The 245,173-nt window shown below is 42.6% G+C and overlaps 4 protein-coding genes across 10 annotated transcripts; 2 read left to right on the plus strand and 2 right to left on the minus strand.

Annotated features, from left to right (window-relative positions):
* Window positions 1-60,907: 60,907 nt before the first annotated feature.
* On the minus strand, window positions 60,908-83,721 carry MTURN (maturin, neural progenitor differentiation regulator homolog). Its single transcript, XM_033088380.1, has 4 exons — window positions 83,620-83,721; window positions 83,327-83,532; window positions 74,014-74,136; window positions 60,908-62,400 (listed from the first exon to the last, which is right to left on the minus strand). The coding sequence occupies exons 2-4, from the start codon at window positions 83,486-83,488 to the stop codon at window positions 62,290-62,292; spliced, it is 396 nt and encodes a 131-aa protein (XP_032944271.1). The 5' UTR covers window positions 83,489-83,532; window positions 83,620-83,721; the 3' UTR covers window positions 60,908-62,289.
* Window positions 83,722-116,851: 33,130 nt separating this feature from the next.
* On the minus strand, window positions 116,852-165,098 carry PLEKHA8 (pleckstrin homology domain containing A8). 2 transcript variants are annotated; one of them, XM_033088175.1, is made up of 14 exons: window positions 164,668-165,098; window positions 144,089-144,205; window positions 142,893-143,048; window positions 141,405-141,529; window positions 139,066-139,224; window positions 138,004-138,044; window positions 136,383-136,540; window positions 134,342-134,489; window positions 133,850-133,935; window positions 131,200-131,258; window positions 130,684-130,814; window positions 129,967-130,037; window positions 122,346-122,407; window positions 116,852-117,104 (listed from the first exon to the last, which is right to left on the minus strand). In XM_033088175.1, exons 1-14 carry the CDS (start codon window positions 164,705-164,707, stop codon window positions 116,907-116,909), a joined length of 1,551 nt encoding a protein of 516 aa, XP_032944066.1. In that variant the 5' UTR covers window positions 164,708-165,098; the 3' UTR covers window positions 116,852-116,906. The 2 variants fall into 2 exon arrangements, 1 of the variants encoding a protein (XP_032944066.1); XR_004421142.1 differs by having other exon boundaries at window positions 117,026-117,104; window positions 130,725-130,814.
* A 102-nt stretch (window positions 165,099-165,200) lies between these two features.
* FKBP14 (FKBP prolyl isomerase 14) lies at window positions 165,201-177,053 on the plus strand. 5 transcript variants are annotated; one of them, XM_033088180.1, is made up of 5 exons: window positions 165,201-165,420; window positions 166,996-167,196; window positions 169,521-169,672; window positions 172,070-172,197; window positions 174,208-177,053. In XM_033088180.1, the coding sequence occupies exons 2-5, from the start codon at window positions 167,000-167,002 to the stop codon at window positions 174,364-174,366; spliced, it is 636 nt and encodes a 211-aa protein (XP_032944071.1). In that variant the 5' UTR covers window positions 165,201-165,420; window positions 166,996-166,999; the 3' UTR covers window positions 174,367-177,053. The 5 variants fall into 5 exon arrangements, 4 of the variants coding, with proteins under 4 accessions (XP_032944071.1, XP_032944069.1, XP_032944070.1 ...); XM_033088178.1 differs by having other exon boundaries at window positions 166,973-167,196; window positions 174,208-177,052; XM_033088179.1 differs by having other exon boundaries at window positions 166,976-167,196; window positions 174,208-177,052.
* An 8,573-nt stretch (window positions 177,054-185,626) lies between these two features.
* On the plus strand, window positions 185,627-243,059 carry SCRN1 (secernin 1). Of its 2 annotated transcripts, none has more exons than XM_033088291.1 (8): window positions 185,627-185,712; window positions 205,866-206,025; window positions 217,050-217,231; window positions 223,553-223,755; window positions 226,379-226,573; window positions 228,792-228,957; window positions 236,732-236,912; window positions 239,017-243,059. In XM_033088291.1, exons 2-8 carry the CDS (start codon window positions 205,867-205,869, stop codon window positions 239,173-239,175), a joined length of 1,245 nt encoding a protein of 414 aa, XP_032944182.1. In that variant the 5' UTR covers window positions 185,627-185,712; window position 205,866; the 3' UTR covers window positions 239,176-243,059. The 2 variants fall into 2 exon arrangements, with proteins under 2 accessions (XP_032944182.1, XP_032944181.1); XM_033088290.1 differs by having other exon boundaries at window positions 185,660-185,788.
* The last annotated feature ends 2,114 nt before the right edge of the window (window positions 243,060-245,173 follow it).

Below are 245,173 nucleotides of genomic sequence, written 5' to 3' on the forward strand. Positions count from 1 at the left end.
TTACGGCTCATTTCCTTCAATGTTTGCACTTCAATGTCATCTTCTCAATGAGACATCCCCAGACCACTTACCCCCACTCCAGCGCTCTTGATCCCTTTTACTGTGCCCTGAGGTTTCTTTTTTCCATAGAGCTTATCACTTTCTAATAGGCCACATTATTTCCTTAAACATATCTTGTGTATTGTCTGTCTGCCCCAGTCGAATACAAGCTCCAGCGGGGCAGAGAGCTTTGTTCACTGATGTTCTCCAAGCCCCAAAACACTGCCTGGCACATAGGGAGCACTCAGGAAATATTTGTTGAGTGGATAAATGCATCCCTAGTGTCTAGAGCCATTCTTGACACACATTAGGCTCTTAATGCTTGTTGAATGCCTCTCCTTGTGGGAGGAACAGAGCTAAGTGTCAAAACAGGGGACTTGGGCAGCATAGCACAGAGACTCCGCCTCAGAGGGCTTAGAGCCTCAGCTCTGTCATGTCCTAGGGGTATGACCTGGGAAATTCACTTAACCTCTCTGAGCCTCTGTTTTCTCATCGGCAAATTGGGGATGATAATACTATCTCCTTCGTAAAGTGGTTATGAGAATTAAATATGAGAATTCCGAAAAGCTGTCTTGGAAATGATCAACATACTTGAGCTGTTATTTTTATGAGGTCTTATTCTTTACCCCCCTCTCAGGAAAATTTGTTCCACATCCTTTCTTACCCCTCAGGATTATTAGGTGGCAAAAGCATACAACCGCTTAAGTGAAAACACTTCGTAAACCATATACCATACTACAGATGCCAGGGGTTATGACGGTGGTTCTTCTGAATCTTCCCAGAAGACAGAGCCTGGTGCTGGTGGCCAGTGAAATCTATCGACTCTGTGAAGTCTGTCAGCAACTGGGGGAGGGTCTTTTAAGTCTGAAAACAAAATTCCCTGGCTCCAGTCAATAGCTAGGATCCCTTCTGTGGGCAGAGCCCCTTCACGTGGCAGCACAGAGGCGGGAGAAGGGCTATGGCTGTATTTCAAAGTCTTCCTCCTTCTCCTTCCTCTCAGGCTGCCAGAGCTTCTGCTGGAAGTGAGATCTGCAGTCTGCCCTGTAGGGTGGTTTCTGCTATCACTATTGTTCAAAGCATTAAAATGTCTGCAGGGGGATTATTTACAGGGCTTCTCTCTTCCCACGTTGCAACTCTGTACTTATTTGCCCAACTGCATAATTTCTCTCACTCTTCCCACCAAGGCCCTTTGTTTGCTGACAGCATCTGGCTATGCTGGGTACTTACCTCACTGGCCACAATCCTCTCCAATCCCTAGAAGAAACTGTCCTTCTCCCCCACACACTGGGGATGAAATAAGATTTCTGCTTCAAGCTGGCAACCTTTCTCTGAAGGGATGTCACACCGAGACAGAAAAATAAATATTTTGTTTCTTCTTTTACATGGCATTGGATGATAAGCCAGTCTTTCGGATAGACTTTTGACACATGGAGTCAAGGTATGATTGCCTTTGAGTATTCCTTGCAGGAAAAATAGCTCCTAATTGGACAAACGAGAGAAAGGAGCCAGCTGCTGCTGGCAGGATTATTTAAACACCCATCTACAGTTAAAAAATGCTTCATTGTTTCATTACCATTGAAATGTGATTGACACATTTTCTACTGGCCTCCTCTCTATGCAAATTGGGGAGAAAAAAAGAAATGCACAGGCGCCCATTTGGTTTTTAAATGCATTGTTTGCATATAGACATCAGCAACCTGAAAATATCTGAGCCAGAAATGTCAAACTGACAACATTCTCTTTTTTCTATTGTTCGCTCCGAAAACATAATTTTTAACTCATCCATAAAGGCAAGCCGGATTGTGTTTTATCAGTGTTTTAGCAAGAGCCAGGAGGCTTGGTGGTTCCATTGTGGGCATTGGACACTAATGGAAACCATTTCTGGGAGAGTTCAGTTTATAATAGATTTAAAAAATTCATCAACTTGAAAAAATTTTGTTCTCACCCTCTCTGCTGACAGTTGCTGTGTGTGCTGAGGGCTTAGTATTAGATGATGATTTGTACGGCACTTTATAGTTTTCAAAACATTTCGGCCTCCGGGATGTCACATGACACTGCCAAGGACCTGTGAGGGAGGCAAGGGCAGTGTTCTTATCCTTATTCTACAGATGAGAAAACTGGATCTCAGAAAGATGGGGCACTTAAAATGGTCACAAAACACGCCCGACCCCCAGCACGTAATTCACAGTGCCTATTTCTACCTCGTTGGCAGATTTCTCCCTGTCCTTCGAAGCCCCTCTCTGTAGCTTTTTCTGTCCCCTTCTGCCTGCCTCCCCGAAACTGTTAATTGTTTGAATGGCTATCCGTGAGCAATCATCACGTGTGTCCCAGGAAGAGATGTAACACTCTTGACATAATCATGGGTCCCTGGATCCCGTGGCAAGGAGCTTGCTGTCTAATGATATGTAATGGATAACTCGTGGGGACCCTGAGAAGGCCAAGAAATAGTACCCCTCTGTATTGAAGAAGTTCCAAACTTATTGAAAAATAAATCAGAGAGTGTTCGCCTGATGGTGCCCAAGACGTTATCATGTTTTTATTACTGATAAAGGTGAAGTAGGAGAACATGGCTCAGTGGGAGGGCCAAATGAGTCTGTGCACTGAACCCTCAAACTGGCCAATGCCCCACGTTTTGCAGGCAGCACTGGCCTGCACAGGTTGCCTCATAGGCCCCGGGATGCACTGGCAGGAACTGCCCCTGGAATTCGGCACAGAGGGCCCCTTTCTGCCCGTGGAGTTTCCCAAGAGGCAAGACCAGGGAGCAGCTAAGCAGAGCACCCACCACCTAGTTGTTCTCCCAAATTTGCTCCTCAGATCACACCAGGAGCGAGTAAAGAGTGTCCTTAGGGTGAAATCTCTCCTCAAGGGAGACAAAGTGGGGAAGGCGCGCTGATTCTGTGGGCTCCAGTTCAGGCCCACTGGGTGGGAGGCTCCGGTAACTCCCACCGGAGCTGGCTGGGGCTCCTCTGTGTGGGGCGCTCAGCGCAAGGCCTGGCCCCACGCAATGCCCCGTTCTTGCTTGTTGAAAGCAGGTGCAGCCTGGTGACTCTGTTCAGGTCACCAGAGAACAGGGCCAGAGCCCACAGCACGACTCCTGACCCAGTGCTCTTTCTGCCCTGAGCTGCCTCTTCGGTAGCTACACAGTGACAGAACTTACATTCCCCCAACCAAAAAGCGGGGGGCTAATAACACTAATACGGTAATAGCTAATGCTTATGAGGGTCTGCTGCGTGCAGACCCCGGTGTTCACACACACATGCCTCCGACCACCCCTTTGCACTGCATGCTAACGTTCCCTCATTGTCTGGATGAGGAAACTCGTGCTTAGAGAGCTGTAGGCAGTGGCCCAAGGCCACACAGCTGGTAGTGGCTCTGACTCCAATCTGTGCTCTTAACCCTCACAGAATATGCTCAGGAATTTCACAAGAACAAGGTGACTAAGCACTTGCTGGTAGAGATATCCGGCAGTGTTTCCCTGGTCATCAGTCTTTGTTATAGACTCTCCATGACGTGGGGTACAGGGCTACTCAAAGCAGGTGGGAAAACTGGAACCAGCTGTGACAAGGAAAGAACAGAACTGAGAGTAAGCATTTAGAAACGTCTGTGGCAACGTGACAGAGCGTTCCTACCTCCAAGTGGCCAGCCCTTGTCTCATCGATGAGGCTTATTTCCTTGAGCCGAGTGAGACCTTCTGGATGATACGAACTCTGGCAATAAGTCACACGTGGCCTGAGCTGTGTGTTGGCATCAGATTGTAAATTTTTAAACATCGGTTATTTATCATCGTTTTTGAAGCACCAACACTGTAGTACCATTTCAGTTAGCTTGAGAGTGGGTGCTGGAAAAGGAGTCAGGATGACCTTGGACAACTCCCTTGGAAGAGCTGTCAAGCGAGGGGTTGGCTAGAGTGTCTGTCTCTAAGGCCCTTTCTTTGCAGTGTCATATTCAGTGTGTTTGATATGGAGCAAATCTTTTTTTTTTTTTTTAGATTTTAAAAAAAATTGTATTTATTCAAAGAGCATTCTTATACTTAGACATTTATCTTCTTTTACTCTTTGCATTCATACATCAAAATAAATAAATATGTAAATCGGTTCAAGCATTCCTAAAATCTCCCATTCAAAGTTTGACTCTTCTAAGTCACTCCTCATTCTCAAAATCCTTCCCTTCTACCCTCCTCAGGGTATTGTAAGACTCATAATACCAGCATGGGCCAGGGAGCTGTGTCCTACACAACTAGACTGAGACACAACGGCTTGAACCAGAGACGGGGGGGCGGGGCAAAGGAGGTGGAGAATAACAACTATGGTACAGCCTCTGGATGGTACTTCGTACAGAGGCAGGAAGACACCAATGGCTGCTGCTACTCAGGGAAAAATAGGACGGCCATGCCTTTCCCCCCACTGACCTTCTGGAGTTCTGTGGAGCCACAAGAGCTGCTATGATTCCTGACTGATCACTGATGACCACTGGCCGTGCTCTGGCTGGTACAGCTATGTCACCTAGCTTCACCTAGCTTACCTACCCAGATACGAGTATGCTTACGATAGCCCGTCAGATCACAGTGGTCCTGGCAATGGTCGGAAAGAGCTTGACCAACATATTGGCAGCTCAGAGTCATCATTCCCGTCATCAGTCCTCTGAGGTGTTGCACATACACACCTGTGGAGCCCAGAGATTATAATACCGGTCTTATTTGGCCTACATGGTATCCTAAGAAAATGTGCATTCAGATGCCTTTCAATGGGGTGTGCGCTCTTCAATTTGTCGTGGTCCCTACACATCTCTGTGCCTGAGACCTGCCCTACTTTGCACATATGCGTGACCTGCTTGGTCCCTGTGGGTACTTGAGTGGCAGCCTCTGGCAGAAAATTGCAGAGGTGGTCAGGTCACATATGCCGCCTGTGTGTGTGTTTCACTCGACTGACTTCCCCTGGCAGCAGCAGACCCATGCATTAAGGAAGGGCAGGGAGCTGCTGCTTCCCCAGAGTCTTCTTTGTTTCCAAGGGCTATTGCATTAGAGGAGAGAGCGAGAGTGAAAGCAAGAGCAAGAGCAAGAGAGAGAGGAGAAAGAGAGAGAGCATGCTGTTGCCACCCCCACGGACCACAGAGCTGGTTCCCTCTGTCGTTTCATCAACTTGCTCCTCTACTGCAGTGCCGGTTGACCTTAACTCCCATCGCCACTTCTAATCACATCCAGCACCACTCACCACCACAGCTTTCTTCTCTCCCGCCTTCTGTTGATTTTTATCATGCCTGTCTTACCGCGTGTTCGCGTGGTTGACCTTTGTGGTCATAACCAATTAGTGGGTGCTTTTCCTTCCGCCCAGCAAACCATGAACCTCGGCACAATGTGGTTTCTGGGACAGTGGCTCTGGCAGCAGGGTTTGTGAGCTGGGTCCTCTGGGGCTGTGCTTGACCATCAGTTGCTTCTGTTTTTGTTTTCTGAAGATTTTTGAGTCCAGAGGGATTCTAGAAGCCTGAGGGATCCAGAAAATGGGGCTAGTGTAGAGGTGTGGCTTGTCTCTGAAAAATAACAGCCTGTGGAGAGAGTGAAGGGAGAGATTACTGTGGGCTGGTGTCTGAGGTAGTAAGCAAGTTTTTCTCACAGGAAGGGTTAAAACAGACAAAGAAAGGATTACAAAGAATATCCAAAACCACAGAGGAGGCAGCCACAAGTAAAAGGTGCATGATGGTGCCAAGCATGGTATATACACACAGCAGTGTGTGTGGAGATGTCCAGATGTGTGCGTCCACATCTGCGTGTGTGTGTGTGTGTGTGTGTGTGTGTGTGTGTGTAGATGAATTAGCACTGCAGAGCTGTGAGAAATAAAGTTAGGTAGGAACAAAGTATACAGGATCTTGAAAGGTGGATGAACAAATTCACAACCATTGCGGTTGATAGTTTAGAGCTACGGAAAGGGAGAGAGATTTGGGCCCCGGAGATCCATCTAGGTGAGGATCCAAAGGCAAACTAGAAATGGAGAGGAAATCATCCTAGGGTATTTTGAAGGCCCAATTGACACGCCTGAATGATTGGTTCAATTTGAAAGGCTGAAGGGAGGAATCAGTGTGTTGATTCCAAAGCTTGGAGCGTGGGGGCACAGTGGCGCGAGCCATAGAACAGAAAGGTTGAGAGTGTTGAAAGGTCATGAGTTCTGTTTTAGAAGTGGCATTTCATTCTTCAGAAAGAGACTTCTCTTTCTCAAATATTTACGTGGCTGCCTCTGTGGTTGCCCGCACAGAACTGCATCTGGAGAGCAATGGGGGAGCCTGAGGAACAGGACAGGCCTCTCTCTCACTCACATCCCTGGTGTCTTAGCCAACGAGACAGCAGGACCAGAAGCTTCCACTGGATATCAGATGGCGCCTGGTCTCTCAGGCAGGGCTCTGGCCAGAATGAGACAGATGCAAACCAGTTAGTCCAAGAAAAGAGCTCAGAAGCTTGTTGCTTGATGTGACTTCTGAGGAATGCTCACATTCTTTGGTGACAAGAAGGTACTGACCAAATTTGGCCCCATCGGCACCCTGGGAGGCAACCAGCCACGTTGTTAAATGCAAACTGACCCATCACAGGAAAAAAGTGAAGGGCAAATGATCATTCCACTCCACCTCCTTGCTGGAAACCACAATCCCTGATCTCTGTATTCAGAAAACTTGAAATATCAGCAGCCCCCAAACTACATCAAGTTGTGAGGCCCCTCAAAAGGCAATTGCTCTGAAGCTGTTCAACCTTCAGCTAGGAGTTTGGGACCCTTTCTGCATCCCAAGGACCTAAATGGGAGCTCCCTTGGGAGGCAGTGCCTGGCATAAACTAATGTTCACAACGTATCATGCACTTGGGTGTCACACTGGCTGTGGATTTTAGAGCATAAATCAACAGCTGCCTGTTGTGCCTGTATAATCCTTAATGCTAGCTAGCATCTAAACCTCACTGTAACGAGACCAGTCAGATCATCTGGGCACATTTGGCTTTTCTTTGCTTCCAGGCATTCTGGAAATCCCAGGTGGGTCCACATGGCGTGCAGCATAGCGGGCAGATGTTCAGTGTACAGGTTTTGCATATGGAACGAAGCTGGTGTTCCCGCTTTACTTCTACCAGCTGCTCTGACCCTGGGAACATTAGCTAACCTTTCTAAGCCTTGGTCTCCTTATCAGTAAAACGGGGATAATAATACCTCGTTCAGAGTACTGTTGTGATGAATAAGTTATATGTAAAGGCTGTATTAGTCATCTATCGCTACATAACAATTTCCCCCCAAAACATCGTGGCTTAAAGCAGCAATAACTCATTGTCTCATAGTTTCTGAGCATCAGGAGTTCAGGAGTGGCTTAGCTGGGGGTTCTAGTCTGGGACTTCTCATACAGTTCTGTCAGACGTCCGCTGGAGCTGCAGTCATTTGAAGGCTAGACTGGGCCCAGGATCGATCCACTTCTAAGGTTGGTCCCCATATGGCTGGTAAGTTGGGGCTGGTTTCTAGCAGGTGGCCTCCGTTCCTCTCCCCGTGGACCTCTCACAGGACTGCTGGCGTGTCCTCAGAGCATGGCAACTGGCTTCCTCTAGAGCAATCAATGCAAGAGACCAAGGCAGAAGTTGACATGCCTTTTAGGACTTAGCTTCAGAAGCGACACATCACCACTTCCATTGTAGTTTACAGGCCATGTAGGTCAGCCCTGATCCAATATGGGAGGGGATGATACAAGGGCGTGAATACCAGGCAGCAGGGATCACAGAGGGCTCCCTTTGACGCTGACAAACACAAGGGCTGGCGCGGTACCTAACTGGTGGCTGCTAATAGGATTATCGTGTGCATCTTGTCACTTTCACACGAAAGAACCACACCTTTTCCTTTGCTCTAAAGTGGCCAGTCATTGCTTTTCTACTCTCAGATCTAGGGGGCCCCGCCAGTGCCATGGTGATGTCCGAAAAAGCAGCACCCCATGACTTCACAGGGGTGACTCAAATACCTTAAAGATGTACTCTTGACCCTTTGGCCTCTTCTATTTCTTTCCTCAATTATATAATTAGAATCCTCACAGCCACTTCTTGATTTTTCTGATGAGTTGAATGCCACCGTCAGCCAGGATCTGCAGGACATAAGAAATCATTGCAGCAGGAAAGATGCTGACTTGTCGTTTGTGGTCCAGCTCTGCTAGGCAGAGTAGTGACCCAAGTCACCCCTGGGACAATAGCAGAGACTGTGCTGGAAATGAGAATGTGACATTGAGGGGCAACTAAAGAAGTGTGTCCTCCCCCAGGAGGCGTTTATCAGCAGCAGGCCAGGCACCTGGTTAATTGTCAGCCACGGTCGTGGGGACTTAAGCATACATCATCACAGCAGATGGCTGCACATTCCACGAGGTTCGAGTTCCCTCGTGATAGGGTGGCTGAGGACACCTCATGGCGGAAGCTGCCAGCTGTTTCCCAGTGTCCGTTCTGCTCTTCTTCCACAAGAAGGAAACAAGGTGGGAACAAGTCACCCCAAAATAAAAACCACATCTATCAGGTTCCCTTGACAAAGTTCTGGTGAATGGGACATAAATGGAGGTCATATGGGCAATTTCTGGAGAGAGAGCATGACTTTCTTCTACTCTTACTCCTTCCTGCTTGTGGGAACGCCAATCAAATGACAGGAACCCCAGGAGCTGTTTTGGATTATGAAGTGAACTTGGGGATGGAAGCCACCTGTGGCAGAGCAAAAGGATGGAAGACACCCGGGTCTCTGGCACCGCAGGGCTTCCTTTCAACTCTGGACTGCCTGGCTATAGATTTCTTGAACATTAAAAAGAAATAAACTCTTAATTTTTTTCTTTCGAAAGCCATTCTTACTTTGTTTTCTCTCTTTTACTTTATGACAAACCTAACCCCGACTGGCACAGTTTCTGTTGCAGTGGCCATTATTACAGTGTTTGAACGTGATCTGTCATTGGAGTATGCATTTACCCGCTGCGGGGAAGTCTGCAGAAATGATTCCAGTGGAAGAAGAGAAACCAGGATGTATAGCTCCCCTACTAGGACAAGGCACTGTGAGGGGTTCAACGAGTCTCATTCCGTGGAGCTCGACTACCAAAGTTGCATAGAGGAGGTCAAGCAGTCGTGTATCAGGTTTGTTGAGAGTTTCTCCTCTATCTTGGGCCCCCTGTTACCACCACTGTGTTCATCCATTTGTCCTTTCATTTATTCATTCATTCGTTCAACACATATTCGTGAAGGACATGCATTTGTCAGGCATTTTACGAAGTGTTGCGATCACATTGATACACTGAGAAACATGTGGCACGTGACCTTGTGAGCCTGCCAGCCTAGGAGGAAACAGTGTAGTATGGGCCTATTTTGGGTTCCTATGCCTTTAAAAAAGTAAAATTATAATAACATTATTTATTTCTTATTTCAAAAATGATGTACACTCAATAAACAAAGAGCAGAAAATAAACAAAGAGCAGAAAATAATCACATGCAATTCAGAAACAAATATTATTAACATTTTGCTATTTCTCAGAAGTCTGAGTGTAAGTATACTTTTGCTTTTTTTTTTTTAACACTGGGATTATTTTATTTGGAGACCTGCTTTTTTCACTTAATATCACATTGTGAACATTTCCCCAGGACAGTAAATATAGGCCCACAATAACATTTTCAGAGGGGACCATGTGCTCCATTAAATGGAGCTGATGTAATTCATGCAATCCCCTATTGTTGGACATGTAGGCAGGTCGTAATTTTCACTATTATGAAGAGCTACTATAAAGCATATTCACATAGCTAAACATTTTGTATGCTTACGATTATGTCTTTGGAATACATTCTTAAAAGTAAAGTTGCTAGGTCAAAATGTATGTACAATTATAAGAGTTTTGGTACAAGTCTCAATTTACTTTAAGTGATTAGACAAATTTAGTCTCCCTCTAACAGGCCAAGAGTTTCACCGAATGTTTTATTTTAATATAAAGACTTTGCAAGGACTCCCGTAACATGATGAATCACTTACACTTTTTTGTGAATCATTTTTCCAGACTGCTTCCCTTCCTAGAGGAAAGAGCAGAGCTCCGGGAGAAGGCAGGAATCTGGCAAAAGGCACTGGTAACAGCAGCTCTGGCAAAAGTCCTACTCCAAGATTAGAACTGCCTGACTCCTGCAGAATGTTCTTGCAGCTGATCAAGGTGAGCGTTACGCTCCCCTGAAAGGCAGAACAGTCCATTTCAAGCTCTAGGTCCTACCGGTAGAAGTTAGCTCTGGAAAAGACGATGGCACACTGCCTTCTCCAACTTTATCTTCTCTCCCTTTTCCTTCTTGTCCTTATGCTTTGTCATCTGATTATTATTTTCCAAAATGAAAAGCACTCTACTGGATTTTCTATATATAAAATAATATAAACCCTTTGAAGTAATTTTGAAGAAATACATAAAAGGAGAAAGGAAAAAATAAAAATCACCCTCAAATTTTGCTATCCAGCAGTATGATCCCTGTGAAGACATCCTTCTGGATGTCTGCATGTGCAGTAGCTCCCGTTTATTATTTAGCCTTACAAAAAATTCATGAGATAGGCAACATTGTCTCTCTTTAATAATTATGGAAACTGAAGTGTTAGCGATGTCAAGTTACTGGCCCAAGGTTATAGAACTGGTAAGTGGGGAGATGGGATTTGAACTTGACTCTCTTACTCCAAAGCTTGCAAATCTTAATCGTTGCATGATGATTTCTCCAACTCTTCTGCTTTCATATATATATATATGTGCCAAAAAATGTAAACACATTTCAAGAAAGAAAAACTATTAAAATTGTAATATTCAATATATACTAACAAAAGATGAATACAAAGTCACATTTGACTTCTGCAATGACTAGAGGTGCTCAAAGTGGTTACCATCAGCGTCCAGACACTTCTGATTACAGCGAACTACTGCTTGAGCAACGTTGACCAAAGTGTCCACTTATATACATTTTTTTGGCACCCTCAGTATAGGTATATATAGAACATATGTGACCAAACTTTAAAGCAGAAAAATATAAGCCGTTCTTCTCAAGTCCCAGGGTGACAATTTCCTGAAGAAATATTAAGTATACCTTTGTTTTTTCATGTTTACCAATACTACGGAGTGCTCAAGCTTTATATTCCTGATTTTCATAGGCATTGCTGATCTGTACCTGCCAGTTTTGAAACAAGCCTGTACCATAAAACAAGAATAGCTGAGGGCTGCAGTCAGAGAGGCTCGGGGCCAGTGGAGCGTTTGGCATTGATTAGAAGGTGAATACTGGCAGCCAGTTTCCATGTTTGATCTCCCACCACCTTCCACTCCCCTGGGAAAAGATCCTCTGAATACAGAAACTCAGCTACTCCCGTCTTTGACTTCATACCCGTAAAAGAGATACACAGAGGTTTCGATCACTTTTTAAAATCCTGCTTTACATTTCTGAAGGCAAGAAGCTCTGTAGGAGTGAGTTGGGATGATGAAGTCGTTATCAGATCATCTGGTCTGCCCCGGCTCTTCCCAACAGTACGTTCCCTGGAGTTTTCTGGTTTGGAGTCAAGCCCCTGGGACACTGCCTCACAGTTAAGTAGACCATGCAATTAGGCAGAGGAGAGTTCTCTCTGTTTTTCTTTTTTTTCCCCCTTTTTTTCAATGTACTTGCATCTGCGGTTTGTGTCAGTTCTAATAAGGCTGGTTAGATGTGAAGCCGTCCCGCCCTGCAGCCAAATGTTAACAAGGAGACAAGGTGGGAAGTCTGTATTATTTCCATTTTTAAACACATTGAAAATGTTCAGAAATGCAATTTAAACTGTAGTGGAATCTCCACCCCCGCCTAATGCTTCCCCAGATTCAGAGTTTTCAGACATCAGTTGAAAAGAGCTGAGTATCAGGAAACCTGTGCAAGTCCTCGGCCTGATGCTAACGAACCGGCTGTTAGGGCCAGTTCATTTCAGTCTCCTCTTCCTGTGATGATAATAATACACGCATTCCCCATCTAATTCGTGGACTTGCCACACTAAGTACCAGTTGAAGTAACATGAAATTATTTTGGAAATGTACAAATGCAAGGTATTTACTACTGCTGGCCTGGTTTATTGGAGTTGCTTGAGAAGATACAAAAGGCGAGGGAAAGACTGATTTTAGTCAACTACCTGTTCTCATTGCCCTCCTGAGCAGACACAGGCTACTTCTTCTCTCTTCACCAAAGCTTACGGGGGCCGTAATCCTACTTGTCTCTTGCTCCAGCTTTTAAATCCCTCAAGGGGAGGAGGAGATTCTATCCCACTCAGGTAATTTATTCCCCAGTTCAGAAATCCTCATTATCTGGAAGTTCTTTCAATCTCTACCCACAGCCCCTTGCACAGCCAAGGAAATTAATTGCCCCTTATTTTGATCTCGGAGGAGATAAAAATTACCTCTTCCACCCTGGCCTGACCTTGCAGGCGATTCAGATTCTTCCTCTGTTGCTGTGTTTTCTTCTTTCTCTTTCCACTGGAGCAAAGGCAAGAATTTATTTTATATGCAGTTAAGAGAAATGTCAACAATTTATCTGATGTTCAGTTCAAACGATAATCCCGCAAGAACGGAAGTCTCAGAATGAGGCTGAGGACAGGCTTCTAGATAAAGGGGAATATTTGAATGTGGCTAACATAGCAGCATACCACTATGGTAGTTCCTGGAATTGATCAGACTCCCATCTGATGCCCAGGAAAGAATACTGAGGGAGGGTAGACAAAAGAAAAACAGTGTTTCACAGTGACAGCTATAGAGTCATAAGACCCGAGCTCTGAAAGTCACAGGACTTGTCTCTGGCCCACCAGCACAGGGGCTCTGCAATGCTCTGTTTTCCAGAATCTTCTTTGCTGAGAGTTGAGAATACTCTGAAGGCACCTGAGCAAACAAGACTCGGGCATGTATTACCACCATCCGTATTTTACAGGAAAAGAAATTCAAATGCAGTCATGGAGATGTGTACTGAGACATGAGTTGTTAGATGGTACAGACTCCTACACACCTAGGCTGTGTAGTGCAGCCTGTGGCTCCTGGGCTACCAACCTGTACAGCATGTTACTGCGTTGAATACTGCCTGCAATTGTACACAACGGTATTTGCATATCTAAACTTAGAAAAGGTACACTCAAAACACAGTATAAAAGATAAAAAACGGAACACATGTATAGAACATTTAGCACGAATGGAGCTTGCAGGACCGGAAGTGGCTCGGGTGAGTCAGTGAATGAGGGTGAGCCCAGGACACGGCTGTAACTACTGTAGATTTTATAAACGCTCACCACTGAGGCTACACTAAATTGATTTTAAAATAGTGTAGTGTTGTGCTATGACGTTATGCTGGCTACATTGTCAGTAGGCACTAAGACTTTTTCAGCTCCATTGTAATCTTCCAGAACCACCGTGGTATACGCTGTCCATCCTTGCCCAGAACGTGATTACGTGGCACATGACTGTATACCCTTGTTCTTCCGTTTTGCACCTACATAATGAACAGCGCAGCAGTTTTTCGGTGCCATTGAAGTATTGACATAAGTCCCAACACTGTGATTTCTACAGTGAGGCTTTCAGTTTTTGCTTTCCGACACAAAGGGGCTGTTTTCTAGAAGGCAGATCATTTTGAATTTGAGTGTAAAGTAGTCAGTTGGGAGGCAGGAATGGGAAATTGCCACCCTCAAAAGTCCAAGCTGCCTTACACCAAGGCAGAGAGAGCAAGGATTTCTGAAAACCAGAATCCCATTCCCCTTTACTGCAGTAGCAAGGCTTTCCCGTGGCCGTTGTATGTGAGAGTGAGTGTCCAAGCCCAGAGTGACCTGCAAAGTCTTGGAACACAGCCCACCTTCAGCTCTGTGATGCTTGCAGCCTGTGGGCCTTGGCATCAGGTCCTGGCACGAAGCCTGCCCCACATATTAGAGGGGCCCCGAGCAAGAGTACAGCTGGAAGCCCCGAGCACTCAGCCCTGGATCCATTTTGCACTGAAAGGGATTTTTGCACCCACGTTCCATCCATACCCCACAAATGGCTGCCTTCAGCCACTACTCAGACCAACAGGGAAACTCTCTGGGGGTACAACCCATCCTTGGATGGATGGGTTCAGGGAAGGCCTTGAAAATCAGCTTCTGACCACATGAGCAGGGAATTCTGAGATTCTGGGTAACTGGAGCGTGTTCTAGAATAGGGGTGGGGACACGGGCTCCAGGAGGCCATCCTCTTGACCTCATGGTCTCTTTGCCCCTTGAGAGGGCACCAAGGCAGAGAGGGTTCGGAGCAGGCCCTTCTAAAGTTCACTACACTTGCTAGCTGTACCTACCTTTGCCTCAAATCCCCCATGTGTTAAATGGGAATAATAGTAACACCTCATGGGCTGTTGTGAGCACTGAATGAGATAGTCCACATAAAGCTTTCGGAACAGCGATAGCTCTTAAGCACTTAGTGAATGGCAGCCAGATCGTTCTTACTTAATACTATGGACGCTGAGTTCCAAGCAAGAAAACAACCCCTCACATCTCCATTTACATCCAGTTCCATTTAAATACTCTCATCACTGTGCAACTGCCACAGAGCAGTGAAGAATATTCTAGATCAGTGCTGTGCAACAGAAATAGGATGTAAGTCAATAAGTAATTTTAAATTTCCTAGTATCTACATTAAAAACACTAACAAGAAACAGAAAATAAATGTGTGCTGTACTTTATTTAACCCAGTATATCTAAGATATTATTTCAGCATGTAATTAATGTAAAAGTTATGGTGTTGAGATATTTTACATTTCTTTTGTACTAAAGCTTTGAATCCAGTGTTTATTTTATACTTACAGCACCTATCTACTCGGAAGAGCCACATTTCATGCACTCAGTTGCCATCCATGGCTCGTGGCCACTGTGTTGGACCTTGCAGCTCTAGACCCTTGCTGCTGCACGTGTGGCCTGCTAACCTGCTGTCTTTGTACCACCTTGTGGTGGCCTCATTAGAAATGCAGAATCTCAAACCCCAGCCAGACCTACTGCATCAGAATCTGCATTTCAACAAGATCCCCAGGTGATCTGTGCCCACATTAAAGTTTGAGCAGCACTAGTGGCTGGAGGCAAACTTGGAGCTTGTAGAAAGCAGAAAGGAGCTCTCTCTTCTCACTGTTCCTTCTTTGTGCCTCTCTCCCTGTGGCTTTCTAGAGGGTGCAGCCCTGGCCCCACTTGAGACCCCTCCAGAGAGCTTTCAAAATAAGATGCCTGGACTCCACTCCAGAGATGCTGATTGAATGGGTCTGGGGGGGACCTGGGCAACAGATATTTTTTAGAAGCTGCACAGGGGGTAGTAACATACAGCCTGGGCAGAGTCACAGGCTAGCCCAACACTCAACACGTGGCCTCATTTAGTGCTGTCGTGTGACAGTGTGAACACACCTGAACTTGTACCCTTGAGGGTTTTGGAGCAAGTCAGGTTGAGCAAGGCAGACGGTACAAGTAGTCAAATCTCTGTAAAATTGTACAAATAGTCCTAATTGTTTCACAATCCCCCAGAAATTGTGAAAATCGTATCCCTTTGAGAAACTAAGACATTCTTGGCTGTTGCTGTCCCTTCTAGCCTGCAGTTTGCTAGCTTAACTAATTCTCCTGAGGTGACTGAAATCCAGGAGGAATCGAGGATTCACATGTCTGTTAAGTAATTAATTGTCCTAGTAAAAGTGCCCATGTTCAACATACTGATATTGTTGGTCCTTTCCAGGAAACAGTGATTTATTAATAAACAAACAGATATGTATTGAGTCCTTACTGTGTGTTGGGCTCAGTGAGGCTGCAATGATGTTTCAACATCACAGACTCTATCCTCAAGGACCTCACCACCTCGTGGGGACGGGCAAGGGCCTAGCACGTGGGAGATTGAGACCTATGTGTCCTTCAGCTTCTGAATCTGTTGGATTACCAGTCCTTACGGTGTCAGGGATTTCAAGCACCATCACTTTTGACATTATAGACTAGCATTTTTTAACTTTATAAAAGTAGTCTTGACATATAAATCTAGCTCCTTCTGGTCACCCAGTTTCTTCTTGCAACGAAAGCTTTCTGGATGAGGCATAAATGTAAGTTTACATCCCTGAGGGCTCAATTTCATAACTGTTCCCCAATTGTTTTGAAATACTGTATACAGTCTGCCCTCCCTATTAATGGGTTCTGCATCTGCAAATTCAACCAATTGCAGGTCGAGAATATTTGGGGAAAAAACTTACGTGGTTGCTGACATGTACTATGTAGTTAGATCTAGGATGGTTGTGTCTGTACTAAACACGCACATACCTTCTTTCTTCTCATTTTCCCTAAACAATACAGCATAACAACTATTTACATAACATTTACATTGTATTAGGTATTATATGTAATCTAGAGATGATTTAAACTCTGGGGGAAGGGGAATGGCACATAGGTTATATGCAAATATTATGCCATTTTATATAAGGGACTTAGGCATCCTCTCTGGTTCTGGAACCATCCCCTCTCCATAAGGAAGACCGACTGTATTTAGCATAATAATGAAACGAACATTTTTTTTATTATGCAAACCATGAATACTAAAAAGGAAGACTTTTGGTGCTCTACTTCCTTCCAGAATGTGTCGTGGGCAAGTGGATGTGCACCCATGCCCTTGCTGGCATTTTCTTGCCTGACAGGGATCCGGGAAAGAGGAGAGAGAAAGGACAAAGGATCCCTCACTGCTACCTAGCAGATCATCATATGTTCCTTGGCATCTCTCACTCAAGCTGTCCCCCCACATTGGAAGTGTTAAATGGCAAGTGTCACTTGCAAAATGTATTTCTGCAAAAAGTGGTGTGCAAACTTAAAGCAGAAAGTCAAAAAGACAGTGAGAGAGGCAGAAGGTAAGCAGGGAAATATAAGAGAAAGCAGGGAAATATAAGAGAAGGCCTTCTGCTGAAAAACAAATTCCATTTTAAGAACATTATCAACTTGACAGCACATTGGCCATTCCGTTGTACTGGGTGGACTCTTAGCCTGGCACCGTGGGCAGCAGCTTAACAGACATCAGGCTGCCTGCTTATAGCCAAAGAGCCTCCCTGACAGAACACATGGCTGGGGTGGGATGCAGATGTGGTACCTCTGCTCCCTTGGCACACTCCACCCTACGCCCCTGTCATCCCACATACAGGCAGGTGACGGGAGTTGGCAGGCATCACTCTGGCTCTGGCTTGAGGTCCTTCATCATGAACCTGTTTCTCACACTTCATTCTGGGGCTGCAGACAGTAGTTTGGCCCACGACACAGTAAATGTCAGCCTGCCATTGCTTGTCTTTCCCTGCTCCTCATCCTGAGGGTCTGAGCTGACATAAAGCAGCCAGCGAGCACCATCATGCCAGGTAAAATGGGTGCTTGGAGCTCATAAGGTGTGATTAAGGCCTGACTTCTTTCTCTCCCCATTTCTGGGCACTGTCCTGCTGAGCCCATCTCCCTGGAAAGGTGTCTCTGTGAGTGTGTGACACCTATGAAAGCATAATTGCATGTTTCCCCAAGTGGCTTCTCTGTGCAAAGATAATACGTCACGGGGGAGGACGAGAGATAGTGGGGCAGGACAGAAACTCTGCCGCTGACACTGGCAGTAGCTGTCTTCCCATCTTTGGCTGCCACGGTAAATGAGGCCTCGTACGCTTCTGTTAAATGGTGTGTGAGCAGCTGGAGCCGACAGTAGGGAGGTGGAAGCTGGCGGTGATTCAGACACACAGAGCTTGCTAAATCAGTGTGCTTTATAAGAAGGTAGCAGACAAGGGAAGTGGGAAAAGAATGACTAACAAGGAAGTAATTGTGAAATAGAAACTGTCTAGCTTTGGAAGCCTGAGTGACAGCTCCAGGTTGGAGAGAGAGCAAGTCTTTGATTAGGACTGATGAAGACGGAAGTGCCCGCCTCACTCTGCAGCAGTACTGAGTGTCCCCATTTAACGTGCAAGTGGCCCTGTGTCAGGAGTGACACACGCTGGAACAAGTGCTTTAGACACAGGCGGGACTTGCACTGCCAGGGAATGAGCTGGAGAGGCTTGACATGTAGATAACTGAATAAATGCAAAATGAAAGGGCCAGGAGGTCAATTATAAAGAAAACACGGCAACATAGCAGAAAATTTAGACACTTAAAGGGGAAACATCCGTGGTATTCTCCCTCCTTAATGAAGGTATTTTCATGCATATGCTCTTCTAGCTTTGCACCTCACATAGACATTTTTACAAAATTTTCAGTGCACCCAGAATTTCATACTGCTGTTTTCATTTATCCTTTTTTTTCAACTCACTCATTTCATCACTTATTGATTCAATCATTCATCACCCATTTATTGATGGTACAGACAATGAATACACTTTGGGAATACAAAATTGAACCAGAAACAGCCCTTATGAAATATATGGTAATCCAGATACATCAACAAATAATTGCAATATAATGTTATAAGTGCTTTACTAAAGATATATACCAAGTGGTAAGGGAGCTCAGAAGAAGGAGCTATAATTTTTTAGAGGAGTCGGGAAAGGTTTCACAAAGTAGTGAAATGAGGTGGATATTCACAACTAGCCGAATGTAAGATAAGTAGAACGTAGGGAGAAACTCGTTAACCATAAATTCAACAATTAAATGAGTAAATATATAGAAGAGATTCAGATCACTGATTGGTGCACAGTAAGTGCCACAGAAATGTTCGCTGACATTAGCTAACCCATCACGTCCTTATCGTCAGAGCGCTTATCAGCTCCAGTCCCTCTCAGGTGGTGATTGGCTGTGCTGCCAGCCCTGTTAGCTGCCACAGATTCATTTCTAGTTTCAATAAAAACCCAGCAACACCAAGGTAAAGCATGAATAATAATCACCAGCCTACTCTAGTCTAGCACACTTTCTTTCTCCAACTAAAATATTGGGCTATAAGCAAAAGCTTTGTAATAAGAGAAGGGGCTGGGTAGATGAGGTTAAGACGATCGATAGACGAGATGAAGGTGAAAACCCTGAATTTAATTTATAAGTGAAGGAATTGAAGAAGGAGGGGGAAAGTCAGGGCAGTAACTTTTCCTAGAACAAAATCGGGGTGCATAGGAATTTTGACCCAGGATACCTGAAGGCAATATCAATGGAATGTCAGACATTGGCTGCTTATCAGTCACATAGGATATGTTACGCTGCAAAACCACAATGGTGATTTCGCAGTGGATGAGCACATCGCAAATCTGCCATGAGGCTAGAGGCTCTTTAGGCAGCTCCCCTCAAAATGGCAATTTGGAGACACAGTCTCCTTCCCTTTTACAACTATGCCATCTAGAACACATGGCTTCTAGGTCACCACAATAGAAAAGAGAGAACTGGAGAGTCACACACCTGTTAATAAATGCTTTGACCTAGAAGTGATCCACAACAATTCTGCTTCTACTCATATCTCATTCACCACAATTAGTCATATGACCTTATTTAACTAAATGGGTATTTGGAAATTTGTGAAAGTACAGGGGTATTTGGAAAGCAATGTCTCTGCACAGTTAGTCACAAGGATTCAGATATATAATATATATTTCTGAGTTACATTTTTTCAACTTATTTTATTTTTTAAAGATTTTTAATAAAATACAGCTAACATACAATATTATATTAGTTTCAGGGATACACCATAGTTATTCAACATTTACATACCTAAAGAAGTGATTAACATGATAAGTCCAATAACCATCTGACACTGTACCACACTGTCACAATATTATTGACGATATTCCCTATGCTGTGTATTAATTACATCCCCATGATTTATTTGCTTTATACCGGAAAATTTGAACCTCTTATTCCCCTTTACCTTTTTTCCCCCTGTTTTAATTTTTCAATTACAGTCGACATTCAGTATTACTTTATATTAGTTTCAGGTGTACAGCATAATGCTTAGACATTTGTATAATCTAAGAAATGATTCCCCTGACTAGTCTAGTACCCACCTGGCATGATACATAGTTATTACCATGTTATTGACTATATTCCCTGTGCTTTACTTTACATCCCCATGACTATTTTGTAACTATCAATTTGTACTTCTTAATCCCTTCACGTTTTTCACCCTGCCCTCAACCCCCTTCCATCTATCACCGCAACAAATCTAGTACTCATATGACACCATACATAGTTATTACAACATTATTGACTATATTCCTTATGCTGTGCCCTACCTCCCTGTGATTACTGTGTAACAACCAATTTGTACTTCTTAATCCTTCCCCTTTTTTCACCCACACCCACAACGCCCCTTCCATCTGGCAACCATCAATATATTCTTTGTATCTATGAGTTTATTTCTGCTCTGTTTGTTTATTTTGTTCTTTAGATTCCACATCTAAGCGAAATCACATTGCATATGTCTTTCTCCATCTGACACTCCACTCAGCACAATACTCCCAGGTCTATCCAGGCCGCCACAGATGGCAAGAACCCATTGCCTTCCATGGCTGAGCAACATTCCATTTTATGTATGTACTACCTCTTCTTTATCCATTCTTCCATCAACAGATATCCAGGCTGCCTCCACATCTTGGCCACTGTAAACAATGCTGCAATGAACATGTGGATGCACATGTCCCCTGGAACTAACGTTTGGATTTCTTCGGATAAATACCCTAAAGTGGGATTACAACGAGGTCCTTCTTTGTCTCTTCTTATATATAGCCTTTGTTTTAAAGTCTATTTTGTCTGATATAAGTATTGTTACCCCAGCTTTTTGTTTGTTTGTTTTCTTTCCATTTTCATGAAATATCTTTTTCCATCTCATTACTTTCTGTCTGTGTGTATCTTTCAATCTGAAGTGAATCTCTTGTAGTCAGCATATGTAAGGGGCTGGTTTTCTTATTCATTTAGCCCTCGTATGTCTTTTGAGTGGAGCATTTAATCCATTTACATTGAAAATAATTGTTGATAGATGTATAGCTATTGCCATTTTATTATTCATAATTTTGATCTTTTTTTTTTTTCATCATAAAGAAGTCCTTCTAACATTCCTTGTAATACTGGTTTGGTGATGATGCATTTATTTAGCATTTTCTTGTCTGGGGGAAGCTCTTCATCTGTCCTTTGAATCTAAATTATAGCTTTGCTGGGTAGACTAATATTTTGGTTGTAGGTTCTTGCTTTTCATCTCTTTGAATATTTTGTGCCAATTCCTTCTGGCTTGCAAAGTTTCTGTTGCGAAATCAGCTGACAATCTTATGGAAGCTCCCTGATAAGTTACTAGTTGCTTTTCTCTTGCTGATTTTAGGATTCTCTTTTTGTCTTTAACCTTTGCCATTCTAACTATAACGTGTCTTGGTGTGGGATTGCATGGGTTCTTCTTGTTCGGGACTCTCTCCACTTCCTGGACTTTACGTCTATTTCCTTCTCCAGGTTAGGAAAATTTTCAGTCATTATTTCTTCAAATAGGTTCTCAATCCCTTGCTTTCTCTCTTCTCCTTCTGATACTCCAATGATGCAAATGTTGTTATGCTTGATGTTGTCCCAGAGCTCTATTAAACGATCCTCGTTGTTTTGGATTCTTTTTCCTTTTTGCTGTGCTGGTTTGGTGTTTGCTGTTCTAAATCGCTGATTCTATCCTCTGTGTTATCTAGTCTGCTGGTGATTTCTTCTAGTGCATTCTTCATTTCAGTTATTGTATTCTTCACTTCTGCCTAGTTCTTTTTTATGCTTTCTGTGTTCTTTTTTATGCTTGCTATCTCTTTGTTGAAGTTCAGACTGAGTTCCCTGAGCATCCTTATAACTATTGTTTTCAACTCTATATCTGGTAAGTTGCTTGCCTCCATTTTGTTTAATTCTTTTAATGGAGTTTTCTCCTGTTCTTTCATTTGGGATGTATTTCTTTGTTTTCTCATTTTGGCTGCCTGTCTGTTTGTTTTTATGTATTAGGTAGATCTGCTGCATCCCCCAGTCTTGACCAGGTGGTCTATGTAGTAGGTGCCCTGTGGGGCCCAGTGGCACAGTCTCCCTGGTCACCTGCTCCGGGTGCTCCAGGAGTGTCCCTTGTGGGGGTTGTGTGTGCCCTCCTGTTATAGTTGAGCCTTGATTGCTATTGGCATGTCAGTGGGATTGACCCTCAGGCTAATTGGCTGTGTGGTTTGGCGACAGCCACAGCTTACAGGCTGCTGTGCGGGGGAGCTTACCCCACTGAGTGGGATTCACTCCAGTGGGCTCTGGTGCTTGTTGAGACTGCCCTTTGGGTGTGCTGCTTGTGGGGCTAATTGGGCGGTGCTCTGCTGTGGTCTGAAGCTAACCTCCAAGTATGTTGGTTCGGGGGTCTCTTGCAATGGGCTCCAGTGCAGGCCCAAGTCACCCACTGCTTGTGAACAGCCAGAGACTACCTGGTAAGAGCTACAAAGCGATCTGCGGTTGTTTGCTGCCTGTGTTAAACCTGCAGTTGTGTTGGAGAGGCCATGCTGTGAACCGAGGTCATCTGCCACAAGTACCAGACCTAGGGTAGCACTGCAGAATGCCAGGACACCCCAAGGCCTACCGGCTCCCTTAAGTTTCAGGCACTGATAAAGCCTTGTGCAGTATACAAGTTGGGTGAGGCAGGGTCTCAGGGAATCGCTAGAGTGGGAACAGTTGTGGTCACCAGGTTCATGCAAATTCTGGGTTGGTGCCAGTGCTGAGCCTGGAGCTGCTCAATGAAAGTCTCAGAGCCCAGGGAGGCCAGTTACCGTCCACCTGGGGTCTGTAGGACTCACTCTGGTAGTTTTCCAAGAAAGAGTGCAGTGCAGACAGAGCTGGCTGCTGCTCTTAGAGAAATTGCCTCTGGTATTTGAAGAGTTAGGTGGGGCGGCGCCCAGTAAGTCAGCAGGGCAGAGCTGCAGACCAATCAGATTCAGATTTGGCCTGTGGGGGCGGGCTTAACACATTAAAGATGGCGGCTGTCTGCCCAGCTGCACGGGAGGAGGACCTCCTCACAGGGAAATGGAGACTGTCTTCCAGCCCTCAACCTGGAGCAACACAACTCAGTCTGCCTGCCATACATCTCCGACAACCGCTGAGTTACTGTTCCTCGCTGGAGCCCAAGGTGAGTGTCTGGGAGTGAGAGCGTCTGTGCATGGATCCTTTAACAGGATGCCTGGGTTTCCTACTGCCTTCTGTCCCACCTGGATGGTCAGAATCCCCACTGTTTTTCACAACCAAATGTTGTGGGGGCCCTACTTCCCAGCATCAGTACTCTGGGCTGGAAAGGCTGGTGTGGGGCTGGGTTCCCTCACTCCTCTAGGGGGAACATTTGTGGCAAGATACCCCTCCCGGTTCTCAACCTCGATACGGAGGTTTGGGGTTAACCAGTTCTGCGTCTCTGCCCCTCGTTCCAGTCTTGATGTGGCTTCTTTGTATCCTTAGTTATAAAATTTCTGTTCAGCCAGACTCTAGATGGTTCTCCAGGTTGATTGTTCTATAATTTAGTTGTAATTTTAATTTGTTCATGGAAGGAAACAGGCACAGTGTTTATCTACTCTGCCATCTTGGATCTCCTCATTTGTCCTTATGTCATAAAAATTTCTCAGTGTTACTTCATGCTCTCATCACTGATAATGGCTATAAAAGATTCTACCTAATAGATATGCCATTATTTACTAAAATATGTGTTTATCCTGTAAGTAGATTGCTTTCTTTTCAAAAATAGCTTTATTGAGATATAATTGGTATACAATAAGTTGCACAAATTTAAAGTTTACAATTTGATAAGTTTGACATATGTATTACCTGTGAAACCATCACCACAATCAAGATAAAAATATATCCATCAACTCCCCCAAATTTCCTATTTGTATTCTCCACATCCCTCTTTCCCCCGAGTCATTTCCCTTCGGTACAGTTATTTTGGTAGTCCCCAATCCCTCCTTGTGTTTTTGGCCTTATGTAGTCCTCTCCTTTTGAATTTGGGCTGCCCTGTGATCTATCTTAAACAATAGAATGTGGTGAAAGTGACACCATGCTAGTTTCAGGCGAAAGTCTGAACAACTTATGATTTTGCACTGTTGAAATGTTTTTTCTTGGAATGTCGCTGCCTTCCTTCACTTAAGGAAACTTAAGTAACTATGTAGAGAGGATCTCTGATCTACCAATAATTATCCATTTGGGCCTTCTCGGCCTCTCAGTCCTGGAGCTCCCACGACTTGAATCATTAGCCCTGTCATCCCACAAACTCCAGTCATCCCACAGAAATAATACATTGTTGTAGTTTAAGCCACTAAGTTTTGAAGCAATTTGTTACACAATCATCAGTAGGTAAAACCTAAGCAATTATTGTTAAAATAGGTTCCCGTTCTTTGAGGATCCCATGAAATAATATGACAGAGTGAGGCAGGAATTTTATCCAATTCCATGTCATTCTCCAGGTAGGATCTAGCTCTTGCCTCTTTGATAGCATCACTAGGCCATCCTTCCACCTGCCTCTTGGCCAAAGGATGCAAGAGCAAACTGAAGGGAGGATCTGTGGCATGTTTGGGGGTCCAAGAGGAGAGCAAGTGCCTTTCTCATAGTTTGTCCTGATACTTCACTTTCAATGGTCTAACCCACACTCCCTGGGGGTGGGGAAGGCCCAAAGCAGGGTTCAGGGCACCCCCATTCACCCTTTCCAAGCAACAGCATTGATAGAATGATCATGCCAGGTTCCTTCCTCTTAGAGTGGCGGAGAGGCCTCGGGAAATCACGATCCCCTTTCGTATACCTCATGCATGCTTATTGTGGAGAAATGCCCTGTTTGTGTCTCCATTCACCCATTCATGGGTTGTTTCCAATTTTTAGTTCATGGGAATAAAGCTGCTCTGAACATTTGTGTACTAGTCTTTGCATGGGCATATGTTTTGATTTCTCTGTGTAAATACCTACCCATGGAACGACAAGGTCATAGAGTAGATGAATGTCAAATTGTTTAAAATATTTATTTTTAAATAGACTATTTTTAGAGCAGTTTATGTTCACAGCAAAAGTCGTCAGAAAGTACAGAGAGTTGCCATATATCCCCTAAAGCCACACCCCCACAGGCCTCCCCGCCACTGTTTACATCCCTCACCAGAGAGGTAGACTTATAACAATGGATGCACCTACATGGACCAAAGTCCATAGTTTACAGAGAGAGTGTAGGGGAGGGGGAAGTTTTCCTTGACCCTCTAAGGTCCCTGGCTGAATGGAAATTGACAAAGACAGCTTAATAAGAGAAAAGCACACGAATTTATTTAATCTGAGTTGTATGTGACCAGGGAGCTTTCCTAAGGAATAGAAGAAGCAAAGGAACAGTCAGATCTGAGTATTTTTAGGCTAGGTGTGAGGCAGAGTGCGCAGTTATGGAGGAATATGGTAATTTAATAGGATGAGGTAAGTGTACTCAACTGGGGGAAGCTGAGCAAGGCCTGTTTGTTTGGACTCTTCTGATAAGGACGCTCTTTTCCTCCAGGAATAGGGAGGGCACTTCTCACATGAGGGTTTTATGACCTGTTTCAGGTGAGTCAGAGTGACCTTCCTGCTTTTGCTGTGTTCTCAAACTTTTTCAGCTTAAAATATTCAATATGCCAAGGTGCCATATTTTGCTTAGCATGTCCTGTTCCCCATCAAGGGCAAGAAAGAGAAAGTGGAAGGAAAAAGGAAGTTAAAAAAGAAAGAAGGCAGGCAAACATCTGGGGAATGTTTCTGCTTTCTATCACAGCAGCAAAACGTGGTGTCATAAAAATCTATTAAAAAATAAACCAGCCCATCTTCAGCCTTAGAACTGAGAATTCTCCACTGAATAAGGAAGTGTTTCATTTCATCTCATTTGCATATTAATGCCATGCAAATACTAGAATGGTAGGAAGAGAATGAGGTGGCGGGGAAGGGGCACTAGTTGTAAACACTTGGTTGAAAAGTGGAACACAGCGTATCAGTGTGAAGGGCATAAAGATAACAGATGAGGAAACATAAGGTCTGATAAAACACAGTCAGTTTATTCCAAAGGTCTAAGGACAAGACAGAAAATGTTACAACATGCAGACAGCAGGCAGCAGGCTAAGTGGGCCTTGGAGACAAGGAACGTCTTTGTTTAAAGTTCATTCAGATCAATGTCAGTGGAACTCAGGGATGTGAAAGGCAGGAACACATGAGCAGAGCAGCGCAGATACAGCTGCCTACATGCCTCACAGAGAGGAGAGCTGGAGGAAACAAGTTTTCACACCAGGCCGTGGGAGAGCCTGCTGAAAATGGAAACACATCCTTAAAAACTCACACTGCATGAATGGCTTGTTTCTGCAGACAGCTCTGTTGAAGACTGGAGTGTCATTTCGGTTTCTGTTCCCCTGAAAAACAGTTTTGTTTTGAATTGGCTAAGTAAGAACAAGGATTTCACTGTTATACACTTGTGGCATTGTCGTTAGATGCTGTCTGTCATGGTCTGCCTGGCTCGAATTTTGGATGGAATGTGGAAGTTACATGCCAAACACTTCCCGACCACGTTGGCTTTCCTTTCTCCTAGCAGGCATCTCCCACTCCTGGGCTGGCCCTCACTTCTCCGCCGTCTCCCCTAGCCAAGCAGTGGTTCTGGTGGTTCGATCTACCTGGTGTTCACTAAAATTTAAAGAGTAGACTGTGGCGTAAGGAGGCACACAGGAGTTGAAAGTAGTCAGAAGAGGGCAGGGGTCTCTGCCTTCGCGGTGGTCTGGAGCGCTGTGTTGACAGGTACTCAGAGGCCTTGCCCTGCCCTGTGGGAAAGCAGGCTGTGATCCGTTCGCCATGTCCACCAGGGATTGTGATAGGGGCTGGTGACACTGGAACCGCCTGTCTGCTTTTTTAGACTGCGACTATTCTTTTTGTTTCTTACCTTTCAATGATAATCACATCCAGTTCATTCTTCTCTGGGGTGCAATTCAATACAAGGTGACTGTATTAGTTCCCTAAGGTTGTCCTAACAATTACTACAAACCAGATGGCTTAAAAACAACAGAAGTGTATTCTCTCACAGCTCTGGAGGCCAGAAGTCCGAAATCAAGGTGTCGGGGCGGGGTGGGGGGGTTGGTTCTTTCTGAGGGCTCTCAGGGACAATTGGTTCTTTGCCTCTCTCATCGCTTCTGGTCTTGCCAGCAATTCTTGGCGTTCCTCAGCTCACAGCTGCACGACTCCAATCTCTGCCTCCATCATCACAGGGCCTCCTTCCCTTGTCATGTCACATCATCTTTTTATAAGGACACCAGTCATACTGAATGAAGGGCTCACCCTACTCCAGTATGACCTCATCTTAATTAATTACATCTGCAGGAACCTTAATTTCGAATAAGGTACTGGGGGTTGGGACTACAAAGAAAACCAGGACAATGGAGGGGTGCGGGTAGAACGTGTGATTTTTACTCTGAGGAACAATATACTGGGTTTAAATATCTTCTCTCCTTACAGGGCTTCTCATTCCCTAAAGTCATTGTTTCTTATATTTATGAGAATTTAGGGCACAATTTTCTCCAGACTCTGGGCTTCAGCTGTGCATGGTCAGGAGGCAGTTTGAAGGTCCCTCTGTTTCCTGCGTTCATGGCTGGCTCCATGTCAGACATCCACCCTAGAGAATTCCCGTACTGGCCCCAGCACGTTAACATGGGAAAGAAAATACAAATAAAACTAAAATTTCTCACCCATTCAAACAGATGTGGTCCAGAGTTTAATTCATGTGGACAGGCCCAGAAGTTCCTTTAAGTCCCTAACAAATCCAAAATATTACTTTTCTGAGTCTCAGTTTATTCTTCTGCAAAATGGGACATGTTAGCCTCTAAAGGAATCTTAAGGCTGCTTTCTCCTCTACCCTCAAGCTGAAGGTGTGTGAGGTCAGTGTAAGGCATTCTTTGGCCACTGCTGGTAGGGGAAGCTTTTATTGGTCTGGTTAAGTGGGCAAGCGAGATATGTCCCTACTAATATCTATGGAGTCTGCGTTCACAGCAACCAGATCACTGGCTTGGATGGTAGGGGAGGTGGGTGTATTCGCCACGGTTCAAATGATTATACGTGGATAATTCTTGCTATGGACTGAACTGTGTTCTCCCCAAGTTCACATGGCGAAGCCCTAAGCCTCCAGCCCAGTGTGGCTATATTTGGAGATGGAGCCTCTAAGGAAGCAATGAAGGTTAAATGAGGTCATGAGGGGGGAGCCTGATCCAATAAGATTAGTGTCCTTATAAGAGACACCAGAGAGCTCATTCTTTCTCTCTGCCATGTGAGGACACATCAGGAAGCGGGCTCTCAAACCAGCCTGGCAAACCAGGAAGAGGGGCTCTCACCAAAACGAAATCACCTGACACCCTGATCTTGGACTTCCCGGCTTTTAGAGAGGTGAGAAACTAAATTTCTGTTGTGTAAGCCACCCAGCCTATGGCATTTTATGTCAGTCCAAGCAGACCAAGACAGTCCCCTACTTGATTCGAAGCAGGACGGCCACTGGAGAGAAGACTCCTTCAGCCTTGCGTGGACCAAAAGTGGCCATGGATGGTGGAGCAGAACTTTTGTGCAGCAGGACTGGCCATAATTATGGTCACTGTGGCATATGCTGTTTGTCTTGACCTTGACGCATGGATTTACTTCCGTAAGTAAGGCAGGGGCTCCACACACCTTCTTGCCCTGAGCAGTCTGTCCCCATCATGCTGGGTCAGCACGAGCCTGTTGACAAGGAATACGCTCAGTGTGGCTTTGGGGTGCTCAGCGATTCTCAGCAACAGAGGCCTCCTCTGTTCCCTGCACGCCTTCCCTCCAGGCCTGCTCCCACAACCGGTGTGAGGCCCAGACAGCTCCTCTTTCCCATCTGCTCCCCCTTAACTCCCCGTTCTCATCATTATCCGCTTACAAGAAGCTAATAAAGAAAAGTTGAGGTGGTACATGCTCCGAGGTGGTTTGCTATGAATTAAGAGCCTCCAACAATAAAAGGGTCAGGTTATGTGTGTCATGGAACCTTAATCTACAAAGGGAACATGGATTTCTGTCTTCTGTAGTTTTGTGGGGGGTTTTTTCCATTTACTTCTCAGCAGTGTCCAGGCAATGGGCTCATCTTTTGATAGTGATCAATTTAATCCTGATGATTGGACGTTTGGGATTTAGAAATGTGTCCTGACCCTAGGTAACATTCACAGACACCCTTTCGTTTCCCCGTGTAATCTCCAGACCAGTATTCTTACCTTTCTCTCGATGATTGACTTCTCTCAGACCATTCACATCAAATAAGCACAATACCCCCCCTTACTCCCCATCTCCTTTGGTAATGAGCTGTGGGAAAAATCAGCAAATGCCTTGTGATTGGTTTCCAGAGTCCTTGACTACAATTTGCATATGAGTCTCAACCCCGCCCCACCGCCTGCCCCACCCCAGCAGTGTCGGGTAACCACCGGCACACAGTAGGTCCTAGAAACCAAAAGTATGGGGTGTGTTTTCAGAGGGAGAGGGGTAGAGGCACCTCTCTGTGACTCTGGTCCCTGTAAGAAGTCTTAGGGGAGGAGATCTCAGAGGGACAATTCAGAGTGTACATCCCGAAGAAGGAGCTATGCAGACAACGGTGAACCACAAGATGAATGTCAACCGGCATACACCATTGACTCAAAGTCAAGCAGGAAGCCAGTAGGAACCTTCGGGCAACTCTCCCATTGTTCGGCTTTATAATTAAAATCCTGACCCCTGTCCTTTTAGTAGTCTTTTCTCTGTGCCAGGTATTATGTTACTATGTGCTTGACTCCCTAATCTCAGTTGTGCTCAAACTAGGGTTCAAGGATTCCAGAGGGACAGAAATCCTAGGAGAATTTAAACATTTTGTGTTTTCCCTTCGATAATACTCTTCAAACACATTTCCATCAGCATATTTGGCTGGGTCATCTGATGGACACTGATTGCTGTTCATAAAACCAGGAACTTTTTTGGCACTTGGGTTCTTTATCTTTTGTTGGTATTTTGAAGTGCTGTTTAATTGTCACTGGCTAGTGAAGAAAGAACAGATGTTTTTCAATAAGTCACATAGAAAGGGGTCACAGATACAAATACGACAGGGGCCCAGCAGCTTAGGGAAATGAATACAGCAGGGGGAGTGGGGTTGGGGACAAACTAGAAGTCTGGGCTCAGGCTAAAGGGGCCACCATTCAGCTCCAGACTCTGTGGTCTTGTGGGAAGGTGGGCCTTGTGGGCTAGAGCTTCCGCTTGTTAAGAGAAGCTGGAAAGGCAGATTTGACGTGAAATTTCTTAATTCTTCTATAAGAGCAACTAATAAAAAAAGTTAATACTCGGTGGGGGGGGGGCAAATGAAATACGCCATGGGCTACATACAGCCTCTAGTCCTTCTGTCTGCAATGTCTACACTAGAGAAAGCGGGTAGGCAAGTCAATCATGGTACAACATATGGCGGGTTAGGGATGCCAGGAACCACATCCTGGCACGCACGAGAAAGTAACATTTCAAGAAGCTGAATTAATTTCAGCAAAATAACATCATCCATCACGTGACTCAATTTTAGCTTTGTTGGCTTATTGTTTGGTTTTTATTTACTTGTAAACTTGACTTTAGTTTTCGTGTACGGGTATTTGTCGATATTTAAAAACTGTCCGAATGTAAATAATTGAAATTAACAGTGAGAATTTGTAGGATATCACCATTCTCAAGTCTGAGAAATGATGCCTCGTTTCATCTAGTGTCCACATAAATCCTTAGGAATGTGTATAATTACTCACATTTTATTGATGACAAAATTGAAACTTAAAGAGGTTAAGTGATCTGTCCAAACTCACTCAGCTAATGAATGACAGAGCTGGGATTTGAACTGGGTCAGGACCGACTCCAAAGCCCATGATTTCAACCCTGACTCTCAAATTCACAACACAGGACATGTGGATGACGCCATGCCTCTCCCACCTGAGTCCTCTCACTTTGCTTTTCACCACTGCCATTTGCCTCGCCAAATCTACACACCCTCAGAATTTAGAGAGGTCCAAGGAAAGGGGGAGGGGTCAAGACCTGGACACCTGGGATTTGGGTCTCAGAGGGACCCAAATTCAGATGGGCTTAGGGGACCCGAATTCAGACAGTTCTGTGATCAGAGCTGTCATCAGCGTTCTCTCAGTTACATTGCTCGTCACCTTGTTTTCTGTGGCCTGGGAATCTAACCATCATTTACAATCTTGTTTTTATAGCTAAATATCACATAAGTTCTAGTAAAAGTTGGGAACCAGCTGAATGTCATCTAAACTGCCTGTGTCAGGATCAGGTCTGTGGTGAATGAGAAATTTGCTGAGAAGGTGATAGATTTGCATCCCTGATAGGAGTATTAGCTATCTTTCTGTTCTGTGGCATGTACCCCACTCCTGGCTCAGTCTGCTCCCGGATGAATTAGTTCCTGGGGAAAGTGAAAGGTTTAGCCCAGGCTCAGCAGCACACCAGGGGCAGTGGGACCTGAAAGAGGTACCCAGCTAAGGACAGATTAAGCAACACAAAGGAAAACATGGGAAGAAAGTGCAGTAATATGTTCACAGTGGTGTCTCAGTGTTGTAGCATGATGGGAGATTTAAATTTTCTTCTTTTACTTTTTTCTACAATATCAAAACAATACATTGTTCCTGATACAAACAAAAATTATTTTTGGATGAAAGAAAAAGGAACATATGAAGAAAACCACTCTTGACAGTGGGGAAGGAGCACTGTTTCCACACTCAGCCATCTGCTACATCTTCGTTAAGTGTCCCATAGTGTAAGAAGACAATAGGAGTCACAGATTGGACCTAGAGTAAAATACGGACCATGGTGACAGCTGGGAGTATTCCAAGGCACTTGTTAAAGGTGTAAGCAGTGACACATTTCTTTGTTTCTTCCCAGTTGACTCATATCCAGTTCTGAGCACTTATTCTTCTTTCCCCTTCCCCCAAACGCTTCCCTCCATTGACTGGCACATGAAAAAGAAGCTTATGTGCCCCTGCCCCCCAATTAAAGGCAAATTTTTCCATTCAGAAGACTAAGAGGAAATTGAAACTTACAGCAAGCCAGTTGAGTCATCAGCCCCAGCACCTGAGGATACGCATGTACTCTTATCTGCACTTCTGGAAACTTCAATGGGAAACACCTGAGAAGGCACGAGATAGCCCTGGCCTCTCTCTCAACATCATGACTTTTCAGCTTCAGCTCTGTAATAGTATGGTAACCACTGTAACAAGCAGGCTCCAACTCTCAGTGATTTAAAAGAACAAAGTTTAATATTCACTCACATCACTGTCCAGTGATACGGGGGTGTGGTGTGGGGTGAGACACTCTGCTCCATGAAGCCATGCAGGGTCCCAGGCTCCTTCCACCTTGTGGTTCTGATGTCACCTAGGGCTTCTGAGTTCTCCACCGGCTCCTTTACAGCCAACCAGTAGATGAAGAGAGAGCATGTGTAGGTTTTAGGAGCCAGGCCTGGAAGTGGCATCCATCAACCCCACCCACATTTCATTGACCAGGACTAGTTGCATGGTCTCTAGATGCAAGGGGATTGAGGAAATGTCATCTAGCTGTGCCCACAGGAGCAGAGCACATGGATATTCGTGGGTACCCGCAGCCTCTGTGTCACACTCCTAACTGGCTTGTTCTTTTTCATGTTTTCGTTTATTCTCCCTGGACAGAACATATAATGGCCTGCTTGTAAATCCACACCAGGTTCATGGTCAGCCTGTGCTTGTTCATCACAGGCTCCTATTCTCAAAGCTGCCAGGCCTCATGGAACCAGACAGAAGCTGAATTTTCTTCCGAAGTAGGGAAAGTGACCCTCCCCCAGTTCTGTGAAACATTGTTACCTGGCGGGATGGGGATGGGACTAAGCAGCATTGTTTGTGCACCTTGCCTTCACCCGCTGCACTGCATCATACCCCAGAATCCCAGGTCCCTTTATAGGAACTTCTTCAGCTTTAGTTGTTAACCCTTTTCTCTCAGAAGGGTTCCAAAACTGTCCATAGAACCAGCAAAAGGCATGGCTACCTATATCCTGTCTCCTGGCCTGGAACTCTCCAACTCTAGGCTCCACCTCTTCCTCTCAGTCAAATGCAAAGATTTCAGGCCATTCAAAGAAACCAAATATTTGGGTCTATCTGCCTCAGCAGGCCACTAAGCAAACCAGCACATGCATGAAGCGCTTTGTTTAGGCTCATCTTTGTTTAGGCTCATATATGTCATTTCCTCAGTTACAGATTGGGGGAAAACAATGCGTGAGGACATGAATAGGGGAAAATCAAAGGAGGTGGATTAGCGAACAGAGACATAGAGAACAGAGAGCAGCCTGGCAGAGCTTCGTGGCCACACAATGATGGTGACAGTACTAGGAGTTGAGAACAAGACAGGCTTTGGCATGGGGGACCAAGGGGAAAGGGCTGATTTTAAAGACATTCCTTAGGAAACAGCAGTCAGCCTGTTGGTGGATGGAATGTGTCTGAGTGCTTGGCAAAGGCACTTCAATTGACTCTGAAGCTGTTTGGGCCTCTTTGAAAATACTGGTATTAATCCAAGTCTATTATTACCACTGCATTTTCATTTCCTCTTCTCTCTTAAGTTTATATTTCTTGTTGCCCACACTAGTCCTGAACAGTTTATCTACGATTTTACATACAAACAACATGAATATTTTTAACCACAGTGAGGTCACATCCTAACATGATTCATAGGCTTTTTGTTCATTTTGAGTGAGAGGAAAAATTCTTCAATTCTTTACGTAGATCGTAATGGGGCTTGAACAGAAAAATAATTTTATTTTTTCCTTTAATATTTATTATGCATCATACCATGCCAATATTTCTCTGGGAGAAACCACCCCCAATATTCCCTCTTTTCCTCCTTTGCCTTTCATTGTCTTCCTTCCACATCACTTCCCCCAACGAAAGTCGCCTCGTGGGTCAGTCAACATTCACAATGGAACCTTTCTGAAACGGCCACATGGAGTCCGCCTTCTTGCTCTAAGGCAAATCTGTCATCCATAGTTGGTTCCCTTTTCCTCACCTACATAATGAAGCTTATGATTTATTACCAACTTGGACCAAGGCCTAATTTCTGTTCACAAAACCCTGTCATCTTTGGATGAACTGTGCTGTTTAAGGGCCAAGATTATAATGAAACGCTGGCTTGCAGTTCACGACAGTGGGAGTTAGGAAATATAGAAGGTGCTCTCTTCACCAGTGAACAAAGACATTTAGAACATCCAACGGTGTGGCTTCTGAGCTGGCTGTGGAGGTGACCGCCTTTCATTCACTAGGCTACCGTTTCCAAGACTGGATCTTCATCCATTTACTGAGAAACTCGTCTTGAGAGTAGTCCAATGTCCTTATTTCAAAACTTTTGAAATACCACTTCTTCCAAGAAGTTCACTGAGATTAAATGGAAGTGAAATAATATCTTCTTTCCTTATTCTGCAACCTTGGAACAGGGTCTCACCTGAGAGCTCCCAAACTAGAACCAGATATTTACTTCAATCATCTCCAGACGGGTTCTTTTATCTATACATGTGTTACTATGACATTTTCTAGAACCTAAATGGCTGGAGACATCAGAGCTGGCACAGAAGATACTAAAGAATACGGACTTTGCCTTATTCAACTTAGTATGTATTGTAGAGCCCGGTACATAGTCGGTGCTCAACTTAGGTGGATGAATTGATTTCATAACGAATAGGTTACTAGTTTATCACCCAAACAGACTCTGAGACACCTCATGTGATTCCCATCATGTTTTAGGGCAGTGGAAAATGGTGTTTGTGTTTCAAAAAAGACAGTGTAAATAAGAGAAATATCTTGGACTTCGGACAAACAGTAACAAAGCCAGACACGCCCAGATCTGAAATGAGTGGTGGCAATGATCCAGCCATTGATTTTTTTAGTATCTGGACAGTTACAGGAACGATGAGATGCTGTTTCTTAGTCACACGGCTTCTACAAGATAATATTTTTTCTAACCCCAAACCACAATGGTCCTAACCACAGAACATCACACTGTCACGAGAATGGACTGCACTGTCACAGCATTTCTCAAAGTGTGTTCCATCCAACAGCAGTCCTGGAAGCGATCTGTGTTAGAAAATGTGCGAGGGTCATGTGAATCCGTCAGCATCGCATATCATACCCCCATCTTGGGCATTGCCATGTACAGTTGGATATGAAAGACTCCGAGAAGTTGACCTGCTAAGTATATCAGAGCACAAAATTCCTATTAAAATTCCTATTTTCATGTAATGTCTATTACTTTTGCTCAGAACCCACTTTCAGAAAATTGTCTCCGCCTGAAGTTCGTTGAGAGCTTTCTCATGCACACGGAGCAGAGATTTACAACCTGCACTATGTTTGTGCCAGAAGTGACATGCTGGCCCTTCTTTCCTGAAAGGTGACCCTGACCATCTGCCATAGGAGTTACATTAGCCACACGTTCTGCAAGTGAGAGCTGGCAGGTAGACCAGAAGGACCAGAAAGCGGGAAGCTTGGTACATAGTCTTGCAAAGGCTGGTAACCAAGTAGAGCTGCCAACTCCCAGCTTGGGTTGAGAGTACACTCATTCCTAGAGACACAGCAGTACTCTGTTGGCCAGGGATAGAGTGTTGGCTGGTCACAGGGGTGGGTGACAGCCCTGGAAGCACATCTGACACTTATGTCAGTGGCAGATCAGAGACTGGCACTCTTTGCGGCTATTTGCTAGTACTTTGAAATAAGTCCACAACCTAGCAGACTAGATAGGGAAATGTGCACAGTTTTCTCTACAAAATTCAAATAGTCTCAGGAGTTATGCAGGCTTCCAGGGCAAAAATATGTACCAGACGTTGGTGTGTGAAACAGGTTCCCCAATCCTGATGGCAGGAAGCCACGGTGCCCTGTTAAGTCGCAGCACTGTGGCTTCCCTGTTGTGGTCAGGTGCTAGACTATGGATTTTCTGAATGCACTTCAGAAAGCTGAGAAATACATTAAAAAGTCAGTTCTTGGGTTTTGATTTTCAAAAGCCTAAGCCTCAGGAACAATAAGAAATACTCACAGCATGAAAAATAGATTTGGAAGAAAACCTGACACAGAAACATAGTTTCCTCCTACGCCCACTTCCTTACCCAAACTGGAATTTTCCCAGTTGGGGAGAGGAGAGCAGAGAGGAAGGGGTGTGTGGACACTGATGGGTCATGGAGGGGCGCTGTGCCTTGCTCTCCCCTGCAGACTGACATTCAGAGAGGGCAAAGGATGATGGAAGGATCCAGAAAGTGGAAGGGATTTGGAGTGTGTAAATTTGTGGAAATGGCAAGATGGCAGAGAAGATGTCTGCAGACTTCATCAAATGCTCTGTGAGAGCCTCTGGGTTACTTGGTGCCCAAGAGTGGCACTAAACTTGCACAAAGAGAGAGCAAGGACAGGAAGAAACAAGGGGTTACTCAGCAGTAAATCAACCAACAAAACAACTAGCCTGTCACAGTCAAACAATCCAGAGGGGTAGAGAGGCTCTGAGTGTGAGTGGGGCCCCTGCGAGATGCTTCCGGCAGATATGCACGCTTCCGGCTGCACAGCTGGACCCGGACCTCCTTGCAGACCTCTGTCCCTGAAAGTTGGTTCTGGCTTCCCTGTCCTCTGCTGTCCCCAACAGATGCCCATGAAGGCCAGACGTGACTCTCCCATGTTGGTACTACACGAGTCCTTGGGAACGTAGACAAGCTCAAAGAAAGGGGTGATGAGAGAAGAGGGTATACTGATATTGAGACTCCATTTCTGCCTCTCCCACCCAAGAAAAAAAGACTGATGATAGATATTAACTTCTATTGAAGAAAAACAGAGTTTTATTCCATGTACACTTGTGTTTGTGCACTCAGATTTATACTTATGCTGGAATAGACAGCAATTTAATCCTAAATTATATGACTACTTTTATTCTGACAAGTCTCCATTTATCATGCTGAATAGAGACAGAAAGTTTACAGCCTCACAGAGCTCAGAGATAGACACATACACACAACACACACATAGACATACACACATAACCCCTATACATATGTACAAATACACACACTACAGACACACAGAACATATACAGCATCTCATACTCACAGACACATACACCAAAAGCACATAACATACACATGTGCACACACAATCACATTTGCACAATGTAACTCTCTCAGGACTCAAAACCTTTTGCCATTCAGAGGAGGAGTCTGGAAAGGGAGAAAAACTTTCACACTCATTCTTCTGCAGTACATACAAAACAGAAAATGTTATCGCCATGGAGTATCTTGTGATTGTCAATTTCAGATCCTTTAGAAAGGATATATATACTCTCCTATAATTAGTAGTTTGGACAGAGAAGTGAGTTGTGATGTGGAGGTTCTCATTCCCTCTGCTTGATGTACATCCAGTGAAGAAAACCCCAATTTCAATCAAGTTAAACAAAAAAGGGAGTGTGCGGGTTTGTGACTGCAAAATTGGACATCTATCCATCTGGACCCAGGGGCTCAAGCGATGCGGTCACACTCTTGCTCTCATGCTCTCGCACCCATTTCTTAGATCTCCTCTCCTCTGTGTTAGTTCTAATTTCAGGCAAGCTTTCCCCAGGAGATGGCAAAGGCAGCTCCCAGCATCTCGTCTTACATCGTCTTTACCTTGCTATCGCAGATGCTGAGGGCACCTTCTCTTTAGTTCCATTAGGAGTCATGGGGAAGGATTTAAATGGCTGACCTCAGGTCACATGTCCATTTCTGAACCAATCACTGTGACACTTTGATTGGCCAGGTCATGTGCCCATCCCTGGAGCCAGGGAAGTGAAATTTGCAACCCTGGAAGCACACTGACTGTGAGGGGGGCTGTCCCCACAAAGAGGTGTTGGGCAGACAGAAGTGTGCCTCCACTACACTTGTCTTCATGACTAGACCATAATCTCTTTCAGTGTAAGGACAAGTCTGGTTTCACTTCGTATTCCCAGCTCTCCACTCAGTATATGGCACAAAGGAGGTGCTTACTTCACATTTGTTGAATGAATGAATGAATGAGACTCACTAGGATTCTGAAGAGGAAATACCCACAGGGCATCCAAGAGGCTTTGTGATATAGTTAGAGGGCATCCTGAGATTCGGGTTCTCCCACCCAGTGTTGGCCTTACCGGGCACAGGTGTCCTTCAATGTCAGGCCGGCTTGAACTCTCTCCTATGACTGCTCTCCTCCTATTTATCCTGTAGGTCTCACTTTGAATGTCCCTTCCTCAGAAACATGTTTTTTAGCTCCTCAGTTAGGATAAGTTCTTCAGGATAGGCTCCCAGGACACCTCATTCTTCTCATCACCTTCTTGTAATTAATTGTTACATTATGGACCTACCATCCCTGTTACACTATAAGCTCATGGGGTGAGGGAACTCTGGGATGTTTTCTGACAAACACCAATTTTCTGTGGACACCAGCTGAATGTCCTACAAGTCAATTCAGTTCTGACACTAAATACCCAGAGTTAGCACAGATCACAGGTTAAGGGCTCAGTCCCACAAAAATACCCCACGCCATATGCCAGTCACAAGTCCGAGGCCACCTGTACTCCTGGGGTTCCTACCATCCTCCCTCCTCAGTTTTGGTAATTTGCTAGCATAGCTCACAGAATGCAGGAAAACACTTTATTTATGTTTACCGGTTTATTATAAAAGATATAAATGAACACCCAGATGAAGAGGTGCTTAGGTGAAGTCTGGAAGAATCCCGAGCACAGGAGGTGGGGTACGCTACACTCACAGCAGGTGCATGTGTTCACCAACCCAGAAAGAAGCTCTCTGAATCTCCATGTTCAACAATTTTTGTGGAGCTCAATCTCCAGCAAACACCCCCTCACCCCTATGCCAAGGATGGTGGGTGGGGATGAAGCCTCCAAACCTCTAATCACTTGCCTTTCCGGTGACCAGCCCCATCCTGAGTCTATCTAGGGGTGCCATCCTAAGTCACCTCATTAGCATACATTCAAGTGTGATGGAAAGTGGCTCATGAGGAAAAACAGAAGACCTATCACAAAATCCCAAGGGTTTTGGCAGCTCAGGGCCAAAGTCCAAATATATTTCTTCTTACACCATAGAAAGACGATCACCATGTGCCCAGCACATGCCTGGCACGCAGTAAGCATGCAGTCAGTATTTGTTCAATGAGCCAACAAATGAATACATTATTTCCTCTGACATGTGGGAGTAGCTCCCCCAAGGGCTGGGGTGGCAGAGCCGAGCTTTGGCCCTGGGGCCCACTTGGGTAATTAAGAAAGGCTCCTGCCAGTTGTCCAGGGGCCCCGAGTGCGTGTGGAAGTGTGTCTCTCCCCATTAGGAGAGAAGCAGGCTTCTGGCTGGCTCCCTGAATGGCTGATGCTAATGGCACCCCAGGGAAAGCAGATGTCTGCGGGACAAAGGGGACAAAGGCCACCTTGTTTCCAGTTTCCAGGCCAGCCTGGCAGCCCCGCCCTCCTTTTCCTGGGAAAGGCAGCCTCAGACAGGGCTTCAAGGAACTCCATGCTGGCAGCAGTTGGAGCCTCTGAGAGGCAGTGTCCTAGCAAATTAGTCACTGGAAAAAGAGACCCAAACCCACCAGAACAGCAGTTGAATAGAATTGTGTAGTCCCCAAACTGAAGATAACTTGTTTTCTGAGAAACAGATTCCCAGAGGTACTGAGATAGAATGTAACAACAGAATCCCAAGTAGAGAATTCCTGTCAGGAGGTTGGGGGACGGGAAACAAGTAACCAGATTAATAATTCTGTTGTCTCATTCCCATCTGTTGTCTAAAGGGAAAAAAAATCAAAGATAGGCATATTATTTCTTCTATTGCCCAAACCAAAAAAGCATGACCGCTGTCATAAAAGAGAAACATGGCTCTCATTTCATTGACATTAATGTCCAAATGATTATAAAAATAAGACAAAACGGTATTCAAAATACGTCGTTTGAATATATTACTTTCATCAAATAATGTAAATTAAAACAAATGTAAAAAAATCAAAGAATTAAAAATGTTCATGTTTTCAAGTATGTGTTTATCTTCTAAAAACTCAAAACGTACCTTTAAAATTAAAAGGCAAAATACAAATTACAGTACCCAAGTGCCAAAAGTTAAATCAAAATCATTTAAATAAAATCCTTTTAGAAAAATAATTCTGGTGTTCAATGTCCATCCAGTGGCCAACGTGAAAAACGGATCACACTTCACTCATGTTCTATCAAGACCTATATAAAAAATTGTTGAGAAGTGATATAAGTTGTTTAATATTACAAAGTGTTTCCCAGTTGGCACGCGCGTCTGCGGTAAATGCCGTGCCAATCTGTGAGCACCCCAAGAACCACACCAGGAATTGAAACTCAAAGAGAAGCCAGAATGCATGGCTCCACTGGGAACTGATACTTTGTTATGCAAGAATCCACTGCATTGAAGCTATCTGAGAGGAAGGATTGGAGACATTCACTGATTTGTTATTTCTGTTATCTAGTAAGGATTTACCCAGCTCGAATGCTCCATGCACCCCAAAGCTGTACCTGCCTAAGTGAGTGAGGAGCAGCAGAAGCCCTGAACCTCCCTGGAATCCAGATGTAGTCTCTTTGTAGACACAGTGCACAGGTGGGCGTCGGGGCCGGAGGGGTGCTGTTCACACAGCGGCTACTTCGGCGCAGGGGTCACATTCTGCCAGGGCTGACGGTTAGACCCGGAGGGACAGAACGGCCATGAGATAATACGTTTACTTTTGTGCATTTTGTGACACACAGTACACTCCCCTTGAAAGTAGGAGTGGGCAGACGTTTTCTGTAAAGGTCCAAGAGTAAATATTTTTGGCTTTGGCATCTATTGCAGTTACTCAACTCTGCCCTTGAAGGACAAAAACAGCGAAGCACAGTTCGTAAATGAATGAACACGGCAGTGTTCTAATAAACGTTATTTACCCAAACAGGCTGGATTTGGTCCAGTTTGCAGGCCCTCGTTCTAACAAACACACAGGGCCCTGGCCAGGGGCCTCTCCTGCCTGGATCAGGCAGTCCTGACTGTTCCAGTTCGACAGTCCCGTGATTTTAAGCATTTCTAAGGCAACAGATTCAAGAGAAATAGGAAACCTTTGTGCTCTTCAGCGAAGCTCCACCCACTTTTTCATAACCATGATGAGGACGCTTGTCGTCATGGTTGTGTGACCTTGGGCAAGTCTTTTAACCCCTCTCAGCTTCAGGTGCTTCATCTGTAATATGGTCTGTTTGCTCTATCTCCCTCCCTCAGAGTATTATTGAGAAAATCAAAATAATGACGATAACGATAACAGTAACACTTTTCATGTGCAAAGTGCTTTATAGTTTTCCGTATTGTTTTCCTGTCAAGCCTTATAAGAATCTTATGAGATCATTAGTCATAACCCCATTTTCATATGTATGGAAACCGTGAGGCACTCACAGACTATGTAACTTGCTGGAGGACTCCCAGCTGGTAACCAGCAGAAACCAGGTCTCAAAACCATGTATCTCCATCTCAATTGTAGAGCGACTTTTACTTCAAATATGTGAGATCTCCATGCAATATCTTAAGTGCTTGTAAAACCAAGGCTTTTTGAAACATTATTTCTTTTCATCTGGACCCCTGACCCTCTGAATTATAATTCTCCTAGTGTTTACTTATTTTTTTATTTTTAATTTTTTTTAGTTTCAGGTGTACAAAACAATGTAATAGACATTTATCATTTATACCCCTCACACAGTGATAACCCCCCACCCCCCATCTACTACCCCTCTGACATCGCACACAGCCATTACATTTCCACTGCCTCTATTCCTAATGCTGAACTCCGCTTCTTGTAAATATATATATAAAGTTGTAGTTGACATTCATTATTGTTCAGCTTCAGCTTCAGGTGTCCCGTGCAGTGATTCTCCTAGTATTTAAACCTATCATAGTCACTAAACATCCTCTCACATTGTCTGTGATGCATTTGAATTATTACTGAACACACAGCATTTATGCCTTTATCTTGGGTTGTGCCAATAGGCACAGAAACATCAATTTCATTAATTTCTCCGCATCTGGCTTTTTCATTAGTGTGCCAATGAGCGAGTTCATTGCCAACTCAGCAGTGAATTATATAAGCACTGCTTCCTCTTTTTTCTCTCCCCCCCAAATGACCCTTACCTGTAGAGGTTCAACATGTAATTGGAGGAAGACATTCAAGAAACTTGCCTCTGCCGGTTAGGCTTCCATGTTTAGATCTGATGCGGCCTCATTCGTTCACGGTTATTTGCCAAATGGCACACAGTTTACTATTGTAAATTCCAAATCGAAGTTCAATCTCTTTCACTTCAGTGGAATTATAATTTGTCAACTAGCTCTTGAAGCCAGACTGTTTGACTTCTAAGGTTTAGAAACGTTTCATATTTTGCTTGTTTTTGTGCTAAATGGATGTGATAAGAATTACGCCCATCACTCATTAAAAATTTGGTTCTTTCTGACGTTTTCAATCCTATGAGCTCTAACCTTCCTTATGTTCACGTTTAACTCCTCTTTCATATTTGCCCTTTCTCACATAGATTTGGCAGTTTTCATCTTAAAAAGCTGTGCTGTCCAACATGGTAACTACAGACCACATATGGCTACTTCAATTTAAATTAATTAAATTTGAAAACTCACTTCCTCTAGCCAAGTTTCAAGTGCTCAATGGCTCGTGCGGCAGAGGTGACACTCTCAGGCAGCACAGAAGACATTTTTCTTGTTGCAGGATGTTGGATGGGACAGCGCTGTATGTGGATTGGGTCACTAATTTTGACAAACTTTATAATCTGCTACAAATGCATTGGAGAACTGCTCTTGACGCACATAATGTCCTCTTTTAAACCACCCAGGCTAATAGTAAGACTAAGACCAAGACTGCCAGGAATCACAGGTACCGTTTGCTGATTACATGGCGTGTGCCATGCACTGAGCTAAGCCCTTAGTGCATGCCACCTCACTGAATCTTTATAATAAGCCCATGTTATTATCAAGACTTATTTGGAAACTGAGGCCCAGGGTCACATAGCAGATTTGGTATTTGAACCCAGGTCTTTCTGTCTTCAGAGCCTGAGCCCTTAAACACTCAGCTATACCAACTCACCATGTTCATCCTCCTCAGCCCCCTGCTCTGATGTGGGCCTGACCAGGCAACCTGGGGATTGGGCCAAGGCTACACGTCCTGCTGTAGGGGTACCCTGCCCAACGCAAGGGCAGATCTGGGCATGAGGAGGCAGCATGAATTATCGACGTGGGGGTATTACAGTTAACGCTAATTTTGTGCCAAAATGAAAGCAGTGTCCTCCATGACACATTTACTGAGGCTTTTCACAGACTGGATACTTTTCCACTGGAAATGCCCCACTAAGAGTCATCACAAGTGGGTCTGTTAGGATTGGTGAGTAAAATTTGACATTAACCAAAAGAACTGGAGGTGTGGGTGGCTTCTTCTTTTCTCCTTCTCCTTCTTTGTTCACTTTTTTCTTTCTGAAAGCATTTACCTCACTCCACAGATCCCATGTGCCAGCTCTCACTACAGTCTTTGTTTCAAATATTTTCCATGGACCGACTCTAGAAGACTGTCAGCTGCCACTCACTCAAAGCAAATAGTCCATACGGCTGCCCTGAATGTTAAGTTTTTACTTTGAAGTTTAAATTTAGTTTTGTTTTTAATGCAAACATCTGCAGAGTAGAGAACAGGAAATTGTGTCTCTAGGACTAGAGGATTTCTTTAGCCTAGAGGATTTCTTTAGCTCATCATGAAAACTGTGTTTCACATCAATCATGGGTTTCTTACTAGTCTTTCTTCATTCACATTCCTTTCTCCCTTTCCTTCTTCTTTCTTTCACGTGATTTCTCAAAACTTGGCTTTTCAGTTGTCAAGAATTACCCTATTATTACTTTTTTATAGGTCATAAGTTTGCCAAAGTGAGGGAATCTAAATTGGAACAAGTAAGACAGAGTTTCCCCAAAATGAGTTTTCAGAGAAAGCTTGCTAAGCCCAGGATGTGGGGACATTTTCCTTGGAATCAAACAGTGCCATGTGACCTTCAGGATCTAATTTCTCCTCTTCAAACCTATTCTAAACGGCAAGAGGTAGGGCTGGCAGAATGAGAACCGCAAGAACGTCCCTCCCAGGACCACAGCTCTCTTGAACCTGAATGTAGTGTTTCAGATCCAGTCATTAGACCATTCATTAAGCATTTATCTTGCGTATCAGACACATTGGGTAATTAGCAAGAACGAGTAAGAACACAAGAGCAGACCAGTGAAAAACCTCCACATATTAGTCATATTTCCAAGTAACCAATGACCAAACACCAGCCAAAACCTGTCTATAATCAAGAATAAAAAAACATCTATTGAAAAGGCACACTTTTGAGATCGTGACGTCAGAATGGGGTTGAACTGCATGCGTCAGAATGGAAATTCACTAGGTCCACAGAGTGAATAATATAATAAGACTTGGAAAAGTCAGAACCAGGGGGCTGGGACATGAGAGAAATGTGGTCAAAGCTGCTTTTCAAGATTTGGGCAAAATCGTTACTAGACTTGGTAACGTTGAGTGCACGGTAGGCTCCGAGGATCATGGACCGTGTCTATTTTTACTCCCCTTTGTATCTCCAGCACCAAACAGCACCCAGCATATAATAGCCATTCACTAAATATTTTGTAAGTTAATGAAGTAATAAATAAATAAATAAAATGAAATTTGTTTTCTATCCTTTGTCACATGTACTGCCTCTCTTGGTCAGTATCTCTGAGATACCCTGAGAAGTCATATGGCTGCCTGGTACCCCAAATGGGCAGACGATGATAAGCAGTGGTCTGTTCTTAGGCATCCCTGTTTTGTCTTGTTTTTCTGCTCTCCATCAAACCTCGACTCTGCTGGAACTCTTTCCCTGAGAGCCAGTTCGTTTCACTAACGTATTTGTACTGGGTTCATGAATGCCAAGAAGTGTATGGGAAGTGTATCCCTTGTAACCCATTTTTATTTTCACATCATGGTTAAGAGCGTCACGCGGTCAGACCTGGCTGGGTCTCTGCCACTTAATAGCTGTAAGACCCTGAGCAAGTCACTCAGACTCTCTAAGTCTTGGTTTCTTCAGCTGTAAGACATATAAATAGTACAATACCTACCTCAAGTTGCAGCTGTGAGCATCAAGTGAAACTACCCAGGTAAAGGGCCAGGCACGGTGCCTATCCTACAGAGAGCACACAGGAAACCTACCGTTCTCAAAGTGGGTTCCCCGGCTCCAGCATCAGCATCATTAGGAACCATTAGAAGTGAAAATTCTCGGTCCTACCCCAAACCTATCGAATCAGAAACTCTGGGTGTGGGTCCCCACAATGTTTGTTTTAATAAGGTTTCTAGGTGATCCTGATGCACACTAACGTCTCAACCACTCTAGTGAATGTTGGCGCTACTACTACTACTACGGATAATAGCAACTGGCATTTATATTATGATAACGTATTGGTATGATTATTACTTTGACAAGGACGATGGCGAAGGCTTTAGTGGCAGTTGTTTTCACACCCAGTTCTGGGAAGCTGTGGGGCTCACGGCAACACACGGGAGATCGTCACAAAATGTCGAGTGGGCGGGTCTCAGACAAAGATCTAGCTCTGCTCTGTCAAGTGAGCTCCACTTTATTAGTTTCGTGTATTTTGGTTCCGTTCCATGTTAAGTTTGCTTACAAAAGAGTTCTTTCAGATATAAATCTTGAAAATCACTGCCTCACCCAACATACTAACGGGAATTAGGCCAGACTATGGGGGAAAAAGGGGAACTAGAAGATTTTCCCAGGCCCGTCACCACATAAGATGATTAACGCTGGCCCTGTGTTAGATCCAATTTCCATAAGCATTCTTTGGGAACTGTGCTGTATACCCTGTGTCATACATCATATCATTAAATCTTTACAAGGTGTTATATCCACTCCTTTTCAGAAGAGAAAATGAAAGTGGAGAGAGTCAGGAAACATGTCCAAGGTCACACAGCTAGTGCAGCTGGGCCAAGGAGCCAGATCACCTGATATTGAGATTTGTTCTCATTCTCCAAGAATGGCTGCTGGTCACGCTTGAGCAGATAACCTCACCATGCAGGAAAATCACCCATGGGGTTGCTGGACGAACTCTGCAGGGACGTTCAGCTCAGACTCTTGACTAATAAGCAGAAGGTAGCTAGCTGGCTATTGCTCTAACATTTGCTCAGCACCAAGGCCTGGGATGACCGGTTGGTTTCTTCCAAAATGAGTCATAGCTACAAGGAAGTAGGCAGTCCCCATGCAAAGGGGCTGTTCCCGATTTGCTAAATCAGTCAGGTTGGGCAGATGATCTCAACATTCTCAATACGCAGTAGTGAGCTGCAAGTCCGAGAATCTCCATCTCCACCTTAGCACCATTCCGGACTTACTGTATGGTCCTAGGCAAATTTACCTTTAGGCCTTGGTCAAACATCTAACTAACTGGCCAAACCTCTTACTTATCATCCAAGGTGGACTTTAAAACTGAGTTAGATACTATTGAGAGATCTTTGAGCTCCTTGGAAAGTTGCTCTAGATAACTATTTTGTCACTAACTGCAGTAGCCTTTATTCATCAAGCCATTCTACAAACGGTTACTGAGCACTCGCCACGTGCCAGGCGTTGTGCAGCCTTCTGGGAAGCTAGAGTTTGGTGAGGATGGTGCTGATAACGGAGAAGTACTGCCAAGTATTTATGGTGTGCTCGGCGTGTACTACATGCGGCCCAAATTACTTCACTTCATTCTCACAACAGTCCTACGAGGTAGGAATAATGACCTCCGTATTACAGAAGAGGACCCTGGGGCTCAGAAAGTCACCTGTCAAAAGTAAAGTTCATCGTTAATCAGCAGCAGGAACTACTTGACGTCAAAGCCATGCTCTTAGCCTCTGTGTACATAATATCCATGTACGAGGAATACCTCCTTTTCAGTGTCTGGAAGAATATCTGGCCTACAGCGAGTTCTTAATAAATAGTTATTAAGTAAATATACCCATCTGAGTTACACTAAAGACAGAAGGTCCCAGGTGACAAGGTAATTGGGGTTCATGGGACCTGAAGTGGCTGTTTTGAGGAGTGGGGGCAATGGGGAGAGAGCCCCACGTAGTCGCAGCCTGAGAAACTGGGACAGGAGCAGAGGGATGCCTGAGACTCCTCGGGCTACCGAGAAGCCACAGTGCTGGCAAGTGTCCTTGTCAGGTTTTCAGGGAGTGGGGGCAGAGATAGGAAGGGCTGACACTCATCGTCTCCCCCACCAGTCACCCCAGAAGGACGTTCTGTCAGTCAGCGACTGTCCCATCGTACGGACTGAAAGCTGTGTCCACCTGAGTGTCTTGGAAGAAGGTGGCTCAGAATGCTGGTGTGACACCGCGGGGACTAGTTTTCTCTGTTGATCTGACCCATCTCCTTTTCCAGAAGGGCTAATTTTCTGGGTTGGGCATAGAAAGATTATTTACCAGTGGTCTATGTGTGCAGGACTGGTTTAAAAGGTGACAGCAGTTATTTTCAGCTGCCTTTATCACAAGGCACCATTTGCTCCTTCCTTCATCACTTCAGTTACTTAGCTTTAAATAACACTCTGTTTTGGAAAAGCATGTTCATTTGAAAGTCCCTTTGTTTGTTAAAATCTGGTTACTCAATATCCACGGCTAAAAGATTTTTGATGGAGCCATGCAAGGAAAGTGATATTATTGTTACCCTTTTGTTCAGGCCATAGCTGGGCACAACCATTGAGGATCCAGGCATGCACAGAAGGAAGAAGCCAAACGGTTGTGGTCAGGTGACAGACCTGAATTAAAACCCAAGTGGTACTTCCTGTGGCACGCTGACTCTGAGATTCCCCAGTAGTCCCCACATCGTGCCCTTGCGGGGTCCCTCCCCTTAAGTGTGGGTTGGCCTAACAACTTCCTTCTTACTCACAGAATCCAGCGAAGGAGATGGGATGTCACTTCTGAGGTTAGGTTCTAAGAGACTGTAGGTTCTGTCTTCTCAGCTCACACACATTGATGATGTGAATAGCCACATCGCACAGGCCCACATGGCAAGGAAGTGCGAGTGGTCACCAGCCAGCAGTCAGGAAGGAATTGAAGCCCTCAGTCCAAAAGGCTTCTGTCAACAACGACTGACTACCTTGGAAGTGGGTCCTTGCCCAACTGAAGTTTCAGATGAAACCCCAGTCGTGGCTGACACCCTGAATGTAGTCCACGAGAGACTTGATGCAGAGCTCCCAGCCAAGATGTACCCAGGTTCTTGATGCACAGAAACTGTGAGATAACAGATGTGTGTTGTTTTTAGTTGCTGAGTTTGTGCCAATGTGTCACACAGCAATAGAACAGTGAGACACTTGCTATCTGGGTGATTTTGGACAGGTATTTCACGTTTTTGAACCTCAATGTTTTCATCTGTTGAGATGGCAGGGATAATAATACAAATATGTCTTCCTTCTGGGAATTAAATTAGTAACTGTGCAAAGAAATGGGCAAATGTTGAAATCTCCGGAGTGTGTAAGGGTCTGGGCTCTGCCAGGGCTGGAGTTTGAAGAATGGGGTGAGACGGGGTGGGTGGAATTACTCGGGTAGGATGGGCTTCCCTGTAGCCATGAAGTTTGGAGCAACAGGAAATCTAAAGACAGGATATCAAGAGAAGGGAAAGTTGGGAACCCCAGAGACCATCAAAAAAGAGTTCAGCCAGACAGAGCTATGGACTCAGAGGCAAAGCAGGAAGCAGTGCCAAGGATAAGATGGAAGGAGCCTTTAAGAAGGTGCCGGTGATGCCAGTGGGTGAGAAGCATCGATTGAGACACTACACTCGTCTAGACTCATCGCAGAAATCGATTCATGTCAAGGGCACTGGAATCCGGGCCTTGGACGCCCACCACTCTCGGCTCTAGGCCCCCACCGTATCTTATTAATGGCACTCCTTTCCACACTGCCCGTATATCCGAGGGGACACCTCTTCAAATGTGATGCCCAAACCTATCCGACTCCTCTATCCAGCTGTCTGCTGGGCATCTCCACCTACATACCTAGTGGGCATCTGAAATGTAACCTGTCCAACTCTGCTCTCCTCATAGTTCCTCCCAGCTCTGCTCTGGACGCCGCCTTCCCATTTCAGTCGTGTTCTGACAGCTCTCCGGGGGAACTGGGACAATACAAGAGAAGAATAACCTTGCAATGCAGATTGAAAGTGCTGCAAAAATCCAAAGTATATGGAGTAAAAACTGGATGTCTTCCTCCCTCCCTGCCTCCCGCTGTCCTCACTCGTCTTCCTAGAGGTAATTACAGTGAACAGTTGGAGGTACGCCCTCCTGGACCTGGACCATGAGCCTACTCACAAAAGTGAAAACATACATTTCTTTTGACATACATGCTACTGCCCCCCATGGACTGTTCCCTGACTCGCTCTTTTCAGGTAACCACACGTGACAGAATTGTTTCTGTGTCGGAACCTACAGAGCTACCTGCCATTACTTGCCCAGGACCTTTGTGCTATTGGTGAGCAGTTAGATTGTTTCCTTTACGTTTGTAAAATATTACAGGCAATAGTACAATGCACACCCATATCCATATATACAATTATTTCTTCAGGATGAATTCCTAGAAGTGGGACTGGAAGCCCCAGGGTTGACACGTGACAAGTTTACTACAATGGTCTTTTAACGTGGCTGATCCAATTTATCGTCTCACCAACAGTGTGACAGTGCTTTGGTGCCAATGCGAACACTTTCAATCTTTTAAACATTTGCTAAGAATGAGGTCTTGTCTTAATTTGCAGTTTCCTGGTGACTAAAAAGCTTTGCATGTATTTATCGGCCATGTATAGTTGTTCTTCAGTGAATTTCCTCTCTGTATCGTTGGTCCATTTTTCTATTGGTTATTTATCCCAGATTACTAATGGAAAATCTGAGGACTGGAGAGATTAAGTTAGCTGGCTTGAAGACTCACAGGTAGTAAGTGGCTGAGCTGGCTTGGTAGGCTGTGTTTCTTGAAAATGCATCTTCTCAACCATGAGGTCGGTTATTCTGCCATCTCAGGTATGGTCAGGGTTAACTAATGAATGAAAAACCTAAAGGCTGCATAAGGAAACAAGTATCACTCCCCCGCAGAGATATGGCCCTTCCTGCTTTGACCTGAAATAACCCAGGTATATGCTACAGCTCCCTCCAGGGGCTGGGCCTGATGGAAAGGTCCTTAACGAAGACTATCAGGTTGCCTAGCCAACCACCATGGCCGTCAGCCTACATTGACCCTGGCTGCCCATTCTACAGCACTTAGCAATTAAGATGCCCCTAAAGACACAGGCAGCCAGAACTAAAGAGTAATCTATAGCTTGTGGCCATTTCCTTACTAAAGCCAATTGGAGCTAGACAGGCCTTAGCTTTTGGTGCAATTCATTCTCCAAAATTCAAATCCAAGACTCCTCCCTGAACCTGGCAGAGGTCAGATATAAATGGAGACGGACACACAGACAGCTGCTGTCAACTCACTAGACATCACGCCAGGGGCACCCTCCCATTGTGTGTGGCAGAACAACCCTTTCTTTGGCAGCGGAGGTTTGCAGCCCCACCCTTCAGTGTCTGTGGGGACTCAGCCCACTTCTCAGCAGGATTGAGAGGGCCTCAGTGCCCGGGGAATGCCTTCCTTATAAACAGAAGTCCTTTGCAGGACTTGCATTGGCTGGAAGCCTGAACAGCATCTGTGCTATGTGATGCATTCTGCACAGGACGAGCTGCAGGCACGTTGGGAAAGATAATCTCAGGAGAGGAGTTGATATTGTTGGTAGGCAGCTGTTCAAATCCAAGAGTCTGGGGCCGCTGCAGACCAGCACCAGGCACAGACCCTTCTGTAGGCAGACTCGGTTAGGTTCACAGGGATTCCGGCAGCTTAGAGACTTGTTTTCACTGGCAAGTAAATGAACCTGATTTCTTAGACAGTGATTCTAGTTGTGTCTTTGTGAACAGGTTCCCACGATTTGAGGCTCCCTGAGCTCTCCACACAGACCTTGCTGGAAGAAGTGCTACAGGTGGAAACTGGTCCCAATAAGAACCCAGTTCTGCCACCCAGTGGCCCGGCTTTGAGAAGGTGTCAGAGCTCTAATACAGCTCTCTCAAATCAAAATCCTTGTTCTCATCTTTGGAAATAGTAGGGACACGCCACTCAATCTTCTCTGAGGTCTGAAGCAGGAGGGTTGGGGTGACCATACTGGTAACCAAACCCCCCTGTAATAGTCACGAGAAGGGCAGGCTTGTAATGGCAAAAGACGTCAGGGCAGTGACGAGAAGGGGATGCAAACCCAGGAGTAGGAAGTGAGTACCATTTGGAATGAAGAAACCAGAAAAGGAAGGAAGATGAAAGTGGGAGACAGGGTTCTGAGGACACTGAATCTCAAAGTCTGGCTGTGCCAACAGCTTGCATGGAGTCAGTGGCCCAGCCCCGGTGGACTGGCCTTGGGAAGCCCTCAGGAACCCACCCCACTCCTGTGGTGATCATGAAACTGCAGAGCCTGATGGGGAGGTGGGGGGTTGAGAATTCATGGAGGAGTCTTTTAAAGGGAGAGCCTTGGAAAATAGGGGCCCAGGGTTCCTGTGACTCTGAGAACAGGTGACAGGGGTCTAGACGTATACAGTTCTAGATGCAGAAACTTAGGTAACTTTATACTATAGACGGAATATTTGTGTTCCCCCTAAATTCCTATGTGAAAACCTGATCCCTAGTGTGATGGTATTTGGAAGTGTGGCCTCAGGAAGGGGATTAGGTCATGAGGGTAGAACAACCATGGATGGGATTAGAGCCCTTAGGAAAGAGACCCCATAGAGCTACCTCACTCCTTCCACTATGTGAAGACACAGGACCCAAGAAACAGACCCTCATCAGACACCGAATCTGCTGGGACCTTGGTCTTGGACTTCCAGTCCCAGAACTGTGAAGAACAAATTTCTGTTGCTTTATAAGCCAGCCGTGGGACTCCCAGAGGTCCACCCAGGAATATTTGCGAGGAATCTGAGGAGAGCTGGGAGTCCCCAAAGGAAGTGTCAGAGCCAGAGAAATGTGAGTTTGTACCTGTCGTTGGTTCTCTCCTCACCCCCAGGCTGGGGTGGTTGGGGAAAGATGGCTGCCATCAGTTATGTTCAGAGGCTGGGAAATAGAATTAGTCATCCTGTCCAAGAGGATGAATTCCCTAGTTTCTGCCTGCTTGTGACATCAGTGCTCCAAAGTGTAGCGCACTATGGTGCCAGATAAAAAGTTCCATTTCTAGAGGCGTCATAATAGTGCCATTGTCTTGACAACAGATGAACAGACCAAGGTCACTGTACTTGCCAGCGGCTGCTCTGCCCAACTCTACATCTGTAACACTCTCCCTTGGCAGCAGGCAGGACTGTCCCCCGGGACATGAACTCTAAGCTGCAAGCAGCAGACCTGACTCAGCGTTTGTTTTCTTTTGTCAAAATCCTATCCAGAGTCACCGACACTAGCCTCCAAATGGCATTTTCAAGAGCACATGGCCAATTTTGTGTTCTTCCAGAGCTGAAGCGTGCCGGGGTCAGAGCAAGGTTGGATGGGCACCCCAGGGATTACGCTTTCATGCATCTGGCAAAGGGTTGGCTGGAGTCCTGAAGAGACGGGACTATGTGAAAGGGTTTGACGAGCTCATGAGAACTGAGCGAGGTGACATTTTTGGCTTCCTCCTGGGTAACAGATCATTTTCCAAAGCGTGCAAGGTGTTTATGGAGAAGATGCCCCCATCCACCGTGAGAAGGACACTGGTTTGTTTCCAGTATGGTCATGGCTTTCCCTTCGCTGTTCTTGTAACCAGTGTCAGGAATCATTTGGGAGCGGGCCAGGGTCAGAAGTCATCTTTGAAGGAAGGCGACTCTATCAGTTGGGCTCTATCTCCAAGTACCTCCCACTCTTCTGCCAAATCACATCTTAACCACACTGTACAGGCCAGCTTGTGAACGGCATGGCTTAGGTAACAGTTATTGTTCATAGCGGGATTTTTCTCTGAGTGAAGTATGAAAGCTAAGGCCACGTGCAAGTATGAAGGTCATGCTCCTGAAGTCATAGTGTTGTCCAGTAAAGGATGGAATTATATCCCCATATGAAATGTAGATGAACTTGAATTACAAAGTACGCCACGTCAGGCAAAGTGGGAGGGGAGAGAATGGCGGGAGGGTGCGCCGTGGAGGGAAAGGCAGGCCTGCGGACCGCCCTCACTAGGATGCTCCCAAAGGAGACCCTACTGCAGGGGAGACTGTTCGGTCGTTCACGTCCTTCAGTTATTGAATCTACACTTCTGATAACAGGGCGTACGGGAGCCAGAAATTGTGAAACTGACATTTTCCAGACACGATTTAAAGTTGATTCTCCACAACAGTTTGTATTTTTACAGCCCCTTGCAGCCCGAGGCTCAGAGTGGCCCGTAACCCTTCTGAGCAGGAGAAACTAAAGATTTAAAGACTCAGGCCATATGGGAAGCAAGAGCCAGATTCAGAAAACCAACTTTTCTTTGTCTCCAGGTGACACTGTCCCCTCCTCTTCCTGAATCTGTGCAGCTTTATGGTCATCAGAGAAATTACATGTTCAAAGGGTTGTTTTTTGATTCACCTCTTCTGCTTTCCTTTCTTTCCTCTGTGCAGCATTTGGAAAATGGAAAAGCACGGCTCTGCTCCCTGTAACCACTCGCCAGTGAGCTGACACTCACATACAAGGACCAGGGGGTCCCAATCTCGAGGGATCTAGTGATAACATTTGAATCTCAGAATCAAGGAAAGCAGGTTTGGAGAACCAGCACTTCTAGGGGATACTGATATGGCGGCTTTTCTTCCCCTGCATTCATGGAGGTTAATGGCAGCAGAGATCGTCCAATCAAACAGATGAACTTCAAAGTGAATTGAATTTGCCTTTGAAATGTTTCTCTAATTTCCATGCACTCTCTCCACATGACACTGTACCTAGACAAGCATGAGAACTGCAGCGTCCTGAGGGGCTGTGCTGCCTCCGCATGAAGGTGAGAAAGGAAAGTGCTGGAAGGCAGGCTGGACATGTCTGGATGGTTCAGGGAGCCACATGGAGACGGAAGTTGTGGGTGCGTGATGCTGACGCTACTGCATGTTATCAGGTGTGAGTGGACGAGGAGAGCTCTTCTTGCTCTCAGGCTCTGGCCTGACTAGAGTGAATTTTTGCTCCTGGTTATTTCAGGGCAAGCTTGGGGAAAAACCCCTTCTTTGCAAGGAGTCTGTAATAGCCTCTTCTGTTACTAGAGTCAGTAATGGCCTTGAAAAGGGCTGCTCAGGGGGCAGGACCTAGGAAGAAGAGCACAGAAAGGAGGGCACACGGGCTGTTTCCCTGGCCTTATCCCTGCCTAAGGATCCTATTTTACCCGTCACTAAAATTATTTCAATGAACCTGTTGCCTCAGTTCTTCCTGTTTCTTCTTGGGCTAGAAGGAAATCCTGGGGACCTCTGAGAAAAGCTGGGAGCTCCCAAGGCTGCTCCTGGATTTGGATTTGGCCTCCGGGGGTCCACAAAGCCTGTGGCCGTCCCTGCATGTTGCTACTGCACCTTGTGCTCCAGAGCCCCAGGAGTGCCGACCAAGTTTTAGGGGTTCCCCACGACGTCAATTCTGGCCAGATCTATGAATGCTCGAATCCTTTCCCACCCACTCCTGACGTGTGCAGGCCACAGGGAGCCTGATTTGGGTTCCAAGTAGTATGGAAACCTGCGGACCCAGCACTACCCCCAGCACCCTGCAGCACCCTGGGCGGGACGTTGCAGGGTTTAGCAAAGCCTGCTGGCTCCTCACCAGAAAGGCCCAGGCTGCCTTGGAACACAGAGCAGCAGCCTTTCCTCCTGCTCACAGCAAGAAACGCATCGTCCATCTCCTCTGTGGCATTTCCCCAGCCCTTCTAGAGTGAGCTAAATGCCACGCTTCATCGATCGGTCAATAAGTCGTGTTTATTGAGCTGACAAGTGTGTACGTGGGGAGTGGGGCAGCTGTAGAGAAAGACGGATGAGAAGGGCAAAAAAACCCCACCCGAGTCAAATGTTAGGGTTTATGTCTAAGAATGAGGACTCTACACCTTCCGCTCCTGGATACACCGGGCCGTTCACTCCGCCCTCTGCATTCTGGAGGTCTGGCAGCACTCCTGCTCTCCCAGGAAATGGGCACCAGACTCCCCAGAACTGGAAAGCCCTTTCTTTATGCAGTGCTGACCTCTAGAGGATTCCAATTAAAAAGCATCCCAAAGGACCAACTTCATTTTAACGGCTGGCTTCTACACCGGGGCTACTGCCACATTTTCCTAGAAAAGAAGGTAACGATCTCTCTGCTACTTGACGTGTTACCTAACAGGATATGCCTACCTTATTTTTTGACTGTCTAATTACAGTTTGCCCAGATTTTTATAAATGTCATTGTCTTCTCCAGCAAGGAAAAGGTGGGGCAGAGACTGAGAAAATATTTTTAAATTATCTGCCCACTACAGAACTGAGAGGAAAGCTATCATGCCAGCTATTTCAGGACGCATTTCTTGAGTTTTCAAAGAACATTCACTCACCCCAACTCAGCAGGGCAGCGGGCAGGACTGTGTGCCAGACCTCCTGGCACACTTGGGGCACACGCCCGCTTGCTCCAGGCCTGGGGCAGGGTCCAAACACCGGGTAATGAGTTGTGCTTTGCTTATTTTGTTTTACTTTAACCCATTCATGTCCACAGCACGCACTGGGGACAATGAGCTGTCCCACCTGGCCGGACTCCACTATGGAAATGAGACTCATTTCTAAAGGAAACGTGACTGTTCGTTATATCACTAAGCAACCACTGCAAATGTTCTGTTGTTGTAGCTTTTTATTCCATGTTATTGATCACAAAGAGAAGGGAAGTATAGGAAGGCATGAGAAATAATTCAGGGATGTCTGCATTTGGGCTAATATATATATACCCATTATTTGGGCTGGGGTCTTTATTTCTAAAAGGGGTCCTAGGAAAGATGGGTTCAATATCAGAGAAATGCATTCTTGCCAATGTCAGGTCATCTAGTCCTGGTTTCATGAGACAGTATTTTCCTTATAAACTTTACTTCCCACCCTCCCTACCCCACTAGCCAAGGGCACATACATTCCCACAATGCCAGTGCCCGCAGGGAACTTGGAAATGAGTCCATACTTACTTTGACAGATGAGGAAACAAAGGTGGCAGGGGAGGGCGAGGCGACATGCCTATCGTCACCCAGCCAGTCAGGGACGAGACTGGCCTAGAACTTTTCCCCCAGTCTACCACTTTCCGAATGATTCACAGTAAAGGAGGAGTGCAGGTCTTTCTAACACCCAGTCCCTACACTTAGGTAAAGAAGCCCCTCTGTATTTTTAAAAAGTATATCTGTGAAGAGTGCTCACGTCACAGTAACAAAGGAACTGGCCCGTACGAAAGGCTGTGTCTGGGCAAGGTCACGCCACCACCCTGTGGTCAGAATCAGACCGCAGTCTGAACGCAGCTCCCACACAGCCCGCTGCTCGTGCACCGTCTCTGACAGCAGCCATGTCAAGCACAACCACCAATGAAGTTGTCTAAGACACACACACACACACACACACACACACACACACACAAGCCTCTATGCTGTGCCTCTGAAGGCAATCTCAAATCTAATTTAACAATCTATGCAGAGCTATTCATTTGAAGAAAGAAACTCGCTGTTACTCAAAGAATGGGCCTGACCACCAACCTCCAGATATATTCTTTAAATGTCATTGTTTACTGAATAACAACAACTGGGAGGGAAGCAGTGAAGAAATGGTGTCAATGTCATCACTGAATGACCACAGATGTCTAACCAGTGTCACAAAGGATTCCTATCTAGGATAGGAAAAAAAAGGCTCCTCACATAGAAACCTAAAGTCCAAGTTTGAAGAGTGGAAAACTACTAAATACCAACTGCAGTGTCAGAATAGACACATTCAAGTCTTAAAACATCAATTATTAACATTTGAATCATATCAGGGGTTCACGTAACCACGTCCTCCCTGCCTACCCCCTACGTACCCCTTTCCCCAGCAGCCCCAACAACAGCAACCACAAAGCTCCCCGATGGTCGAGAGTCCTTATTCCTCGGTGAGATGACATTAGGGGTATATCCTCTAGGACCAGCCATGGGGGAGGGAGTAAGAAAGAGGCAAACATCACGAGTGTTTGGAAGGCTGTTTAATAGCAAGCGTATGGTAATCACATCATCAGATGAAACCCTCTCTCAGGGGAGGGAGGAAGGAGCAGACGTGGACAGGGTTCCATTTAGGATTTACACTGCCGGAAGGAAGCATCTAACAAAGGGCAACAATTTTTGGCAACCCATTTCACAGTTTTGTCATTTACAAGAGATTTCTTTGAAAGGAAATATCAAGGCAAAGCATCCACACCCTGCATGAAATATTTTTTTGCCTACAAAAAACCCCAAAACTGTTCCTTGCTTTTGCTTCTCATGGAGATGGTTAAACTGCTTTGATACACAAATTAAGACTGGTTCACAGATAGTTTCAGATTTTTTTTTTAGAGTTGGCGATTTCCTTTCTCCCCTAAAAAGCTGACATTGGTCTAGAGTACTGCTCTGTAGCTTCATCTGCCTAGCTATCAGAAGGTACTTAAAGTAAAAAAGATCTTAAGACACAGGCACGAAACAAAAGATAAAAACAGGGAAACGCAGTTTTACAAAGAACAGGCTGTCAGCTTTCTCTGTGGTACCCAACAACTCGGAATACACAGTTCTTGGTAAGTTAAGTGTTTACTGTTATGCGGCCTGCGGCCTGCAGCATGCTTTTAAATTGCTGTGCCTCTTCAGCCGTACAGTGCTTTAAATGGGCTTTCTAGCATGAATGAAACGTTCATAGGTCCTGTATTTCTGTAATCCAAATTTAAATAAAAATATCAAAGACAACCTATTATTTAACAATTTGCCCAATGAACTTGAGCTATAGATATTTTACCATGGACACCACGTTGCCATGGACACCAGGGGCTAGCGGCATCCTGGCAAGTGTTAGAATCATTCTGTATACAATCTAAAAGACTGTCAGCCTTTCATGTCAAACCTGGTTATCACAAAACCAAAATAACTGATTGAGTCTTTATAGAAGAGGATTAGTATTGAATTAAAAAACAACAACAACAACTGTAGGCTTCTCTGGTAATCTGAAGACCAAGCGATGGCAATGGCAACTGTGGCATCTCTGGAATTAATCCTCACGAGAGGGAAGAGGGATCTGCAACCCAATGGAGTTTTAACTGTGCTCTTTCTACAAGCCTAAAGCTCCGTGGAGTAGGTGGGCCCTGCCCACGGGCCTGCAGGTGGGGGCATTTCTGACCCGTGGCTTCCTCTGCAGCTGAAGCAAGCTCAAGGTTGGTTCATGGTCAGTAACTGGAGCCCCTCTCAGATCTTCTCTGGCTGACAGCTGGTTTCTACAGGATAAGAACTCCACCAGATTTGCGGGACACCCACTGTCTCCTTGACTGGGGGGCATTTCCAAAGCCGCAGAGCCATTCCCAACACAAACCTTGCCTCTCAATGTGCAGGCAGCCCCTTTGAGGGAAGCAGGCTCTCACTGGGACAGCCATGAAATATGGTTTTCCTGGGACTTACATGATAATTGCCTCCGGGCCCTTTTCTTAAGAACCACATCCTAACTGTCCCATTCTCCCTTACTCATCTCCTCCCACCCCAGATTCCGTCCTGCCTACTCCCAGAGCCTCTCAAACCGTGAGATCAGATATGTTCATAGCAGTTTCCTAACTTGTCAGATATGCTGGTATCGCAGCTCCCCTAGGTCCACACACTTTGTGCTCTTATGAAACAGAAACAGTATTTAGACATGTAATTGTGCTAGAGAATGGGTGCTGCTTATCCATGAAACATGACAGCAACTATGAGAGAGAGGTTTTTACTGAAGTACACGGGAAAGCGAATTCTGGCCCCAGGACAGCAGGAGCATTCCCAAAGAAGAGCCTTTTGTGTCCTAGTCACGGAAGAACAAAAAGGATTATGTGCTTCTCTGAGCCTGGGAGAGGGGCGCACCTCGCAGTGTAACTGGACCCGGAGTGGCAGCAGGCACTGTGTGCGGTCTCCCCTCCTTCCCCGGCTCCATAATTCACTCTCCGACTCCCCAAAGTCTGCCCGGCATGATTATCAGGCAGAGAAAAGTAACCAGGCAGCCACAGAAAATGTCTCTGTGATCTACTCGAACCCAGGATCAAGGTTTTACATTATCATAGGCATGATTTCACAGCTAGCCCACAGCGATCAACAAGCATCATTCCCTTATTCACACACACACACACACACACACACACACACACTCATGCTCTCACACATTCTCTCTACTGGATGAGATGGCAAAAAAAGTACTCATCTTTCCCTCTCTTCCAGTTTTTCCTCAGGCAAAATTTCTCCTCAGTTAAACTTAGTCCACTTTCAAAGCCACAGTCTGTCAGGGCACATATAAGACCACGCATTCCGTGGGCAGAGCATGTACAATTGGGACAAGTGTGTTTTCTGTATCTTCTGGAGCCTGACTTGACGACCCTCTCACCTAAGGAACAGAGTTTCCTCAGCCCTTCAGGCTCGGGCCCTGGAGGGTTTGGACACTCACAGACCAACAGAAACACGTTCTATGGTAGTCCTGTCGCCACGACCCTAAGGACAGAGAGATTCAAAATACATTTCCTGCTCATTTCCCTTCAAGTTTCCTTGATTGTTGCTCTTCATACCCACGCACATCGTAAGGCAGTCATGGAATAGTGGTTAAAGAGCAGGAAGGGCAATCACCCTTTGTTTCGGGGCAGTTAAGTGACTTGCCCAAGGTCACGTGTCACTGGCGGAGTGAACACTAGAAGCCAGTCTCTCTCCTAACTCCCTCTGTGCCACACTGCCTCCTGCTAAGTGGGTTTATATGTTTGTGAAAGTCCAGAACCTGTCTAGCCATGGAACCCTTCCCAGAACAGAAACCACAGGCTGTTGACTCACTGACTGACTGGGGGAATTTGCACTGTGCAAATCCCAGTGCCACACACGACCTGAGCGTGTGGGCATGTGTCAGAGAGCACTGGCGGGGATGTGCACAGAGAAAAGGAAAGTCTTAAGGCTACAATCCATTTGCTAATACGTTTTGGGGTTTTACCACGAAAATGAGGAACATACAGCAACGTTATGCCCTACTCCTGGGCCGAATCAAGACCTGATCGCTCCTCAGCCCATCTGCTGAACGACTGAGTCTATCTCAGCTCAATTTTTACAAACAGAGAACATTAACATAATAATACCAAAATGAATTTGGTCAAAGCCTAAAATACATTTCATATTAATGTTCAATCCATTTGCAAACTTATGCAAATTTAGATTGTAAGCCTCTAGGTACAAAATTCCAGTTTACCTTTGAATGGAGCAAGCTAGTCAAGCTTCTTCATCTCAGGTGCAGAAGTTATTCTTTCGGCCTATTGTGTTAAAACAAAGGTGACCAAATCTGAGTGATAGCTACAGAAGGTACAGCTTCCCAAACACCTGTGCTCAGGTACAGAGCCCATCGGGACTCAGACGAGGGAGCAAAGGACAGAATACACTCACCCCACTGGATGACATGTCAAGGTTTGTTTTCTTAACAGGCTCCTTGGAAGGAAATTTTTCATTTGGAATTAACCTTGAATAAGTTTTTTTTCCCCAAGAAATGAAAACAATGTGGGTACCGAAGTACGGATGGAAACCACTCTATTATTTCACCCGATGACTTACAAATGCAGTACGCTCTTTGATCACGAGCAGCCGCACTCCTCACAGCACCAGTTAACAGAAAATGTTGAGAGAATCAGGTTTATGCCGACACGCCTGGAAGATATATGACTCCCATAAACTCTATAGCCTCTACGGCTGTTACTGCCTTTTTTTTTTTTTAAATCCCAAACTTTGACAACCTAACAGGCCCACATGTTAAAAACATTCCTACCAGAGAGGCTACGTTTAGTCAAGGGGTGTAGAAGAGGCATTCGGTCCTTAGAACCAGAAACGCAGAATCGTCCAAGAAAATGAATGTTTTAAATAAGTCCATGTTAGTGTTACAAAGGATTTTCCCCGTAAGTATTTGTTGGCTAAATGATGATAACAGCTGTTCCTGCGAGTTGTCTGAGTCTTTTGATCATTAAAATGTGTCCTTTGAACCAAGCTAACCCACGATGAAAAGATTCCCACTTTCATATCACTTTAAAAATTCACTGCAATTAGGTTCCTCGAAGCACTTGATTATAATTTTTTCATAAATTGTACAGTAGGATCCTTTTCTTGACTTTTTTTTTTTAAGAATAAAAGACAGACTAAGAAAGTGAAGAAGGATTCCATCATATTTAAAAAAAAAATTTTTTTTATCCTGGTTTATTTTCCCATTAAATTTATCTATGGCTTCAAAGTTGAAGTGGCACTTGGATTCTGGATGTTTTCATGATTGAACAAGTCGCCATCTCATTATAAAGAGAGAAGGTAAATGTTTCCTTTCACAAATGGGACGGTTTATAAACATTTTAAAGAAATCGACAGCTTATGTCACCCCACTTATATTTTCCACTCTTCGACTTTAAAAGTGTCTTTGAAATTAGCATGTTTTAAAATAACTGAACATGCAAGTATGTTTATACCTACCCATGAACCAGTTGCCATATCTGGGTCACTCAGTGATGGCAGCATACTTAACCAAGGCTTCTTTGCCTCTCTTACCCTCTTCACCCAAAGCTAAGTGATTATCCTTTTCCGCCCTCGTATTTGCACTTGTGCAGTTTAATGACTAGATATTACAACTCATGCTTTATAAGCAAAACCTTTCACTTACGACACTTACAAGGTACATAAAAAGTGCAGACTGCATTTCTTTTCTGCCATGCTTCCCCTCAATAATGTCACCTGTGAGGACTCAACACACATCCTTAATACATTCAGAGTTCCCTACATCCGAGTCAGTGAATGTTACTTCTCCAACACAAACTCAAGAGAGAATGGTCAGCCACAAAATGGACTCTAAATTCAAAATGGCCAAGGCTACCGAGACAACTCCATAGAAACCCACTGAAATGGGAGTAAAATTCAGGTCACTTCTGAGCAAAGCTCATCCCAGATATTTTGTGGTTGTTAAAAAGGTATTTCATTTTAATTTGGATGCTGGGTGTCAAACGTCCTGTTTCGAAGTACTAATGCAAAATGCTAACCCAGGAGCACGCAACCCCACCTTGGGTACCATGGGGCTCACTTTCCTTCTCAGATGGGAGCCCTGGCAAGTTTACTGCTGACTGACACCCATTTGGGGGTGGTCTGCCTCTGGTTCCTCCTCTTCCACGTCTGCACTGTACTCTTCTAATGCGTCGTCATCTGCATCCGGAAGCCCCAGTAACTACAAGGGAGAAAAGAGAAGCAGCTGTGAGCACTGAGGGTCCCAGGCACGAGGACCATCGAAAGCATCTGGTCCAAATTCAACAGCACGTAGCAGGACTTAGAACAGCAGCTAGGGATTTCCCTCAGAGTTAACTACTCCCACAATTACATTTATGAACTTATTAGACGGGAATATCAATCCTTCAATGGAGTGGTGCTCAAAGGGTTAGGTTTTCTTGGGGAGCCTGGAGAGTCACTACTTTTAACTACACAACCCGGCATCACATATGACCTATGCACAAAGATACTACGTCTACGTACCCGCACACAAACCTGGGATGTTAGCAGTAGTACAATGAACAGGGCTAACTATCCCATCAAGATGTCAAAAATCTATTCCCCGCATTTCCTCCCCTAAAAACACACGACGCTATTACTTATAACACATGGACATGTGGAAACTACTAAAATGTTCTACAAAATGGTTGAAAAATTTATGGTGCATCTATAAGATGGAATCCTATTATCCACTGAAGATAGTATTTTAAATAATCTGATATACAAAATGTACTCATAAGTGTAAAAAGAACATGATAAAAATTGTGTTTCCATTATGATATAGATTTTCTTAAAATTTATACACAGATACATAGAAAAATAGACCTCAGTGAAGTCCAGTTACATGTTAAGAGTATTTTTGAGACAGTGTGATTATGGGTACATTTCTTCTTTTTCTCTTTTTGTATTTTCCAAATGCTCCCTAATCATCACCAGGGAAATTCATAACTACACAGTGCTTTTCTTAAAGCACCGACTGGCCTTTGGTTAGAGACTATGAGTGCCATTTGCTGGGTCAGATCAATATGACCAGAAAGCTCTGGTACTGGACGGAGGAAGCTGTGACCTTGGGCCTTGTCTGTGATCGTGGGGCACCCATCCCAAGGCTCCTTAATGAGACTTACTGCCTGCGCGTGGCCAAAGGACCTTGTCCCATGGTGGCCGCTTTGTCCCATGGTGGCCGCTTGGTTGATCACTTTGAGGCAACTTCACTGAACGGCCCTACGATCTAAACACTAACTGCAGTAAGACATGAAATAAAAAGGCCCATTCTGTTTACTCTGCACTGCCTCCCTAGTGTCCTGCCACCCCCACCCCTTTCTTCCCGCTCCCTCCCAATTGCTTAAGTGAGGGACAGATAAGCAGAGTTGTGATGAAAACAATGCCTTCCTCTGAAGTTCTCTCGCAGGTCTCAAAGAGCCCTATGAATGCAGAGCAGAATCATCCACTAGGCACCTCTGGTCATATTACACAGGTGGCCTGCCAGGGTGGACACGGCCAGCTGCAGACACACGCTTTCCCCTCAGCGCTCTGAGTGTGGCAGCAGTCTCAGAGGCTGGTCACGGGGAAGCGCGGGGCAGGAGGAGGACATCTCAGCCTGTCCGGACAGTTTGGACCAATCTTGTGTGTGCTTGGGAGCAGGGAGAAGCCCCTTTGTCCTACTACTGTCTCCCTTCCATATCTTAGTGGATGGAGTAAAAGACAAAGTTTGCCTCGAAAGAGAGAACAAAAGATGGTTGGTTACAATGAAACAGATGACTAATATTCTGGTGTTCCATTTTTATTTGCAAAGCTGCCAGATGACACAACAAGGTCAAAGTATCCAAACAGTAGTAATATTTAAACGACTAATAAAAAATAAATATGGTTGCCACTGTCAACAATTCCAGAATCACCTGAATGCCAGAACAAGATGTATTAATTTAAATAAATGTAACTCCCCATTATATTAAAAGGAGACCCCTGAAAAGAGGAAGGGCCAGTGGGTTCCCTCTCACTTAGCAGATCTGACTGCTGGTGGCTGCCCAGAGCCCTGGGTTCAGGAGGGTGCTGAGCGCAGTGGGAAATCGTGTTCAGTTAGCAATGACTGTCGTGGGTAAAGAGGGCACAGTTGAGGTACACATCTGCATACTTGCCACAGTGTCCTAAAGAGACACGCCAGTGATTCGTTTTCGTAACACAGTAAGTCACATGGACCCAAACCAAGGTACCTCCCAGCACCCTTCTGCTCCTCAGCTTAGGGTGGCCTGTAGAAGAGGTTCCAGGCAAGCCAAGCACAAAACCACTGCCTTCTCCCTCCCCTCTCTGCTCTTCGTAGCTCCCTACCTCACCTTCAATGTGGCTCAAGCCCATGGTTCTAGGTCTAGAGCATCAGTGATACGGGAGGTCCTTCCCTTTGATGGGAAATATTCAGATGTTGCTCTGAGAGCTGCTCACCCCCTACCCTTACAGGAGGCAGAAGAAAAGGAAGTTCTCAATGGCCTTCTGGACTTCTAAGGCACCTTAGTGTAGGGTCTGCAGATTCCTTGAGAGGCTGTGTGGAAAAGGCACTGGACCTGGCTTCCGGAAGCCGGGGCTCTAGTTGGGGACCTCTGCCAAGCCACTGTCTTTCTGAGCCTCGGTACCCTTCTCTATAGAGTGGGAATCATGACACTTGCTCTGCCTCTAGAGAAACTATGCAGAGTAACTGAGAAAGTGAATGTGGCCATGGTTTGCACACCACAGTCTTGTGAATTATCTAGTTCTGTCCTATCATCTTGCTTCTCATTTTAAAGCACAGCCTGTTCAGTTATTCAAGGAGAGTCACTGCAGCATCAGTAGGCTGCCTCCAGCCCCTGCTCCTGCCTCTCTTCTGCTGGGCTTGCTTTTGGACCACGTGACTGTTTATTAGTCCTGTGGAAAGTAAGAAGCGAAGTAAAAGCTGAGCGCTATTAGCCTCATTTGATTGTCAGGCTTACATTCAGCATTCCACTGAAGCAACCAATTTTGTCTCACTGCAGACTTAATAATAATCATAGTTAATATTGCTCAAGTTACTACCTGCTAGGCACTGTCCGAAGCAGCTGTACATATAATAAGTCCTTTGGTCCTCATAAGAACCCTACAGGGTAGATACTAATATTATCCTCCTTTTACAGGTAAGACCGAGAGAGGATGAGGGACTTGTCAGAGTTACCGAGGTTAAGGTCAGAGCTGGATTCACACCCAGGCCATTGGACTACATACTTCACACGCCTAACCACCAGGCTACCCAGGAGATGCCCTTCTAGCTGTCAGTGCTATTCCTGTAGCTGGAGGCTTCAATGTTCTCTACTGGGTAATACACCTTGTAGAAAATTCCGTATGCAACGTTAACGTCTACATTTACAAGTATGTACAATTTGGAAGGATGTGGAGAATAGAAAAAGCACCAGGACTAGAATTTGCCTGGGATTCCAAAGGATATCATACAGACATGTAATAATCTAGCACTCCCGCCAGCCTCTGTCTCCACTCCCATCTATGGTGGGTACGTCTAAATTTAACTTCTGGATCCAAATTTTGAACAGCGGAGAAGACATATCAGAGACAGGAGCACAAACAGACTGGTGAGAATCCTGGAGTCCTTGCTTTCACTACACCCACACATTCTTATAAGGAAAAGGAGACAGGCCCAGAAACCCTGTCTGGTATATTTAAATTACTGCTGAGAGTCATAATCATTAATTCATATTTCAGTAAAATGTTTTCAGTTGACCGGAAAAAAAATCCCTATGCTCACTCTGGACAAGAGTGTTGGTGTTTCCAGGGTCTTGCTGTCCATCAGGCTTCCTTTGAACAACCTATGATTATGTAAGAAATTCTGGGGCTCACCCATCCAAACAGGATTGTACTGGAAAGGTAGAGATGCCAGCCCTTGAGAATTAAAGTCCTGTAGATCCAAGAGAGTATCAATTATCTGTAGGACTAACTGAATGTTTTGGAAAGTGATGTAACTGGTTGAAGCCATATCCAGGTGGCATTTAGCATCTGCTGTCTCTAAAGGTGGCACACACTCAGCAGTGGGCCAGAGTGTCTTTATAAGGGGAGGAGGTGTCTGTGCCTTGGAGAGTGCACTCAACCAGCTAGGGCTTTGGTGCTTTCCATAAATGTTTTGTGGTTTCAGAGGTCCCAGGAAGCTCCTTTCTGAGGATTCTTTGAAGCAGCATTCCTCATGCTTTAGTACATACAGAGGGTGCCCCCAAAAATGTATACACATTTTAAGAAAGGAAAACTGTATTAAAATTGTAATACTCAATATATACCAACGACAAAAGATGAATACAAGTCCTGTTTGACTTTTGCAGTTACAAGAGGTGCTCAAAGTGGTTACCATCAGCGTCCAGACATTTCTGATTATGGCGAACTACTGCTTGAGCAACGTTGACCAAAGTGTCCACTTGTATACATTTTTTTGGCACCCAGTATGATTCACCCAGGGACCTACCAGAAATGTAGATTCTGATTCAGTAGGCATCAAGTGGGACCTGAGATTCTGCACTTATAACAAACTCCCAGGACATGGAGACACTGCTGGTCCTGGAACCACACTCCAAGTATTGAGACTCTTAAAGCATTTAGGGAATTTGCCACCATTTATCTTAATGATCCATAATGCTGGTGGTACCAAGAAACCTATGATGGGATGCTGGTCAGTCTATCTTCTTGATACTAGGGGAAAAAAAGAGGTAGGTGGCAAGATTGCAAATGGGCAAGAGTAGTAGGTACTCTCTTACTTTTAGGGGCCATTGTACTTTCTAAAAAAGACAGGGCTTGAATATTCATAAAGTGAGCAAAAAATAAAAGCCATAATTAACTGCAGTTGTCAACATTCTATGTCTTTTATTAAAACCCACAAGTGTGTATAATCTTTTCCTATCAGACTTTCTGACCATGAGCAGCTTCCCACAGGTGGGTTCTTTCTCTTCTGCCAGGCTCGTGACCAGACTAAGAGTAGAAGCAAGAATTGGACTTTTTCTGGGTCACAAAGGGTTTTCCTATGGCGTTTAATCTCTGGCTCACCAGCCGTCAGTGGCAAACTGACTGTATCAGTCTGGTTCATATGAGTCTCTGCTTGTTGAGAGTTACAAACGTGGAGTTACACAGCAACCCCAGGGAGGGGCCCGGGGTCAGTCGGGGGAACCACGGGTTCTAACTCCACGTAGGGTGGTCAGAGCAACATGAACCAGCACAGTACACAAAACTGTCATAGCAACAAGTGCCTCATGGCTCCAACGCCCACAGTGCTGGGAAGAGGAGGAAGAGCTGGGACTCCAGGGAAATAAAGAAAAGCTTTGAGAGAATCTGAAAGGGCAAAGATAAGGTTTCGTTTAGCCGCTAATGGAAATGGTAATCTCTCTCTTCTCTTATGAACTGTTTTTTTAACAAGGGGGAAGGTCCGTCAGTCATCACTAAATAAAAGATGTGAAAACGTAGAGGGAAAAAAATGACTGGCACAACGACCATTATTTAGATCCATAGCCACTATTTTATTATCTAGCTCAATCATGTGACGACCGCAACTGTCAACCAAGGGCCACTTAAACAAGAAGAACGTAGGATCCCGAACTTTGCCAACTCACATTTATCAAGGCTACTGACCAGCATCTCTGAAGCAATTAGTGGCTGCATAACACGGATAAACCCGTCAGCTCACAGATGGCAATGACAACCTCCTTGCTGCTGTCATTTGCATACAGGTACCATTTGGATATGATGTTCCAGCAAGAAGGAAAAATCCTAGGTTCAAGCAAGAGGCCCTGGAGTGGAGCAGAATGTGGTCCCTCTAGGAGGGAAGCTGCCCGATGAACTCCCCAGGGTCATGGATCCGCCCAATAAGCGTCTCCTAACAGCAGTGACGAGCCGGAAGTTGAGATGACACTGCAGGATGGCTGGGCTCTGGCAGTCCTTTATGTTCTTAGTCTGATTTTGAAGCTCCCTACAAATCCACAAGACAGAGAGACAGGTATGGGGTACTGAGGTTGAGCGATCTGCTAGAGACCACCCAGCATGGGGGCCAGACAGGCCAGCGCAGGACGGAGCCACCTCCCCCACTGGGGACATGTCTAAGGACTCGGAGCTAAAGGGCCAGGATGGGCCTTTCTGGACTTCCTTCTTGGCCAGCCCTCTTCCTCCTCTGAGCTCCTCTAGATCCTGCCATTTCTTCAAGTCCCACCTCCTCATAAAGCCACTGCCCTGCACTTCACTTCGTTCCTCAGTGAGTCTGATACTCCTAGCCCTTCTGACACCTTGTAGACAATACAGCTTTTAACAAAACACAACATAGTTTCTGATTATAAATGTTTTCTGTGACATCATAGAGCATTTAGGAAAAAAACAGAAAAGCAGAAATGTCACCCGTAAACCTGCACCCAGCGGCTCTTTGGTCACATGCCCCACTCGGGGGATGAGTGTCCATTCACTCTTCTGGGAGCACCGGCACCTACACAGCGAGTTGTATGGATTAGCTACTGAATGGACATTTATTACGCTGTCCAAACCAACGCTGATCAACTTTTGATTGTGAACCCCAATAAAGCCTCTTTAACTTCCCTTCTGTTACCTAGATGCTGCTATTAGTTAGGCATGTGCTGAAGGCACTGAGCAAATTGATTTTTCTCTCTGCCAAGAATCGGAGTCCTATAAAGGGACTCACTAAGTCCTACTCGCTTCTCAACAGTATTTTACCTGGTGTCCCCATCCTGTCCAGCGTTTATTCAGTGCTTCGCATGTGTAACGTGCTGTACTAAGTACCCTACAAGAATTGCGTCATTTCATTGTCACAGCAACTCTAAGGTAACTATTGTCATTTGTTTCCTAACTTTACAAATGAAGAAACTGAGAAACAGAGGTTAAGTAACTTGGCTAAGGCCACACAGCCGGCAAGAGGCAGAGCTGGGACTTGAATCGCTGCCCACAGAGCTTGGGTTCCTCATCCCTGCAGTGTCCTGATTCCACAAAACTGGGTAAAGAGACCACAGGCAACACATTCTACAGTTCGCACCACTAATTTCCACTCAGGAAATAGTTCCCCAAAGAACCAGCACATCGGAGTAAGCTGAGCAAGAGCGGAACTGCTTCGCAGGCTCTGCACGGTCTCCAGCAGTGTCTGGGCCAACACAAACGCTCTGTGTGTAACATGGAGTTTCTCGGTATGTTTCTGTGGCTGTCTCTCCTACCACAAACGCAGCTTCTTGAGGGCAGCGCTGGGCACGGCGGCCTGCCCCTCACTCTCCAAAACAGTGCTCTGGCAAAGAGCAGGCGATCGGCAACGTTTTGTTGAAAATGTGATGAACAGGTAGAGGAAAACTAGGAGTCGGATGGTGAAAAAGAGTTAACAATTTTTTCCCCTTTCAAATCCAACAACAGATTTCCTGGGGTGGGGGGGATGGCCTTTGACTGTGATATTGAGTGTTTCCGTGGGGGGAAGGCAAACAAGAAAAAGGAAAACAAACACAGTCTACAAAGTTGGTATGTTGAAAGACAGAGTGCTCAAGTGGCCTGCTTAGCGTTTCGGACAGGATCCCTCAGGAAGGCCAGAAGACTCCACGCTTGGCCCGTGCATCAAGTGTGCAGGCTTCGGTGGAGTTAGTTAACTCTGTGTGACTGATGCCCCCTAAAGGCAGAGAAGGCTGTCAACAGACAGGTCCTTATCTTTTGGAGGGACCCACAGGGCAGGGGCTGGCAATGGGCGGGCCAAGGAGAAGCAAGGATTCAAAGCCACGGTGAGGCTGTTCCAAGATGGAGGCGACAATAGTTCCCCTGTGCTTCCCAACTATAAGCAAAAAGCAGCTGCCCAATCGGTCAGATGACCACAACTTTTCAGGGGAAAGATGTGAAGTTCGCCTGCTTGACATCCCTGTGGCATTTCGGGATGCATTACTTCAAAAATACTTTCAACTACAGCAGCAACAAGACCCTTTCGTACGTCTTATTTCTAAACCCAACGCCCCCTTACATAAAACAGAGAAATAGCGGCAGCGGGAAGAATCGCGCTCTTCGGTGGAGATGGAGAGGGTACACGCTTCCGCACGGGTCTCCAGCGGGCCTTCATTCTGGGCTGCAACACTTCCTCTCATCCGAGCGGGCCACGGCCCGACTGACAGAAACCCAAAACCCCACGCGCACCTCCCGTTGGCTCTCCCCGAGGGGCAAGGATGCCCAGCCCACGAACGTCGTCTCAGGAAGTGGTTCCCCCAAGAACCAGCACATAGGAGCACGCCGAGCAAGAATGGGCGCCCAGCACCCAAAACCTTCCCCACTAGAGGGCGCTGTACTGGGTCAAGGCCTCCTCGCCCGTGGGGCATCCACGCTGCCCGCGAAGGAAGGCTCTGCTTTAGAAATGAACCCAAACCCTGGAAGTCCAACAACATGAAATCAAATCTGTGTGTGTCCATGACACGCAGCAGCTTGAACGGAAAGAAACTATTCCACCAATCCAATTGTTTTCAGCAATACATCTGGACTTTCTTGGACTGCACTTCCCTCCCCTCCTCTCCCCCCCGTTTATATGTTACCAAAATATAGTCATAAACTTGGTAAAGAAAAACAGTAAAACGGGTTCCGGCAGGAGCTCCCCTTCTCCAGTTAAGCCAATTCTACAGGTATTTTGCCGGCTACCAGAGACGACTGCCACATAAAGAGGACCAGGTGGCAGACAAGTGAATGGCACAAACCCCTGCAAGGAAACCAGCTGCAAAACGGCTGTATCATCTGCTACCAGATCTTTTCTTCTGCTGAAGACGTGGGAGAATCGATATTTTAAAAAATGTACCTACTGGATATCTCTACCTGGATGTCTAAGCGGTGTTTCAAAGGCTGACGTGTCCAAAATGGAGCTCCTGATGGAATCCCCAAACGGTTCCTCCTGCGGCCTCCTCCGCGGCACTCAACGACAATGCCACGCCCCTCACGGCCTAGCCAGGGGACTTCGGCGGCATCCTTGTCGCCTCTTTTTTTCTCACGCCCCGCTTCTGATCCACAGCCAGTCCGGTTGGGTCTCCTTTCAAGGCATCTCCAGAATCTGACGCCTTCATCCCACCTTCACTGCCACCACCCGGGTCCAAGCCCCATCGCCTCCCACCCACATGACAGCAATGGCCTCCTCGCCGGTCTTCCCCTTGGAGCCTATTTTCAACTTGTCAGAGGGAGCCTTTCAAAATGTGAAGTCAGATCCCTCTCGGCTCAAACTCCACCAGTGGCTCCCATCACACCCGAGTAAAAGGCTAAGTCCTTCTGTGACCCGCAACCCTTCAAATTCTTCACACTCCTCTCTCGCTCCATCCCCACCGCCACCACCACGGCTGCCACCATCACCTGGTTACACCAGCCCCAACTCACTCCTCAGACTCTGGTACCTCCCACCCCGTTGCCTTCATATTTGTTCTTCTCTCTACCTGGAAAGCTCTTCCCCTAGATCTCCTCGTGGCTCACACCTAATTTCAAGTTTTACTCAAACGTTACCTTCTTAATGAAGCCTTCCCTGCTCCCCTAATCAAAATTTTCAGTACCTCTAACATTTCCTGCTCCTTTTTGCTAACTTACTTTTTTCCCTTGACTTATCACTGACACGGGTTGTACTTAGTTATCCTGTCTCTCTTGCCACTAGAGTATCGGCTCCGTGAGGTCAAAGAGTTTCACCTGTTTGATTCAAGTGCTAGGAACAGAGCAGTACGTAGTGCCAAGTGCCTAGTGGGCACTCATTAAGTATATATTCAGTATATATTGAATGAACGAAAGTGAAATTGACCATACTTTTAAGTCAAAAATCTATTTTGAATGTGCCAAGCAGGCTTAGAAAAGTAAAAAACTTAAAAGAATGAATTGGTTGGAGGAGTGATACAAATCATACAGAGGGACAACAGCCACTGAAATTCCAATTCTTATAACAGTGGATTCAATGATTGGGACCAACTCTTTCACAGAGAACTGAAAAAAAGCTGGATTCAGTATGAAAAAACGCCTTCTTAAATATATTCAACAATTAGAACGTAGAGAGGTAAACCTAACATAAATAGCTGCTTTTGTCCTGAGGGTATCTGCTGACCTAGAAGAAACAGCTAGAAACATTACTGCATTTGTGGCCTACTCTAAGAGCTAGGGGGACCAAAGTCAAATCCAGGGTCTTCCAAAGGAGCCGAATGCTACAAACTACCCCCACGTTAAGTTGGGACCCCAGAGGCCTATATCCTTGCCATGGTCTGAATCTGTGCCCCCCAAATTCATGCAGTGAAATCCTACCCCTGAAGGTGATGCTATCAGGAGGTGGGCCTTTGGGAGCTCACTAGGTTATGAAGGTGGAGCCCTCACGAATGGGACTAGGACCGTAGAAAACAGGCCCTCGAGATATCTTTCTTACCTTCCACCAAGTGAGGTTCCAGTAACAAGATGGTCGTCGGTTTAGAAAGCAGGCCCTCACCACACACCAAGTCTGTTGGCACCCTGACCTTGGACTTTGAGCCGCCAGAACTTGAGAAATAAATGTCTGTTGTTTCTAAGCCACCCAGTCTGTGGTATTTTGTTCAGCAGCCTGAATGGACTAATACAGCTCTTAGGACCAGGATGAGCTGGAAGAAAGCAGACCTACAGCCTGGCTTTTCATCACCTTCACTGTTCTAAGAACCACAAGTCCTTAATTGTTTGGAGGTGGTCTCAGACTGACAGGGCCCCCAAGCCCTGGCAGAAGCAAATGAAAACCCTCTCTGGAGGAAGGCACCCTCCTCTAAGCCTTAATTTATTCCTATATATACATTTTCAAATACAATAAGCAGCACACAGAGATAATCCAACCCACAAAGAAACACGATACCAGGAGTGAGAACCATTTGAAACAAAAGACAACAAAATAATAGACTTACAAACCTTGAAATACTGGAATACCAGACACAGTCTATTATGCAACCATGCAATCATGCCTACTATGTTCAGAGAAACAAAAGACAAGCTTGAAAATTTCAGCAGAGAAGTAGGTACTAAAAAGACTTTAAAAAAAGAAATAAATAGAAATTCTAGAGCAAATATCCTTGAACGTGTTGAGTATTTACGGTGGGCACAGAATTTAACTTGGGGAAGTGTCAGGACACTGGTCATCTGAACTTATCTTCCAATAAAAATAAATGGAAATAGGTAATTTTTAAAATAGGGATCTTCTTCTTTTAAAATAGAGTCTTCATTTTACATATTTTGCAGCTAGAATTCATTTTATATGTGTTTCTGCTAGAAGGAATACAAACTGTTAGCTAGCCACAAACATACAAATCCCGAAATCCCAAGGGGTAGGGGAAGCAAGCACTCCGTAAGAGATTAGCAAAAGAGAAAAGAATAGACCCAGTATCCAGTTTCATCCTTCGCCATACCCACAGACATGGTGGTACATCCTTCATATAACCTTTGGGAAGTTCCCCAAATCTAGGCCTCACTGTTCTAAGAGAACCTTCACAGCACTTCCAAACAGTTTGGTTTTAAGTCTACCGCATAAGGACGAGAATACGCAGTGGTCTCATGAAGGCTCTGTTTGCCCACCCTATCAGAGATCCTTAACTCAAGTGATGCTAGAAATAACTATCATCCTTGCAACAAACAGCTGTGTCACATCCCATTTTCCCCTCCCTCCCGCCCTCAGCCTCCCTCCGCGAGCTGCTATCTTTAAGCCACAAAGCAGACAAGAGAAAAACAATTAGTCATCCCAGGTTTTGCCCACTTTCCCCACAATCCATGTTATTCAAAACACAATCATGGTAGAAAACAAGACGGCTTTAGAAGGCAAGCAGGCACCTACAGGTCTGAAAGACTTGAAGACTTTTTCCAAGACTTCCTGGAGCGTCTTCTTGCCGCAGGAAGAGATGTAATCCTGTGCTAGCTGCAAGAAAGGCAGGCAATCCTCGCTCTCACTCCACACGTGCTACATGCCCGCAGGCAAGGGAGAGGAGAAAACAAAGACACACAGTCATTACACTTGGTGTGAAATACAGAAAACCAAAAAGATTTTTTTCTTAATTGCATGCATCTGAAGCAGGCCTCCATTCCAGAGTAAAATTTATATATTCCTTCCTGATTTGTTTGCGCTGAAGGGGATAAGAAAATGTATACCCTATAGAACACCCTAGCTTTTGGTCCATAATCTCACCGGCTGGATTTGCCATCAAATCTGCTCATAGGTCGTAAAAAGAACAGTGGGGTCAATATGCATGATTTCCACTGTTTCCCCTCTAGGGCAGGACGAGGGTGGCTTTAAAACAGGAGGGAAGAGAAACCAAGAGCCTGCATACTCCTTAACTTTGTGTTCAGCAATGGCTGAGGGATTCATTAGGCATAGTTTATAACCACTAACTTGGAATGAGACATTCTTTACCCAGATTAGCCTGTGAGTGGGGGTGATGGTGAATTTACTTCAAAACGAAGTGAATTTAGGAGAACACACAGAAGAGTTATCACTTAGACACTGGGGGAGAAAGGCTTCTGAAAGCTCCCATTCCCTTAAAATGCTTTTAGAGGGCTCCATCCCAAGCACCACTTCTCAATGTCAGCATGCGCCAAGGAGACTGGCTTTAGGTTTTCATTTTTTCTTTCCACATGAGGATATCCATTGTTGCACATCTTTAAGACTAGACAAGTCTCTCCCATACATGTTTAAGGATTTGGAATAAGGCCAAGACACAGGCTTGAGAGCTATGGAGGCAGAGGGACAGGCATTGGGCTATCAGGAGAACATCAGGGTATCTACCAGGTACCAAAAATCACTGTTTAGAGAGGACTGGTTTGACAGCTCAACACTGGTTAAAAAAAAAAAAAAAGTGTAGCAGCATGGGAGAGGATGACTAGCAGACGAGAGCAAGAAGCAGGGACCAGACAGCAGGAGACGAAATTTATTTGGAGAAATGGCCCATGTGAAGCACACACGCGTCCCTCCCATTAATACCAATGGTCAGGGTATCACCCCAGAAAGGAGTAAGCTCTTCACTCAATAAACACACTTCACTTTTTTCCTTCTGAACTAGATCTATAGACTTAAAATACTGCTCACATCTAAGAGACAATAATTAGGTGCTAATGTGCTATCTGTACAGCCAATTATCCACGTTTCATAGATGCAAAGGGCCATTTCTGACACGTGCTGCTCTAATTCCAGCGGACTGCTAGAGTAGCTTCTGCCTCGTCCTAATAAAAGGTAACTTAGATTCTCTCACTTGAGAGAATTGCTCAAACACAACTGCCTATTAATTAGACCCTAAAAGTTGTCAAGCCACTGAAATGCCATTGATGTAACAAGTCCCTTACATTGTACGAAAGTAGAATAGTACAAAGTGTTTTTATGTCCATTATTGAACTTGATTCTTAATCCGTGGGGGTTCAGCTAGAATAATAAAATCTCACTTTCATGTAAGTTCTGCTCAGCACCCATTTCCATACTCAAATTTTAAAAAGTTCCAGTGCATTTCAATTCTTCTCTAAGTTAAAGATGGGATTGACATCTAGCACACACAATAGAAAACTTTAAGCCTGCCTTCCCTAGATTGGTGAAGATTTAAGAAAAAGCAAAAAGTTTATTAAATTCCTGGCACAGTGCCTGGCTGGCATGCAGTGGATGTTCAATAAATGGTGGCCAGAAGTACGCTCTTCTCCCGTTTTGTTTCTGCAGGAGAATGGGGCGGGTGAGGTTGGGCTTTCCACCTGCTTCATGGCCGAAGTCACAGGCTGAGCAAATCAGACGCCCAATGTGGCTTCACCGAGAACACTACCCAAGGCAACGTGGGTTATAATCCACAAGTTGGTGTATCTATGAAAACTTTGTATACCTGTTTGATTTGTTTGTTTGTTTTTAAGTGCATTTGCGCTTGAAATTACAAAGTAAACTAAGGAAAGTGTATCATTCAAACAGTAACAGAATTGCAGTGTAGCCAACACTGTTTGGCAATCAGTTTCTTTGGTTAAATGTTTCTAAGCATTTCTAACATCAGGAGGAAATCGTTCATGCCACGATTCTCATTCCTTCACTTTTGGAGTTGTTGATTTATAAGTACATTTTGAAGAAGGAAGACTTAACACCCGATAAAGGAGCTTCTGTTCAGTCAGCTTAAACTTCCTTCATTTGGCTGTCTAATTCACCCTGATTCCCAGTCATGTTGGTTTTGTGGGTTTAAAAACTCATTTTCACTGAATCTCTGCCCAAATGACAACGTGAGTGACGGGGCGCAGGGTTTGGAATCAGACAGACCCAGGCATACATGGCCATTCAAAGGACATCAGTTATTAAATGCTAATTGTTTCATATCCATTGTATCTCGTAACAAAAGTACTCAGTTTTATTTTTTGAATAAAACTTCCCAAAATAATCAAGGTAGTCAGCAAAGATCCATAGAATACAAGAGCCAATGAACTAAAAAATAAGTCTGCAGTTGGGAAAATAAGGACAAAGGGAAGAAAACAACGAAAGGAAAATAAGATCAAAGCAAAGGTAAGCGGGCTGGGCCACCTGCTAGGATGGGACACAGATTTGCTTTCTGGAGGCCTATGCAAAGACAGAGAAGCACAGTGCCCGGAGGCAGTGCCTGCAGATAAAACAGCCCAGCTCTTCAGAATTAATAGACAAAGGGCTAGGGGCAGGATGGCTACCTCTTAGGAAAAATGGGGGGGTGGAAGGGCAGGAAGCACATCAGGTGCATGGGCTGATGCCTCTGAAAACAGGATCTGGGGTTTTGTCTCGTACAAAGGCAGATGGGTAACTGCAGACCCAGAGTCCTGCACCACTGGGCATGGCCACCATGACTCCAACTTGGAAAATATTTTAAGCATGTGTAACCGAACACCCACTTGGGCCATGAAAAAGACTGGAATGGGGTCAGAGGACTCATGGCTTTGAACAATGTACAGTAATTCCCTGGCAAATATAAATGTAGGTACAGAATGTATTGGCTTTCCAATAGGACAGTTAGAGCTAAGGCAGATCACAGACCTCGCTTGTTACAATAGGAGAAAGGCCAAGGAAAGGTTTGGCGAAGGAGAAGAAAGCAGTGGGTCTCAAGCTTTAGTATACAACATGGTCAGTTAGAGGTTTATTAAAACACAACTGCTGGGCCCCACCCCGGACTGTCCCATGGGGGCGGGGCTGAGAATCTGCATTTCCAACAAGTTCCTAGGAGAGGCTCAGGCTGCAGGTTCTGGGACCACACTTTGAGAACCGGAACCTGAGCCGGGCTTGTGCTAACCGCAAATTTGGGGGTATGAGGCTGGGGATGAGCATTACATTTAAAACTCTCAATGTCATTACTGACTAAAACCAACTCCAAATTCAGGACAGCATGGTTGCAGCGAAGTGGCCCTTGCTGTACTTCCGAGCAGCCTACGCTTTCCTGTAAATTCCTGCCCATTAGGAGTTGAAAATCCCTGGTGAGAACTTTGATTTTAGAACAGGCCATCTGTGGCCCTGCTTTCTGTTATTAAGTCGGACTGGAGTTTGTTATCAACGCTTGCCCATATTAAGACAATATACTATGTCATCTGCAAATAGGAAAACGACCACCTTTCTGTTTTCTACATGGCAATATCCATCTTATCCAAAAATGGTATTAGATCATTAAGGTAATTCAACCCTACAAGCGGCTTTTTGAGGACAAAAGGCCATTGCCGTAGTCCTGACTCTCACTGCACCAATGACTTCAGAGCTTCTGCCGTCAGCAGTACCAGGGAGTCCATTTCGAGTTGGTGTAGCTTAATCCAAAACAGACTATTGTCCATACAGGAGGTGGCAGAAGATAAAAGCTACAAGCCCTCTCATGCTACCCAACATATGCTACCTGCACAGGGTGGGAAGGGCATGGCTGGCCATACCTATGACCTGCTCTTTATGCCAGCCACTGATCCATTTTACCAAGGAGGAAACTGAGGCTCAGAGGGGTTAAGCAACTTGCCCGTGGTCACACAGGGAACAAGAGGCAAAGCCAGGACCTTACCAGAGATGTGCAGCCTTCAACCTGAGCCTCAGCTCCTTCATTTGTAAGTCACAGAAAATAGTAACACTCATGGAACGGTTATAAAGATTACAGGAGATAACCTGCAGACCTGCAGCCCGCCTCTCATTAGCGTGCTCATTCCCATCTATGTGAACGCATCTGAGCATAACATGACTCTCCTCAGATTACCACTCACTCCACAGATATACGAAGGCCACATCTTTGCCCCTGAAACAGTCTCTCTACGTGAATAATGCACGGCCACTATTCATACAGTGGAAAGCTTTACAGTCCACCGTATCCTCCACTTAATCCTCACAATACTAACACAATATAGATATGATTAGCCCCATTTGACAGATGAGGAAACTGAGGGTAGAGTTTAAATTAGACAAGAAAGTGTTCTCTCTCCATGATACTACCATATAAACACAATGCAATCTTTTTTAAACCAGTTGTATTTTCTTCTCCAAAATGCAAGGTTATTTGGCCACCTAGAATGAAAATAGGTGATATATATATATATATATATATATATACACACACACACAGATATTTAAATCACATAGTTTTTCTATAAAACCTTTTCCTTTAATACTATGACAACTGCTATCTTTGTTTTTGTATTGAGAAGGGATTAAACTATACAAATTTTAGATCCAAACATGTTTTGATGGGTTGCCAAAAACAGTAGACAACAGGGGAGTCTTTCCTTTGTCTGGTCATTAGCGCCCGGGCACCAGCGAGGGGCAGGGCAGTGCTCTTTGATTAGAGCCCCTTTCTCCTGGGCAAGAACAGTAGGGAAGCAGCTGGTGCTGCCATGCCCAGGGCGTGTGACACCTACACACGCACCCCTGTCCGGCTGGTACATGAGTGGCTGCCAACACCCCACTCCTCAAGCCTGGCAGAGCCCTCAGGACCTGAGTTGGCTACAGAGGGGAGTGTGCCACCTGTCCGTAAGCCCTCGGCCCACTCCCGGTCACACCTGTAGCCAGGCAGGATGAGCCCCGTCCCTGAACTCCCAGCACAGACAAGACGCTGGCAGCTTCTTTTGATTGTAGGACCAGACTTCACGGAGCGTCCACAAAGAGAGGCCCAAATCAGGGCAGCAGTTTGGAAAGGAACAGCTTGGACCGGATGGCCTGTGAAGCGAGAAGGGGACAGAGGGCACGAGGGACCCAAGAGCTGCCAAAGCAGAGGGAAAATAAAAGGAGGTCCTTGTTCCTAGGCATCTGGAGTTACTGGCCTGATACTGCCTGTGGGACGGTCTGCAGGCTGGGAAGGGCAAGCCTCTGGCCTTGGGCTCAAGTCCTGGTTCTGCCACTTCTCAGTGGTATAGGCCTGGATGAATCTCTTACACCGAGCCTCAGGTTCCTCACCTATAAAATGGGGTTAATAATGCCTACCTCATAGACTTTTTGTGCGGACCAATAAGATGTCCTTAAACCCACAGTCTAAATTGGTCCCTAGTTGTCACTCCTGTGATGCTATGTTTTCAGTACAGGGCTATGGGTCAGGGTGCTGCTCCACTTACTAGCTGTGAGAAAGTTAGTAAACCTCACTGTGCTTCAGTTTCCTCATCTGTAAAATGGAGATAATTATAGAGTACCTGGTGAGATTACTAAGAGCAAATGAGTTCATATATGCAAAGTGCTTAGAGCACATAGTAAATTGCACATAAGTGGTAGTTGTTATTATTGTTCTTTGAAGCTGTCATTCTTGAAACTTAGTATCTGTCTTCTACAGTAGATTGTCATTCATTCATTCATTCATTCATTCTTACAAACACGGACTGAGCACCTATCATGCGTCGGACACTGTTCTAAGTGCTGTGATAAAGTGATAAAGAAAACAGACAAGGTTATTGTTCTCATGAAGCTTATAGTCTAGTGGGGGAGGCAGAAAATAAACACGAGACTACCAAGTACTAATGAGTGCTATGATAATAAACGGTTTCTCCCAGGTCTGAATGGCATAAAAGAGCCAGACCTGTAAAGAGGAGGGGGAGGAATGTTCTAGGCAGAGGGAACAGTGAATGCAAAGGCCCTGAGCTTGGCATGTCGGAAGACCAGAAAGGCCAGTGTGGCAGGAACATAGTAAGGAAGGGGGAAGAATGGTCCAAGATGAGATCAGAAAGGTGGCAGGAGACAGATCCTGTGTGGGCTTGAAGCCAGCGTGAGGGCTTAGGTTTTACTGCAGAAGTTTAGGTAGGGAGGGACTGGCGGAGACATGACCTGGGTTATATTTTAAATAGATCCAGAGACCGCCAGAGAGTCACTAATATCATCACCCCCATTTCAGGCACTGTTCTAAACAAGTCTGCTAGGATGATAATGCTAATATCATCATCCCCATTTTACAGATGTGGAAATCGTGGCATAGAGAGACTAAATAACTCCCCCCAAGGCACACGGTAGACATGGGGGGCCGGGGAGCAAACCCAAGCAGTTTGCCCACAGGGTACTTACCTTAGTGTATTTCAACCATTAAGCAACACTGCCTCTTAGATGGATAGAATGGCCCCAGGAAAGTGAAGGCAGAGACCCTATTTGTATTCCAGGTATCCCTGGTACAAAATAAGCCCTCAATAAAATGTTCGTTGAATGAATGATGTGAAGACACTTTGTAAATTGAGAAATGCTACAAAAATATTCCTAGTAAGAAATCCTTGAGATTATAGGGATTCATTCCACTCATCTAAAATTTCTTCTAATGCTAAACAGATTTTCCTAGGAAAATGAAAAGGAGAGAGGTAGGACACTTTGTACCTGAGTTCCTTTAACTAAAGGCAAACAGCAGCCTGACAAACCTGGCATGGGACAGACAGGAGCAGAGGTTTGGGTTAAGAAAACTCCAGGGGTTAGCATCCTGTCCGTCCATTCCGGCCTCCAGAAACTGAGAAAGTGCCAGTCTACCCGAAGAATGACTTTTCCCATTTTCATTTTTCTTTATATCATTTAATTGTCAGTGAAAGAACACTTTCAAGCAGTTCACTCCTACAGGTGGGGAAACATTTAAACTATAATACAGGTGATCTTGAAAAAGGCCGTATATACATAATGTTTCTGAATGGGTTGATATACATATTCAAGGGAAGAGAATGGCCTTGCATTTTCTCCACCCACTTAACCTCCTGGGAGTAATTTCTTAGGCTATGTCTCCGGTAGTCCCAGCAGGAAGGCTGTGTGAAACTCTCCCCACAATATCCAGAACCCCACTGATTCTTGCCCTATGTCAGGCAATAAGGAGGAGGGAAGAACACTGGCCGACCAAGGAAGCACAGGTCTGGAAGGGACTACTAACCAAGCCCTAACATGGCAGTTAGTTGGGCTCTGATGCCCTTTTCACTTTATCCCTGGGGCTTTCTCACACTTTTACAATGTTGTAAGTCCCTTTTTTCATGACCTCCCACTCCTCCCAATAACAAACAACACTTACTTACTTATTTTAACTGCAGTTAACAGTTTTCTTACATATATATATATATATATATATATATATATATATATATATATATATAGCTTGCTCTTCATAAGTACATGTGAAAGAGGCATTCTGATTCACATTTTACAGGTGAGAACATTGACGCTCTTTAAAAAAGAGACAAGCTCTAAACTCAGGGAACCCCAGATCTAACCGCTGATCCCAATTTGTGGGGCCCTTGCTATGTGTGGAGACTGTTATGTGCTTTATCCAATAGAGTGGGTACTGGCATTATACCCATTTTTTTTGATGTATAAACTGAGCTGGGGGACAGCAACTAACCAGAGTCACAGGGCCAGAACTCCGATCTGGCTGTCACCCAAGGCCATCCCTCTTCCACAGTCACAGGGCTGGGGCCCCGGTGGGTTCTTCCTCTCCGAGGGGTTGAGTGGGGTGGAGGGGGTGGGAGGGGTGTGCTTTACGGCCGAGACCAAGAAAGGTGATCTTCCCGTCTCTCTAACTCCTTGGAGAACTTTCTATGGATGGTACCGGCAAGCGGCGGCGAGGAACTCGGCCCAGCTTTGTCTCACTCCACCTGAAGAGCCAGGGCCAGGCAACCCCACCTCCGTCCGCAGGGGCGGCAGCAGCGCCAGCTCCAGGCTCAAGCCGGTGACCACACGGTAACCCGAGCCCACAGCCGCCTCCATCTTACATTTGGGGACCATTATTTTTCCCCCGTCCTTACAAACACTTCATGGAGCGCCATCCTCGCCCCGTCTCCGCACCTCCTATCCCAACTGCTCTGCCCTCCGCAGCCCCTTCCTAAACTGCCAGCGCCAAAGATCCCAAGTGGGCACAGGATGCAAAGTCAAAGATTTGGACGCAGCAGTTCCAGGTCCCGTTGCCTCCGAGCCCGAGGCAGGAGCGGGGACTATGATGGGGAGCGTGGAGGGGGAATTCCCTCTCTTCTGATAAAACCAAAGGGCTTTAAGGGGCCACAGCCAGCACCTCAGCTGGACAGAACCCGCTCAGAAGCTCATAGAAGAGCAATGAAAGCACAGGGGACAAGACGAGCCCGTGTGTGTATGTGCGCGCGCGCACGCACACGCGCGCGCGTGCGTTTTTAAAGATCGGGGTGTAATTCCGCAAAGAAGGTCCAGGAGATGGGGCATCGCTAGTGTGGACAGAGGCTTTGTGTCCAAACAAGCAGCGCGGGGAATAACCCGCGGGGCTGGAGGGTTCCCCGGGCGGGGACAACTCGAGGAGTTGCCTGAGCATTGGGAGAGGAACGGGATTCCACACCCAGACGGGACGCCTGGGTGTAGGAAGCTCCGGACTCTGGATCCCGTCTGTGGGAGGGTCCGTGCGCCCCGGGACAGGCTGGTGCGAGGCGGTACACCCCGGCGATGCTCCAAGCGAAGCACAGTGCACGGGCCTCCGGGTCATGTCCCCGAAATAGTCCGCCCCTGCCCCGCTCCCTGCATCCTAAGGGCGTCCCTGCCCGCCGCCCAGCCGACCCCACCCGGAACGCTGACCCCGCCGCGCCGGACCCCGGGGCTTCCCCGGCCGAGCAGCGGGGTGCGCGGTGGCGAGCGGGTTGCGCACCCTCCCCCGCCCCCCGACACACAGCCTTCCTAGTGTGCCGGGGCTCGGGCGCAGGGAAGCGGCCGCGCGGCCACACTCCCGCGCGCTGCAGCGGTCCCTCCCCCAGGCACTCACAAAATTGTCTCCGCAGTCGTTGTCCGGACACAGAACGTAGAAGGAGACGCCGGGGTCGGCGTAGAAATCCATCCTGCGCTCGGTCTCCTCCGTGGCGATGAGCTCGAAGGGCGTATTGGAACACCATTTCTCCGCAACGTCAGCCAGCTGCTGGAAATCCATCCTGGCCCGCCGCGCCCGCCGCTGCCTCAGCCTCCTCGCGCCGCCCGCCGCCCGCTCCCTCCGCCTCCCGCCCGCCCGCCCTCCTCTCTCCTCGGGCGCCCTCCTCCCGGGCGGGCAGCGCGCGGCTCCGCAGGCTGTCGGCCAGGCAGCCGGGACGGGCGGTGCAGCTTCCCTCCGGTCCCGGGGCTCTTCCCGGCGGGCTCTGTTTACATGCTGTGTGTAACGGGGTGGGCGGCGGCCACGGACGGCGCAGCGCCGCGCCCGGCTCCTCCCGGGCCCGCCTCCCCGCCCGCCCCCTTTCGGGCAGCCTGGGAGGCTGGCGCGGCTGGGGCGGGGCGCGGCGGGAGGGGCCGGGCGCTCCGCGGGCTCCTCCGGCCCCCCGCCCCCGGCCACTTTTTTTTTTTTTTTTTTTTTTTTTTTTTAAATAAACGAACCCAAAGCATCCCCGGGTCCTCGCGAGGCCAGGGCCACCCCAGCCCGTGACGTCATGGGTCCCAGCCAATCACCGGAGCCGGAGACCTGGGCCTGGGCCTGCGAGCCGGGTGACGTCACAGCGCGGGCTCGACATCCGCGGCTTCCCGGGTTACAGTGAAGCGAGAAAGCTGGTTGTCCGTCTTAACGTTTATCTGGAGTTAGAAGGCCGGGGAAACAATGCCGTTTAAATGCAGGGGACGCCCACAGAATTGCAGATAATTTGTACCTTGTCTGAGGCTAGCAATGGGGGAACTGAGAAAGTCTAAGGCAAACGGAGCTTTTCTTTTCCAGAATCAAAGCTCTGTCCTGTAAAGGATGTAAAGAAATGTTTCCCCTAAATACATTTATTAGACACTGATATGAATGCCCACTTGGAAAGGAACATGAAACTTTTCGGTTTTTTTTTTTTTTTTGCTTTAACATAAATCTGAGTATTTCTTAGAAATAAGCCCATATGACTGACGAGCTTGCATATTATTCAGCTTCACTTCATATTGCATAACCTAAAATGATCAACGCTAGTTTGCAAGAGGAGAAAGTACATTTTAAAATAAGAATGCATGGCCCCACGATTGCACCTGTTGAATGCTCACTGGCTGCCAGGGCTCGACAGGCATTGCTGGATTGCAGAAAATGCATTGACAGAACTCGCCCGCAGGAATTGGGTGACTACCAGCAGTGACACGTTAAATAGTTTTCATTCTCCAAACATTCAATCAGCTTTTATCTTTAAAGTTTGTCTTCTAAACCAGGCACCGTGCTAGCCCTAGGAATATAAATATGAATAATACGTGTTTCCATCCTCAACTGGCAGACTAACTAAGGGAAGCTCATGACACCATGAATCCATTTGAACACACCCTTTACTCAATAGTATAGATGTGATTCAGGAAAGTTGTTTCTCTTGCACATGTCTGGAAAAATTCTTTTTCCTTGACTTATCTTAATAAATCAAAGCTGCCTCCCTACAGTGAAAATAGAAACAGCGCTTAATCTTTTGGTGAGTAAGAGGTCAGAATGGTGATCAGCCAAAAGGAGTCCTAGGCATTGCATCTTATCGGATCTTTTTCCTGATGGGAACCATCCTTACCTGGAAGTTGATTTCCTGACTTCATAATTTCTCAGTTCTTTTAAAACAACTCAGCTCAGCAAACGTTTATGGAGCATCAATTGGGTACCAGACAAAGATGCACAAGGCCCAGGTTTTTTTTTTGCCATCAAGGAATTTACAGACTGTAAACTAGGCAGGATTCTAAAACCCTCAAGATCTCTGCCTCCCTGGTGTACACACACCTTCTCCTAATTATTCAAACACTAATCTAGATACTGCTCTGAGGGATATTTCAGAGGTATCTGAAATATCAAGGTCTGAAGGTATCTGAAATATCAAAGTATCTGAAATAATCAAGGTCTTAAATTAATTGACCGTAAGATTAGAGATTGTCCTGAGTGGGCCTGACCTAATCAGGTGAGCCCTTAAAAGGAATTGGGCTCTTCCTGGAGAGAGGTTCAAAGCATGAGATAGATTTATCATCAGGGAGATTCTCCACTAATGGCTTTGGAGATGCAAGGGACCACCTGGCAAGGACCAGAGAACAGAGTCTAGGAGCTGAGAGCAACAGTCACCAAGGAAATGAGACTTCAGTCTTACAACTGCAAGGAACTGAATTCTGCCAACGACCTGAATGAGCTTGAAAGTGGATTTTCCACAGAGCCTCCAGACAAGAACTCAGCCTGACTGATACCAGATTTCAGCCTTAGGAGACCGCGAGCAGAGAACTCAGTTATGCCATGGCAGTACCAGAACTTCTGGCTGAAGAACTGTGAGCTAATAAATGGGTATTGATTTAAGTTGCTGAATTTGTTTTAATCTGTTATGCAGCAGTAGGAAACGAATACACAGGACGATGGAAGCGATAGGCACATGAATAAAAAATTCAATATGCTGTTTTGTAAATGTTACAGATTGTTCCTTCCTTCCTTCCTTCCTTCCTTCCTTCCTTCCTTCCTTCCTTCCTTCCTTCCTTCCTTCCTTCCTTCCTTCCTTCCGTTCTTTCTCTCTCAAGACAGAGCAAGCTTCCTTGCAATTTTATCTGGCTCTGCGATGAAAACCATTATATGCGTTAGTCTGCAAGTCCCCAAAATGAAGAGACTCCTTAAATTTGAGACTAAAATATAGAAAATACAAAGCTTTTCTTCGTTTGGGGAAGGAGGGAGTTTTAAAAATATGAGTGTTTTTAAATCTATCTATCAAGTTTGCTCCAAGTGATGAATGACCCCAATTACAAAGTTATGTTTATTCAACAAATACTTTTTGTCAGAAGATGAAACATTCTCATGATGAAAGTAGAAAAATGACGCAATTGCTCAATGAGCTCAATGGATCCTGTTGGTTTCCTTAGAAAGGCGTTGAGTTAAAGAGGAGACACTTGGGCATTCTGGGTTGTTTCTCACCTCTGCGATGTTAAGTTTTGTGTATCGGCAACTTACTTAATTGCCCCAAGCCTCAGTTTTCTCTTCTGAAAATGGAGACAATAGTGAGATAAAGTACGTAAAATCCTTATCCTAGAAACTGGCACATAGTAAGAACTCAGGAAATGCCCGTTTTACTCTTCATCTGCTTCTGGGGGATGATTTGTAGGAAGATTAGCTGATAAATTTTAAAAGTAAAATTCAGGAGTGACGTGAGGGTGGTAGTATGGTGAACACTAGTCACAGATGAAGAGAAATCTCATTTTCCCCAAGCATCTAGAGCAGCATTTCTCAACAGCAGCACTCTTGGTACTTGGAGCTGGATGATTCTTTCCTGTGGGGGGTTGTCTTGTGCGTTGTAGGATGCTTAGCAGCATCCAGGCGTCTCTCCCTACTCCCCCCACCACTGTGACAAAATGTCTCCAGACCTTGGCAGATGCTCCCTGGAGGGCAAAACTGACCCCGTTTGAGAATCACAGATTTAGAGAGAAAAGTCTTGTACCAGTTCTGCTCCAGTCATTTTTTATTAACTAATGGAAAGAGTCCTGAAATGCGTACCTACAGAAGCTGCTTGAATCTTAGTTTGTTTAATGCAACTGGAAAAGTCAGCTGCTTAGACAGGAAGACGGTAAATCGCTCTGCCTCCCTCCCACCTGGACAGAGTCCTGTGAAGCACCTTGTGTAGTGATATACTCAGGACAGTGATCATTCCAGAACTCCAGCCAGGTCTTCTGTGTAGCCTGAGAGTGAAGAACCATCAGGGCCTCCTGAACCCCCTTTCAGGGGATTTTGCCTTTGGCCGTTGTTTTGAAGCAGAAGGAACATTAAAACGTATCTCCACTGGTGGGTGGAGAGTTGTGCAATCTTTATTTCATGTAGAGAAATATTTCTCTTCCTTTATGTAAATCTAGACTTTGCTCTTTCTGAACTACTGTTTGTCTTTGGGAGATGAGTGTTGATAAGAGAAGGACTGTTTGAACCCCATGCTGGCTGGGACGTAGGTCTCAGGAGCCCGGTTTGGAATTGCAAAGCCCACCCTTGATTCTCTTGCTCAAGCCGACTCTTCTACCCACCCCTGTTCCCAAGTCCTCTGTAGCTTTTATTCTACTGTAAGGTTGACCTCAACGCATGATTTTACCTTTTATTTACTCCCACATTGTAAGTCCATTCAATTAGCCCTACCCTTTGGTAAATCTGCTGCCTTCAAACAGTCTTGTGGTTATGTGGTATGAGGAATTAGGCAGAAAGGGAAGAGAGGCAGCCCATCTCACATTCACCCTTTGGAAGCCCAGGTAGTCCCATTGTATCAAGAGGGACTGCAGACCTCAGGTTCCAGGGAGTGACGGTAAGTAGAGAAGTCTGTGATTTTTCATGGAGGTGATGGGAGAGGTGAAAGAACCCCAGGATCTGGAGAAGCAACACCTAAGAGGGCAACATAGGAGGGATGAGAGCTATCCCCAATCCCTCTCTCCTTCCCAACACACTCAAGAAAAATGACACCTGGAGGGAGGGAGGATTAAAAAGGACAGGCATGTGAGTTAAGCTTATGCCAAAATTTATTGCACTGCAACTCGAGTTTGGAAAAAAAAAATTAAAAGGAAAGATCAGCAAAATTTAAAAATCTACATGAATAAGTCATTGTGACCCAAATAACCCATAGAAATCAGGAAAAGGATTTAGTTCAGCATTTCTGCCTTCTGACCAGAAAAATTCATCCTGAATTTTGTCTCTGCATCTGTCCATCTTAGTTTTTACAAAATCATTTCATTTTTGTTACCTCTCTAAAAGATTTGAATCTAGAATTTGAGGAAGCTCTGGGTTACAGGATTTGGCTACATTTCCCTTCAAAAGATGTCTATCTGATCAAAAAAGAAAACATTTTTCTTTTATATATGTCAAAGAACAGATCATTTGATTTGTTTAATTTCTTTTTTATTCATTTAAACACTTCAATATCCTGTTGTTCAGTTGTTCCCTCCTTGCCCTTACTTTCAACTAAGACAGCTTCTCACGCTCCCTACTCCTCGCATTTCCATTGCCTTCCTTCACTACAGCACAAAACTTGCTTTTCAGCAATATCTCCTCAGTGGTGCTGAGAGAGAAACCCAGACGTTAAGATGGCAAACCAGTTGTTTTCACATCTTTCTCTTTCCCCTTTCTGATAATGGTTACAGTTCTGCCTGTCTTTTATTTGTCTGCTGAGGCTCATTTGGACCCAGTTATATTCACTCATTCTCTAGAGAGGTGTCCCAGAGGCATTGCTCCAGAACTCCTTCCAGAGTGTGGATTTCCTCTGGGAAAATGTGTGTATTCAGGTAGTTTGCCAAAGAAGAAGCTGCTGTCATTATATTTGCAGACTGATTGCTTAGGATACGTCCACTTAATAAGATACCATGACGTGGATGACAGCACACGGGCTTTCCTCCAGTCTTGCCCCTAAAAGCATGCATGTCCTCAGCTACAATGCTGGGAAAGTAGCTGATAGAAAGAGTGAAGCTAAGACAACTCCATCAGTCCAACAAAAAACAGGAAGGGAATACAAAGAAGCCAAGAAAATTTATTATAAAGAAAGCACACAAAATAAGATGGAGTAAGTAATTCTAATTTAAGTGTAATCCTAATCAGTGTGAATGGACTTAACCCACAAATGAGAACATACATAGATTGCCAGAGAGGAAAAATCAAACAAAACTCATCTGTATGCTGTTTATAAGAGACACTTAAGTTACACCAGAGTAGATGTGAAAGCAAAGGAGTGGGAAAATATGTTAACAGGAAAATATAGTAACAGGTAAAATGATAAGTTTTTAAAAAAGGTAAAATCCATGATGCTTATATAAATAGACAATGAAACATTAATGATTTTATTTAACTCTTTAGTTAAAGAGGGAAACAGTAAGACGCTATGAAGGAGAAGTCAGTGCACAACATACACTTTCATAGTTGATCGGGAATGAATGCACAAATAGATGCAAAATTGGTTAATCTCCACGGGTGATAATCAAATGCATGTCACTGGAATATTCCTATATTCTCTGTGTATTATGTTTGGTAGAGTAGGACACAGACTTTATTTCTATGAACAAGAATTATTTGCATTACTATCAGTTTTCTGTAAAGCAGCTTAAAGAAAATGAAAGGCACAAATGATAGAGTCAGAAAACTTGGAAGGGTGCGCTCCCAAACGGTGCATAGTTTTCCACTCAAGACACCAAGTAACGTTTTGGTCTATTTTAAAGTCGTTCATAATTTTTCCCTAGTCTCCCCTCTCCTTTTGTGATCATAACAATCTCTAAGAAAGATTATTCTTAAATTTGATTTGCAAAATCCAGCTCCATTATAGTAATTGACCAGTTAGAAAATGAGTTTCTGTCTAGAACTTTTCGTAAGGAATGCCAGAATGATCTCTTAAAAGATTTTGCTCTCCTATGGCTAGGAAACTCTTGCCATCAATTTTCATCTGCAGGATCTATAAATTTGGGTGAATTTCTTTGTTCTTCAAGTCCCCCCAATATTTTTAAGGTTCCCTGTCTGTTAGGAGATAAACTTCCTGTAAGGCTGGGATCTGTAAGCCACACATGAGCTAGTTTTCCTAGGGGGACTTTGTAAGCATCAGCTTCATAAGTGAAGTCAATCTTCGGTCCTTAAAAGTGCCTGGTCACATCTGATAAAATATGCATCATTCTCCAACATGACACTCTGTGTAAGGCCCCGTGTAAGGTCCTGATCGTACAATTGATTCATCCAACTGTATTCTGCTAAGGAGGAGAACAGGTTCTTATTAAACCTTTGCACATAACTACATTGCCACGAAAAGTAAGAGTTTCTGAATTCTGTAGGGTTAGTGAGAATCGAATATAATTTTCAAATGTTTCATTTCAGTGCACAAAAGCAGGGCATACTAAATTTTATAGGTTAAAGATAGCTTAGGAAGAAAGAAAAGTTTATTTATACAACCAGAATAGAGAACACGGAAACAAAATCAACAACATTCACCCCCCCAAAAAAATCAGTGAACTTTCTCTCATCAGTTCATTCAGTCTGACGTAACTAATTCCTGTTCTATGGTTCTGGGGTTAGCAGTGCTCTTGACTCCAAACAGTCCTGGAGGTCTTGACTCAGTCCACCAGTCTGTCTGAAAGTCATCTAAGGGATGCCAGCTATGTTTTAAAGCGCTGATATTTTGATGTAACTGGTACAGTGCTTTTCTGTACCTGGAGAAAGCTCTGAGACCATCCTTCTTGGTTGAAGACAAAATCTGGCCTATTGTTTACAGCCAAGCCTTCATGCAAGCAACAGATTAAAACAAAAACTATCTGTAGATGGCAGAGACTTAAAAAGGTTGTGGTTAATTTATAACTAGTAATCCTCTAATATGCAAGGTCTGATAAAGGGTACCTAGTAATACAACCAGCAAGGAAATTGGGTTGTTTCTATGGCATGGCAAGAAAAACAGAATAAAGCCATTCCAAAAAAGAAAAAAATAATAGAAAAACTGCTCCTAAGGATAATGATTAAGCTAATATTCAAAGAAATCTGATTCATAGAAATGGAGAAACACAATTTTCTAGAGGAAAAAAACCTTGAGATATAATTATCATGAAACATAATATACCAAGAATACACTAAGAATATCAAGTAAGAAGATTCAAGAGCAGCACCTAGCCATCTGTATCTTTATAAAACTCAATAGATAAGTCTGATGTGTATCCCCATTTGAAAACCACTGGCCTAGAAGATACCAGGTACAAATTAAAGAAATAGAAGGAAGGCCAGGCCAAGGTAACATGTTAAATAACAACAGAAATTAGGACTGGGAACAGTGTAGTGTTGTTGTCTGACAGCATCAGGCAAAGTGTTGCCAGGACTCTGATAAATATAGGAGAACACAACACACCTTTTCCTAAGCATTTTGATCAGTATTTTAACTGAGGGTAAAACAGATCATGGACAGACAGAGTATTGACAAATCTCCAGGGACTTCCTAGAAAACTTACCATTTCTGAAAAATTTATATTACCAATATTTGATCTATGCACACTTAACTAGGGGAAGCCGAGTTTCTCTTCTGATTTGACAACTGTTCTCATGCAACTCCCACAATAGTAACACATTAAACAAACCTAGCACTTCTCTATTTCTAAGGTGAAAGAACGGTCTTTGTGACTTCCAGGGCCCCTCTAGGAAATCACAAGATTGTTTTAGGTGTAAAAGATAATCTTGATTTTCTGTCTACTTAAAAATGGTTAAAATGGTGAATTTCATGTTTTGTATATTTTACCATCACAAAAAGGTTAAAAAATAAAATAAATTATGATTAATGCCCTCTTCCTCCCTCCCAATCCTGATTTTATTTTACTTTTTCTAAATTTAAGATCTAATTTTTGGGAAGATGAAAATAAAAACTTGTCAGAAGATATTTAGATACTCGATTAAGATAGGATCATGGTTGCCTTAGAAACAATTGGTTACCTAATTAGAGTCATAATAAAGCATTTAAAAAAACCATAGATGATAACAGGATTTACAAGAAACTTTGCTCTTTCACAAGTGAAGAACCTTTTTTCTTTTTCTTCCGTAAATAATCACGGATACAGTAAAGTCCACATAAAGCACCCGGAATTATTTTGGTAAGGCCCAGAATCTTTGCTATCCAGGCAGATTACACAGTGAGTAACAACAGCCTTTTTTTACACTGTAGAGCAAGGCATTATGTACTTAGTAAACCGAGGCAACAAGCACACCCACATTGGGCAAACTTTGCTAAGATTTTATCACGTGATAGAGCTACTTTTCAGTCTCAAGTATTATAAACTAGGCAAATGAAATTCTCTTTTCAAGTTTTGTCCTCCATTATGCTTTTTCATATTCTGAAACAAACCGACATTTTATTTTAGAACAGATCTTGGGGTGGGGGTGGGGGGTTGCAAGGTCAAAATTAATATTGTAACAACACTGAGATGTTATTTATGTTAACATGCAATGCATTCTTCATTGCTATTGTCAAATGAATAGATATATATTCAAAATATTTTTCAGTTTCTATTTTTAATATAGTAAATATTGATAGTTATAACCCACATAAACAAAAGTTCTTTGGGGCCCTCAATAAACTGCAGAAGTGGAAAAGGGGCCCAGAAACTAACAAACAAACAAACAAAAGTCTAAGAAGCACTGCCTTAGGACAAAATTACTTTTTCCTTGGAAAACAAAGTCACATATACAGTTGTATCTCTTTGTCACTATTGCTCCTAGTGTAGCTGTAATAACTCATATTCATTAAGCTTTTAACCACAATAATTAACTTCTGTTTATAATGGCCCAAAGATATATCCTCTCTGTAGCATATAAAAATAAGAAGCAAAAGTGTACAACTAAATTATGGTTAGTAATCAACATTTTTTACTCTACCTTACTTGGTTACATATACTAGAAAGCTCATTCAAACTAGCTTAAACAAAGAACAAAAAGCATTGGACCAGATAACTGAGAAGTCCAAGAGCTGAATAACCTCAGCATGGTTGATTGTAGGTGCTCAAATAAAATCACTGGATGTTTGTCTCTCTCCATTCCTTGGCGTTTTCCTCTGGGCTGGCCCTGTTCGTTAGCAGTCTGTATTCTCCTGATGCAGGTACAACCCCTAGCAGCTCTAAAAAGTATCAGAGCTTTGTTACTCTCCCTACACGGTCCTTAAGTAGCTCTACTTGAAGCAAATGTGGATATCCAACATTTTGTTTATGCATTCATCATTTGATGGAGATTTGAACTGTTTCCACCTTTTGGCTATTGTGAACAGTGCTGCTGTAAATATTTATGTAAGAGCTCTTGTCTGAATACCTGTTTTCAATTCCTTTCGCTTTATACCCAGGAGTAAAATTGTTGGGTCACATGGTAATTCTATGTTTAACTTGTTTTCCACAGTGGCTGCGCCATTTTACATTCTCATCAGCAATGTGTGAGGGTTCCAGTTTCTCCACATCCTTGCCAACACTTATTTCCCTTTATTATTATTATCTATTTATTTATTTGTTTGTTTGTTTACTTATTTATTTATTTATTTTCAGGATGGCCATCCTAATGTGTATGAAGAGGTATCTCATTGTGGTTTCGCATTTCCCTTATAATTAAGTTCTTAGCTTTCCAATTGTACAGAAAAGATTGCTCTCAGAGGCATGGATTATATCTCATAGGCTTAATCTTTTCAGGGCTGAGAATACCGTGGGTAATTAATCATTACCTGTTGACAAATTTTTCATTCAGCAAACATGTACAAGAGAGTCTGAGCTTTCTTTGTGTATCAGCTCAGCATCTATCAGAAGAGTTATATTTAACCTCAGGAGGTCAGAAGATGAGAGCCGGCTGTGACAACAGGCCCCTAAACCTACATGTTCACACCTCAACAAGAGGCAGCAATGGAAGGGAGCTTCAGAAGCTCTCTAATCCACTGCACCAAATGGTGACTGAAGGGCAGTTACAGTCAGAACAGGTATCGCTGATGTTTTCATCTTTAAGAAAATGTGTCTTGGCAGAAACCTCTTGAGGCAGATGGGAGCCCACTTCCTAGAGGTTTGGTGGACTCATGTGAGCCCAACACGCCACGACGATAAGACTTCTGCCGTAATCGAAGGGTCATGTGCTCTTATGAATGAGACTTTTAATTTGGAGCGTTCATTATGTGTAAGATACTGTCCCAGGCAATTTATTAATAGCTGAGAATGCCAAGCACAGCTTTCAGACATTATCTCAATCTTAATAATAGCTCTTTCTCCTACTGCAGCACTAGTTCTGTCTGGGTTCAGATCTGAGCTCTGCCACTTACCAGTGATGAGATTAAACCTCTGTGAGCATCAATTTTCTTATCTACAAAGATGGACATTAAAATGCCCGTCTCTTAGGGTTCTTTTCAGGATGAGCGAAGATAACCTGTGTACCTTGCTACAATGTCTGGTACAGGAGAGAAGTCAATACATGTTAGTTTCCTTTGCCTTCACTTCCAAGTAGAGATATTACAGATATTTTTCCTCTTACTTTGTAGATGGGAAAAGTGAGGACCAAGTCTCAATGAGTGAGAAATCATCATCTTTTGGGGTGTCCTCCCAGCTCACAACCATTTCCAACTCACTGGGAACTGCGCCCTGAACCACGTGATGACCCACAGCAGTCACGTTTTTCCCACAGACCACTGCTCCCTTGGGTGACTGTGGATTGAATCGAGGGAGACAGACATGGGACTAACGTGGGCCAATCAGATCCTTGGGCAAGAATTTGACTTGAGACTAAGAGACAGAAAGTTAAAATCTTTCTGTGGCCAAAACTGTGTCACAGAACTTAGGACTTAGAGGCCATTACCTTCTGGCATTGGGATGGGGGAAGTAGAGAAAGCCCGTCCTCAGAGAGAGATGAGGCATATAGACAAGCAGAAAGAAACAGCTCCTCCAATGCCTTTCCAGTACTCAGTTCTAGTCCCTTCTGAGCCCAGCTCATACTTTTCCCCTTGGATTCCATGACACCCAGAGGCACAGTTATGATAAATTCCCTCATGCTGCTTCTCAAAGTTTGGGAGGCAAGCTTTTCACAAGCTACGGACTCAAATGGGAAAGCCACTGAACTTTATTTCCTGCAACACCGTTCAATTCTGAGCCCTCACTCTACCTGGTGACAGAAAAGCAATAGGTAAACACAGTCATTTCAATGTTTTTCAGGCATTTTAGGTTTCACTCAATTCAGGATATTGTCACATGTGTCCTTTTCTCCATATTGTCATCTCTGGACTTCTTGGGCCTCCTGGCATTGGAGGAGGCATTTAGTCCATGTCAATCCCCCGGGAGAGAGGTGTAACTGAGACATGAGGCACTCCATCTGCTCCTGGGTCACTGTGTCCTTGAAGGCCCCACCTCATTTTTCTCCACAGCTCTCTGGCCATGGTCAGACATTTTTGGGCTCCTTTTAAGAACTCACCAGCATCTACATCTTTGTATGTTTATTTTGAAATAAAAAAGGTTTTGACTAAAGTCTGGGCAATCTTTAATCTGCAGGAAGTAGGGTCATTTAGTTATTCTACTAATTTCTTTCGAACAGCTTGTTTACAACATAAACTTTGTGCCTTGATCTTTTCAGGGGACAGCCTTTGGAACCTTAAAATCCCTTTTTCTCTTATAAATCCAGGCTGTTGTAAATCAAAGGTGTTGGACTATAAACGATTGTTTTTACTATAAATTTTAGTAAGTTGGAACTAATTTGAATTTCAAGAACCTAATTTGGAACTCAAATCGCTTCGGTTGAGACGTTACATAGTGGTGACTCACGGGGGAGGGCCAAGGGGTAACTTATAGAAAATGCACATTTCACAATGCTGCATGAGTTTGAGTTGCTTTCTCGATTACTCTGAGCTAAAAACCCTGGTCTCCCAAGAACACGTTCCACCCTTTGAGGCTGACTGTCTTTCACAGTTTCCAGGATTATCTCCTCCGTACTGTTCAATCTGCCTTCACAATCATCATGTCCACTGGGACATGGATGCTGCAGGGCAGATAGAAAGACTGTGCCAAAGTTAGACCTACATTTTCAAGACCAAATGAAACACAACGCCCATTTTCCTGAAGTCAAACTGTTTTTAGAAGGAGAGAAGGGGAATGGCATTCCATCAAGCATACTTGTCATTCCCCAACCTTGGTTTCAGATTGTCCTTATATCCCGGCCCATGGAGAGGCTTGCTGTTAAATTCTGTTCTCTCACAGCCCTGACATAGCAACTGTGTTTGGGGGCCACTTTTAGACAGTCTAAGCTTCACTTACAGAGCAATGGCAACAAGAAAGCATCTGAGCTTCAGCTGCAGCAAATCAGAGACCAGACAATACATTCAGAATATAACTAGTTATTCAGAATAGTCAATGCAAACCAGTTCTATGGGAGAGATACAACATTATCTTGCTTTAAATGTAAGGCATTTATCAGTGGCACAAAGTTAGAATGGTAGGGCTCTTAGAGTAGGTATTCCCTTTTTAATTTTTAGGTGGCAGGGTAAAGAAAAGTAAATTTAATGAACTTTAATGATATAATAAAACTACAATATAATATCAGGTGAAAAAAATTAGTAAACGGATGTACACATATGAATCCAGTTAGGAAATACAGTTGACCTTAGAACAATGCAGGTCTGTGGGGGAATGGCGGTGGCTGTTAGGGGCACCGACCCCTGTGCAGTCAAAAATCCAAATATAACTTTTGACTTCCCAAACATGTAACTACTAATAGCTCACCGTTGACCAGAAGCCTTACCAATAACATAAACAGTAGATTAACACATATTTTGTATGTGATATGTAGTATATATTGTATACTACATATCACAAGCTAGAGCAGGGAAAATGTTAAGAAAATCATGAGGAAGAGAAAATACATTTACACTATTTACTGAAAAAACTCCGTGTATAAGTGGACCTGCACAGTTCAAACCTGTGTTGATCAAGGGTCAATTGTCTATTGACACAAATTGTCTATTGACACAAACACACACACACACACGTATGTGTAGGTATATTTAGACACATATAAAAATAAAAGAAGGAAACCCATCAACAGTGCTCACTTCTGGGTAGTGGGATCATGAATAGTTTACATTTTCCTCCTAACACTTGTATACATGTCCCCCATTTTTTATTATTCTATCAAGAGAAAATAATATCCTACTTTTTTAAAGGGTGGAACGAGACTTCCAATTCTCATAAGATGAGGAGAAAAGATAATCTGAATTTTTCCTGCCACGTTTCTTAGAAATGCTTGATAAAATACAGCAATAATTATTTTAAATGCATGAATGAACTAGCAAGAGAGAAAGGAAGTGCCCAAGTGTGTCAGGAACAAAGAGGAAAGTGAGTGGTCAGTATGTGGGATTCTGCTGCCGCTGGGGTGAGGCCCAGGATTCTTAAATAAAGCAGTTTTTGAAGGGCTGCATCCTCACGGAAAGAGTAGATTAGGAAAAACATTGATCCACTGGCACATAGATACAAAAAAGAATTTGTATGCTTCTGCCTGGGTGGGAAAAATGTCTATCTGAGAAACAAAATCTCCAGGTCTTTTTCTACCCCAAATTTGGAGGTTCGTATTTGGAGGCAGATGATCCAGGAACCATGAAGATAAATGACCTCCAAGAAGATCAATGACCGAAAGGATGGTCCAGGAACGGTGATATCTCTGTGCTCTGTGGCAAATGCAAAACAGCCCTGGAGGGGATTTTTTTTCAGGGATGCTCCCAGAAAACAGGCTTCTCTACAGATGAGCTCACAAACAAAAATGATGACAGGTAGGAGGACAGAATCCTCCATGAGAACCAGCAGACGCAATAGCACCAAAAGATTCCCTAAAACTTCACATAACAGGATGACAATCTGAAAGAGAACATAAAATAACCATGTTTAAAATTGTTAAAGGCCTCAAAGATGTAATTAAGACACTAAGAAAAGAACAGGTCCTATGACAGACACTGCTGCATGACAGTTATGAGCACAGCATCTGGAGCTCAACTGGGTAAATTCCAATACTGTCACCAGTGAGTGGGATGGTGCCACCTATTTGCTTGATTTCTTGATTATTGTGAGCTGAAAACTCTGGTGTCCCATCAATGCTTTCCATCTTTGACCCTGCTGCCTCTTACAATTTCCAGGATTGTCTCCTCTGTAATATCCAACCTTATCACAATCCTCATGTCACTGGGGTGAATCACAATATTTCTATGTCTCAGGTCCCTCCCTCCCTGTAAAGGGGATATTATTGGTCCCTACACTAATGGGGTATTGTGAGAATTAAATGGTTAATATATGGAAAGTACTTAGAAGACTGCCTATCAAATGATATATTCTAAATCCATGAATTTAAAAACAGACTCTTGGATATCAGATGCAAAAACCCAACCATATGCTGCTCATAATAGGTACACTTAAAATCTAAGGACTCAGAAAGACTCAAAATAATGGAATGGCAAAAAATTATACCAGTAAAGAGAAATTTTTAAAATTGATACCATGTTTCCCCGAAAATAAGACCTAACCGGACCATCAGCTCTAATGCATCTTTTGGAGCAAAAATTAGTGTAAGACCTGGTATTATATTATTATTATATTACATTATGTTATATTATATTAAAGACCAGGTCTTATATTACAGTAAAATAAGACAGGATCTTATATTAATTTTTGCTCCAAAAGATGCATTAGAGCTGATGGTCTGGCTAGGTCTTATTTTTGGGGAACACGGTAGCAAAATACTCAGTAGCCACAACAGAGGCCAGAAGACACTGTAATTATGAAAGAGAACATAAAATAACCAAGTTTAAAATTGACTTTAAAATTTTTAATTTTATAGGGATAAAGAAGGTCACCACAACACGGAAACACAAACAATTCACTCGGAATATTCAACAGTTCTGATGTTCTATGCACCAGGCAACATAGTGTAATTGACAGAATGAAATGGAAAATTGGACAAATTGACATTCAAAAGGTGGCAGACAAAAATAAAATACGGAAAATTTGAAAAACACAATTTACATGACTCAGCATATACAGAAAAAGTCAAGGTTTTCCGACTACCATTTTAAATTAGTGAGCAAAAAGAAACCCCTTCAAAAAATATAAAAACAACACTTCTAAATACTTTGTGTCAAAAAAGAAGCCTTAAGTGAAATGAGTACATACTTAGCACTAGAAGTGACAACAACACATAATAAAATATGTGGGATACAGCTAAAGGGGATCTTAAATCATTTATGGCTTTAATTGCACATGTTAGAAAAGAGAAAAGCCTGTAAAGTAATAACAGAAATGTCCATTTTCCAGTTATAAAATAAATATGGCACATCCAGGAAAGTAGAAGCAAGGAAATAATAAAAATAGAAATGAGTGAAATAAGAAACAATAGAGAAAAATCACAAAACCAAAAGTTGTTAAATTAAAAAATGTTAAATACGATGACAGAGAATAGTTAAAACAATCTTGAAAAAGAACAAAGTTGGAGGAGTTAAATTTGCCAATTTCAAAGTTTACTACAGAGCTGCAGAAATCAAGATAGTGTGGCATTAATAAACTGTTATATTAGAAATCAACTGATTTTTGACAAATGTGCCAAGAAAATTCAATGGGGAAGAATAGTCTTTTCTATAAATGGGGTTGAAACAACTATAATAGATATCCACATGCAAAAGGATGAAACTGGACCCCCTACTTTATAATCACATATAAAAATTAACTCAAAAAGGATCATAGATCTAAAACTATGAAACTCTTAGAAGAAAACCTAGGCGTAAAGCTTCATGATCTTGGGTTAGAAAATGACTTCTTAGATACAATATCAAACACACAAGCAATAAAATAAAATTAAAAAATGATAAACTGGATCATCAAAATTAAAGACTTCTGTGCTCCAAATTATACCATCAATAAAAGTGAAGACAACCCATAGACTGAGAGAAAATATTTGAAAGTCATATATCGAAAAAGAGACTGGTATCCAGAATATATAAAGAAGTGTAACAACTCAATAGTGAAAAAGTAAGTAACTAAATTTACTTTTAAATTTAAAAAGTAAATTAACTAAATTTAAAAATTGAGCAAAGGATTTGAACAGACATTTTTCCAGTGAAGGTATACAAATGGCCAATAAACACATGAAAAGATGCTTAACGTCATTAGTCATCAGGGAAATGCAAATGAAAACCATGAGATTCCACTTCACACCCACTAAGATGGCTATAGTTTGAAGAAGCATTGGTGAGGATGTGAAAAAATTGGAACCTTCATATATTGCTGGTGGATTGTAAAATGGTGCAACCACTTTAGAAAACAATTTGGCAGTTTCTGGAAATATTAAACATGGAGTTACCATATGACCAAACAGTTCTGTTCCTAGGTATATATCCAAGAGAAACGAAAACATATATGTACACACAAAGATGGGTACACAAATATACATAGCAGCATTATTCATATTAGCTAAAAAATGTGAACAATCCAAATGCCCATCAATGGTGAATGGATAAACAAAATGTAGTGTATCCACACAATGGAACACTTTGCAGCAATGAAACAGAATGAAGTACTGATATATACTATGATATGGGTCAACCTCAAAAACATGCTAAGTGAAAGAAGTCAGTCATAAAAGACCACATATTGTATTATTCCATTTACATGAAAGGTCCAGAATAGAAAAATCCAGAGGTTAGTGGTTGGCATGGCCTGGAGAAGGGAGGAATGGGGAGTGACTGCTTAATGGGCACAGGGTTTCTTTTTGGGGTGATGAAAATATTCTAAAATTTGATTATGGTGAGGATTGTTCAACTTTGTAACATAATAAAAACCACTGAACTGTACACTTTAAATGGGTAAGTTTTACAAGACTAATTTTACTCAATACAATTGAGTTTTGACAAATCAAACAAAACAGCATTAAATACAATGCTGTATTCTGGATTGCATCCTGGAACAGAAAAGGACACTAGTGGAAAAACAGGTAAAACCTGAATAATGTCTGTAGTGTAGTAATAACGTTTGTACTAAGTAATTGTACCAATATTAACTGATAAACAAATGTACATGGTTATGTGAGAGGTTAACGTTAGGGAAGATGGGTGAAGGTTTTGTAGGAACTCCGTATTATCTTTGCAACTTTTCTGTAAGTCGGAAATTATTCCAAATTAAAAGTAAGAAACAATCACAAAAAACCTTTAGTGCATTCGATAGAGAGAGACAGAGAGATAGAGACAGACAGACACAGAGAGAGATGGCACAAATAAATAATTAGGAATGACAATGGGATTTAAACTACAAAACAGTGTAAATAACTGTTAATAACCATAATGCTAAGAATAATTATGTACCAGCACTGTTGGGTCTCTGAGCTCAGGATGAATTCCACAAGGTGACACAGTTTGAGATAAGGAATAGGCTCTTTGGGGGAAACCTACAACACAAGGGTCAGCAAGAAGAGACATGATTTGTGGTTCACTGTCCTCCCATTGCTGCATGGAGAGTCGTGTCAGGACCTGGCTGACGAGCTGTCAGAGTGATCTGGATTTAAGGACTTCATGTTTGTAGTAGTCACTGAGAAAGCCAGTTGCCTAGCACCTGGACACGGGGGGTGGGGGTTGAGGGCGACTGTGAAAGCAGCAGGCCCTCATACCAAAGGAAGGGAGCTATGGTCCTGTGGGAAGCTGAGTTTGAGTGTGGCCCCTGCTTCTAGGAGAAGGTGGGGTCAAGTCCTAGTTGGCTTCTTGTCCAGTCTACCCAGAGTAAGCTCTCAGGGTCATTTGGGCACAATTCCACTTGGTGCTCATAACCGGAAAATTGCAAACATACACAAAATGTACAATTTCTTAGAAAAAATAACTTCATGAAACTACTCAAGAAAAAATATAATTTTGGGTTAGATTTATTACTTGAAACAGGAGTTTTAGTTTTAGAATCCACCCACCTCCCTCAAAAAAATAAAATAAAATAAAATAAAATAACCCATTGAAGCCAGAGATTTTACAGTCAGACCCAAACTTCAAAGAACAGATAATCGTTACCTTAAACAAAGTGTTCCAGTGAATACAAAATGAGGGAACACTGCCCACCTCATTCTATGATGCAAAATAATTCTGATGGCAAAATCAGATAAGGGCAGTATGAGAAAGTAATAATTAAAGGCTAATCTCATTTCTAAATATAGATGCAAAAATCCTAAATTAAACATTGGTCAACTGAATCCAGAAATGCCTATTAAAAATACATCATTACCCAGTTGGACTCATCCTAGGAATGCAAAGATGGTTAAAATTAGAAAGTCTATTAATGAGATTTACCATATTAACTGGTTAAAGGAGAAAACCATATAATCGTCTCAATAAATGTAGAAAAAGTTTTGATAATATTCAACATTGTTTCATAATTAATACCAATAGCAAATTAGAAGTAGAAAGCAACTTCCATAGCTTGTTAAATGGCAGCTACCTAAATTATAGCAATTTTCAAAATTATATAGCAGAAATTATATGTAATTGTGAAATGTTGAAAGCATTCCATTTCAGATTACAAACACAATGAATATTTGTTCTATCACCATTTCTATTCAACATTGTACTGGAGCTTTTCACTAGTGTGATAAGACAAGAAAAGGAAATAAAAGTTATAAGGATTGAAAAGGAAAAAAATATGAAATAAAAAAAGAATCTTCAAACTACTAAAAATAAGGGTTTATCATGGTTTTTGAATGCAAAACAGATATATAAAATCAATAACATTGCTATTCACCAGCAACAAAAATTATAAAATGTTGTTTTTTAAAAGGATATATTTTTCAATGACAACAATAAAATATAAGGTACCTAGGAATAAATATAAAAAAAGATGCATAAGACTTTTACTAATAAAATTATAAAACTTTATTGAAGAATGCAGTAGAATACCTAAACAGATGGAAATATAAACCATATTTATTGATGGGAAGATGCAATTTTGTAGCAACTGCAGTTTCCCCCAAAATCAGTCTAACAAATTCAGTATAATTATAATAAAAGTTTCATTGAACAAGACATTTTTCAAAACTTGACAAGATTATCCTTAAATTTACACAGAGGATTAAAGGGTGAAGAATAGCCAAAACTCAAAAATTTTTGAGAGGAAACACAAGCTCTGTGAGTGTGTGTGTGTGTGTGTGTGTGTGTGTGTGTGTGTGTAGTGGAGGGAACTGACTCCAAAAGACATCAACAGTTCCTTTAAAAAATAGTGTGGTATTGGCCCAGAGAGTGACAATTAGGCAAATGGAACAGAACAGAGACTAGAATTAAACTAATTTTTATATGAGAGTGGAAACATTTAAATTATAGGAAAAGGATAGCCCCAACAGTGCTGAGACCAGTGGGGATTCATAAGGAAAAGACCAAATGAATCCAAACCACACTCCACACACAAATAATTTCCAGATGGTTTCAAGACTTAAAGGTGAAAAATTATTAAATTATTGGAAAAAATATCACATGATGTCTTAGTGATATTTGAATATGCAATTATTTTCTAAACCAAACCCAACAAGGATTAATCATAAAGGAAAAATGGCTCCATTTGATTATATTAAAATTAAAAACTTATTTTATAACAAAAGGCACAACATGCAAAGTGAAAAGACAAGCCACCATCTAAGAGATGATATTTGTTATTCGTATAACCAATATACAATAACTAGAATTAAAAATAAAAGATAAATAACCCAAGAGAAAAATGATAAAAAGTATGAACAAGTAATGGCCAGAGGAAGAAACCTGAATGTCACATAAGAAACTATGTTCCCCAACCCCTTCTTTTTCTTAGTGATTTCTAGTTCCTATTTGTGAGCGATCTAGTCACATCCTTTGTATCTTTTTCTAAGTAATGTGTGGGAATTCTTCATGTTTTGAATGTACTCTTTTGAACTGGCTCTTCTGCCCTTGCAATGTTGGCCATGCTGGTTTCACCCTGTTGTTCCTGAGAACATGTTTTTTGCTTAATTTTTAAAATTTAACTATGATTTACATACATTTAGCATTAGTGCTTTCAGTGTCTTAAGAAATCTTGTCTACCCCAAATTCACAAACATGGCCCCATTATTTCCTTGTAGAACCTTTCCCCCCACTTTTACATTGTTACATGCTCTACCTTGAATTATTTTTGTGTGGTATCTGTGGAGGTTCATCTCCCCCCACCCCCACAGGCAGTCGTTCCAGTACCTTTTGTCTTCTGTTCACCATTGAATTACTTTGGTACTTTGACCAAAAGTGAATTGACTATATAAGAGTGGGTTTATTTCTGGATGCTCTCTTGTTCCGTGGATCTTTACACTGAACCATCTTGATTATTGCAGTTTTATAGAAAGCCTTGTGATTGGCTATTGTAAGTCCTCCAACTTTGTGAACCATCAAGATTGTTCTGGTTCTTCTAGTCCTTTACATCTCTATATAAATTTTAGAATTAGTTCATTAGTTTCTATCGAAATCCTACTGGAATCTAATAAAAAAAGTTTTATTGATAGAATTCACATATCACACAATTCACTCATTTAAGTGTACAGGTAAAGCATAAAATTCAAATATACAATTCAAAGTGTACAATTCATGCAATAATTTTTGGTATAGAACTTTATCATTTTTTTAAAATTGTGGTAAAATATTTGTAACATAAATTTGCCATTTTAATCATTTTTAAGTAAACAATTCAGTGGCGTTAAGTACATTTTCAAGGTAATACAACCAATATGTAGTTATGGAGATTTTCCATTGTCCCCAACAGAACTTCTGTAGCTAGTATGCAATCACTCCCTATTCCCTCTGCTTCTAGCCCCTGGTAACCTCTAGTTTCTGTCTCTGAATTTGCTTAATCTAAATATCTCCTGTAAGTGTAATCATACAATATTTGTCCCTTTGTGTCTGGCTCATTTCATTTAGTATAATGTTTTCCAGTTTTATCCATGTTATAGCACGTATCTAAACAGCATTCTTTCTTTATGGCAGAATAATCCGTTGTTTATATAGACCACATTTTGCTTATCCATTCATCTGTTGATAGATACTTGGGTTATTTCCACCTTTTAGCTATTGTGAATAGTGCTGCAGTGACTATTGGCATACAAGCGTCTGTTCAAGTCCCTGCTTTAGATTTCTTTGGGTCTATGCCTGGGAGTAGAATTGTTGGGTCACATGGTAATTCTATGTTTAGCTTTTTGAGAAACTGCCAAACTGTTTCCATAACAGCTGCATCATTTGACATTACCACCAGCAATGTACAAGAGTTCCAGTTTCTCCACATTCTCACCAACACTAGTTATTTGTGTTTTATTTTATTTTTCATTATAGCCATCCTAGTAGGTGTCAAGTGGTATCTTACTGTTGCCTTAATTTGCATTACTCCAATAACTAAGGATGTTGGATATCTTTTCATGTGCTTGCTGGCCATTTATGTATCTTCTTTGGAGAAATGTCTATTTCTCTTTTGCCCATTTTTTGAATCAGGTTGTCTTTTTGTTGTTGAGTTATAAGTCTTTGTATATTCTGGATACAAGTACCTTATTAGATAGATGGTTTGCAAATATTTTCTCCCATTCTGTAGTTTATATTTTCACTTTCTTGACAATATCTTTGATGTATGAAAATTTTTAGTTTTGACAAGTCCAATCTACCTATTTTTTTGTTTTGTTGCTCATGCTTTTGGTGTCATATCTACATGCTGGTATTTTTACTGGGATTGCACTGAATCTTTAGATCAATTTCAGAAGAACTGACATTGTGATATTGTGATTGATAATATCATATATTTATTTGGTCTTCCATTTCTGGCACAGAGATCCTAAAGGCCTTGGAATTTCCTAAGTTATAAGAGTGATAAAGGCATCTTGATATTCATAACGAACCCCTTTCAATCACACCTCAGCTTATGTTAATGAGGTGACTTTTGGAAAGCACCTAATGATGGGGGTCGGTTGCCAGGGGACACAACCCTGTGGTTAGAGGGTTGACACTTTCAGCCCCACTGAGGGCAGAGCGAGTGGAGATTGACTTCAATCACCAATGGCCAATAAATTAATCAATCATGCCTAGGCATGATTACCTATCCAAAAGGGTGGGGTTCTGAGAACTTCTGTTAGGTGAACACTCGAAAAGTGCTGGGAGAGTGGCATGATCCCAGAGGGCAGGGAAGTTCCACGCCCCTTCCCGCATACTTTGCCTTGTGCATCTCTTCCATTTGGCCGTTCCTGACTTATAGCTTCTTGTAATAAACTGGTAAATGCAAGTAAATGTTTCTCTGAGTTCTGTGAACCACTCTACCAAATTAATCAATCCCAAGAAGGGAGCTGTGGGAATGTCTAATCTACATTCAATGAGAGGCACAGGTGATAGCCTGGATGTTTGATTGGCACCTGAAGTGGACTGGAGGCAGTCTTGTAGGATTGAGCCCTTAACCTGTGGAATCTGATGCTTTCTCTAGGTTGACAGTGTCAGAATTGAACTGAGTGTAATTTAGGATACCCAGCTGGTGTTGGAGAATTGCCTGGTGGTATGATAAACAAAACACACATCAGAGACATCCTATCAATATCGGATCTCCTAACCCATGAACATAGTATACCTTTTACAGTTTATTTTAGGTCTTCTCTATCTTGTCTCAGACATGACCAAATCTAACTGTAATTATTTCCAAAAGACCCTGCATACTAATATCATCCCAGTGGGGTTAGGCTTTCCACATATGAATTTTTGGAGGACACAAACATGCTGTTCATAACACGGATACTCTTTCCCTGTGTCTAAATATACAGTCCTAGGGAAATCCCAGGATGGGCCTATTTTGGATCACGTGCCCACTGCTGTGGCCGGAGGTCCGGGCTCTGTGACTGGCAGCCCAACCAGAACTTAAGAGCAGCGAAGGGGCAGTCACTCAAAGAAATTAGTGTGCTCCAAAACAAGGGGAGAGGAGATCAGGGCAGAAAAATATATTAGACATCTTCTGAAGTGATGGGAGGAGTCCTATGGAAAGTGTCAGGTCCGCCCTCATGCGCAGCTAGCCATTCTTCTGGAATCCTCCAACTGCAATACAGGTGAAGTATCACAGCTGGCTCCAGGGCTCAAGCAAGAAAGAAGAAGTGTCCCAGTCTACTACAGACATGATTAGGTGAAGGTCTCCTCCTTGAAGGGGGCAAGACATCCAGTGCAGAGGGAGGCACCTGCCCTAGGGGCAGCTGTGACTCCTCTGAGACCGGGACAAGTGGCCCAAGTAAGAAAGGTTCACTCAGCCAGGAAACGTCCAGGCACGATGGCGCTATACTTCCCTTGAAAACAATCACTACGAATATCACCACCACCACCACCACCACCACCATTTTGGGAGCTCTTACTGTGTGCTTGATGCTGTGCCACACACATTATGCCCAATTCCTGATTTCATCTTTGTAACAACCTTTTGCAATAGCTATTCTGACACCCAGGGCAGAATAAGGAGTCTTTTAGCTCTGCATCTGGTGATCATCTTTTTATACTAAATAAAATAGTCAAGGATTTGGGGTTTTATAAAACTCTTTGTGTGACACACACACACACAGAGAGGGTCCCGAGTTCCTCTCACGCAAGTCACAATAGAACACAGGGCTTCCGCAGGTTTCCTCAAACATAATGCTGACTGATCCTTAAAACAAATGCTTACAGAATGAAGTTCACTGCTGCATTCTCTCATCTGCCATTGCTGGCAGCATAAGCTAATACTGAGCTACAGCTCTACTGCCCAGCAATTTCACTTGGGCAGGGAAAGGGCTGACCTTTCATTTCCAAACTCACAGAAGCACAAAGAAAGAAACCTTTCAGCTTCTCAGATGGACTGCAGCCAATTCATGTGCAGAATTCCCTTGTTGCTGAGTCTTTCTGGCTTGCTCTTGTAAGACGACTGTCAGCTCATCCAAAGGGCTTCTTTTTCCACTTTTTCATTTGTTTCAGATGTACAGGGCTAGTCACTAGGTATTATACTGGTGTTCAGTTTTTCCGGTTAGCCATAAAAGAATGCAACACTTACGAGTTGTATAAAAATGGGATATGAGTCACGTCTTTGTACGGGTAAAGGAATAGAGAAGCTTATGAGTGCAAAATAGCCAGTAGGAAAAAAAAGTGTGGTGAGATTAAGTTAAAAACTTTAGGTACCTTGCTAGAGATTATAAGGCAAATGTCATTAAAAGTAGGAGCACATGCCAGGGGTCGACCTACACTATACAGTGCTTTTTAACCTTGTTTTTGAACACCCTCCACCCCATTTTAAAATAAAAACATAGCACAATTATCAAACAAGAGTCAAACAATAAAGTTCTCGTACTCAGAAAAGAGTAAAATAAAATCAACACCCACTTAAAAATAACCATCACCACACTTGTCTCATTAGGGAGACCACCTCAGGGATGATGTAGATGCCTGATCACTGCACTGTACACCTGAAGCTGAAGCTGAACAATAACGAATGTCAGCTACAAGTTTATATAAATAAATAAATATATATGTATATATATATTTACAAGAAGCGGAGTACAGCATTAGGAATAGAGACAGTAGAAATGTAATGGCTGTGTGCGATGTCAGAGGGGTAGTGGATGGGGGCTGGGGGTTATCACTGTGTGAGGGATATAAATGATAAATGTCTAACTATTACATAGTTTTGTACACCTGAAACTAATAATAATAAAAAAATAACCATCACCAACTGCAGTTGAGGATCACTTCTGACTTTTTTTTTTTTACAGACAAAGGTAAAAGGATATAGAGAATATTTTTAGAAATATAAACTCATACTTATTTTTATTTATCATATTTATTTCTAATCACATTAAATTAAAAAATAGCATTCAGCTAATGTGCTTGTATTTAAGATAAGAAACTAAACTGAAGCAATTACTAACCTTTAAATATTTCATCCCAACAGGTATTTCTTTAATAATCCATTGAAGTTTATTTTTCAAAAAAAAGTTACCAAAAATAAGAGATCGGCACTTATACCTCCCTTCCCCCACTCCCAATGTATTAATCATATTATTAAAGTTTACAATATCTGCAATATGTATCTATAACAAGACTATAATTCCCAGTGTGGTCTTGGTTCTTCACATAAATTCAGTGCTCGCCAACCGTCCTTCCACTGTGAGCTCCCCTATTACTGAGTTATTTGATTCATCTCTCCTATCAAATGGTTTTCTGAAGAAGGGCTCCTGGGTGTTGTATTCCCCGACTCAAGAGTACCTGACATTGTCGTTGACAACTTGGCTGCCAATAATATACATATTGTCACTTTTTGCCTACTCAGACCTTTAGATGCATTCCTCCATTGTTTCCTGTAGCTGCATCTTGTGGTGAAGAAGTTTGAGACCTGTTGGTGACATGCTTCCTCTGCCTGAATGAATAATTCTTTTTTCATGCTTGAAGTTCATTTACATCATCAGGATATGTTGTGTTGTCAAGTGCTGTCAGATTTCTAGAACACAGGGCACTTTTTCAATCTGAAGGTTAATTCCTTCATTACAAGAAAACTTTTCTTTATCATATCTTTCAATATTTCTTTAGTTCTTTTTTAAAATCACCAATTACACATGTCAGAATATCTTCATCTTCCTACAATTATTTTCTCAAGAATTTAATCTTTGTTTTCTAAATTCTTCCTTTATTGCAGCCATCTCAAGCCTCTTCTTCTGTTATCAATTCTGTTTTTGACTATTTCTTGCTATTTCTAATTCATTTAGTTTTTCTAAAATAGTGTTATTTTTGTTCAGGTTGTTTCCTTAACTGCCTTTTTATCTCATTCTCATATGTTGTTTGATTCCCACATATACGAGCTTTCCTTTTATTGAATTCATGTTCTTTTGAAGTTCTTTGAGAGAAAAATACACCTGTAGGAATTTTATTTCTTAGATGAGTTTTTTTTTTTTTCCCCTGTTCCCCACTCCACTTCCTTTGCTGGCTGTAGCATATTTCCGTAGCTGCCAGGTCATTTTATTTAAATTTGTTCATTAAGGTGGGCAGCCCTGTTTAGACCATTTTTTTGCTTTAATATAGTATTGGTCTCTTCTCCCTGGCATACTTCCCATTTTATTGGACAACTATCCCTCTTCGCCTGTGAGCTTGTGTTCTATACTTTCTGGCGGGGATATTAAACATATTTAATAACCAGCATGACGCAGACACTGAATAAGCAGAACAGAGGTGGGCCATAGTTCTGGGGCAGGGGCTTGAAAGTTTCTTGTTGGGCCCCATTACTCTTTTAGTTACTGCACTGTGGGGTGGCCTGGAGCTGGGGGTGGTTATGAGAAGTGCTGGGGTGGCCAGACATTAGATGCTTCTGACAGCGGTTACTCACCTTCTGGTATGGAAATATTTTGCTCTTTTAATAACTAGTACAGCTATACCAGTGGATACCAGCCAACCCCAGGCCTGCTCATCCGTATGCGTGGGGAAGGGAGGAGGAGCTGAGTATACAGGCTTTTGTCAGAGCGACTGGACTCAGCTCTGTGTTCTGATACTTGCATTAAGTCCTATACCAAGGTGAGTTCCAAATGGAGAGGAGACATATCTATTAGGTTGGTGCAAAAGTAATTGCAGTTTTTGCAATTGCTTTTAACCTTTTAAGCTGCAATTACTTTTGCACCTACCTAATACTGTACCACAGGAGAGGATCTTGGGATGTGAGTGTTTCTCGTAATTCAGGGATGAGCAGGTTGTCCTGTCCTTTGTGTCACCCATCTCTCCCAGCAACACCTCTTCTTCCAATGTGCACATGCAAACACACACACACACACACACACACACACACACACACACACACCCCGCCGGACTCAGAGGAAGACAGAGATCAGGCTACCCATCCTGCCCAATGCTCCAATCAACTTCTTTCCAAAACCTGGGATGTTAAAGAGAATTCAGGATTTTGCAAATCCACACCTGCTCAGTGTGGGGCAGGAGTAGGAGCTCTTTCATTGCTGCCAGAAAATTTGGTCTTTTTCTTGGGCGACCATCTTTTGAAGTTTAAAGCACAATTGACAAGGTTGGGCTTCTTCCCTTGCTTCATTGCTGGTGAACTTAAGTGGGTTTTACTTCTTAAATTTTAATTTATTTTGGTAGTTCATTTGTTAGACTTTAGAGGATTGAGCTTCTGTGATCTGGCCTCATTTATCCTAAGAAACCACACAAACGTCTTTAAGAGAAGCACATGATAAAATATTTAAAAATAAGTTTATTATAACTAGCGAATATAAAATCTGACAGATGTTTTCAAACATTTTTGCAAAAAAAGTAAAACCCTCCCTTTTCCACCTCCCCACAAGATACAGAGTAAGAACTGGGACAGAGTTTTACATGAAACCTAAACATGAAATCCTCATTCATCGATTGGTCCTAAAAGGCTCCAACACATTATAGCCTAAGCAAAGTTCCATTAAAATTAAGAAATCAACAAACCACTTGACACTTGCTTTCTACTGTCATTATGAAGCTCAGTCAAAATGTGGAAGGACAAGAGCAGGTAACATAAGACTGCATGTGACAGATATTCAAAGTGCATGGATTTATGAAACCACAAAACATTTGAGAGAAGAATACTGAGAGTAGAATTAAACAGTGACTTAAAAAATTAATTCAAGGAAATCTATGTACATCGTAGCCTTTGGCATCTGGTCTAATGTGTTTCTTCTTTATAGAGACATCATTTTGTCCAATCTATTAACCAGATCAAATAGACCTTAACACATGTCTCATCTAACACAGATTGTCCACAGCCAATTTCACATGAGGTAGTTGGGCTGTTTACTGACATTCTAGTGAAACTGTCATGGCATAGGGGACTCATACATCAAACATGCCATGAGACTGGCTCATTAGCCTTCCAGGAAGCAACAGAAATTACTTCTAGATCATCCTTCCTGTCATCACTGACTCCTTATGTACTTACAAAGAGACACACATACATCGGAGTCTGTGGATGAGATCAGCTTCGCAAGGGGTACCGACCATCCCAGGGTGGTTTCTGTTTATAAAGTACAGGGAGGAAATAGTGACTGTGCTTTAAAATATATATAACAGAAAGGATAGTCCTTAAAGCAAGTGGGATCTCCACCTTGGGTTCTCACATAGCTTAGCTGAAAACATCTGTTCACTCTGAAAGAGGAGTGATTAAAAAGGGTCACCAAAGAATTTTGAAAACTTTTGCGTTACAGAGTAGTGGTATGTGTTTTCCTTTGAATGAAAGGCTATATATATAAACAGTGGAGGGGAAAGATCAATGCATGCGTCCACTGTACCGTCCATAATCGCTTAATCAGGCCCCGGAGTGCCTTATGCAGCAGTGCAACGAGGAATCATGCAAAGGGCCTCTGTACACGGGAGTATGGACTGCAACAGGATGGGAACGGGCAACGCTTACAGAGATGGTCTAGTGAACAGTATGTTCATAGAGTTGTTGAAAGAACCCCTAACAACCTTGTAATAGATAAGCAGTCTTAAAGTACCATTAGACAGCTAGTGAATATTTTATGTCATAATTATGAAACCCCTGAGTAAGCAACTCCAGATTACAAAGGGACATCCAGAGACAGAACATATTTCTAAGTACTCTATCTACACTTCACAGGAACACAGGTTTACTCTACATGCTGAAGTCTTTGGACAGACTGTATCAGATCACAAAGAGCACCCTGGATCAGGCCCGCTAAGACCAAACACACTCAGTAGCTCAGCTAATAGAACAATGGCTTAAAATATATTTTACGTATAAATTCTAAATCTAAAAATGTAAAAAAAGGTTGATAGTTCATCTTAAAAAAAGAATGAAACAAAGGTGGGGAAGCTGAAGAGTTGTAAAACCTATGTCTAAAATCAGAAGCAACTGATTTTAATCAGTGATTCAGAAATGCACCATTGGGTAACCAACTTCTCGTAGGACATGGTCGTTTAGTGGAAAAAAAACCAAAACAACAAAGCATAAAAACAGCTTTCCTTCAGAAAGTTTCCAAAATGTTTCACATCATCTTATATGGATCATGACCCTCTGACGCTCTCTACTGCCTTAAATGATATTTCTTCACATATGACTTTCACAATCAGACTACGTTTCCTTAATAAGATACCTCTTCCTTCAGCTCTTTCACTTATTTCGAACCGAATCAAGAAAAGTGTACTTTATTTATTGGTCCCTACCACATAGTTTTTAAAATTAAAAATACTTTTCTGAAAATATAAAGGTGAAGGCATTAACCTTTTGGATACATACATATACGCAGTTAATAATCAAAACAGAGAAGACTGCACGCTTTGCCAGCGACACTCACCTAATAACAGATCTGCTTTCCTAAATGCCACGCATCGTGGTGGCCACCTGCTTTACAGCTACAAATGGGAAGAGGGGCTCTTTAAGCTCTTGCAGTTGGGGAGGGGAACCAAATCCCCACCGCCTGGACACCTCACTCTGGGTTAGGTCGGAGCCAGGTGCTCCACATACGTGCTGGAAGGTGCTGCTGGGGAATAGGGCAGAACAGCTAACAGGGGGGATTGGGTTTGGTGCTCTGAGGGGGGCACCGCAAGGCTGAACTATGTAGTTCCCATATCCCTCATCATGGAATACGACATTTGGGGACGCTTTATGTTCAGAATGGCAGGCACATAATGATGACGAGGTGCCTCAAGTCACTACCTACACAACCTCACGAACACTGCCTTTCAAAGTCAATCCCCGGGGGCCGCTATGCTCACCCTTCTGAGAGCCCCACTTCTAGAACTCCCTGCAGAGCGGATGAGAAAATCATCACCTCACAGTCACAAGTTGGTTTTGCCCCCCCAAAAGACATCCCTCCAACTTAACATTTTTCACCAGGATTAGCTATTTCAGTAAAATTTGCTTTCAAAGGAAAAAAATGCCATATTTGAAAGGATTTTGTTCAGTTAGACAAATGCACATTGATCCCTCTTGGGTGTAAAGCCCAAGATGTGCAGATATGCAGAGATGTGCAGATATGATGAAACCACGTGTATGGGAGCCAAATGTTACTTATTAGCCTCTACTGACACCTAGAAGACACATTACCTTTTTCTTCAGAATCTCTCTAACGTCCCTCTTGAAAAGAGACCCCGAAAATGTTTGAGCAAGGAGAGCAAGATGGCTGTTCTGTCAACAATCATACTAGCCATTTTCTGATTTCCTCTCACTGTCGGGGTCAAAGAAAGCTTAGGTGTCTTTAAATCTTGCAGGATTATGGAGAGAAAGCCTTAATTATCTTTTCTCTTTGCCCCATTCTTGGATAGTACAAGCAAATTAGCACAAATTAGGACTTTAAAATGGAGAAGCTAATACTGTAGATTCAGGAGGAAGCTCTGCCTGTGCCAAGTTTCAGGTCCAGTTGAATTTATCACCTAGTATTAGGTGCAATTTCTAGTTATTTTTATTGAAGGACTCTCAGGGCTTTACACATCTTAGGCAAATTTAATATGTGCCAGTGAGGAAAATACCGACCCAAAAACATTACCTCTTTCCTATAGGGTGGGAAAAAGGATGAGTAGAAAATATAACTCGTTCAAGTTATTCAAGCTATTCTGATCTGGGTTCCCAATATCCCAGATAATAATAAATCCTTCTTCCTCAGAAACTGAGTCACATACACCAAGGCAGTAACTACGTAAGTGGGAAATGGCCACCTGAGCAGCTTTCTTTTTGTGTATATTCAGAGCTTCGGGGGCAAATCGGAGGTATTTTCAGGGGGCCCACCTGCTCCAAGAGACCACATGGGTTGACCTGAGGTGACGGGAGCAGCTGTAAGCGTGGTCATGTTTCATTCACCACACTTACGATCTCCTGGTAGCAGCCCATCCCAATGACGCAATGCCTCACGTGTCTCATTTAAGGTACAAGCAAAGATTGGCTGTTTTTTTCTTTTTCCCTTTTAGGAGACTACGTTGAGGGCAGGAAGTCTCAATTAGCCCCTAGTGCCGCCATCATAGTCACACTAACCAGAGAGGAAGACACACTGATTACTCGTGGTGGTGGTGGCAGTGGGGACAACACACATACCTCAGCAGCTGCCAACAGGAAATGCTAAAGTACAAAAGAATCAGCATCATTTTAGCACCCTTTTCCTCCTCAGCCTTAAGACACTTGATGTTGCTTTACTAAGTTTAAGCCTTTTCCAGAAGCCCTTATGTGAGCAGGATACCTGTATCATTAATGTGAGCTAAATAAATGTCCATTTGTTTAAAAACAGACAAAAGACAAAATCAACACCCTCCTTGCACTAATCTCTCTGCCTAAGGAGAGGGTTCTGTTTGCCCTAGGGACTGCTCAGGTGGCGTTCACCTGCGCCCTTCAAAGGAACTCGCCTTCTACCCTGGGAACGACCGCATGCTGGAAAGTCCCTTCCCGCTCCTACAAGGAAGCAGCGTCTAACGCGGAAGGCACCTGTGGCTTCTGTCCCACACACTTGGCAGCGTGGCCCTCCGAGAGAGTAGGGCCACGGTCCTAGTGTCACTCTTTTCAGGAGTGAAAGACTCCTCTATACAAGATTGTTTTATGAAAGAATTAAATCCCACCACTAACTTTGACATGGTCCCCAAAGCTTTTGGGCTTGATAAGCAGATGCATTTAGCTTGCTCTGCACCATTGCTGATTAAAGCAAGACTGATCAGAGAGCCCCTGGGAACCACGGTCCGTGGATGTGACAGCAAGGCCTGCCGCTGGGCGCCAACGCTGGTTCAGTGAAGAAAGCGGCTGCGTGAACTCGGTCCCCTTCTCACTCTCGCTTTCACTACTTTATTGCAACCACAGTCTCCTCCTCTTTGGAAAAAAGGACACATCCTTTAGTTCATGCGACTGGGAATCCTGCAAATGAGAAATTAACTTCGTGGTTCTTCAACCCGTGCGCACCAAGAATAACTTGAAAAGTGGACTCAAAGATCTCCCCCGCCCGCCAATTCTGGTTGCGCAGGGTTGGGGTAAGGCCTGGGGTTTGCTGTTTGAAGAACCACTCTATGTATGCAGAGGTCATACTAGATCATACTAGAAATCACCTGGCCCCTCTACTTAGCGTCTGTATGACTGTGAGCAAATCCCTCGATCTCTCATCGTTCTTTCTGAAACTGGGTAATAATCCCTGAATGTCACAGCTTCACGGTGATGTCCAACTGAGATAAGGCCTGGGAAAGCGTGCTGCCAGAGATGGGCACCAGGTGGGCCACCTCGGAGGGCCTGTCCCAATGCTTCCACACTGCCCTCCAGGTTGGAGGTAGGGCGCACCACTCATCTCTCCGGAACCACAGTGTTCCTGCCCGTAAACACGATGGCGCTCATCCTGTATGTCTTCTACCTCCCACACTTCCGTGGTCATACCGATGCCCGAGCACCTGGATGACACAGGCTCTTCTCGCCCACAGAGCCATGCAGAAGAACATTCTCTGAAGGGCGTCTAGGCATAGACACGGCTACATTTCAACCGCGTTGACAACGGGGCGTAGCTCCCTCCAGTGTTTCAGTCTGACTCTAAGTTGACTGAAACACTGGCTATAAGTTCTAGTCCTTGGTACAGAATTTGCTCATTTTCACCTTGGGTTTGGGTGGCCCATTGAAACTCAAAGCTAAAAACAAAACAAAACAAAACAAAACATAATACCAAGAAATTCATTTGTCAAATCTGCTCTTATAACTTGCTGTTCAAGTCTATATAACAGTTATGATTTGGTTTCCAGGAGGCCCTTTGAACTGAAATTTATAGCACCTTGATTTTTAAACACACAAAAACACATAAGCAATTTAAAAAAATTATACATAAAAGCACTAGGCTTTGCCTCCCCTCCTCCATCCGCCGAGGAAGGGGTGGAGAGGGTTGAAGTTGCTGCTGGAAATTAAGCAGGGCAACAAAACACTTCAGCAAACGTTATTCCCTGAAGTTAGCAGGCGGCGCGGTCCTGCGGACGTCACACCACCTCGTCAGACTCCAGTCCGTGGACCTCGTATAAAGTGTCCAGGATTGCCAGCTGCTTTTCCATGGCAGGGAGGTAAAGGCTGAGGTCCCTCTGCATCCCAACGCCGAAAGCTGCTTTCAGGTGGTCGCCTTCCTTGATGGTTAACGCGGCCACAAAATCTTCATAGGATGGAGCCGCCCTCAAAGCTAACTGCAAAAGAATTGCCCGTGAGAATCTGCGTCACGTGTCTCTGTCTCTCATGCTTTACTCTTATGCACGAGTGCATGCATTGTCTCTCCCTCTCTCTCTCTCTGTCTCTCTCTCTCTCTCTCTCTCTCTCTCTCTCTCTCACACACACACACACACAACTGAGAGCAAGAGTAAAAAAAAAGTAGGAATATACCCTTCCAATTCATGGACTCTAAAATATTTTTTCAAGCACCAAATCATATAATTTTAAGGCTAGAAGTAGCAAGTATGGACTTGGGCCATCTTGAAGGTGAGTAATGCTATCAAGTCAGGCAATGCTGAGAGAACGAGCTTGAGAACAGCCCCCTTCTCGTTCAGTGTGGTCCAGACTGCTCCCCTTGTCTACCTGTATGCACGCTGCTACCACAGTCTTGGTTCCCACATGGCCAGCTTTCCAGGGCCTCTCACTCTCCTACGTGTGTCTCGTGTTCACACATACGTGTCTTTGCGTATCTCCCATTTCCCCCCACGTGGATACCATTTCCTTTTCACTCTTGATGGGACATTTTCTGAAAAGGAAGGGACCTAACATTTGTTGTTTGCTTGTGCACTGATGCTTCAATGTATTGTATCCCTGTTCATCTTTACGAGAACCCTGTCCAGTTTACATCCCTATTTTACAGATGAACTTCCCATAGCTAATGAGGGCCTGGGCCACGACCTAACATCAGGACGGTCTCTCTGCTTTTCCAGCCACACTGCCACAACACGGCACTCCCCTGATCGATTTTCTAGGCTCCTTATAGCTCCCCTCCCTTTGCAGGCCAACTGTTCCCTAAGCTCGCTAAAATCGGCTGTCTGGCATCCATTGGGTTGGCTCTGCCGAGATCTCTGGAGACTTTTTAGGATCTTGAACTATCATTCGTCAGTTGCTTTCTTGAGTGTCCTTGTACTTTGAATGTGAAATTCTTTGAGAATCAACCCTCCTCTCACTGACTGGAGAGTGACTGGCACGTATCACGCAAAGGTTAAAGCACAGGCTTGGGTGAAGGAGACCTGGCTTTGAATCCTACATCTTTCACATATTAGCTTGAGCAATGTAAGCAGGTGCTTAACCTCCCAGAACCTTAGTGTCCTCATCTGTAGAAGACAACTCATACCACTTCCCTTATTTGAAGGATTAGTGGGATCTATATGAAGTACTGAGCCCATTGCCTGGCACATAATAAATACTCGAATAATGGCAGTGCAAGGGAGACTGCAGAGAATAAAGGAAGGCAATTATCCAAAATTATAGTGTGAGAAGATCTCCCAAAATTGAAGTATATGAGTCTCCAGATTTAAAGAGCCACCCAAGTGCTCAGCATAAGGAATGATAAAGACCAAAAGGGGAACGTCATAACATTTTGGAATGTGGGGATAAGCAAAAGCTCCTAAAAGCATCCAGAATAAGAGGAGGATCAGTTTACATAAAATGGAACAGGAATTAGAATGACATTAAATTTATAGTAGTAACAGCAGAAGCTGGAGGACAATAGAGGTATGCCTTTGAAATTCTGAGAGAAAATTAATGTTAACCTAGAACCCTATACCAGCCAAAGCATCACTCTAGAAAAAAGGGCAGAATAAAGACATTTTCAGGCATGTAGGCATTCAACAATGTAGCTCCCTTGTACCTTTTCTTAGGCAGCTACCGGAGGATGGACACCACCAAAACAACAGATTAGCTCAAGAGACAGGAAGCCATAGGACATGGGAAATGAAATTAGGGTGAGGTGTTTTTTAACAGAAAAACTTGTGAAGAAAAGTCCTAGGGTAATAGCAGTACAACAGGCCTGAACAACTAATTCAGGATGGAATAATAGTTTAGAAAGTTCTGAAGAGGAAGTCTCCAAGAAAAAAAATCCATATATCATCTGATACATTTGAGTTGAGAGTGATGGCAATTTGAGAGCCTTGATGGTGCAGAAAAAAATAACAACATATAAGAAGGAACACCAACAAAAAAACCGTAGAATGTTGGCTCGTCATCATAATGTTAACTTGTGTATCATTATATTGGGGAGGTGGAGGCAGGGGAGGTGAGGTAGTGATACATTCTAGTCTATAACAGAAAGTCAACATTAATGACTAAAACTGGCAAGGCCACCAAGAATCATAAACATTCTTAGAATTACGGAGGCGTAAGAAGAAATAGCCACAGCAGAGGGGGGCGGCAGCTTCTTTGGAGTGAGTCTGGGAAGTAGGGAGGAAAAAGAGAGGCACTGTGATTTTCTGTTATAACTTTTTTGGACTTTATGATAAAAAAACAAAACCAAACCCTACGTACAAATGTTTAAGTAAAATAAAAAACATAAAAAGTTTTCCCAGAGTGAGGCCCAGGGAATTTCTCAAGGCTCCTAGAGGACTGTGATACAGCCAAGTCTATTTGGGAACTAATGATAGAAATCAACCAGAGAGGAAACCCAAAGGGTCAAGTGATGGATAGCTGGAGGCAGAACCTGGCCCAGGTGTCAGTTCCATAGATTACAACTGTTTGAAGCTACAAGTTCACCATTTGGCTGGTGAATGAGTCAAATGCCTTGAGTCGAAAAGCTGTTGCCCTGAGCAACAGGGATCAGTTAAATGAATTTGCCCCCACTAATTAATTAGCACATTAGGAAACAACAAACTTTCTAAAGTAGGAATAATGTGGAGAATAACAGCAGAGAGGCTGAGAGGGGTCAGGCTAGCTCTTCTATTGATAAGGCCGTTGCCAAATGCTCGGCATAATCTGTTTTCTTAAAAACCAGCAACTTCAAAAATTATTGGCAACAATATGAAGAGCCTTGAAAATACTCTTACCCTATAACTTTGGATATATGACCTCACCTCTTTGTGTCTCGGGTTTTTTGGTCTATAAGTGGGGCAAATAAGAGAACCTACCTCAGTTATGAAATTAGTAACTTTCTAGATGTATAGTGCGTGGTAAATGCTCACAATGACAGGGTGTGGTTGGAGTTACGGGTATCACATTAGACAGAGCAATTCTAATTCTAGGAACCTATTTTGAGGAAATAAGAGTTGTAATCAAAAGTGCATGTGAACGGATGCTGTTTTATCTGTAATAACAAACTTAGAAGCAGCTTAAATTTCCAACACAGAGGATTGGACAAATAAATTATGGTACCTCCACCCTAGGGAAATATTATGCAGTCACTACAAATAATGATTTTCAAAGACTCTTGTGGCATTTAAAAATGGTCATGATAGAATCTATTAAAATAGGGGGAAAGAATACAAAATTGTACCACAAGCTAAATGTCAAAAAATTATATGCATATACAAAGCATACAAAATAAAGATAATTATACACATATAATATAAACATGAAGATATATAGACATTTGCAAGTAGATATACATTTAGGTAAATATATAAAATTAAATAAAACAATATTTAAAAGAATATGTAAAAATACATAAAAATAAAAGCTAAGAAGGTAAAACACAAAAATGTTAAAAAATAGTTATTATGGAGTCATGAGAATATGGGCAATTTTAATTTTTTCCCTTTCTATTCCACCACAATTTCTACAATATATTATAATGTGTCTAAATTACTATATAGTGGTGGGGAGGGGATGCCGTAAGCTAAAAAGTCCTTTTAAAGGCTCATGCTTATGATAAATTTTCTTCTATAGTTGCATTCTTGTTGGCTATGTCTCTTGGCTCATTAATATTTCAGGGCACAACTTTAGCTTCTATACTGAAAAACACTGTGTTTATGTATCTTGGACACAGGGCAGCTCAGTGTTTTCATGCTTCGTCATCTCACCAAGGGAATGCGGGTGTCTGCCATCTGCCAGCAATCACAGTATTTACTCAGGGAGACTGACGATGTAGCAGCACCCACTGCCTCATCATTCAGCAGCGGCTTCTCAATTGTTCTGTCTCCACTGTGGAAAGCTGTGATGTGGGCAGTGAGCACGGGCCTCTGGAGACAGCAGATCTGGGTTCAGGCCTGGGCTCGGCCAGGGCCTCACTTTGGGACTGGAATGAATAGTTCTGCATTTGTAAAAGAGTGGGCCTGAGTCCTGAGATTACCAAGGACAATAAACATGAAAGTACCAGCACAATGTCTCGTGTACGATAGCGTCACGTGATAGCTGTTGTTACGATTATTAAACAGGCACTGAAGGTAAGTGTGGGCAGTTGGCAGCTGCAACGGCCGCGTTCCTGTTCCAGTGACCAGTAAGCGATGGAGCCACTCATCTCCATGCTTTCAAAAAAGACTTCATTTTCACTAAAATTGGATTTCTTTCACTGTAAATTCTTCCCACTTTCTTTATGTGCCTCCTAATAAATCATGACCTAAACAGTCCTCACCTGAAGCAAATGATGTCTCCTGTCCTTTAAATTACTAGGAAACATCATCCACAAGGCTATTTTTATCCCCCGACCTTCCAAACAACACTCACATTCGATGGCGTTTCTTAGGGTACCACTCACTACAGGAGGCTCAGCCTTGTCTCGGCTGCACCAGACTATGGCTGACCTCTCCCTGGATGGAAGCATCACAGAGGGCACATTAGTGCTGATATACAGGGCCACCTACTCCTGCTGCTTCACAGAGCGGGCCTGGTCAACATGCTGGCAAAGAAGGAGAGGTGGGAAGAGGAGCCAACACACAGGAACGCAAACACCCCCACAGTGAACTCCCCGGGTAAGAAGGGCGTTCCAGCCCTGGCTGCTGGCACACCCAATTCGCTTAAGATTCAAAGATGACATTCAAGTAGGGAAAAGAAACCCTGAAATCTGAGTGAACAACATTGAATACAACGGGCAGCAGAGGGAGCTATGAGTTTGAGGGCATCATGGTTTCCCCTAAATGGTACTTGGCAGCTTCCTGCCTAATAAATACCAACAATACTCCTTACTACCTTATCAGAAGGGCAACTGCTCCTGAGGCAAATCTCCACAAGATCATCGGGACTGGAGAGGGTAGAGCACACTCTTCATCAGTCTTTTCTGTTCTAGACACTTCTATTTTTTAATTGTTAAAAAACATTTTCAATTATCGCTGGCATTCAGTGTTATATTAGCTTCAAGGTGTTTTTGTTGCCAACATTTCCACACAACAAAGACCCATAGACTTAAATTCACTAAGCAACATTTTGTTCTTATTCTCGAAAAAAAAGCAAACAGAAACACCACACACACACACCAGGCAACAGCACTCGCTATGACCATCAGAATATGACGAGGCAGAAGATTCACTTACCGCAAAAACTCCTCGAACGACCCAGCCGTGGTGTTGCCGTAATGTTTTACCATATGCATTATCTTGGGGAAAAAAAAAAAAGAGAGAGAGAAGCTCCATAAGGAACAAGTTCATCAGAATTTGATGCGCTGTTAGTATCATGTCTTTTGTAATGGATGCAGTAGCACGGTCCTATTGGTATTAGGAGCTGATGAAAAAAGTCTAATTACAAGGTTATGTATCCCAAAAGTCTGGAGTAGGAAAAAAGCCTACACAGATTTTTTTTTTTTAAAGAAAAATAGATATTCCCACTCTTACCCTGTGTCAATATATCTGAACTCCAGCTTATTAATAAAATCAATATCATGCTGGGAAAAGTTCAATACATATAAGGAAATAAAAAGGGAGGAAAGGATACTGGAAAATAAAGACTACAATTAGAAACACGCTATAAAACATATAAAATGCAGTTGTTTGAAGTGTTGTGTGACTGAGCCAGTCTCTCTTAGCTGCCCTCTTACCATCTGTTTTCCCCTTTGTAAAATGATCTCTAAGGTTCTTTTCAATTCTAACATTCAATTCTGGGATGTAAAATGTTTGTCCTAGATGTCCCTATGACGCTGGATATACAGCATTAAACCTAGAAACCTTTAAAACTATCATGGAAAGACTGTCTTAAAGTTACTAAGCTAGTGATAAAGCAATTGGTCAGGCCTATTAATCAAAGTCATTCATGTTCTAGACTTTAAAGATAAAAACCTATTATTTCTGTCCCAATGTGTTTTAAAATGAGATTTGCGATTTAAAAACTGGTCTATAATAATTTTAATTACAAAAAATTAATCTGAAGAACAAAGTGGCTGCATTTCACACAAGGGATGTGTTCCTGAAGGCTTTAAATAATTCAATATACACAAAATTCAAAATTGATTTTTTCCATAGGAATAAATGCAGCCTCGGGAGGCACAGGTCTACATCACCACAGTGCATTTTTATTTTAATGCTCCATTTTATTTTCTAAGCGTCATCTCCAGTAGTTTACAGAGTGTTTATTTCTAAATTAACACACAGAGTATCATGGGGGTTGTTTGACCTTCTTCATTATGTTTTGTTCTCATCTAAATTCTATTCCAAACTTATGTATTTTCATGTGCTAGTTTCAGCACTATTACAAGTACTACCACTATTTAATCAAGGTGACATTATAATAGGACATAAAAATATTTTAAACCATAACAAGAGTGGGAAGCAGTGCACTGGGGCTGAAGGTCCCGGGGACTGGGGCCACATTTTGAGGACCTTTATATGCGACACAAAGGATTCTGAACTTACCACCTGAGGCACAGTGGCAGTTTAAAAAAATATAACACTTACTGACTTTTTTTTCCCCACGAGTAATGCATGCTCATTGTTAAAAATAAGGAAAACACAAACAGGAACTAAAGAAACCTACAAGCATGCCTCTCAGAGATAACCACAGTGGATATTCTGGGGGGTACAATCTTAGTCTTTTTCCCTGTGCAGATAGTTTATTTTCTTCTAACGATCATGACCAATCTGATCTGGAATTGTGGTAGGGAAGTAACACGCGGAGATTTTCTTTACAGTGTAGAGTGTATACAGCCATCCTGGTCCATGAGCCTTCCGCTCCAAAGCCTACCTGGACAAACTGCCTATTAACGAGGGCTCTGCATCCAGTGCTACGCCGACTTCAGAGACTTTATACCTTCCCTCCACTTTGCCATTTAATTCAACCATTCCAAAAAGCCCTGAAACTTTTCACCCTGCCCCCTTCTGCAGGACTGCAAGGAAACAAGGGTGCTGTGAGCCCAAATGACGTGGGCAGGCTGGTCCAAGGAAGAGGGAGTATTTGCACAGCAGCACGGTCTATGGCCTTGTCCTTCTCGAGGAAGCAGCTATTCCTTATCGTGGTGGCACCTTGCCAGAGAACAGTCCCACTGGGGGGAAAATGTGGGCCAGGTGGTCTAATGGGAAAAGAGGGTGTCAGAGAATTGGGACTGGGTCCTCACTCAGGCCCAGGAAGACCACTGCTGCAATTTAAAACCAACAAATGAAATAAAATTCAGTGAAAAATAAAAAGACTTGCCAGAAGTCCTTAGCTGACTTCTAGGGCTGCAAATATCCCTGGCACGTGAGGCTGCATTAAAATAAGATGAAGTCTAAGCCTGACCTATTTTGGTTACCTAGAGATTAGATAATGAAATACATTAATCTTCACTGTAATACCCATTCATTATCATAATGCATGCTCTATAATCTGGAAGTATTTTTGGCTTCTGAAAGACATAAATGATACCCTTCTCCCAGTTCTTTGAGACCTGTCAGTTCCTCAGAGACTGAGTCAAAATTCTGAGCAGGAAGCTTTGACAATCACCTTGCCTAATTCTCTTCCTTTACAAAGAAACAAAAGACCCAGAGAAACAATGACTTGCCCAAGGTCACAGAGCTAAAAGCAACTAGAACTTGGGGCAGTCTTGTCCCATTAAACCATTCTGCCAAAAAAACCAATGTTTATTATTTGTGAAACAAAATAACGAAAATGAAAAATGTGGCTTTCCCAGCCATTTCCTGAAAGAATCTGAACCTTATTCTGTTTATGGAAACAATATAGATGTGACTTCCTTACTGGCAACTTACAAACATGCGATGAGGTATTTAGAGATTATCCCTGAATCTATTATAGTATCTGAGCGGGAACCACCTTTCCATTACTGTTGGCAGACAACTATTCTGTCCAGGAACTGGATGCATGAGAAAGTGTTTCTCTATTATAAATCTATAATTGGTAAGAATTTGCAGAGTTACTTTGGGTTGTAGAGAGGACACAGGAGAAATGCAAACCTAAGTTTTAAGAGAGAGCTTAGGAAGCTGATAAGCAAAGCCAGTAAAGGTAAATCAGTCCTTCCCTGAGCTCAGGAAATGACAATCATCTTAGCTCTGCCTATGAGCTAAACGAGGCAGTCGTTAGGCAAGAATCAGGAACCAGGAGAGGTTTGAAGGTGAATAAGCAGCAGTGAACAAATATGAAAAATAATCCAGAGACAGGAAGGAGGTGTATAATGGGACACCATGTATGTAAGTTTAAAACATGCAATACAGTATTAGCTACTGTTTATGGTCACATATACATATAGTAAAAGTATAAAAACATGTATTATATAATGATAAACAGCAAATTCAGGATGAAGATTTCTGGGAAAATGAGAGGAGTAATAATCCCAAGGTGTGGTATATGGGTACAGTATTGAACTATTTCATATATTTGCTCAAGCAGTGATATTTGTTAAATGTCTGAAATATTTATAATAAAAAAACTGAGTTACTAGGACTGTACCCTCTGGATTCTTGGTAGTGACTAAGCTTTAGGCAAATGAATTGTCTAGAGAAAAGCCATCCTAAACACTAGTGGACAGAAGTGAAACAAGAACCCGGAGATACCCTCGTTACCTTCAGGCATTACCGAGAAGAGAATCCGCAGGATTGTAAACCAATTCTGCCACCAGAGCGCATGCTGGGGGCCGTTCTGGAGCAGAAGTGGCTTCATTCCTGTTCCGTAATATTGCCAGAATGATTAGTCAAGTTATGATTTGACACTAAATATCTGACTATGAGTCCGGACTTTCTCTCTCTCACATAGCTCTCTCCTTGTGCACGAAAGCCTTTCATATTAAATGTATAACTGAGCATCCTTTTAACATTTGTCCTGCTCTGAGCTAGAGATCTTCGTGGTGTTAATATTTACCTGACATTGGTGGCGTCATTCCGAGGTGAGGGATGTGGCGACATGCTACCCGCCGCGGAGGGAACGGCGCAGAGCACGTAACATTTATTATAGTACAATGGGGCCTGAAATGCCAGAGCAACTGTTCTTCCTTCCACTTACAAGAACGCTCTCCGAAAGCTCTTTCTGATATGGCATCTGCAATTGGAAGGGCACGCCTATTGGGAGGGCCATTAAACAGACCCTCCTTGTAGACCCAACTGTGTTCTTAGAATGATTTCTGGAGAATGTCATAGAACACTACGGGTTCAGAGCAGCTCTTGGCATGAGACCATCCAAAATATTCCGCTCCAATCATCATTATGGGGAATCCAAGTGATGGCTCAAATGCAGAAGCAGGAAGTATAAAGTTCAAGGTCCCTTCCAGATGCCGGGACCTCATTCTAGGTCACAGAGCAGCAGCAGCCAAATGGCTACCCACGCACTTTCCAGAGTCTGAACTGACGCCAAGGCTTCCATTATGTCATTTAGGACTTTTCCATGTCAAGGCCACTAGGATTATGCAAGTTTTAAGAACATTGACCTTTAAACCTTTCTTAAGCAGTGTTTTCAAATTTGGGAGTGCCAGCCAAGGTTTATCCTTAATTTATCCGTTACTGTCTTGCTGTTGTTCCTAGGTTAGGAAAATTTTTCTCTTATTGGAGAACTAGCTAATTATCATGAATGGAAGGCAAAATTAACTGATGCTGAGGGTAACTGACCTTCAAGTTCTCGCTCTAGATGAGTGGGTCTCAAACTTCAGCATGGCTTAGAACCATTTGAATGACTTGTTTACACACGGATTGCTGGGCTCTGCTGGACTTTCTGTGTCAGCAGGTGTCAGGTGGGGCCTGGTAGTCTGCATTTCTAATAAGTTTCCAGGTAATAAAGATGCTGCCACCCGGGGACCACTTTGAGAACCATGGATCTAGATTTGAGACCCCAGGGAAGGGACTTATCTTCTCTAAACCTCAGTTTACTGGATGTAAAAGGGGAGTATTTGGAAGAGTAAAGAGAATGCTTATCAAGAACCTAGCGTCATATGATTTCAATAACATTATTTCACCACAATGTTTGAAGTACCTGAAAGTTTGTATTTGGCCCCACTCAGTTTTGCCAAATAAAGAAGCAGCTGTTAGAAATTCATGAATAAAAGAGTTTAAAAAATATATAGGTTTTAAAAGTTATTAGAGCAATATATGAGTATGTGAGAAATATATTAAAAAGAGAAAAGAAAAAGTAATTTGTAATTCCAATAAAAAAAATAAAACAAAAGAACCTAGCGTCATAACTACACTGCGTGCTCTGTAAGTGCCTTCATTTCAGACAATATAGTGGTTCCACTTATAAAGGCTGTGGTTTCAAAATGAGAAAAGAAGCCATTAACCCAACAGAAACATGCATCGAGGAGCCTATGGGTTCTAAACAGTTAACGTGCAAACATTTCTCATAAACTACATTTGTTTGCACAGAGCTGCCTGTGGCTGTGCCTGGAGCGGAGGGTGGGATGGTTAGGGGACCGTTCTCTCTCCATATTGAACAGCAGCAAGAAACTAGGGGTCCCTACGCACCAACCTCTAAAATAATCCTGGACATCAGGACGCAAATCTCAGATTCACAGCCCCTTTTCCCTTTATACTGAAAATAGTGCTGAAGGGGACGAAAGGAAGGAAAAGCTGAGAGATTATTTCAGTTTTGAAGCAGCCTTTGTCCTTGAAGTCTCCTCTCACTCCAGAGTCAACATTTCCGGGTCCAGTCTCAAATCCAGCAAAAGGCAGGGGAGAAAAAGGGGTTGATTGAGGGGTGGGGGCGGGGCAGAAAGGGCATACATTTCCTCAGCTTCCTCCCGTCCTCCAGGGCCAAAGCTTTTCTTGTCACTTGCTGGTGTCCTGTAAGCAGCTGGGTCCTATTCGACCCCAGCTCCAGCAGGGGGGTAAATGAGATCAGCATTCGCCTCTCCCCGCACACAGGCAGCCATGACAAAGCAACAGCATCGTATGACATGTGGAGTCCACCAGGCACACAGCGCTGAATCCTTTCTTCTGCATTTCCTGCAGGTGGGGGAATCTCACCACCTACGCCCCCGACCCCATGTGAAATTTCCATACTAAGAAGATAGTCTGGAGAGAAATTTCTGGCTTGGCACCCAGGCTTTGTAAGCTTTCCATTTCTGATTTGGGACCACTAAACCCCATTTTCTGGCAGATGATCAATTTCATATGTCACGATGATAAAAATAGAAACGACAATAGACGCTAACCTGTATTAAGTGCTTATTATACACCATTTTTCTAATCTTTCATAGGCTTGAAACTGTTTAATCTTTACGACAACATTGTAAGGGACATTATATCATCATTCCCATTTTATAGATGAGGAAACTGAGATACAGAAAGGGTTAAGTAAATTGACTACGAGCACAATATTATTAAGTAGTGGAATCCAGAAAGCCTATGATCTTGTCCAGTCCACAAGTCATAAAGACACTGGTTAGGGTGTATGAAGCATTACGGTGAATATACGTTTAGTAGTGAAATCAGGATACAGGGGAGAACATCATGGAGACTGTCTGGGAAATTCAGGGATGTATGAGAAATGCAAAAATGCAGGTAGCATCCCAGGGATGGTGGAGAAGACCTTTTGGGGAAGAAACGGGGACCTTGGAGTCAGGGGCCCCAAAATGACCCTGATTAAAACCGTTTGTGGTCTCGGCATGTATTTTAATCTTTCAAAATTTTGGTTACCTAACCAGCAAAAACGGATTTGAGGATTAAGTTGTCTAAATTCTTCATAAAGTGTTAAGAAGTATCAGCTGTTATTGTTTCATGGCACACCAGCCAAGTTTCCAGACAGAAAGGCCTAGGAAAATTGTGTGGGGGCAGAATCCCTCAGGACTCATGGCCCACAGGGAGGACAAACAGAAGGAGGTGAACTCATCAGAGACTGACAAAATGCTGCAGTGAACACGGGCTCCCATCCCCACCAGAAGCATCTGATTCACTCATGTCACTACTTATAATCATGGCTACTTAGAACTTGGCCATGTGCTTCTCCACATCGTAACAATATAGGGCTCAAGGTGATACGGAGTTTCATTGCCCATCCTCCCACCCTACCCCACCCCCTGCCTCCAGGCCCATGCTCAGGAATTTCCTAGAGGCCAAGAGTGACAGTTCAGCCACGGTGAGGGGCACTCTCAGGATCCTTCCAAGTCTTTAATGCTTTCAACACTGGTGTGATTGACGCTGATCTATCCATCTATTCACTCACCCACCCAATGTTTATTAAGCACCTACATTGTTCCAGTCACTGCATTAAGATGCTGGAGACACAGGATGATCTCCTTTGACCCGGGCCTCAATCCCAGTCTCAGCTCTACCACTAGGACAGTGGGACACAGGGCGTCTGAGGGGTCCGAGATGGTGACCCACCCTTCACCTCACTCCAGAGAACATTCCCAGGGTTCCCCAGTCCCTCCCTTTTACGGTCTCCCAAACTAGCTTCTCTTTGGATGTTGATTTTAGAGGACTGCACTGTATTTGAAGGTTAATTTAGGAAGAACTAACTTCTTGGAAATTTTAGGTTTTCCTATTAAGATTAAGAGATGGCTCTCCATTTATTAAGCTCTTCTTTAAGACACACTGATTTTTATTAAGTTAGGTCTAGATTACCAGGCCACTATCTCATGGATTATTTTTTAACAAAGCATATAAGAAACATACAATTAATAATAATAAATAGAAAAGAGACAAAATCAAACCCTGAAAAGCAGCAATTTTCCCTACATCCTTGTGTCTTCTTCTAGGGGTCTCCATTCTACATCCTATTCAACGGATCAATCAAAACATAAAGAACACTTACTCAGGGCTGTCTGGATATCCTTTTCTCCATTTTTCACTTCTGTCAAAAATCCTTTCAAAAATTTGAGACCTCTAAAACAAAAAAAGATGAAGAAATGTTATTTTCCAAGTTCACATACATATTTTGAGTGGGTGTAGAGAAATTGCAGACATCAGCTTCTTTTTCAATAATATCTTGGGCACAGCAGTAAACAGGTCAAGTCATATGACAGTCCTTTCAGGGTTTCTTCCCTGTCATTTCCCTTTAGGTTGCTCTGGCCCTTCTCATCTGATAAAGTGGTCCCAGGACAGGCCGCTTCAGCCTCACCTGGGAACTTGTTAGAAAAGCAAATTCTGGGGCCCCACTCCAGACCCTGCTGCATCAGAAACTCTGGGTTTGGGGTGGAGCATCTGTGTTTTTAACAAGCCCTCCACGTGATTCTGACGCCCCTACAGTTCATGATCCACTGACTTAAAGAGAAACCAGTCAACGTTGGCGTGTTTTCAGATTAAAAAAAAAAGTAAGTACGCTATTAACAATGTTTATCAGCATCAAGAGGAAAGCAGAAAAAAAGAAAAAACAGGAATAGTGGTGTTTCTCTTCATTAGCCTTTCTAAAAAAAGGCTATGCAGTGGGGTTAGATCCTTTACTCAGAAGCAGTCCTCTTTACATAATTTTTTGCTGGTAACATTTCGATCGCGCTGGAATTTAGCGGCTGCCCCAGGCCAGCCGCCTCACCTTTTCAGCCACAGCAAGGCTTCCGTGGCTGAGTTCCTAACCTGGGCGACATCTGCCTCCACCTCGTGCAGTACGATCTTCTGGAGGGTGGTGAACTCTTCCTTGTTGGTTATATACTTCTGATTCACCTTCTGTAGGAAAAGCAGGCCAACCGTGCAAGTTAAAAATGGGAAAGCTGTCAAGCAAATCAGTACAGTATTGAGACGTCTACGTTTGCCAAGCAGGCCTCTAAGAAATCAAAATAAATGAGGCCTCTCTTACTTTCTTCCTCACATGTTCAAGCTAATGTGTGTGTCTGAGAATTCTTACGAGGCTTAAGCTAGAACGAAAGAGTCTTAGGGTTTTCAAGTACTGTTGTTGAAGTATTTTGTTTTTTGCCTCAGAACCTTTCTCACAGCTGGCCTATACGTTTTCATCCTGAATATAAAACGCAACAACCATTTGTTTCTGAATGAGATTACATGCAACTCTTTCCTCCGTTATACAGTCGCCCCAGAGACAAGCTGGTACATTCACCTTAATATTTCCAACAAGATCCATTTTAACAGGAGCAAACACTGTCGGGCCAAGTTTGTCTATAAGAAAAGATGAAAAACATCTTTGAAAAAGCAATATTTTCAAGTGGAAAATATTTTTTATAGTAACAGTAAATTTCGCAGGTGCCCCCTCCCCCCCAAAAAAAAACCTTTTATTTTTTACTTTTAAGTCCTTTTCTAAACATAAGCTTCAAAAGCTTCTAGGATACTCTCATCACCTTTTTCTGTTAGGTTGGTGCAAAAGCAATTGCGGTTTTTGCAATTATTTTTAACCTTTTAAACCACAATTGTTTGTGCACCACCCCAATATTACCCTCCTCAGAGGTGAGTAACTGTAGTAAGGTCCTAAGTGGCAGATGAGAATAATCTCACAAGCTTAGAAAGCACATTGTAATCCTTAGGGCTGCACTGTCCAATACGGTAGCTGCTAGATTGGCGGCCACTTCGTGCTTGCAGTGTAGCTATTCCAAACTGAAATATACTGTAAGTGTACAATACATACCAAATTTCAAAGACTCAGTACTACAAAAAAATGCAAAATATCTCATTAATGATTCTTTTATATTGATTACATGTTGAGATGATATTTTGGATATACTTAGTTAGATAAAATACATTATAAAAATTAGTTGTATGTTATGTTTTACTATTTTAATGTGCCTGCTAGAAAATTTAAAAATTATATATGTGGTTTGAATATTTTTGTTGGACAAGAACAACTAAAAAAATAATACAAAGGGGTATAGCTAAAAATCCAAGAGAGAAAATTTAATGGAATCCTAAAAAATACTTGACTGATCCGAAAGAAAGGCAGGAACGAAGGCAGTATTGGCAAAAGGAAAATGAACAGATCATTGGAACAGAAGAAGAGAGTCCAGAAATAGACCCACACTTTTAGGTCAATTGATTTTCAACAAAGCAGCCACAGTAATGAAAAAGGGAAAAAAAATGTTTTTCAACAACTGGTTCTTGAACAACCAGAAATAATAATAATCATAATTTTAAAAAAAGACTCTCAATCCTTACTTCATACCACATACAAAAACTAATTCCAAGATGAGTCACAGATGTAAACATAAAATCAAAACTAAGGAGTATAGAAGACAACACAGGAGAATATCTTCATAACCTTGGGGGTAAGGAAAGATTTCTTAGGACACTGAAAGCACTAACTATAAAAAGAAAGAAAACAAATAAATGGGCTTTCATGAAAATTAAAAACTCTGCTCTTCAAAAGACGGCATTAAGGAAAGAAATGGGCAGCCAGTCTGGGGGAAAATACAATGCATATGCCTACAATGGAACGTTACTCACAATATATAAAGAACTCTTACAACTCAATAGTAAAATGGCAACTAACCAACTTTTAAAAATGGATGAAAGATTTGAACAGACTTCACAATGGAAGAGATAGCAAAGGCCAATAATTATATGAAAAAGTGCTTAACATCATCAGTCATTAGTGAAATGCAAATTAAAGCCACAGGATACCACGAAACACAGGAATGGCCAAAACCCACAACATTGACACCGTCGAGTGTTAGTGAAGATGTGAAGCAACTCGTACGGTGCTGTTGGAAGTCTACAGTTGTGCAACCACTCTTTATAAAGTTAAACCTATGAACCCTATGAATTAGCAATTCCACTCCTAGGTGTTTGCTTAAGAAAAAGGAAAACATATGTCCACAGACACAAAAATGTTCATAGCAATTTCATTCATAATAGCCTCAAATAAGAAACTACCCAAATGTCCATTAATACGGAGAATGATGAAAACAAATTGTGTCATAGTCATTTAACAGAATACTATTCCGCAATAACAAGGAATGAACTGCTGACACATGTAACAACAAGGATGGAAACATTATGAGTACATTGAGAGAAAAAGTCAGCTGCAAGAGTGCATAATATGATTCCATATAAATGAGATTTCTGAGCACGTAAAACTAATCTATGGTGACAGAAAGCAGTAAAATGGTTGCCTCAGGCTGGGTGACAGGTTGGGGGCTGACTGGCACAGGGAACATTCTGGGGTGGTCTTGATAGGAATTCTATGTCTTGATAGGAATGTGGATTACAGAGGTAGGTGCATTTGTTAAAACTCACTGAATCATAACAAGTTCTGTGCAAGTCATACCTCGATTTAAAAAAAAGATGCATAGTCATTAAATGGGTCATATAGCCGATTTCAACACATTAGCGATTCTTGGTACTACTGACTCCATAAAAAGTAAATGGAATTTGAACTTAAATAAACATATATATAATTTTTTTTTTACTCTTTGAAAAAACCTTTTAACTGGTAAATATTTTTCCTAGTACCAGTAGATTTGATGGTCTGTTTCTTAACTTTCACTTTTGCTTTTAATTATGATTTCTAGAAAACAGAATTCCCTTTTTTTGTTCTGTTACGCTGAGGTCAACACTTACTCATAATGAGAAATGAAATGGAAAAATGCAATAATGCTTAAGGTCACCCAGTTTTAATTCTACGTGGCTGGCGATATGAAGAGGTAGTTAAGAAGGGTCATGTCACTGTGCACATAGTGCAGGGCATCTCTACTACAAAATAACTGCAGGGAGACGCATTCTAGAGACTACTGAATTTAAAGTGAATGCAGCACTCTTACCCAGCACTGGAACCACAGCGTAACACGACGCCAAGAATTCTTCTGTGGGAATGCCGCTGTCTTCCAGAAGTTCAATGTCACTAAAGCTAAGCAGTGTGGTGACAAAGTGGAGGAAAGAGTGAAGACACAACATTACACTCTGTGCAGTTCAGAGGTGGTCATGAAAACAGCTGCCCCTCTACAGGGCAAATTATTTGGTCTGATTTCAGAGATGCCCCCGTGATTATTTTTCTAAGACAAAACATTCTAATAAAATCATTTCCAAAGGTCATCTACCAACGCAAGCTCAAATTCGTTCACAGAGTCCACTCCCACAATCCACTTCCTTCTCATCTACTGCTTCACACAAGGGAAATAGGACAGCAGAGACGTGGGTGGACCGTATTCTCTATTCTGTTAGAATACACCATCACCTGAAAGGAACACCAGGATTGATTTTCCAGAAGGGAGACTGATGTCCAACGGCCAGTGATTTTAGAGAGTATAGAATACCTGGTGTGCATGGTACTAAAGAAAGTCGGGATGATTTCTTGGCCTTCTTCCCAGCGGGATTCTGAGGAGTTTGCTCCAGGCTGTGCCAAGTCGCTGCCATGATTTCCCAGATTCTCCTCTCCCTTTTCCTTCATTATTTCACCTTGGACTTCAAAGTAGAAGATACTTATATTACCAATCTCTTACTACGAACCTATTATTTATGTATTATAAAAATGAATACATACTCATTGTTGAACACTTCTAGAACACAGACAAGTACACAGAAATAAAAACCTGTGAAAAACTGTACACATACACCTATATATAATACATTCAAACAAATTGGGTTGAAATGTATGGAGATTTGTATCCTGCTTGTTTTCACTGAACAGTGTATCAAAAAACATTTTCATTATCATTCAATGCTCTTCAAAACATGATTCTAATGACCATGTAATATTGCATCATGCTCATATGGATGGCATTGAGGTGGTTTCTAAAATTTTAGTATTGCAAATAGTCGATCCTCGTTATTAGTGTATTCTGTATTTGTGAGTGTGTCTACTTGCTAAAGTTTATTTGTAATCCTAAAATCAACGCTGGCAGCCCTTTTGCAGTCATTTCTAGACATGTGCAGAGTGGTGAAAAATTTGAGTCACCTGACATACACCTTCCCAGCTAAGATTGAATAAGGTGATACTCGGCCTTCTTATTTCAGCTCTCGAAATGTACCCAAGTATATTTCTTTAGTGCCAAGGTTTTTGCCTTTTTGTCATGGAAAGGGCCCCCAAGTGCAATGCTGGCTAGTGTTCCTGAGCACAAGAAGGCTGTGATGTGTCTTACGGAGAAAATACACGTCTTCGACAAGCTCGGCTCAGGCATGACTCATAGAGCTACTGGCCATGGGTTCAGTGTTAATGAATCAACAGTATATATTAAATAAGGTGCCTTTACGCAGAAACACATAAAACAAGATTATATATTGATCAGTTGACAAAAAAGTTGTGAACAGAGGCTTGCACGAACCTAACCCTCCCTGTATTTCTCCTAGGATTAATGGTTCAGTATTTGCTAATTCAGTGTCTGCAGTGACTTTATAAAGTGTGACCACGTGAAGAATGAGAATCGACTGTAATGTCATAAAGAATATCCTTGTCCACAGAGATTTGCCCTTAAACCCGACTATTCCCTATGGACAAACTCCTAACAGTAAAATCATTGGGTCAAATAACAGCCCTGTTTTGATAAAAATTCTCCTGTCTTTATTATTCATTCAAGGGACAAGACTTCAGTGATGTGTGGATTGCTTGCCTTATATTAAGAGTTATGAAAAAAACACCTTTTTCCAATTTGTCTGGGAAAATAGGTTCTCTCATTTCCAAGGCGATGAAGAGGAAAGTTTTTAAAAATTTTATCTTTAAAATATTTATTAAATGCTTATAACACAATTAAAAGAGCCAATACAATTGTCTTGGACTGATCGGAAGTTGGTTTTAGTGGTCAGAGCCATTGGAATTAGCCAATTTGAAAGGCCAGCATTTCAACCAGAGGCTATTACTTGAAATGGGGGGCTCTGGCTTGACAAACACAGAGAAGGCCAGATAAATATCTCATGGTGGTGGGTGAGTTCTAACACCCACAGGCCCCACAAGAAGCCAGAAGGGTGGAAAACTGAACTGCCATAACTTTATACACTCTTAAGCCTGACGTCATAGTCTAAGTTCAAAGGATTTTGAGATTCACAGTGGAAGGCCAGTGAGACACTCATACTCTGAAAGGTCAGCACAGACAGGGACTGCTCACTGCAGCCTATGGACATCGCAGCTAAGAACACAGAGCGGGAAAATGCTTCCCTATTCTGTCTTTGCAACACCGGGTCAGATGGGATGGCAGAATGTGGCCAAGTAACCTGTTATGGAGCTCACACACCTGCTTCGGGAGCTACCTAGTAAGCTGTCTTGAGGTTAGTCCCTAAGAAGTGTCACATCACAGATAATGAATCAAACTCCCAAGACTGTATTGTTCAATGGTTTGCTTCAGACGTTACTTTTGTTTTTACCTGTTATATTATCATCTGTATTTTCTTCACTTGATATGCTGCAATCTATCACTGCAGATTTCAAATATAAGGAGCTCTTGTTTTTCATTACGATTTCTTCATCATCATTTACTTCCATATTTAAAGACCCATTTTCACAATTGTTTAACTCCATTTGCCTAGAAATGTTTTAAAAGGAAAAGAAGCCAGAAGGTCCAATTATTTGGTCATAAATAGATTGCCCAGGTAGGTCTTATTCTGAGGAATGGGGAAGGGTTTACAACCACCAACTCCTTTGAACAGCCATTACAAAACAGGATTGCTGAATCCAGTGAAATCCCTTCCCCTCCTGCCCCCAAGGCAGGTAGCTGCCTGTGATGGGACCCGGCCTGTCTCTAGGCTGGAGTTAGGAAATCAAAGAGCCTTTAGTGCCTCTTCATATACCCTCAGCTGACGCAAACTTTCTGTTCCCTACACGCAACAGGAAATAGACACTGAGAACTCTTTGGTTTTCAATCAGCTATCTACAGGCACCACATTTAACACTTTTCTCACTTTCCTCAGCTTCTCCCTGGGAGTTTTTCTCTCTTCTCTGCTCTCAAAGTCACTGACCACATTCATGGGTTTGCCTAGCAGTTAACTGTCGAAGCCATATGTGGTAGGGAGAATACAAGCTGCAAAGTGTGTCTGACAGAAAAACCCGGGAGGACAGGCTACATCCTGGGGAACTACTACTCTTCAGGGTAACGAAAAGGCGATTTACCACGTAAGTGGAACGAACAGCTGATTCTGTTCAAGGGCCATTCATAACAACTTATTATAAGTGAGCAGAACTAGCCAAATTAGCACAAATATATTGTCTTCTGATAAAAATAAAGGGAAGGAGTCCCAGCTACATGGTGACGCCAAGAAAAGTATTTATTTTCTAAAGAAAAACCATATTTCAACTTTGCAATGAAAAATGTAGGAGTATATTGAGGAAATACCTCAAAAGAAAAAAAAAATCTATAAAGGTGGTCTTAGTAGAAATATTTAGGACAGGATAAAATTGTTAACAACCAAACTGGGACCAATCCTTGCACTGAGGAAGCAAACAATAGAATATAAAGAGATGAAACATTAAATAATAATTTTAAAGGACAAATATATGGACTTTGTCAAAATACAGGACTGCTTATATCAAATAATAACTGAATAAAGACATCAAATAATAGAAACACAACTAGGTGTCCTTTTCTTAAAAATCAAAGGCACCTTTAGAGGAAGAAAGAATTTAGATTTTGATAGTAAGATCTTTTTCCAACCTGTAAAGCTACCTAAGATTTTTATTTTTTATACAAAACAAAATAGCACTGTCTTTGCTGGATAATAGCTTACTTAGCTCAATGCTCAGCTCCGCCACAAGCTACTAGATGTTTTGCGTGAGCTCCGTGGCCTAGGGAAGATGCAAACGCCTTCCTTAGTGGTCACTGAGGAATGGGAGGTCTGCACTGAATCAGGCTCCCCCAAAAGTGGAGTATCAGATACTGTTTCCTTCTGGTGTCATCCCAAATCATGAGGAAAACCACTGGCTGGTCAAGACAGTCTTTCTAAAAAGACTTTTTTTTTTTAAAAGAAAAAAGAAAAAACAAAGTTACTGTACCTTTCCAATGAATTATGAATCGGTACAATGGGATGTTTCATCTTTAAAAGAAGCAAAGAAATAAAAGTTTACATGTTAAACTTCCAACAGAGCATATTTAGAGTTTTATCACATATGAAAGTGGTAAATAGGACCATAACATACACACTGCCCCAGTGTTCAATTTTACAATTGCAGATCCTCCCAAAAGAAGGGAGCCCCTGATCCCAATTAGCCCTTCATATTTATTCAAATAAGTGTACCCAAATTTCTAAGGAAAAGAAAGATGGTCTTTTGAAGGACCTAATTATCATAGCCAAACCCTTTTTCTTGGCTTTCTTCTCATTTCAGTTATGCTCATTAAACAATAATAAACACCAAACTATGATGCAGCACTGCATCAAACACCGGAAGTGTAAAGGTAAACAGCATGGGGTTCCTGCCCTTAAGGGAATTTCAACACAGAGTAAGGTTAAAATAAGGGTATACAGAGAGGAGGAGCTTTTAGACCTACTTAGGGATTCAGGGAAGAAGAGATTAAATCTTGAAGGACGAATAAGAGCTAATCAGGGAAAGAGAGGCGAGAGGGCATTTTTGGCACCGGGAAATGGCACAAAGATGTGTGGGGAACTACAAGCGATGAACACGCTCCAGCCAGGTTATGACAGGGAAAGAGGCTGGGGATGTGGAAAAGGGCTAAGAAGTTCTGACTCAGGGGCAATGAGGGAGCGCTGGAAAGGTTTACGTAAAATTCCCACTGCAGGACTAGAAATACCATCCAGCTGCCTGAAAGGGGCATCAGGCTGAATGGTCGTGGTAGAAGGTTAGCACAAATCTCGGCGAGACTCACTGGACAAGGAGGCTGGACAGAAGAAGCTAGCTATATCAGAGACATGTGTAGGTGGTAAAATTGCCAGAAATAACCTATTGGATATGGGGGACTGAGGGCAGATGTAAACGTGGACATAAAGTCCACCAAAAAAATCTTTATCAATCACCTATGGAGAACACAGCTCAGTATATGAGTTTAAATTTGCAACTTTTCTTTAACCCTACTGCAGCCAAGCTGAGCGGGGCCCTCACCTTGTTGGACTTGAGCAAGGCCAGCTGTGGGGATCCCGGGGGAGTGCGACAGAGCAGCTCGGAGGTGAAGGCGGCATTTGCAATCTGCATGCATTCTTCCAAAGTCTTCAGAAAAGTATTGCAGGTCGATTTCAGCAGAGTTCCCACATCGATTCCCTCCTACGAAACAACCAGAGTGGAAGACTTCTTCATCTTGCCAAAAAAGAAGAAGTCCAATCGTGGAATGTCCTTGGAGGTTTCTATCCACAACAACACAATAATAATGTACCCACCTATTTTGATGAACAAATATGTACATCAATTACAAAAGAAAAAGACTGAGTGAGTCCAATGTATCTATTAACCATTCACAAGTTTTAGCCTCAATCTGACCCTTCACACTCACCCACTACTCCAGCTGAAGGCAACAACTTCTTTCAACCCAACAGTGTTTTATGCCAGCACCGTGCCAGGACTATAAGGGTTTCCAGTCTATAAGGATGGCAGACATGAAATGGAATCTCAGAGACTGAGGACCAGTGGGAATGGAAAAATGTCTTCCATTCCTGAGTAAAAATGAGGTTCTAGAACAGAAGCATTAGAAACCGCATACCACACATTGTTTGCTTTCAGAATGGGTTTTTTGGCTTTCAGTACAGATAAGTCTAAGAGGTTTCAGCAACTGGAATTCTTTCTTCCATCTGATCATTGTGTTTTTCCCTCCAAGTTATTTTACTTGTTTGGGGTGTTTTTCCTCCGGCTATTGATATTAATATGTTATTCAGGAAATTGAAGCCACATCCTGACTAGAGAGTGCAATAACCAAATCTTGGTAGTGTTAAAGTAACCAGATTGGGCCCAAGATGGAGTCCCTCATGCTAAGCCTCACGTCAGCAAACCAAAAACTTAACTAAGTTTTTGTAATGGGCTTTCCCAAAAAAGAAAGGCCTTGGTCCATCAATCAGCACTCGCCTGCTCAGCACAAGTTACCTGACCAGGCTCCAGGATTTCCCTTTGTTCCATATAAGGAAAGTAGCTCTGCTTTATCCAATCATCAAATGCCCAGTATAACTTCCTTGTTCCTGCTCACTTTGGTCTATAAAAATCTCTAGCCTTGTGCAGCTTTTCAGAGCTCCTTTCTCTCTGCGAGATGGGATGCTGCCTGACTCACGAATCGCTGAATATAGCCAATACAATCTTTAAAATTTATTCAGCTGAATTTTGTTCTTTAACAGGGGCCTCCATATTTTCATCAGTTTTGTCTTTTTAACAAGCTAGCAGGTGATGTTACTGGGTGTGGACCGCTAAGATTCTGACACCAATTATGACGTATGTTTCTTTTCCCTACACCATCAAACAATTCTGACACCAGCTGGGTGTCCTACAATTCAAACAAGTTCTGACACTATCTACCTGGAGAATACTGTCCGCTCTCCCAGATCAAGGGCTGTCCTACAAGGCTGCTCCCCACACCCCACTTCAGACACCAAGGACAAGTCCAAGTTGTCACCTGTTTTTCTGACTGACCGGCTATCGATCGGAGATTCCAATGACCCCCACTTGCATTTGATTAATTTGCTAGAGCAGCTCACAGAACTCAGAGAAACATTTTACTTACTAGTTCACCAGTTTATTACACAGGCATGCCCTGCATACTAATAACGGACAGCATATACGATGGTGGTATACCACATAGCCGAGGTGTACACGAGGCTATGCCCTCTAGGTTTGTGTAAGTGCACTCTACGATGTTCACACAATGACAAAATCATCTAACGACACATTTCTCAGAACATATCCCCATCGTTAAATGGTGCATGACTATAAAAAGATAAAATGTCCTTTATATAGCAGTGCATATACTATTAAAAGGATCAGGAACAGCCAGATGGAAGAGACGCGTAGGGCAAGGCATGCAGGAATGGGACTGGAGCTTCCACGCTGAGTGTAACCACAGAACCAGCTCTAAACGGTCCTATCCTGTTTCTAACAAGATGCTAAATTGCCTTTCAGAGACAACAGCTTGAAGTCCCACAGCCAAAGCATGCGCAGAGGAGAGAACTTTGCCTCCAGCTGCAACTGGAAACAAATTTTTGCCCCCACCCTTACCCCCCATGGAACCAAAAGACCAGGACAGGACCGGAACTGGAACACTGGAACCCTTTCAGAAGTGAAACGTCTCTCGTGCAGGAAGATCCGTTGCTGACACCCCTTACCGTAAATGGCCAAGTTCCAAAACTCCCATCAAAACCTGCACCCCCAGAACTTCTGCATACCAGCTTGTTCCCAATAACCTCTAACCCTCAATCTTCACCTTTAAAAACCCTCGTTTAAAAGCCATCAGGGAATTTGGGTTTTACCTCAGAACTGGACACACCAGTTGTAGTCACTTCTTTTGTTTTATCCACTTGCTGGACGAGGAGGTCACAGTAGAGTCTTAGTTCCGACATTTTGGTTTTCAAGTTTTCAGTGTTTTCAGCAAATTCTAAATAACAAAACGATGATAATGTACATCATTATCAAAATGAATGATTTATTAGTTAGTATATTACACAGATGGTGGCATACGTAACCTATGTTTACAGTCAGATATTTATAGTATGGATAACAGGTAGGACATAGATGAAGATATAGGAGCAAGAAAACCAGAAAAAGATCTCCAGCGATCTATATTATTTCTTCAGCCGGCATATTGCATGATTAGCAGCAGCGGCAGAAGGAGGCAGCAGACTTCTGATCCACTCGTGGGAGAACTGGGAGCAGAGTCAAATGGGGTCAGAGCTATGGACCTGCTAACACAGTGCGCAAAGTTGGGCAACTGTTCTGTAACATGCAATTACCACTACTAAGATGGATTGTTGACTCAGAGGACCGGTCCAGCACCTGTCAAGGCCAGTAATAGCACCCTCCGTGCACCGGCTGCTCCCTAATTAGCACAGCACTCCAGCCACCGTGGGGCTGTGGGCTCAGCTACAATCAGGTCCGCTGGTGTTTCTTCTCCATAAAAAAGCTGCACATACCCCCGGATCTGAGTCAAAGCTCACAGGGTCTAGACTTGACTCCCGATTTAGCATTAAAAAACTCCAACGAGGAGCCCATTTCCAGTTTACTTGGAGAGTTACGTATCTACCACACCTGACATGAGAAAGACGCTCTTAAACACTTTCTTCTAGAGGCCCTCCTCTCCCACCAATTTCTTCAGGTGTACATATGGGACTCAGCAGCTGGGAAAGTGGCAACCTGGGCTCAGGCAGTAAGCCCTGGCACGCTTGACCCAGTCCAGATAGAGTTGTACCACGGTTCTCAGGAGACCTAATGATGTCAAGTTAATGAGCATTGAGCAGTAGCAACCTGACAATTAGGTATCCATCCACCCCAGGGAAAGGGCGGGGAAAGCGGGGTGTCTCTGCAGAAAGCACCCTGATCCAAGGCTTCTCTGGCTCAGCTCTCTTTCCCGAAGGTGAACTTTGTGCCAGACTAGGTATGGACAATTTCACATCATCACTAATTCTTGTGGTAATCCTTCTAACGTAGGTTATTACCTTTTTTAAAAATATGAGGAAACGGAAGATCGGAGAGGTTTTGTGACCTATGCCAAGGTCACAAAGCCAGTAACCTGCAAAGCTATGATTTGAACCCAGTTGTATCTGGCTCCAAAGCCTGTACTCTTTCTACCACGATATGTTATGAAAAATGTTAGAGACCATGATTTAAATTCTGTATTTTCTATCATTCGCGTGATACAAAAAGCTGGTTAGGTGGTGAGAAGCAGGATAACCAATAGGGGCCCCAGAGAGGCCAGTGGGTGATTCCCAAGGTTCTCACACCAGAGGACAATCAGTACTTGCCTTTTTCCTTCTGGGTCCTACTGTCGGTGAGGCAAGCCTTGGCTGACCCCAGGGCTACCAGCCACCGCTGTCTCTCGGCCACACTTCTGGCCTTCAGGTAGAAATACTGTTCCCCAGGGATGATCAGGTCCATGCGTGTGTTATCTACCGAATGAACTGGGATCAAAGCAGAGGGAAGTCAGAATGCCAGCAGAGCCCTGTCTGGGGAGCCTCCATCCCCCCCAAATTCTGCAGCTCAACTGGTGCCAGTCACTGAAGGATTCACCCGAGACGGGATGCCAGCCCTTACTACCTCTCCTAGCTTAGTTATCTCTTCCTAGACGCTGCCGCTGATAAAGAGGGAAGATGCTGCAAATGGCTCCACGGTATCACCAAGATTTGGGCCTTAAAAAAAAAAAAAATCACCCAATTCTTCTTAGGATCTTTTATCAAAATAAAGAGAAAATCTTTTTTTTGGCTTATATGTGTAAAGTATGCTGCTCTGAGGTCAAAGAGGCTTGCATGCCCGCGAGTAAGAGTGCACTCCGTATCTCCTTGGGTTTCCTACACAATCAAGAACACAGTATTTTTCCTTTTCTACTTCCCTTCACAAGTCAGATCAAAAGTGTGAGAACTCCCTTAGAGTCCTCAGGAGGAGAAGCAAGCAAACCACACTCTCCATTATCCACTCACCAGTCCCCAACCCTAAAATTCTCTTCTAATCTGTTTCTCTTTCTAATCTGCTTCTGAACTACATCTGCTCAGTGTGTCTCACGATTCCCAAAACCAAGAAGCCAAGGCTATTTGAAGGTCTGCTAGGTGTTTGCTTGTTTTGTTTTGAGTATGTGGTGTTGGTGAGAAGGAGAGTGTGTGTCCTGATTTAAACACAGAAGTGTTTGATGCTGTAGTGAGAAGACTAAATAAGCTTTGCAGATAGCCCCTGGCCCCAGGTGGGCAGGCGACTATGGAATGAATACTCGATGTGTGTTTACATTGCTCTCATTATTTTGACTACCTCTTAACCAACCTCCTTGTAAAAACTGGCTGCAGTGTTAGGTCTTATTTGCAAGGCTTTCTTCTGGGACATAACACTATGTATTTTTGTCTGTACTATAGGAGCTTCAGAGAAAGGCTTGCAGAAACTAGTGGGTTTTTTAAAATATTATTTTGGTGGGGGAGGCAGAAAAAGAAAGCCTGCAACTCTCTCGGTTTCTCACCTTGAATTTCACAGACCGCCATTTGGATGCTCCCTTTGCAGCCTTTCCAGGCGTCTTCAGGAGAATCATAATAGGACAATATCCCCCCACAGAGAAGGAACCATCGAGGCTGCCAACCTGAAAACAGAAGCAAGAGCAGGGTCTCAATCACTGCCTGGGTCTGAGGTGCTTCCCGGGACATAACAATAGGACTTAGCAATGAATGATGCTGGGTCCCAGCTCCAAGGAGCTTACATTTCAGGGAATTGCAAGTAGGTTTGCAAAGACATGTATGTTTGATCCCATTTTTGTAAAACAAAAACACCCACAGATGCATATATTTGTAGTCACATAGAAAAAGTCCGGAAGGATCAGCAACAAATGTTGTGACGATTCTGTAGGTAATGGGATTACCGATGATTTTTACCCCTTTTTCCCCCTCAATATTGTACTAGTAATCTGTGATTTCCAATTGTTTTAAGATAAAAGATTATTGTTTCCTGAACATTGTTGTTATCACATACTTGTTCTCCTCCCCTCTGGTGAAGAAAAATTATCCCAAACTTAGAAATGAGGAAAAAGTTTATATAATACCCTTTCAGCGCCAGAGTGCTCATAAGTCTGCCTAAGGTCATACGACCCCTCGGAAAAGGTAACTTTGACTTACTATTTAGTATCGAAACACTGAAATTGTGTAATCTTAAAATATTCAAGGGCTTAACTACTTTGACTTCTGAGAATTTCGGGGGGCAAACCGTATTCAGTTGAAATGTACGTCTTATTTAGTCCTCATTCTAGTCAAACCAAACTTAGTTGCTGTATTCCTGCTCTAGGCTTTTGCCGAAGCTGGATCTTCTGTCTAAATGTCATCCCTGACTATCTCTGCATGAGCCTTGTCAGTTTCCCCTGTCAGGCCCATTACTTTTCTTTCTCTGAAATGCCACTGCCCTTTGGGATACGTTTCTCGCATAGGACTCTTCTGTGGCTGGGCAGCCAGAGAGAAGGGAGTAGGGGCTTTGAGTAGAGCTCCAGGCCTGCTCAGGAACAGACATCTGATGTTGGGTCCTTGGGGAGTGAGTCACACAAACCAGGTGCATAAGACACCAATCGGTGTCAAAATGGTGTTGATTTACTACGCTCTAACAGGAGCTTAGTGCGCTTCCTGGAGCACCCCCAGCCCAAGATCATGGTACAGAGAAACCACATATGCAATCAGGGAGCTGAATGGTAAGCACTAAATCTAAACTCAGGCACAGGAGGTAGGTGGCAGGAGAGAGGTGTCCCTCATTGTTTACTTCCTTGGGGTCTGCTTTTCTAGGAACCAGAATACTCAGGCCTGCCAGGCACCATATCTCTCACATCCTTAAACAAAGCTGGGTACGTACTGATTCTCAATATCCACCCTCTAGAAATTCATGGCAGTCACTGCAATATACTGCCATACAAGCCTTTCTCCCCCAGATAAGTAACCTTGTCTAAAACTATAACTTAGATTCCTCTTGTTATATTTTACGTTGAGGACTCCTTCCCAGGGAGACACCTAGACCTTTTACTGGATGGAAGGAGCCTCATGGCCTTATCTCAACACAAGTGCATTATTGGCTGGCCAACCTCTTGGGATGAACTTGTAAATTTTTATTTCAGAAAGTGATGCTTCCTGACCTAGACTTCAAATTTTATGGCAACTCAAACTTGAAGGCCACTGTTCGTGACACAAACATTATAACCCAGGAAACCACACTGATCATCAGACTATGTCTTGCTGAGCAGAGAATCACACTCCTGGAATTAGACATTATTGGTGATATGTTAGCCCTGTGAAAGAGAGTCTAAGTATTTACCCCTCAGGTCACCTCCCTGCACTGAAACAGATGAATCAATACCTGAGAACCTGAGAAATGCAAGAGAAATCAACTAGTCCAACCAGCTCATTTTACAGATAAGGAAACCAGTCCCAGGTAGATTAAGGTCACACAGGAAGTACACAGAAGATTTGGGAAGAAAACCATGTCTTTCTACCCTGCCCCTCCCAGCATAATAACCCTCAAGCCCCATTTCTAGAACTGTAGAACGGTAGCTACCCTGGTATAGAGCAGTAGAAGAAATGAAGGATACCCTCAATTACTACATTTTATCAATTTTAGAGCCCCATCTGTATTAGTCAGGGTTCTCCAGAGAAACAGAACCAATAGTATGTCTCCCTTTCTCTCTCTCTCCATATATATATATTATGCAACTTGACTGGGCTAGCTGCTGGTAAAACATAATTTCTAGGTGTGTCTCTGAGAGAGGTTAGCATCTGAATCAGTAGACTGAGGCAGGCGAGCCTCAGCCAATCCACTGTGGGCCTCAGTAGAACAAAAATATACATATATATATATATATATATCACATATACATATATATTATATATACAAAGTATAATATATATGTATATTATATATACAAAGGAATTGACTCATACAGTGATAGAGGCTGAGAAATCCCAAAATCTGCAGTCAGCAAGTGAGAGACCCAGGAGAGCCGATCGTAATTCCAGTCCGAAAGTCGGCAGGCTTGAGACCAAATAAGAACCGATGGTTCAGTCCAAGTCAGAAAGCAAGAAAAGATGAATGTCTCAGCTCAAGCACTCAGGCTGGAAGAGTTCCCTCTTCATCTTTTGGTTCCATTTAGGTCTTTGATTGATTGGATGAGGCCCACTCATTAGGGAAAACAATCTACTTTACTGGATCTATCAATTCAAATGCTACTCTCATCCAGAAACACCCTCACAGATACACCAAGAATGATGTTTGGCCAAGTCTGGGCACCCCCTGGCCCAGGTAAGTTGACACACAAAATTAATCATCACACATCATCAATTTTAAGATACATCATTATTTTATGTGTCACGAGAAAGAAAAAAAACCACCTGCTTATTCAGGCACGACATGGCATTGATTCTGAGACGTTTCCTGATTTCAGAGTTACTGAAATGTGGAAAAAAAAAGTCTAAATCTTTAAAAAATTTGGTACTACATTAGGTTTATTTTACAGGATCTGAAAAATGTAAAATATGCCTCCCCTTCTCCCCCCCGCCCCCCACACACAAAGCACAGCTGCAGTAAGTTCTGAAAGTAGCTGGTAAACAATAATAGTCACTGAAACAGTAACTTCCCTGTAACAGGTTCAGTATCTATTCAGAAGTTATAATTATGCTAGGGGAAGTTCAATATATCGTTATTGTTTGTTTTCTGGAGATTTAACCACAAAAACCATGACCAAGAAAAACTTTTCTTTAAAGCATAAAGTTCCTGGGATTTCAGAAGGCACATAAAGAGACCAGAGAAGTCTCATTCCCATTATGTATTCGCATCTCATTTAAAGGCAGAGCCATGGAGAGTCCGGAGTAGTGCTGGGACACTCTGCTCTTTCATGATGAAGCTCAGAGTCCGCTCAGGAATGATGAATTCTATGAGAAAAGAGGCATGGATGATGAAGAGCCCAGTAACCCACATCCTGTTTTAAATGAATCTGCCGTTACTTTGGTTGGTATACGATGGCTAACTTCATGTATCAACTTGACTGGGCTAGCTGCTGATAAAACATAATTTCTAGGTGTGTCTCTGAGAGAGGTTAGCATCTGAATCAGTAGGCTGAGGCAGGCGAGCCTCAGCCAATCCACTGTGGGCCTCAGTAGAACAGACAGGCAGAGTGAGGCCAAATTTGCTCTCTCCGTTAGAGCTGAGACATCCTCCATCCTCTCCCTTCTCCTGCCTGGTACACTGGCACACCTGGTTCCCGGGCTTTTGGACTCAGCCCTGGACTGACACCCTGCCCCCGTTCCCATTCTCAGGCCTTCGGACTCAGACTGAACTGCATCACCAGTTTTCCGATTTCTCCAGCGTACAGACAACAGATTGTGGAGTTTCCCAGTCTCCATAGCCGCATGAGCCAATTCCTGTCATAAATCTCCTCACATGTCTTATCAGTTCTGTTTCTCTGAAGAATCCTGGCTAATATATGTGGAAATGATAAAGTACTCAAGGTAACAACCGAGTAGATGAAAACTGTCTGTACCACTCCCTGCTTCCTTAGCGTGAGACTAAACCCCACTCCCTTTTTCTTGCCATCCTCCCCTGGAGATGGAATGTGCTGTCAGCCAAACTCCCTGCTTGGAAGGATTAGGAAAGAAACCTCAACAAGCAAGGAAAAGTTTTAACTCATATAAACTCCTGCTGCCAGGGAGCGGGAAGGGGAATAAAAGTATTTAAATGTCAATTTCACATCCTTTGTATTATCCTGGATTATTTCCCTATAGAAAGTATAGTGCACATTTATTTTTGGCACCCTAGCATCTACTCCCCCACATTTCTATTACTGAAACCCCCTTCTCCACACTCTATCCATGTAGTTGGCGTGGGGCTGACCAGCTCCAGGTTCGGCATGTGATTCAGGCTTAAATGGAGCTTCACATCCCCTGTCCTCAACGATATATTACGTGATGGCAAAGAGACCCAACCAGAGATAATTCTGGGACTTTCGCTGGGACTGGGGAAAGGCAGCAAAGAAATGGATACTCTCTTTTTGCTTTGGTCTTAAAGATGTTGATGTGGAGCTGTGGGCAGTAATTTTGCCATCAAATGAGACTCAAACACGATTCACACATAAAAGGAAATTGGGTGGGAGGGCTTGAGGGAGGCAGGGAAAAGAGGCAAATCTGATGGCAGTTTCTGAACACATCAATCAAACCATGTCATACCCATAGATAAGATGCTCCGGATTTTCAGTGAGCCAATAAATATCCCTTTTTTACACAGAGTTGGGTTTGTCTGTAAATAAAAGATTTCTAAAGTGCCATGTGATCATCTCATGAAATGTAGAAAAAGCAGTTGACAAAGTCTAACACCCTTTCATAATAAAAACTCTCAACAAACTAGGAACAGAAGGGAACTTCTTCAATCTGATAAAGGCACAGCTAACATCAGACTTAATGACAAAAGACTGGTTGCTTTTCCCTGGTATCAAGAACAAGAAAGGGATGCTTGCTCTCACCACTTCAACATTTGTTGGAGGTTGCAGCCAGGGCAATTAGTGTATAAAATATGAGCCATCCAAACTGGAAAGCAAAGGCAGATCTACCTCTATCTACAGGACATGATCTTATATATTTAAAAAAAAAAAAAAAAAAAAAAAAAAAAAACCAAAGCCCTAAATAAGCCACTAAGAAAATTATTAAAATAAATGAGTTCAGCAAGGTTGCAAGATAAAAGACCAGTACACAAATATCAATTGTATTTCTACAGAGTTGTAATGAACAATCTGAAAATGAAATTAAGAAAACAACTCCATTTACAATAACATCAAAGAGAATAAAATACTTAGGAATAAATTTAACAAAAGAAGTGCAAAACTTACACTCTGAAAACTACAAACATTATTCAAAGAAATTAAAGATTTGAAGATCATTATTCCATGTTACCAGCTTGTCCTTTTCTCACACAGTGCAAATGTCTTGCTACATAATTAACAGCAGTTGTTTGCAAAATTCACTGTTTTCACTCAAGTAATGTTGAACAATATATATTTTTAATGAGCATAATTTTCTTTAAAAATGCACTTATGTTTGGATCTAAAATGACACAGCTCATGTTAATTTAGCACTGTATTTTCTTCCTTTCTTATTTCACATCAGCCACCATTTTAAAATCAAAGTTTCTGAATAGATGTTCTTATTCCTTTATAGATCTAAACCAAAAAAAGTGATTACTTGTGAGTCATATCCATATCTGACTAAAAAATACTGTCATTTCCTTTTTTACTCATCAGCCTTGTGGCAAGTAGCTCATCCAAACACATCACGAATAAAAAACAAAAAAACAAAAAGACTGTACTCTTATTAAAAAGGCACTCGAAGTTAAAAAAAATATTTAGTTTTAAATTTACACACAGTAAAATTTCTTTTTTGGTTAACAGTTCTGAGTTTTGATAAGTGCAGAGTCCTCTAACAATGACCATAATAACCAAGAAGCAGAAAAATTCCATTATCTTCTCCTTAAAGTTCCCTTGTGCTATTCCTTCGTAGCCAGGCCCTATCTCCACGCCCTCCACACACACACTTTACCCCTGGCCAACCACTCCTGTGTTTTCATATTAAATTGAAAATACTTTCCAATTTTCTTGGAGACTTCCTCTTTGACCCATGGGTTACTTAGAAGTGTACTTTTTAATTTCCTAATATTTGGGAATTTCCCACAACTTTTTGGCATTGTTTTCTAGTTTACTTCTACTAAAGACACAGAACATTCTTTTAAATCTGGCAGGCTTTCTACGACAGCCTACAATATGGTCCATCTTCCATGAATGTTCCACGTGCATTTGAAAAAATGCAGTATTCTGCTGTTGTTTGGGGGATTATTCTATAAATGTCAATTGGTTGACAGTGTTCAGATCTATATATTTGAATAATTTACTGTCTATTTGTTCTACAGATTACTGAGAGTTACTGAATGTTGAAGTTTCCATGTACAATTGTGGATCTATTTCCCCTTTCAGTTCTATCAGTTTCTGCTTCATACAGTTTGACATTCTGTTTTTAGATGTGTACACATTTAAATTCCTGTCTTTTTGAGGAATTGACTCTTTTATAATTATGCAATGTCTTCTTTATCCCTTGCAATTTTTCCCAGTCTACTTTGTCTAATATCAATATAGCCAATCCAGCTTTCTTTTTATTAGTATTTCCATTGTATACTTTTTCCTATCCTTTTATTATTTTTTCAATGTTTAAAAAGGACTTTAAGGGTGGCCGGATAGCTCAGTTGGTTAGAGCGCAAGCTCTTAACAACAGGGTTGCCGGTTCAATTCCTTTGCTGCGCCCCACATGCTGCGCCCCCTGCAACTAAGATTGAAAACGGAGACTGGACTTGGAGCTGAGCTGTGCCCTCCACAATCAGATTGAAAGAGCACCGACTCGACTTTGAGCTGATGGGCCCTGGAAAAACACACTGTTCCCCAATAAAAAATTAAAAAAGACTTTAATTTTTAAGAGCACTTTTAGGTTTAAAACAAAATTGAGAGGGAGATACAAAGCTTCTCCCGGGCCTCCTGCCCCCACACTGGCATAGCCTTCCCCACTATCGGCATCACTCACTAGAATGGTACATTGTTTTCCTTTTACATTGATACATCATAATCACCCAAAGTTCATAGTTTACCCTAGTGTTCACTCTTGCTATTGTACATTCTATGGGTATGTGTATAATGATATGTATCCTTCATTATTCAAATCCCACCACAAACCCCCAACCTCCCAGCAGTCACTTATTGTTTTGTTTCCATAGTTTTGCCTTTTCCAGAACGTGTCATATAGCTGGAATCACTCAGTGTGTAACCTTTTCAGATTGGCTCTTTCACTGAGTAATATACATGTAAGACTATTCCATGTCTTTTCATGGCTTGATAGCTTATTTATTTTAAGGGTTGAATAATATTTTAAGGGTTGAATAATATTCCATTGTCTGGAAAGACCACAATTTATTTACCCATTTACCTACTGAAAGACATCTTGGTTTCTTCCAAGTTTTTGCAATTATGAACAAATAAATCTGCTATCAAGATCCTTGTGCAGGTTTTGTGTGGACGTGAGTTTTCAATTCCTTTGGGTAAATACCGAGGAGTATGACTGTTGAATGGCTGGAGTATGTTTGGTTTTGTGAGAAACCTACAAACTGTATTCTAAAGTGGCTGTGCATTTTGCATTCCCGTCAGCAACGTATGAACGTTCTTGCTCTCCATCCTTGTTAGCATTTGGTGTTGTCAGTGTTTAGGATTTTGGCCATTCTAATAGGTGTGTCATGGTATTTCTTAGTCGCTTTAGTTTGCATTTCCTTGATAACCTATGAGGTAGAGCTACTTTTCATATGCTTCGCTACCATCTGTATATCTTTGGTGAAGTGTCTGTTGAGGTCTTTGGCCCATTTTTAAAAAATCAGGTTCTTATTTTTGTATTGTTGAGTTTTAAGAGTTTTTGTATATTTTTATCCTTTGGTCAGATGTATCTTTTACAAATATTTTCTCTGAGTCTGTGATTTGTCTTCTAATTCTCTTGATATTGTCTCTCACAGAACAAAAGTTTTTATTTTAACAAAGTCTAGCTAATTCTTTCATGGCCTGTATCTAAAAAACATCAAAATAACCAAGGGCATCTAGGTTTTCTCCCAAGTTATCTTCTAAGAGTTTTATAGTTTTACATTTCACATTTAAGTCTATTATCCATTTTGAGCTAATTTTGGTGAAGGGTGTATGATCTGTGTCTACATTCATTTTTTTGCACATGGATGTCCAGTTGTTCCAGCACCATTTGTTGAAAAGACTGTCTTTGCTCCATTGTATTGTCTTTGCTCATTTCTCAAAGATTAGTTGATTGTATTTATATGGGACTACTTCTAGGCTCTCTAGAAGTAGTCTCTCGATTTGTCTATTTTTTCACCAATACCACACAATGATGATTACTATACCTTTACAGTAAGTCTTGAAGTCAGGAAGCATCAGTCTTTTAACTTTGTTCTCCTTCAGTATTGTGTTGGCTATTCTGGATCTTTTGCCTCTCCATATAAACTTAAGATTCAGTTTTTTAACATCCATAAAATAACTTGCTAGAATTTCTGACTGGGATTGCACTGAATTTACAGATCAAGTTGGGAAGAACTGACATATGGACAATATCGAGCCTTCCTATCCATGAACATGGAATATCTCTCCATTTACTTAGTTCTCTGATTTCATTCACCAGTTTTATAGTTTTCCTCATATAGATCTCACACATATTTTCTTAGATTTATTCCTAAATATTTCATTTTAGGGGGTCCTAATGTAAATGGTGTTGTGTTTTAAATTTCAAATTCCACTTGTTCATTGTTGGTACATAGGAAAGCAATGGACTTTTCTACATATTAACCTTGTATCTGCAACCTTGCCATAATGGCTTATTGTTCCAATACTTTTGTCAATTCTTTCAGATTTTCTACATAGGCAGTCATGTCATCTACAGACAAAGACAGTTTTATGTCTTCCTTTCCAATCTGTATACTTTTTATGGCCTTTGCTTTCCTTATGACATTAGCAAGAACTTCCAGTATGATGCTAAAAAGAAGTGATGAGAAGGGACAGCCTTGCTTTGCATCTGATCTTAGTGGGAAAGCTTCCAATTTCCCATCATTAAGTATGATGTTACATGGTCTTTATCAAGTTGAGAAAGTTCTCCTCTAGTCTCAGTTTACTGAGTTTTTATCATGAATGGGTGATGTGTCAAATGCCTTTTGGGTATCTATTGATATGATCATGTGATTTTTCTTTTTTAGTCTGTTGATGTATGAATTACATTAATTGATTTTCAAATATTGAAGCAGCCTTGCGTATCTGGGATAAATTCCACTTGGTCATGGTGTACAATTCTTTTTATACATCTTTGGATTCGATTTGCTGATATGTTGTTGCAGATTTTCACATCTATGTTCATATATCTTTTTATTTTTAATCTATCTATATTTCTATATTTAAAGTAGGCTTCTCATAGACAGCATATAGTTTGGTCTTGTTATCTGACAATCGGTGTCTTTTAATTCATTTGTTTAGACCATTTTCATTTAACATATGATAGATATATTTGGAATTAGGACCAGTGTTTTATTATTTCTCTGATTGTTTCCTGTTTTTTTTTTTTCTTTTTCAGATTACTTTGTCCCTCCCTTTCCTGCTTTCTTTTGGTTTATATAATTCCATTTTAATTTACCTATTGGGTTTTTTGCTGTATCTCTTGGTATTTGTTCACTGGTTGCTCTAGGGTTTATGAAATACATATCTAGCTTTTCAGCCTATTTAGAATTAATATTTTACCATTTCAAGTCCTTTTAGCCTTCCTTCTTTATGTTATAGTTATCATTTGTACTACGTCTACATAAAGTGAACACCCCCTGATAATGTTTTAATTTTTGCTTCCAGCAGTCATACACATTTTAAAGAACTTAAGAGAGAAAAACAGTCTATTATATTTACTCAGATATTTATCATTTCTGTTGCTTTTCCTTTAATCCTGATGCTCAAAGTTTCCCCTGGTATCATTTCTCTTCAGCTTAATGAACTACCTTTAGCCATTTTTCCCCCAAGTCTTCTAGCATCCATGGTTTCTGATAAGAAATCCCAGATACTGCAGATGTGCAAATCCCAGATACTGCAAATCCCAGATACTTTCTATTCTTGCTGTTTTTGAGATTTTTTTAGTTTTCAGAAGTTTCATTACGTGTGTGGGTATGTGTTTCTTTGAGTTTACACTGCTTGGAATTTGGTGAGCTTCTTGAATCTGTAAATTTGTAGTTTTCACCTAATTTGGGAAGTTTTCAGTTCTTATTTTTTCAAGCCCCTTTTCTTCACCAACATCATTCTACTTTCCCCTTCTCCTTTCTCCAAACCCAGAATGTTAGACCATTTGTTACTGCCCCACTGGTCCCTGTAGTTTTATTCATTTTTCCTCCAATGTTTTTTTCTCTCCGTTCTTCAGACTGGATAATTTCTATTAATTTATCTTCAAGTTCGCTGATCCTTTCCTGTGTCATGTGTACTCTACTGAGCCCATCTACTGAGTTTATTTTTTAAATTTCAAATGTCATGCTTTTTAGTTCTAAAATGCCCATTTAGGTTTTTTTTAATAGTTTATATTTTTCTTCCAAGAATCTCTACCTTTTCATTTGTTTCAAGAATGTTCATCTTTACCATGTTTGTCGTTTAAGTGTTGTCTTCCCTCTCCTGTCTGCCCATTATTATTTACTTTTCAGTGTGCTCAGATAGTTGCTTTTAGTATTTTTCTCAGAGATTTTAGTTATAATGAGTGGGAGAGAGGCTGCAGTGGGCTAACTCCATTTTGGCCCAATGAGAACATTCTTAACTAGAACAACTAGCAAGATGCCCAGTAAGTGTAATAACAGTTAGGACACATCACTCTGCCTATAAACCCATCATAGTTTCTTCAGAACTTTTGCCAATTAGGTGTTAGGGGACAACAGTCTTACTGTTTTCCAATCTTATAGTTTAACAGAAGAAAAAGAAAAGAAAACATTAATAAATAAAACATTAATAATAAAAAAGAAAACACTGTGAATTTTTAAAATCCATAATGAAATACTGCTGTGTAAAAATGCAGAAAAACATAAGAAGAGGTTATTTAAATCCATTTGTAGAAAATTAAGCCAAATGGAAAGAAAAAAATGAAGGAAAGGTGCTTTTCCATTAACCATAAGGAAAAAAAATAGTGACCATAATTAAGCAGGTATAGAATGGGAGAAACAAAAGGGGTGAATAAGTCCCTAACTTCTTTCAGCTTTAGTTCCTTTTCTACAGAATTACAGCATGAGCTTAATAGTCTCTAGAAGTCTCTTATAGCTTTCAAAATCTGTAAATCTCCATCTTCGTACAAAACCACAGGAAACTCAATTCTTTCACAGAACCTATTTCAAGAGAACGCAACCCATCTCAAGAAAATAAAGTGAGATTAAGTTTCTTGATAGGATGGACAATCTCTCTGAAGTGATGAGGCAAGACTTAACTTATTCAGCCTAAGTTGTGGCTGCTGTTTTCATAACCTAGATACATTAGGTTATGGTTATAATACATAATATTATGGATGTTGTATAGATATGTTAGGAAAAGAAAACAACTGTCCCATTTTTAATTGAGGCAAAATCATTATCGAGCCCCGACTGCCATAGCAGTGGTATTTTCCACTGCCCAGCCCTGGGTGCTAAATCATACGCCACCTCATCAGAGCCCTTCCCGTAACTCCGCTCCCCTGCAGGAGCTCCAGACAGGACAGTGGATAACAAAGCCTTGGGCTCCTCTGCCAGGTCAGTCAGTAAGGATTTTACTGCAGCTGGGGAACAAGGAAGAAGAAGAGACACCCCTAATAATAACAGATAATAACCAAGCATTAGCTAAATTATAGGCTTCTTAATTTATCATCAATTAATTCAAAAAGCATTTTTTGAGCACTTATAATTTACCAGGCTTGGTGATTTATAGAAAAGAAGATCCCAGCCCTCAAAGAGTGACAGTCCACTGGGGAGTCAGGCATGCAGATGGCGAGGAGACTCTAATTACAATATATTACATCAAATTCTCTTTAGAGCCTGCTGTGAGAACCTGCTGTAAGTCAGCTCCCCTGTGTGCTTTGGGCTTCTGAATCGGGTACCTGTTACATTTACTTGTTCTGGGCAATGCCTCTCATTATGTCCCATCATCGCCTTACGCAAGAGAATGGAGTCAGGAAACTTTGGTTCAAGTTCAGACTCATAATATCCAGATATGTCATCCTAAGCACATCACGATTCCCCTGGGCATTATTTTCTAATTTATAAACGGAGAGAGATGGACTGAGTATCTAAGGTGTGGCATGTCATCTTCATTCTGACTGTAATGTCTCTCCCAACAAATCCAGCATCCTAACTCCAGACTCAAGCAAATAAAGGGAGGTTACATTCCTTGATAGGATTGACAATCTCTCCGAAGTGACGACTCGAGATTTCATGTAATCAGCATAAATTAGCTCCAAAGCTGAAGGTCAGTTGTGCCTACCCCTCCAGGTCAGTCCCTAAACGCTTCCCAACCACCCGCATTTCCAGCATTCCACTGTGCCCATACCGGGGCATAAAGGCATGGCATGGAGTCGGGCAGACCTGGGCTCAAGATTTATTTGCTGCACGATTTTACGTTAATGATCTTGTAACCTTGGTTTATTCATCTGTAAAATGGGGATAATGCCTCCCTTCTCCCCCTCCCTTGTCATCTTGCTGTGTATTTCAGTTTTCCCTCCTCCTTTATCCTGTTTCAGCCAGCTGAATCTTCCTTACATATTGTGGTTACCTGCTCTTTTCTCCTATTCAAAAACCCCAGGTGCCCACTACCAAATCAATTCTAATCTCTCAGGTTTGGCTTGGCATAATAATTGAACCGCATCCCAGCAATACTCCAGCATTTCCTCCTGCTCCCAGACAGGAAGTCTCCTTTTTATCCCTGCTGGTTCCTTCACTGAGTCACTTCTGTTCCCTCACCTTCCTCCTTTTGTCAGGCCAATTCCACCCACCCTTTGGTTCCGCCTCCTCCATGAAGTTTTCTGTGACCACTCCTGAAAAAGGATTCTCCTCATTTTTCTTGACAAAGATACGCCTGTCTCTTTTGACCCGTTGTATACCTTCCTCACATAATGACTTTCTTCTCTCCTGATTTCTGGCTACTTAGACTGGCCTTAGAAGTTGAAGGGTGGGTCTCCATCCAAACGGTATATATTGGCCAGCAGAAGCAGAAAAGCAACGGGACATCTGTGATGTCAACTGCGATGACCAAAGACGAACATTCCAGCCTGCCAGGTGTGCCCTGAATTTGCCTTTAACATTCCAGTCAAAAGCCCCAAGTGATAGGTAACACCTAACTGCACCTAGGGACCGGCCATATGCAATGTGGTCTGTCTCAGCCTAACCAGCCACGGCCTCAGAGCAATCACATAAAAGCTTCAAGGTCAAAATCACAAATTTAGCTGGAAGAGCATTTTCATAGCTGAGTAGAATTTCCACTACACTATGATCTCCTTGAGAACAAGGATCATGTCTTGCTCCAAACAGTATCCCTAACACCCACACAGGGTCTGGTAAGAAGCTGATGCTCAGTGCTTCTTGATTGAATGAATGAATGATTGACTGACAGATTGGGGGCTATTAGACAGTGTAAAAAGTAGATTGCTAAAACCATTCCTCTGGTATTTTGAAATTCAAGACAGAGCCCTCCTTGTTTTGAACTATACAGAAATAATTCTATCTGAAGGACATAGGGTAGATTCTTAAACAAACGATATTTTGCTTCCTTTGATGTGAAAGGAATACCGAGAAAGGTCAACCCTGTCTCTGGCTAAGTCAATAGGGATTATCCATTTCTCCATCTCCCTTAGACCTCTCACACCCTCTACCAGCCAACGCAAAACAGATCCAGAGAGAGAAATGCCCAAGCATCCTGGTATTGTTTGGCCTTACTCTCCCTGTTGTCTCATTCATCTGTCTTGTGTCCAATGATAGCTCCACTGCCCATTTTTCTGTCTGTCTCAAATCTACTCCTAATGAATTTTAACTGGCTTTTGCTCAATTCTAAACAGATGAAAGTAGTGGTAAAAGGAAGTGGTAAGGATTAAACATTGAGAGTAAAGTCCAACAAGCATGGTTCTCAGGCTTCTTCAGTCCACAGACCATTTCAATGACATAAGACTCTATGGGTCACTGCTAACATTTCTAAACCACATCACACATCAAAATCAATGGAAAGATTGGTGCTGCTTTTGATGGAGTGCCAATGAGGCTATGGTCTGACATCTCTTATGTTCCCTAACAAATATTAATTTTTGCTGGAAACAGAAGTATAGACCAGTGATACACAGAATTATACTGTGATCTGTTATTATCGTTCACCCAAAAACATGACTGTCAGAGGACTGCAGAGTCAATTCCAAAATTGATAGTTTATTGGAATCTTTTCCTTTATACTTTATACCCGCCCAACTTCCAAAAGGAGGATTTAAGGAATTCAAAATACATACACTCTCAGAAGCCACGAGGAGCCACAATTCACACACAGATAGTATAAACTGAACTTTTCGGGCATCACTAACCAAAACGGCTATCCAATTAATCTCCCCTTAAGTGAACTATGTACCAGGCAGCTGCATATATGTTACCCATTTCATCTTTATAACAAACTTAGTGTGGCCACTATCCTTGACGTCATCTTAACACTAAAGCTCAGGGAGATGAAGTAACTTGCTCAAGGTGTCAGTACTAGTAAGCAACAGAGCAGAGGTTTGAAGTCAGGGCTTTCTGACTCCAGCCTTTTACACTTCAAGGTAGGCATTCAAATAAATATACTGGCTCATGGTCCTATGACTGAAACCACGAGTACAGAGTTGACTACTGCTATCTATGTGCAAAGCAGGAAGTTGTACACTTATCTCACATCATACACAAAAGTTAATTCAAAATGTATCAAAGACCTACATTTTAAGAGCTAAAACTATACAAACTTTTAGAAAAAAACAGGAGTAAATCCTCATGACCTGAAGTTAGGCAATGGTTTCCTAAGACATGACACTAAAAGCATGAGCAATAAAATAAAAAACTGATAAACTAGACATCAAAATTAAAAACTTTTGTGCTGCAAAAGATGCCATCAAGAAAGTGAAAGACAATCTACAGAACAGGAAAAAATATTTATAAATCGTATGTATGATAAGGAACTCGTATCCAGAATAAAGAATTCTTACAATTCCACAATGAAAAAATAAACTCAATGAACAAATGGGCAAAGGATGGGAACAGGTATTTCTCCAAAGAAGATATACAAATGGCTAATCACATGAGAAGATGATCAACGTCATTACTCATCAGAGAACTAGAAATCAAAACCACAATGAGATACCACTTTAACACACCAGGGTGGGTATAATTAAAGACAGACAATAACAAGTGTTGGTGAGGATGTGGAGAAATAGGAATCTTCTTTCATTACGGGTAAGACTGTCAAATGGGGCAGCTGTTTGGAAAACAGTCAGGCAGTTCTCCAAACTGTTAAAGAAAGAGTTGACATTATGACCCAGCAATTCCACTCCTAGGTTTATATTCAAGAGAAAGGAAAACACATCCACACAAAAACCTGACACAAATGTTCACAGCACCATTATTCATAATCAAAAAATGGAGCAACTCCAATTCCATCGGTTGATGAATGGATAAACAAAATGTGTTATATCCATACCATGGATGAATAAAAAGGAATGAAGTACTGATACATGCTAGAACAACGATGAACTCGAAAAACACTATCCTGGGTAAAAGAAGTCAGCCACAAAAAGACCACATAATGTATGATTCCATTTATATGAAATGTCTAGAACAGGCAAATTTATACAGACAGAAGATTAGTAGTTGCCAAGGCCAAGAGCAGGTGGGGTGGCAGTGATGGCTAACATGTACTGGGTTCTTTCTGGGATGAAGCAAATGTTGTAAAATTGATTATGATGACAACTGCACTCTGTAAATATACTAAAAGCCACTGACTCATATACTTTAAATGGTGAAATTTACGATTGGTGAATCATTATCTCAAGGAAGATGTCAAACAAACAAACAAAGGTTGACCAGTGACTGTGAGACCATGATAATCTTGCTCTGGATCACTCACATTCTAGAGTGATCTCCTCTTGGCACTCTTTCCACAGCACAAGCACGCAAAGGCAAGAGTCGCCTTCCTCCACCTGGGGGCTCTGGAGTAAGCACCTCCTCAGACCATCTGGTCAGCATGATGCAAGCTTTTGTCATTTTTGGAATGCAGTGCTGCAATGTGCTTATGCCCCAACCTGCTGGAGGGGCCCGAGAAGCCTGCAGCTGGCTGGAGCTCATGGCAGCGGCCCTCCTGTCTGCTGAGTGGGCAGGAAAGGGACCTAAAACTGCAAAGCAGAACACTCACAGTACGGCTTAGAAATGTTCCTTGCGACAAAACATGTGCACAACACTGGACAAAGTCTTCCCCACTCCTGGAGCCTTCCCCACCTCCGAACCCGAAATAGAGTCCGCTGTTCTACATCAACATACTTTAAATACAGGTGCATTCGGCATCAGCTAGAATTATATAATGATCAAGCAGGAAGGACCTTTCCAAGTGTTATGTGATGGAGCACTGACTCCAGAGCCACTTCCTAACTGCGTGATCTGGGGCCAGTTCCCTCACCTTTTAGTGTCTCAGTGTCTCCATCTGGAATATGGGAATGATAAAGGCAACTGCTTCCTACAATTGCTGTGAAGATCAAATGAGTTGATCCATGTACAATGTTTAGAATAGTGTCTGGAACATTATAAGTGTTAAGTTTTTTTTACTCTTCTGATAAATATTCACTGAAAAATCTCATTTCTTTCTTTCTTTCTTTCTCTCTCTCTCTCTCTCTCTCTCTCTCTCTCTCTCTCTTTCTTTCTTTCTTTCTTTCTTTCTTTCTTTTTACTGGAGGATGACACTAAAGCTCAGAATAGTAAAATGACTGCAGCTGGTAGTGACAGCGCTAGTCTAGCATCAAACTTCAGGTGTCTTTCAGTCCTCAACTCGTGTTCTACTATAGAGCATCAATGTATAACCATGCATATCTAATATTCTTTGACTCACTTTTAGGGCTTGAAAGATACCAATAACAGACAGACGGTGCTTAGCACCATGTCTCACATTATAAAGGTGTTGGTGAAATATTTAATGCATTCCCTTTTCATTGCAGGTTTAATCTTCTAATATCTGAAGAGAGGGTCTGACAGTAAATCCCACAATGTCCAGTGTTCTGCCGCTCCAAAGGCAGGCTGGCTCAGGACTGCTGAAGAAAACACATACAAGCGCCCCGCCCCGCCCCCACCCCCACCATTTCCCCCTGAAGGAGCACCTGAGTATGCCTAGCATAGTAGGGGAAAGATACTTCCTTTCTTTCTGTATTTTAGGGGTACACTCATGCAAGCAATTTAGCTGCTATTCTCAGGGCTTGATGTTTTTAACTTTTAGTAACTGATACATACTAGTTTAATTCGAGGCAAGAGAAGTTCACAAAATAACTATATTATTTGACAAAATACAATAAATGCAGCCAAGGTGTGCTTTTAAACAATTGTATCACCTCTCTCTCTCTCACACACACACACACACACACACAATCCCTCCACAGTACTGAAACCCGCCTACGAGGCCCTGCCATCTCAGGCCTCCACCTACCTCTGCAGCCTTGTTGGAGCCTCACTCTTCTCAGCTCCCCCCATGCGCATGCGGGTCTTCTTTCCTTTCCTCAAACTCACCGATCTCTATTCTGCTTTAGGGCCTTCACACTAGCATTGCCTTCCCCCCAAATTCTTCTTTACAGCTCCAACTGCATCTCTGCCTTGGCCTCGCCGCCCAGCTAGCTTCAATTTATCCTTAAGGCTCTGCGGAAATCTTTCCCTCACAAACCTTCCCCCGTGATCCAGACTAGCCTCCTGTCTTCCCCTCGCTGCAAATCACACACGCGTGGGAACCCGCTGCTAAAGCATCTGGCTTGGGTAACGCATGCCACTTACCCAGTGAAAGTCTTTCTCCCCCGCAGACTGCGAGCTCAAGGAAGGCAGGGGCTGTGTGTCCTGTGCAGCACCGCTTGCTGTGCGCCTAGTGTGCCTAGCAGTGCCCAGCGCAGAGCAGGTGAATACAATTAAGAACATTCTTCAAGGATTCAAAGGATTAGCTGACAAACTGATTGCCTAACTTCTCCACTCAAATTTGACACAAGGCATTCCATATCAAGCTGTGCGCATGACAGAAATAAACAAACTACACAAATGGGTTATGTACTCCCTTTGGAGAAAAAACTCAGAATAAACAAAATCTTGGACTGGGAGTCTATGTATTTTAAAATTACTATGTGCAAAATCATAAGGAAAAGAAAATGTTACTCTGGAAAACAAGTTTTACGAGAAGAAAAAGTAGTGATGTCTGCATCAAAGCTTGTCATTAACACGCACAGTGTGCTCTTTTGGGGAGATCAACTCGCAAAGGAGGGTGGAAGAAACAAGAACGCATTTGTCGGTCCTCGGCTATTACTATTGCTTTCCAAGGTAACTTTATCTCCTAATGAAAGGGAATGTGCTGAACCAAAATTCTAAGTATATCCAAGAAAAGTACCCAGTGGTCTGATGGGCTTCTATGAACAGTGTGCCCGCATGGAGACAGCCCCTGGGCCAAGGGAACCAGCAGCCTGGTGTAAGGACAACTGCCTGTGGCAATGGCTCTCCTTTAGGGCTTCCACCCTGGCATCGCTCACAGAATTAACTTCTCTGACTTGGAGAAGAAAAAAGTAGACTGTTTTCCAACAGAACAGATGCTATAGGCATCGCATGATAAAGATTCCAAAAGATCCTTCTAGAGAAATTTGGCTTTATTGAAGGCTAACACAAAAACAGTCAGGAAAAATATAAATAAATAAAAAATAAAAGCAAGCATTCCATGACCAGAAAATAGGTACTGTACTAAAAGACTAAACAAAAGAGATGGAAAAAAAGAAGAGCCTTGAGGATGAAAGAAAAAAAGTTAAAAAGCACATGTGGTGGAAAGGGGTGAAAGACCAGCTACTAAAGTTTATGTAAGGGCCTAAAATCCATACATCTCAGAGCTTGGAGATACCGCAAAAGGAAAAATTAAATAAGCATCCTCCCTGTAGGTTAGTAGAATGTTAGTCAGCCTCCATTCCTGAAGTTCATCCATGAGTTATCTGTATCTAATGCAATCACTCGACATCAATGAAGGTCCCTGAAGCAAAGTCCAGATCTTCTTACACCTTTCCTCATTCAGTCTCTATTAATGATTACAGGAGAAATAAATAAAAAAATAACCACATTATTCACAGGGAAGAGATTCTGGGTACATCCAACAGGTGCACTCTGGACTGTGCTGTGTAAGCTCATCAGTCACTACGCCACCTGAACCGCCTGAATCGTCGTCCCACACACATCAGTCCCTAAAACACTCCAGAGCACCAGCACACCACAACCTTTAAAAAACTGTCCTTTCAGGAAGGATGGGAAAATACTGTTTTTCCTTCACTCTAGAAGATACTGGGAATATTTCTGGTTTCAAATACATTGCTATTAGAATGAAAAAGTGCTTAGCTTTTTCCCATTATAAAAGGTTCCCCAAAAGTGCCTAGCACAATTTCCAGCATACAGAAGGCTTTTATTAAATACCGGTTGCACAAATGCAAACAAACAAAAAAAATTCTTGTTCTGAATCATAATTCATAGCTTAAGAATAGTTAAGACCTTCTCAAGATATGAAGGAAGTACTTCCACAAATTGGAAAGGAGACTGGGTACTATTTTTAAGCCATTTTGCTCAGCAGGGCAAGAAAACTTGCTAATATTTGCATTGATTTTATGGTAATTTCTGAGTCTGTAAAACAAAAAGAAATGCTCAGCGAGAAAACCAAAAACCTTGTGCAAACCTTGGAGCTCTGAAACTGTTGAGACAGAACTCTGATACCTTGGTGTGCACGCACTTGACTCTGAAGGTGACAAAAGGAAAAAAGTGTCCTATGTTTGGAAAAGGACCTTTCACCTCTGGAATTCCACGTAACTGCGGGCATTTATTTGAAATCTTCCATCCCATCTGCTGACCAAGTGAGACCAGCTCCTTCCCCAGAATTCGAGAGACTGACTCCCAGAGGACCCCACTGCAGGAGTCAGCGCCTCCTCCCGCTGACACGGAGGGCAGCGTGCCTTTCCAGTCACCCCAAATCTCAGGATTTCGTAGCTTTCCTTGAAGTGAACGGGCTGCTCCTGCCCTCACCCAGTCCAACGGGGGAATGTGCTCGTACAGCCTGGGGGCATACAGTCCTTTGAAAGAACTGCTTTGGGGAAATATTCCCGGTCCGCACAGGTCCCTCTGGTACCAGGAGGGGCCATGACCACGACCCCCAGGAGGCGAGTCCCAACGCCGCCCGCGGGCCGCTCAGACAAAGGACCCGGCCCCTGGCGCGCCCCCACTCACCGCTCAGATAGTTGGTCCACTTGTACAGCACCCCCTCCATCGTGCCCGCGACCCCTTCGCCCCTGCCGCCCCGGGGCCGCGTTCCCTCGCTCGCCAGCACCCTCACTGTCCCAGGCCCCAGGAGGCGAGGAGCACCGGCAGCAAGGCCATCTCCCTGCGCTGCCGAGACGCCCACTCTCGGCGTCCCGGCCCGGTGCGGGGACACCCGGCAGGTCTCACATCGTCGGCCCGGGGATCGGGGTCACTGCAGCGGCCTCGGCACGTGAGGACGAGACGCGGTTGGCGCGCCTCTGCAAGGAGGCCAAGGCACGGGTGGGCCGGAGGGGAGGCTGAATCCTTTAAAGTGCCGCAAGTGAGGCAGCGGGTGGCTGGCTGCGCCAACGCGCGCTACCTGAGTCCTCCACCGGCCGGGCCCGGGGCCCGCTCGCGCATGCCCAGTGCACCACTCGCGCGCGCGTTCCGAAAATCCACTCCGGGGTTTGGCGGCGACGGCGGGGCGGGGCTGATGAAGCCCGAGAGGCCCTCGAGGAGATTGAGTCCTGGAAGGCGGGCTTGGGAGTAAGCGACGGGGGAGAAGGGAGGAGGGAAGCCTCTGGGACAAGTGTGGGACACACGCCTAACTGTTGATGGTGCCGTTGATGGGTCGGATCCCACCTCCCGATGTTTGGGGGCCAACTTGGCCCCTTAGGGAGCCCTCTAGGTTCTAGTCGGCAGTCGATTTCCAGGCTGTCTAATTGATCCCAAACACTCGAGGTAAGCAACGGAGATGGGAATTTCACGATAGAATATTGTGTGGCTAGTGTAAATGAATGTTGTCTAAACTGTAAGACCTCGCTGCTGGACATGCGGTCCATGGACACACTGGCATCACCTAGGTGCTTGTCAGAATTGCAGGACCTAGCCCAGACCTCCTAAATCGAAATCTGCATTTAACAAGATCCTCAGGGGATTTCTGTGCAAGTGAATGTGTGAGAAAGTACTGTGCTAAGGATGTTTGAGTAGGGAGCATGTTAACTATAGATCAGGTAGAAAGAGCAGGTCAGGAAGCTAAGTGCACAATGTGATCCAAATTATTTCAGGTCACCGAAGCATGCACCAAAATGTTAAGAGGATCATTTGTGGATGGTGGCGTTATAGGCGACCTTTTTTTCTTTTTCTTTAGTGTAAGATTGCCCTATTTAGCAAATGAAAATGCAAGAACAATTAGTTGTTTTATCTGAAATTCAGATTTAATTCGGCTCCTGTATTCTAACTGGAAGTCCTACTTTAGTGCTTTCTAGTTTCTTCCAAATCGACTATAATGAACATGTAGTGATTTTGAAATTAGGCAAAAATGTAAAACTAAAAAAAATTAAAGATGAGCCTGTGTAATTCATAACCGTGATTACTATTTCTTCTTTAAAGAGGAAGTGTGCACGTCCTTATGCTCGATAGAAGCTATTATTGACCCTCTACAGTAAGAACATATAAGTGATAAATTATTAGTAACCACAACACTATGCGGTGTTATAGAATGCATTAGAAGACCTTGTTTGAAGGCGGAGCTTAACTGCTTTGGGGCTGTATAACCTTAAGCAGGACACTTACCCTCTCCTAGCCTAAAGACACATATCTTTTATATGGGAAAAAAGAACCTGCCTTACTGGCAGGGTAGTAAGGTTCACGCACAGGAACGTGCTTTATGAAGCCTACAGCACTAAGTCTTTAACGTTTATACCCTAAGTAAAATACTAAGCAGTAGCAGGAATCTTATATTGTGGAATACTGGGGGTCTTCTCACCTACGGCGAGAGTAAATGAGTATTTCCTGAAACCTCTACCGTTTTCACCTGGCCCCAGGACTCCCCATTGAGCTCAGCCAGGATTCTTTACAGATGTAAATCTGTCGGGGGAGTTTCCGGTTAGTTCCGCGTCTCACTCCTCTCCCAAAGTTCGAGGTTGTGGAATTCTTTGATCCGCGGGTCTCTAGGACCACTCGGAGTGGGTCTCCGCCAGGCGATTGCTGCTCGGGCGGGCTGTAATTACGTAATTGCAGCATCAATGGCGTGAGAGGCCCCTGAAGGACAGCACCACAAACCAATGGAGACCGAGCTACCCAGGCGGCCTCGTTGTGAGAGCCAATCCGGCCCGGGTTTAGGTTTAACTCTTTAGAGGTGAGATCTTAATGCGTGGGAAAGTTGTCGGTAGCTAGTAACTGTGCCACGTTTGCTAGGAAGGGAGAGTCATGAACTTGCCTGAGGCCGTTGTCCTTAAGCTTCAACTACGTTCTTAACTCTATGAGGTCCGGAGCCCTTTCTCTGTTTTAGTAGGAACTTGTTTCCTGCTCCAGCGACATGAGGCTTGTTTTGTGGAACTCGATCCTGGCGCTGTTGGTCACTTCTTCGAGCGGGGCTCTCATCCCTGAACCAGAAGTGAAAATCGAAGTGCTCCAGAAGCCATTCATCTGCCATCGCAAGACCAAGGGAGGGGATTTGATGTTAGTCCACTATGAAGGCTACTTAGAAAAGGACGGCTCTTTATTTCATTCAACGTAAGTAATTATACCCCTGTGTAGGTAAAACAATGAAGAACCCACCCACCTGTGCCAACCCTCTGGCAGGAAAGGCAGCATGTACCGGGCTTTACCTCTTTAGCTTTTAAAAAACTGAAATATCTTATTACCTTCTTTGGGGAAAGGAAATTGTTTAAAGCCTTATTGGAAAGGCTTATTGGAAACAAGTGATCAGGAAAAAGCTACTTTTTTATTATAAAAATTAGAACTAGAATCTCTGAAATAGTGCAGAAATATCTAGGTGTATAATTAAACAATAAATAGAAAAAGCTTAAAGGAATTCTCATTTCTCAAACTCCATTGCTGAGGGAAAATGACCCAATTCCATTTTTAATTTGGTGTAGGTGAAATTTACTTAAAACTTTTCCACAGCAATTTCATGAGCAGAATACACAACCATTCATTTTCTTGTAGGATATGTTAATGCTAATCCATTGACCTACTTAACTTTTATTCTGAGAGATGGTACTTTGGTCAAGGTATAGGACCACGATATGTTTCATCATTTGTTTCTTTCTGGAAATTCAAAGACTTCATTGATGTGTGTGGCTGTGTGGTTATGGAAGATTAATCCCATACCTACAGTGAAGGATTTTCAGATGGTTAAACTATTATTATTCCCATTCTATGACAAAGAAATTGCAACATGCAAAAGTTTTACAAGTGTAGTGATTTCTAACTAGGCATGGGTTCTATTCATTCCATTCCAAAAGGATTTATTGAGCACTTCCTGTTCGTGACATTAAGGGAATCAAAAAGGTTGGCTTCCCTCCATCCTTGTCTATCCATTTATCTATCCTGTCTGTCAAATCCGGGCATTCAGACCTGGTTGTCCTAAGGTTTTTGGAGAAGTGAATGGCACTCTTCTCTGAACTCCGCCCTTACAAAAAGTTCCAAAATGATGGCATGCCATAGAATTCTCAGCAGCCCTGTCTTCTTATCAACGAGGCCAGTGCCACAGTGAGTATTAAACAATATTATGGTTTGCATTTTAGATTTCCAGTGACATTCTTATTTAGCAGTTTGCTACTAAAGTCTAGCACTTGATGAGGGGAATATTGTCATATAGCCTCCATGTAAATGCTCAAGAACTGCCTACCCTGAGAATTATGAAGAAATACCATCAAATGATCAGTTTGTAAAGCATGTTCACCGTTTCTAGAGCCATAGCCTAGACTCTAGGTGGTAAATAAATAAAGGCTTAAATCCTTTAGCTGCAATGAGAAATGTACCAAAACTGTAGTTGGCGCTGGGTGGCAGATTGTTTCTTCCTTCTTTATTTTATTCTAGCTTTCCCAAACTTTCTATAGTTGGCATTTTGTTACTTTGATCATGGGGGACATTAAGTAAAAGAGGAAATAATGGCCTTTACTTAGATTTAGTGACTGAGGTATCCATGAAACCTGTTAGACTGACTTCTCCTTCCACGTACAAGATAGCCTTGAATAGAACACTTCACCAAATGGGGCTATCTGGGGCTCAGACACCACTCAGCCCTCAAGCCCCTCAGTAGCGTGGCAGGTTGAGTTTTCTTAGGCTGGTCTCCTTTCAGCTCAGGAGCTAAAATATCTTGACCATTCCCTTCTTCTCAGTCCTTGACTGGCCACTTCTCCAGGCTTCTCTGCATAGCCCAAACAGTAGATTTTTGTGGACAGAACTGGGCCGGGGTCTGAGTGGGGATACAGGGCTGAAGAGCAGCCTTTTCCAGCTATCAGTAGGCCTGTATCAGGATTTTGTAGGCAGGCTCTAAGATGCTCCTGAACGAATCAGTGTCCATGTGGGCTAGGACCCATGTGGGTTGGTCATCAATTCTCAGCCTCTCACTCTCCTGCCCAGACTCACCCATTTCCCATTGTTTCTCTTCCTCTTCTCCACCCTAATGACCTTCTTGGGATGGCATCACTTTGTGGTTAAGAGCTTGATCTTTGAAGTAAGGTCAAATACTGGCACCCATAATCCCTTCTCCTCATCTGTACAATGGAGAATAATAACACTTCCCTCCTATGATCATTGTTGTAGTTGAAAGAGGCCAGACATTTAGGGCAAATGCTCAGATGGGTGTTAGTTGTTTTTATTATTCCCTCTGTGCTTCTCTAGCTGTGACAACTGTGTGAAATTTGCATCAAGATATTTGGGCAATGAGTTGAATTATTATCAAGTTGGCTTGATTGTGTGTGTGTGTGTGTAGCTGTCTTCATTAATTTCCTAAATTAACCATTTATGGGTGGAAAAAATGCACTACAGCAATAAAAAAAATAAATAAAACTATTAAAGCATTCTAACGTGTTTTCTTTCCACCGCAGTCACAAACATAACAATGGCCAGCCCATTTGGTTTACCCTGGGCATCCTGGAAGCTCTCAAAGGTTGGGACCAGGGCTTGAAGGGAATGTGTGTAGGAGAGAAGAGAAAGCTCATTATTCCTCCAGCCCTGGGCTATGGAAAAGAAGGAAAAGGTAATCACCATACTACATGTTTACTACAGCCCTAGAGTTCTCTGAATTAGGAGACAGAAGTTAATGTAACTACTGTGTGTTTTTTCCCCCCAAGAAGTAAATAGAGGACTTGTATTTCTTTGGGAAATAAAATTATGTCTTTATTATCATTTGAAATGGCCAATTCAAGCCATAATATCTAAATGGTCAACTGAGTTAACAACGAAAATAGGTTCTGGAACCTTCAACTCCACAATAATTAACATTGTTCATCAATAGGGTGGGAATTTTTTTGTGTGTGGCACAATAGACATAACATAACATTTATCACTTTAGCCATTTTTAAATATACAGTTCAGTGGCATTAAGTACATTCACATTTTTGTGCAAACATCACCACTATCCACCTTCAGAACTTTTTCACCCTCTCTAACTGAAACTCACAAATTTATTTTAACATTACAAGCGGATAGATTATTCCACATAAGTGTTTTGCTGAGCTGAACATTTGAAATAGAGATTAAGGCATTACACCGGTTGTTTGAGAGACAACCTATGCATCTTTCTAAAGGACTATTTAGAAGGGGCCAGAAGATGTTTCAAGTAAAGGCTATGTATGTATCCTATAATTCCTTTATTGTAATCTAACCCTAGGGAATAAGCAGGTATCAAGAGAAAGATTTTTGAATAGAAATGTCCATTACTGCGTTGTTTCTAAAAAGATTGGAAGCAACTTACGTGCATAATGAAGGATCTAAATAAAATATGGCCCAATTATTTTAAAATAGCATTTCAAAGATTTAAAAAAATTATATCTAAAATATGTATGATATAATGTTATATATAAGTAAAAAATAAAGCTATAGTATGTATACTTATAGTAGTAAGTATTAGAAGAATACATATAGCATACAAAGTGAATCACCAAGAAATAAATAAGAATGTTAACAATGGATTGTGGGGCTAGGAATTATTTTTATTTCTGATTCTATCTCTTCCAAATTCTCTACAGTGGGCACGTGTTACCTACATAATGAAGAAAAAAGAAATTCAGTAGTCATCAGAACCAAACAAAGAACCACTCTGACGTGGTAGAAATATAGACTTACCAGCATTCTTAGGTCTAAGTTTAACCATTTACAAAGTGGGAATCCTAACCCCAGTTTCCTGGGAAGAAAGTAGGTGTCATATGTGAAGCATTGTATATTCTAAAGTGGAACTTGCTATATAAATCTTATGCATAGAATGGGATTTACTGAGCAAATTCAATCATTATTTTAATAATAATCCTCTTTAGTGAAGAAAATCAAGTATCTAGAAAATGTTTCTCTGATGTCCAAACGTATTTTTTCACCTTCCTGTATCTTTATTGTCTCACCTTTAATATTTATGCATGTCACATTAAATCATTACTCTTTCTCCATACTACATTTAACTCAATTTTACTTTATAGCAAGTAGAGACCTGAATTTGAGTCATTTCCTTCAAACAGCACCATGAAGCTAATCCTGCTAGTATGTATCTAACACTAATTTTGTAGTCCTTTGACACCTCGTTTGCATGCCTCCTTTGGAAAGATACCAGTTTTATCGATGGCCTAGTGCATGCCGCTTCTCTGTTTAGATCTGAAATGGTAAGCTTCCTCACACAGCGTGAGTTTTGTTCTCTTTAGCACTTACAAATGCTCTTTCATGGAAATATATGGGATGGAGGGGTGGGGACTAAGAAATATTTGTAATGTTTACCCAGACCTGTATGTTGTAGTTATAAGGAAACAAGTTGAAAAAAATTGTCTATACTCCCCGGGGAGGAAAAAAAATTAAGGTCCCTGGGAGTTGAACAATGCTCTAGTTTCCCTTCTCAGAAATGTGCTTTAATTTTTTCCACACATGTATAATATATCTTATATATTTTCCACACATGTATAATATATCAGATATATATCTTATATCTGAGGGGGTGTTTTCCAAACAGTCTGAAATTGTTGAACCTTCCTGCATTGTTTTTAAAGCCTGTAAGAGACTTATATCTTAGAAACATATATTGAGAGCTTACTATTTATCAAGCATAAGCTAAGTATTTTACATGGATTTACCTTCCTTCATCTTCCCAGCGGACTCAGGGTGGACAATATTGTCATTTGCATTTTACAGATGAGGAAACTGAAGCTTAGAGAGGGGCAGAAGTAAGCTGCAATCCCAGATAGCATGACACCAGAGCTCCCAGTGGTAGTAATGGCAGTACCATATGTATTTGTAGGTGAGGACTTTAAGTAATTTCCATCATGTGTGATCATCTTAGGAAGACTCTACATTTAATTCAATTGAAAGAATATTTTGTCCAGTGCCATAAGTTTTCCATCATCAAAACTTTGAGATCTCTTACATAAAACTTAACCCCCCTCTTTCTTCGTGTTAGGTAAAATTCCCCCTGAGAGTACACTGATATTCAACATCGATCTCTTGGAGATTCGAAATGGACCAAGATCCCATGAATCATTCCAAGAAATGGATCTTAATGATGACTGGAAACTCTCTAAAGATGAGGTGATCTTTCCTTCCTCCCATTCTCTCTTTCTCTCTCTTCCTTTCCTTCAGTTCACTTTTTAAGAAATATATTTTCAAAGAAAATTTATTTTTATTTGGGTAAAATGTTATTTATACATCTTAAGATACCTATGCTTTGAAAATGGAGTTTTTCATAGGAAGTCATTGTTTTAGAGAGAAATATGTTGAGCCTTAACAAGTACTATTTAGGCTTTTGCTTTTTTTTTTCTCCCCAATGCTTAAGGTTTACTGTATCTTGCCCTCACTCCGAGTTTTTGAAAGATCCATCTTGCCAAGACAGTTCCCATTTTGGAGTTACTGTATACAAAACATAGATGTCCTGAGAAATACCTCATGTGGGCAGTTTCTGTTTAAACCTGTAGACTGGCTGTTAAGTACATTTCATAGTGATTTCCTAGCATTTAGCAGCAAGAAACTCACATGCTCAGTTTTGTTCAGGTTAGCACCTAGAGCAAGACTCCAGTCTGGATTTTCTACAGCAGGAGACCTTCCCCAACCCCCTCAAAGTCCTGGTGTTTGAGTAAGGAAAAAGGGAGAAGTCTTCACCCTAGAATTTATTCAGGCTTTTGCAGCTATTGCTACACATGTACCTGTCTTAGTCTGGCTGCTGTGGGGAAAGAAGTGAAGGTAGATATTTATCCCTATATTTTTTTATCTACCCATATTCTCCATTCTACCTTGGCTGGTCAGAAATGAAGTCCGTTTTTGTGCTTTGATCAATTGTATTCTATTGGCTAGGCAGTGATTAACCTTGAATAAGCTAAGTTGTTATGAACCATTGGGTCATGATCCACAGCTACTGAATTTATAACATCTCATAGTGTTACCAGTTATAGGACGTTTTTCTATCCGAGATAAGTTTTAATTCCAGTTAATTAAAAAAACAAACTACAATCCAACACATGCACGTGGTTCCAGAAAATCAATCCATTTTAAGAAGATGTTTATTAAGAAGTCTCTCTCCCACCCACATCCTCTCCTGCCATGTGATCCACCTTGGTCCGGTCTCCAGTTTTGCTAGTTTCTAATGTAGCCTTCCAGTGTTTCTTTATGCAAATACAACCAAAGATGGATACATGTTCGTAATTCCCCCTTTCTTACACAAAAAGTAGCATATTATATATACGTAAAACTTGGCATCTTGCTTTATCCATATAATATACCCTGGAGATATACCCTGCATTAATTCATAGAGCTTCATCATTGTTATTATTATTATTATATTATTATTTTACAACTACATTAAATCACCTTAATCTTAAAAATAAATATACGCTAGATGTTTGCATGTTGGTGGTACGGGGAGAGAAGAGGATTTGAAGTTGCTGATCTAATAGAAGGAATAATACAGATACGATTAAAACTTAAAATACAGGTTGAATTGCATTATGGTGAATCTAGTGAGCAGTATTTTGCTTATATCTTTAAATACCTGAATGAAAGTGGAAATGTTAGACTGAGCACTCATGAGGCTTGGATTTTGCTTTAATTTCTGAGATTGGAAGGTCATGTGGCATGATCATAGCCAGGTCCGTAGCCTGTACTATTCCCAGACACTTACGTATATTAAAAAATACAATCATTTAATCTAATTTTAAGAAAAATGTCTGGAATTCTGACCCTTGTTAGAAAATATGATCTGGATAATTGAATGGATTATAAGACAGCAATCTTCCAAATACTTGGGTTTATTTAAACTCAGATTAACAACAGGTAGTATGCTTTTGATGGGTGTTTTTCAGATGACGTAAGACTTATCTTTGCCTCTGAGCAATATTGTGTGTCTCTTCTGTAAGCCGTGTGGCAACAGTTTTTAAGGGAAATAAATTCCTTGTAATTCTTTTACTGCCATTAGAAATACATCAGTAAGTAGTTGTTTAGTAGTTGTTATGTATCATTAAATGAGTACCAGTCCAATCTGTGATACTGATTGACTCGATGTGGGTAGCTTATGAATTAGAATTATTAATGAGACCCATTATTTTATAGGTAAAAGTATATTTAAAGAAGGAGTTTGAAAAGCATGGTGCAGTGGTGAATGAAAGTCATCATGATGTTTTGGTGGAGGATATTTTTGATAAAGAAGATGAAGACAAAGATGGATTTATATCTGCCAGAGAATTTACATATAAACATGATGAGTTATAGAGATACGTCTGCTCATTTTATACAGCATTTATCCTTAGAGGACAACCATCTTTAAAGAAAGTCTTATTTTTAAACATTGTTCTGTTCTTGCTTTGTTTTTTTATTTTTATATATTATTCTGACTATTATTTGAAGAAACCTTAGGGTTTCTAACTATTGGATACCCTACTTCTTTCTGGTGAGTTATTGGGAAGAAAAAAATTGTCATTGAATAGAAGACTTCTAGATCATTTTCCAGTTTCACATATGAAGTCTTATGTTTTAGTTGCTTACTTATAATTTTAAAATATTGTACCTGGGAGTATGCCCAACATAAGACTAGATATAGCTCAAATCAGCAACCTTTGTTTCTACTTTCCTCTATTTTCTCTAACTTAGATACAGACATTTGGAAAGGCTAGTGTGTCTGTAACTACCTTTGTGTCTCTGCTTGAGGAAACAGGAAAATGGTGTTGAACTTTGCTTGTTAACAGTTCCTGCTTTACTTGAGGAGATGTGATATGCTGAAATGAACAAAGTTATTAACTTATAGATAAGGTATACATTGAAACATTCTGCCTAGGACTTAAGCTATATAAGGTTTGGTTCCTGATGGCTACTGACCTATCATGATAAATAGGACAAATTACTTATGTGTTTGTTTCTTCTTAATGAAATGTGTCAAAATAATGTAGTCCTGGTAGGGAGTTGTATGTAGTCAGTGTTTACTTTTTAATGCTAGCAGATTACCCTTCCTGGCCCTTTAATGAATAAAGTCCATAACTAGTGGATTTATACTATAATAACATTGTGTCATAAAAGCAATTAGTAAAAACCAATCAAAAATTTCCCGTATCTGGCTCATCAGAAAATGAGGCAGATCCACATCAGCTGTTATTGAATAAGATCTATCCTGGGTCATAAAATTGATGATTTTGTAACATTTTTTTGAATTGGCTTTATCTTTAATACTTTCAAAAAGTGTCCAATTGCCCATTTGCTCAGAACAGTTCTTTACACAGTGATCTCAAATTTATCACTGACTTCAATTCTCATTGGTCTGAAGCCTATGGAAAAAAAGCTGGTGGATCTTAATTAATGTACCTATTTTATAGATGAGGAAATTGTCATTCAAAGAGCTTGATTGTGTGACCAAGGTCAACAGTTAACTTATGGAACCAGATTTCAGTCTCCAAGTTCAGTATCTTTCTACTGCTCTACTATTGAAAAGTAAAATTTTTCTTTGAATTCATTGGGTCTAATCTTCTCTTCGATTTGCTTTCCTAGCAATCAGCTCTGTTTTTTGACTTTGGGTCCTTATCCTTTGAAGATACTTGACTGGCTCTTCTTGGTACCTTAGAATTCTCTCCATGATCCAGGAATGACTCTGGTTTCATTGAATAATCTTGGAGTTAACACTGCATTGCCTCAAAAACCATGTGTGGTGTGAAGTTTCTGGTATGTGTCTTAGTCCTTTCATTCCTGTTTACTTCTAGATTTTTAAAAAATAATTATGAAAAATTATTACATCATGTATAGACTACTTTCACTGATTATATATTGACATCTTTCTTACTAAAACAAAGAACATATTTAACACCTTTCTCTGACAAAATCAGCTATATCTAGAAAACTCTTAAGTTGTCACCACCGTTTTCTCAATCTGGAGGAATGAAGTCACAATACAGAAAGCCGTATGCTGTATGATGATGGGAAAGAAAGTAGCTTGATGCTACTTTGTATAAACATTATTGATGATGCTATCTATGGTACAGTAAGAAAAGTAAAAATAATTTTGATTATACAGGGAGCCTATTTCTTTGTCTTGTATGAATTTGTGTCAATTCCCATCTAAACATTTAGACACAGTATGGAATGAAAACATGTAAATACGTTACGGTTTTTAAGTAATCTGCTTTTTTTTTTTAGTTGTCCCTTTGCACCTTTCCATTTGTGGGAAAAATCAGACACAAAACTGACTTGACTGGTACATAATTTGACTCATTAATACTGCTAGATGTGTCATATTTAAATTGATAAGATTTTGTTGTGGTATTTTCAAAATAAAGTTTATGTGGGGAATAACTGGTTTCATGAAAAATTTTTCAGCAGCTTTATTGATTTTTTTTAAACTGTTATTCTAGGTTTTATATTGAAACTAAAGGAGGAAGATGGATAGGTAGAGAGTGACGCTTAATATGTCTGATTATCTACTCTGTTTAGGTATATTTGTAAGGAAAGCTGTGATTTTGTTTAAATTGTTTTGAAATAAGCATTAAACCTTGAGCATTGAGGGCAATAGTTAATAGTGAATTTTTGATATTGGAAAAAGTATATGTGTTTTTTGTTTTTTGTTTGTTTTTTGGTGGTAGTTGTCACTCGTGGTTTGGTTTGTGATTTTATTGTGTGTCACAGGTGGACGTGATGATTAATGCCTACTGAGTAAATTAGTGCTAGAAAATGTGATTAAATGAAATGCTGGGGTGCCGTAAAAATAACAAGAAACAATGATTTCTGATTCAAATGAGTGACTAGCCATTTGAATCTTTCCTTGTAGAAATGAATTTGTAGTCCTCATCTTATTCATGATATCAGATATTGCTTACATCTATAATGCTATTTAGATATCAGCATATGTGTATGTATATGTATATATGTGTGTGTATATATGACTATATTATACTATATACTGTGTATAAGCTATATACTGTGTGTACATATATACACATGTATATATACAGTTTTGTATTTACTATATATAGTAAGTATATATATGTATATATATACTTTTTTGTACTATATATATCTCTCTCTATATATAGATATATATAGTTTTGTACTTACTGAAGATAGTCACAGAAATGCTCTCTGTAGCACATGATTTCCCCTCTGAAAACTTGTTTTTACCATGTAGTTAAAGCTTCCTCTTGTTGATTTGGCGTCATCTTGTACTGTGCCCACATTTCTGTATTTCACTTATAATTTAGGTAAAATCTCCTAGTAGTTCTTTATGTACAACCAACAGTAATCTTTTTTATCCCATCAGCTTGAGGTTTGTCAAAGAGATTAGTGGCTCATTTTTTATATAGTACATAGATTATTGTTAAGGAACAGGATAAAAACCAGTTGAAAGATTCCAGAAGATCTGCAACACCAGCAACTGGATTCTTCTGTTTTCAAGTTCTTTGTGTTCCTGTACTGCTAATAAAGCCTCTGGCATAAAATGGATGACTGAGTGAGTGTGAGTCAGGGTTTTCAAAGCCCATCGAAGTGCCTGGGAACTAGACTAAATCAGTTTTATTCTATGATCTAGAAACAAATGACGTGAGATGTTTGCTGAGGTTTACTCTAAAAATCCAGGGTAAAGGGAATGCTGTCCCCTTGGTCTCTTGTAACGGCTGAATTATATCCCACGTGGGACTTGACACGTCATGTCATTAACTTAAAATTCCACACTGCAGTAAGGGTAAAGATAATTTCCTCCTAGGCAAACAGTTGCAGTAAAAACAGTTCCCCACACAATGCAAACTGAGGTAGTAAGGGACAGTTTTCATTAATATAAGGAAGGAAGGAAGTATAGGGAGACCCTTTGGGGCTTAGTTCTAGTTTCTTATAGAGTGCATTTTATGTTAATATAACTCTGAATCTAATTTTTACCTCTGGTTAGAAACTAGGGACATTATAACATTCGATCACATATTGGTGGTTCTTTCCCATTTTTATCAGATCTCCTGGAATTGTGCAGCTATTTTGTGTAGAATGCATTCTATTTGAGACATTCTAGATTTTTTAAAAGTGGTTCTTAAACTGGTAGGTAAATTTAATTAAATGGGTAATTATACGTGTGTAGAATAAGCAAAAAGAGGAGGAGTACAAATACCAGAGATTTGCCTTAAAACGAGACAGCATTTTACTTGTAGATAAATAGGGAAGAACTTTAAAAAAGGATCTTGCAATGAAATCCCTATTGGAATTACCCAATTTTCCCACAGCATAATTGTTCTCTCCTGCTGTCTTCATACCAACGGTTCCTTGAGACTATTCATTTAAGGTTTTCCTTGCATTATTTTTCTTGCATAAATTTGATAAGGCATAGTGTCTTTTACAAAATGTTGTGTTCTTTTTTATTTCTTGCCACATGCAGTAGTATTCAAGGTTTTCTGGTTTGTATCATAATCTTAAAGAAAATGGAACAGTAAATCAACTGCTTCTTGGATTTTTTTTCTATTATTTTACTTTTATGTTAGTAATTCTTCAACACTATGAACTCTATCATTTACCTATTTCCTCTAAGCGGGGCAATGTTCGATGGTTTTCTAATATTTCTTTTTTGAGGTGGAGTATGTTTTTAAATAAAATTAATATGTAGTACAATATTTTGTTCTGTTTTTACAGTTCAGTAAATTTTAGTATACTCACAGAGTTGTGCAGCCATCACCACAATGAATTTTGGACATTTTTGTCACCTCAGAAAGAAGCCCCAATGCCCATTAGCAGTCACTGCCCCCTTTCCTCCAATTCCCTAAGTATCCACCAATCTACTTTCTCTATTTACTTCCCTATTCTCTAAATTTTCTGATAATCTTTCAAACGCAATCCTTTATGCCTAGAGAAAGAAAAATCGATTATCTGAGAAATTCATATGACAGTAAAATAATTTCTGCTTTGTTAAAAGATTTTTTTAAAAAGATGTTATTGAAAAAGATTTTTATTAAAATATAGCTAACATACACTATTATATTAGTTTCAGGTGTACATCATAGTCATTCAACAGCACCCACCTGGACTGTACAGAGTTATTACCACATTATTGAATATATTCCCTATGCTAAAGTGATCACCATGATGAGTCCAGCCACCATGTACCAAAATAATTTCTGCTTTCAACTTTTGTTTCAAAATATATGATAGCTGCTTTTTGAAATTCAAAGTGAACCAGACAGTTTCTAGCTCTCAAACCCTTTGCACATTTTATAAAATTTAGAACCAGTTGTATAAGGGACATAAGAGTAATAAAAAGCTAGGGCTTGGTTTATGATTAAAGGTAGAAGATCAATGGAAAGGAGAGTGAAGAATAATCAGGAATTTTAAAGTTAAAATATCTTCATATGTCTGGATTATTCCCAATTCTCTGAAAGTTGGGTAATCAACAGGAAATCAAATAATACCAGTTTTCTGGTCTTTCATGGAAAATAGAAGAGCACCCAAAACAAAATCCTCTCTCAAGAGTTAGAAATTCCATATATTCTCTCAATAGGTGGGATCATTGTTTAATCACTCAGAGCATGAAGGAAGTCTTCCTTTAACTGAACCCCAAAATCCTACAGCAATTTAGACAAACTTTGTTTAGTTCTTTGAAGAATTGGAAAACAACTAATAGTAACTTCCATTTAAAGTCATTTATTATCTCAATGAGCCAGGGTGTTCACATTGCAGATATAAGAGGTTCAACTTTTGCAATTCTGGATAAGCTTTCCTCTATCAAAAGGTGCCTCAGGTGTAACAAAACATTAAAAACAAGTCCTATTTTAAAACTGCATAGCACGAGGTGGACCTTTTCCTCACATGTAAACCAGGAAACATCTGCAAGAAAGGACTTGGTTGAAACTCTCAAGTCTAAGTCCAGAATCAGCTCTGTTCTTTGATGACCACAAGACGAAGTCTCAGCAATTCCCCCTTAAATTACTATCTGTACAGTTGATTAAACTCATAACTGACTCCTAAACGTGCAGCAGTGAGCGTGACACATAATTTGTTTTTAAAACTAGGTTCAGAACATTCATGAACTATTATCTTACTTAGAATTAAATGGGAGCCATTCATTGAAATGACATATTTGAATAATTGAATTTAGAAACCCATCTCCTAATTTTAATGAAAAGGATTTTTACACCTTTTGGCAAAATACAATTTACAGTTGTCTAAACTACATATCCAAAAGGCTTGATGGATCATTTAAATTCTAAAAACAATTTCAAACAGTTGTTAATATTTATAATCTCTCCGTGTTACCTGTACTCAATGTGGGCAGTAATTCTGTACATTGATTTGAGGGCATTATAAATGTTTGTTTCTATGGTAACTGAATTCAGAAAACTAACCTCCTAAACATGGTTGTCATAGGATTAAGGTAGGTGGCTGACTAATCTTCACTAGTGCTTTTCTTTGTCATCTTTCCATGACTTTTCTGTCAGCTCCTTTCTTTGGTTCTCATAAGATTACATACAAGGCAATTACACAGGCTTTCTTCTTCCCCATACTTGAGTGTCTCATTCACATAATATTGTGTTGTTCATCCCTATGAGATTTGCCCAGTAACATCTTCTTTATCCTGTTACAATTATACAATTATACTTCAAACTCCTCAAAATTATTGCATAACACTAGTTAGAAGAAAAGGTAAATTTGTCATCAAAAATATTTTTAAATGGTCTAGCTTTGGGTAACTCATTTATGACCATCTTTTAAACTTGTTTACATTTCCCAATATGCTAGAATGATGTGTTTATCTATGCCTAACTCTTATGTTACCCTGACAGTAACATATAATATATACATATATTACTTCCATACTTAATTTCCTAGCTTACCTCTGACTTCTTGAGAGGAGAGGCTATGATACACCTTTTTTCATCTTTGTAGTAATAGTGTAATTTCTAGTACAGGTGTTTCTTGTTAAATTAGTATGTTGAAGAAGTTCTATAAGTGAAGTCTGCATTTGTAGTTTTTAAAATAATGGGTCTAGTTGAGTCTGTATCAGGGCACTAGTTTCCAAGCTTTCTGCTTGGAGGCAATTCCTAAAACATACATGACAAAGTGAAGGAAATGAAACAGAGCCCTGTTGTTTTGTGGGGTTAAGGAAACAGAGATCAGAGTTAGGGAGGTCAAAACAGCTAGAATATGTGGGGCAGAGCTCTGGAGAAGAGGAAACTAAATGGTAAAGAACTTCAGAAGTTTGCATAAGGGTCTCCTGAGTCCTTGGTGGAATCTGTGCATGCATGTGGTAAAACTCCACAAGGCTGGGCAAACAACTGAGGAAAGAACTATTGAGCTGGGGAGCTGTACACCAAACATTCCCAGAATTCACACAACACTGGGAATTGTTCAAACTCCTACCAGCCAGAGTCGCCTTACTGATGACATGGAACATTCATTAGAGCGCCTAGGTGAGTCACACCTTAGTAGTAAGGCTAAGTAGCCACAGAGTTAAAGGTACACTGGAATTATCCTAAACTGTTTATAAATAAGTTTCAAATGGGTCAAGATGATTCTTAAGTAACTGACTGCCATAACAAAGCCCAACACCCTTTAAAAGAATACAAAAAATCCATCACTCAACAACATAAAATGTACAAATTCTGGTGTCCAATGACAAAGTCTGACATCCAATGACAAATTACAAGAGACAAAGAAGCAGAAGATAAATCAATAAAATAGACTAAAAAATAACAGAAATGATGGAGATAGCATACAAGAACTTTAAACAGCTATTAGAAGATAAATATGATCAAGGAAGTAAAGAAAAACACACAATATGAAGAAATGGATGATATAAAAAGGATCAAATAGAACTTCAAGAGCTGAAAAATAAAACTTCTGATGTAAAAATTCCACTGATGGCATTAACTGCAGATTAGAGACTTCAGGAGCAAGATAAGTAAACTTGAAGAATTACCAAGAGAAATTATTCAAAATGAAGCATAGAACAGAGACTGGAAGTGAAGTGGTGGTGAGAGAGAACAGAACCTCACTGACTTGTGGGACGATTTCAAGTGGTCTAATGAATATGTAATTGGAGTATGTGAATTTGGGAGGGGTGGGTAAAATATTTCAAGAAATAATGGCCACATTTTTTTCTACTTTGATGAAAACTATATACATACTCATACATCCAAGAAGCTCCATGAGGCCCAAGTGGGATTAACAGAAAAAAAAAAACAGATCAAGATACATCATAATCAACTACTCAAAACCTGTGATAAAGAGAAAACTCTAAAAGTAGCCATAAGGAAAAAAAAATATGTACAGAGGAAGAAACATAATTAAACCTAGACTTTCCCCCCCAGAAACTTTCAAATCTTATGACAATGTCTTATGACAACAGAATGGTACTTTTAAAGTGCTGAAAGAAAAGAAGCTCTCAACTAAAAACTATGTAGCCAACAACAACAAAAAGTTTCAGAAAGAAAACTACAGTGATGACTTTTTCAGACAAAACTTGAGAGAGTTCACTGCTATCACACCTGCACCTACGACAAATGACAGCAATAGTAGAGCCATATTGGCTCTACGCAGGATGTTCTGCGTTCTAGAACTCTCCACCAGCTTGGCTGACAATTTGTTGGGCCTGCATTGCAGTTCAACTTTTTCATCAGCCCAATCCTGTTTCCATTCTCTTTCTTTCACATGTGTTGATCCCTATGAAACACTTATACTCCAAACACCATCTCACTGTCTGCTTCCAGAGAAGCTGGCCTATGACAGAGACCCAACCCAAGCTGGCCCTCCATTGGTGTGGTCACTTTCCATTGGTATTAGGTCATCTTCCCTTCTTCCAGTCTAGGCCAACTGGTTACTCATGTTCAGAATAAACTAGAATTTTATGAAATTACATAGTATTACATTATTGCATAGTAGTAATCCGAATTGGGGCACATATGAAGAAATACAGTTCTGGCATTTTTCAGGCTTGTCAAGATCGAATAGTTTATGGTTTTCCTCATCAAATTTATTTTCATGTTACTGTTTGTAAATAAAGCCAGAGATGTTTCCATAGTGCTTTTCCCCTGATAGAGGTGACTAAAGGGAGATTTTATGAGTATCTGTGCATGACAATGCATAAAAGGTGAAATTACCACCCCCCTATTTTCCACCCACCTTCCTTTTTTAATCTGGAAGAATGGAAATCTGTCTACCTCTGTGGAAACAAAGGAAACCTGGTGTACTTTTATTTATTAGCCCTTAAATCTCTGAACATGGCTAGAGGGAGTATAAATGATTGTGTGTTAATTGCAGGTTATTTAAGATAATTTTTTGTGCTTGAAATGTAGCTCACAGAAACCTTGTAATTTACTTACACCTAAACCTCATGTGATTGACAGAGGTCAATGCTTAAAATCCTCATTAATATTTCTTGATGTTCTCCATATTTGTTGGGCTGTCCTGACCTTATCTCTATTTGTGAGTCTTCAATAGCAGGGCCTGTCTTGTGTACAAACCAGAGACAAAATGTATTGCTGCTGCTTAATACATGTTAGTAATACTGTATAACAAGCTTCTTCATGCAGACCTTGGGGAAAGCAGATGCCTCTCTATCTTCATGTGCCCTGGGCTTCTGGCCCTAAAGACCTGTGGCTGCGTAGAGATACGTCAACAGGCTTCAAAGATTTCAGGCCAAGCAGGTAGCCTGGCAGGTCCCCATGGTTCTGTTCCGTGCTGCCACCAGGAGAGCCGCATGGTGTGTAGGTGTCATCTTTTACATACATTATGGCTACAGGAAGGCATAGCATTGGATTTGCTTTTCTAGTAGTGATGACTTACTGAGTGCCCTTAAACCAAGCATTTAAACCAGTGGCTAGTGGCTCTCAGACTTTAATGTGCAAGAGAATCAACCAGACAGCTTGACCAAATGGGCCAAGCCCAGGAGCAAGCCCTCTAGGAATTTCTCATATTGATTATTTAAACTCATTGGGCTACAGTGTCCTTGGTTGGACTAAATGCACAATAAGGCCCCTTTGTGCTCCAAGAGTCTGTATGCCACTGCTCTCTTCTACAGTATCTGCACTGATTCCCTCTGCCCTCTTCTACTGTCCATTTGCTCATGTGGCAAACCGCAGCATAAGCAGCACGTTCAAAAAACATGCAAAAATGTCTCCTTTCCTTTCCAGCATCCAGTTCTCCTCCCTGGTGACATCTACTATTGCTGTTTCTAATGTATCCTTCCAAAGATATTTACGCATTTGCAAAGATGAATACAGACATAGATTTTTCTTCCCACAAATGATAACACACAATGCTTTGCACATGGCTTCCCTACCCCCAGTACTTAGTATAGGTTGGAAATCTCTCATATCAGTACATAGAGATCTTCATTTCTTTTTACAGCTGGATAGCATCCCATTGTACTGTGCTGTAATTTATTTGAACAGTCCCCAATTGATAGACGTTTGCTTCCAATCTGTGCCAGCACAAATGATATAGCAATTGACAATCTTGTACTCATATCATTTCACACCTGTGTCATACCTGTAGGATAAACTCCAGAAGTAGAATCCTCCAGTCAAAGTATTTGTTATTTTGGGAGAGATCGTCAAATTTCCTCCATAGTGGTTAGAAAACTTTTTATTTTTTGCTAATCTGACAGGTGGAAAATGCTACCTTGTATATTTGATTTGCAGTTAAGTGAGTTTCAATATCTCTTCATATGCCTGAGTGGTATTGCATTTGATTTCCCCGTAAACTTTCTCTTCACAGGATAATCTTTTTTTACTAATTCATAAAAGGTAGATCTGTGTTTCATTAACAGAAGGATGTTCATGTCCTGACTACTAATGACCTGGATGCCAGCATTCACACACACACACACACACGCGCGCGCACACGTCACCTCTCTGTCACTAACCCAGGTACGGAATCTTGGCTTTGCTACTTGCTGTGTGACTTTGGGCGAGTTATTTAACCTCTTTGGGCCTCCTTAGCCACATGCCCGGCATAGGGTCTGGCATATCAATAACGCACAGGATGGCACCTTTAAAACCAGGGTATCGGCTTGGACTTGTGAGTCAACAAGTACCGGACACGTTTCTCCGTGGGGATATCTTGCTTAGGCACCAAGACGCGCGCGTAGCAACCAAACGGCAGAGCCTGGGAGAGCCGCCCAGAGGCAGCAGGTCCTAACTCTTTAAAGCCCGGGCTTTCCCTTTAAAGACAGTTGCGACCCGGGTGGTGATTAAGAAATAAAAATCGAGCAGAGCCCCTTTCTGCCGCTAGACCCGCCCTCTCGGCCGTTCCTCCGGCTGCCAGACGCCCTCCCCCGCCAGGCGGAGCGCGGCGCTGCGGCCCCGGGTGGGAGGAGGCGGGGGTGGGCCCGCGGTCACGTGAGGCGGGCCAGCTGTGAGCCAGGGGGGCTGCGGGCGCAGCGCCGGGAGTCAGAGGAGGGGGGAGCGCCCGGCCGCCGCCTCCGACACTGCAGCTGCAGCCCCCGATGGCGCCGCAGTAACCCCCGCGGCGGCAGCACCCGCGCCCTCGGCGGCCTCCGCATCAGCACCGCAGAGCCCAGCCCGGAGCCCGCTGCCCGCCGCCCCGCGGGTGAACCTCGGCAGGCACCACTGGGAGCGCAGGGCTTCTTGCAGCCTCTTCTCCCCGCAGGTTTCACTCCACTTCGCCATCGCGGTCCCCGGTTCCTGGTCGCCTCCCGCTGTCCCTCTGAACCCACGGGTAGTAGGTACTACCCGGGGCCCAATCCCGGCGGGTGCGGGCTGGGGCCGGCTGGGGTCTCTGGGGGAGTTTGTGGGGGAGGTGGGGGCCTTGCCCCGGAGCTGGGGTGACTCGGGCTTGTGGGCTGCGGGGACGCAGGAGAGGGACGCCCCACCCCAGGGCGCGGACCCTGCAGCCTGGTCTGAATCTGTCCCGCTCTCCACTCCTCAACCTCCTCTTTCCCCCCCATTTCCTTTTACTCTCGTAATCCCCCCGGCTGCTTTCCCTGTTTCCCATTCCTGATACCTAAGTTGCTGCCCCGGTGGGGTGTCTGCCTGTGCACCCCTCACCTCGCTACCCTTTGGGCCGCTCCCGGGTTTCGGGGCTCACTGGGGCGCTGCGCGGTGGCGGAGCGGGCCTGGCCCTTTCGGGGCAGGTAACGCACCTGCCGCGCTGGTGGGCTAGCGTGAACATGGTTGCCCCGCGGGGCCGCTGTCCGTGGCCCGGCTCTGGCCCCGCGTCCACCCGGTCCGCGATCCGGAATCGTGTCGGGGGGACTGCCCTCCCCCTAAGGGCTAATGCGCGGGCTGTTGCTCTGGTCCACGCGGGCCGCAGGACTTGACACAACTTCCCCTCAAGCCACACCCTGGCGAATCTTCGGGATGCAGGATGTCAGGCAGATTGATGCGGTGGCGCTGGGGGCACCTATTGGTGAAAGGCACTCGTGCATCTCGGAGACGATTCTCCACTTCAGTTTGCCTTTGAGCCCTCGGTTCTCTTGTCTGTCCCCGCGCCGATTATTTGGCGACATCCATCGTGAGGTCGGAGATGAGTGTGGTCTGCAAAGCAGGAGGGACGCTTGAACTTAAGAGAATGGATGAGAACTCAAATGTAGGGGTTAAAAATGTCCGCTAAACAAACCCAAGTACACCTAAGGAAGCTGGTAATTTGCTGTGACTGAAGACCGAGTCAGGGTTCTGTTAAATAATACGGGGCTTTCTGGATGTGCTGTTTAATTCTGGCTTGCAAGTGTCTTGGATTAGGTTGTGGCAAGCTTCCATGTGGAGTGTGTGTGTGTGTGTGTGTGTGTGTGTGTGTCTGTGTGTCTGTCTGTCTGTCTACTGTGTTCCACGCCTGACCAGATCATGCATCAGTTGCAGAGAAAACCTATGTTAATTCAAAATGGCAGCATGAAAAATCAGGCCGGGCGGAAGCAGCACAGATCACAGCTAACGTCCCCCTGACTCAGGCCTTAGTGAGGGAATCTGTGGGAGGGAAAGCTCTCCTGGGTGTTGTTATAGCCAGCTCGGAGGGGAGGGAGTGATTCTTGCAGCAGGTTAGATTTTAGGGTGCTGTAGGATCCTGGGGAGGTTAAGTGGGAAGTTTAGGGAGCTGTAATTATTTTCTCTAACTTATCAAAAGCTGGTGCAAAGACCTAATTAAAACTCTCTGTGATTCTGAACTGATTGTATCCCGACTCCGCTACAGTGGATTTATGAGGCTGCTGATGTCTGCTTGATGCACAACTTCAGTGTTGTTTTGTACCTACAAGTGGCTCTTAAAAGAGATGGGCGTCTAGTGTAAACATCATCCAAGAACACGACACATGACAAACACCAGGTTCTCAGAATAAGTTTCATTGCAAGAACTGATCTAACACCATGAGCAAGCATCCAGGCACCAGACAATGGTAAATTCTTGAAAGGTGACTCATTTTAGGATTTTTTTTTTCTTTTTAGCAGCCTTTCTTTCCCATCTCACTGCTGTACTGCCGGCCATCTTCTCATTTAGGAAGGGGGAGATGCATGAGGAGATAAGTGTTTGGGGCTAATGGAACAGAGGAAGATTAGCGCAAAGGTCAGGAATGATGACGCTGGAAGCCGCCCCAGAGAGCACTCTGTTGTCAACCCCCCTTTTTACAGCCTGGGAGGCCCAAACCAGCAGGGCGCATGGACCACACCCAAGGTCATATAGCTGGTTGGCCACCGGCAGTGAGGACTGAAAAGCAGGTGTTGCGTCTCCCCCGTTCAGGATGCCACATGCTACCTTTCAAAGCCCAGGGGGAAGGGCATTTTTAGGGTGGCAAACAGAGCAACACAAAACCAAACTGTAGCATGAATTTAAAAATCTGTAGGTATTTAAAGCTTCCTAATTCAAGACCATTTAACTCCTTGAGCTGTGTGTCCGTCATGGTCCCATTCTCTAGTGACTAAACTGCTTCTGTTTTTAAGTACCCAAAACATTGCTTTAATCATAATCTTTGAGGTGAGACATGCATTTTCTGGTTAAAATTAGTTGCTGATGCTTGGGGAGAACCCATAGGCCAATTTTCATTTTAAAAGAAACCAATGTTGGACATATAATAGTTTTTGAATGTATCTAATTTTAAGTAAAAGAAAATAATAAGCCCATTTTAAAATAACTTCAAAGCAGCACAGAAGACAGAGGCCTTTTCTATAATTTGAATTTGAGTTCGCCAAGTCATATACATATACCCGTGACCCCAGAGCTACTAAAACAACACTAGAAATTGTGCCTGGGTTAGTATTTGTGCACAGGTGGTGAGGACATGGAAAATACATCTTTTGGACATTCTGTACCTTCGGCCCCGTGATCTGCAGAAGGAGAAGGTTGTGGGGGCCGGGGGTGGGGGTGTTGCAGACAGCAGGGAGAATAATTTGCCAGGGTGAAAAAGATAGGAGCCAAGTATGCTAGATATGTTGAAGTGAAGACAGATGCTGATGTCACATGTGCCATTAAAAAAAAAATTGCATTAGGGTATGAATGGGAAGATTCATTCATTTAAATTCCCCTGATATGCCAAAGATATTTAAAAATCACAAGTTTTTAAAATACATAAACACATGCAATTTGTATTGGAGATCAATAAAAAGTATAGATGAGCCAAAGTTATCTGTTTTAAATACTCATGATCCCTTTATCCAGAAATAATCAATCAACATGAAAGTTTGGGACCCTTTACTGGTGTGGCAGCCTAGGTCGGAACTGTCCTGTTCAGTAGCCACTAACCACTAACCACATGTGGCTATTGAGCACTTGGAATGTGGCTGGTCTGAATTGAGATGTGTTTTGAGTGTAAAATACACATCGGGGATCAAAAACTTATATGAAAAAATGTAAAATAGGTCAATGATTTTTACATTGATTATATATTGAAGTAATATTCTGGATATATTGGGTTTAAATAAAATATATTATTAAAAATAGTTTCACCAGTTTCTCTTTACTTTTGTAGATGTAGCTGCTAGAAAACATAAAATTACATATGTGGTTCGCATCTGTCCTCCATTATATTTCTATCGGACTGTATGGGTCTAAGTCATTAACAGAAAGCAGAGGTTGGTTGAGGTGTGTGATCCTGTTTGTGGAACAGGAAAAGCAGAGTGTGTGGTGATCCAGGAACATGAGTCGATGGCATCGGGGTTGCCAGGTTACAGTGGTGGGACAGTAACGAGGTGATGAAAGGGCAGTACAGATACTGCACAACACGTTGGAAGGTAACTGCCACATTCTGATAGGTCTGGTTTCACAGACACATCAAACACATCCAGATAAGATGGATGCATCTCATGCAAGTCAGGGGACCTTGGTCCTTGCTCTCGTTCTGCCTCTAATTAGAGTTGTGACCTTGAGCAAGTCACTCATAAAGGCACTCATCAGTCTCCTTCTTTTTAAGGTGGATGAGCAAGAGCTGTCCACCATCTTTGCTACATGGTTTCTGTGGGAGGAGATCTGGCACATTAAAGAACACAAGGAATTATTAGAATTTACATTACTTGATTACAACACTACACACCGAGATGGCTTTCACTTCTACACTTGTGCATATGAGGATAACAACAAGAAAATACCAGCCTTCCTCCGGTTCTACCAATATAAATGCTCTAAACATTAAAATTTTTGACTAATAATTATTTTTGGATTAGGAATGAGATGGGGATCTGGACAGATTTCGTTCCCATGTGGGGATCAAACTGGCAATCTTGGTGTTACTGGCACCACATTCTAGCCAACCAGCCACCCCTATTCTGTCTATTCTTACATCAGTATCAAACTGTTTTAATTATTGAAACTTTGTAATACCCCTTACAATATCATGTAGGGCTTCAAACTTCCACATTAGATTTTATTTCGGAAACTTCTTGGCTAATCCCATATATATCCTTTCCAGATGAACTTCTTTTTTTTTTTTTTTTTAAGATTTTTATTGGGGAAGGGGAACAGAACTTTATTGGGGAACAGAGTGTACTTCCAGGACTTTTTCCCAAGTTAGTCTTAGTTGTGGAGGGCGCAGCTCAGCTCCAGGTCCAGCTGCCATTGTTAGTTGTAGGGGGCGCAGCCCACCATCCCTTGCAGGAATCGAACTGGCAACCTTGTGGTTGAAAGGATGTGCTCCAATCAACAGAGCCATTCTGGAGGCAGCTCAGCTCAAGGTGCCGTGTTCAATCTTAGTTGCAGGGGGCGCTGCCCACCATCCCTTGCGGGAATTGAGGAATTGAACTGGTAACCTTGTGGTTGAGAGCCCACTGGCCCATGTGGGAATTGAACCGGCAGCCTTCGGAGTTAGGCGCATGGAGTTCTAACCGCCTGAGCCACCAGGCCAGCCCTTCAGGATCATTTCTGTCGGGTTATATCCAAAATTGATTGCTGCTTAGTGACTTCATGGGTTAATTTAGGGAAGACTGACACCTCTGTATAGCATTGGGTCTTCCCAGCAAAGAACAGGAATATCTCCCTGCCCTTCGTATGTTCTCTCTTATGTCCCCATAAAGCCCTACAGTTTTCTTTATTGAGGATTTGGACATTTCTCTCTAGTAAAGTTGTTGAAAAATGGGCAGAACACCTGTAAAAAAAAAAAAAACAAAAAAACCCAAAAAACTAAATGGGCTTAGAAAAAAGCTCAAGACAAGCCCTGCCCTTGGTTGGGAAGGTGGAGTCAGGGCAGCCTCGTAGTTAAGAGCCTTCTGGAGTCTGGATTCCTGCTCCACTGCTTTCTTGTGATATGACCCTGGGCAAGACTTAACTACTCTTAACCTCCATTTTATCATCTTTAATGAGGGGATAATAATACCTGTGTGATGTGGTCATGATGAGAATTAACTTACTTTACAAATTATTTATATATACTATATATTTATGTGTTGCTTAGGATGTTATTAAGCACACAGTGAATGCTTAATATCTAACATAAAATGTTAGATTTGATGATTTTCATTATTTTAGTTATCTCTGTTAAACGAGTCTACCAAGCCAGTATAATTCCAATCACAGGCCTAGAGGGACTCTAGAAACATTTTGCCAAAACTTTTTTAAAAGTTCAACTTGGGAAACAAAGGTATAGAACAATCAAGAAATGTAGGAAAGAGTTACTGGGATTGGTAGGACCTGGGCTCACTTATCTCTGAGGTAAGTCCGTTGACACCTTGTACCTACCCTGTACCAGGTGGTAGGCATATCCTTTTCCCTCATTGTATGTGTCCACCCTCACTCTCATATGTACCTTAATCTGGACCTTATATGGAACAGTCTTCTTAGTAACTCTTAGGGACGGCTACAGAGCTCTTGTCAGTGGAAAGAATGGGCTAAAACTACATCCGCCCATTCCCTTTGTGACAGGTACACTACCTGAGATCCCAGAAAGCAAGAAGTGATGCAGGTGTCAGTCGCATCCACCTGTCACCCCTCCCTTGGGGGATTGCAGCAGCATCACCCCAGTTGGGATGGATGGCTGTGAACTAAACTGGATGGAATATCAGGTCACCCAGTCTGGGTGCAGGGGAGGGAGCTGGGGGCCTCCAAGATCCAGTCTCACCTGAAGGAGAGAGAAGTTTGAGATGGTTAATGTTCCCTTCTTCTTCTGTTCTTAATGGTTAAACATTTAATTGAAATCTCCGAATGCTTAATGTACCCCGCTAAGGTGAGCTAGACATCCTTGAAAGCTCCCATAAGCATTTTTGATCGTTTTAGTTTGGGTTACTGGCCTCCTCTCTGGGTTGTGTACGTGAGCACCTCTTATTCTACGTGATAAAGACCTTGAAAACATCTTTTTAGCTCCGTTTCCTCTTGGTTGAACAAAGTGCTTGTAGGTGGTTAGGAGCTCAAAATACATGTTGGTAATTCACCTGACTTCTTAAAAATCTTAATTAAAATTATGTAGTGATCAAAGGCTCTTCTGAATATTTTTTTGCTTCTCTCAAAGTAAAACCTTAGTGTATTTTTAAAATGCACTTTGCAGTGCCCTAGTGACCTGGATGAATTAAATGAAATGTCTTAAAATGTCCTTCTTAAACACCAATCCGATTTTTAAAATAATTAAAAGTCCAATAATGTGAACTTGCTATAAAGAAATTTAAAATGACATAACTAGACAAAGTAAAATTTAAAGTTTCTATCTCTACATCCCACCCTTACTCCCACTCTCAACTCTCAGATTGTAATCCCTCTAGGTTCCTCCCTTTCTAGCTATCTATCAATCTCTCTATAGTATATACATATATTTACACAAGTGTATATACACACAGAAATATATTCATATACATATAATCATACATATGTATAAAGGTTCCTTTTGATAACAAAATGGGATACATTTCCTAATGGTAAAACACAGCAAATGGCTCTAACATCAATGGACATTTACAGAGTAGTTTTTAAGTTCATTTTGCTAGTAGCTATAAAGTAACCCTTTGATTACTAGCCAGATTTAAATCTTATTACTTGATTTCTTCTATAGAAATGAATGTTGAGCGAATTTTTTACAGGGACAGAGTGTAAACCACCATTTTAAGAATTGGAAGATTTTTTAACATCCAAGTTTACAGAGCTAACAGGTACATATCAAATCCCTTTAATGGGAAAAGGGCAAAATAGTGCATTATTTAGACAGGAGAGGAAAACAGATGGTGGGAATAGGGAGGTCATAATTCAGAGCAAGCTTGCCAAATTAGTGGACACAATACCGTAGCAGCAATGTTAAAAATGAGAAAAGAAGGAAATGAAAGGACGCTGGGTGCAGTCTGCTCATTAGCTCCCAGATCTTTCCCACAGAGAATGCTTTGGGCAGCTGAGCACGTACCTGCCTATTTCACACATTTTTCTTCCTTTATCCCCATTATCATTATATCCTCGGAATCCTGATCTTTAAGAACAAGTTAAAGGAACAACCCCTTTTTTTAATGTTTCTCTTTTTCAGACACTCAGCATATATCATCTAATTTAATCCCGATAACTATGCATGGTAGACAGCATGACCACATTTTATAGATGAAGACCTTAGTAAATGGAGGAACTGCACCCAGAATCTGGGTCTATCCGACCCTTAAAAAGCCATAATGTAAGCTCTTAGATTATCCTGACTGCACAGGTCTAATGTACGAGTATATCATTGTGACACCGAGTCATTTTCTTCCTTTCTTGATACTGCTGTGAAAAATGGAAAACTGTCTTCCAACCTGCCATGTATTGGAAAATGGCTTCCTTACAACGTACTTGATCTGACTATATTTTCCTAATTTGGTTAGCTTGAGTGGAGAAAAGAACACTGCTTGAGCTGTTTCCTGCATTAAAAAAATGGTTGCATCCATGAGACATGGATGCCATTCAACTCATCTCTCTCCTTCCCTCATTTTATTTTTTTTATAGTTACATCTCTCTGTCTCTATTTGAATAGTTATATATAACTGTATATGTGGTTGCATATTTGTATATAGCTGTGTATATAGTTGGATGGTTATATATATAGTTGTACATATATTTGAATAGCTTTATAAAGCTGTGTGTATAGGTGAATAGTTGTTTACATAGTTGAATAGTTCTCCTCACTTTAGAATCCCTAAAAGAGTCCTTGCAAGAGAGATGTAGCCTGAGTTTTCTTTCAAATGGTATATTATTTTAAATGCACCAGAGCAGCGGACAGATCACTGGATATGGTGGAGTTTTGCAGGTGGTCCTTGAATCCATGTGTGTCCCAACATTGAATATACACACCTTGAATATAAGCCAGATATATATATATGAGACAAATGAGATTTATATATAAAATGAGTTCATTTGCCATGGCTGAACTGTGGGGTGCTCCTCAACCCCCGAACCAACCCCCAAGTCTCTACCTTATTGCAAGGCCACATTTAGTAGATACAGTGAATTGGGATAATAGATTATTTTGATTGCAACTCTTCCTTTTCTTTTTCTTAAAATATTTTTATTACAAATTCTATATTTTCATGTGGGAAATCTGAAAATGCCTGTATATATAGAAGTCAAGAAATTGTCTGTGATTCTACAACCCAGAGATACTATTGCTCTTAAAATTTTGTTGCAATTCCTCATGATCTTTTTGCATCCTCTCTCTAGATAATATATATAATGTGCGCGATACCATATATAATTTGTGTCATCTGTTTTCACCTCACCAGCTTATTCCCATGTATTTATATGTTTCCCAACTTTCCGTGGTATGTGTAGACAGCCTATTACATATCATAATTTTCTTTTTATTCTTATAATCTCAGTAGCTATATTTTTGGAGAGAGGGATGCATCAACAATGGTCTATTAAATCATCAGAGGTTATGGTAAAGCTGAGTAAGGTTAATTACCTGGAATTTTGGTTTTGCAATTTTTAAATAGGCACTTTTTCATTTCCTCTTGCTAATCACCCGAATTGCAGTATTTTTGGAACAAAATAGCAAATCAGTTTGTGATCATTTCTATCATTAAGAAAAAAGTATCCGTAGGTTATTTCTTAGCAATCTTACTGATTTAGAAATATTCAGCTACCTGACGTAATTTTTTAACTCTCCTTTTTTTCTGGTTCAAATTCTTTCTTTCCATTCATGGAAGACAGAAGATTCATGATAGTCACCAAAGGATTTACCTTATGTCTATGTTAAAGAACACTTTAGTTTTTTTAAAAGGAACATTGTTAAAGAGTTGGATGAGATTATTTCTTTAAAGTAGGGAAAAAGCAAAACATTTAAATAAGAATTAGTAATCCAACTCTTCCTGGTTATCATGTAGGCTAATTTCCCAGTTATAAAGCTAGACACTGAAGAGAACACAGCCTCCTACACCCCTATTTGTCATACGAGAGTAAAGAAAATCCTGCACTCTCAAGTCAACCAGGGGTGGATTTCACCCACCTTCATCTTGAAGGCAGAGGGTATTGATGCCAATGCAATTGCCGAATCTAGCAACATTCAATGAAAAAGAAATCGTTTCCTTAAAAATAAACTTGAAATGCAAGATGGCCGAGTGTTGATGGCCCTTGAGGCTGGTGAATGCTGTAAGGGGGTTTATTGTATGTACTCTTTTCTTGTCTGTGTGTTCAGAGTTGCCACAGTTAAAAAAAGAGCCAGGTAGGAAAACAAATGAATAATACTTTTGAGAAGCAGAGGTTAAACAACTTACACTGGTGAATATTACACAGCAGTTGGAACTGGCTGTATTTGTTAAAAATATCCATCCTGTGATTTCAGCTCTGACTGAATCAGAATCTCCAAGGATGGAAGGTGGTCTAGGAATCTGCCATTTTAACAAACTTCCCAGACCATTTTGATGTGTGGTCAGATGGGAATACTATGGATTGAACAACATGGGAGTACCTTGTGAAAAATCGTATTTTCCTGCTCTTAGTCTCTCATTGAAGATGAAATATAGATACTCCCCTTTACCTTCATTTGCTTAACACTTATTGAGGTCTTATTCTGTGCCAGTCTGTGTGCGAGGTGCCAGAGAAATAAGGATTTACACAGGAGGCCTTGCCCTCACGGGGCTCACAGTCTGATGAGCAGAGAAAGGGTTTTTTTTTTCTTCGTTTGTTTGTGTTTGCATTAGAATTAGGATTTTACTTCACTGTAACAATCTAGCTTGAAATTAAACCTAAAAAATGGCAAGTATCCTAGACAGTTTTCTTAGGAAGCAAGCCACTATCTAGAATAAGATGAGGAAATAGGAAATGACGGAATGTTATGAACCCCTGATTATGCTACACAGTGACCAAAGTGCCAAAATGGTAGAGAATTGCCCTATCTTTCAAAAAGTTCTAAATCAGCCCTGGTGCTGAGTTCGCCAATAGTAAGAAGAATTTGCACGGTGGTGTTCAGAAAGAGTCTTGCATTCCCCTGCTAAGGATAGGTCAGGCTCTAGGATGTGTTTTAAAACTTGAGGAAAGGAGATTAGGCAAGGTAGAGGGAACCACGGCTATTTCTTCCCCACGGCATTAACATACCAGCCAAAGTAAAATCTCTCCCTATCCCGCCTGCCCCAGCATCCTTCTTCAAAGAGGTATCTGAGACCCAAAGAAGTTATGTGTAGAAACTCCAAGAAAACATGCCTTGTATTAGATAAGTCCAGTGCTATTTCTATCCTTTCAAGAATTTTAAAGATCTCTTCCTGTGCTTTATTTTTTAAAAGTTATTTATTATAGGAAGTTTCAAGCATACACAAAAATAGAAAGAACAGTACAGCAAACTACTGTGTACTCAGCACCCAGCTCCAGCCATTTGCATTACATCGCCAATCCTGTCTCATCTGGGCTCCCGGGATTCTCCTGGATTTCTTTCATTCTATCATCTCCCATGGGAATATTTCAGCATGCATCTCTAAAACGGCTTTTACTTTTTTCAAACATAACCACAACATAGTTGTAGCTAAGAAATTAATACTAATTCCTTAATATCAAGTAGCCGATCAATGTTCACATTTCTCCAATTTCTTATGAAATTTTTGTACACGTGTTAAAAAATAAATCAGAATCTAAATAAGTTCCATTCATTGCAATTGGCTGATATATATCTCTTAAGTAACTTTGTCTTTTAATCTTTTTTTTTTCCATGCCGTTTTTGATGTAGTTGTTGAAGAAATCAGATTTATCCTGGAAGTGTCTCTTAGTCTGGATTTTGCTAAGTGCATCCCCATGGTGACATTTGTATTCTCCATAAACTGATCATTAGAGTTAGAGTTTCCATCATTCCAGTTTGATTCCTTTTTTTTTTTTTTTTTTTTTGTATTTGTAGGACTTTATTGGGGAACAGTGTGTTTTTCCCAGGACCCATCAGCTCCAAGTCAAGTTGTTGTCCTTTCAATCTTAGTTGTGGAGAGCGCAATTCAGCTCAAAGTCCAGTTGCCTGTTGTTCAATCTTACTTGCAGGGGGCACAGCCCACCATCCCTTGCGGGAGTGGAATTGGCAACCTTGTGTTTGAGAGGATGCGCTCCAACTGAGCCATCCGGCCGCCCGGGGAGCTCAGTGGCAGCTCATTATCTTCATTCTAGTTGCGGAGGGTGGAGCACTCTGGCCCATGTGGGAATCGAACTGGCAACTATGTTGCCCAGAGCTCATGCTCTAACCAACTGAGCCACCGGTCAGCCCCCTGTTTGATTCTTTAAGCACATTTTAGTTACATTTGATTCTTTAAGCACATTTTAGTTACACTTTGGAACATGAGTGTGTCTGATGAGTTAGGTGCAAACCACTGGTAGGAGGGTGAAGGAGCATAGTAGGGATTGGTGCAAAACTGGCAAACCCCATCACCAGTGAGTAGTAGGAGGGAGGAAAGTGAACATTTATTGAGTGCCCACTGTATACAGCCACAGGACTCGGTGCTTTTCATATGCTTTCTTGTAAAGACGAGTGCTATGTTGTGACTGGGGCTTGGTCCCATTTTCACATGCAGAAACTCTGGCTCAGAGAGAGTTCATAACCTGCCTGTTTCTCACAGCTAATGGGTGGATCAGGATATAAACAAGGATCTGTTTGTCTCTAAAGTGTGTCATTCTCTCGCCCCTGTACACACGGGGCCAAGTAGGCATTGTGAATAGCTACAATCGACCTGACATTGAAAAAAGAAAAGAATCAGTAGCCCCAGGGTGATGATAAGTGGCGCTGTCTCTGGCCATGGTGTCAGGGAGTGGAAAGGACTGTGGACAGGAGACTCTACCCCACTCCAGTCTTGTTGTCATGCAAGAATGTAGACCCAGTGTTGCCAGATCTTTGGAGTTTTCAAGAGAAGCCAAGTATTTGTATTTCTATGGAAAAATCTCTAGATTATACAATGCGATTTGCTATATTCAGATTTAAAAAAACGTGCCAACATGCCAACGTGCCAGGCCAAACCAAACAAATGTGCAGCCTGCCACCCCTGTTCCATCCCATGCTCCTCGGGAGTATGTCAGCTGACAGTTGGCACTGAAGACCGCAGGAGTTAACTGCCAGAGGTAGGTGTTGCCCTTGAAATTGCAGAAAGGGAATATTAAGCAGCTCTTAGAAGACATCAAGTGACAATGAAGAATATCTTCAAAAGGTGAAAGCACATTTAGACATTGAAAGAAAAAAGCCAAATTTCTGAAGTCTGAGCAGATCAGACCTGGACAAAGGGGCAGCCTTCATCAGGTACCTTCTCTTGTCCTTGTGATGATTGAGCCTTTCCTGTGTCCCAGATGGTATTCTGAGCACTTCATAAGTATTTGTAAGTTTCAGCTCCTTTAAACGTCACCACAACCCTGTCATTATTTCTATTTATAGAAAGGTGACATGGGGCTGAGATTCAAACCCAGGTTGACTCCAAAGCTTGCTTACTTACTCAGTGTCGGTCTTTCTTCTGTTAGATAGTTCCTAACTCAAGGCATTGAATATTAGAAGCTGGAATTCACATACATATGGATTGCCAAAGCTTTACGCTCTACTATCTTGAGCCTTCCATGAAACACTTAGTAGAATCTTTCTTTCAGGCAGAGCTTGATGAGTCTGAGCTAATTTATGTGACTTCCATCAGTGGGTGTTTACATCCCAATTTTTAGTTAGGTAATTCCTTCCCCACACACTTATTTATTCATTACTATTTCAATAGTAGATAAATGAGAGAAAAATCAATGTATAAGTATCATTTGTTCTATTTTCAGTTTGGCAGGAATATCAATAGTTTAAAGAATATTTATCAATAAGTAAAATACTATAATAAAATAATGTCTTCTTTGCTCTTCTGGAAGTTGTAGTCCACAGACATCGGATTTAAACTTCCACAGTCTGCGCAGTAAAGCTGGGAGTTTGGAGAGTCAGGAAGCCTGGCTGGACATTTGCACAAGTGAAGACACTTTGTCACAGTTATTTGCAAGACAGTTAAGAAGCCTATAGCTTCTAAAGACAGTCATTTCTCTGTCTCAGGCAATTGAAGGCTTTCTTATTACTGGATGAGGTGACTGATGAGGGACACCCCATAGCTTCATGGAGATAAAAGCGCTGGGCGGTTTGGCAGGCAGGGGAAGAAAACCCCTACTTTGGCTCAGAGCATTCACGCCCTTCAGTAACTGCTCACTGAACTTGAGGACAAAGACCTTTTCTCCCAGGCAGCTTCCTTCCTCCTGGTCTAGACATTCTGTAAGCAGTCTCCTAGTTACAGGGGTACAGCGCTCCAGCCCCCCAAGCCTGCACCCAGCCTCCTTTGATTAGTCAGAGGATGCACGTTGGTAGATGCAGCTCCTGTGCTGTGAAGTCCAGGGAATGTGGAGTTTTAACAACTCGTTCCTGAGAGGCAGTCACGAATTCTGAGAGGAGTTTGATAAGAAGGATAAAGATGGTTAGACATCGAGCATCAGTATGCTTTACCATGGCTGATGGCACAATATCTAAAGCTGCACAGTCTAGCGCTGGAGTCTCTAGCCACATGTGTCTATTTAATTACAACAATTTCTTTAAAATTGTGGAAAAATACATATAACATAAAATTTACCATCTTAACCATTTTTAAGTGTGCACTTTTGTTGTGTTAAGTATATTCATATTGTTGTGAACCAATCTCCAGGACGTTTCATCTTGTAAAACTGAAATTCTATACCCATTCAGCATCACCCTATTCCCCAATCTTGCTCCAGCCCAGCCCCTGGCAACCACCATTCTACTTTCTGTCTCTATGAGTTCTATTACTCTAGGAACCTCATGTAAGTGAAATTAGACAGTATTTGCGTTTTGGTGACTGGCTCATTCCACTTAGCATAAAGTACAGAGAAATATTCTGAACAAGTACATCTTCGGGAATGCCTGTCAGTTCAACCGTCTATGGGAGTTAAATTGGAGTGTTTCATTCATTGGAACTGTTAGTTTATTGCTAACCTGGCAAGAATCCTAATGGGTATTTAGTACAAAGAAGCCTTATTCAGTAGACCTACCCTTTAAGCCTGTTGCTTTTAAAGATTTTTGCTTGAGACCCACAGTCAGAGAGAAATGTTGTGTTTCAACCCAGTACATACACACACTTATGTGTGAATACCTGAACTTAAAGTTTCTTGTACCTACACTGTGTGAGATGCATATACTGTATTCTTTTCTAAAAAAATGCTTCTCTTAAAAAAAGTGCTGATTTTACCTGCTAAATTGAAATCTTATCCACTTAGTTGATTTGATAACCCATGAAAAGGCCACACCATGTAGTTTGGAAAACAGTTTAGTTCACCTAGGTGCCTTTTCAGGCCTGCCATGTAACATTGCACCTCTGGATCCCCATGGCTCAGCAAATGGCTTCAGAATTACTCCTCAAAACAAACAAGTGAAAAGAACCGTGGTGGCTTTTTTTCTGGGTAAGCTCTGTTCACTGATTTTAATGCTGGTTAACACAGAGTGTAGTTATCATGGGAAATTCTTTACCAAATGGTTAGACTCTGTTTCTCAAAGCCAAAGATAAATGGTGAAAACATTTTATGCAATACGTCTCTGCATTAGCATATGTGATTGGGAGTTAATTGAATTTTAGGTTATTTTTATTTATGGAGGAAAATATGACATCTCATAATGCTGTGTAAAGGGGAAAGGAGAAAAATCTTAAAGTGTTTTTTGTGATATGCATGAATAATTTAACAGTTCATAAAAATCCTGTAAATAAAAATTTCAAAATGCATGTAAATAAAAGTTTCAAAATGCAATATATAGATGTATATATATATATAAAACTTTTTTCTAGTTTGAATATCTGGTATGTTAACCGGTATTTCGATAAATAATAAGAACAAAGTGAAGTTTCTTTCAGTCACTTTCAGAAGGATTTTATCTGAGGCTCAGCAGAGAACTGACTGCCTGCTGGGCCAGTTTTTCTTTTCCTATAAAGGAGACAGCTGTGGGAGTCCTGTCCACTATTTGTGTGAATAATAGTAATGAAAATGTATGTACTCCTTGAATAACTGAATTGGGCAGTCTATAAAACAACAAAAAAAGTAAAAGAAAGTATCATAGAATAACTATAATAACACTGAATAAAAAATTTCATCTTAAATATTACTCAAACAAGAATTTGCCAGTTTTAAAATTTTAGATATGTCAGGACATAGAAGAAGAGTAAATTTTTTTTCCTTTTTTTCCTTTAAAATAAAATTCCCAAATTGGTAATGTCCCCTGGATTTATTTTTTTTAAATCAGTTTTGTGATTGTATAAGCATAAATCTTTATAGGAAAATTGGAAATTAAAGGAAAAGATGAAAAAAGAAAACCCCAGAAAGAATTCAGTGGTCGACCACTGAATGTGGCTACCACGGTTACAATTTGGGGCATATTTCCTTCTAGTCTTTTTATATGTACATTTTTACGTAAGTAAGATCATTTACTTTGGACCCTCTCCCCAAACTATTTCTCCCATGCAATTACAAACTCTTCACAAACACATTTTTAATGATTTTATAGTATTCCACCAAATAGATGTAGCATACATTTTTAGCCATTTCTCTGATGTGGGACAATTAAATTTTAGTCAGTGCTTCACCTGTGATAAAGACGACTGTGCATAAATCTTGCCCATATTCCTGACCATTTCCTTAGGTTAGGAACATAGAAAGGGAATTCCTCGTCTATCCCTTTATCTCCAGCTAAGGAACTGTCTCCTGACTATCACAGCCAACTTCTTTAAAAAGTTATCTATATGCTGTGGCTCCACTTCCGACCTAAAACCCGGCTTTAGCGTTTATTGTGGGATGGACACTAAAATCCTTGCCGTGGCCTTCAAGGCCCAGTGTGGACCGGCCTGTCTACCTGCCTCTCCAGCCTCTTCCCCCACTCTCTCTGGCCTCAGCCGCGCTGGCTTTTTCATTTTTTGGCTCCTTTCCCTGTCTCCAGCCACAGGGCCTTCAAACCTGCATCTCTTCTCTGAAGGAGTCTTCCTCCCCTGCCATCTGTCCTGGGTGTAGGCGGTGAGATACCTGCTTGGAGGAGATGGTTGGAGGTTGAAAGAAGTGAAGGTACCAAAAGTTTATTTAGGAGATAAAGAGAGGAACTGACCTGAGAAGTACACAGGGATTTCCGGGTAGCAGTGAGGGCCACTTCCATGGCGTATTCCGAGTTAGGAATGTGAGATTTGCACCAGGGGAAGTGGGCTTGGCGTCCAGCGCTCTGATCACCTTGAGCTTGCTTAAACTCAGTCAGCCTGGTGAGTTCAGTAGCTGCTTCCTAATGTTTGTTTTCTTCAGTCGTATAGAAGTTTGCTGCCTTCTCTTTGCTAATTCAATTTCTATGGATGACAGCACATTTTGTCATTTGAATCTGTGGAGGACTTCACAGATAAGTATTTCTGGGATCATTGGAAAGTACAATGTGAAAATCTTCATGTCTGGGTTTACTGGGAAGTTGTAACGCTGCTCTGTCCAGTAGGATTCTTACTACCCACGTGTGGCTACTTACATTTAAACTAATGAAAGTTTGAAATAAAATTAAAAAGTCAATTCCTCAGTCACACGAACTGCACTTCAACAGCCCCCTGAGTCCATTGGCTACCATATCGGACAATGAAGATAGAACATTTTCATCATTCTAGAAAGTTCTTTTGGAGCTTCAGTGTGTAGAATGGTGATCCAGGAAAAATACATGGATAATTAACCTTGACTAGTTTGTTGCTGGTTGTGATAGAGTTTGCATTAAAAAAAAAAAAAAAGGCATAAAAATTCTGCGCCCTCTGGCCTTCCCAATCATTCACAAAATTTACTGGAAAAGCCAGCCTCCCTGGCCTCATATGACCCTGGGCTTCTGTTGCCTACATCTTTATCAAGTGACCCAGATGACTTCCTGACCAAGCAGATGTCCTGCCTGAAGAATAGGTGCGTGTCAAAAACCTGTGGGTTTTATTTCTTTTCCAGAGATACACCTCGTTAACATAACACCTGTGGATTTCTATTACGTATTTTTAAAGACCAAATAAAGTAAGATTCTGCTCAGAGATGAGACACCAGTACTGTCAAAATGGCTCAATAGGGGAGTAAAGGAAGGCATATTACATATAAGAGACATACAGACAAAGGTAAAGTCATCCTTTCTCCATCTTATCTTCTTCTGGGTCTGTTATATTTTATTTGGCTGAGCTAGCCTTTCTTCCCACCCCAAATTCTAGGAACCCTCTATAAAGGCATTTTATCTTATAATTATTCTAGGTTTCTCTTATATACACACAGCCTTTGTTTATCTCTCTGTATCCCTGAAGGCTGAAGATAATGCAGTTTTTGTGAAAATGAAAAAGGTTAAGGGGAGAAAGAACTGGAGTCTCTTTATCTTCCTGCCTTTTCTTTCTCACAAAGGGGAGAAGGGATATTTTTCTGAGCTAGGAGGGAATTATTTTCTGAGTTATGGGCCGTGAGCAATGCAATGAAAAACTCTGACAGCCCAGGCTGTGCAAGTACAAACTAACTTGAAGTAGCCTGGATGTAGACATAGCAAGATGGTCCCTCACAAAGACGTTTCTAAACATACAATGTTGCCCACTCTGCAGTTTGCTAACTGCTCCAGTTATGAGTGAGGTGAATTGGTTCTGATGGGCTTGCTCAGCAGAAAATTTGAGCTGCTGCTCTATTTGAACAGTCGAAACCCAAATAAGATATCTTATACTCATGTAACCTCCTCAGTTTGCAAAATATGTTCTCAAGCATCATTTCGTTTGATACTCATGATAAACCTGTGGGCTGGGGCAAAACATTGGCAGAAGAGAATACCGAGGCTCAGAGAGGTGAAGTGACTTGCTCAAGGTCACACAGCTAGTAGGTGGTGGGGCTGAGTTTTGAATCCTAGTCATTTCGCTGAGAACATTGCTTTACTTCTCACTTATATTTTGGATTTGTAAAAATAAGATGTATTTAAATTGGGTAACTGGTGGCACAAATATGATAATGTTTGTTGAGTAGAGGTTGAAGAAAGAGCAACTATAATTGGGTGGCATGGGTCCTGCCCTCAGGAAGCTTTATTTGAAAGAGTGGAAGCAGCACATTTATAAACAACAAATGTACATTACCCTAGAACAAACTGAATGCGTTAGTGCTTATGGATGCTAAGAAAATGACATAGTTCTTTACACAAGGTTTTCTGAAACAAAGGGATTTTGCATCAGATCTTGACAGATATGCACAAAGACCAAAAGAGGGGCATTCTAGCCAGGTACAGGATGTGGTGGTGAGAAAGAGTTGTAGAGAGTCAGCTTCAGTTTGGTGAGGGGGTTAAGTGAGAATTGAACACTTGTTCAGTATTTATTGAAAATTTACCCTGCAGAAGACGTTGTGCAGAGCCGGGTTTACAGTGGTGTACGAAAGATACACAGTCCCTGCTTTCATATTGCTTAGACTTTGGGGGGGAAAGACTAAGTATTGATTGGTGGTAATAAAATAATTTCACAGATATTTCAGATTTGATCGTTCGTACAGTACAGTGACATAAATTAGAGTGGCATTTGAGCTGGTCTGTGAAGGAGCAGAAGTTAACAAGGCAGCTGGTTTTGCTGTACGGAGCAGGGAAAGAAGTGTTCAAGAAAGAGAGCTCGGACTGTGCAAAGGCCCTGGGAGTATTGGATGGAACTGGGAAAAGGCCTATGTGCTGGAGCTGAGAGTGGAGGGACCCGTGGCAGGAGATGAGGCTGGGGTGATACACCCGCTTAATCAGACGTTAGTCTTTATTCTAAGAGCTGTGGGAAACCCGTAAAGGATTTTAAGCAGGAATGACATGGAAAAAAAACATCCTTTTGAAAAGATCACTTTGGCTGCCATGTGGCAAATGTTTTGGAGGGGGAATAATAGCAGTTATGGAGTAACCCCTTAGGAGGCGACGGCAGTGACGCAGCCTGGAGATGATGGTGTTTGGTGAAAAGCGGTGGTGGTGGAGATGGAGACAATGGATAGTTTCCATAGAGATTTGGGAGATCGAAGCTACAGGACTTGGTAATATGTTGTTAGGTAATGGAAAAACAGATGGTAAGGATGGTTCCTGAGTTCTGGATGCTCCAGTGAGATGGATGGTGGAGCTGGCCACTGGGATAAGGAACCTTGGAAAGGGATCCAGTTTGGGGAAGAAGGTGATGAAATCAGTTTTGGACATCCAGTACGCAGCTGGGTCTAGGGGCGGGGAGCTCCAGGAGAGGACTAAGCTGGAATTAAAGGTGTAGGTCACTGGCACATAAGTAATAAGGGAAGCTCTGGGTGTGGAAGAGTTTTCCCAAAGAGAAAAGAGCACTAAATGAGGAATAAAAGATCAAGCAGGAAGGATGTTCAGTGGCCAAGTAGAAGAGAACAAGCCAACCCAGGAGCAGCTGAAGGGTGTGAGGGAAACCAAAAGATGCTTGGGTGTGATGTCACTGAGGTAGAATAAAAGATATATTTAAACAAAGGGAGTATCTTTCAATTTAAATCTAGACCCATTTCCATCACCACCCCCAAATCTATTACGTGGCAGCCATGCATCTCTGAGGCATTTCTCTAGGGCACCGTTACAGGTCTATTTATTTATTTTTCTATGACTGTGACAGATTGCAGTGTGTGTGTTTTCTGCCTGGAAAAACCACCTCCTTTCCTATCTCCGACGTCACTGCTCTTTTGGCTGCCACTGCAGTTTGTTGCAAATCTGAGCTCTTTTAATCCCACAGAATACCAAACAATATCTGGTCTGGGGGGTGGGGGTGGGCTCTGTAATTCTACTCCAGGCGCCCCACCTTCATGTGCCAGCTGGGATCTCTTAATGAGCTCGCCGCACACAGTTTAGTACTAAAACTATTTTCGCTGGTGAAATATGTTTGAAGAATGCGCTGTTGGAATGTTCCCCGTTAGGCCTGCTTCCATCTCGTCTCTGGCAATCTCTCCCTTTTCAGGATGGCTGTGGCGCCTCCGAGTTGCTGTTTGGTGGCCTTTCCGCCCCGTGCCAAGGACGGTCTGGTCGTGTTTGGAAAAAATTCTGCTCGGCCCAGGGACGAAGTGCAGGAGGTTGTGTATTTCCCGGCTGCCGATCATGAACCCCAGAGCAAGGTGCAGGTAAGTGATGCATTCGAGTCTCCCCATTAGCAGCCATTATCTTTCTCTGCTTTCTTTGCCCAGCACGCCTTAAGTCTTTCACCGAAGTCTGCTCACTAGTCAGAACTTGCAGGTGGGCTCTGATGATTCCCTTTTTCTTCAGGTTTTGCTCAAAGCCTTAAAAACAGGGTCATATGGAGAATTCTATGTTTGTTGCTATGGCCCTTATTTTATAAGTAAGTAAAATATTTACAGGATTCCAAGTCAAATCTACAAAACAAGGTACAGGCATACCTTTGGAGATATTGCAGGTTCGGTTCCAGGCCACCGCAATCAAGCAGGTGTTATAATACAGCGAGCCATAATCTTTTTGCTGGTGGAGGGTCTTGCCTTCAATTTGTGAAAAACGCAACATCGGTTGGGTACTAGACTGATCGGGGGTCATCACTTTGTAAATTATATAAATGTCTAATCACTGTGTTGTACGCCTGAAAGGACTATAATATTATATGTTAACTCTAATTGAAAAAAAAACAACAAAACCCCACAACCTTTGTGAAGTGCAATAAAGTGAAGCTCAATAACACAAGGGATGCCTGTAGATTCTTAGAAATTTAGTTTCTAGTTTTGTCTCGTTTACTCCATTGCCTTTTTCTCCTATAGATAACCATGTTTGGGAAGATTTTTGGTTTATCCTTCCATTAAAAAAATTACATACATATGTGATAAACTACACACACACACACACACACACACACACACACACTCACACACACACACACACGCCTGTGAGTATTTCTTCTCCTTTCTTCCATGAATGGTATCATGCCATATACCCTTTTCTCCACTTTGCGTTTTTCAGCTAAAATCCTATCTTGAAGATCACTCCATATGGCAAACAGAGGTCTTCTTCATTCCTCAGTTATAGGTCCACAGCGCTCCATTCTGTGGATGTACAAGTATCGGAGTTTCATCCGTCCCCTGTTACTGGATGTTTGGGTTGTTTTCCAGTCTTTTGCTATTACAAACAGTGCTGAGGTGAACAAGAGCCTGGTCTTGTGTCTGTCACAATGTCTGGGTTTGGTTTACATATTTTTATTATGTTACAAAGTTGTTCATCAATTTCTATTTTGGGTGCTTAATAAAACAGTTTGTGTCAGCATTTCTCTGGGATAGCAGGGGCCTAGACATGGGATTGCTGGTCACAGAGTAAATAAGTATGCAATTTTGCTGGATGTTATCAAATTTCCTTCGTAGGTGGTGTGTCATTTTGCATTCCCTCCAGCAATGTATTAACAAGACCTCTTTCTCCATATTCCCAGAGTGTGTTGTCAAACTTTCATGATGGCTATTTTCTGTTAATTTTATATTGTGCTATTTTTATACACAATATTCTAAAATTCTAAAAATTTTTTATGGGTTGCGTGAGCTCTTATCATTGATTCTTTTGGGTTTTCCAGGTATATTGTTATAATATCTACAAATAGAGATCGTTTGATCGATCTTACACCTCTAATTATTTTATTGTCTGATTGGCTTATAGCTTGGATTCGGTGTTAATAGCAGTGGATGGAAATTGTAGCTCTCTTTGCCTTTGGGCCTGACCTAAGTGGGGCAGCCTCTGCTACCACATTAAGTAAGATGCTGGCTTGGGACTGAGATATATGTATAACTTTATCATGTTCAAAAGTATACATCGATTACTATTTCGAATAATTAAATAAGAAACCCTAAGGAATAGGTATTAAGTTTTGTTAACCATCTTGTCAGTCACTTAGTAGTCCTTTCAGTCACTCAGCCATCTCGGTGATCAGATCCACTGTTGCAGTGAGGCAGTGCTTGTGTTCAAGTAACCCCTGTTTTACTTACTCACGGCCCCCAAGTGCAGGAGTAGTGATGCTGGCAATTCACGTATGCCAAGGAGAAGCCGGAAAGTGCTTCCTTTAAGTGAAAAGGTGGAAGGTCTTGACTCAGGAAGGCATTTTATCATGTCACATCATCACAAAAAGAAGTGTGAGTGCAGTACAATAAGATGTTTTGAAAGGGACCATATTCACATAACTTTTATTATGGTATATTGTTATAATTGTTTTTATTTTATTATTAGTTATTGTTGTTAATTTCTTACTGTGCCTAATTTATAAATTAAACTTTATTATAGGTATGTATGCACATATAGGGAAAAACAGTATGGATAGAGGTTGCTACTATCCGTGGTTTCAGGCATCCACAGGGGGTCTTGGAACATATATCCTCCACGGATAAGGGGGGACTACTGTATAAATAAATATATTTGAAATAAATATTTTAGGAAAAAATGTGTTTTCTTTTGGGCAAAATAACTTAATCTTTTCGTCTCATGGTTATAGTCATTTTAGGAAATAGACTAGATTCTTTTCACTAGTTAATCCATGCCATATTATTACTTAAAAACAGTAGGGGTTGAATTATGTCCCCTTGCATAAATTAGTAGTTTGATACATACCAGAATGAGTCTCTCAGGCAGCCCTGACCTCTTTTCTGAATTGCATGTCTGTGTTTTGAGCTGCCTCTGTACATTTCCACATCCACATTCTGCAGGTAAAATAGCCTCACAGGTCAGAACCCAATTCGTTTTTGCCATCTCATTTGCTCCCTTTCCTCTAACAGGACCCTTATGTGCCGCATAGTTTAATCTAGAAACCAGAGGGAAACATTGACTCTTGTTTTCCCACTCATCCCTAGACGAATGGGGACAGCTGTCACTGAGTCCTGTTGCTTTCTGTCCTTTGTCCCCATCTCCTCCCACTGCCCCTATCTCCTCCCACCCACCCCCATCTCCCTTCCATAATCTGCTTATTGGTGCCCCAGTCTCTTTCTTTTGTATTCTTATCCCTGCAGAGTCACCAGAATTTTATTTTCCCCAGAACACAGCTCTGTCACTACCTTGTTTAAAAATGTTGGGTTGTGTTCATAGGATGAGAGTCCAGGCTGATTTGTATCCGTGCCATTTAGAACTCTTCCCAACTGGCACCCTGCTCACTCTTCCTTTCTTTTATTTTCTTCTTTCAAATTAATAGACTTTATTTTTCAGAGCAGTTTTAGATTTACAGAAAAAGGAACAGAAAGTACAGAGAGTTCCTATATATAATCCCTCACCACCCTCACCCCCGCCTCCCAGGTTCCCTTATCATGAACTTCACGCATAAGTGCATTTCTTATGATTGATGAGCTAATACTGACATCTTCTTAGCCACTACAGTTCATCGTTTACATTAGGGCTCACTCTTGGTGTTATACATCCTGTGGGTTTGGACAAATGTATGACACGTATCCACCACTACAGCATCAGACAGAGTAGTTTCACTGCCCTAAAACTCCCTTGTGCTTTGCCTATTCATCTCTCCCTTTCCCCAACCCCTGGCCATAGTTTTGCCTTTTCCAGGATGTCATATAGTTAGAGTCATAGAATATGTAGCTTTTTCAAATTGGCTTCTTTCATTTAGTTATTTACATTTAAGATTCCTCCTTAAGTCTTTTCCAGGCTTGCTAGTGCATTTCTTTTTAGTGCTGGGTAATATTCCATTGTCGGGAGGTACCATAGTTTATTTTTCCATTCACCTATTGAAGGACATTTTGGTTGCATCCAAGTTTTGGCAGTTATGAATAAAGTAGCTATAAATATTTGCACGCAGGTTTTTGTATGGACATCAATTTTCAACTCATTTGGCTAAAGATACTTTTTAGTGTAATGTTAATAGGTAATACATGGATAGGCAATATATTGACTAGGTAATATACTGATGTGGTTCAAAGATCGAATGATATTAAAACGGTTTGCAGTGAGAAGTCTTATTCCCCCTATTCCTATCTCGGATCCCCATATTATGCAATCCTTCGTAGTAATTTCTTGCACATCCTTTTAGTGTTTTATACCACTGCACGTGAATATGAATACTTAGCCTTCTTTTCTTTTTTCATGAAAGTAGCACATCATATACACTATCCTGAACATTGATTTTTTAAAAATATATCACTTCAAACTTACAGAAAAGATCTACAATTTGCTTTTTAGTTTAATAACGCATTCTAAAGGGTCTTCTCTATCTGTACATAGAGAGTATAATTTTTATAGCTGATAGTAGTTCATTGTGGAGACATTCCATAATTTATTTAATCAGTCCTCTATTTGGTGGACACTGGTCTAGAAAGTATAGCTGTGAAAGACGTTGCACGTCAGTCATTCTGCACACGTGTGGGTGTAGCCGTGATACCCTTCCAGATGCAGGATCACTGACCCAGTCATAGGGTGAAATTTTTGTAGTCATTGACCTCCATAAGCTTTGTAGAATTCCATGCTTATCTTTCTGTCCTCATTTTATAGATTTCCTCTTCCAGCTTACACTGTCAGCCCCAGCTGTACTGAGCTGCTCATCATTTCTTGAACAAACAACACACTTGTCATTCTCTGTGCTTTTGCTCTTTCTGTGCTTTGCTGAGAAAGTGCTTCCTCTCCCCTCCTGTCATCTCCTTGGTAGTCTCCTAACATCCTTTCAGGCCCCAGCACAGATATGCCCCCTCCCTGCGTGTTCTGCCTTTATAAATCAATTGAAATTTACAATCACCTGAAACTAGGGGGATGAGTCCTGGCCCGGGAGGCAGGGTCCTGGGTTCCAGTCTTGCCATCCGCATTTACTTATCTTGAATCTTTGAGACTCAGTTTCCTCATTTACCAGCTGGAGATCATAACATCCACTGTGTCTGCCCTACGGGACTTTTTGTGATGCACACGTGAGCTGCCATGTGAAAGGGCGACGTCATCTCTAAGGAGAACCTTGTGCAGAGAGATATTTGGTCTTTGTTTTAAAAAAGGCATTGACTAGTGCTGAGAGCTTCTGTGATTCCCGGTCTCGCTTCCCAAACTCCTATCGTTAGCACGTGCTTCTGAATTTGCTTTTCAAACTTACACTTAGGCCTTTAATTCCCTTACAGTTATACCTGTAACTCGTTCCAAGTACAGAATGTTGGGTTCTTGTCCATATATGGGCCTATGAGCTACAATAACTTTCATAAAAGCACTGACTAGCATATAGAAAAAATGTTTCAACTGTGCCAAGTGAGAACTTCCCATAAAAAACCCAATCTATTCCTCAGGCATTTCGTGACATTTTAAACATACGGATCCCACGGTTTCCCTAGAAATGCCCTACTTGAGTGTTGAGGTCCCAGAAACTCATATTCTGAGAATAATCACGTGTAGAAAGTCATCTGATTGCTCATCCACTCACCCACCCACCCTTCCAGCTGCTCCATCCTTCTAGGCGGACTTCCCTTCCAATTTGTTCCCTTACCCACCCTTCACCCTTCCCTCAGTCTGTCCACCTATCTGCCTGTCCATCTACCTAGTATATGTCAACTTCACTTTGCTTGAGACTGCAAGACTCAGAAACAGGGTCCTCCAGCACAGAGTTTCTTAGTTTCTAAAATTACACTGCACGTTTCTGTTTAGCTGCACACTTGGCAGATTGGACCATTTTATTTTACGTTCTTTAGTCTTTCTCCTGTGGATTCTTTTTTCTTTTTTTTTTTTTAACAACTCCTCTTTTGGTTGCAGGGTATGATGGATAAATATGTATCTATTTGTGAAAGCCCCGTGGTCCTCTCTGACTATGCTATACCTCTGTGCATGGCAGGATTGAGCTCAACTTTTCCTCAAGCCCTGCTCCTTTCTATGGGGAGGGTTGCTGAGGAAGCACATGAATAATTTCCTGGAAGACGATGATGGTGATGTGTGTGCGTGCCCATGGATGGTTGTAGCTCTATTCTTTTATGGTTGAACCTTCTATTTAGGAAAAAATATGGATACAGCAGTAGAATACTGTGTTCCAGTAAAACAGCAGATTTGAACTAACGTTTACATTATTTATACTTGGTGCTGGAGAGAATAATTGTATCACTATTTGTGGAGACAGGATTCTTGACAGCCACGTCAGGTTTGACACATAATTTTTTTTTTTTGAAAAAGTCTCTTATTATTACATAATAAATCTCATCTTCATTATTTCCCTCCTTTAAAGTTTTCATTGTTTCTTTTTTGAAAGTTCATTTTAATTTATGTCCATTTTCCACTACACGGAGTTCTGTGTGGGATAGTATCCTCAGTGAGGTTATACAACGTTCACAATTTGGGGCAGGCTTTTGGTCGATCATTTCTCTGTTCTTCCTTAATGAAAATATTTGCAAGAAGAATAGAGAATTACCAACGAATGATACCTGGCAGCATTGTTAGTGTACTTGTCCAGATCGCGGCTTTATTTGTGGTGTGTGGGGTATGTGCGTGTGGGGGTATCTGAATTTTAACTCTGAGTATATCTCTTACAGTAGGAAACACAAGTCATTCTGGAAGCAGAGTGCTGAGCAAAGCGCTGTGGCTGCTGGGCAGATTGCACACCACTCTTCCTGTCTGTTTTCGTTTGCTTGTTTCTTCTCTTCATGCTCAGGAGTAGGAGACCCAGGCTTGTCGGAAGCATCTCCCTCCCCCATGGGAGTGGCTTCCCAGGGTCTTCCTTCCATCGTGTCCCCTTTTGTAAGCCTCTTTCTGACCCCCGGCCTTTGCATTGCCCATCCTCAGGGAAATAAAAAGCAGTTCTTCTAAAATGTGGTTGACATCTTCTTTTGTCTTTAGGCTCATGAATCTTAAGGGCACATTTTCAAAACCAGTCAAGTGGCAGACAAGACACTGGGATAAAAAAATTTTAAAAGCCCAACCAACCAACCAACCTACCAACCAAATAAACAAAAACTCTGTGATAATTAGCAATGTTGCTTTAGAGTTGCAAATTTTTTAAACTGGAAGTATTTCTCTACTGCATCCCACTTTCTCTGCCTTTTCTCCCCCCACCCTGAGAAATCTGGCTGACTCATCGACTGATTTCACAGTGGTTTTCGCTGGTGGCGCCAGGATTGTGTTTACCATCTGAGTACAGTAGGAAAGACACAATGGTTGCATTTCATGAATTGAAACGTCTATTGTGTGAGTGGGGGAGATCCAGAAATAGTGTGCAAGGGGTAGGCGACAGCATGAAGCTGATTTTGCTTTTTCATTTTTGCCACAATCACACAAAATAATAAAGGGCTTGCTCTACAGAAGCATTATCTTTTGTTTTAGTCTCTAAGGCCTTGTCAAGGCTCATCTTTTCACCTTCCAACCTGGCATGTGTCCCCAGGAGCCACCTGAGAGAGTGGCAAGCTCAATTCAGACAATACCTTTAAAACTTCAACGTTTAGCATTAGGCAGTGCTGACATTTAGAAGTATGCCTCACTACCCTGCCCACTCTGGGCATTCTCTTATTGTTATGTGGCCTCGGCACCCAGAAGTCACACTAGCTGACATTTGTTTTATTAAAGGCTGATTAGGAGTGGATGTGGGGCAGCAAGACAATTTGCTCGTCACTTTCACAGCTTCATAATGGAAGTTGAGGCCAGAACTTTCCCTGCAAAGATTGATCTTTTAAGTGGAGAATGTTTTCTTTTTTTTTCATTTTGTTGTCTAATAGAAATTTGGCTAGGAATTTTGATGCGGGGAACTAAATGGTGTTAGCCACACTGAAAGAAGATTTCAGTTGCTTTTTGGATTTTTTTTTTTCCTGGTGAGACCTTCTTTGCTTCCTCAAATCTGCCTTATTCTCTGCCTCGTTAGTAATGGGGCAAAGGTGAAGGTCATTGAATTTTATTTGAAAAAATGACCTGCCTGTGGTGTTCATGTTCTAGACGGCTGGTTTTACAAAGTTTAGCTAATTACATCGTGTTCCTTGTTTACCAGGTTGGCTCCCGAGGTGAGATTTTAAATAACCAATGTTTGTGAGGCAAGCGTGTCCATCATCCCTGTTCCCTCCCAGACCTGGGTGTGATTGGTCAGATTTCAGACACAGTAGCGTGTGTGTGTGTGTGTGTGTGTGTGTGTGTGTGTGTGAATTGCAGCCCAAGAAGGGCCCACACTAGGCCCAGGCTTCTGAGGTTTGTGACAAAGGTGCCCTAAGGGGCATGTGTTATAGGCTCACTAAGACTTGGGTGCACACACACCCATCTCCCCATCTCCCCCCACCTCTGCTCCCCCATTGTGTAGCATATGAGGAGGGTCTGGTGCATTGGCTTTCAGCCTAGCTCTTGGGAGGACTGATTCGGCCCATCTGGCTACTTGGGAATCTCCTTCCTTCCTCCTCATTCTGAGTTTGGCCTGAAAAGTGTCAAGCTGGCTTCATAGATTTTTGAACTCCCACAAAGACCATATGGTCTTTCTAATTCAATTTTTAACTGTTTTATTGGTCAGTACTTACTGAGCTCTTGCAGTCCTGTGACTCAAGACCATCATCATAGTTCCCTAAGTGGCATGGGGGCGGGGAGGGGGCTCCCTGCACCATGAACCCACCTTTGACATCACCCATCTGTCTCTTCTCAGGCTCTTATCTGAATACCTTGATGGAATACCTTGATGTCTGATCCATTTTTCAAGATCAACTCAAATGCCCCCCATTTGATAAAGCCTCTGACCACTTGGATGTGTTCCCTCTTTCCTTTGAATCTCTGTTATGCAACCTCTGACCTTTGTTATTTATTCATTCATTCAATCATTCATTCACTCCTTCCTTCATTCATTCATTAATCCATTCGAAAAAAGGTGTCTCGATACCTAGTATGTGCCACCCTGGGATATATCTATGAACTGAACAACAGAGACATCTCCCTGCCCTCATGGAGCTTACATTCTAACTGGGGGAGTTGGCGTACCTAAACAGTACATGCAATATGTAAGTCAGTCTGCTAGTGTTTTGGAAGGGGCTAAATGGAGTGGAATGTGAAAAGGAAAAAGCAGAGCAGGACTGGGTTGATCAGAGGTACAAGGTGGGAGTGGGGGCCACGTGCAGTGCATACGAGGTAGATAGGCTTCAGGGACACCCACTGAAGCTGGCCTGGTGCTATAGGAATCTGCATGTGTGCCTTCTCCTTCTTTCGCAGCCGAAAGGACAGGGACTGGACATCCTCATTGATTCATCTGCAGGCAGCACTTAGCGCAAAATACCTTGTGTGTGGTTGGTGCTCTGTAACTAATTGGTGAAATCGGACATGGACATGTAAAACTGAATTTCAGGACAAATAAATAAACCCATTTCTTATTTTTACATTTCCCCTGCCCTTAAAAAACAAAACAAAACGAACCAAAACAAAAACAACTTATGATAAACCTATGCTTAATAATCTGAGATTCCTTCCCTATTTACTCATTCTTCTCAAGACACAATCTGTCACTGGAGCTCAGTGTGCACGGGGGTTTTGGATAGTGTTGGTCAATGCCTGAAGTACTTGGGCACAAAAGAGTGCAATTTTCAGATATAAACTTCAGTTACATTTAGAACAGCACAGAGGAGCGTGGTTTGTTTCCTGCTTTGGCCAGCTTTTGCTTGAAAAGGATCAATTTTTAAAGTAAATTACTTTTGTGAACTGAATAGGGGAAAACGGTTCAAGAGAATATTTCCTTACAGTTTGCCATGAAAAACTCCAGGGTCTCTTGACAACCTCCGGATTTCATTAGCTTTCAGTTTACAAATATTTATCGAGTGAAATAACATTATCTCAGCACAGAGCAATATGTACCATCGACTGTGAAGATGCAGATGTCACGTGACCCAAGAGTGTGGTTGCTACATGCATTTCAGCTCTTACCTGAGGTTTAGAGATTATAGAAAATCAATGCAGAAGAACTTCCTGGGCTGCATTCAGCTGATATAATTGGGTCTTGCATCGAAGGAAGATCTAAGGCTGCAGTCGATGCAATGCTTTCAGCTTCCCAATTTAAAATGTAAATGGCTTCCGCAGCTGAGAAAATTCTCCCTTGAGAGCTAAAGAGCTCTGTGTAATTTAGAGCTCTGGGTTCCATACTGCATCAACCACACAAAGAGTGTGTCATCGGCTGATAGAATGTCAGAGTCAGGAGGCTGGTTATGGATAACCTGGTTAGTTATCCAGTGGAGTCCTCCCATGGGCCCCAAATGGGGAGGGAAAAGAAAGAAACAGCAGGTAAGGCTCTGAGTTACCCAACCCCGGTCCCACGCTGATTCTTCTCGTTGCCTTTCGTACACTTTGACCTGTTTTATTGTCTTCATGCTCTCACGTGACAGTCTGTATGAAGGAAGGGTTCTGAAACTAGAAATACTTTGGAAGAAATAATTTGATCTAGATTAGCTCATTCATTTTCCAGGTGAAGACACAGCCGCCGGGAGAAAGTAAGACATACAGCTCTAAGCGGCGTGCCCTGCAGTTCTGATAGCAGTTAGAACTTTGCTTCGCTGGGACTGTCTGCTTATGTGTCCCTCTCCTGGGCTTAGAGTAAGGATCAAATGGACAGACAGGGAAGCACACTGTATGAGCGTGTACATTTAATGCGTCAATTACATGGAAGGTATTATTATCATTGTCTCTCGTCTACCACTAGAGCCATCATGTAGGTCATCAAACTGTGTTCCAGGGAATCCCAGGAATCATTGCGGAAGGCTCATGGACCTCCCTTCTTCAGACAAAGCATCTCCCTTTTATCTGTTTTCTATAGTAGGCCTCTAGGTAGTTTCTTTTATAAACAGGGCTCTGTAACGTTAAAAATGTTTGAAAACCACTGATCTAGAAGGATGTTTGCAAATGAGAGTAAATAGCTGCGTTTGTTGGAAATGCTGGTGGCCGTCTGTGCCTATTGAAATAACTAGACACACCATTCAGGGCAGAGATTGGCCGAATGCCTGGTTCAAGAAGGTGACCATCATCGATGGAAGCATTATGGGCAGTTGGCTTGAACCAAGGAGACTAAAAACCGAGTGAGTGGTAAGACTGAAACTCACTGTGGAGACGTTCGAGCTGTAGTGAGACTTGAGGTGTCTTTTAAGTCTGCTGTTCCCAAGGACTTTCCCTTTTTTGGTCTTTTTAAAACTGATGTGGTGGTTTGTCGTAAATACCAAGGTGAAAACTAAGTGGTATCTGCCGCTTAATGTCCTTTTCTTTCCCGTCTTCGTTTTTTCAGTGTACTTATATTTCAATCGACCAAGTTCCCAGGAGTCATGCTATTGTGATAAGCAGACCTGCCTGGCTTTGGGGGGCAGAAATGGGAGCCAATGAACATGGAGTGTGCATAGCCAACGAAGCCATCAATGCCAGAGAACCGGCTGCAGAGACGGAAGCCCTGCTGGGGATGGACCTGGTCAGGTACTGCGCGGGGATTCTCTGAACCTACTGCCCAGGGTAGGCGGGGCACAGGGACAGGACTTCCGTCCCTCCAAACTTCATATTCAGTAACTCAGTCCTTTCTAAGAAGACATGTGCCTTTTGACATAAATTTCAGGTGATAGAAAAAAGAATAGATTACAGTGGAATATTATTCAGCAATAAAAACTAACCAGTACTGATATATCCCACAATATGATGAGTCTCGAAAACATGCTAAGTGAAAGAAGCGAAACACAAAAGGTCACATGTTATATCATTCCATTGCTAGCAAATATAAGCATCGGCAAATCCATAGAAGCAGAAAGTAGATTAGTCATTGCCTGGGGAGCAGGAGTGATTCCTAATGGATATAGGGCCTCTTTTGGGGATGTTGAAAATGTTCTCAAGTTGGAATATTTTTAAAGTTTGTTCTCCTTCAATTTTTTTGTGCTGATAGTTGCACAATTTTTGAATATACTAAAAACCACTAACCTGTATTTTTAAATAGGTGAAGTTTACGGTATTTGAAATATATCTAAGATATATAAAAGGGGATACATATAAAATACACAAAATATAAAGGAAAAAAGAACAGAGCTCACTCCCCTCCTTTCATCTCTACATCTCAGTCATCTTTTCTTCCTTTCCCTGCTCTTCCAGTCACCATGTAACAGAAGGAAGTGGACATGTAAACTCGACAGGACAGAGATCTTTTTTATTTATTTGTTTTCTATTAGTTTCAGGTGCACAAAACAAAGTAATAGTTAGACATTTATCATTTATATCCCTCACACTGTGTCAACCCCCCTGCCCCCATCCACTATCCCTCTGACATCGCACAGAGCAATTACATTTCCACTGTCTGTGTTCCTAATGCTGTACTCTGCTTCTTATAACTCTCTCTCTCTATATATACATATATATATACACACACACATATATATATAAACTTGTAGTTGACATTCATTATTGTTCACCTTCAGCTTCAGGTGTACAGTGCAGTGATCAGGCATCTACATCTTTCCTGAAGTGGTCTCCCTAATGAGACAAGTGTCCATCTGACACCCTACAAAATCTTTACAACATTATTGATTACATTCCCCCAATTAACTTTCGTATCCCCCTGGCCATCTTGTGGTTACTGACTGTGCTTTCTAGTCCCCTCACCTTCCCCCTTATCCCCTCCTCCCCTCCCATCTAGCAATCCTCAGTTTTTCCTCTATGTCTCTGAGACTGTTTCTGATTAGTTCATTCATTTATTGTGTTCTTTAGATCCCACATATAAGTGAGATCATAGGGTATTTGTCTTTCTCTGTCTGACTTATTTCACTTAACATGATGTTCTCTAGGTCCATCCGTATTGTTGCAAATGGTAAGATTTCTTTCTTCTTTATGGCTGCGTAATACTCCATTGTATACATGTACCACAGTTTCTTAATCCAGTCGTCTACTGATGGGCATTTTGGTTGTTTCTATGTCTTGGCTATTGTGTGTAGTGCTGCAATAAACATAGGGGAGCATAAATTTTTTTGAATTAGAGTTTTGGATTTCTCCAGATAGATACCTAGGAGTGGAATTGCTGGATCATAGGGTAGTTCCATTTTCAGAGTTTTGAGATACCTCCATACTGTTTTCCATAGTGGCTGCACCAATCTGCAATCCCACCAACAGTGCACAAGGGTTCCCTTTTCTCCACATCCTCGCCAGCATTTGTTGCTTGTTGATTTATTGATGATAGCCATTCTGACTGGGGTGAGGTAGTATCTCATTGTGGTTTTTATTTGCATTTCTCTGATGGTTAGTGAGGTTGAGCATTTTTTTCACATGTCTGTTTGCCATCTGTGTAGGACAGGGACCTTTGTCTGCTGATTTACTGCTGTGTCACAAGCACCAGGTGTGCCTGGCACATAGTGGGTAATCAATGACTGAGTTTGGAATGAATGACTGAAGTAGAGGGGGAACTGGAACGAAAGAACAGTCTGCAATGGCTTTCCTTTTTCTGAGATAGTGAAATGCAATAGAATCATGGACATAGTTAAAAAAAGATTGGGCTGGGAGCCGGGGTCCTTGGTTTTCACTGTGGATATACCAAGTTCTGTCACCTCTCTGGGCCACCGTGTCCTTATTTGTTCCACGTGAGGCTTTAGATTGGATGACCTTCAAAGAGCCTCCCAAACCTAACATGCTATAACAAGGAATAGCGGTTTTGACATTTTGGAGGTTTTGTAGGGAGAAACTGCCTATTTACACAGAGACCCTTGAGGTGCATAGCTTCTGCCAACCGATGGATAAGTCTGTTAGTGACACCCTTTTGGTAGCATGTTGCCTTTATGCCTTTCTCACCGTTCCTTACTATTCCTGGTTCTTATAAACTCAGGAGGAGCAGGTTCCCTGAGGAGGAAAAAGCCTCCTATTTACAATCAGTTTTCTCTTGATGAATTGAATAACAACAAGTTTTGAGCTTATTATGTATTGACATCTGTCCCAGTATTTTTACCTCCATACTTAATAGAAATCCTGAAAATGAAAAGTTAATGAAAGTACGCCCCTTTTATGCCTCTTTTATAACCTTGCATTTTGAGCTATTATATTTGTGGTAGGGGGTTTAGAGCACAGGCAAAGATCACCATTTTAACAGTTGATTTCTAAGGGATGATGGAAGGGAATTTTTTTGTTCTTCTTCAAAGCCTCTGATGTATCTTTTCAAGATTATCAACCCATAAACGCAAAGGGCTTCCTGAATATTTGCTTTGTACTTGACTCTGTCAAGCTCACAAGAGCTTCAAAGAGATTTTAGTCTGGTGGCAGGGAGACGACACAAATGGAACTATGCCAGATTTTAAGACCAATTGAAGACGATCGTAGGAGAGATGTGTCTCAAAGCAATCTGATATCTGTAGCCACATGAATGGCACAGAATTCTAGGTGATGGCCCTCTGCAAATACTGCTGGATCCTCAGGTATTATCAGGGACTGCATGTACTTGGGAATGCGTGCTTCGAGAAGGAGGTGCTTGTGAGGCGAGGAGATGTAGACAGAGTTTACTTAAAAGGTTTCACACAAGCTTCTTCCAAATCAATGCAGCACTTAATGTCTACTCATTTCCTTCCTGCTTGCAGCCCTCTGGCTGAAGCCTGGGAATGTTTCAATGTCCAAAAGTCATGAGCCCAGAGGGGCCTTGCAGACCCCTTGATTGTGGGGAAAATGGAAGATTACAGTTGCCCTTGAACAACGATGTGGGTCCACTTATATGTGCGTTGTTTTTTTTTTTTTTCAATAAATACTGTCAAGGTATTTTTTCTTCCTTATGATTTTCTTGATATTTTCTCTAGCTTACTTTATTGTGAGAATACAGTATATAAAACATATAGCATACACATTCTGTGTTAATTGACTTCATGTTATTGGTAAAGCTTCCTTTTGGTCAACAGTTGACTCATAGTAGTTAAGTTTTGGGAGAGTCAACAGTGATATGTAGATTTTTGACTGCACAGAGGTTGGTGCCCCTAACCGTCCCCCTTCCCCCCTATGTTTAAGCGTCAACTCTATTTGCATCCGAATCCCTATAAGGACACCTGGCCCATCCCCAGAAGGGGAGGGGTAGTGACTATTTTCGTGACTTTACCCAGGGCAGTGATATATCCATGGTAAATCTAGTTATAACTTAGTTTACCTTAATTGGGATATAAAAGGACGGGGTGTCCCTAGCCTATGGAGGCATAGCTATCAAAAGGATAAGCACACAGAGTTCTAAAACACAGGGGAGGTGCAGATGTGACTCATCTTCCTTAGTGAGATATGCTGACATTTCAGGAATGGGCACAAGCAAGCTGGACATACCTGTAAGGAAGTCACGGGTCCCAAATAGGGATTTGCCCAAGGATTAAAAAAACCAACCAACCGAGGATATGAATTCGGGAACATCTAACTCCAAGACCTAGAACCACCTGGACCAACCGTATGCTTTGGAAGGACTTGAGTTGCCCTGAAGGTTGATGTCAGAGCGAGACTGTGACGTTGGCCCAGTTAATTTCATGCCTGTGTCTGCCCTGCTTATATCATGAGGTGAGGCAGCCAGTGTGACATCAGGCGTGGGGGCCAGCAAGGCACCGTTCTCATTTTGAATCTTGTGAACCTGCCCTATCTGAAACTGTTATGAGAGGCTTTCAAATAGTCCCCTTGATGTGTGTGACTTGTGGCCCTCGATCCCGTAGCCCTGGGACAGCTGTACCTCTCAGTCTCAGGTGGATAGTGTGTAACCCCGCTCTCATTCATGGCCCTGGGACTGTGGAGAAAGTTGTCTTGTCCTCTTCCATGGCAGGGAGACCATGTGGGAACGGTCAGGTGGGACAAAGGCATATCTTTTCGCCATGGTCCTGGCACGAAGGGTAAAATGAGAATCATGGCTGTGGATAAGTGTTGAGGTCCCATTGCAGACACTGCACGAGGGCACCAAAGTCCGTGTGGGAGCCTGAGGGTCAGTATTGGGAGTCTCCATGTGGAACGCAAACTGGCAGCACAGCAGGGGAGTCAGTTAGATACTGCAACAGAGAAGTCACAGATTCTGAAGGCGGGGCCATTGCCTGGGCCGGGTATTCACATGCTCCTAGCATGTTTGCATGGGCAAGTTGGAGCCCTGCAAAGGCCTGGGGACAGGTTCTGCCTGGAATGTGTACAGGAGGCAGTGTGACCAAGGGCCACCAGGGACCTATGGAAAGGAGGAAGCCGCCCTCGTGGGTGCACAGCTTCGAGTTATAAGGGGCGCTCAGAGCATGTTTGTTTGTTCCAGGTCCTCAAGATAAGGACCTGTTGGCTTCTCCGACTTCTTTGAAGGAGATGGCACTGAGCAACAGAAAGTCAGCTTAATTCAATCTTGTAATGGGTTTATTCTTTGTCACTTTTCCTAAGGATTCAGCTTCACAAATCATTGCCTTGGTACCAAGTCTTCCTAAATAAGCTTAGATTGAGAAATGCCAAGTGAATCAATATATAATTATGTGATTATGAAAATAAGCCTGTTACAAGAATAAATCTGTAGCATGTAGTTGCATTATTTTCTCCCTGGCAGCACAGTGAAATAAATGTCCCTTCAGGAAGAATCAAGCTGAGTGAATTATAATAACGATACTTCTCAAGTCGAACATTCATCAAAAACTGGCCTCTGCTACCATTGTAACTGGCTCCATTGCCTCCGCTCTAAAACTCTGTGTTCTTGCCACCAGAAATGTAATTTGAACAAAGAGATGAATAGATGGACATTTACTGAGTACATTGCACATGCCATCCTCTTTCAAATCAGCCAGAGAGGGAAGTAGTACTGTTTTCTGTAGTACTTTACAGATGAGAAAAATCACGGTTCCGAAAGGTTATGTTACTTAAGATCATACCGCCAGAGGGTAGCAGAACCAGACGCTAGGTCCCTTTATCTCTGAGTCACTTTTTTTCTGCCACAGTGTGCTACTTCTCAAACCTTATTGATCACTTACTTCCTTGGTCCTGGGCATTTGAGCTATGTATTTTCGTGTTCATTATCTCATAAAACCCATCCTCATAGTAACCCAATGATGTAGGTACTTATTTTATAGGTGACATCAAACTGAAGTTGCGAAAGATTATGGAACTTGCCCACAGCCACACAGAGGGCAAGATCTGTGCCCTCTTTATGGAGTCTATTCATTGGAAGGGCTGGGAGGGTATGGCTATTTCACTTCAGAAGAAATATGTACTTTATGATAACTGAAGCTGTAAGCCACACCGGTGAAGGGAGGCTGAAAGGCAGGAGGAGAAATACGTACAAAAGGATTGATTGTGTCCTAACCAGCCACCTGATTTATCTGTGTCAATATTATGCACCAAGGACAATGGCTGGCTACGAAACACTTTTGTTACTAACCCAAATACCTACTGTAGACTAATAGAGAGCAAGGCTGCACATGGCAGAGATATCCTTTTGCCCAGAGTCAGGAGGGAGTATAAGTCACCAAAAGAGATCTTGCTAAGGGCCAGAGCTGAGCTGGCCAGCTCCATGGGAGACGGAGCTGGAAAAGAGGAGGAAAGGTCAGTGGATGAGCTTCCTTTCAAGAGGGAGAAGCCACTGGGATCCTGACTCCTCTGTCTGTATGGGTGGGGGATTCCCAAAGACAGGAAATGCCCCCATGATTTTGAACCAAATGTGGGAGTTGTATTCTGAGTGGAAGTGCTAATCCGTTTGGGTATTGGTCTGCGTGTTTAACATATTTGGACATGTTTGTATGCCTCATATCTTACCCTCGTGGTAATAATCACGTGGTACAAAATGTACTTCTGGTTTCCTTACTCCAGGCTTGGTTTGGAAAGAGGGTCAACAGCTAAAGAAGCCTTAGACATCATCGTCGCCTTGTTGGAAGAACACGGACAAGGTGGGAATTATTATGAAGATGCAGACTCCTGCCATAGCTTCCAAAGTGCATATCTGATTGTGGATCGTGACGAGGCCTGGGTGCTGGAGACCGTGGGGAGGTACTGGGCTGCTGAGAAAACCACAGGTGAGTGGGTGTGGGGTGCAGAGTTCCATGGGCAGAAAGGCCTGAGATGGGTGTCGCTTGGGCTTACAGAAATCACGCTGCTGTCGCAGACCCTTTCTGTGCAGGATCTTCAGCTTTTGGCGTGCCTTTTATTTCTGGGCTTCTGCTTTTGGAGAGGAAGCTGGAGCCTCCTGAACCTTAAGTGAATGGATGTCAACACGCAGGAAACATACTCCTAACCTTTCCTGTTTCTGTTTGCTTTCTGGGCAGGACCCAGTTCAGACCACTAGCAGTTTCATGATCAAAATTGTGACTCTATGAATTGGCCAATGAAAAGGTGATTTTCCATTTCCTAATAGGTCAATGCATTCCTACAACAGGGAGCTCCCCCCGATCCCCCTCAGCACTGTAGCTTTTTGTGCTTGGACCGCTCCTCTAGAAGAGGACCATTGAATACCTCTGGGCCATCAAGCTCACGTCTCTGAGACAGTGTTCCTAGAACAGCAGAGGACTAGGGAATATACTCAGAAAGATTTAGTGCCCAGTAAATGGCTACTTTGTGCGCCCTGCAGCATCTTATTTTAAGACGGTTCTGGGGAAGGAAATGTTATGGGTGGGAGAGGCTGTCCTGCATCACTACCTCAGCACCCTCATATTCTGAACAGGACAGAATGAAAGGGCTAGAACAGGTGAAAGGGCTTCCAAGAGGACTAAAGAGTTCTAAGAAAGAATTGGCCAGTGAAACTCCTCTACTCCCTTAGGACTGGGTAACAAATACAGAGCATGTTGCTGCCACTCTCCCGTCCTGTGTCCGTAGCAGACATGGCTAGTAAATTACAGAACTCTTCTCTCATTGAGTCTGCACTCGGCCTATGTCTTTTTCTCAACTGAATTTACCAGGAAGTCTGTCCTAGTTCCTCAGAAATGATATTAGAGATGACACCTGTTTGCCATCTCTGCCTGATAGGTGACAGGAACCAGATGTGACCCGAAGCAGAAGATCTATTTCAGCAGCTGAGAATCAAGGCTGTTGCTTTCTGTGGTCTGAGTCAGCCCAGTGATCGGGGTTGCTGTGGACATGGTGTTGTATCTTATACAAGGTTGCCCTACGGAGGCAGTGAGATCTAGCCGTGGTTTCTTGACTAAGTTGTGCACAGGCTGTACCTGAATAGAGGAGGGCGTGGTTTCTTCTCATTCTCACAATGGTGCAGAATGGCTAGTGGTGCCCTGGAAGCAATCTCACAGAGTTTCTCCAGCCATGTATGCCCCGCACATACCCACGTGGGCCTGCCTGCCCTACTTCCATAGGAGTTACAGAACTAACACAGCCAGTGTGGCCTGCCAGGTCTCCAAGCCTCCTGCAATGAAGGAACTTAGAACCCCTTTGTAAAAAAGCTCATCTAAGATGAAGTCTTCCTATCGATGAAGTCTTACTAATGGTCCCGACGAGATGGCTAATGCGCCATGCTGAAAAACAATCATATCGCTTTCAAGTAGAATGTAAAACATTTTGGTCTATAACTGCACTTCTAAAGCTTACTCTCCCTTCAAAGTATAGTTTAAAAAATCCATCTCATCAAAATGAATGCTGTCTTTCACTAAATGCTAAAAAAAAAAAAAAAAAAATTCCAGCCATTCCTTAGACTCATTGATTTCATGTCCTTTGATCTAAGCAGTAGTGTAATTGCAGGAGGATTTAATGAACTCTGGCCTTCAAATGCTAAAATTTTTGAAATCAGATGTCTATTATAAATCACCCTCTAGGAAAAAAACAAACAAACAAAAACATCTATGGAGTTATTCACAAGACTTAAAAAATATCTTAGTGTGAACAATGTCAAAATCACTTATTTAGACCAAAGCTTTTTTTTTCAATTTTCAATTTTTAAAAATAGTTTTACGTGTATGGTGTCCTCCAAAAAGATGAATGGAAAAGGACAAATGCCCACCAGCCAGGAGTGCTTATTTTGGAAGTGGAAGTCAGTGAAGCTGAAGATACTGAACGAACTGAGTCCAGCCCCGACCCTGCCTCCGGGAGCTTGTTTTCAGGCAATAATGGCTTTACTGCAACGTGTAGTTTGGGCTCTTTCTCTACTTCCTTCTCCAAGAATTTAGAAGCCCAACATGCTCCCTGGAGCAGCAACTATGAATGATTGTTTTGGACTCTGATAACTTTGTAGGGTTCTGGACATCTTAAATACACGTTGTCTGCTATGTATTTGTAGCTAAGGCTTTGGAGAAGGCATAGCAACCCTGCCAATATCTGCTGCCCTATCAAGATGGAGTGGACTCAGAAATGGGCACTTCTGAGTCTAGACTTATTTAGCTACACTTATTATATTTTTATGAGAAAAAAGTTCCCATAGATTTTTCTTACATGCACACATGACACACACCTCCTCCCAGGTACATTATTTAAAAACTATTCACTAGCATTGCTACTATGTTTTTCTAAATGTTGGGATCCGAAAAAAAAAAAAAAGTTGAATGAAGAAGAAATTCCCAAGGATTTCTCTCTTCAGTAATGGAATTTGATTCACCCCTATAGTTAAAGTCAAGTTGCAGGGGAGAGATTCCCGACAAATTTCCATTTCTTGATTAAGACTTTATATTTCCAACTAACTGGGCTTTGCACTCTCCGCAGAGGGAGTCAAGTGCATTTGCAATCAGCTTTCACTCACCACCAAGATTGATGCAGAGCATCCCGAACTCAGGAGTTATGCTCAGAGTCAAGGTTGGTGGACGGGAGAGGATGAGTTCAATTTTTCCGAAGCTTTTTCTCCAGCTGATGAGCATCTAGACTGCTGTGCAGGCAAAGACAGCTTAGAAAAGCAAGAAGGTGAGTGAGTACATCCCTTCCGATTCTCCCTCATCATACGCTTTGTCTTGCAGCTGTTTTAGAGAACTCGTCTGAACTTAGGAGGGTGAGGAGGAGTAGAGAATAGATCTTGTATTTAGACACCAAATTGTGCCAAAGTTCCTGATGTACAGGCAAAACAAGAGCTTGCATTTATTTTTACAGGATGCTTCCTCATTCGTGGAAGTTGGCTTCTCCCGTTTCTCCTGTAAACACTAATGTCATTTGTGCTTCTCTTTGTGATATTTATCGCAGCCTTCCTTATATCTCATATATTTGACTTAGCTTCTGCCTATATTTTCTTCTCTCATTAGCCTGATGGGCCTTGAGTGCAGGGCATTGTCTTTTACTCATCCTAGGATCCCCTTGTGATGACTATTATAGCCCTTTGTTCTATGAACATTTATTAAGTTAACTTGAAGTTGAATTGAATTATCTACCTGAGCCCTCTCTTTTTTACCCAGTTGTTGACTTACTCAGAAACTCATGTTTAGGTATCTATGGTGACTGGCTAGCGCATTACTTTTGGGCCTGAGTAAAAAAACTTCCAAATTAACCACAATGGCCACATTTTGTATTTACTAGTGATACATGTGTTTTGTAAGTCAAACCTTTGATCATTCAGAACAGGAGTGAGCAAAATGTGACCTGTCAACAGCTAGCGGTTTTGTAACTAAAATTTTAATGGAACACAGCCACACCCACTTACGTGCTGTTTATGGCTCCTTTCGTGCTACAGTGGCAGAGGTGATCCGTGGCAACAGGTACGTTATGACAGATTGTATGGCCCATAAGCCCCAAATATTTACTATTTGGTTCTTTAAAAAAAGTTTGCCCCCCACCCCAATCTAGAAGATTTTAAGACTTTTGCTGTAAAGCTTACTTCATATAGTCTGGGTAACAAGGCAAGAAAGTATCCATTTTTAAAACGAGAACTCTAAAAAAACTCAAAGTTTTAATTAAAAAAAAAAAAAACTGGCTTGATGAAAGTATACAATACCATGTATAAATTAGTCCTGTCAAACGTCAAACCTAAATCTGATGAAACCTCCAGATCTAGCTATTAGGTTACAGGAAATACAAAGAATGGGGGGACATATTAACTACACCATGGGGATGCCATCTGCAAAGTCCAGACAGGAGAAATGGACCAGCCAAGAAAATGCAAGGAGAAAAATGAGAGGCAGAAATTAAAAGAGATTTAAGGGATATTATCAATCCTGATTCAAATCAATAAACTCATTTATGAGACCGTGAGGAAATGTGAACGCTGGGTAGTTCAAGAAATCAAGGACTTATTTTTAATATTTTTAGGAGTGTCATGTTGTAAATAGAGATTTATAAAGAGGATGTGAATTATGCTAGTGAACTTTAAGGTATCTTCTCCCTATGTGATGCTTTGATTCCATCTTCGTGAACACAGATTGAAAGAATGGTGTTTTAATGAATTATAGCCAGAGGGAGAAAATGTAGAGCTGAGATCCTGTGAGGTCAAGGATTTGTTTATCTGTTTATCTGAAGTCACAGCCAGTAGACGAATGACTCTGATTATTCTAAATGCCTCTCTGTGTGTATATTTTTTTCACTGCAGAGTCATTCTTCAAATATAGTATTGACTCTAACCAGCAAAAGTATATGAGAGAACTGTGCATAGATTGCATTTACCTTCTTATGAATGTCATTTTATTGCGTTAGTACACTTGTTGAGGAATTGCTAAGTGCTGTATCCAAAGACCCTGAAATAATGTGGCTTAAAGAAAACAGAAGTATATAACTCTCCCATGTTATAGTCTGGATATAATGACAGTCCAGGACTCATAGGTACCTCAACATATTACTTTGACTTCCTTTTGGGGTCTGCTTGCTGGCATCTCCCGGCAAGCAGGAAGGGAGAAAAGTGAAGGGCAAGCATTCCTCTTGATGGATGTGACAAGAAGTTGTACACATCTCCCATTGGTCAGGATGTATCACATGGCCACACCTAGCCACAAGGGATGCTGGGAAATGTAGTCTATAGTTAGGCTATGATGTGCCCATCTATAATTTCAGGAGTTATATTACTAAAAAGGGAAAAGAGTAAGTGAATTTTGGTTAGCAGCCTATCCAGTTAATTTCTCTCTCTCTCTCTCTCTCTCTCTCTCTCTCTCTCTCTCTCTCTCTCTCTCTCTCTCTCTCTCTGTCTCTCTCTCTCTCTTTACAGAAAGCATCACTGTGCAGACTATGATTGACGTCTTACGGGACAAAGCCAGTGGAGTCTGTATAGACTCCGAGTCTTTCCTCACGACAGCCAGTATAGTATCCGTCCTGCCTCAGAATCGAAGCTCGCCCTGCATTCACTACTTCACTGGGACCCCAGATCCTTCCAGGTTTGTCTGAGACACAGTCATGTAAGCAGAAAGTGTGTGCTGCCCTTGAAAGCTCATCCAACGAGCACACACTAAGTTCCTGTACCTCTGGTTCTATAGCCGAGTCACATTATTTAGTTGGCCTCATCTTGGCTAGCGCAGCACAAAGAGCTCTGACTAAGAGAAGTTCTTGGCGTTAGTCGCATAGCATTCATCAGAATCATGGACTCAAAGTGTTTGACATTCAGCAAATACTTATTGAGTATATATCATGGGCCAGGCACTGTGCTGTATATGTAAGATAAATAAGCAAGACACAGTGAGACATGAGATTGGACAGAGGAATGCCCGATTTATCAAAATAACTAATTCCTATAACTTAGAGGACAGAAATGGCCCAGAGGCACAGCAGACTGAAGCAAGTTCAAGTGCACTGGCCAGTTTTTTCAGACACTGTGTTTTAGGGCATTGCTTTGTGCCCAGTATCTCGGCAAAGGGATAGTATCAGTGCACAGTGGTTAAGAACAGAGCCTCTAGAAAAAACTGTCAGGATGTTGAATCCCACCTCTGTCACTTAGGAGCTGGCTAAGCTGCTTCATGTCTCGAAGCTTCTGTTTCTGTACCATATAACAGGGATAATCCTAGTCCCTCCCTTTATGTGTTTGTTGTGCCTCACGTTGTTGAATGGCTGTGAATGTCAGTAGATCCTTCTAGCAGGACCTGAGTGTTAAATTCGGTGTAAGCTATTCATAGTTTTTCATCCACTCATTTATTCATTCAACAAGTGCTTATTAAGCATATACTGGGTACCAAATATTGTGCTTGTTGGCTACTAGGGACCAAGTGTATTTAATGTAAGAAGTAGCACAAAGGAGACGACGAAGAGAAAAATATCACAGAGCAAGGAACTCTTGAGCTCTGGGCGTTATGGGAAAAGTAGGAGTTTGTTAGGCACAAAAAGCAGGAGTGTCATTCTGGGTAGAGGGAAGAGCCTGTGCAGCAACACAGAGGCATAAGAGTTTGTCTCCCAGTGCTGTGACTCAACAGCCTCTCGTGAACCCTTGCTGCTGGCCCACAGGGGTACATACGGGCATTTGAAACATCCGAATGCTCTGCCAAGGTATTGGGACGTTGTTCTTTAGGGAACAGGAGCTTTCAAAGGAGTGGGTTGAACTGGAGAATGGCCGTACCAATCCCCCTTTTCCCTGATGTCTCAGACACCTGCTGTAACAGTGCTTAGAAGACAGGCCTTGGTGATGCCAGGACACTAATATTAATATAAAGGAATTCTGTTTCCTAGGCTGAAATGTGCAGCCTAATACAATTAGAGGAAAGGGTTGGGAAATAGCCTTCTAATATTTAAAATGGAAAATTTCAAGTAATTTAAAAAGCAAATTATTCATGGTTAATTTAATTGAAAAGAGCCGTAACGAAGATTAAGAGCTTTCCGGAAGTCATTCGTTTTTATCTGCTATAGTTAAATGAGCTGCATTTCCTACTGTGACTGTAGAACTGTCATAGATTTCCCCCCCACACCCTTTTCAACAGTTCAGTTCTTCTCTGTAATTGGGCATGTTCAACATTTTGTGTTTTGTTAGCAGGAAGCCAAATTACCTACTCTTGGGTTTTTAGGTAGTATTAGGTTGGTGCAAAAGTAATTGCAGTTTTTGCAATTATTTTTTTTTTTAACTTTTTAAACCAATTACTTTTGCACCAACCTAATAAAATTAGGGACCATTTAGCTGTCTGCTGCTAATGCTGAAAACATTGGAATGATGTCTTCAGGAAATAGTTTTAGAGAGTGGACTTGCAAAAGATTATGATCAAAGAGCAGGACTGTATTATTTATCCCTCCCAGTTAATGTGAGGAGCCAAAGGACGCGATGTAACTACTGTCCTGGCTGCTGTGGCACTGCGCTGCCCTTTGCACACTGTATTATTCTTTTTGCAACAACTTGTTCTGACATCCTCTTGTCCTCTCCCCTTTTCCCCCTTCCTTTCTCCTCTCCCAGCGTGTACCAGCTACTATGTAAGTTTGCGAGTTGGAAGGAGGTACAAAAGTTGGAGTTTGAGAGATACAGGGACATGTAAAAGGCCTTTAATTAATTTTCTTGAGAAGGTAAATTCCATCCAATTAATGTTTTGTTGAGTCAGCTGGTGCCTCTGTCATCCATACAGGGACACTGGTTGGCTTTAGTGCACTGGATCTGACCTTTGGAAACCATTTTCCAGTTGAAAGCCAGTACTGATTGAAGTGTCGTTGATGCGAAGGATAGGAGAGAAAAGGAGCAGAGAGGTACCTTAGCGTTTTGAAACAGTGTAAAGCCAGAGACCTGCAGTGCACTAGAGCCAGTGAGAGCTGGGTGGGTGATCTCTTCCTGACCCTGTGTTCATGATGTCACACTGGTAGTGTGAAACAGGCCACCGTGGGAGTATTGACACCACAGAAATTGGTAGACACCGTGAACCAGGGCTTATTATTTTTTCCCCCGGAGGTATAATTGTCAGCCCAGCACACCACTGAGAGGCCCCCACATCTGGGAAAACACACACATACTCAACGTACAAGACGGATACACCCAGAGGGGGAGAGAATGAAAAATGTTTCCATTTTAAATATTATAAAGCCATTTCCCAACCCATTTCCCTAATTGTCGTAGGCCGTGTACTTCAACTTAGGGAACAGAAAACAGGAAGGAAGTTCTAGGAAAACAGGGTGTTTGACATACTTTAACTGGTGGCAAGGAGCTGGGGAGGTGCAAGGGACGTGGTGTGCGTGTGTGCGGGTGTGCGTGTGTGTGTGTGTGTGTGTGTGTTTCCTCCTCTTCTCCCAGTGTACTAAGCTTGAGAGGCTCAGTTGGATCAGCTGAGACTGTCTTGTTTGGTTAATAGATGTTAGTGACAAGTGGTACCTTTCTGTTACTTGGGCAACATTGTGGGCCTGAGACACTGTAGCTGATGTAAGTGCAGCCCTTGGCAGTACCTGCGTGGACGTGCATGGAGCTGAGGGCCCGATGCGAAGTAGCACCCCACTTCATTTCATTCCAGATTCTTCCACCACCATCTTTCTTCTCTTTCCTACCCTACATTTTTGACTTTCCAGAACCTCCCAGAGCATCTGGATTCAGTATGGGTCATCCCATGCCCCACACTGCTTGTCTTTCCTTCTACATGAAAACACCCTTCATGGATAGTTCTGCTCTCAGCCAGATGTGGTTTGACTATATGATGAAAGTGACTCACAGTAAAGCTGGAATGACCTATAGATGAACCACAGGGACACTGCAATTGAGAGAAACTGGTTATTTAGGTTCTTCCCCGGTCATTTCAAGGTTTAGCAGATTCATGCCAGTGGGAGCCTTTATGCTGCTCCTGTCTGTGCCAGCCAAATGCCCATCAGGGGATCTGCTGGGGAGTCCAGGGCGTGGGGTAGGCCTGGCTTAGTCGCTTGGGGAGTTTCTTCACCTTCAGTGAGAACAGCCATGTTTGAAGTCAGAAGTGTTGGCTGGCACTGATATTAAAATTCTAACTCTGTTAGCACAAAAAGTATTTTTCTTCAGTAACACAATATGTATATCTATAAACTAACAGAAGGATATAACAGTGAGAGGTAGTGGGGGAAAAAAAACTGACCGTGGCTTTAGAAGATTTAGCTTTTGATCTTCCCCTTATTAGGGATGTGTCTTTGGACAAAGCTCTTAACTTCTGTGAGCCTCAGTCATCTCATCTGTGAAATGGGACAGAAGTTTTTGCCCTGCCTTTTTCATTGCTGTAGCCCTAGAACCTAGAGCAGTCTCTGGTACTCAGTACTCAATGCATATTGAATGAATGAATGAATAGGGGTACTATGAAAATTGAATGTAAACACTTAGAAAATTATGATGTACTTTAAAATGTTAGAGATTTTCATGATAATTTTGTTTTCCTTCCAAACGAGAAAACAAATGAGAGGAAAACTGATTTTCTTTTTCTTATTTTCTTTCTTTCTTTTTTTTTTTTTTTAAACACTGGCTTGGTACATCCATCACAGAATTTTAGGGGAAAAAAAAAGACAGATAAGGCAAGGATGCCTCCATTGGCTCCAAGTGTCACCCCCGGCTAAAATCCTGCAGACTCTGAGACAGACCTCGGAAGCACTGCTGTGCTTCGCATTGTCCGACCGTGTGCCTTGGACCTTAGATTTGTCTCAGTGAGAGTGACAGTTGCAGTGACGTGGCTTTCTTTATGTTGCTTATGGCCTCCTATATTTAATTGTCTTTCACAAAGGCCCCTTTAGAGTAGTTGAGCAAGCTTTAAACCTCCTCCTTAACCAGCCTCTGGGCTGCCCTTTGCCGCTGGAAGCATTTTCCTTTTTGGGGCCTGTCATCTCGTATTTGTGTCACACCACACCATGGAGGGGCTGAGTGACCAGGGTGAATTCCCGGTTAGATGATTTCTTTGAAGGTCAGTCTGAGAGGCAACCCTAGGACAGAGCAGAATGAGCTTTCTGGAGCCCTCTGGTTGTGTCTGAAATCAGAGCCACCCATGGGACAATCTGAGGGTGTGCGACATGTGTGATGAAGTGTGCCCTGTCCTGCCCGGGGAGGTTAGGAGGGGTGGTCACAACCAGATGACAGTTTCAGCTTTGCCTTCAGCTGGATATGTGACTTTGGTCAAGTCATTTCCTCTCTCTGGGTCATTCATTGGCGTACATTCAATCAAGTGGCATTTACGAAGGTACCATCTGAGATTTGAATGTGGGAAATGTCAGAGATCCTCACCTACCTGGATTTTTAATGTGATTGCCTATAAGAATTGGCAAGAAATCAAAAGGTTTCAGAATCACTGAGTTATCCACATTCCCCTTTTCTAGATACGCTATCAAGACGGACTTCTAGGTAATTCCCTCATTCTGGTTTAAATAAATATTACTGTTGCAATTTATTATCAGCAGTAATTTTTATTTATCCAATCTAAAAAAAATCTCCCTTTCACCACCCGAAAAATCTACACTTCATGTTTTTAGTAGTTGAGGACGCTGACTTCCTTATAGACTTTAGGAAAAACAATCCTTGGGGACCTTCAGCTGCTTCAGAATATTATGGGAACCTCATCCTCTTTATTATTTATTCTTAAAAATGAAACTGACAGATGGGAGGGATAAACATACGGCACTGCTTGTCTTAGCAAAGCCACCAGACACCCTTACTGATGCTAAGCCAACCTCCACATTCAGTAGAATGTTCTGATCTTTTACTATGCGATCATCCTCCAGATGGGATGCGAAGACCACGGCTGTGCTTAGCATGACGTTCCTGAGGTCACGGTGACACGTTCACAGGCTGCATGACATGGAAACCACACAATTGGTTTAGAAGCTGGAAGGGACCCGTAGAGATCATTTTAGTCCAGATGAGAGACACAGAGGGAGAACAGCAGGCCCACAGTTGGTCAGAGGCGGAGAGAGGACGCTCACCCCCCTTCTGAGTCCCAGCCCAGTTCCCTGCCCCCACTGTCTGAGGCAGGCAAACCTGGGATAGCAGCAGAGCCAGGTTGTTCCCCTTTCAGCCCCCCAGTGCCACAGTTCTCCCCTACAGGGCCAGCTTCGCAGGACAGTTTCAAGATGCATAGTAGTGAGCCCCAGAGGTCTTAGAAATGAAGTGACAGATGTCCCGATGAAAACAGCATTCCCGCGCAGGCTTTTGAGGGGTAAAGAGGTGGTGCGGGCCATTGAGTGAGGTGCCACCACACATGTGAACATCATCTAGGTCTTGAGACTGGTCGAAAACGAGGGAACTCTCCCAAGGGGGTCTCTTCAGCAGCTCGGCTCAGCAGCTCTGCTGGACGCTGCAGTCCTCTGGGATTGCCAGGGGTTGGGCTTGCACCCACGCCACTGCTGAGCCTGAGCCCACAGAGGCCGCGACTCTGCCCCTTTCAGCCCAGCACAGACCGTGGGCCCGAGAAGGCAGGAACCATGCTGGCTCTGGGCTGCTCACCAGTCTCCCACAGAAGGGCTCTCAGCTGGCCAGAGTCACTTCTGCAGGGTCACTTCTACTGGCAGATGGTAGGATGACTTTTCAGGAACCCTATGTGCTGTCAGGCTCCGAAGGACAGGACGCTTGCTTGCTGTGCTGTCAGGGGGCTGAGGAGCTCAGAAGCAGTTAGTTCTGGGTGTCTCTGGGCTAGACTCTCTCCCCTCCATTGCCCGCTCTGTTACCCTCTTTCAGTGAACCCTCGCACTGGAGCCCTTTTGCAGAATCCACCGAATGACCAATTGGAGAATTCAACATGTAATCAAAATGGCTTTAGACACTTTTAAATTTTGCATTAATTCCTTTCACTTTCACAGTCATTCATGCCACATTCAGTAGAAGGAAAAAGGAAAGCTCCGTTTCAGGACGCTGTAGGAAGTGGCAGCTCGTGTTCCCTCTGGACAAGGGTAGCTCCTGGAGACGTCTGGGCAGGGCAGGTCCTTGGGAGGGCTCAGCTGGGCGGACTTAGGCCCAGCTCGCACGCCTGGTACTCCCCAGTACAGGGGCTGAGGACAGGCCCAGTCTTCTCTATGTGTTTGCATCCCCTGCAGAGAACAGCCGAGTACCTGGCACTTATCCTTCAGCAGTACCACCCACTTTACCAGCTTGGGCTGCAAAGGTTTCCCCGCTTTTAATGTGCAATGACATTAGCCTGAGCCAATCTCACGTACTGTGCTCAGGGTCTTTCTCTGCTCCCTTGGGCCCCTTTGACCTTGGGAGCCTCAGGGAAGTCACCTATGAGGTTACTTCTCATCACTGTTGCCTCTGGGGCTGCTCCTCAGACGTGGTACATCAAGAATTCCCCGGGGACCTTGTTAACGTGCAGATCTGATTCAGCAGGATGGGCGTGGGGACCGAGCGTGGTGCAGCTGCCTCAGTCCAAGCACACAGTGTGGGTAGCAAGGTCGTTGGTTCTTTGCAGATTGTGGCACACGTGCACATATTTACTACGTGGCACACGGGCAAGGCTGCTCTGGCTGCCTCAAAGCCCAAACACCTGGGGGCCGAGGGATTCACCATGCCAGTTCACTTCTAACCCACCTTAGGCCTGGAGTGGGTCAAGGCGCATCAGTCAAGGGGAGAGAAAATAACCAAAGTCTGGCAATGCATAGGGGGAGGTAGTTCTCATTCTTTCTTACAGTTATTGCAGACACTGCTCTGTGGTGTGGCTGCAAACAGGCCACCCTCAGGGCCCAGAAATGCTGTGCTCTGCTGCCACGAACACTGTTTTGATCCTGCAGCGTTTTTTTTCTGGATGCAGAGAGGGGAGAATAAAGCTCTTAATCTGTCCCCTCCCCGAATCTGTCAAAGAGTCCAAAAATTTTCAAAGAAGGTAAAACCTAAAATTAGTAAAAGGAGATAGGGTCTCAGATACTTCCTTTCCAGGAGGTAAGGAAGTATCTTTCCAGCAAATCGTGGTAAAGAAAGTCAACTCTCTTTCAACTTAAAGAGAGGGCTCACTGCACCCTTTTCTCAAAAACACTGAGTGTCTGTTTGTCTGACTTTATATAACTGAAAGGGGCCTCTCGAGTGGTCTTCCCAGGACAAAGCAGGTCTGTTGGGATGTCTCCTCACTGTAAATAGAAGAATTTGCAGCTTGTAAATGGCAGTTTTACCAAAATATTTACTAAAATATGTAGTTGTGTCTCTCTTGGCACCCACCCACCCACCCACCACCCACCAGCCACTGTGAGTTGGCTCAGGAAATGTTTGCTGAATGAAAGGGACATTTCTGGGTGTCCTCGAGCCCCAGTCTGGCTGAAGCACCTCTCCTTTCTCTCTAGGTCCATATTTAAGCCTTTCATCTTTGTCGGTGATATAAAACTTGTCCCCAAAGCACAGTCTCCCTGTTTCGGGGACGATGACCCTGCCAAAAAGGAGCCCCGGTTCCAGGAGAAACCAGACCGCCGGCATGAGCTGTATAAGGCCCATGAGTGGGCACGTGCTGTCATCGCAAATGACCAGGTGAGCCTGGGGCTGGGCCCCTGGAGGGTGGCAAGGTCAGCGAGACAGGAGGCAGGAAAGCAGTTAGCAAACTCAGCCTTTCCCTCCCCACAGCACGTCTCCTCCCCGTGATCCAGGCTCCCAAGGCCCTTCCTAAAATGCTGGAGTTAATTTTTCCACCCAGTCTCCTGAAACCAACTGAAACAAAGCCTCCACTTTTGATGTTATTCTAGAACTCAGTGGGCTAAGAATGGCCCTCTCTCATTTACTGTTTACCTAGGAATCATAGAAATGTGCAGTTGTGGTAGGGATAACTGCTTTTCTGCTCTCTAGAATTCCTTGTATACTTTTGGGGGTAAAAAGTTATACTTGATGGCAACACTTTACAGATGCCATCGTACGTTGTTTTAAAAAAGTGATTCTTCAAAAACTTTCTGGAGCTGGATAGGTAGTACAACAATGGGAATTAATGCCGTTGAACTGTACATTCAAACTGGTTCGAGTGGTAAATTTTATGTATATTTTATGACAATAAAAAAAAAGAGTCCCGTTTCCAGTTTTTTTTTAAAAAAGGTATTCTTCAAAGTGCAACCCCCCTCCCCAACCCAAAGCTTTGGTAAATAAAGTTACAAGACGTCAGTTCAAATAAGACTAACACCCAATATATGCCATGCCGGTAGCAGCCATCAGTGATGGACTCTCATACAAAATCCAAGCCTCTATTTTGCTGAAGGGAGAAGGAAGGACCGTGGTTTTTAGATGTTCATCCGCTTCCCAAGCACAATTTATTTAACAACTTGTCACAGGTCCAGTTTCTCCTGAAGAAAGGGACACCTTTTTGGTAAATTGGTGCACACATTTTGTGTGGCCTGGGTGAGCCTCCTTTCTTAGGTATTTGGCACAGAGGACTATATAGAAAGGATACAATGAAGGGCAACATCAACAATAAATCTGAGTGGTTTAGAGAGTATCTCCGAGAAGAGCATCCTACTTCGTGGAACTCGCTCTTCATGCCACAGAAATGACCGCTTTGACAAGTAAAACTTGCACAGATGTTTTACGTCTGTCCTCTCTGCCTAACATTTCCCTAGAACTGTGAACCCTGCTGCACCGTGACACCGAGTTTTGTCCAGGCCTGTCCACATGCGCTCCTGACAGGGCATGTTTTCTAGGTGGATGACAGTAAGCCCTGAGTAAAAACGTCACTTGGTGGTGCATGGTTTTTGTGGCTATTGGGCAACTGAAACGCAGAGGTAGAAAGGACTGTGTGATCTGAGCTATTCTACACAAAATTTCGAAGAGATGAAACTGATGAGGGTGGGCTTTGACATTTAGAAATGACCCTTGGGTTGAGTCAAGGCAGTGCTCTTCGGTGGGTGAGTGGTGACAGCAGCTTCTCCATTCTGGGGTTAATTAGGCACATAAAAGTGTTTCATTGTCATCCACTGTTAATGAGTGATTTCCACTTGGAAAGAGAGATCTCAGCACCTCAAAAAAAAGGAAGTTGGGGATAGACGTGGCATGTGTTTATTCATGGATCCATTTCTTCATGCTGCAAACATCTATGGGGTGTGCCTACTGTGTCCCAGGCATTGGAGGATAGAGATGAGCCTAGTTCTCACTCCCCAGGAGGTTGTGGTCAAATGGGGATCACAGGCAGGTAGACAAATCATTACAAGACAGGAAGAGAGCAACCATGGCAGAAGGAAAGGAACTGGGCCAGGAGAGCTCAGCGGGAAGGCTTTCAAAGAGGCCTGAAGATGGGTGCAGGTTGACTGAGCCTGGAGGGAGAGCACGGCCATCTGTTTAGTGGCTAGAAAGAGTATCCTCATGGGTGGAGGAATGCAGTTAATTCAGTCTGCCTGTTGGGAAAGGAGCATGGCAAGAGGTGAAGCGAATGACAGCCTTGTGTGTTACAAGGGGCCTTCCTTGAATGTCACTCAGGCTTTTGTCCTGAAGGCAGTGGGAAGCGGTGCAAGTATTCTAAGCAGAGCAGTGACGTGTTGGCATTCTAGCAGGATCCCTGCGGCCGTCACATGGGAACCAGTTTGAATAGGGTGGGTGGTCCCCCGGGAGGCTTTCAGTGTCCATTGCAGCGGCCCCCACGGTGTTTGTCCTTCCTCAGGAGCAAGGTCGCCAGCTGAGGAAGACCATGCTGGAGCTAGAGAAGCAGGGCCTGGCAGCCATGGAAGAAATCCTGAGCAGCTCTGACCCCCTGGACCCCACAGAAGTGGGGGATCTTTTCTATGACTGTGTTGACACAGAGATTAAGTTCTTTAAGTGAAGTAAGCATTCCCTTCCCCTTCTTATTGAAAATTTCCCACCTTACTAAATTACCAGCAAAACAAACCACCCTCCTGTTGGAGTAAAATGAGAAAGTTCTGATGTGGTCTCCTTGTCTGAAGCCAAATCCAACTGTTAACTTGTGTTCTGCCTCGAATCTCAAAACGTCCCCTTTTTCTGCAATGTAGGTCCCCTTCCTTTGCAGTGTGACATGTATCTCCTTCGCCTGTTGTTCGAATGTATGACTAATTGTGGATTTTAAGCTGCTATTATTGTATTTCAGTGACAATGGACACGTTAGCCTTTTCCCGGGGGGACTGGAGTGCACCAAGCCTTGCAAGGCGGGTTCCACAGCGCCGAGTTTGTGGGGAAAGCAAAATCTTTTGAAGTCTTAGTCTCTCTCTGGGGACTGGTTTCTTTCAGGTTAACAGAAGGCATTTATTTCTGTCTGGCCCGGGGCTCTCGTGTGCGTCCGGAGGGAGGAGCCCCTGGCCTCTCTCTACTACAGGGTGTGCCTATACTGCCGCATGACTCCAGATGTGTCTTCTGAGGGCCAGAAGCAAAGGGAAGGAAAACGGGCTCCTCTCCCGTCCCAGCGCCTTCCCCACTCCCATGACCCTAAAGAGCCCGTCTTCCGTGCACTGTGTTTGTGTGCTGTGGACCCACAGACTGCTTTCACGAGCGGGAGAGCTGGTCACCTGTGTTAGCTGGAACCTGCCCGCCTTAGAGATGCACAGGCTGTCCTGCTGGGGACCTTTTCGAGTGACTATGTGGCTCTGCCCAAAACACACGTGACCCTCCAACCCCTCCATTCCCTGCACGGCAGCACTCCCACCACACTGTTGCTGGCTTGCGTAGAAACGATTCCCGGCCTGGCTACCGCCATCTCGTTTAGGATTAATGAAATGGCCCCGTGGCATAGTTCCACCCCACAAAGCTGTGACTCTCTCAGCAAGTGAGGGAAAGGAAAGGAGAAACTTTCGACTATTTAGATCCTAGGTAAAGTAGCTGGAATCTAAGCAGCCACAACATTATCTCAGCAGAGATTTGAATTCAACTGATTTGTTCCCAACGTCGTGTTCCCGGGAAGGATTTGACTTACCACCCAAGCATAGAAAAGCGTGTAAGGAAGACCAGATGGACTCAGCATTGGAAAGACAGAGGGCAAGAAGGCGACAGATGGATGTAGAAGCATTTCACTCCAGGGTAACAGTCCAGCCCCCACTCCGCCTGCCCGGCCATTTATATCCCACAAAGCTGTGTAGGAGGCACCCGGCTTTCTGTGGGCCTTCGCTGTATCCCTCCTGCCCCGTGTGTCCCAGCAGCTGCCTTCAGACTAGTAGATGAGTTGGACAAGTGGGGGAGGGGCTGATGTCTGCTACTGAAACTCTGAACCACACTTGAAATGGAAGGGGGCCAGAGATGATTAACGGAGGGTATGTTAATATACCAGCGAGTGGCAGAACAGCAGCTCAATTACTCCCCGTGACTCTCCCCTGGCAGCCGTGTATGCTAGGCCGTGAGAGCTGGAAGGGACTTGGGCCCCATACACAGATGCGATCACAGGTTTTATGGGAACGAATCTTTTTTTCTACTGACTCTCTTTTAAGAGTGTAGGCAGAAGAGCACCGTAAGCTTTTTGCCCAGCAGTTTTGTAAGTTCTGCATGTAAAGTCACCAACTATAATACAAGTGGTGAGAGGTGGGAAAAATATTTAAGCTGCCTTCAGACTAGTAGGTGAGTTAACAGCAACCATTCGTGGTGGCTTGTACTTGCTGAGAGTTTTGTCCAGGTTTGGCCTGGGCTTTCACTGTCAATGCACTTAGGGTCTCCTCTGAGATGGAGTGGCCATTCTGAGAGTACCTGTCTACAGCTGCTAAGGGGCGAAAGGGGAAGTTTGAGAATGATGTCGGTACCTCACCTGCTGAGTGGTTATTTAAAACAAGATGATATAGAAAACCACTCTAAAATTTCACCACGTGGTCTCACCTCCACTTACTATGGAAACATTTCATCGGATCTGACATGGCTGTGATGCCCAAGGTGATTTGGGGTTTGACCAAAAGGAATCTAGTGAGAATAAATTACACAGAAGCCTGTTTTCAATTATGATGGGTCAAACAAAGGTCACGGATAACCCAGCCAGCCTTATGCCATTACCCAGCCATTGTGCAGTGGGAAACCCAGTGGCAACTTCTGTTAGAGCACACTGACCTTAGTCCAGCACGTCAGAGAAGGGCCAACCCCAACTGAGAGTTGTCTTGGCTAAGGCTGTACATCACAACTGTGATCTCCCTGTGTGACCACTAGAGGGTGTGGCAGCCCCCCCATGGCACAGCCTGGCAGAAGCGAAGTGGGGCTGGGATGCTTCCCTCAGGCTCAGAGGTGGTCTCTGTACAGTCATTCATGAGTAAAAGCAGTGGACAGACTTCCATGCATTGGGATGCATGGAAGAAAGACAAGAAGAGAGCAAAGACTCTGTTGACGTGGTTGTACTCACTTCTAGTGACTTTTATATACGTATATTAACAGCTTGAAATATGTTGGATTTTGAGCAGGCTGTTGTTGGGGGCAATGTTTGTTTTTAAGTGCTCCTAACAGACTCTGCTTTGGAAAAATGCTCACCGTCACGTAGATAAGTTCTTGACCAGTGACTGCTTTCCTAAAGGTAATATGGAGAAAATGAATATTCAAGATGAACTGTGAAAATAACGTTTAAAGGTCACTGTGTAAATAGCTTCCTAAAATACCATTTGTGTATCCGTTAAGACTTGGGGGAGGGGAGTGCTGTGCAAGTTTTGTGCAGAAAGGAGATACGGCCATAAAGGACAGAATCTCTCCCCAACTCCCGTACCCCGTAACCATACATAAGCTAGTTAGTCTCGTCTAGTAGAAGGGAGTTACCATAGAGGAAGACACCCTCATACTCTAAGGGAAGAGGGGGAGGTGCAGACACTCCAGTAAAGGTACATTAACAAAGCAGAAGTAGTACTCTCACTCCTGGAGGTGGTTTGGAACTTTAGATAGAATAAGGGCATACGTGAAGTTATGGTGATTCTTTAGTGCCCAATAACATAAGACACAGTGTTATTATTATTAGTAGAGTCCTTCTTACAAACCGTCTAACAGAGCAGGTGTATACCTATTAGATGTTAGCAGTGAGGTTCCTTCACTATTGGGTGAATCATTAGATATAAAATACTATCAAGCAGGCAAACTACTTTGCTCCCGAACTGATGTCATTCCACATTGATACAGGTGTGACACAGCTCTGGCTGGCCCAGCAGGAAAGCCTAGCCAGGACCAGTATGTCTGTTATGAAACCACTAACTGTATTCTTCCCTGAAGAGCAGTGAAGCCATTTATGGGGACGGTCTTCAGCTGAACTCTGAGCTTTGGGAAGGAAACACGGGGAACAAAGAGGGAGGGGAACCTACCTATCTGGCCATTCTTATGTGGAGGGGGAGAAGGAGTGGCAGGTCACAGGCACATGCTGTCCCGGCGGTCCCTTGTGCTTCCCTGTAGCTGTGGCATTTCATTCCACGGGGCCCTAAGTCCCAGCTCCCCTCCTGTGGTTTGTGTCAAATGTGCTTTATCTAATTGACTTCAAACATCCTGAAATGTCACATGCAGATTTCTTGTGGGAACAAATACGTACAAGTACATGTTTGCTGTCATGTTGTGAGAAGGAAATTAAATGTGTGAGCTAGAAACCGCTATTGGAATACGAAAAGGTAAAATCTTTGTTTCCTGCAGTAGGAACTGACTGTAGTCATAATAGCCTTTTGTACAAAGACCGACAAACCAGGTAACTTCCCATCCAGTGCTTACCCTTGGAACTGTCTCTAAACACATCAAGCATACAATAAAAAGTGCTGAAATGAATGTCCAGTGGCCTCTTCTACCTTGTGTTTCATGAGTAAATGTTGGGCATTAGTCAAAACATAGATAATGTATGAAAGGGGTTATATTTTCTTGACTTGAATCGTAAGAAAACCCAATCAGTTCAGCAGTTTCCTCTATTTTGTACCATTTTGTGGATAAGTTCACTTTTTCAATATAAACACAAAACCATAAGATACCACCTCACACCCATCACAATGCTACTATCAAAAAGAAAAAAAACAGGACAAGTATTGGTGAGGATATGGAAAAATCAGAAGCACTGTGCACTGTTGATGGGAACGGAAAATGGAACACAGTATGGTGGTTCCTCAAAACAATGGAAGTTCCACATAATCCAGAAATTCTACTTCTGAGTATATACCCAAAAGAATCGAAAGCATGGTCTCAAAGAGATACGTGTATATTCATGTTCGTAGCAGCATTATTTATGAAAGCCAAAAGGTAGAAGCAACCCAAGCGTCCACTGATGGATGAATGGATAAACAGAATATGGTATATACATATAAAGGACTATTATTCACCCTTAAAAAGGAAGAATTATGACATATGCTGCAACATGGATGAATCTTGAGGACATTATGCTAAGTGAAATAAGCCAGTCTTGAAAAGGCAAATATTGTATGATTCCTCTTATATGAGGTACCTGGAGTAGTCAGACTCATAGAGACAGAAAATAGAATAGTGGTTGCCAGGGGCTGGGAGGAGGGAGAAATGGGGAATTATTTTTTTAAGGGGTATAAGTTTTGCAAGATCATAATAGGGTTCTGGAGATCCGTTGTACAACGTGAATGTACTCAACACTACTGAACTGTACACTTGAAGATGGTTAAGGTGGTAAATTTTATGCTATGTTTATTTTACCACATGTCATGCTGGGTGTCATGCGGGGTCTCTGGTCCCACTCACCACATAAGAACACAGAACACGGTGAGGCCAAAAAGGAACACCCACGGAGCCATAGATAGGGGAGTCACACCACTATATGCTCGCTGGCGGCTGGGTTGCAGACACAGGAAGCAAGAGCCACACGAGCCGCAACCCGCAGTCCCGGTCCACTTTTCTGCCAACCAACCTCACTTGCCAACTGCAATCCGCGCTTGCTAGCTTAGCCATGGCAGTTGTATTAGTGGCTAATGGCTAACCGGTAACAGCTGATGGCCAGCTTGTTCACAGCTGATGGCCATCTACTACCTGAGCCAGCACCTTTCCACGTGAGGCCGAGAGCCTGGAAACTGCACTCCTGGCTCTATCCCCACACCACAATTAAACAAAAGCCACACTAAAAACGGAAGTCTGGCTGCGGGCATCTATGCCAAACATCTTTATTTTAAAGCCATTAGCAGGTCCACAAGAGGGAAAAAAAACAGTTGTCTCCATTCTTGTGTCTTAGCCATGCCCGACTTCTTCCATGGTTCTGTCTCCACCATGACAGGCAAAATACAACTGAATATCTTGTTCATGATAATAAGACTTAGTCACTGGCAACGACAGACATATGTCAAGGTCAGACTCGTTGTCTGCCCCATTGATATGACAAGGAACTGCTAACTCTTTAAACGTTATTTCCAGCTTTTTTTTTCCCCCACACACATTTTCCTGCAAAGCTCCAAGGTGACAAAGCCTGTATTAGTTTGCTAGGGCTGCTGTAACAACGTAGCACAAACTGGGTGACTTAAACAACAGAAATGGATTGTCTCACAGTTCTGGAGTCCGGAAGTCCCAGATCCAGATGTCGGCAGGGTTGGTTCCTCCCGAGGCCTGCGAGGGAGAGGAAGAGACTGTTCCAGCCCTCTCACCTGGCTTCTGGTGCTTTGCTGGCAGTCTTCGGCATTTGATGGTTTGTAGACATGTCAGCTCGACCTCTAGCTTCATCTTCACATGGCGTTTTCCCTGTTTTGTGTCTAACTTTCCTTTTTATAAGATGTGGAGGCAGAGTCCCAGAGAGCAGCTTCCAGGCTCTCGGCCTCATGTGGAAAGGTGCTGGCTCAGGTAGTAGATGGCCATCAGCTGTGACTAGTTGGCCATCGGCTGTTACTGGTGAGCCATTAGCCACTGAAATAACTGCTATGGCTAAGCTAGCAAGCGTAGATTGC

This window comes from Rhinolophus ferrumequinum, chromosome 20, assembly GCF_004115265.2.
Source record: "Rhinolophus ferrumequinum isolate MPI-CBG mRhiFer1 chromosome 20, mRhiFer1_v1.p, whole genome shotgun sequence".
Taxonomy (NCBI): domain Eukaryota; kingdom Metazoa; phylum Chordata; class Mammalia; order Chiroptera; family Rhinolophidae; genus Rhinolophus; species Rhinolophus ferrumequinum.

Excerpts from the sequence above, each read along its gene's own strand:
- MTURN (XM_033088380.1), bottom strand. The coding sequence starts at position 83,488 with ATGGATTTCCAGCAGCTGGCTGACGTTGCGGAGAAATGGTGTTCCAAT. Across the intron at positions 74,137-83,326 it reads ACGACTGCGGAGACAATTTT|CACGTGTGGAGTGAGAGCGA; the intron begins GTGAGTGCCTGG and ends GCGGGCATGTAG. Across the intron at positions 62,401-74,013 it reads TCTTCAAGTCTTTCAGACCT|TTACTGGGGCTTCCGGATGC; the intron begins GTAGGTGCCTGC and ends TCTCCCTTGTAG.
- PLEKHA8 (XM_033088175.1), bottom strand. The coding sequence starts at position 164,707 with ATGGAGGGGGTGCTGTACAAGTGGACCAACTATCTGAGCG. Across the intron at positions 133,936-134,341 it reads TTTAGTACCATGCACACCAG|CTTTAGTGACATTGAACTTC; the intron begins GTATTCTATACT and ends CACACTGCTTAG. Across the intron at positions 122,408-129,966 it reads GGATATCCAGACAGCCCTGA|ATAATGCATATGGTAAAACA; the intron begins GTAAGTGTTCTT and ends TTTTTCCCCAAG.
- FKBP14 (XM_033088180.1), top strand. The coding sequence starts at position 167,000 with ATGAGGCTTGTTTTGTGGAACTCGATCCTGGCGCTGTTGGTCACTTCT. Across the intron at positions 167,197-169,520 it reads GGCTCTTTATTTCATTCAAC|TCACAAACATAACAATGGCC; the intron begins GTAAGTAATTAT and ends TTTCCACCGCAG. Across the intron at positions 169,673-172,069 it reads CTATGGAAAAGAAGGAAAAG|GTAAAATTCCCCCTGAGAGT; the intron begins GTAATCACCATA and ends TCTTCGTGTTAG.
- SCRN1 (XM_033088291.1), top strand. The coding sequence starts at position 205,867 with ATGGCTGTGGCGCCTCCGAGTTGCTGTTTGGTGGCCTTTCCGCCCCGT. Across the intron at positions 226,574-228,791 it reads CAGCTTAGAAAAGCAAGAAG|AAAGCATCACTGTGCAGACT; the intron begins GTGAGTGAGTAC and ends CTCTCTTTACAG. Across the intron at positions 236,913-239,016 it reads CTGTCATCGCAAATGACCAG|GAGCAAGGTCGCCAGCTGAG; the intron begins GTGAGCCTGGGG and ends GTCCTTCCTCAG.